Source organism: Arvicola amphibius, chromosome 3, assembly GCF_903992535.2.
Source record: "Arvicola amphibius chromosome 3, mArvAmp1.2, whole genome shotgun sequence".
Classification (NCBI taxonomy): Eukaryota; Metazoa; Chordata; class Mammalia; order Rodentia; family Cricetidae; genus Arvicola; species Arvicola amphibius.
The window spans coordinates 32,651,677-32,940,034 of NC_052049.1; the positions used below are offsets into that span (position 1 = coordinate 32,651,677).

Sequence of the window (288,358 nt, forward strand, 5' to 3'; positions counted from 1 at the left end):
GTGCACCACCATCCCAGGATCTAATTTGTATGACCCAAGGCAAACAATTCTGACTGAGTTATCCTCCTAGACCCACCCCTTATTCTAACTCAAATGTTGTACTTCAGGAACCCTTCTTAAATAACCAATTAAGTAGACTGTCTCTGAGGGGGAAGCACCTGTTGCCCCCCCCCCCCTGAAATATTTATCTCATTGCCATAGTCACTTGTTGAAGTCTGACTTTCCCGTCAAGCTCCACATCTCATGAGGCAAGCTTCTTATTAGTCTTATTTCGTGAGCCAACACCAGTAATGTAAGCTAACATGTATTTAACCTATTATATACTAGGTATTGTGCTGCTTTGTTTAAACAATCTCGTTTGCAGAGATTGCTTCCTTTTTGAAAATGGGAAAGTAAGGTGAGGGGAGGTAGAAAGTACTCACAACAGTTACCCAGCTAGCGAGGCCTGAGGCTGAGTGATTCTGCCACGGTAAACAATCTCCCCGGTCTCGGTAGACAGTCACCCATGGTTCATTTCTTGCTCCTATTCCCCACACAGGGCAGGCTATTTGTATTTCCATGCCTACTTACCAGGGAGCCCTAGCTCATGGAACAGATGTTTTTATTCTAAAACATTTCCAGGTAGCAGCCAGAAAAGGTCATCGTGACAATCCACAAGGCACCGGCTCTTTAAGTTTCCACCAAGAATGAAAAATGCCCTGTGCTCATATTTCATTAGCTCGTGTGAACTAATCTTCTTGTCTACTGGGTTGGAAGTTTTACCCTTTCTCAGAGAGAACGAATGCTTTTTTAAACAATAACACAGTCTACTATAGACACTAATCCAAGTTTTCCTGACGCCAGAGCCCATATTTAACTAGCGAATAAAAATGGCCAAATAACTTTGACCTTTCCTACCTTCTTCAGTAAGGAAGTGAGGCATGGATCTAGACAGATACTACACGTAAATAAGAAAGAAAAATTAGAGATTACAAGATATATCTACATTACTTTTCCGGTGGCATTTGGATGTAATTTTGTTTTAGCTGATTTCTTGGACTATTTTATGATCTAAAGAAATGTAGTAGATATTCATGTTCTTTTATGTGTTAGCCTGCATTAGAATAAAGCTTGCTCCAGTAAAGTTCTCAGCCATCTAGGCCTCACTAACCTGTCTCAGAATATGAATGATAGCTGGAATATGAAATATGTTCATGCTCATCCTGCGAGGGTTTTTGTGGTTGTTTTTTTATTTGTGTATGTGTATTGTTTTTTTATTTGTGTATGTGTGTTGTTTTTTTTGTGTATGTGTGTTGTATGTGTGTTGTTTTTTATTTGTGTATGTGTGTTGTTTTTTTGTGTATGTGTGTTGTATGTGCGTTGTTTTTTATTTGTGTATGTGTGTTGTTTTTTTTGTGTATGTGTGTTGTATGTGCGTTGTTTTTTATTTGTGTATGTGTGTTGTATGTGTGTTGTTCTTTTATTTGTGTATGTGTGTTGTATGTGTGTTGTTTTTATTTGTGTATGTGTGTTGTATGTGTGTTGTTTTTATTTGTGTGTGTTGTTTTTTATTTGTGTATGTGTGTTGTATGTGTGTTGTTCTTTTATTTGTGTATGTGTGTTGTATGTGTGTTGTTTTTTATTTGTGTATGTGTGTTGTATGTGTGTTGTTTTTTTATTTGTGTATATGTGTTGTATGTGTGTTGTATGTGTGTTGTTTTTTATTTGTGTATGTGTGTTGTTTTGTTTGTTTTTATTCTTTTTTTTCACTACTTGAGATTGGAGATAGGGCCTCTGTGCTGGAGGGAGGGGAAGCATCTCTCTCTGCTATATCTTCAGCCTTCTTTCTCCATGTCACTTTGAGAAAAGCATTCACTGCCTTGTCCACACTGGCCTGAACTTGCATTCCTCTCGCCTTAGCCTCCTTTACAACTGGAATTACAGCCTGCAGACCACCGGGCCTCTAACTTTGGGCTTCTTAAAACAAAGCCTCACGATTGTGGTTACGTCAGAAATCAATCACACAGATAAACTTTTTTTGATATAAATAGCATACATTGTACAGTCTCTTCAAAATTACCACTACAGCTGTTAAGAATACAAAAAGGTTCTGTGCACAAAGTTGTATGATGTGTGAGAATGAGATGAAGGAGGAAGAGGTTTTCTCCTAGTCACAGCCGTTCCCCATTTTCCTACAGTGTATTTAATTATAACCTCCTTGTGAATTTTATTTGGTACAATTAGAATTTTTAGATGTTTTTGCAGTCTGCTTGAGAGAGTGACTGGCTATTGAGAGACACAAATTTTATTTTAGTAATCTCTACAATGTGGAAGATGACTCTGAAATTTTGGTGGGAGAAGAACCTGCTGATTTTGACAAGCATATCAAATGGAGTTGTCTTATCTAAACAGCCCAGTGGAGGGAAAGTCAGAGCGGAATTACTGTGGCACACTCTGTATAGCCAAGTGAACTTGATCTACATTACTTATTTCATGTTAGTTAATGAAGCATAGTCTCCCTAAATAGCCTGAGGTGGCCTTGAACTCTCCATCCTTGTGCCTAAGCTTTTAGTTCTGGAGCTAAGGAGTGTACCCACATGCCTACATGAACCATCTCTGAGTGTGGATCTTGCAGCCTCCCCCATCTTTTTTGGTGACATCTGCTCTGTTGGCCTTTCCATTGCCGAGTCTGTCTATGCAACAACTGCAGGGACATCATTCTAAACTCGTCCTCCGCGATGACAACAGCATTGCCTGGTTTTTCTCCAGCTCACCCACCTACACTATGGGACAAAACACAACACCAAAACCAAATCAAACAAAATGATCTCTACAGATACACATGAATGTGTGAGTGGATAAAAATGGCCCTAACTCCACAAAAGGTCGTACAAAGAACTGAATGCCAGTGCCTCATATTGGAGTGCTTACATGAAAGAGACAAGAAATTACCTATACTCAGTACCTATCATCCCATGCTTCCGCCTTAGGCCAGTTTGGTTTCAGTCTCAACGTTACTTCTGGTAATGAAATTCCTAGTAACAGTGTTCCTGAGGTATATCCTTCTCATGGGTGAAGACTTGATGGCTTGCTATTTATTTATTTATTTATTTACTTACTTATTTATTTGATTTTTTTTCTTTTTTTCTTCTTTTGGTTTTTCGAGACAGGGTTTCTCTGCAGGTTTTTTAGAGCCTGTCCTGGAACTAGCTCTTGTAGACCAGGCTGGCCTCGAACTCACAGAGATCCGCCTGCCTCTGCCTCCCGAGTGCTGGGATTAAAGGCGTGCGCCACCACCGCCCGGCTATTTATTTGATTTTTGAGACAGGGTTTATCTGTAGCTTTGGAGCCCATCCTGGAACTAGCTCTTGTAGACTAGGCTTGCCTCAAAGTCATAGAGATTTGCCTGCCTCTGCCTCCTGTGTGCTGGGATTAAAGGCGTGCACCACAACCACCTGGCTGACTTGATGGCTGGTAAAGCCTGATTCTAAAGCCTGCTTTTTTTCCTGATGTTGCCCTAATTCCTTGCATTTGCAGAGATCGCCTACAGCTTCTCTGAAGAAGTGGCTTCACATAAGGGTTAATCTTGATCATCAGCCTGATGAGATCTAAGATTAACTGAGAGACAGGCCTCTAGGTGTGCCTATGAAGAACAATCTTAAGTGGGTAAGACCTACTTACCGCAGTTGGCATCATTCCATGGGATCGGATCATGAACTGTGTCTTAAGGAGAAAGTGAGCTACACACAGTCATTCACTGGTCTGTGCTTCCTAGCTGTGGATACAACATGGCCAGTCTTTTCCAGGTTTTGCTACCAGGCCTTCCACACTATACCATGGGACTATGAGCTGAAGTAAACTTTCTCTCCCTTAAATCCCTTTGTCAGAGTGTTTAATCACAGTAAAAGAAGAATAAAGAAGAGACCTCATACCCCTGCAGACAATGATTTATGGTTACAGAGCAAAGACTTTTCTCTTACAGTGACTATCAGTGAGCTAGGCTTTAGCATTCTTGGTGGCTTTAGGTCATCTTTACATCATGAATACATTGTAATCGTTTTATAGCTCAATTACACTTCATACACAGTCATCTATTTTAGCTTGTCTGTTTTGCATGCCTTGGTCACCTCTACACATACATTTTTACAAACTGTTTTTACTGCCTCCTTTTTTTCTTTCTTCTCTTCCTTCTTTCTTTTTTTGGCTTTTAGAACTTTGTTTCAGTGTAACCATGCATAAAAATGTATTCATATTTGTTAATAAAATGTAATTATGTTAAACTTACCCTTTATTTTATGTATTTGTATGTGTTTTCTCTCTCTGTCTCTCTCGCTGGATCTTCAGATGCCATGGGGGCTGGAAGAGGGTGTAGGTTCCTTTGGAGCTGGAGTTACAGGTGCTTCTCAGTTGCTCTAAGTGGATGCCAGGACCCGAACTCCAGTCTTCATGATTGATCAGCAAGCACTCTTAACTGTTGAGCCATCTCTCCAGTTCTTGTCTAGATATGTACTTACAGAATCAAAATGTACGTGTAATTTTAAAGTGTTTTGTCCATATTGGCAACTTGTCTTCTAGAAATGTATCAAATTAGAACTGAACTAGCTTACATGTGAGTGTTCTATTTCTTCTCTCAAATACGAATTGATTTCAAATGATTAACACTTAACATTTTGAAGACTAAAAAAAAATTAAATAAATAATGCATTTGGAAATATAATAGATGGGCTCAATTATATAATAGCCTTTAAAATTGATTTGACATATGTTCTTTCCATGTAAGATGTGTTAGTAACTATTAATATTTATTCATCACACAGTGGAGCACAACCAAGAATATGTGCAGCATTGTTTCTCTCCTCGGAAATTGGTTAATGAATAATACATTAGGAAGACTTTCATGCTGTCGGAGCTGCACTCCACTTTAACCTTTAAGGCCTGAAAGACCAGGCAACATCTAAGTAAAGACTATGCACAACAGGACCTTGGCATATTTGAATCAATTCAGGTGTCCTTAGATGTGACGAAATAGCTGGGTGCTGGTGGTGCACACCTTTAATCCCCACACTTGGGAGCAAATGTAGGGGAATCTCTGTAAGTTCGAGACCAACCTGGTCTACAGAGTGAGTTCCAGGACAGCAAAGACTAACACAGAGAACCGCTGTCCTCAACCAAACAAAACAAAAAGAAAGAAGAAGAAAAAAAAGAAAAAATGTGATGACATAGTTCATTACATATTATAGTAATATAACAGTATAGTTATGATAAAACACATGTCAAAATCCTAAGAGTTTTTTTCGTTTTGAAAAAGATATGCTTTTATTTTTGGAAATTAGAAAGTAGCAACACAGATTCGACTTGGTAGGTTTTTCTCTTTTTTCCCTTTAGATTTCTTCTTTTACTTTCAGGCGGCGGTCCACAAGGGTTGAGAAGGTGGGCCTGCATGATGGGAAGTGCAGTAATGAGGGTGCTGTGGCCAGGTTTGCAGTTTGTCAAGCTCCCAAGCGAATCATTAAAAATATTATATTGGGAAAAAGAGAATAGCAAGTATGTAGAATAGAATGCTAACTTGTCAATTTTTGCATTTAGTAAACTCATTTCCCTGTGACTAGTATGTTACCATTTATTGCCACAGAATAATTAAGTTGCATATAATAGCTAGAAATTGCAAGACATATATATGTGTGTTGAAGACAGAAAAGTATAAAATCAACAAAATTGTGCATTTATTATTTAAAGTAGAAAGTAGTGTGCCCCAATGTCATGCTAATTATGGCTTCCTTTAAGAAATCTATTTCTTCAAGTAGGCCTATGGAAAACACATTAATTCTTCCAATTTTAAGGCTTACGTCATTTTATTGAACTTAGTGTTTCTATTCCAAGTATCATTTACGTAGTTGTAGCTTTCAAGAATGATGGGGTTTACGGTAATGTCAGAACGTTCTTTTACTAGCTGGGTAACAAAACTTGGTCCGTTAAGAAAGGTCTCACTCTGCTAGAGATGCACAAGTCCCATGATTATTATTGGACATTTAACCTCTGAAAAATACGGAATAAATATACTAGGCCAAATGCGGGTACGGGAGTCAACAAATTAGGGAAACTGTACCGATAATATAGATAATCTCCTTTCTTTGACTTGTGCCTGAAGAATCTATTGATTCAGTAAGAAACTGCTTGTCTGTGTTTTATTTTGTTGTTGTTGTTTTCTGTTTGTTCTTGTTTTTTTTTGAGACAGAGTTTCATTATGTAGCCTTGACTGCCCCAGAACTCACTCTGTAGACCAGACTGGTCTCCAACTCAGAGAGCAACCTGCCTCTGGCTCTTGAGTGCTGGGGATAAAGGTGCGCCAACACCACAGTCTCGGCCAAAACTGTGTGTCTCAAATATTCCAATTTTGCAATATCTTATGATTATGCAATTACCTCTTGCTACTCTATCACTGTAATTATATAATTTTACTATATTATTAGCATTACTATTATTATTATTCAAGATATGACAGGTATGATCAAATGTACCCTGATTCTGAGGAGCAAAGTGACAGGAATGATGTGTATTTTGAAGAACTCCTTCACCACAGAGGTACTGGGTTGCCTAGTACAGAAAAGATATTGCATACAATCCTAGGAATCTATTTCTCGGAGTCTGTGTGTGTGAAAGTGGTAGAGGAAAGGAAAAATGGGAGATGAAAGGAGGGAGAGAGATACTAAGCTAAAATATAGCAAATCTAGGTTCATCTTGAAGTAACTGCTGTAATTACTATGTTTGGTTTAGGTGAACTCAAAAGGCAAGCTTCATTCCTTCCATGCTCACCTTTTACATAGGAAAATCAATTGTAAACATCCATAACCATGGGATATACAATAACTTTATACTCAAAATGCGTAAAAAGCATTAAAAATCATTTAAAAAGGTTTCTTAAAATTTTTCCATAATTAGTATATACCATTTAAATATTTACATTTATGACATTTTAACATGTATGCTCTAGAAATAAAATGGTTAGCTTCTTTCTTTTTGCCTTCAATGGAGAGTTAAAATGTCCCCCAAAAGCCACTTTCCCTGGTGCCCAAGCATAGAGCTTATGTGATGTATGGGAGGGGACTGACTGCTTCCTGGCTTGGGTTCCCACACTTGGAAGATTGATTCAATGAATGAGCACAGCAGGGTCCTATCAAGTGGTCCTTGGGAGACGGGATCTGAGCTGGAGGCGTCCTAGACGCCACAGTTTTGCTTTTGGTGTCAATATTCCAGAGCCAATATAAATATTTAGAGTCTCTCAAGCTGACTGATCTCTTTGGTAGGTCTGGATTTCTGGAACTCCACAAAGTTGAAGCCTGATGCAAATCCCAGTGTTACTGACACCAGTAGACCCCCCCTCCCTTCTTACTCTCCTCCCTATTCTCCCCTTTTTCCTTTCCCCCAGCATATTCTTCTTTCTAATCTTCAAACATAGCCATATTTCCTTGGAATAACCTATTGTTATACACCCATTTTTCTCGGAACCATATGATTCCTTAGCAGATCACTGGGATGTGTGTCAGGAAGGCTTCCCATCAGGATCTAATCATTCTAATCTGTTTGACATGAGACTTTCCTAGAAAATAAAGACTCCATGGGAAACATTGTGAAACATAGAAATTAAATACTCTAAAAAAATCTTAGTTTTGTCTTGTAGTTAATTTATTTTTCTTGATACAGTCCTCTCCCCTCCCTGATTCCCAGTGTTCCCAGATTTGGGAGATTGGTTCCACTTGTTTGATTTAGCAATGGACTACTGAGAAAATGTGTTTTGAAAAATTCAGCTGTGAATCAATATCATGAGACCTGTGATTTTTGTTTGTGATATGACCTCTTACTCATACTGGCAATATAATTGATATTTGTAATATTGTTTCATCGATGTGACTCAAGTAAATGAAAACTCTGTTTCCTTCAATTGATGTATGTGGCAGATAATTATTATGCTTACTGTGTGTGCTGAGTAGCAGTTATGGTGTCTTCTATTAGTTACATAATTTTACTCCCCAAAAAGAGTGTTTTTCAGAATATTGATTGTGATCTGCATCTACTAATTTTCTATAAAATAGTCGTTCCTTTGTAACCAGAGACAATCTCCCAGAAAGTGGCTACTCTAATAGGTGAATTCTTTGTTGCTTGTGTGGTAGCACTTATTTTAGCCCTCCTTCTTAGGTTGGACAAATGCTAACTCTTTGTGATAATTATTCAATTCTCACAACAATACAGCAATATTTGGATATTGTATAGCAATAATGGATATAAAAACATAGCAAAGTCTTATTTCTAATCTGCCCTATACATAAAGCTTTCTCATGGTAGGACTCAATTTCTTCATTTTCTTCTGTCTCAGTGGAGATTTTTTTCTTACTGCTGAATGTCTGATCCTCTCAGACTTCCTTCTCAAGGTTTTTAAATCCTTTGATGGCTGTAGTTTATTTTAATTATTTTATACAACTTTTTTCTTGATAATTAATGCCAGCATTTAATTGTTCTGTGGTACTTTATCTTAAGGGAAAAAAAAATCCCACGTTTTAAAAGAAAAAAAGCTTCTAAGCACGTGTCTATATGGGAAACACACAAACACACATATACACAATGCACACACCCATGCACACATACACGTGCACACACATACATACACACAGATGTTGTGTGACAACAGTTAAGTAAGAGAGGTCATGGGTTTGAGAGGGAGTGGGAAGGCACATAGGAATCGTTGGAGAGGGGAAGAGGAGGGGGTGAAGATAATATAAAAACATAAAATTTCTTCAAAAATTAAAAAGTAAATATATTTTCCAGACTGGGTAAATGTTGAAAAGTTGTCTCTACACATCTTTCCTCTTTGTAGTCGCCCCAGACTTCAGCTCCCTACTCCGTGGAAGAAGTGTCCTTGTCAAGCTCTCCAAGGTCACCCGCACACGCCATGTCGAGCTTTTGCTCTCAGTTTTGTTCTTTTCCTTCTTGGCACACCATCCTTCGTTGGCACAGAGGCCACGAGGCTCCTTTGGTTTTCTTCCTCATGACTGGCCTTGAAATGAGACTGGCTTCTTCTTTATTACACATACAAATATTGGCATTTCTCCAGACTTGCCACGAAATTCACTTTTCTAGACACAGGCGCCACATATCCAAAGAAGAAACTCTGATTCTTCATCCCCACTGTTGAATCCACTCAGCCTTCTCCACGAGACAACAACTATCCGCTTTATTGTTGAAAAGAGATGCTGGAAGCCAATGCCAATGACGTTCTTTTTCTAAGCCCTGCTCTATCAGCAGTCCTTCTTCTCCTTTCCCCGAAATACATATGCGCCTATTCTCCCTTCTGTAGTTCACCATTATCACTTGAACCCTGCCCACCATTGTTTATCTCCTGAGTACCTACTGCAGCTTTCTGAGATTAGGCTCTCCACTTTTTGTTCTCTCTGACTCAATTTACACTCCATAGGAAAAGTGACCTTATCACAATGTTAATAAAACCATACCACTTTCCGTGTTGAGGACCTGCAATGAATTTCCCCCTCACTCACAGTGAAATTGAAACCTTTTTTTAAAACCTGAAAATCCTTGTGTGATTTAACATTGTCCTCTCATCTCTCTCATTCTTTCTCTGGGCTCCAGCTCTGTACCTTTATGGAAAAAAAAAAGAAAAGAAAAGAAAAAAGAAAAACAAAACAAAACAGCAAAACAATGGCCCTTTTTCTTAGTACATTTGAAAATGCGTTTTAGTTCTGACTGGAAATCCCAAGGCTCCCTAGCGTAGTAATTCCTTCTGTTTTAAGTTCTTTGATGTGGCAGTGCTGTTTTTGGATCAACCACTGTCATTCTTCTCTTTAGACCTTTGCTCTCTCTCTTTTTTTTCACAGCACTCATTACAATTCTACTTTCCCTCCATGCTCTCGTGGTGAACCTTAGCATGCAGAAGATGCCTGACACAGAGCGTCACCTTGTCTTTAGTGAGCAGCACACATCGAGTGCTTCCTAAATGTTGAGTGAGCAGCCACATTATCATTTGATTTTCTGGAGGTTCTACAAAAATCAGGTGCACAATTGCACTAGCATAAAAAGAGAAGAAAATTTAACCAATTCTGATATAGATAAATGGACAGAACATGGATTAAACATGTGGGTTATCAATGAACAATATTCCACTTTTTATTCAGTATGTCCTATGGTACAAAGACAATCAACATTGTATATTCACCATGTTTTAATATACTTGAAGGTATGAAAGACAACTGTGATCCTCCACCCTAACATTTTTATAATTTACTTAAAAATTTAAGTAACTATTTTTGTAGTTCAATGATTACATTTATCAGCAACTTTAAAAAATTTCTCCCTTGGTTTGTGTAGCCTCTTTTGCATTGGTAGCTTTACCTTCTGCTAAGCAGAGGTAATAGGAAATTTTTCCAGGTAACCTGGAATATTCTTTTTTTTTCTCATGGTTTATTTTTTATATTTAAAAATTTCCATCTCCTTCCCTCCTCCTCCCCCCTCCCTCCCCTTCTCCTCCCCCTTCCCTCCCCTCCTTCTCTCCCCCTTTCCCTCCCCTCCCCTCCACCCATACCTCCCCTCCCTCCCTCTCAAGGCCAAGGAGCCATCAGGGTTCCCCACTCTATGCTAAGACCAAGGTCCTCCCAACTCCCCCCAGGTCCAGGAAGAGGCCAGTTCCTATAGCCATACTGATGAATTTCTTGCATATCACCATAGAACCTCCACCTGACGATAGATGAAGAAAATGACAGAGCCCCACATTGGAGCACCGGACTGAGCTCCCAAGGTCCTGATGAGGAGCAGAAGGAGAGAGAACATGAGAAAGAAAGTCAGGACCGTGAGGGAACCTCCAGCTGGCGACAGATGGGGAAGGTGACTGAGCCCCACATTGGAGCACTGGACTGAGCTCCCAAGATCCTGATGAGGAGCAGAAGGAGCGAGAACATGAGGGAGAAAGTCAGGAACGAGAGGGGTGCGTTCACTCATGGAGACGGTGGGGGACAGAACTAATGGGAGATCACCAACTCCAGTTGGAATGGGACTGATGGATCATGCGACCAAACCCGTCTCTCTGATGTGGCCAACAGCGGGGGCTGACTGAGAAGCAAAGGACAATGGCTCTGGGCTCTGATTGTTCTTCAATGGACGGGCTCTGTGGGAGCCTTCTCAGCTTGGTCGATCACCTTCCTGGAATATTCTTAAATTTAGGCATTTTCACATTTTCTTTGTTGGTGTGGAACAAAAGAGTTACATAATAGCCTGGATGGAGTATAATAAAGGTCATATTTATCTGGGTATAAACTCACAAAAAGAGTAGTGATCTGCAGCCCTCTGTGAACTCTGGGATCTGGAACCAAATCCAGCAGTCAAGAGGCCTGCATACACGTCTCATCTGCATTTATAGTGTATGAGGCCATGCCCAAAGTGGGCCAGTATCTTAAAACCTATTGACTAAGGAAGTTCCCATAGCAACCTCCCCCTTTTGCCTAAATAAGAGACTTCTAAGTTTAATTGCAAAACTATAAACATATGAACAAATATCAACTATTGTCCAGGGAAAAGAAGAGGCAAAAAATACATAAAAATTAGAATTACAACCAACTTGAACAACATCAAGCAAGAAACATATGCTTAATGTATCAATAGTTATACTATCCTAAGGAACCTAAGTCTTATATTAAAAATGGCTTGGTTAAATCATGAGAGGAAGGTAACTATAACTATCTATTCTTCAGCCCATCAAAGACAAGAGAAGGGAAATAATATTACTTGAGTAAACAGGAAGTGCAATCAGCACTTTCCAAAAGGTGCAAGAAATGACAGAACATGAACTACCTGGGCAATCATCCAAGTCTCATTGGCAGCATTGAATCAACCAACTTTGGCTAAGGCATAGAGAAACTGACAGACCATTTTCAGAGTCAGGAAAATTGTAAACCATCTTAACATGTCTTGGTGAGGTTTTTCATTCTTTTTGCTTGTATCCATGGTGTCCAGTCATAACACCATGCATTTTCTCAGTGGTCAAGGCAAGGGCAGTTCTTTGCCCAAAGACCAGTTTTGCTAAGAAAAAAATCAATCTCTAAGTGGAGCATCTTCAGTGCCCAACCTTCTCTCAGGAAAAGATTGGTGCTGCTAGGGGCAATCATGAAATCAACAGAACCCTAAGTTATGTAAATGCCATATTTTATAGTTCTTTGAAGTGTTTGAAGAATACCTATCCATCTGTATATCTCTGCACATCTAGAAAACCTAACTAACATGACTACAAGTTTGATTATTATAAAAAACATTTTATTAATCTTTAAATTATACATTGTATTTTAAAATGAGCTGCACAAACAAAATACCTTAAACAAGAGCAGAAATACATATACACAGCAAAACGAGATCAACCTTAAATATGTATCAATAACCAAGATCCATATCAATACAAAGTACTCATCTCTAATATATATATATATATATATATACCATTAATCACTTATAATCAACCCTCTTTATATGAAAACAAACATTTATAAACAATCATTTTGGAAATTTGGGCATCATTTTCTCTAAACTGCTTCCTGCTATTTGTTGTGTGAGGTATTTTTAGGGTTCACTGAGAATGTTAGAGGGGGTGTTGTTCCATCAAACCACATTAGTATGGAAGGAATCCAGACATTCCCATCTTTTGTGAAAACAAAAGCAGAACCTCTTTTCTAAAGTAACATATCCTTAGATTCAAATTTTGAAGTCAACATACCTTTAAAATGCATATGTTGGTTTAGCTTAGCAGCCCCCAGAATCAATTGTCTCTCTACAGTCAAAACCAGAAGACTATAGATTTCAGGTGACTTCATTTCAAGTAAGAGCTATGAATTCTGCCATATTCTTTTATGCCTCCATGTGTTCCTTGATATCCATCAGCAAGACATTGACTAGGGATCAAGTGACACGAAAGACAGTTGCTGCTACAATTCTCTTCCTGTAAAAATGACTATGTTTCACTCATTACACAGACATGCTTGCTGATATGTGCTCAGAAACTTCTCAGTTAGGCATCCAGACAATGTCCCCTCTTTACTTCCTTGTTACATAAGATCCCTGCTGCTGTCTTTAGTTTTATTTAAGACAAGGTCTTACATAGTTTAAGGTGGCCTTGAACCTGAGGTCTTTCAGCCTCCATGAATAGAGTGCTTGGAGTATAATCTTGCACCACCGAGTTTATGTGATCCTAGTCATGGAATTAGAGCATATTGCACAATCAACAAGCACAACAGAGTTGCATTCCCCAGTCCTTTCCTTTCCTTCTTAAACAGAGAAACAAAAGTGTAAGACTTGATGTTCATGGAAAAGACAGAATGACTTTTGTGTTTCTGTCCTATATTAGAATTGTAAACAATCTTGGAGTTTAGCTGCTTGTCTCACACGAGGAGCCTCTGTAACATTTCTTTATTTTGTCTTAGTTTTAGGTGGTATTGGTGGATTCAACAATTGTAAAAAATGTAGAGCCATGTATTAATCATAACACATTTAATAAAACTACTTTATTATTTATTTATTTATTTATTTATTTATTTATTTATTTATTATGTATACAATATTGTGTCTGTGTGTATGCCTGAAGGCCAGAAGAGGGCACCAGACCTCATTACAGATGGTTGTGAGCCACCATGTGGTTGCTGGGAATTGAACTCAGGACCTTTGGAAGAGCAGGCAATGCTCTTAACCGCTGAGCCATCTCTCCAGCCCCCTAAAACTACTTTATATAGCCATGCTTAGAGCAAATATGAAGAAATAACATCCTCTAAATTGTTAGCTTCCATTTTTTGAGTATTTAATACTTTGAATTTTCCATATTTACAAAAGAGTAAAGGTTGGAAAATTCTATTATACGTAATTGTGGTTCATTTTAAAAGTTGACCCTTTGCATATAATTTAAACAATAAGGCATAATGACTTTACAAGTACTATTTAATGAGGTTTGAAAAATATATCCACACATGCAACCTTTATTATATAAAGATACAGAGCATTTCTGGCATTTTTAGAAGCAGAGGCAGGAAGATTTCTAGTTTTAGCTACTAGCCTGGATTTAAAAAACAGAAACATAGATATAGAACATAATATCCAATCAAAGATGTGCTCAGTCTTCTCACAGCAACCCTTGATATGCTTTCTTTTATGGTAGTTTGGGTTTTGTTTTGAAAAATTCTAAGCAAAAAGAATCATGATGTATACAATGTCTTGAGTCTGGTTTGTATTGTTGAACACATTTCTGACTTTTTCATGGTATCATGGTGCATCAGTATTTAACCTTATTTCTGAGGATGAGTCCCTTGTGGGGCTAACCCACAATTTGCATATTCATTTACACACTGTCAAGTGTGTTTCAATTTATGAATTTCCAATATGAATAAATAACCAATTAGACTCTACATTAGTCTCTGTGGGAGCTACTAAAACATCTCTACGGTAGTTCTATTGGAAACTATAGAAAAATAGACTAAGATAATAAAAGTTGAAAACATGCTTTCAGAGCCCCACATCCAACAAATGAAAGTAGATTAATGATAACTAACAATAATATAAACTGGTTAATTCTATAACATATGCACCAGCAAAGTGGTAAAGAAAAATAGAGAAGGAATCTACAATCTAAAACACGGCATATGGTGTACAATTGTGTTTGTCATAGGTCTGATGGAAAACATTGGGGATTTGGCTTTCAGTTGTGCTTTGTGTGGTGGGGAACACAGTAACAAGTGCTGCCCCCAACTCTACATTTGTGCAGAATCCATGCTACCCTCATTTCTTTCATGCTTCCCAGTCAATGACTGTAGCAGATGCAGAGAACATCTAGGTGTGTGAGATGTGGGATTCTTGTAAGAGGAGCTTTGACTGAGGACTCCTGACAGAGGCCTTTTAGATCTGCTCAAGAGCTTTCCTATCAAGCCTTCAAGCTTTGTTTTTTTTTTTTCTTTCCTGAGGGTCAGGCCTTTATCATAGTTCAAAGGCTTTCCTGCTTTCTCTGGTTCTCACCTGAGATGTTTCTTCATGTCAGTCTCTCTTGTCTTTAATCTCAGTCCCATTATTAAAATAGCCCATGCTTCACAGAGGATCTGGGCAAGTAACATGCAGGTCACATACTAAGCATGTGCTCAAACCCATTGTAAATTTCCAGCTGCTTTCTTGAGGTGGTTGAACCGTCTTATGCTTCCACCAGAAATGAAGGGTGCGATTCACTCTGCACTTCAGTATCACCTGTAGTTGCTCTGTTTTTCCTCATTCCAGTGAAAGATAGTGAGAGGGATTCCATGATACACTAAGCTTTTTTGGTGTTGGGTAACCAAAAAGGCTGTGACAATTCTTACTATCTCTTCGAATTTTATTTTGCACTTACAGTAAGTGACTCTGAAATGGTTTTCTCTCAGGGAACAAATAAAAAAAAAATGGGAGGTTAAATGAAGGTGAAGCTCAGAAGAGCAAGAAACAAAGCAAATATAAAAAAAAAAAACCTCAAGTAAATTATGTAATTTCAGTTCTTCAACTGTCTTTTGCTTTCCTGTTGTTTTGGGTAATATTGTTATAGTTCTAGAGGTTTATGCTTCACTGATAATGAATAAGGAATAAAGATAATACAGTGATGTGTGTTTTAATGTAGTAGAGATAGTAATAGGAGCAGTTCTTACATGTTCATTATAACATAATAACCACACACATACACACAGAGAAACACACAATTCAGAGAGAAAGAAAGAAGAGAGAGAGAGAGATAGAGAGAGACAAAGAGAGAGAGAGAGAGAGAAGACAAAGACAGATGCACAGAGAGATACAGAGAGAGGGAAACTGACTCCTGGTGTTTCAAAAACATATAATTACACATTTTTCTCAGAATGTAAAATTTTATAGAAAATTGATAATAAATAAAAAAGCAATAGCCACATTGAGTTATTAGTATAAGATTCCCGTGGTTCATTTGCAGAAAAATGTAGGCCAGCATGGGGAAATAGCCATACAATTTAGAAATGTCAGGTTTTTTATTTTTTGTCCTCAAAGCCAATGGAGCGTGGATGACTGTAACTGGCTGCCGTGAGTTTCTTGGGAAGCTTTCATATGTAAATGAGCATGAGAATTTCTGTCCACATGATAGCATGACATGGTGCAGTTTTAGACACGGTCTTACTGATTACCACAGAACCCAACTGCCACATAAATTATCTTTATAAATGAAACTTTGCATACATATGCAGCACTGAGCATGGAGCAATAAATTGGACATGACTCCCTGTCTCCAATGGCGCCAGTTCATCACTTCCCTCAGCGTGTTGGGACTAAGGGCATGTTGGTGAACGCCCTTGACTAATCTGCTATCATGATGCACCTCATATTTCAGAGCACACTGGCACACATTGGCCTTTGGAGGAAAGAACATTTTAGCTTCCTGCACTGTCAGTCCCTCTGCCTTCCTGCCTACAGCAAACCTAAAAAAAAATAATAATAATTGGGAGAAATGTTAAGCAATCAAAGCTTTTATAAAGCACGCCATGATTAATTGCTGGTTTCACTTATGAGCTGTATAGACGGCTTCCTAGGACTCTCATCTTATTAGATGTGATGATTCATGTGCCTTTTCTTGGCACATCTTCTGCTCCTTTGTAGATATTCTCATCAATATTGTAGGCAGTTACAGGGTTCTGTTCCCTAACATAGTGCCAAGAAATATCCTTTCAAGAAATATCTTTGGTCTTGGCCACCCTGTATAGGAGCCATGTGATATTGGTACCCAAACTCTCATGCTACATAATGATGTGACCAGGATGATCTGAATCTTGAGCTTGTTTATTATTATTATTATTATTATTATTATTATTATTATCATTATTATTATTAACATCTCAAATTTGAAAACTGTTCACAGAAGTTTCAGAGTATCCTGGTCCATGTTCTTTGTATCTTTATGTGCCGACTGAAGCTTCCGTATCTTGAGGTGCATTCTTTGACTTTTCTTCACGCCTTTGGCTGACCTTGGAACTGACTGTTGTTTCTTGACCCCCCCCCCCCCCCCCACTCTGGTGAGTTTCACATTCTTCAAACCTTGCTTTCCTGGCACAATTCCACAGTAAGTTCTTTGAAAAGCTTTTGTTTTCTTTATTCAAAGAGGCATGGCTGGAGTCATCCTGGGTCTCTTCCTCCTGTCTTAGGAGGGGATATGGCACTGGGAGCTCTAACAGGCATGTTGTGACCAGGAGATGAGAAACTTATCTGCATTGCTGGCCTTGCCATAGCTGGGTTCTGAGCCACTGCCAACAGCCTCCTGCTTCGGAGCTGCAGTCCTGTGAGATAATTACGACCTCACTTATTGAAACCATCCTGTGCAAGGGTTTTGTTTCTCTGCAGCTGCAGACCTACTGATACAATTACCGCTGGATACATGGAAGTCAGCTTTCCATTTGGACCCCAAATGGCCTCCTCGATTGACATGAGGTCTTTCATCTACGAATGAGATTTAACGAGTAGTGAAACAATAAAATAAGTTTTATCCTAAACATTCTTCACAAGAACCCCTGTGATAGCTGATACTGCTGGTGCTAAAGGCAGGCTTTGTCATCTGCCATGATGATGAAAACTTGTTAAAATTCCAGATCTTTAGACAGACATTAAAGGTCTTCTTCACTACAGGGGTGGTCGATTCATAATTTTCTAGGAAAGTAATATGAAAATATAAGTTCAGATCTCGGCATCTTTTCTTTTATTTAGGCTTTGTATGTGTGTATGTGTGTGTATGTACATACACATTTGTGCACATGTGCAAGTCACAGGGAAACCTACAGCAGTCAGTGCTCTCCTACCATGTGGGCCCCAGGAACTGAACTCAGTATCAGCCTAGGCAACCAGCCCCTCATTTGCTGAGCCTTTTCAGTAGCCCCCACGCTTACTTTGCATGATTTCTTCAAATAAATAAATAACTTCACATTTCCTTCCCTTTCTTCTATTTAAACCACCACATCTTTCTTGACTGTATGTATATATGGTGGGATTTACCTGATCATACAACTCATAATAATTGTTCTCTCAGTAGAAGTAGAGCTGAACTATGTGATCATTCATTTTACACTTTATGTATTTCTTTTCTATATTTGCTGTTTGGATGTTCAATGTAATCCCATGATTCTTGTAAGCAGAGAAGGAGGCATTTTTGTATTGAATACACCATAGTGACTTACTTATGTTAATCACCTGGTAAGTTCTATTGACTTAATGTATCTTCATGTAGATGGTTATAATTTTCATTCCTTCAAGTTTTTCTCAGATACCTTTATGCTACATATTTTAATGTTTACAATGCTTACTGGCTAGGTTTAGGAGGCAGAGTTTGGTGATGAGCTCTGTCTAGCATTCATGAAGATCTGGGTTTGATCCTCAGTACTGCAAACAGAACAAAACACACAGCAAAACAAAACAAAACAAAAAAAGGCAAGTGGAGTAGAAATGTCTATCTACTAGTGAAAGCCATGTGTAATATATAAAGTATCCAGAATTCTCAATATGAAAGCTTTGAAAGCCAAATAGGAAAGTGGAAAAGGAGGTGAGGGGATGGTTCAGTCAGCCAAGTGTTTAGCATACAGGTTAAGGACTTTAGTTTGGTTCCTACACACACATGTGAAAAACCAGGTGGTGTGGTGGTCTGCCTTTATAATCCAGCACCAAGGAGGCAGGGACAGCAGGATCTCTGAGATAGCTTGCTGCCTATCTAATGAAGCCAAATTAATGATCTCTGGGGTTTGTGAGACAAGCTGTCTCAAAAAATAAGGCTGTGAGTTATTGACTAAGAAGTGTGTGTATTTTTACTGATTGGGCATGAAGTGTTCCTGGTCCACAAAGGCTCATATGCTAAAGCCCTGATTGCCAGCCAACAGGCATTTGAGAGACTATTTGTTCAGGATGGGTCTGACATCACCGGTCTGTAATCATTTACTGAGGAATACACAGGTGAGAGAACAATTAGGAGGCAGAGCCAAGTGGGAAGAAGTGCGTAATTGGGAGACATGCTGTCTCATACCCACTCTTTGTATTCTTCTCCCTCTCCCTCTCCCTCTCCCTCTCCCTCTCCCTCTCCCTCTCCCTCTGCCTCTCCCTCTCCCTCTCCCTCTCCCTCTCCCTCTCCCTCTCCCTCTCCCTCTCCCATTCCCTCCCCCTCCCCCTCCCCCTTTCCCTCTCTCCCTCTCCCTCCCCCTCCCTCTTCTCCCTCTCCCTCTCCCTCTTCTCCCTCTCTCTTCCTTCATCTTTCCTGCCTACCCCCTCTGTTTTACTTTCTACTTCCTGTCTGTACTGCAATGGGAGTATTTCTTCTGCTATGCCCTCCTCATCACCTGTGGATGTAAAAGCAATGCCCCAACCTCTGTAAGTTGTGAGTCAAAAATCAATCTTTCCTTCCTTATTTGTTTTTTCAGGTATTTTATCACAATAATAAAGCAGTGACTAACAGATCTTAGCGCTATTTAGTTAATACTAAAGTACATATTTACGTGGGAAGCTTCTTCTGTAGAGAAACCAATTACATTGACTGTCAGATTGTTGTCCTGGCTGAGCCAAGTTATTTTATATTCAAGCCTGGGGGTTTCTCATAAACTGTGCCTAGTGATCTTAACTTGAAGTATTACCATGAAAGCTTAAGCTTGTAAAATATGTATCAATGACTGACAGATGAACAAAAGCAGTCATCTTAAAAATGGTCGACCCAATAAAAACATTATTTGTTTAAAAATACTGGAAAGAGGCATTATTGGTTATAAAGAGTAATTATATGTTAATACAATAAAAACAAACATTTATTTGTGTGTCTCACTAACAGGATGTGTTTGCAGGATTCTTTATTATGGCTTCATAAAAAATTCTATCCTGCAATACCCAGTTTGTTTGGCCATACTTAATCAATGCTTTATGAAAATCTCCCCTGTCCAGGGGGCATCAGTAATGCACTGTTTTAAAGTCTGCATACTATTCCATGATGAATATATCATAGCTTATTCAGCTATAAGAAAAATAAATATAGATTATTGAGTAGATTTCTGTTTTTCAGTTCTTTGAAAATCTGAACATTTTGTTTTAAAGCAGTCTTTTGTATACATTCAAACACATACTACACTTTTTCCTTATGTCATAGATTTCTGGGAATAGGGTTTCTAGGTAGAAAAAATTTATTTCAAAAAGATTAAATTAATTAATTTTTATTTATGTATTGTGTGAGAGAGTATGTGTGTGTGTACATACATATGAGTGTATAGTCTGAGTGCTTCTGTATATATCAAGGCAAAGGAATGGACATTGGATCTCTTGGAGCAGAGTAACAGATGTTTTGGGGAGTTCTGGTTTGTCATGAGGGTTCTGGAATCAGAATTCTAGGTACTCATGATCCCATGGCAAATGCTCTTAGACACTGATCCATCTGTCCAACCAAGAATGGCAAATGCTCTTAGACACTGATCCATCTGTCCAACCAAGAACGTTTGCACTTTTAATTGCAAAGCCTATGATCATTTTCTACAAAGGCCATGATAAAGAATTTCACCAAAATGTATGAGACTATACTTTCTTGAAATCTCCTATTGTTCCTCTTTGGAAGTACGATAAAAAAACAACGCAAAGCTAAACAGCAGAGAAATGCATAGAAGGGGAAAAATTACACAACACAAACAAAATGTAAACACCTTCCTGTAATCACTAAGATAAACAAAACCACATAACGATGAGGTGTCTCTTTTGGACTCTTGCCTGTGAACCTGATTTTGCTGATTCTCAGCTCGCTGCAGCCCAGACGGTAGGAAACACCACATCAATCTCTGACTTACACTCTGTTTGCCCCACCTCTCCAACCTAGCATTTACTTAGTGTTTGTCATTAGCATTGGGAGAGGCGAGGCAAAGACGTTAACAACATTTCCTTGTCTCAGAGTATCCTGCCTGTCTTTTGGAATAGTTGATTAAACATAGAATGGGGGCAGCAAATTATTCATTGAAATTTACTGAATTCACATTAGAGAGTAAAGATTATGTGCTTTGGTATCCAGAAAGCTCACATGGTACCTTCCTATGACCTGAAACATGATGAATTTGGAAACTTTAATCTATCCTCTAGACACTGGATGCTTGCCCCATTGATTTGCTGCTCCTACTGCTGATCTGTGGGATGAGTTTCACTAACAGGCTTGTGTATCTGCACACATGTGACATTTCTGTGAGAAGACGGAGAACAATGCCTGGAGAATTGTCAGTGTTCCCTTCTGGAATCCATGTGTTAGCAGTGTAACTTCATAGGAAGCAAGTAGTCTATATTCTTAGGATCAATCCCTGTGGGGATGGGAGCCCTGTGCAGAGAAAGCATCAGGACCCGCAGGTTACTTAGAAGGAAACAGAAATTTAAAAAAGAAATCTTTGTGCTAAGCCTCAGCGTTTGATGGTTGCTGTCAGTCCGGCTCAGTTTGTCCTGACTAATACACTGTCATATTCCACTGCTCCCCGAGTAGTGTCTATCTGCTTTGCTATCCTGCTTTCACTTACTTCCCTTGAGAGAGGTGAGCCAAATCGTGTCTTTAGCTATGAGCAGCCTGCTGGCGGAGATGTTTGTAACTTAGCAAAAGGGGAGAATTCCACATAATCTTGGAAGGTAGGATCAGGACCATCAGAGAACTTTGCACTAGGTACGGCATGTCAAGATTATGATTAGAGATACAAGGACTCTGATTGATCCGTTTACCACATTCATATTTACTTATTTGTTCTTCTTTATACGATCCCTCATGACTATAGCCTCCTCTTCTTCCACATTGCCACATTCTTTTAGACATTCTAGTGTAGAGAAAAAGGTAGAACTTGGGCTTCCATCATTCCACAAATAACTGCCACTTAATGCCAAGAAAACTTTTTGGATGACTCTTATCAGTTGATAAACAATTTTCTCAACCTCAAACACAGGAAGTAATTATGTGACAGCTCCCCTCAAAAATGATGACTAGAATGAACTTGGCACTTTTAACTTGTCTCGATATGTGTTTCCTTGTTGGACTGAGCTTCGAAGTGTTGGACTCAGTAATATTGTAAGGATTTGACATAGAAGTGAATATTATTTTCAGATTTTTTTCATTGTTTTATGATGTGTGACTAAACACTTGCAAACACACTGAAGACACTTACTTTCCGAGTTCATAAATGCAATGATATCCATCATCAGGTTCATTTATTCAGATCAGTCATAATCCAGTATTCATTTAAACTCAGAGAACCATTTTTAAGCCAAACTCCCCCATTTCCCCATCTTAAATCTATTTAATTAGCTGTGAATTTTGAGAGTTCAGGAAGACATGAACAAAAAAAAATGTAAAAGTGGAACAATTTCCTCTTTTCACTGTAAGAATGCAGTAGACAAGAACCAAGCTCCTACTGCTCCATCTGAACGGTAGGATGAAAATGACTCCTTTAGAGATTCCCTCCAAGATGGATTCCTTCGAGTTTAACTATGTTACCGCATATGCAAAGCAATCAGAGGTAAGAAATGTCTTCCTTTTCCGTTTCAAAGAAATAAAATGGATTTTGTATTTTTGGAGACCTTCTTCTAAAGGATTTTTTTATGTTAAGTGCCTGAAGAATTTTTAAAGACATTTGAGACCCTCAACAGGCATTTCCAAGTACTTAACAATCCATTTTCTTTCCAAGAATAGAGGCCCAAGACAGTCACATAATTGTGTTATGTCTGTAATTACTGATTTAAAATCCCACACAGATTGGCAAATATGGCAAATATGTTTTTCAATGAATATCCTTTCAATTATTTTATATCTAAAATGATAAGAAAACTAAAAATTACATATATAAATCATAATAACATTGGATTTTACTGGAGGCAGAAATTATAGTAGACAAGAGGGTAGGCCTAGAAGTTGAAAGATTGTATGAAGCTTGGTCTCAAAACCAAGATTCCCCACTCTAGAATGAGAGATAGCCGTGGGTATTTTTCCAGGTCTCCAAAAGAAATGATACCTTCATCAATGATACCACTGAGCAAAATCCCATCTCATACAATGCTCTTCACTTTCCTGACACCCCATGTGTATTAAGTACAGTCAGTCACTCTTTGTTTCTTGATAACTTTTGTTTCTTTGTAACTCATCTGTTTTTAGGTTCTGGGATGCCCTGTACCTGACTTGGTTTTCTTGCTGTCTCAGAAGCTACTCCCTCATGAAAGAAGCTTTGAAAGAGGACAAGCAGTCTCACTAGTTCAGAAGAACCTTGTGAGCTAGGCAGCTTGCAGGCCAGTAGGACCCAGACTTCGCTCATAAAGCCACTTACCTGTCTGAGGTCGCAGAATCATTGTGTATTACAACTCTACATCACACATGTAGACGCCTAGCAGACACCACAGCTTTTCCGTGACTGAAAAAGGATTTTCGATCGTGTCTCTAAGCCTCCTTCAGTTCAGGAAATCATCCATCCATCTGCAGAGCGGTTCTCAGCTTGTGGGCCATGACCCACAAAGGCCGTGGGAAAACACGAATACTTACATTATGATTAATAAAAGTAGTGAAATTACAGTGACGAAGTAGCAAGGAAAATAATTTTATGGTTGGGGTCACTACAACATGAGGGACTTTATTAAAGGGTCGCAATATGAGGAAGTGTGGGAACCACTGGTCTAGGAAGTCATTGCCAAACCCCCATCCTGCTATACTTCTGTAAATTCAATTAGCTATACCTCCAGTAGTTTCCCAATTCAACCGCTACAATGCTGGTTCGCGGGTGCCCTCATCACTTTCTTGTCAATCTCTAACCAGCTTTGTTTAATGTGTTCCCTTATGTCGGATTAGCCCTGCTGCAGGTTCGTCTGCCACTGCACAGCAACATCATCGTTACACCACATCAATACGGTGTCACCTCCTGTTCCAGGATGGGAGTCATTCACAGGTATCGCTCTTCTCATGATCCAATCCCTCCCAACCTCACCTCCCTGCTCTGCTTTCTTGTCTCCATGCCAGTGCCTTAGTCTGCCACACAGGCTGTTTGTATCTCGGAGTCCTCCCAAGGCGTTTGGAAGCTTGTTCTCAGTTTCTTAAAGCTGCAGTTGTCTCATTCATTCACGTTTGTCCTCAGAACTTGAAATGTCAGAGGAAGTCTCCTTTGGATATTGTAATGGAAGCCACTCCCCGCCCCACCTCGCCCCCAGCCCCAGCTTACAATCTATGAAGTTAACCACCTTGATTTGTGTAGAGCATTCACCAATTCCCGCAATCACTTACAGCTTTGTTTGTTGGGCTACCTTACTGCTAGAATGTGAACCTCTCGCAATTAATGTTTAAGGCTCAGGCCTGTTACTGTGAGCCCCCGGGCTACTACCAGCTTCCCATTTGAGAGCTGAAGAAAGGGCTGCTGGGGGCTGCATTGTTCTTTCTTAAGGAGCACTCACCCACTAATGGAGAGAGCAGTAGCTTAGTAATAATTTATAACTGTCTATCTGTCTGTCTGTTTCTTTGTTTTTGAGACAGGGTTTCTCTGTGTAGCCCTGGCTGTCCGGGAACTTGCTCTGTAGACCAGGCTGGCCCCAAACTCAAAGAGATCTGCCTGCCTCTCCTTCCTGAATGCTAGGTTTAAAGGCATATATCACCATTTTCAGGCTCGTTTCTTTTTAAAAAAGAAAATTACATGTTGATGGCAATTGTTACTTTGTGTAAATATTTATCAGTTCTGACATTATTAAGAAAGGGAAGACTTAATCCCCTTAAAGATCCCATCAAAATTCTTCACAGATCTTGAGAGGACAATAATCATCTTTATATGGAAGAACAAGAAACCCAGGATAGCCAAAACAATCTTATACAATAAAGGAACTTCTGGAGGCATTACCATCCCTGACTTCAAACTCTATTACAGAGCTACAGTATTGAAAACAGCTTGGTACTGGCATAAAAACAGAGAAGTCGACCAATGGAATCGAATAGTTGACCCGGATCTTAACCCGCAAACCTATGAACACCTGATTTTCGATAAAGGAGCTAAAAGTACACAATGGAAGAAAGAAAGCATCTTCAACAAATGGTGCTGGCATAACTAGATGTCAACCTGTAGAAGAATCAAAGTAGATCCATATCTATCACCATGCACAAAACTCAAGTCCAAATGGATTAAAGACCTCAATATCAATCTGAACACACTGAACCTGTTAGAGGAGAAAGTGGGAAGTACTCTACAACATTTGGGCACAGGAGACCGCTTCCTACGTATAGCCCCAGCAGCACAGACATTAAGGGCAACATTGAATAAATGGGACCTCCTGAAGCTGAGCAGCTTCTGTAAAGCAAAGGACACTGTCACTAAGACAAAAAGGCAGCCTACTGACTGGGAAAAGATCTTCACCAACCCTGCAACTAACAAAGGTCTGATCTCTAAAATATATAAGGAACTCAAGAGACTAGACTTTAAAATGCTAATTATCCCAATTAAAAAATGGGGCACTGAACTGAACAGAGAATTCTCAACAGAAGAATTTCGAATGGCCAAAAGACACTTAGGGGCATGCTCAACCTCCTTAGCAATCAGGGAAATGAAATTAAAACAACGTTGAGATACCATCTTACACCTGTCAGATTAGCTAAAATCAAAAACACCAATGATACCTTTGCTGGAGAGGTTGTGGAGTAAGGGGTATACTCATCCATTGCTGGTGGGAATGCAAACTTGTGCAACCGCTTTGGAAAGCAGTGTGGAGGTTTCTCAGAAAATTTGGGATCAACCTACCCCAGGACCCAGCAATCCCACTCTTGGGAATTTACCCAAGAGATGCCCAATCATATTACAAAAGCATTTGTTCAACTATGTTTATAGCAGCATTATTTGTAATAGCCAGAACCTGGAAACAACCTAGATGCCCTTCAGTGGAAGAATGGATGAAGAAAGTGTGGAATATATACATATTAGAGTACTACTTGGCGGTAAAAAACAATGACATCTTGAATTTTGCATGCAAATGGATGGAAATAGAAAACACCATCCTGAGTGAGGTAACCAAGGCCCAAAAAGATGAACATGGGATGTGCTCACTCATAATTGGTTTCTAGCCATAAATAAAGGACATCAAGCCTATAATTCGTGATCCTAGAGAAGCTAAATAAGAAGGAGAATCCAAAGAAAAACATATAGTTATCCTCCTGGATATTGGAAGTAAACAAGATTGCCAGACAAAAAATGGGAACTTGGGGGTGGGGTGGGATGGGGGATGGGGGTATGGGGAGAGAAAAATGTGAAGTGGAGGATGGGGAGAGCTTGGGGGAATAGGATGGTTGGGATATAGGAAGGGTGGATATGGGAACAAGGAATGATATATCTTAAGGGAGTCATTCTAGGGTTGGCAGAGACTTGACTCTAGAGGGGTTCCCAGGTGTCCAGGAAGATGCCCCCAGCTAGTTCCTTGGGCAGCTGAGGAGAGGGAGCCAGAAATGTCCAGATCCTATTGCCATACTCATGAATATCTTGCATATCACCATAGAACCTTCACCTGGCGTTGGATGGAGAAAATGACAGAGCCCCACTTTGGAGCACTGGACTGAGCTCCCAAGGTCCTGATGAGGAGCAAAAGGAGGGAGATCTTGAGCAAGGAAGTCAGGACCGTGAGGGGTGCATTCACCCATTGAGATGGTGGGACAGAACTAATGGGAGACCACCAAGTCGAGTTTGAATGAGACTGATGGAACAGGCAACCAAACCGGACTCTCTGAATGTGGCTGACGGTGGAGTAGGACTGAGAAACCAAGGACAATGGCGATGGGCTTGGACTCTACAGCATGGACAGGCTCACTGTGAGCCTTGTCAGTTTGGTTGCTCACCTTCCTGGACTTAGGGGGAGTTGGGAGGACCTTGGATTTAACATAGTGAAGGGAACCCTGATGGCTCTTTGGCCTGCAGAGGGAGGGAGTGGGGGTATGGGTGGAAGGGAGGGGAGGGAAGGGGGAGGAGGAGAGGAGGAGATGGAAATCTTTAAAAAAAAATGAGGAAAAAAACAATCAAAAAAAAAAAAAAAGAAAAAAGGTATACTCTTCTGTGTTAGGGTAAAATGTTCTGTAGATATCTGTTACAGATATTGGTTCATTTGTTTAGTGATAATATTTAGGCTCAACATTTCTCAATTTAGTTTTTATTGAATAACCTTTATTTTGATAAAATTTGGATGCTATAGTCACCAGCTTTTACTTTATGGAAGTCAGTATGTGATTTAAACTGTAATAGTATATCTTTTATGATCTTTTATGTCCATATGTTTGGTGAAAGGTTTTAAGAATTGCAGTATCTTCATCGTGGATTTTTCCTTGGCTATATTGTAACCTTCCTTTTCTCTCACCATTAGTTTTGGTCTGAAGTATATCTTCTCTTATATGTTATTTGCTCTTTTTCCAGTGCAGCTTTTAATATATTTTTTTTTTGGTTTGGACATAATGCTTTCATGATTGTGTGTCAGGGAGATATTTTTTTCATAGTCCAGTATATTTGCTGTTCTGTATGCTTCTTGTACCTTCATAGGCATATCTTCCTTTTAGTTAGGGAAATTTCCTCAGTGATTCAATTTTAAATATTTGGTGAGTTTTGACCTGGGGGAAAAAAAAAAGAAAGGGAAGACTTGCTGGTTCAAGACTGGTCACAGTCCGTATGTCTATCTATCAGCCCTACAGAAAAGTGCAAGGATCTGAGACAAGGACCAGATCAGCCACTTCCTGTTAAAGACAGTCCGTTATCCAGAACCTTATCTTCAAGTAACGTCATTAACTAGTTAGACATATGATTATTGCTTCCCACACTACAGAATTAAATTGTCTTTTGTCCTCTAGTTAATTTCTCCTCTGTCTTTTTCCCTCAATTTCTTCTGTTCACCTATGTAAAGGACTATAACTCCGGTCATTTTAGCTTCCTGTTTTCTCTTTCTAGTGCTGTTTAAAATGCCTGTGGCCCCATTGATATTGCATAATATCCTATCTAAAGTCAGAATTCCCTGCATTGCAGTTTAATTGAAGAATATTGTGAGTTGTCAATGGTTAAAAATTTTTGGATAAAAATTGAATTCTATTTTATTAAGAATATATAGTACATATGTATGTATGTTCATGCGGGCATATTTGTGTGAGGTGTATGCCCAGGCCATAAATACATGGCAGTCAGAGCAGAATTCTAGACGTCAGGTGTCCTGCCACTGTAACTCTCAGCTTTATTTCTTTGAGTCAGAGTTTCTTACTGAACCTGGAGCCAGGCTCCCAGAGGCATGTCCAGCTGATCCTCTTGCTTCTGCCCCACACAGTGCTGGGGTTATCAGATCATATGCAAACATACCTGGGTTTTATATGTGTGCAAGGGAGTCAAATCTCGGTCCTCATTCATATACAGCATGAGCTCTTACCCCGAATCATGTCATCTGTAAATTTTATTTTGTGATTAGCTTCAATTAAAGAATTAGATGCTTTATTTGCCAGATTGAATTAATTATTGAATTGAGTGCACATGATATTCTCTTCAAAAATTTAGTTCTCAGGGGGCTGGAGAGATGGCTCAGTGATTAAAAGCACTGGCTGTTCTTCCAGAGGTACTGAGTTCAATTCCCAGCAGCCACATGGTGTCTCACAAACATCTATGGTGGGATCTGATGTCCTTTTGGGGAATAAAGTTGTACTTGCAGATAGAGCACTCATATTCATAAAGTAAATGACTAAATCTTTAAAAAAAGTAATGCTCTGGTCTTTCCTCATAATCTTCATCTGTGAGTTACAGTTGGTTAGGGATCTTTGTCTACTTCCACTCTTGTTAAACCTGTTCTCATACTTGTGCCACCATATAAAATTAGTGAGTGAACAGATAACCCCAGCTGTTATTAATTGGAATTCCCTTTTTATACAATGTGAATTAAATGTATTGAATTTTTGTCCTTTTTAAAAATGTCATTTACACTTGAATATTAAAGGTCAGATTTAAAAATTAACTGCAGGAAATTACAAGAAATTTCAAATGAGGGAGAGAGAGAAAAGAGAGAGAGAGACAGATATAGAGAACAGAAAATGTCTGTATATATTGACTTGGAGTCTTTCAGGTCTCCACCCTAAAGTGGGAAGCAAGCCAAGGTTTTGGTTTAGAGAAATGCCATAGATATTTTTGTAGTAGCTAATTTATATGTTTATCAACTAACAAGTAAAAAAAAGTGGTATATATATGCAATGAAATTTCTTTCATTCAGTCATAAAGATCAAAAATATTATGATATTTGTAGGAAAATGCATGCAACTGGACATTATCATAAGTCAATTAAGTCTGTCTCAAGACAAATATATTTCTCCTAATTATGCATAATCAATTTTATATCGATTTATAAATCATATATATATATATGAATGAAAAAAGATTGTTAAGATTAGTGAACAAAACTAATAGAGATGAGAATGGGGAGAAAGATGAGGGTGGGAATATATGGGTGAAATCTATTCAAAATACGTTATAAATCTGCATTGAATTGTGCATCTGAGCCACTTCTATAGTATATAATGAAAATATAGCAGTAAAGAAAAGGGAAAAAGTTGCTGTTCCCATGTCCCACATAGGTTAACTGACTGTGTGTGAAGCACAAGCTTTTGTGTGCATGCGCTTCAGGCTGCTGTAGAGAAGGAGGACTAAGAAGAATGGCCAGATCAAATGAACAGGAATTTGAAACCACAGAATATTATCGTCCTTTGGGATTCTAAATATTCAGGCATCTGTTAGGTCGCAGATTCAGCTAAACATGGCTCATCAAAGGAATTCCAAAATTATGTTAAGAACAAGTTTATAATCCATAAAGGAGAAAATCTGTCACTGGGGAAGTTATCCTAGAAGAATGTAATTCTTTAAAATATTTGTGCTGTTAAGTAGACAGTCTTGGGAAAAAGATTCCAAAAAAACCCAACCCTATTATTGCCATCTTGCAGAGAGAGAGAGAGAGAGAGAGAGAGAGAGAGAGGGAGGAGAGGGGCGGTCCAGACCGGTTTGAGAAAATTAAGAAGATCTAGTTGGGACACTCAGGAAACAATCGTGCAGAGTTGTTAGCTGATAATAGAGTTGTCCTAAATGACCTGAATTGAGGGTATTTATCCCAGATTTTTGTTTGCTTGTTTGTTTTTGTTTTCATTTTTGGCTATATTTTGCCAAAAATGAAAAAGGGTAGGTGGTTTCCTTATTCTTTTGAACTATTTTAATTTCTCAAATTATTCTTTTATTCATATGTTTCTAGAAGCAGAAATTGGAATGACCAACCCAGTCAGTCCTGATAGGATAAGGAACATAGAATGGAATCTCAAGCTGTAGAACTCTCAAATATGTAGCCTCATACTGTTCCCATGACATTATCTCAGTGACAATAAGATCATGTCAGACAGCACTTGTCAACTACACGCTAGGCCTTAAGTGTTAAGATCATATGAATGAAGAAGAGTAGGCGAAATCTCTGGCTTTCCACAAGTCCCTTTTTCCTCACAGGAAGGCTCCGATTATAGTCTTGAGTCTTCAGATGGAAAATCCTCACATCCACTAATTTGTCCCTCTCTGTTACTTTGTAGTCTATCAGCAAAATGTCCTTGGGACGTTTTTATATTTTCTTTACAATTTTTATTTTACATTGTGTATATTCAAAATTGCATATTTGGTATACATTGTGACATATGCATATTAACACACCCCAAAATATGTATTGCGATACACTGTCCCTGAAGTGCATATTATTACCTGTCATTAATCCTAAATGTTTTCCCTTAAATCATGAGTGAACAATAACCACATGAAGATCCATTTATTTCCTAAAATGTGAAATGATAGTAGGACCTATCATCTATCCATCTATCTATCTATCTATCTATCTATCTATCTATCTATCTATCCATCCATTATCTATCTATCTATCTATCTATCTATCTATCTATCTATCTATCTATCTATCATCTATCATCTATCTATCTATCTATCTATCTATCTATCATCTATCTATCTATCTATCATCTATCTATGTACTGACTCATCCATGCACACACCCATGCATCTATGCATCCATCCATCCATCCATCCATACCATCCATCATCCATTCCATCCATCCCATACTCTTACCTATCTGTCTGGTCTGTCTATCTACATTGCTGTTTTTTTTTTCTTTGTGGTTTATGTGACCCCTGATCCTTACTCCTCTGTTACTGATAGAAAGCACATAGATCAAGGAAATTTGTGGTGTACCTGTTGAAGTTTTCCTCAGTAATGCACATAAAAATCTCTTTTTCATCTCTCCCCTCTGTCTGTCTGTCTGTCTGTCTGTCTGTCTATCTATTTATCACCTATCTATCAGTCAATCTATCTACTTATTATTTATTATTCTCCCTTCCTTTTACCACCCCCACCTTCTTCTTAGAGCATTTGATTTCCAGCTCGTGGAATTACTTGGAAGTTCATGCTAGGAGAAGTGTTGGAAAGGAAACATGTTCTGATGTTTCTGATACATAGTGATTTATCTGCAGATGATAAAGTTTACAGCCTTTTAGAAAATAGTTCCAGGTTATGGTCGTTTCAAATAATTCCCTTCGTTACAGTCATTTTACATCCCACACTACTATTATCTATAGGCTGAACAGTACTTAGACGCTTTGTTTCTGTCTCCCTAGTTGGTACCTTTACATCACGTCATTTTATTGCTCACTGACAGCTCTGTTAGCTGTTCCTCCAAATTAATCAGTTGTGATAGCTGGCCTATTTAGTTTGTGTGTGGAGGACGTTTAAACATTTGCTGACATAGGTTTGGGGGCCAGTTGTTATAGTTTTGACATTGGCAAATTGCAGCAGATTTAGCCAGGTAGACAACATTAAAGTTCCAACCCCCTCTGCAAATTCCCAGGGCTTGTTTTAATGACTTGAGCCTAGTCCCACCCTACAGCACAGATGAAGCCCTTCTTATGCTTTTACAGCTCAGCTCCTTAAGAGAGAAACTTCACAATGGAAACCAGCCGCAAGGGTTAGAAGACTTTAACTAAAAAAGGAAGCTGTTAGAGCAGCAAGTAAAATTGGCCAGGTAATTTTTTTTCTCTTTTTTTCATTAGGGTCCATTCTTCTTTACTATTATGACTTATCCAAAACAGACTAGCATTGAGTCAGAGCTTTCTGTTTTATTTTTCTAAAAATTATGGGATGTTTCCCTAAGCTCTATTTTAACTTTCTGACTGTACTCTGGGACTGAACTTCAATAATTTTTTATTAACATTTCCAAAATTAAGAACTTCAAAAGTAAATTCTTGAGTTATGTCCTTAGTTAGGGTTTTCTGAAAATTATTGAACTTGAAATCATTTGGATCTCTTTAATATCACCATCAGTATAGAAACAAAAGACTCTTATGTTTATGTATTTTTCCTTTAAAATTCTTTTTTTTATTATGAAAGTTTCCAAACATCACCCAAAGTAGAAGTGTAATAAACCTACATGTACCTTCCCAGCTTAAATAGCCATCCACCATATGCGCCATTTATGTTTATGCTTTGTTTGACGGCCATTACTAGATATTAGCCAAAAAGAATCAGTAGATTCAGGTAAAAAATACTGGTAGGATCTCCAAGTTTGCGGAGGAATTATGACTTTTGGTGCATTTTATTAAAACTTGGAACATGAATTAGTGTATTCTAATCGTATGTTCTGGATTAAATTACAAATAACTTGTATATTGCTTTCTCTGTTTCATTTAAACTGTTAGAGGAGGAAAAAGTTTTAGGTTCCCAAATATCAGCTGTTCTTTTTCTACCCCCTTGACTCAAGCCAGCGTTTTTGTCAGAAGGGAGACAAGTGGCAACGTGCCTGAAACACCAGTGGGGATGCACAGCACCTCTGGATCTATGTTCTCAAACAGCACCTTAAACATCTGTACATAATTACCGGAGCGACTTGAAAATATTAATTAAGAAAAGAGCTAATAATTAATGTGCTTTGATACAGAAAGGAATATAATTAGACTTAAACTGTGAGGTTTTTATTTGAAATTGATTAAGACTTTTCAATAAATTACTTGGAAAAGAGTATTTCCCCATCTCGCCTATTCATTAAAATATAAATAGATCCAAATATCTGTTACTTATAGATTTTTGTGTGTAACAGCTCCTCCTGTTAATCATCTACCTGAAAAAAATGATTTATTTATGAAAATGACATTTGCCAGATGTGGTCAAATAAGCTTGACAAACTGAAAAATTTTTGGCAGCATTTCTACAAAATGCTGCATACGTTCAGCGTATGTTTTCTCCGTAGAGCATCTAGACGACTTTCTGCAAACTGTTGTTTATGCGCGCGGATCAATGCTTTGAATTTCTCCTCTCCCGCCACCCCAAAGAGAAGCTTTGTAAAGTACCTGGGAAAAGCAGAGCTTTCTCAAAAGCGGAATGGTGCCAGGGTGAGTAGCTTGGTGCTGACAGGGTGAGTGTGAGTTGGGGAGCCCTGGTTTCTGGCTCTCCTCTGGCTGCATGGATGGTGGGGACGCCTGAGAATCGCATGGCCTGGTCTGCCTGCAGAGAACTTAACCGCATCACTCAGCCTTTCTTGCCGAACCTATGAGGTCATCATTATTACCTCATTTTTTATTCAGACATAAGCCAGGCTGAACTTCAGAAGGCCTTTCTGCTTTCCCCATCACAAGTTATTACCCTGAAATATAAAAATAACCCATGAGACCTCTTATGAAACATGTCCTCCTCTGCTTCCCACCGACTGTGTAGCTGAAGCCGCACACTGTTTCTCCAGTCAGTAGATGGAAAGGATGGAAATCAACCTGGGGGACTGGTTCAATGTTAGTAAAAGTAAGAAAGATGCTCTATACTTTCAGTTAGTTTCAGGACAGGCTCCAAAGCTACAGAGAAGCCCTGTCTTGAAAAAAAAAAAAACAAACAAAAGAAAGAAAGAAAGAAAGAAAGAAAGGAAGAAAGAAAGAAAGAAAGAAAGGGGAAAATGCTCTATATATCTAATGTTCTATACAAACATTCCAAATTTTAACTTTGCATATATACATTGTATATATGTATGTACATATATGCACTTTATTGAAGATGTTCACTAACTTTCTTAAGTAATAGCTAACCTTATCCTTACTGATCATGTGCAAACCTCGTGAAATCTTCTGGTTAAGAAAGACAAACTAAGAATTAAGAAAATTTTCAAACATGTGCTCATGCTATCAGTTTTATAAATAAAGTCCTTATATTATAATATTGACCCTATGGCACAAGCCATTTCTTGGTCAGCCATACTCAGTGTTATTTCTATGACAGTATTCGTGCAAGGACATCAGAATTTTTCTGACTTTTGTCACTTGTGGCCAGCATTTACAAGGAAAGCTTCTTTACACCCGCTGATTTACTTTTGACAGCTGGGTATTTTGGATAGAGAAGATATTTAGATTTCTGGTGTGGCCCTCTCCCTACAATAGCTTTTGTTTTCGAGTCTTATGTAACATTTAAAACTTTAGATTATTTCTTTATTCAGTAAGCTATTATGATGTCTAAAAATAGTCCTACTGAATATTTCAAGAAAAATATTGTCAAGACTGCTCAGTTCAGAATGCACATTTAAATAGCAATAGCAATGTCATGGTTGCCCTAAATATAAATGACTATAATCAAAAGGCTTCCAACATTCATACCTACGGATCCTCAAGTGTCACTATAAGCTATTGTATAAGAGAAACATACCTTTAACTCTACAGCAGAGCCCAAATTTCCCTACCTGGCATTATCTAAAATTCTCTGGAGTGAAGTTATTCAGTTCTGGAACCATATTGTAGAGACCAATGTTAAAAGGATTTGCCTATACTCTAAAAATGGCCATTCATTCTCTGGGTCCACCTTGCCTAAGCTGGCTCATAGCAGGGTGCTGTTGCTTCTGGAAACTGAGGCGTACATGAAGAATGGTATTTTACTGAAGGTCTGTGAGCTTCAGAAAGTAATGACAGTTCAGAAAATACTTCCATCTTCATGTCAAGTATGGATATCAATGCTTTTTGTCGTCTGTAGCCATTTCCCTCAATAAGGAGCTTTTGGTTGTTGACCCTTGGTCTCCAGCCTCCACCTCTTTATCCCAGATTTCCTTGTAAGTCTCCTTTCTCTCATTATTCCCCCAATGCTCTTTTTCTTCTTAACTAAGCTGCCTGCAGGATTACCAAACTCTCTTCACGTTATTAAGCAGAATAATCATACATTTTTTTGTTGTTAATCATGTTCATCTATTCATACACAGGGCTCTGGCTTTTCTCAAGCAAAGGAGGAAACAACATATGCCCTTAACCTGTATTTCTCAAAAACAGCTATCACTTCAGGGTGAATCATTCCATTTATCTGGAAGGCAGAATCAATGTTAGTTCTTGCTTTCATGTCAATCGTTCTTCATCCAATACATATGGACATCTTTATCCAGGAAAACCTCTGTGCTGCCTCAAGGGTATATTATGTTTACCCACTCAACACAATATCCACCTTGGAGCTAGGTGAACATTCTAAATGGATGATGTAATTCCACCCCTGGTTTGGTTAAACTCTGAGAGGCACCTTAACATCCCAGATTCTACAAGAGCTCTGTGCTCCATCCATGACTGCACCAGCCTTGGATTTTCACCAGCATCCTTTGCACAGTTCCTCGGTGCTGTCTTTCCTCCCAAGATGTGGTTGGAACCAGTTCCTTTCCAACTCATGGCCTATAGATTAGACTACTGCCCAGTTCTCCTGGATGATCCCCCTGCTTCATCTTGAGATTCCTTAGTCTTTAGATCTTAGTTTCTATGCTTATTCTTAAGATTTCTCTGGCTTACAGCTAAGATATGACTCCTGGGCATCTCTTTTTGTGTTCACATTTCTCTTTCATAGTTCTTACCATTCATTTGGAAGCAGTTAGGTTGCTGGGAGAATTCATGCAGACTTGCTGACTATTGTCTGTGTACCTCGATTTAAGGCATCTACAACTAAAATTTTCTTCACGACGAAAAACTTATCTTTTTAAAATAAAGTTTATTTTCCTCCTTGAGCCTCCCAACCCAGGGGGGAGCAATGACTCCTCTCTGTTGAACCAAGCACTTAATTGTTCATTGAAAAATATTTCACACAATATACTCTAATCATGCTTACCTCTCTCTCAACCCTTCCTAGATCTTTCCCACTTTTAGAACCACATGCCATCCCCTCTCTACTGCAAAATGATATTCCCTGCATGCTTATTCCAGTGGGCAGATCTATTTATAATTGATAACACATCCTGAACTCTTCAAGCTTTTGGAAGAATTTGCATAACTTCTTAGTCCTTGGGCTTTGTCTTCTTCAGGAGCACCATTTGGTTGCAATTACTGCTTTTTATCTTGCATCTTATTTACCCCAGCTCCCTATAGAAGTCTTGCCTACAGTGTAATAGACAGAAACAGCTAGTCACGAACTGCAGATCATTCTTTTATCTGCCTACGTCCTTGCCCTCTAAACCTTTACTTCTGTTTTATTGTAGACCTGGGGGACTGAAGCCCAGGTACTTTGTGGATGCTATGCAAGCACTCTACTAATGAAGCCTTCTCGGCAGCCCTTATTCAATTCTTTTTCAGTTTCAATTTCTGTGAGCAACTTCTCGTTCTAACCACCCCATCAATGAGGATGTCAGAGATAGCCATGCTTGAGTCCCTGCAATCTGTGAAGATATTAGGTAACATAATAATGGGGAAGTTAAGGTTGAAAATAGAATTAAAATTGCTTAACATCTTAATGTTGGATGGGGAGGCATTCTAGATTATTTAGATAGACCTTTTATAATTACCAAGGTCCTCACCAGGTAAAAGGAAGAAGGATTGCCATAAGAAAGACACAGCGTAGGAAAACTATTGTTGGAGATTCTTGTTTTTGAATGGGGCCACAAAGTAAAGAATGCTGCTGGAAACGTCTTGCAGGTTTGGAAAGCAAGGCCATTGATTTCCCTAAGAGCATCCAGAGGGGATATTGCTCTGCCAATAACTTGATTTTAGGTCAGCAAAACCCATCTCAGATTTGCAATCTTTCAAAGAAATATAGTAAATTTGTGTGTCTTTGAAACAAAGCACCAAAGACTCCATTTTTTTTTTTTTACTTCAAATGAAATTTTTCTTTATCCTCTGGGCATTTATTTAGCATCTGTAAGTGTGATATGTCAAGGATTGTACACAGACCAACTAATCAGAGGATAAAAAACAGTCACAGTTATCTTGAGATTTGCTGAGCTAAAAAATACCTTCTGATTAGGTTATTAAGATCAAGTATGCAGCTGGGTCGTGGTGGCACATGCCTTTAATATCAGCACTCAGGAGGCAGCAGCTGATAGATCTCTGTGAGTGTGAGACGGTCTACAAAGCCAAAGTTCCAGGGCAGTCAGAACTGTTACACAGAGAAACCTTGTCTCAAAAAAAAAAAAAAAAAACCAAACAAGCAAAAACAAAAACAAACACACAAACAAGATCAGATATGCACCATTTGGCCGTGAACCAATAACTGTCATCCAACGTGTGAAGACTCATAATTATCTCCAAAGACTCATCGTCTACCCGTCTAAACCCTTTCTATATGGGTTTCTCAGCATACTGGGATCTTAATCAGTCAGTCAGCTTTTCAAATAAAGTCTTCTTCATTTTCACACATTATCTCTAAAATTTGGTTTGTCTGTGGTGCTGCAAGCTGATGGACATAGGTCTGGTAAAAATTTTAAGTCACGAACCAAGCTGTTCCAGTTTATGCCATTAGCAGAAACTCAATAGTGTTCTTAACAACTTCTGCACACCACACTTTCCTATCTTGGCCCTTATCATTTTGTTTTATAATCACCTACTAGACTCTAATGGAGTCTAAAGCTCACAGGAAAAGGACAGCGTCTCATACTTCTAAGAGCTCTGGATCCAGTACTTTATATGTGCAATGTCTAGATGTTGTCACTTTCAATAAATGTCTACTGTGTAAATTAGTTTCAATTGCCATCATGTAGGAACAGGTGGTAAGTGAATTTATTGGATTTCCCTTAGCACATGCAATAGAAGGCTGGTCCCTGTCTCCGTTACTACTAGAATACGTTGTAGGAGCACCTGCATGGTACACTATTCAGAAGTGGCCACCGCAGCTGAGTAGAACAAGGAATGGCTAGGTGGGCCATACACCAGACTTCAGATTTCCAGTTGGCCAGTATTTCAACCCCAGAAAACATGGGCTCATTTGAAGATTACTTCCTGCTGGTGAAAATGCGCCTACTTCATCTGCTTCATCACTTTGCACAGCAAGCATGGAATGTCTGAGGATTCTGGGAGTGGAGACCATAGGAACGTGGGTTGATGCTTCAGTTTGCTTCTCTGCATGCTCCAAGTTTCTAGTTACCACCTACATAACAAAAAAGGAACACATAATCACATGGTAGTAGGATAACACCTGGACTTTTTTTTTCTCTTTGATCTCTTTCTCTAGTGAACAGTTTGGCTTGTATCAAAAATGCAACTGGAACTTAGCACCTTACCATTTTTTAATCTCATATTTTAAATATAGAATGAGAGGGAAAAAAAATCTTCCTTCTAGATAATTCTATCTTTTCCAAATACAGCAACTCTATCAACTAAAGTCACAAAAAGTTCAAGCTGGTTAAAGAACTCTAGGAAACGATGGCATTCTTCTGTACTCCCAGACCAGTGCCTTGCTCAGCTATCATCAGAGAAGCTTGGTCCTGTAGAAGACTATCAGATACGAAGACTCACAGCAGTTCAGGCTATGATGCCCTCTTTTGCTAAGAGTCTTAGCTGGGGTCATCCCTTGCACCAGATTTTTACCTGACCTGACCTGGAAGTGCCCCCTCTCCAGGAGTCTGAGTACTTTCCCCCTCCCCTCCCCTCAACCTGATGCTCATGTTCCCATACCCACCTGCCTAGAGTTTACTTTTCTATTTCTCTTTTCCAGGGAGATCCGGGCATTCCCCCATTAACCCTTGTCTCTCTGGGTCTGTGAATTGTAACACAGTTAGCCAAAGGTTATATTTTAAAGAGGGAAATATTTGTTTCCTTGGGAAGGGTGCAACTTATACAGAATTAGAAGGTACAAAAGGTAATCAGCCTGGAGACTTTTGGCTAATAACAAATGTTTATCAGGTATTATGGCTCAGATAGGCATGTGAGTGAAGCCAAAGAAGGAGCTGTCTTCCGGAAGAGTGAAAGCAAAAACACCAAGGATACTGCTCAGCTCATCACAGACTGTGGCACCTGTTCATCATCAATGTGATTTGGAGTCATCTAGGAGACACGGTTCAGTGTGGATGGAATACCCTCTCTGAATATACTGGTACTATTGTCCTATGCACTGGGGTCTTATAAACTTGAATACAAATGGAAAAAGGAAGACAGCAGCTGAATGCTAACATTCTCTTTTCTCTACAGGCTGATGTAGAGAAATACCCAGATGAGAGCATGCTCCTCCGATCACATCTACCCCATCACAAGGGACTGTACCCCTCAAATTGTGATAAACGAAAACCTTTTTAAGTTGCTTGTTGACATGGATTTCATAACCATGATGAAAAAAAGTAATTACTGTAGAGTCTTGCAGAATACATTTTGAGTGTGGAACCTAAAATCTGGCTCTAGCAAAACCCATATCAGTAAACTCACTAGACAGGAAATTTCCCAGAGTCTATAAGAAATGTAGAAGCAGTTATAAAATGGTAGGAGAAACAGGAAGTGAGAATGAATTTTTAAAAAAGCTTCTGGGAAATAAATGAAAAGACAACCAAACTCCGCTGAAAATTCTCTTTATTATCTTCTCCAATTCAAACCAAGTCTCATAGGGGTTAGAAACACATACTAAATTAAACCCACAGTTTTCAAAGGTTTCATTTTCCACCATGCAACTGAACAGTGTGTCCTTTTTCCCCTTAATGGTTCAAAGGCTGAATAGAAAACTTGCAGTTGATTATGCCCCACATTTCCTTGTTTAGAAATCATGTTAATACTGTCAGGGTTCGGTCTTCCATTCATGCACAACACACCTTCTGACTCTCCTCTCTCTCCGCCCTTCCATAGAGTCCCATTGTCTCCAGTACACTTTATTGCTCTGCTGGGCCATAGCATCTCATTATGGCACTGCCACAGGAATTTTCCATGTGGAAATATAGTTTATAGAAAGAATCTAACAATCTAACTTTCATCTTGGAGCAAATAACTTGTGTTTGCTGTGAGTATGGTGGCCTAGAGAGGAAGAAGAACCTTGCTGGACAGCATGGTTGAGAATGCACTATTGTATGAAAGAGACAAGCACTGTCTCTATATTATAAACTTACCAGAATTTAATCTTACGGTTGCATATAATAAATTCCTTGGAAAATAGCGGCCTATTCTTTCAAATGGATGAAAAAAATCAAAGGTAAATTTCTGGGTTATGGCTGTATTTTAGTAGTACAGCATTTGCCAAGCTTGTACATATTTCTAGGTTCAAACTTTAGCATCAAAACAAAATAGCACAAAGTGGCAAATATTAGCAGATATTCTAGTCAAGACATAGAGTCTTACCATATATTAAATATTAGTTTTAAAAGTTTGTGTCTTGTGAAAGATTTCTGATTTGGATAACTGCCAGTATTTTTAATTCTAGCTGAATTTGCTGAAATGAAAGTTAGTGGCGTCTTCCTTGGCTTTGAGGATTTTTCATACTAGAAAATGCCTTAACTACTGAGGAACAAAAAAGGATTCTCTTTCTGTCTAAAGCCACAGCCAAATCTGAGTTCCTGACCTTTTTTTTTTTTTTTTTTTTTTTTTGCCTTCTTTGTGATATTAGAATGATTGGTTTTATGTGACAGCATCCTTCTCTCCGGCGACATCCTTCACAATCATTTATTATTGTAGATTTGTTGTGCGCTTTTGACTTTTATCTATATCTAGTAAATATTCTGTATTCTTCTATCATAACTTGAAAAGTCTCTCCGGTTGCACCATCAGTTAGAACTGAAATACTATGGAGCCACAAAGCCCAACTCATAGAACTGTGGGCTCTCAGCCTGAATATTCAGCTGTGGGCCCCTATTTTACTCTCTTCTCTTTGAGGCTTTTTGAGAGAGAGATAATGTTGTGGGAGATTCTGCTGGGCATGAAAATCTCTCACAGCATCAAAAAGAAATGTGTTTGCCAGCACAGAATTACAGAGGCCCGGCTGGGACAGTCCCTGGTGGAGGAAACAAAGATCAATGATCTACCATCTATGATATACTTGTAGCGTGCGATGCACAATCTTTGTAATTGATTCTTATCCCTTAGAGCTCAGAACCTTTCCCCACCAGAGCAGAAGCACGCAGGAAACCCTGTTGATTTCAGCATATTTTTTACTAGAGACTACATGGGATTTGTGTCTATGAATGAGACATATATGCTGCAAGAATTCCACCTGAGGACGTCTCTGTGGAAGACAGAGCTCACTAATCTTGAAAATGTCTCTGTCTTCATAGTGAACAAAGTCAAACCAGAATCTTAGACAGGAGGACAAAAGTAATTAGTTCCTATTCTAATTTATTTCCATAAACTTAAATAACTTTGAAGAGAAAAGAAGAACATTTTAAAACAGAAGGAAATTTTTCCATGTTGCAAGAGAGTTAAGCAAGAGGCTGGAGAGATGGTTGGGCAGGTGAAAGCAGTGCCTGCTTGATGTGGGGTGGGATTCCCCTCTGTATGCTGTGAATACCACTGACTAATAAAGGACTGCTTTGGACCTATAGCAGGGCAGAACTCAGCTATGTGGGGAAAACTAAACTGAATGCTGGGAGAAAGGAGACAGAGTCAGGGAGAAGCCATGGGGTGACCACCAGAGACAGATATGATGAAACTTTGCTGGTAAACCACTGCCACATGGCCATACATAGATGAATGGAGATGGGTTAAATTAATATGTAAGAGGTAGCCAATAAGAAGCTAGAACTAATGGGCTAAACAGTGATTTAATTAATGCAGTTTCTGTGTGGTTATTTCGGGAGTCTGTGTAGCTGGGAAACAAACAAGCAGCCTTCCCAGTATCCCTGCTCTTCTGGAGGACCTGTTTCATCCTCAGTATCCACATAGTAGTTTCCAACCATCTTTAAATACAAGGGAATCTAGTCCACTTTTCTGGCCTCTCTTGGATACAAGTAGTGCACAGACATACCTGCAGGGAAAAAACATATATATATATATATATATATATATATATATATATATATATATATGTGTACATATATATAGCATAAAAAGAAAAATAATTAACAAAAAAGTTCTTAAAAAATAGTTAAACAGTGTGTCTCTAAAAAAGTTGTATTTAACTTAGAGTCCACAGCAATGTCTTGGAAGAACTGCTCTAGTTCTTGACAAAGGTGATTTCTTTTAATTTAATATATCTGCTTTCTTATTTTTAAAATAGTCCCAGTGATAATCTGCATATCACCACAGTATAGTCTGAAGATATAGGACCTACTGTTGCTAAAAGTAATGATAGAAGAAAGAAGTGAAATTCTTTCCTAGGTATCAGTAAATTTCCAGGCCTTTCAAATGGCCAATGATTCTACCTTCTAAAGGTGTAACTGGGGCACTCCTTAGAGTGCTGAGTACTCAGAACAAGCGGATTCTAGAGTACATAGTTTTCTCCTCTAATCTTTGTTTTAGGAACGTATTCACTCCAAGCTTCCCCCTACACAATCCCCAGCTTACCGTCAGTAGAATCTTTTAAGTGAGTAGGCACGTAAGGCATTACTTATTGTGTAAAATCTTACCCAAATAATTTGAGAAAAATGGAAGTAATTATGTCATTTGGGATCCAGTCAGCAAATGGAAAGTAATTCTGAATACTGTCATTTCCATAAAGTCCTTGCTATGAAGGAGTCTTTAACACGCCTAGTGGTGGTAATCATGAGGTTTTGACTTGTGGGACTAGAAAAAGCATCACTAACGCACAAAATATTCTAAGGGTACATGTGTATATAGGTTCCAAGGAGCAGAAGAAAAGGACATCGAGACTCAACACTAGACAATGAAATTGGAAGTTTAAGGGAGCACGAAGTACTTTTTTCAAAACCCATTTTGAAATTTATCAACTAATTTGGTATCTATTCTTGTTTCGTGATTCTTAATATCAAATTATGAATAACAATATCTTCAGCATCACTGGGCTTTAGAAGGCACCATCAGAGCTGACAAAATCTAATTTAAATATTGAATGAGTGAAATTTTATAAAGAACACACACAGGATTTTATACTAAATAATGATCCATGTCACTATGTGTTGTTTTATTATTTGTAAAGAGCTAATTTGATTTACAATCAAATGACAGAATTTGAATAAAAGAATATCTGGATATATTTGATTTAAAGAATTTCCTGTGAAAACTATGTGCAAATCATTTAGCAGCTAAACACCATGATTGCACAGTAATTGAGGATCGGATGATTCTGTGACGAGCCATGCAATTGGATGTAAGATAATTTTACATCCTGGCTGGTATGTATGTACACTTGATTTTAATCTATGAAAATAATGTGGATATTAATTCTTTGTTGTTTACAGTGTTCTCTCTAGTTACAGAATATTTTCTTGTGTAGTAACCCAGACTTTTGATCAATCTTATAGGAACTTTGTGTGTGTGTGTATGTGTGTTTGTAACAAGCACAGAGATGCAGAATCACACATATGCCTCTGCAAATTGAAATGTGTTGATTTTCTGGTTTTGGGTCTTCATTTTTCTAGTGGGGTAACTAAAGAAATTATCATGACAATTGCCTGTCTAGGGTAAGTATAATGTAGAAAATGAGTGTGCTACTAAAGTTAATTTCATTGGAATTCATATTTATGCTTCTCCAAAACATACTTTAGAAGGCAGCTTGGTGACTGCTAAAATTCAGTATTTTAATCAGTATATCGAAGGTTTAAGACAATGAGAATTATAAACAATTGGATTCTCATAAGATTGTGATGATTAAATAATGTTGGATAATTTTTTGTTTTTAATTTGCTAAAAGCCCATAGTGAAAAATAATTTTGATCCTCAAAAATTTGTGAATCCAGTATAATGTGATTTGATTGTACATGCTGAAAATTGAAACTAGCAGTTTTTCGCGGAAATTTTGTTTCTCAGAGAACATCTCTGAATAACTTGGTTCATTTATCTTATTCCCAAACCTTATATGTTTGAACAAGCTGGTGCTCATCTTAATTTTCAAATTACAATAATGGAGTTGTTAGTAAATCTTAATGCCGGTTATTTATGTCATAACTAACTTGCAGTCTTTATTGACGCATGGAGAAGTGAAGGTTTCTCTTCTTGTTAATAATTATATTGTTCTGGTTGTTAGAATTACCATATCACTGCTTGGTTCAAAGCTGGTCGGGGCAAGTTTCGTGATGCCGGATTTATTACCACTGACTCGTCTGAGGTCTACCACAATCTGCAGAGCTGCGGCAGAAGCTCCTCACCTTATGCTTTAGCATGCTGGAGGGACGAGAACACAGACGGGTACAAGGGTTGGGAGTGCTTATTGGTGAAGGAGGATGCGTGTTCAGTTGTTGCTCTGTACTTTTAGAAACCCAGTCACGCATTAGGCTTCGATTTTCTCAGACGTAGAACACAGAACACGTTTCCTGAATCTAATGCTTCTCATTTGCCAAAGAAAACAAGCACTGCTTATTTTTTTAGCCAATAAGAATAAAGATATTTTTGAACATGGTTCTTTCAGCATTGTTTTTTTCCCAAAACCTTTTGTCTCGTCTTCAGTTTCCTATAACAATACGCTAAGTATTGTGACTTTATCTGTCTCTTTCACCCCAGTTTCCTATCATTCTCTTTCAAAAGCTTTTCCTTTCCTTTTCTTTTTTTTTTTTTTTCCTCCCGGTCTTCCACAAAGGACGGAAAGAATATTATTTAGTCTTGCTTCCCCCTCCCCTTTATTCAGCAAAACTACTGACGGGAACAACAGCGGTACTGTACCTGCTTCTGGCCTCCAGAAACAATGCCGAGCGTCCTGATAAGATTAGGTGCAATTTTAAAGGCAGCAGGGACAAAGCACCCCTCCTCCTCACCCCACCTCTCTCCCCCTACTGTAATTCCACCACAGCCGGCAGTTACAGACTCCCAGGCCAGAGCCGGACTGCCCGGTAAACGCCACCTCACAGGCCAGAAACACGATCTGCATTATTTTCAGGCTTGGCAGACGTGTTGTGCATTAAAAAATGAAAGAATGGAAGAAGAAAAAAGTAAAAAGGAGAAAAGGAAAGGGTGGGGGAGAAGGCCATCTTTGAAAGCAGACATAAGCGAACTTCATACACCTGGGGTTTCATAGCTTCAAGAGTGACTTGAATTTCAAATAGTCAAACAAACAAAGAGCTCAAAAGGAAAAACATGCTGACAACTTGGATCAGAATTCCTCTCTTTTCGGTTTTCATTTTGCCTTCTGGCCAGTGACTGTCGTTTAAAGGCTGAGGTATATTCCTCTGTAGAGTGCACCGTGTTGTCAGCTAGTGACCAGAAGCAGCAATACCGTACGGGATTCTGCCAGGGTCTAGGAGAACTGCCCGAATGCACAGTATACCCTTCAGTTTGTAACAATGTAACCAATTCTTGCACACATCTGTGCTGAGTACAGGTACAGTCTGCCTTTTTCTGCTATTTGGGGAAAAGTTTGTATTTACATTTACATTTCTTTTTCTTCTGGTTTAGAAACACTATGGACACTCTTTAAGTTCAGTAGTAGGGAAGCTTTTTTTTTCCCCTGTTCTGTATTTTCCTACCTACCAGCTTATCTACCTACCTACCTACCATCCTTCTATTCATCTCCTTCTACTATCTCTCATTTATCTACCTTTCCATCAGCCCTCGTTTTTGTAAACAGTGAACATTGGTTTCTGTATTTTGAAAGAGTGTTTCGTTACCTTAATAGTAACGAAAATGTGTTTAATTATCCAGAAGCAACTCATTTTGCTCACATAAAGCTTTTCATAACGTCATACTAAAAGTTTATTTTATTTTTTTTTAATAAGATCAACCTTTTAATTTACATCAAAGAAACAGTTTTTAAGCTCAGGTGCCCATTTTGCAGGGTGGATGCAATCTTAATTTATCTTCAGATGTACTCTTTGGTCTTCAACTGTGTTTTACGGGGGCATGCCCACATGCTGAAACAAAGTCAGACAGTGAAAGAGGATAAAGCAGCTGACTGAATTTGAGAGGCTTGTTAATCTCTGAACTTCTGATCCCGTAGCAGTAGGTGTTTTTGAGTAATACAAGAGGACAAATCTCTACACTCACCTAGTTATGGAAATTAGTGGCATTTTGAAGATGGATCCTTCCCACAGCTTGGTACACAGACTACATGGGTATTCTGTTATTGCTCTTTTATTCTTTTGGTCATAAAACTTCAAAAACTCCGAGAAAATGCTTTTAGGGTCCTACTCTCTATTACTACAACACCTTCTCTGGGATAAGACAGACACTTAAAGAGAATTTCCACTGACTGTCATCTTCTAGAGTCTGCTAAACATTTCTGCATCAATATGCAGCTCTCATTTAATGTATTGTTGTATTCAATATTAGGTGTCATTGTACAACGAAGTGCACAATTCTCCCCCTTGAGAATAATGGACTATGCTGATTTTCCAATTGTCTTGTTGAGAATGAAAGGTTATCCTTTGTCCCTTCCTCCCTTCCACCTTCCCCCTCTATCTTCCCATTCTGTTGCTTCTTTTTTCTTTATTTATGCTTTTTTTGTTTTAAAATCTACCCATATGTCATCAATATCTTCTGTGCTCTTTTCATCTATTTATTTTTTGTCTTCTTTAGTCTATTCCTATAAAACCATGGAGGATTCCTCAGAGAGCTCTTGGTAAGGCAATTTGGTTGTTTCGAAAGCCACGACAGGCTTCTCAGGTGCTTTGTCACTTGGTCTTCTCCTTCCCATCTGTCTCTAGACAATACACACTCCCGTACCTCAAACCCCACCCCTTGGCCTTCCATTTTTCTGCAGGACACAGAAACTCTCTTGGGTACTAGGGATTTGAAAAGTGGTACACATACGATATTGAATATTCTTGAGAAGCTCAGCACTTGTTGACAAGGTGCTGCTAAAAAAGGAAGTAATATTTCTTTCTCATCACTCCACATTCAGTTCCCAACGAAGGCTCCAATGCCCTGCTTATCAGGAACTGGGAAATAAATGCAACCCAAGTAAACCATTAGTATATGGAAGTATAGCTCACCTAACTTTTAAGTTTCATCTTTTACCTTGAATAAGAGGAATAGTGGCAATTGTTGCTAACAAAGAGTACAGCGGAGAGGAGATGCATGCTCTATTGGGGGCATACAACACTATTTATACTTGGAATATTTAAACATGAGTAAATGAACTAACAATATTCCACCTATTTGTTTGGGCTAGAGTTTATTCTAGCTCAGAAGACTTCATTACAATTTTTTTTTCCAATTTTCTGTGACTCCTGAATAGAAAATTTATGAAAAAAATAATTCCTCTAATGATTTACATGCCAATACATACAGATTCTGAAACAATGTGATTTAGATATAGGTTGAAAAGCTGATGCTATTTTTTTTCTTTTACTAATATGTCCTTGTGAGAAATCAGAGGTGATTATCTGGTTCAGAAAATTAATACTTAAAGATGATCCCAACTTTCCTCTCAGTTTATTGCTTGTGCACATTATTAATCCTTAATCATTGCTCGTTACAGTACTATCACAGGGCACCCATAAACAAAATGAACAAAATTAGGGACAAAACAGACTACATTTATTTCTAATATTTGACACCTGCCTTCAACATTTTTAGTCAAGTATTTTCATGTCCTCACAGAGTGCGGTCGTACTATGGATTAGCACTCTTTAACAACTGGAGAACACATATCGTGTTCATTTGAAATGACACGTGATTTGTAGATGTGTCTCCCTCTTGAGGGTCTGAGTAGTGCGACTGTAGAACTGATGCGCGATGTTCTTTTCCACTCCTCACCTCATCCCCCTCCTTACGTCACACAGACTGAAAGTCATTCACTGGAAAGCCCTGTTGTTTGTTTGTTTGTTTGTCTTGTTTTCGAAATCTGAATCTTCCTGAATTCTGATATTATAAAAAAGTTCTACACAGGAAAGTTTGTTTTATGCAGAAAACCCTATTAAAGTAGACCATATATACCTGAAAAAAAATACACCTGAATATCCTGTATATACGTTTATATGTCTAAAACAACTCACCATGTACCCGAAAAAAAAAAAATCCAAAATCAGGATGCTCTGAACTCTGAGATGACGAAGGATCCTCAGTCTGTGCTAATGTCTTCTATATAACTCTTCAGTCCCTAGCTTCTATGACTATATCTTGCCCTGCCCAAATGGAAAGTCTTTCCCTCCTTTATCCTTTATCACTCTGACTGGAAACCACCTTCCCCTAGTGAGGCTCAATTGCTAGGCTCCTTGCCCGGCAGAATTATAAGTTCAGCTTTTTCCTCTGCATTCCTCTCATGCCTTTTATGTACCTTTTTTTTTTGAATGAAATGTACCACCCCGTACAGAATGGGATCAGCCTGGCTCAGACATCAAACTCTACCAGGCAAGTGGCATTTATAGTCAAACTTCCTGTGGGTCTACATTGTGTGCTCTAGACAAAGGAGCCTCTAGATGGCATGGGGTGTTTGGGGAACTCCATTTTTCCATGGAGGCAAACTTTCCTGAAGCAGCTGCCTGGTTAAATTCCATAATTAGCATCAACCCCAGAGCTGTGTGAGAAAGGACATGAACCCAGATAATAACTGGGATTTCTGCAAAAGCAATCCTGATGAAATTACTGTGGATTCTTCCAAAGGGCCTCAGTTAAAGGAAGTGATCATGATTTCCTAAGAGAATACACTTTGTAGTTGACAGAGTTTGATTGAATAAAATGGCAAAGATGGAAAAATGATTGTGGTTATACCAAGAAACTGTCTGAGTAGCTTGGGCATCTTTGCTCATCCAGGGACAGAAATTATTGTGTTTATAGGAAATCTTGAGCCCCTATAAACTCAGAAGCTTGGCTCTGGAAGCCACCCTGACAGAAGAAATTATGCACAAACAGGAGGCAGTGTGTACCCTGTGGGATCCCTCTGCTAGCCACTAGTAGCTCTGAGAGCAAGAAGCTTGGGTAGGGATGTCTTGGCATGGAGTTTTGTTGAGATCCAGAAAGATAGAGCAAGTGAGAAAGCAGGCAGAGGGAGGCCTTACTGATCTCCCAGAGTCACAGATTGTCCATTATGTGTATGGGGAAAGGTGTGTTCTGCATGCATTGTGGGAAAGACATGTTCTGCATGCATTTGATGTTTGCTTACTACTATGAACCTGAATCCTTTTTTTTTTGGGGGGGGGAGAAATGATCATGAAACTAACATTGATAATTAACATTGTAAACTTCTTCTGTTATTTGAGATTATAATACAATTATATTATTTCCCCCTTCCATATGCACCCTCCAAAGACTTCCATATATCCCTCCTTGTTCTCTTTCAATTTTGTGGCCTCTTCTTTCACTGGTTACTTTGAGTGGACTCTTACTAAATTTTTGTACTTCTAAATATGATGTTAGAGCCTATGCTTAGTGCTCGGGAGAGAAGGAAAAGCGATAAAAGAGAGTTTTCTCTTTGAATATAGACACAAACACGTCAGATATTTGCTGAAGACTCAGTCTTTCTATCTTGATGGAGGAGAGGGTCATCTGTCTATGCGTTACTTTCATTGGTTAATAAAGAAACTGCCTTGGCCTTTTAATAGGACAGAAAATTAGGTAGGCAGAGTAGACAGAACAGAATTGTGGGAGAAAGAAAGCAGAGTCAGGCAGACATCTCAGACAGACGCCATGCCTTTCCTCTCCGAGACAGATGCAGGTTAAGATCTCTCCTGGTAAGCCACCCCTCGTGGTGCTACACAGGTTAAAACAAGATGAGAAAATTAGCCAGTAAGAGGCTAAAACTAATGGGCCAGACAGTGTTTAAAAGAATACAGTTTCCATGTAATTATTTTGGGTGTAAAGCTAGCCAGGTGGCCGGGAGCTGGGCGGGAACACAGCCTGCCAGTCCTACTACACTATCTGAGCTGTAAAGTACTGTGTTTCTCTACTGTTGATCAGAAACTTCATCCTGGCTGCTCATCCCCGAACCAAGAGGCTAGGAGAAACATGTGCTGGCCATAGGTAGGAACAGTGTCTGTTGTCCAAACAATGTGACTGAGACGTGCTGAATGCAAAAGCTTAGTTTTGCACAGTCAACACACTCAACTGAGTTTTGTCCATTTCCCACGCATGTTTTTTACTCTACAAATCCCATTCCTAATACCTGACATGCTCACGCACATCTTTAATTTCAGCACTTGGAACACAGAGGCAGGCACATCTCTGTGAGGTTGAGGCTAGTCTGGTCTACATAGTTCCATGACTGCCAGAATTACCTAGGGAGATCCTGCCTCAAACAAACAAACAAAATGCCTATGCTTGATACATTGTACAATATATATTGTTTCAATATATATATATATATATATATATATATATATATATATAATTAGAAAAGGAATAAGATCCACTTTTTCCCCAAACTCTATTTACCTCTGGAGATGACTTTGAAGTAACTAAAATATATAACATATTATATATAACATAGTCATAAAACAGCAGACATTTCATTTTATAACAATTTCAGAAGCCCAGAATAATTAACTGAATTTTATAGGTGACAAAAAGGCTTAAAATAATAAGTAACTTTTCTTATTTGACTAAGATAGGAAAAGAAAATCAGTAGTTAGAGAAAAAAGGCATATAGAAAGTGTTCTCCTAATTTTGGGCTAAACATGATACTCGTAGTCATTTGGAGGAGATGCCTGTCAAATGGACAGCAAGGCCTCTGTCTCCAAAGACTTTATATTTAACTGTGAGTAAAGAAAATCGTACTTGTAAAAGACATAAATCATATGTAAAAGTGTAAAATAATACAGGACATGTTATAGGCACTGACTCTGAGGTCATGGGTATGGAGTAACAGTATAGCCCTGTGGTTAATGCTATTAATACTGGGGATATTGCATGCTCACTGCATCACAGAGGTGTTGGGTGACTGCTCTGAGTGACTGACTAGAAGTTCCCTATAGTACAGTAGCCAGGGGCTGGGCAGAGAAAAGTGGGTATCTTTGAGCAGCGGACAGTTTCAAAGAGAAACAGTACACATTAGAAAACCCAATTTTATTATTAGTGAAATTAAAAATGCCATTGTATTTTTTATTGATTAGGGATTCCATTTCTCACAAAAACATCTAGATAAATCTTTGCCAAAGTGTTAAATAAGTGTCTCAGATTTTGAGACAGAAACTTAGAGGTTTTGAGCCACTATACGAAAATGGGAAGCCTTTTGCCACATCGTCTTCCTTCCTCCAGTGGGTGCTTGGTACAAATTGTGCAGCAGTTTGTCTTGCTTTCCAGGGAAGCAGGGAGGAAAGGGGGAATGCAATCCCTCACCCCTTCGCAATGCAAAGCGATACTTTCTGAAGTCAGGTTTTATTTTACAGGAGACCCATAGTATACATTCCCACAGGTGTAACAGTGACCCACACAGAAAGGTTGGGACACATATAGATATTAATGAGGCACTGTAGTTTTTTTCCAAGAGTTACCTTCAACCTTCAAGTCCCAGGGTAGAAACCACTTACATGGGCAGTGATGAGTTTTAAATGCAGGAAGACTCATCTGGGTTGTTGTTCTTGTACTTTTCCTAGGTCTTATCTGATTAGCCCAAGGTAAGGATTTTTTGCAATTAAAATAAGAAGTTCGATATAAAAAACATGTAAAAACACAAATTGCTTAGATCCTATCAGCACCTGGAATTATAACCTCAGAGATAAAATATGGGGGGGTTGGAGAATGGAGAAAGGATGGCTCAGAGGTTAAGAATACTTGTGGCTCTTCCATAGGATTTGAATTTTGATCCTGAGTTGTGAGCCATCATAAATTCCTGTATCTCCAGATCTGAGAGATTTGATTCTCCCTTCAAGTTTCCAGAGATGCCTGTATATATGTAGCACACACACTCACAGACACATAAATAAAAATAATTTTTTAAAAAAATTTTATGGTTTATTTAACTTTATTTTATGTGCATTGGTGTGAAGGTGTCAGATCCCCTGGAACTGGATTTTCAGACAGTTGTGAGCTGCCATGTGGGTGCTGGGAATTGAACCCGGGTCCTTGAGAAGAGCAGCCAGTGCTCTTAACCGCTGTGCCATCTCTCCAGCCCCTAAAAAATAATTTTTTGAAAAGCAAAATTGTATGTTTTTTTACAAGATCTCTTACTCAGCATTTTTTACATTTATAAAATTTTAATTTTGGTAGTTAACATTGCTTTTTGAATGATAGTAGCATGCAATGGTATTTACTCATACTTGAGGCTGTTAATCAAGTTTTTTTTGGTGGAAGCTTCACCCCAGCCCCTGGCATCATATACCCAAAGAGTCCAGAATGTTCTGGTGGAAGTTCCATTTCAGACCTCCTTCCCACCTTCTCTCCAAACCCCACCACATCTCAGAAAGTCTGCCAAATGATGACCCCTAGCCCAGAGATGCTCAAGACCACTCCCACAAGTTATTTAAACTGCCCCCAGAAAACAGGCATGTGGTCTTTCTTCCCCCTCTCCTCTCTAGGGGTCTGGAAGATCATCTGGGAATATTTTTTCCATTAAACCGGGGCTTTTTCTAATTCAGTTTGATTTGGTCTGATTTGGATTGCTGCATCAGTTGAAAGGCTTATGGGGTGCAGGAATTTTTCAACTTCATCTTTAAAATTTGTTAGCTACCTTTGTAACTGGAAGTTGTCATGTGACCTCAACTTCACCTTTCCATTTAATCCATTGCTTGTGGCATTATACAGGCCACTTAATTTCTCGTTATCTCAGTTCTTTATATGACCAACAGCATCAATGAAGTTCGTCAAGATTTAGCTAGGCATGTCCAAATATGCCTGTAATCTGTATACTCTAAAGGCTGAGGCAGGAGGATCAACAGCTTGAGGCCAGCCTTGCAACATAGTAAGAACTTGTGCAAAAGAAAAAGAAGGCAGTTTATTAATATATCAACATTATAATGTTTACTCATTATATATGATATATTAATATTTGTTATTATCACATTATACCACATGTTGATACTGTAACTCCTAGGTGCTTATTTAAAAGTAAAATCATAGGCTAGCCCTGAGGAGGTTCCAAGATGCCAAATGGTATGTTGAAATATAGAATTTGAATTGGAGAGGAGAGCTAAAATCCTGGCTCTTATCTTTACTAATGTGAAGTCCCAGAGAAACTTAATTACTGTCAAGGAACCCTAAATTCCTTACACCTGAAGCAAGAATGCTAATAACTGTAGAACTGCTGTTCAAGCAGAGTCAGGGAATTCAGTGTTGGCAAAAATCTGCATTGATTATGGACAGGACGTTGTTTCAGTAAGCTGATTAGCCTGAAATAACAACAATTATTAATCTGACAGTCTTTTCATTGCTTTAACACATGTGATATCAAGATAGTGTTAACAAATTTTTCTTCTTTTTCAGAATGCCCAAATAATAAGGAAATCAGCTATAGTCACTGTTTCTATTAACTTTCAAGGGGTTCATTTCCTAAGCTTCATTTCAACTAATAAAACTAATGTGTTGTTTTGATGCATGTACAGACAACAATCAAGTTGAATATCAATCTCTTTAAACATTTACCATTTACTTGCGGTAAAAAACTATTGGAATTGGTTTTATATTCTCTAAGAAAGAATGATTTTAGAGCAAAGGTATTGCATTTTAGCTCTGTTTCAGAGTAAGTACAATATCGCCGGTGGTGTCTCTTGGCAACCAGTGGAACACCATTGAGTTTTCCATGGAATGCGTTTCTTAGTCTCTAAGATTTTCAGAGTAAAAACACTTTAAGTTTTTATATTTTATAAAAGTGAATCAAGTTGTGAATTTGTTTAAAATGCTTGGCTGTTATTGTTTAGAATAATTAGATGATTATATTTGTTTTTACTAAACTTTAGAAGTTTTTTGTTTAAAATTACAGCTTTAAAAGTATAAATTGTTATATTTTCTTGTCTTTACGTTTTAGCGGAAGTGTGGTACATTTCTTTTTGGTAGTAGAAACAATTTACAATTGTCATATGGATGTAGAGTAGTTCTGCCCTCCTCCCCCTTATTCCCCTCCTCCCTGTTTCCTTCTCTGAGGTGTGAAGACTCATACCCAAGGGGCCTTGAGCATGTTTGTCACACATTCATTCTACATTCGAGCTGTTTCTCCAATGTCTAGAATATTTAAATATTTTCCTGGCTTTGGAGGACTTCTGTTCTATTCATCTGCTTTGCAGTCTGAAACGGTGAGTCATACTCATGACTATGACTGTGTTTTTGTAAATATAATAGAAGTCATTCATCTTCAGAGGCATTAGAATGAGGGTCTTGGCAGATTCTATTTCCTTTCAACTATATGTAATTTATTTTGTCTTTAAAGAAGCTAACTGAAGTTCCATGCTAGGTTTTACCAGATACAAAACAAATACTTGATAGAGCTGAGAGTGGGGCTTTAGAAAAAGAATTCAGCTATAAAAGTGAATGCCAGTGCATACTCTAGCTCACATTAATATTGGTTATTATAAGAGAACATCTTTTGTTTGTGCTACAAACAAAAGGGACTTACCAGCCAATGAAGATATTAAATACAAACTTTATGAGACAGAACAGTTATAAAATTTATTTCAGAATAATGGTAAGATTTTCAGGTTAAAGATGAAAGGACTTCCCTTCAGTTGGTGACAAACAATATACTGTCATAGATGCTCACTAAAAATCCTTTACTTAGTTTCAAGATCAATTATTCCAGATAACAATGGAGAACTTGCATTTACAATTTATTGTTCATGTTGTTGGCATAATATTTGTGCATATTTATGAGGTAGAGCTGATATTTGATTCATTAGGTACTTGATCAACTAGTAATTACTGAATTTATCATCTTAAACTTTTATCATTTCTTAATGTGCATGTATTCAAATTCCCTTCTATTGTTGGGATAGGAAGTGAACTATTGCTAATTTACTTCCCCCGTTGTGTCACATAACATGAGAACTTATCAATAATAACCCTGCCCCTGGCATTACTTTGTAAAGTTCTTTTGAGAAAGGGCCTTGAGAAACTTGCTTGCTGATGCTCTTCTGCTGCCACGTCGTTCCACAGATATTCTTTTAGTAGAGGTCAGTATTTATCCAGGGAGAGAGCATGCCTCCGGGGAAGATCCTGCTGTCCTGAAAGAATGCTGCGGTTAAATGCTTGTCCATATTTTTAAAAGAAGAGAAATTAATTATCTCGTTTATCAGATTCGAATACTTCTCGGAGCTTACAGTGGAAACACCTGTGGGGGTGTGGTTTTCTCTTTCCACCTGAGCAAGGCAAGAGGAGATTTGCTGTAACTCATGTGTGCAATACTGCACAGGGAATGCTAGCAGGACCTGAGAACTGGCACAAGCTGCTGAGTCGTTTCTGTTGTCTTCATTCTTTTCCTTTATCAGTGTTTATACTTTGGGTAGATTTTCTGGAAAGCAAAGTTTTCCATGAGATAGACGTTTAGATTTCTTTTGAGTGACTATGAATGAGATTAGGTAGTGTGGAAGAATACTGAGATGCTGGGTAGTTTTCACTGATGGAAAGAGATAACTTTCCTATCTCCTATCACCCCGTGTCTGTGTTGTGTATGTGTGTGCACAGGTATGTGTGCTCATGTATAAATGTTTGGAGGTCAGAGATTGACATCAAGGGTCTTCTTTTGTCCCTATCTTTTGAACCACTTGATTTAATATTTATTTTAAAAATGTTTTATTTAGAGCAGAAGGAGGGAGAACATGAGAAAGTCAAGACCGTGAGGGAACCTTCATCTGGCGATGGATGGAGATAGAGACAGAGCCACACATTGGTGCACCAGACTGAGCACCCAAGGTCCAAATGAGGAGCAGAAGGAGGGAAAACATGAGCAAGGAAGTCTGGACTGCAAGGAGTGCTCCCACCCACTGAGATGGTGGGGCTGATCTATTCGGAGCTTACCAAGCCCAGATGGACTGGGACTAAAAAAGCATGAGATAAAACTGGTCTCCCTGAACATGGCGGACAATGAGGGCTGCTGAGAAGCCAAGGACAATGACACTGGATTTGGATCCTACTACGCATACTGGCTTTGGAGGGGCCTGGCATGTTGGATGCTCACCTTACTAGATCTGGATGGAGGGGGGAGGAACTTGGACTTCCCACAGGGCAGGGACCCTTACTGCTCTCTGGACAGGAGAGGGAGGGGGAGTGGAGGGGGGAGGGGGGTAAATGGGAGGCGGGGAGGTGGCAGAAATTTTTAATAAAAAAAAGTCTAAAAAAAACATTGTACTGTATCAGATGAAGCATCATGCCATCATTCTATTTTGTCAGATAAAATGTGTCCTCAAAAATTTGGCCTTAGTGTTTTGAAAGTTGTGCTGAATGTCATGGAAGATTAGGTTCAACTATGCAAATGATGAAACCAATTAAATAATTAATGTTAATAAAACCCTTAAGAAATAAAAAAAAACATTAAAAAATGTTTTATTTATCATAGGTTATATTTGCTTCTTCATCACCCTTTCTTACCTCCTTGTGAGGTTGGGGTTGTTATTTTGAGAGAATCTTGAGTTATCTGAGAAATGGGCCTCCAGGAATGCTTGTCGGGGATTCTATTGCTTATATTAGTTGGACTAGGAAGACCCATCCACTGTAGGCAGCACCAACACCTGGCCCGGAACAGACTGAACTGAGAAAGTGAACAGGGTTGCAGCATGTATAGCATGTATTCATCACTATGCTGAAGGTTGATAGAGAGATGAGTAGTGGCTCGAAGCGAAGCTCCTCCTATTTCCTCTGTTGTGGTTGACTGTACTTTGAATAGTGGCTTGAAGCTCCTCTTCTTTCCTCTGTCATGATTGACTGTACTTTGAACATTCTGAATGAAAACATTTTTTTAATTCCTTAAATTATTTTGCTTCAGCAAAATCAATTTTATCATAACAACGGAATATTTTATCCCACCAAACACCTTCTTATTAATGTCTCCCTTCTGTTTTCATGACCCTTCCCCTCTCTCTCCCTCATTCCTTTTCTATATCTTTTCTCTTGTGGCACACTGAGTTTAAATAGGTTTGCTTGCACAAACATGGCCGAAGGGTTATTTTCTGCAGCATAGCCAACTTACAGGTGCCTACACACAAAGAAAATGACTTCCCTTTTCCAGCACCTATTACCTAGCAACACTGTTAATAGCTCCTCAAGGAGAGGTGAGCTCCACTTTTAAGTATCTTGAGATGGGGCCTCTCGCTTAGCCAGAAGCTCACGGTTTTCGGCAAAATGGCTGGCTACTGAGTCTCTGTGCCTACTTCTTCCCTACAGAGCTTGAGGTATCATACCACTCAACTTCTCTTGTGGGCCCTGGAGTTCCAAATTCAGAGCCTCAGCCTTGTCCAAGCAGTGTGATAGCCACCAAGCCATCTCCCCAGCTTCAAGGGCGAGCTTCCTAAAAGCTTCCTGTAGTAGGCAACTGATGCACTCATGATTTGGCTATGAATTATTAAAACTTCCCACCAGAGTTAGATTCAAATAGCAAAGAGAATATCTTTGTTAAACTAAAGTTCAAATTGAGCGCAATTAATAGCAGTCATATCACCATTTTTTAAATTAAAAAATGAACATTTAAATGAATATGCTATTGTATAAAATTGACTGATACAGAAGAATGAATGATGCTCTTGTGCCTTCTTAGTAATTTTAATTGAGTTTTAAACTACTTTAATTAGTTAATGAGGGGAGATGAGGGTAACACTGTCATGTTTTCGCTCTCTAGCATTAACACAGTAAATTTTCAATATACTCTCTATTACAAATTATAATTATTTTTCAAAAATGTATTTCCCTAATTTCTTAGTTTTAATTTATTGATCATCAAAATTAAGTACTTTGAAAGCAAAAACTTGAAAGCCGAGTGGTGGCACATGGCTTTAATCCCAGCACTCAGGAGGTAACAGCTAATAGATGCCTGAGTTCAAGGCCAGTCTGGTCTACAAAGTGAGTGTCAGCATAGCCAGGACTATACAGGGAAACCTTGTCAGGAAGAACAACATCCCCCTCCCACCAAAAAGTCATTTAAATATTTATTGTTTCAAAATGGACCCAGTCAACAGGTTGTATTCATAAGCTGAATCATTTACATGCATGTGTAGCAACAATGGTTAAAGATGAGGCCATAATTGTGGGCTGGGTACGACTTGGGAGGGGATTGTAGGGAGGGATGGGAGGGAAGTAATAAATGAGTAACACTGTTAGGTGTACACAAAACGAAATATAGAAAAGCAGCTAAAACCTGAACTGCTAATGTTCTAACCCATGCATGTTGCATGCCCTTTATTAAGTATCCAGATACATCATTTCTTTTACATGAGTCCAAATATTACTCTATGGACTGTTTCACTCTTTCACAGGGGCTAATTGAGACACAAGCAGTGGTTAAATTAAAGCTTTTTGTTTTGAGGTGCTACCAAATATCTTTTATTTGAGTATCACCTCCAAACACAAAATGGGCATCTCCGCTGGAAATGGTAGATCCAAGAGCAGTTAAGACTAATATCTTATTTTAGAGATTTAAGATCGTATATTTCAGTTTAATAAGTATTTTTACCTTAACTTTACTGTTGCCTAAAAAAAAAAAAAATTACGTATCTTCCCCCAAGGCACCACGCTCATTCTTTATGGCTAGAACCTTGCCTCTACTGATAAACCAGTCTTCTGTGCAAGTGATACTTGCGCTTTGACAGTTTTAAGAGTGAAAGTGCCCAGAGAAATGAACAGGGCCGATAGTACTAAGTTACAGGTTTAAAAGTGACACCTTTGTCCTCTGATACCATTTCCCATCAAAGGTTATCGTTGAAACTCCTTCCATCCCAAAGAATTGTGTTTCTCCGTCCAGCTAAAGCAGCTGACAGCACGGTGTTAGTTGACGTGCAGCTCCAGTTTCTCTCCTCCTCCTCCGACCTTGTCGCTCCCCCCTCCCCCGTTTGGAGTTCTCTTAAAAGATTTCAGTTATCTGTCCTCAGGCTCCAGTTTAGATTCCTGGGGCCAAAGCAGCTTGGAATGTGTTGGTGAAGAGGACACTCCAGACAGGACAATGCGCTTGTCTGCAGGGCGAGCATGGGGAGGAAACCTAAGAGCTGGTTGCACCGCTGCTTCGGGGGCTGGAAGTCAAGGAGAGTGGAGCCCTTGGAGACGGACATTCGTGCTGAAAGGGTGTACTTCAACCTTTCAGTTTGTACACAAGCCACAGAGCAACGGCATTATCTGCCAATTGGCCTTCTTGTACCTCATTTCCAACCCACAAGTAGGAGCGATGTGGAGCATCTCCTTGAAGAAGAGCAGTTCGCGCCGCATGATGACTCTACTTAGCACGTTCAGATGAAGTGCTGGTGTCTAAGTGCTGATCTGCTCCATAGTCCTTACTACCTACCATTAAGAAGTACCAATTAAGAAGTCCAGATATGACTTCTAGGAGATAAACGAAAACCGACTGCTGTGGTGGCTATGTCCATCTGTCGGGACTCATCTAACACTTTAAATGGGCAATTTTATTGTAAGCAAATTATGCCTTCATAGAATGGATTTAAAAAGGGATCACGAAGTGTGAAGGACTGCTAGATAAAATAAGAAATCTGCTGTCATCGGGGGCAAGCTAATTTGGCTATGGTTGCTGGAGTAAACCTTTGTGTGTAGAAAGTACGAGATGTAGAAAGTACGAGAATCGTTTCTAGTAACCATCGATACCATCCCACAACCAGTTTATTTTACTGTGATTGTATGAAGAAGTAGCCCTTGTTTTTATTAGTCTATCTGAAGCAGACCATATAGTGAGTACCCAGTGACTATTAGCAGACCAATTGATGGCTGAGATTATAATCTTTAGAGCATAAAGTATCATACTACTGTCTTAAATATGAACAGAAGGAAACGAGTAATAAGAATGGTTGTTTAGTCTACAGCTGCCAAGGGACTTTGGAGATGTTTTGGTATCATGCAGTGTTTCTTCCTTCATCTACTGGTGTGAGCTTGGTGCTTGATGTTAGAATATCTGGTTATATTATAACCCAAATCACAGTCTAAGATCATGATAACGTAGTTCATTTTTATCCTACAGGCAAAAACGAGAACTTCTTATTTTATTTCAGGAATATGAAACTTACTACAGTCTGATGAATAACTGTTCTCTGCAGCAGGGAATGAAAAATCAACAAGACCTGAATGCTTCAGTCTTGGGTCATTTACTTAGGCAGGGATGAGAATGGTAAGGGCTTTGTTCCCTGTCTGTGAATACAAAGCTCTGTGCTGTGAAAGTTGCAGGTGTCTTTAGAGGATTTATGGAAACCTACTAAATTTAAAAAGGATTGTTTCTTGATTTCTTAAGAGTCTTGTTAATTTGATTGTTTTGGCCTGATGTAAAAGGTGCATTACTTACATGAAAAACTGTAAGTAAAGGAGGAATGGAGAAAAACAAATAGGCAAAATTTCTTCTGCTTCTTCTTATTTTTTTTTAACCTGAAAGATGATAGCAAATGATGATCATGATGTTTGGAGAAAATCAAATACTTGGGGAGAGATAGGGTGGAGAGCATTTGAGTTTGCAACTGGATAATCCATGTACTAGTAATGGAAAAATGTTAAATGTTAAATCAGTAGATGAGTTAGCCACTGAGTTAAAGTCTGGTGCAGTAGAAGAGGCTCCTCCTCTCCACTGTCCAAGCTCCCTTAGAAGGGAGGAGTTGGACAATGTGTGTGTGTGTGTGTGTAGTGTGTGTGTGCATGCGTGTGCATATGTGATGCTGTACCAGTGTTAGAATTTCTTTAAAATATTTACAAATTAAGAACATTTCTTAGATTGTTTATGATTGGGACACAAAAATATTTACTTTGTTTTCTTGTACTGAACATTCATTTGCTTAAGTAAACCATTTAACTTCAATGTAAAGACTTTTAGACACATTAACATATATGACATTTCAGTCAGATTGGGTAATATTTGGACCCTAGGTTCCTTCTTGGCATTTCATTTTCATAATTTTGCATTATTCCATAGTTTCATGGTTGAGGCAATTTACAATATATACCTTGTCTATAACTTAATAAAAAGATAATTAATTACTTGTAGAATAATTTTAAGAATGTGGTAACGGGTACCTATGTGTGCTTACTTTTGATAAAACCTACTAACCTCTCTCTACAGAACTTCTGCCTCTTCATTTCAAGAATACCCGACAATTAAGCTGCATTAGTGCCTGCTCAGGAAATTTCTATTTATAATTATTTCTCAGGTAGTTTTGCTTGCTTGGCTTCTCTTGTTAACATAGGAAAAACTACCTTAAGATACCCTAGCAGGCCCAGCATCTTCAGTCTTTCACCTTTCTGTGAACCAAAAGTACTAACTTGGTTGTGGCTTTACTTCAAAGATGAGGAGGAAGGTGACTCTAGTGAGACAATGAAGAACCAAGACGGGAGAAGTCTAGATGTTTGAATCATGTCTGCCCAACTATGCTTACACTCCGAACTACTTCACTCCAAGACAGACAAACTAACTTCTGATGGAAGACTCTCACTGGTTAATAAAGAAACTGCCTTGGCTTTTTGATAGGGCAGGATTTAGGTGGGTGGAGTAGACAGAACAGGATGCTGGGAGTGAGGCAGATGCCATGCCTCTCCTCTCTGAGACAGTCGCCATGAAGCCAGCCACCAGGTCAGACATGCTGAATCTTTGCCAGTAAGACACCACCTCGTGGTGCTACACAGATTATTATAAATGGGTTAACCAAGATGTGAGAATTAGACAATAAGAAGCTGGAACTAATGGGCCAGGTAGTGTTTAACTGAATACAGTTTGTGTGTTGATATTTCGGGGCATAAGCTAGTCAGGCGGCTGAGAGCCGGGTGGAAATGCAGCCCACCGCTCCCATCACTACAAACTTCTAATTCATCTAAAGCGTTTTACTTGGGGATCATTCTTATAGCAGCTTACCTTGTATACTAACTCTTGCATGTCTACTACTAATACATGTAATGAGTACATACGACATACATGTGATTTTATATGTATGGAGTGAATTGAAAGAGAAAATAAGAAAGCAGTCGAATGGTCCCATTAAGAAGAAAACTGATTTGCTATTATTTATCTTACATGTCGACACAGAATATTATATAAGGATTTACCATATTTGCTTAAATAAAACTACTATCAGATAGAAGACTTGGAGTCAACAACTCAAACTTCAACTTGGTACCTAATATTTCGGGGCATCTCACTTCTAAAGATTTATCTTTGAAATTTTTGAAATCTAATGTTATTAAAATCATGAATGCCATGTATGTGTGTGTGTATGTGTTGTGTGTGCACGCAAGTGTGTGTGTGTGTGTGTGTGTGTGTGTGTGTGCATGCGAGTGTATGTGTGTGTTTAATAACTTGAGTGCCTTGGCACAAGGGTGTAGATCAAAGATAACTTGCAGGAGTCAATTCTCTCCTTCTAGCACATTGGGCCTGGCATCCATCTTAGGTGGCTGGGCTTGGTTGCAAGCACCTTTACTCACTGGTCCTTCTCGTTGGCCCTTTTGAATCCTTAATGTTATAGTCTTAACCATTTTAAGAATTATAGATAGGTAATTTCTGAGTAACCTTGCACATAATAAAGTATTTAAAAATCCAGCCATAGATTTTTCAAGCAAAACAAAAGAATTCCTTCCATGCTAGCTAGAAGTACTCTGTGTTTTATCACCAATAGTCAATCCTATAGTATATTGTTGAGAACTTACTTATAAGAAACCCAATGGTTACCAAGCAATTTTTTCATTTACAATTCTAATTTCTGTTTCCCTTCTCTTTTTCTGTAAGACTGACAAAAGGGATTGGGCATGAGGCTAGTTCGCAGAGAACTAAATGTTTTCAGATATTACATTTCTTTTTCCTCTGGACTTCATAAAAGTTTTACATTTGAATTGAGAATGTCTATTTAACTTATGATCATATCAGCAACTCATGTTCTTAGGTTTAGTTCTCCCAGTGTTTGTCTCTCTAAAATTATTGTGTAAGAACTAGCAGTTATAATAATTCTATGAAAGTAAACTAGTTCTTCAGCAGGTCATACAAAGAAGCTTCAACATGCATCCTGCAAACTGCCCATAGGTTCATGAGCTCAGACAAAAAGACTATCCCTCTGTCCTGAAAGAAATATAGGCTACAATCTATATTTTTAATGGAAAGGTCTCTATCTTACTTATAAGTTTCAGAACACACACACACACACACACACACACACACACACACACACACACTGAATCAAAGGGAAAGCAACAGGTCCTCATTCTTGAAACACTCAATTGTAAAGCGAGGGAGCCGGAATCATGAGTCTTGATAGTTGATGGGGAATTGAAATGAACCCTGAAGTATGAGTAGACTGAGAGCCAGGTGATGTATTTCAGTCAGAAGAAGGCAATGAGGGAAGCCATGCATATCCTGCCAGCAGCCAGGAGTAGCCTGTTTTTAACTGATGCAGTCCACTTAGGAACTACGTGAACTATTGGCCTTGGTGATAATCTTAGGCTAAATCCATTTCATTCTATTCAAAAAAACTTAATGAATATGGACCTTATTTATTTTTAAAGACCGAGGAAGATATGAAAACTAACCTTTTAGAAAGATTAATTTAGAACATTGCATTAAAGGGATCAGAGGCATTAAAGTGAAGGCAGAGAATGAAATGGGAGGGAAATTGCAGTTACCAAGGATAGTCGGGGCGTAGGTCTGAACTAGAGAAGAGGAAGCTGTGTGGCCCTCTTCTGCTGAACAGCAATTCTAGCTGTTGCTTTGGAAACAGGTTACTTTAAAAGGCAAGCCTGTAAAGAAATTGGTTTCCATGCAGGGTTTTATTCCTCTTTCACGTTGGCTTCCTTTCCTTTCTCCCTGCCTTCTCAGTGTACCTTCTCTTGCTGCACCTTCCTCTTCCTCCATTCCTGTCGTCCACTTTTTCTGTTATCTTTCCCATCCTTCCCACGGAAGCCCTCCCCTCACTCTTTCCAGTTTCCTGGATTTTACTCCTTTTATTTTCATCTGGACATGCATATTTAGTTGCCAGCAGCTACAGTCTACGTTGAGAGAGAACATTCAGGGTTTGTCTTTCTGAGCCTGCATCAGTACACTTACAATAATGTTTCGCAGTTCTTCTTTTTCCTGAAATTTTCATAATTTCATTTGTCTTTATAACCGAAATTTCATAGATTGATTCTATTTTCTTGCTATTATGAAACAAACAGCAATAAACATGAATGTATAAAAGACTTAGAATACGGAATCCTTTAGATACACGCTCAAGAGTGGCATAACCTGGTCTTATGGTAGTTTTATCTTTAGTTTTTTCAGAAGCTTCCATGCGTATTCCTATAAAAGCTGCACTGATTTCCCTGACGACGAACAGTGGGCAGATGTTTCTATTCCCCACGCCCAGTACTGATGATCATTTATCTTCTTGATGGTGGCCATTCTGATCAGTCAAGATGAAATCTCAAAGAAAGTTTTAAAAAGATTTATTTTGTATTTACTTTTATTTATGAGTATGTTTGTGATCCTGTGGAACCATATGTACACCATATGTGTGTGGGAGCCTGTAGTGGTCACATCCCGTGGAACTAAAGTTACAGGCAGTTATGAGCAGCACTGTGGGTATTGGGAACTGAACCCAGGTTCCTTGAAAGACCGATTGGAACTCTTAACCACTGAGCCATCTGTCCAATTCCAGCATGATAATTTTAGTCGCCATTTCTCTGATTATTAGGGATGTTGAACATCTTTAAAAATGTAGTTTATCTGAATTTTCTTTTTGGGAAACCCTCTGTTCACCGGCATTTACATAATTATTAATTGAAAGTTTTATATATCTGGTGTTCAACTATTTCACTTCTTTATATCTCTATATATTGATTTGCTGTCTGAAATAAAACTGATAAAAAGTTGTCACCTATTTTTTTAGGATAGCTGTTTATTATGCTGATTGTTTCTTTGGCCATGCAGAGTGTTTTATTTTCACGTAATTCTCTTTGTCAACTCTTGGCACTGTTTCCTGTGGTATTTGGATCCCATCGGACATTTGTTGCCTCTATGTCCTGACGTGTTTCCTCTGTTTGCCTTCAGCAGTCTTGGTACTCCTCATTTTAAATTAAAGTCTATGACCCAAACTGGATCGAATTTTGTGTAGAGTGAGGAATATGAGTCTAATCTCACTGTTCGACAAGTGGATATACAGTTTTGGAAAATGCTTTCAATTTCTTTGATGATTGTTACTTTAAAGTATGTTGCTTCCACTAACCATCCTGAGATGTGTCTGCTCATTGTTGACCCTAGTGCATTACTGACCCTGAATTGCTCATGAATCTGTTGCACTGATCATTTTTGATTAATTCTACCTATAAAAGAAGTAAGAACAGTTTTGGTTACCAGTTCACAACTTTATTTTTATCACTTGTGTACTGTGTACTATTCTTAGAAATGTTCATGTAGGACATTGACCTACATTGTTACAGGTCAAAAATGATAGAAGGGCAGCTATTTCAAATAGTTACTTAGTCTTCACAGCAAATATGGGAATTGGCATCTAATATTAACCACTATTTCATGCAGTGAAATGGAACATAGGTTAAATTGTCCATGGATGGTGAACTGTATGTGGTAGAGCTAGAATTAGAACAAATTTTAATTCTAGAACAAGCAGTGTTGTGCTACTCCCTGATAGAAGACACCCATTCTCTCTTAACCTACCTAAATATAATATAATATAATCCCTTTAGTATAATCTTCACAACAACCTTAGGAAGTAGAGACATCCTCGTTGACAGAGAAGCAAGAACTTTCTTTTTTCTTTTCTTTCTTTCCTTCCTTCCTTCCTTCCTTCCTTCCTTCCTTCCTCCCTTCCTCTCTTCTTCTCTCCCTCCCTCCTTTACTCTTCCTCCCTCCCTCTCTCCCTCCCTCTCTCCTTCCCTCCCTTCTTTCTTTCTCTCATGAGAAAGAACAAAACAAACAGGCATCTAAAAGTAATAAGAATAAATAAAAAAACAGAATAGAACAAAATAAAGAAGCAGGAAAAAAGGAGCCACAGACAAACCCCTAGAAATGCATATAAATGTTGATACTTACACCCAGGCCCTGTCCTGTACCAGAGAGAGGAAGTGACATGAAGATCCTGTTGACTTCTTGTATTTCAGGTCCTCCTTCCACAAACACCTTTTCACCACCACACCGTCTTGCTTTGTTCTTAGCTGACACCAGCTGTGCTACATCTGTAATCTCATATTTCAAAATCCTGTTTTAACACAAATAGTTTGCCAGCATTCATTCTCTCCCACATCTCTTAGGTGTTGCCTTCGGCCTCATAGATTGGTTAGTTTTTCCCAATTATTTCTTTCCTAGTGTTCTCACACAAATACTCCAATGCAAGTCGTGATCAATTGTTTCATCTCCACTTTTGATATTATTTCATGTTTCCTAACCCCACTGCCTCATTTTAGATTGCCAGCTAATGCCCAGCTGACTCAACCAAACCAACCATTTTGGCTGATTTGCATAGAATTTGAAAGAATTGTAGATTCATATGGGATAACTTCAGTGCAAATGTGTGATTTCCAGTCTAAGTCAATACTAAATAGCATTTTAAAAATAAAATATGCAGGCTGGGCGGTGGTGGCGCATGCCTTTAATCCCAGCACTCGGGAGGCAGAGGCAGGCGGATCTCTGAGTTCGAGGCCAGCCTGGTCTACAAGAGCTAGTTCCAGGACAGGCTCTAGAAACTACAGGGAAACCCTGTCTCGAAAAAAAAAAAAAAAGAAAACAAAACAAAAAAAAATGCATCGTACATTAAATAACAATGCATCTATACAATGCATTCATATATTTTATTGAGGTCTATAAATACTTAACTTATTTAACCAAGTTGTTCTAAATTCTTTCTTCTGATCTCCATCTGACTTTTATTTTCTTAAGGATTTTAATCTGGAAAAAAATGTGAGATTTTGCATTCCTGACACTACACTGACACCCTCAATTTGTCTTTATTCTTTTTTACCTCTTCTTCCGTCCTGCTTTAGAGGGAGGGTACAGGGACAATGTCTCATTCTGTAACCTAGTCTGGCCTTAAGTTCACACAAGCCTCCTGCCTCAGGCTTGAGTCCCTGTGCATGGTTTGTGTATCCACTTATCCCAACGTAGTAACAGGTCAGTCTGTGTATATTAAAAGGTACTGCCCCAAATTCAAGCTTCTCCAAAAGTATTGTCTTCTCCTAGGACTTTGGTTATTATATTCCATCTCTTTCTTGAACTGTCAGTCTTTCATTCATTCTTTATTGAATCTTTGTTGCTGCTTTAAAACACACTAAAGCTTCTTTTGCCCCTTCCTAAGCATACAAAACATAAAACAAAAATCTATACTAAATCTAGCCCTAGAAAGTTTTCTGTCATATCCTGGGTTGCGATCTCTGCCCAGTGTCATGAAGTGGCCACTTCTGCTTCACTTGTCCGCTTAGGCCTTCTCACCAAATGCTTCTTAAACGTCTCCAGATCTTTCCCAACTCTCATCACATTCTCTGTTTGTCACTGGCAGCCTTACCTTCCCTTTTATCTCACCAGCTCAGCCTGCGCTTTGATGGACGCTGCCTTTTGCTAAGTACTTGACCCAGTTTAGAGTGGACGCTTGCCTGGAGGACAACCCGCAGAATGCCAATCAGCTTTCCACTGGCTGCCACCTTTATTCCTTTTCCAACTTTACTCTTAAAGTCATCCCAATCGGTCTGCATATACTGTTTACCCCTCATAAGCTGTGTTTGATGTTACATCTTGTGATCTGGCCTCATTCTGACCGCTCTATTGAATCTTCCCTTGCTTCCTGAATACACGGCCTTCAAGCTGGGTTTCTGCATCGAGTGCTTTCGATGTACTTTCGTCTTTTCTTCCAGATGATCCTTTTCTATTGTTTTTCTTTCCAGAGTTCTTTGTTACTGCTGTTATTTATTTTCGAAATCTACAAACATTTTGAGCATGTTTTGTGACACCAGAAAATAGCAGGCAATAGGGAGAGACTAATGAGTCAAACATACTTCTTTCCCTCAAGAAAGTGATATTCTCCCTAGGGAGGTTACCAAGGGCTTTGACTCTTAACAATAGAATGTTTTGATACACTGTAGTGAACCTGGAGTGGATTATAAAGGCACAAAGAGAATATGGCAAATTTATCAGCTTCAAAGGCTTTTTATAGTTCTTTTTTTCAGCCACATCCAATAATTTTCTTCCCTTTCTATACCTTGGACATCAGTTTCTTCAAGAATTACTTTTTTACCTGTTCTTTTCTAACAGTGTTACTATTTGTAGAAATCTTACCCTATCCGTATGTTACCTAACCTTTTCATGTGTGACTCATGTCAGTAGCCTCCTTCCCTCCCTCCTTCCCTCCCTCCCTCCCTTAACCTTTCTCTCTCTCTCTCTCTCTCTCTCTCTCTCTCTCTCTCTCTCTCTCTCTCTCTCTCTCTCTCTTCTCTTCTCTTCTCTTCTCTTCTCTTCTTCTCTTCTTCTTTTGGATTTCTCTGTTTAACAGACCTAGATATCCTGAAACTTGCTTTGTAGACCACTATGACCTACAACTTTCTGAGATCTCCTTGCCTCTGCCTTCCGAGTCCTGGGATCAAAGGTTTGCACCACCACACTCCTGCTAGCCTAGGTTCATTTCAGGACCAGTTGTTACATGCATTATTTTCATCATTGAAGAGCACGTTCCCTTGCTTTTCTGTGACACCCTTGTGTCCTTCTAGGCTTGCATGTCTTCTCTGAGAACCTGATCTACTCAGTCTCCAGCTTTGGGGAATGCTACCACACTGTTTGGGTTTTTTATACCATCCATTAGGTAGTGAGTTACTTTACATGCAAGCAGTGCTCATTCCACTTGTAATTGAATTCATCTAGAATGATGAAGACTTAATGATGCTTATAACTGGATGCACAAAGATAAAGAATTTTAAGGGTTTTTAATCAATAAAATGGGAATGATAGGTAATATGCAAGGCCATGATAATGGGGAGAGACATCATGTTGACAATATTGAGGAAAGGAAGCAGTATATCATACTTTGTTGGCAATGTTGCTAAAGCTTGCAGTTAGAGAGATTTCAGTTGTGTATAGAAATGCTCACTGGACGTAACAAAGACATTTGAGACAGCTTGTTGAATAGTGGAATGGGGATGGTACTGTTAGTCCCCTGGATGCTGGGAAATGGAATTTTAGATATAATGTATCTGAGGTGAAAGTCCAATATCCAATTGGGAAAAAAGTTCTGCTATAAGAGAGAAGGGCAGATTTGTACAGACAGATTTGGGGTACAGAAAAGCAAAAACTAAATCAAACCAACAATGATTGAAGATTTAATTGGAACACTGTTTTGTCATGAAACTCAAAATTGATTTAAAAAAAAAACGGTCTGGTTAGTCACAGGATCTGCGTAACTGGGGCAACATCAAGATATATGAGATTCAGTGAGGTTCCAGCATTGGTGATGTACCAGAAGCCAGAGGCCTTGGACTTGACCTAATGCACAATACACGAAGAACACTTGCAAGTTAATCTGTTAAGAGTATGCTATGTGACATACACAACAGCTCCCAGTGCCTTAAGGACAAATGAAGAAGCAATGGAGAAGTGGGAAAGATGGAGTAGCGAAGTGTTTCTTTCTTTCTTCTTTTTGCTTGTTTAATTTTTGTTTGTTTTAATTAATATTCTTATTTGCATTTTAGTTTTTATTTAACTTTTATTACTATTGTTTTAAGTTTTCCTTTGGATAGGAATGCTATAAAAGTGAAGGGCAGTTATGGAGCGACTGGGAAATAAATGGGATTAGGGCGCATGATGCGAAATTTCAAAAAAAAAATCAATAAAAACAATGATCTGGTCAGTTAGATTAATCTTGAGAGTAGCCATGGTGTCATATTTCCAGTTATTCAGGACCATGATGACAAAGGTCTTTGGTGAAGAGGTGACCAGCCGCACAGAAGCACAGTTCAATCTGAAATGAGGTGGACGGAAAGCATTGACAACCGACCACACTATCTGATTTAATCACAAAATTACAGCAGTTAGAATGATAGGTGTGGGCCTTACATCTCATAAAGAGGCACTTCCAGGAATTTGGCGAAAAGTAGAAGAATGACCAAAAAAATTGAGGCAGAGCAAAGGTAAAGAATTTCGCTTGGCTTTATTTTGTTTCGTTCATTTTTCTTTCTTTCTTTGAAGAGTTAAGGAAGGGCATTGTCATTACGTTCAGAGGCAAATAGAGAGTAGGCAGAGATGAACAGGGTAACTGAGCACAGCACAAATGTGCTAGGTGATTAGTTGGGCCAGTGCTGCTCAGCTGCTCAGAGCCCACCCAGATGATCCTCGCCACTCCAGAGCTCAGATAGTTCTTTGTTGGGGGCATGATGCTTCTTTGGTGGCCAGAGCCGAGGATTCTGTGGTAATTTTCTTCTTAAATTGGGGGATGTCCAAGCATGTAGAGATCTAATCCTTCCTCTGACCTTTACATACCTTCTTTTGTGGCCTTAAGAAAAACAGACCCAGGCTGCAAATGGAAGCATGGCTTTTACAGTCGAGAAATTTGGCCAGGAACAGAGTGCAATTTGCAGTCTTGGTTATTTTACCATGATTGATAACAGTTTTCTAAAAATCAAAGCATGAAGTAAATACATGCTTCAATATATCCTTAAGGATTTTATTAAGCAAAATAAAATAAAATTGAAATCTTTTATTGAAAATGAAGGGACTATGCATTTTGCTGTCATTGTCTCTCTGAATGCCAGCTCATTGATACCAATATTATTAATTTATTAGTGTAAGGTCTTATGAAACGGAGCCTTTCTATTGCTTCCTTTAAGAAAGTTTCTTTAAAAAAAAACCTGTAGCATGCATGTACCATTCTGCATTTTCTGACAATGAACCAAATTTAATACAAAGTCAACTTTTATTTTAAACACCTTTACAAATTTTTAATTTTATTTAGTGAGTTCAATGATCATCACAGACATGACATGTTTCTCTTACAGAATCTCAAGATGGCAAGTGGCCTATCAATGATTCAAGCCACTTCTCACACATCACAAAATAGTTGCTACTCTCCTAGTCCCATATTTGGTTATAAATAAAAGAAAAATCACTTCTTTTTTTACTACTTAGAAATACGTACATTCATTAGCCTAGAAAAATGCCTAGAACCTTGTACAACCCAGTTCTTAAGGATAGAAATGTTTCTTGGCACTCTCGCTGTGTGTAAGGGGATTAGCAAAAATTGACAACATGCAGCATTTGAGTGTCACAAAATCTCTTGATATGCAGAATTATTTGTCAGGCAACAGGTTTGTATCTGTCTTCTCATCTCTAGGTGGATCTGTCTCCTGTGGGCCATTTCCTTTAGGATATGATACTGTGGATTTAAAACAACACAACATAGGGAGCTTTGCAGACTGCACTTATTCCCCTTTCTTAAAACAAAACAAAATAAAAATCAACTTTGTTTAAAGACACATTTTTCTTTATAGATTCACAGCAAAAATGAGGATACCAATCACAGATACAGTGCAGCAACTCACTTTAAATTTGGGGAATTAACTTCAATTATTTATATAATCCTTGTAGTTGTTGTCAAGCACCAGCCTATAATAATTGAAATAAATGTTATTTTAAGACTTTTAATTAGTTAACTGAAGACATACTACCAAGAACTTTTAATTCTATACACAGGTCTGATTTCTAGGCAGTTTAAATCTTCAACATTTAATAAACTAAATGAAATCGTATTAGAGAATTGTGCCTCATATCCTAATTGAATGTATAAGTGATCAGTTATTAAGTTTTTAAGGCTTTTAGTTTGAAAAGTGGACAAAATTATTATCTCTTACATTTTTTATAACAGCCATGAGTTTGTTTTTTCCTGCTGTTTTTTGTTTCTTTTGGTTTGGTTTAGTTTTTGTGAAATAGATTTTTCTTTGTAGCCCTGTCTGTCTTGGAACTCACTGTGTAGACCAGGCTGGCCTCAAACCCAGAGATCTACTTGTCTCTGCCTCCCAGGTTCTGGGATCAAAAGCATATGCCACCATTACTCAGGTGGAATGCATTTTTATTGACTAAATAAAGTTAAATTTTAACTTAAAAGATTTACAACCACTATTTAATGGTTTCTAAAAACAAGTAGAGGCACAATCTTTTATCCATAAAGAAAAATAAATTTTCAATGTGTTATAATAATTTTTTAGAGTATTCCAGATACTTTGAAAGAAATAAAAAGAGCATATGTCTATAAATATATGATAATTTTGATTCAAATACCTTTCCAATGCAACTTTGGATTATTTTTAAAATTTCCTTTGACATTTTGAAGGAGCTTGGATTTGGATATGTTGTATAAGAACATATAAAGTTTTTTGAGAAGTCGCTTTCATATTGTGTGGAAACTGTTTTGAAGTTAATACTGATTAAAAGGCAGATTCCTTCAACTGTTGCTGCATCCATCTGGACCAGCCAGCAATTAAAGGGTTATTTAAATGGAGAAGTTGAGCTTCGGATCAGCATTTCCCAGTGGCACATATCTTTAGCAGTAAGTGTGGAAGCCAACTCGGAAGGAACACGTTTGAAGTGGCAGGACTAATCATGCAGAAACAATTTGTGATTTTCTCTCTCAGACCAGATAAAGCAGAGCGGTATGACATTGGCTGTGAGGAACAAGGTCAATTTACTGTGAAAAGCCAGCTATAGACCACAACTTCAAATAGACTTTTATCCTGTAGAGCCAGAAACAGGATTTACCCTATTGCTTACACTACAGAATGGGCAAAATGAAGTGGACAATTCAATTAGGATGCACCAGTCATTGTCATGACTTCCCCCCAACTCTTTCAGATAATCGTCTCGTAATCAAAGCTGACAATGTCTCTCACCTATGAGAACAAAATATAAACGCTTGATTGCTCATGTTCTCTGCAATGAAATTTATTTTTTAGTGTGACTAGTTTAAATAATAGAAACCTGCTAATTGTTTTCAAAATATTCGACTCTTAACTTTCTTATTATTTAATTTGCGGGCTATAAATTGAATTTGTTTCTCCAATACACTCAGAATTGGTTTTACAAAATATAACATACTAAACTTAGGAGTGAAGGTTTTCCATTTAGCATTTGGGTGATGTTCTACACGAGAGGTTCTTATCATTCTCACGAGACATTTCCTAAAATGATTCCACCTTCTCTGATGAACTGGTGGCAAAGTATCATTAAATTTTTAAAAGTTATTATATTTATGGCAAAAACTAATATACATGATCTGGGTCGTCACGGTAAATAAAATTTACTACCTCAGCGGGTAGTAAACTTACCTTGCTGTATTTTCTGGCTGATGTTTGGAGAAGATTTTTTTTTGGTTTTTCGAGACAGAGTTTCTTTGATTGTTTTTAAGAAAAATGAAACGGGTGTACCTTGATTAACTATTCAAGGATGCAGCCATCTAGAATAGCAATAGTTAATGCAATTAGCTTTATTAACTCCACCTGATAGACTTGCTGTAGCAACAATTTATATTGATAATAGTGTCAGTAATAAATTATATTCAAAATATCATGAAACTGGGATGAGACTTGTTCCAGGAACCCAAGGTATAAAGTAAATAAAAATATGATTAAATGCCACCATTGGAGTTGTTCCTAACAAGAGATATGCAGCAAAAGAACAACAGCTCTAATCATTAATGTGTTGGTCACTGGCTTCTGGATCACGGACTAGTGGTTCTGCCAAAAGTTTGGCAGGTGAAGAAATGACATGGTGTTGACATTCACTCTTGGGACATTCAGGAAGCCAGACTTTAATGTTCTCATTGGCTCATGGAGATGCTGAGCAAATGCATCTCTAGGCCAAGGATCACTGGGGTCCCACTTTTGCTGACCCAATGATTGACAGTAACACAATGTTCTTTTATTTATTACTCGGGGTAAAGGACAGAAAAAGCATGTGACTCAGGACACAACTGAGGAGGAAGAAAATGAGATAAGAGATACTCATTTTAAAGAGAAAGGTCAAATCTCTTAATTGTTATGATGCTGTTTAAAAACTCAACAAAATTTGAAAATGGTTGTGAGTTTATATTTCTCACAGAAATTAATCATAATAAAATTACATTAGACTGTTTAAAGCATGTGAGGATAAACTAATTTTTCTTTTTCAATGTAAGCATTATAGATTATTTACATATTTAGATATTGCTTTCTGTAGTAGGATAGCTACTCATATATAGGTGCTCTCCATAATTCCAGTGATATTGTGAATTTGTAATGGAGTTGGAAGGCTGAGACATACCTCTGTTATTATAGAATAATTCCTTTCCGTTTTGTAGGATGAAATATAATCCAGTTAGTAATTTATATATGCTACACTTTTCCCAAGTAATATTTTATATTTTTAAAGTTAGGAGATTTGGGGTTTTGCAGTAGCTATTTGGCCGTAATTTTAATATGTTCATATTATCCTGTAAATGTGATAACTATGCATAATAAGTTGTTGAAATATAATACAGCATCATTTGACATTCATAGTACTCAGCTTTCATCGAAGGAAACTGATGCGTATCACATACACTGGGATTCATCTTGTGCTTTTCAGTGTGAACTAATTTGAGGCTAGAGCTATGGCTCAGAAGTTAGTAGCACCATTGCTCTTGCGGAGGACTCACGTTTTGTTCCCAGCATTCAGTGGGCCACTCACAACTATCTGCAAGTCCTGCTCAGGGATCTGATGCTCTCTTCTGAATTCTATGGGCACCAGATATGCATGAGGTACACACATATTTACGCAGGCAAAGCATACACATAAAATAATACAAATACATGTTTGAACATGTAAATTAATTCACGCAATGTATTGTCTGACCATACCACGTGGGAAGTAAAATACGTGTGCTATTTCTTGGTGTCCTTAAATCCACTTTACTGATTCTCTCACTACAAGTTTTGGAGTTGCTGTGGCTTTGAATTATTTTTTCCTATTTTATTTTACTCAGGTCATTTCTTTAATTCTCCATGCTATTTACATAGACCATAAGTTCTAGAATTTTTTTAATGTGTCTGCGTATTGGAGACCAATTTCTCAGAGTTTCATTTTAGTACAAACATTAAGTGTTACATTTATGATTTTTTTTGCAAATGCATTTTTACAAATTATTATTAAATCATTTGCATATTAAAAATCAGTGTAATGGCAATTTAATATTGAATAAAATTATACCTAAAATAATGTTTTGTGTATATATTATTAATATATGTTTAAGTTAAATAGTTAAGGAAAACAAATATGATGCAGTGATATTAGGGTAATATTTTGTGTCAATATATTCACTATATTTAAGCTGTCAAATTCATATTCAACCGTAATCCAACTACTGTCACCATGAAGAAGTCTGAAGTGCCTTCTTATGTTGTCTCCTTGACATTTTATGTTTAATCAAACCTTAGCCAAACTTCTTGAAGATTTAAGTTCCTGATTTTTTTCTTGCGTGTATGTTTATCTTCAGAAAGAAATCACTGCTGTTGTACACATCTTGCATTTGGATAATCTAATCATGACAAGTTAATACTCTTGATTTAGTGTCTAAATAAGATACAACTTCAGGCTTAGTAATTATCTAACAAGTTATGAAATTGTTTCACTTTATAACCTAGTGCAGCAATGATAGTTGTCTTGCGCAATATGGTTTAAGTGCTTTCAAAATTGCACACACACCTTCGAAGAGTCGGATTTGTAAAAGAAGCTAGCAATCTCTGACAACGTCAACTGTCTGCTTTCGTTGAGATGCAGCCAATGAACAGATATTAACCTTGTCTTCATTTTGAGGCACAGGGTTCTTTCTCATTTCTTACAGCTGAATTGACAGAGTGCTGTCTCTATTAACAATATAATACAACAAACACACAAAGGTAAGACATCATCAACTCCGTTTCTACTGTCACCCCAGATAAGAATCTTGCCTTATTGAATAATGTGAAACTATTAGAATAATCTGGATCCCAGGGAGAGTTCTTGAATATAACAAGTATACAAAACCGCTTTTCATGTTTAAACAACAAAATGTCTTCATGAGCCGTTTCATAAGAAACTGGCTGTAACATTAATACTATCAAATGAAAATAATAAAAGTTTTTTAAAAAATATTTATGTGAAAAACATAATTTTATAATATCTGATAAATTTTCAGTAAAAAAAATGAGAACACAAGAAATAAGTTCTATATCAGAAAGTGAGAAGTAGAAATGACCCGGCCATATTAACTTATAGATTAGAGACAATAACCATAAGGCACATTCTGTTTCTGTGTTTCAACTTCTGTGCTGAAATCTTGAGGAAAACCTTTCTCCTTCTATTGAGATATTCAGGCAAAGATATTTCATTTTTGTATATGAGTGGGAAAGAAGGACGGAGAGGAGGAAGGAAAGGAGGAAAAAAGAAGGGGGTCAATCAAATTTGAGTTCTTTGTTTTAAGAGTAGAAATCATAACGAGAAGAAAAGAACAAATAAAAAACAAATTATAGGTTTTCCTTTCAGAAAAGTTACAGCAGAGAAACAGCTGGGGTCAAGATACTTAAAACAGCAGCATGCAAAGTCAACTGAAATTCAGAAACGTTACCATCTCTGAATTTTTAAACAGGCGTAGAAAAAAGCTGCTTATGGATGAGCTATAAGGTATGCAATTGTCTTTGAGTTGTGACTATCCAGAAATATAGGCAAAGAGAAATAAACCTGAAAATGAAACAAGAAACAAAAGAGTCTGCCTTTAAAGACCTCTGTGTGTCTTGATGGCTGACTTCATAAATGAGTCTGGGCTTTTGCTTCATCATGAACATTCGTAAATCTTGGCAGTCCTGTGATATGTTGAAGATACGGGGTCTGCTTCAGATAGATTCATACTTCCACTTTATATTCTTTTCTCCTGAAATATTGCTCCTACCATTGAGAAAAATCGGCATTTAATTCCTGAACAACTGAGGCTTAAGCTTCACCTCAAAGCCTTTGGGAAGGCTGTGTGCTCTTATTTCCCAAACGCTGGGAAAAGGGTGAGGGGGGCTCAGGCTGTGGTCCCATGCCCATTCACAGTCAACTCAGTAATGCCAAGGACTAGCAAGGGTACCAGCTTGAATGGGTTGGAAACTGGGCAGTGCTCTACACTTCACACTATGAAAGACCATAGTTTTCAGGTTTGTGAAACATCTATTTAGAACACTGGCCTCTCTACATTACTACAAAGGCACAGGAAAGTTAGAAAACAGCATAGCCTAGTGGAAAGACAGGTTATGGAATGTCCAAATATCTGTATGACGGCTTTGTCTGTGTACTATTGCACATACTACTGGTTTGTTTTGGACCAGATTTCCTCTGTGTAGAAGGCAATTTTCTTCTTCTTTTATTTGTCTTCTTCTCTTTTATTCTTCTTAGCGAGGGAGGAGGAGAGGAGGCGGAGTAGGCGAGGAGAAGAGAAGAAGGAAGAAGAATAAACGAGAAGATAGGAATAATCCTCCTCCTCCTCCTCCTCTTCCTCCTCCTCCTCCTCCTCCTTCTTCTTCCTTTTCCTCCCCCTCTTCCTCTTTCTCTTTCCCCTCCTCTTCCTTCCCCTCCTTCTCTTTGTCCTCTTCTTCTTCTACCTAATTGGAAGAAGTGCTCTGAACACGTGATATCAAGGATGATTTGAAAACAATCCACAGTTGCAGATCAAACTGTAGAGAGATCTGCCAGTCTCCCAGTCTGTAGCATTTCTTGACCTAGCTTGCTGAGCTTCTCCCATTCAATCAGTCCACCCTTCCTTGGATGATTTGACATGCTGTGTGTGTGTTTGTAGTGCAAGGCACACCATCCACCTTCAATGTTTATTTAAGTAAACCTCAGGCAGATGGCACAAAGGTGTTTTGTTCTAAAAAAATTCATATATTAAAACAATATCCTGACAGATGTGAGTAAAGTGTTTTGACAAAAGGGTAGATTTATTCTAATTGTACAGAAACATCTTTGCACTCAGCAATGATCCATCTAAACTATATTCTATTTAGATAAGAGACTGCCTTCCTTAGGAGACAGTGGCCTCAAGAGGCCAGAAGCTGTTTCTTGTGCATTGTTTATCTCTCTGTGCTTTTGAGAACCTCTGTCTTTGCTGAATCAATTGGAGGTGTACAGGAAACAGAAACATAATAAAACTTTGTCAAGGGGGCTTCTGCACCTCCTTGATGTGGGGTGGCAGTTCTGGGGACATAAGAAGTGTCAATTAACATGAGTTTGTAGGTTTTAGAAAATTTGGTACATTAAGATTTTTTAAAGATTATTTATTTTTACTTTATGTGTATATGCTCTGTGTGTATGTCTGGTGGCCTTAGAAGCCTGGAGAGGGTAAAACATTCCCTGGAACTGGCATTTCAGATGGCTGTGATCTGCCACATGGGTGCTGGAAATTGAACCTAGGTCTTTTGGAAGAGAAGTCAGTGCTCTTAATCAGCAAGACATCTCTCTAGCCCCAGGATATTATTTTCAATGCCAATAGTGCAAAGGTCCTCGATACTTCCTAGCATTTTGTACTGAAATGTTATAAGTTGTATTACGTGGAACCTTGACAAGGTGTTTCCCAAAGTATTACTATTGGGGCTGGGGAGACGGAGCAGTGCTTGAGGATGCTTGTTGCTTTTACAGCGCCTCACAAACTCATGTAACCTTTGCTTCATTGAATCTGACACCCTGGTCTAGCTTCTGCAGGCGCGTGTACTCACACTTCAGCACACACATAATTAAATGAAATAAATGTCTAAAAGCAATCAGATTCTTTTATTCCCACTTAACTCTCTACAGGACTTAGTCTCAATGTAAAAAATTTAACAGTATATTCAACACAGTGTTTCAACATGAAGTCCATATGAAGTTGTAAAGAAATTCTTGCAGCTCATTAAGAAAATGCAATAGTTGTCGAAAACAGGCAAGATACTTGAAGAGGCAAGTTGTGACAAATGACATGCAAATGGCCAATAAATATTTTTAATGTAATCAGCATTAGAAATGCAGATTAGCTGGTAAAAAGAAGAAAAACATATCAAAGAATTTATACAAGCACTATTCAAGGTGTGGAAATAACCCAAATGAGCTATGCTAACACCTTTTGCCCTTAGAATTCCTTTGTCTGGTCTGTGCAGCTACATGATTTCGTCCTGTTCATGTGTACAGCTACATTGGAAGCACTCTCTCTGCTGTTCCTATCTCCAGACACGGTGGCCTTCCGTGTGTTCCTTCAATCTGATTCATATTTCTACCAAAGAACTAGTTAGTTGTCTCCCTTGCTGGAATGCTTCTTCAGGTGCGTCCTTCTTTTAGAAGATTGTTTAAAAGTCATTTCCTTAAAGAAGCAAAAATTTATCATAATTACATTCACACTTGGTTGCATTATTGACCTCTAATTACATCTATAATGATTGATTAGTCATACCATTGTCTACTTGTTTCTAACACTCTACATAGGCCTTCACCAAAATTTATTCCTTTTTTTCTGTGAAGCCTCGGAGTGGAAGGTTTGAGAGTCAGGACGAAACAAGAAGCTGCCTAGTTACAGAGAAAATCAGATTTTCTTCAGAAACAAACATCACAGGTGCCATGAGGACAGAGGGACTCAAGGGATGTTTGGATGGTTGGAGATAGCAGAGGTTCCTGAGAGTATACCCTGGTGTTTCCAAGAAACTTTTGGGTGAACTGTTGAGGTTAGAATAAAGCAAAACAGGCTAGAAGAGGCTAGAAGATGGGCAGACAGGCATGGACAGATGCAGAGAACTGGGAGGAGGAGACAGGAACTATCTATTTGGCAGTTGGCCTGAGCAGAAGGAATTGTAACCCAACCTCATAAACTTTTTGTCTAAGGTAAGCATTTGTCATGAAGAAGAATGTAAATCCCAGGATGTAGGCTGACTTTGGTCGGTAATTTCACATCTTGCCAACTTCCTGCCCTTAATCTATAACACTCTAATTTGCTCACACAATGTATTGTTATGTCCCTTTCACTTTAGGTAGAGTTTGAAGTAGCTTTGAATCTAGTTCAAACTTCTTCCCTTCAAGGTCATTCTCCGGGAACAAGCTTTCAATCACCTGGGTCCCCATTGCTTTTAATTGCCACATTGTTACAGAAAAGCAAAGCAGGTCTATTCATCTTCACACCCTCCGAACCCCTAGTTCTAAAGCTATCTTCCTTTGAGTGTTTCATGACTGAATTTTACCTTCACTCAGACTCACGGCCGCAACAGAAAAAGTTCAAATTACGAGTCAGTTGTCTCCCAAATCAGGAACCTGCACACAGGAAAGTTAGTAATTGCCTGCCCCTAATCCCCATGGCATGTATGACTGCAGCATGCCAGAATGCTGCCGGGGATCGTTAGGATGAGAATCAAGGCTTCAGCTTCAGGCTAAAAAGTCGGGATAAGCTGGTGACTTACGCTGCCACCCATGACTCAAAGAACATCTATTCTTTCAAATGACAGGTTTTCTAGTTTAAACTGTAGGCATGAAAGGGAACACGCCTTTCACTGATGCATCATTGTTGCTGGGATTTAACTTCTTAACCTCTCTTCCTGCTGAAGATTCTTGCTGTCTGAAGAGTGTCTACAGCTCTCGACACTAATTGCATTTGCACCTCCTAGAATCCGTAGAATAAATTCAGAGAAATGTGTTCCTTGGGTTGATCTGGCCATGGAAAAAGCTATGTTTCTTAATCATCTACATGGTTAACAAAAATTGTTCCTTGATAGGTTGTTCAATATTATTGTTTACTAAAAAAAATAAAAAAAAAATCACAAGCGAGGAGGTGGCACATGCCTTTAATCCCGGTACTCCGGAAACAGAGGCAGGCAGATCTCTGTGAGTTCAAGGCCAGCATGGTCTACAGAACGAGTTCCAGAACACCAAAGCTATAGAGATACCATGTTTTGAAAAACAAAGAAACAATCATACATATTTGGCTAGAGTGCCTTCTCAGAAGTTAAGAACACTTGCTGCTCTTCCAGAGGACCCGAGTTTGGTTCCTAGCACCCAGGTTTGGCAACCAGCATTTATATCAGACATCTCACAACAGCCTGTAGCTCAGATTCTAGGGGCTTCAACATCCTCTTCTGACCTGTAGGTACATGTTCTCCACATGCAGCATGCTATGCACACACTCAGGCACACACACATACTCATGGAACAATAAATAAATAAATCTTTAAAAATCACACATTCTAGACTCATGGTTAGTATTATTAGCAAATGAAATTATTAATTTTGATAAGCTTGGTTTTCACAGATTAATTCATGTATTTTGTATCAATAAGGCATTATTACTTTATTTAAGAATTATAGTCTCTGTAGTTTCATGTTTTTATAATCATAAGAAATGACCCAATATTTTATTGATTTATTTACCATATCATAGGCCATTATTTTATATATAGTTCATAAAATTCTGAACCTAATGTCAACAATACAAATATACTGCATCAGACAGGGGCTAAAATCAAGAATGTATAAAAACTAAAAGAGAAACCCACCAAGCACCAAATCTTGCAGTAATCAAATTGGCCACTGAATTCTCAAATAAAGAAGTGTAATGGATAATAAACCTCTCAAAATTGTTCAACATTCTTAGACACCAGAGATACCCAAAATAACACTTCTTTGAGATTCCATCTCACTGAGTCAGAGTAGCTTAACGAGAGAACAAATGGTAACAAATGCTGGTGAAGAGGTGGGGAAAGAGAAGCTGTGGTTAGAAAGGCAAACTTGGGGAGCCACTGTGGGAAGCAGTCTGGAGGTGTCTCAACAACTAAAAGTAGACCCACCGTGTGCCTCAGCTGCTAATACCACTGCTAGGGGCTTACCTAGTGGACACTTGCCTATCTGTGTTTGTGTGCTCTGTGCACTATACCTAGGGAGTGAAACCAGATTATATGTCCATCTTCTGGTGGATGGACAAGGGAATTTGGTTTTGATATAAAGAAAATGAAATTATAACATTTGCAGAAGCTAGAAAGTGATTATTTTCTATAAAGTAACCCAGACTCAAAAAAACAAACCCTGTATGTTTTCTCTCAGATGGGGAGCCTAGATTTAAAATTTTCCTGTGTACAAATACACAGGTGACTTAAATGTAAAAGTGTGTGAAGGGTCTTGTAAGGAGAAGAAAGACAAGCAGGGGTGGGGGTGGGGTGGGCAGTGGGTTAGAAGAAGAAGCTTGGGGAAAGAGTTGAACAAAAGATGCTCAATCATACTACAAGAGTATTGTTCAACTCTGTTCATAACAGCATTATTTGTAATAGCTGGAACCTGGAAACAACCTAGATGCCCCTTAATGGAAGAATGGATAAAGAAAGTGTGGCACATCTACACATTAGAGTACTACTCAGCGGTAAAAATATGACATTTTCAATTTTGCATGCAAATGGATGGAAATAGAGAACACTATCCTGAGTGAGATAACCTAGACCCCCCAAAATGAATATGGTATGTACTCACTCATTAGTGCATACTAGCCATAAACAAAGGGCATTGAGCCTATAATTCATGACCATAGATAAGCTAATAAGATAACCCCCCCCCCCAAAAAAAACCTATATAGATCCAGCTGGAAAGTGAAAGCAGACAAGATCACCTGACAAAATTTGGGAGCATGGGGGCAGGGATAGAAGGAAGGGGAAAAGGGGAAGAGGAAGGAAGAAGGAGAGGTTTGGGGAGAGCTTGAGGGAATGGGATAGTTGAGATGGAGGAAGGACAGATATGAGAGCAAGGAAAAAGATATCTTGGTTGAGGGAGCCATTTTGGGGTTAGCAAGAAACCTGGCCCTAGAAAAATTCCCAGAAATCCACAAGGATGACCCCAGTTAAGACCCTAAGCAATAGAGGAGAAGGTGCCTGAACTGACCTTGCCCTGTAGTCAGACTGATGATTATCTTAAATATCACCATAGAACATTCATCCAACAACAGATAGAAACATAGACAAAGACCCACACTGGAGCACTGCACTGAGCTTCCAAGGTCCTGTTGAAGAGCAGAAGGAGGGAAAGCATGAGCAAGGAAGTCAAGACTATGAGGGGTTCACTCACTGAGACAATGTGCCTGAGCTAATAGGAGCTCACCAACTCCAACTGGACTGGGAATGAACGAGCATGGGATAAAATTAGTCCCTTTAAGTGTGGTTGACAGTTGGGGTAGACTAGGGTCCAATGACAGTGGCACTGGTATTTGTCTCTAGTGCATGTACTTTTTTTGGGATCCTATTCTCTTCGGATGTATACCTTGCTCAACCTGGATTTAGTAGGGAGGGCCTTGGACTTTCCACAAGGCAGGGTGCCTTGCCCTCTCTTAAGATTGAAGGGAGTTGGGGGGAGGGTGTGTGGAGGGAGTGGAAGGAGGGTAGGAAGTGGGAATTTGGATTGGTATTTTTAAACTAATAAAATAAAATAATAATAATAATAAAAAAGAAAAAATAAAGAGACACTGAACTTTTAAAGGTTATAGCTTTAAAAAGACAGTTGTACCTTTAATTTCCCACTAATTCCTTCATTGCTAGGGGTGATGAGTATTTTCTGAGATATTTCTTAACTAATCATTTTCTTCTTTTGAGAACTCCGTGTTCAGGTCCCTGGGCCATTTTTAAATGGGTCACTTTTTGACTCTTTGATACTTCAATTATTTATATATTCTGGATATTAATCCAGATGTGTAGCTGGTGAAGATTCTATCCTGTTCTATGGGCTTCCTCTTCACCTTTGATTTTTTTCTTTAGCTGTGCAAAAGCTTTTCAGGTTTATGACATCTTACTTGGTAGTTGTTGACTGGAATTCTTGGCAAATGGAGTCTATTCATAAATATGTTTTCCACACCTATATCCTGTAGGATGCAGCTTATGTTTTCTTCTAGCAGTTTCAGTGTTTGGGGTGTCACAGGTCTTTAATCCTTTTGGAGTTAGTTTGGTGCAAGGTGATAGATATGGGCCTAATTTCATTCTTCTGCGTGTAGGCATTCAGTTTTTCCAGCACCATTTGTTGCTGGAAACAAGCTATATTATTTGAAAAAGAGCAAGTGGTAGTCTATAGGGTTTTAGGAGGAAGCAAAAGGAAGGGGGAAATGATGTGATTATATTAAAATCTCGAAAATAAAATAAAAAATTTAAAAGTCTTAATTGTATTTTATGTTATTATATTAGCGTATATTTCAGGAGACAAACATGAAAAGAAAAGTTGTGGGTTAACAGTCATATGTCTCCATGTCAAGTTGATGTAGAGTAAGCAAGTTGGCCTTAGTTCTGGACATTGTCTGTGGCCATTTGAGGAACGTCAGTGAAGAAATTTCCCAGATCAGATTAAGCTGTGGCTGTCTTGATTAATGACTGGTATAGAGTGCCTTGCCACAGTGAGTGTCACCCTTCCTAGGCAGGTAGGGCTAGACTGTATTAAGAAATCTGAGTTTGAGCCATGGAGCGAGTTAAGCAGTAAGTAGCATCCCTCCATTCAGTCTTCAGGATCTGCTTGCGTTTATGCTGTGATTTTACTCACTGACAGACTCTGACCTGAAAGTGTAAGCTGAAATAATCTTTTCCCATCCTGCATTGCTTTTGGTTACATTGTTCCGCTCAACACAGGAAAGCAAACTGAAGTACCGTGTGTATTGTGTAATCTAGTTTTATCTTCTCTGTTGACCTACGTTGGTACTTTCCAAAGCATTCTTGATTTCCAGAGCACACGACATGATTTGGGAAGTCTACACTGTAACGAAATTTTGCTTCATTAAGTATACTATACAGACCTAATAACAATGCCTTCCCTGTTAACCACTCTTACTCTTTGCGCTATTGTCATGATTTTCCTTTTCCTCCCCTATTCACAGGATTCCAGAACACACAGTACATTTTTCCTATTTCACCTACAGGCAGTCATCTGTATTTTGAAGTAAGCAGACAAAATAGAAGTTCATCTTATATTACATAGACAGACAGATGTTCACAGTCCTCGTCTATGTCTTTCAAGCTAAGTGAATCAAAAACATTTAATATTTTATCAAGAAAAGCTGTTTTTCAGATGAAGTGAGCTGCACATCTATGGCTAAGCAGGATGGTGAGAATACCAGAAGCTACAAAGTATCTTTGTTACCATGAACAGGTTTCTGATAGTTCTAGAATCAGGAAGATGAACTCTAGAACAGGGCAGTATTCTTTCTGTAGTGGTGGGAAAAAGGAAATTTTCATTGGTTGGGAGTTAATTTGCTGAGCACTAAGATCTCGTACATGTTTAAGTGTTTCATTTAATTAGAACGCTTCATCATTGCTGCTGTGTTTATATATGAGGTGTCAAGTTTAAATAGTGGTTTAATAATCATCTTACTAGCTCATAAAGTCATTACTGGTTGTCAGGGAATATTAAGTAGCTCAAAACACTTTCAAGATAGATCTACATTCTGTCCATACTTGTAATCTAATTCATTGGTCTTTAAAATTATTTATTTTTAAATTCTAATTTTTTGTATTTTGTCTTTATTTTTTGAGATTACTATATAATTACACCATTCCTGCCTTGCATCTCCTTTCTTCAAGCAATAGCTCTCTTTTGTTTTCTTTCAAAATCATGGGTTTTTATTTATTGGTTATTGTTTCAAGCATATATTCATATGCACATAAATATATATTCCTAAATGCATAAAAATAGCCTTCTCATTTGGCCAGATTCTACTTGTGTGTATGTTTCAAGGGATGATCATTTGGTATTTTTAGAAGATTTCTTTATTTTATTTTGTGTGTATCAGTGTTTGCCTGCTTTCATGCATGTATGTGTACCCAGGCATGCATGGCACTAGAAGTTGTACGCATCCCTGGAATTGGAGTTACAGATGCTTTTGAGTTGCCATGTGGGTCCTAGGAACCAAACCTACGTGCCCTGCAAGAGCAGGAAGTGCTCTAAACTGGGAAGGTATCTCTTCAGCCCCCAAGGTTCATTGATTTCTTGAAAAATACACAAAACTTCTGGTTCTGAGTGTCAGGAATGTTTTGTACTGACCAGATAATCTTATTTTTCTTTAAGTTTCTTTAATGGCCATATGTCTAGTGGTTTATAATCAATGACACTGAAGCTAACTGCTTGGAGTTGAAAAGAATCAACACTCTGGATAGAATATGTGCTATCTACTTAGCCAGAATCCAAACAGTTCCCTATTGTCCCACACAGAGCCTTGTTTGTTCATCTCTGTTATCTGCTCAGCATTTGCGTTTTTAGCTTCTGCTCCAATGTATTTATCGTTCTTAATTTTTTCCAGCTACTAAAGTTAACCTCTCAGGTTTTTAACAGTATATATTTTCAGTGGAGGAAAAAAGTGTGACAGAAAAAGGTACCGAATTCCCATAAACATTGATCTGGTTTTCTAATACCTAGAGAGTCAGACAAAAAGAGCAGAGAATATAAATACTTGGGGTTCAAAGGAAACAGTTGTGATGGAAGAGCTAAAGAAAGGAACATGTAAGTGGTGCATCACGAGTCAATGAATGCTCAGAGAAAGTTCTAGCAGGACATAAACCACTTTGCAAAGTCAGATAATGGTTAGCATCTTTATGTGGCTGAGATCTAAAGGTAAAAATCAAAATTTCATTACAGAAATGTCTGGCTTTTGGGACAGGGAATAAATTAAGCGCATTATCTTGTACTTTGTACTATGCATAATGAATATATATCAATGGAATTATGTTGTGATACAGTTCTTAAGTCCAGAGCAATGAAACTTAGGCAGTAGTTTTGTGTAAAACAATCCAGTATGGTAAAATGTATTTACATTGCTTTGTTTGGAACTTACTAACCTTTGATACTCTCTTTTGGTATTCTTTGTTCATTGATTTGACATTGTGATTAACTGATATATCGATGCTTTATCGATTTGATATCCTATGCTGACATATTTGCTCATTAAAATTCTGAATCTATTTTTACTAAGGTGATTTAAATTAGTAATGTTCCCCATAGGCTCAAATACTTGAGTGAGTGGTTTCAGGTTGGCGGTGATGTTTGGGGGAAGTATGGAGCCTTTTGGGGGTGTGACTTTGCTGCAAGAAGCAAATCTCAGGGAATAGGCTTGCAGAGTTTATAGCCTTGTCACACCTTCAGTTTCCATTCTTTGTATGCTTTCTGTGATGGCGACATGCCTGGTGCTTGCTGTCATGCCTTCCTGCCTTCATTGCCTTATAACCCTAAAGAAATGCAAATCCAAATAAAATCCTTGCTTTTGGTCAGGATATTTTATCACAGCTATAGAAGATACAGAAGAACAATTAACACAGAAGTTGGTACCAGAAGGTGAGGTGAGCTAGTGCTGTGAAGGACAAGCCATTATTCTGTGAGTGTGTGTGTGTGTGTGTGTGTGTGTGTGTGTGTGTGTGTGTTTTGTTTTTGGGGGTGGAGGTATGTTGAAGACTTTGAACTGAGAAGAAGAGGAGGAGAAAGGGGAGGAGGAAAGAAGGAAGAGGAGGAGGAGGAGGAGGAGGAGGAGGAGGAGGAGGAGAAGGAAGGAACAGTTGAATGCTGTAGGCAGTGCTTAACAGAGCATTCTAGTAGAAGCCTGGAAGACATTAGTGCTGAGAGAAGAGAGAGAGCCTAGAACAAGATGTTTCAGAGGGAATCAAGAACTGTCATATCAACTATTACTTTTCTGAATGTGGTTACGTTGGGGTTTTCTGGTGGAATCTTTGGGGTATTTATTCCTAGAATCATATTACCTATTGTAAGGAGATTTAAACTGTTGTTATTCTCTCCTTCACTTCGCTTACTGTTCTAGCTAAGTTGTCTCCCTCTATGCTCCACCCACTCTCCTGTGTCAATCTTGCCACTCTGTATTCTGTTCTCTATTTTCATATCGCATGTGTTTGCCCTACTATCCTTGCTGGTTGAAGGCATCTCTCCACCGTTTATCCATGACTCCCTTGTTACTCTTTGGTTTCTAAAGCGACTTTAAGGTAAACAAAAATAGCTCAAAGCGATGACCTAGGAGAGATCATGAGGAGCTGTGTTTCTGGATTCCATCACTCAGTGTAGTGCATTCCATTGTCATCCTTTCCCCAGCAGACTTCATTTTTCCTTACAGCGGAATAAAATTTCATTCCTTATGTTTATCATATAATTACACTTTTTAGCTGTACAAACAGAGGAGGAATGGATATGTGTGTGTGCAAGAATCTCTGTAGTAGGAAGAGAACCACCGAGTCATCTCTCCAGCCTGCCCTCACCCTTGGCATATATGCCTAGGAGTTCTATCGCTAGGTCTTCTGGGAGTTCAGACTCTACATTTTCAAAAAAACTCCAGGCTGATTAACGGAAATTGTTTCTTATTGATTTGTATGCGATGTCCTCCATTTGCTGATTAGATGTTTGATTAGTTCCAACAGTTTTTAAAATTCAGGATGTAGAATTTTCTGGATTGTTTTATATCCAGAAAAGTTTTAATCCTTGTTTCTTTCGTTAGGTATTCCTGCTGTGTGTGTGGTTTTTTTTAATCTGTTGACGGACTAAAATAGGTGGACTTGCAATATTATTCCAAAATGTATGAGCTTTGTTGTTTCTCTTTTGTCAGGAAGCATGAGATCAGCTGTCAGCTGAGGCTACATGTGTGACTGCGGTAAGAAAAGAGCTATTGTTTCTAAGTTTACTCAAAGTTACTATGTTTTATTCTTGAGTGTAAAATGAAGATAAGTGAAACTTATTTTGAGTGGCTGGAGAGATGGCTAAGTGGATAAGAGCCCTGGCTGCATTTCCAAAAGACCTGGCAATTCAGTTCCCAGCACCCACATGGCAGCTCATAACTGTCTGTAAATTCAGTTCAAGGGGATCCAGCATCATCATCCAGACATGCATATAGGCAAATCCCCTGATACACATTCAATAAATGAGCAAATCATTTAAAAAACATATTTTGAGTATCTATTATTTTCCCCCATAACTCAATGATTCTATATATTACTTTCTGCTTTTGTTACTCAACCTACTTAATTTGTATGACTACATTCCTGTTTTTAGTATAGAAAATTTCATGCACACAGACACTTTAAGGTAAGAGCAGCATGTAGCCGTCATTACTTATCATCTCTGCTGTGGTTTTGAATCTATTATTTTCATTAACTGTAGGTTGTTTTTATCGTGTGTGCATAGGTGTTCTCTAGAAAAATAATTATATCATAAATATGCTTGATTAAGACTTGAAAAGAATTATCCTGAGAAACTATTTGGCAGTTTCTTTACAAACTAACTCTTCCACAATTTGTGTTCTTTTTTTTTTTTTTTTAAAGCCAAGACTTACATATTATAAGATTACATTTTTGGATTCTTAATTTTTTTGTTTATGTTTCTAATATTTTCTCATGAAATTCAGTGGCAACAGACTCAGTAAAACAACTGAAGGAAATGGACTGGGGGGGGGGGCTTCTCCGGAATAGTGTTTCAATATTTTACTTAAAATTCCAAAGGCTGGTCAAGAAATCTACCTCAGAACTTGCTTTGGGAGAGCTCCAGGGAAGGAAAAAAAGAAAAAGAAAAAGAAAAAAAAGTGGGGCGATTTATGTCATGAGTTCAGTTAAAGTTGAGCGCTTGCTTTCCCCTATGATCTGGCCAGGGCTGAGTTTGCAGAGCTGTGTTCACTGTTGAAATAGAACGAGGCTGCTGAATAACATAGGAAAATAATAAGAGACACAGAAAAGCAAACAGAGCAAGTCCCCACAAACAAACAAACAACTCCCATGAGTCTCTCAGACTGAGGGTGAAGTCATTGGCTCAGTTTACCAGGTTCTGCATCCGGATTCTGTGTGTTGAAGCCCCTTGCTGAAAACAGCCTGAAATACATGCTGCCAGGCACAGCTGCTGCCTATAGCCAGATTAACAAAACAGAGCTGGGGGTTACTGCAGAAGCACCTTTGAACTTGGAGATCAGCAACAGCTCTGTTTATCAGATAAACTCTGTTTTCAGGTACATTGGGAACATTACAATAGGAATTTTCAGTAAATGTCTGATATTTTCCTAATTAAAAAGCAATTAAATTAAAAGAAATCTCACTGAGACTTAAGAGTCCCTCATACGCATTGACCTGGAAAATCTCTAAGGTTTTTAGTTTTATTATTCTCAAGAATAATTCTTGTTTCTGAATTTGAAACATATGTGTTAAAAGTATATTTTATTTATGCATTCCTTACTCTTTTGGCCTCCTTGGCATAGTGTGAAGCCCTTTACATGAAAGCAACCAGTCTTTGCTGTCCAGATATTTTTGTGACTAATTTACATTTAATATTAATCGTTTAGAATTTTCATTTGTGCATATGGTTTTATTTGTGAGTTTCTGAAAAGCGTTTTCTTTTGTTTTGAGAAAAGATTATTAATTTTGAATTCATAAAGTAAGTTATGCTACAATGTAGCCATAGAGGTTTTATTAAAAAGTTTTGTTGTACAACATTTTTGGTAATTATTTTGCAAAGTGAATAATGTGTATTTCCAATGTTTGATATTTTATGTACCGTATAACTAATAAGTGGTTTGTATATATGACACTTCATGTATGCATATATGAAGACATTTGAATACAAAATACGGATTTTAATGTCCATATTAACTTACTGACTGCTTTGAGGAGAGTGAAGGTAATAGTTTTAGGACGTGTTATCAAAGATTTAGATGCTAATGTACAGTTTTACCAGAGTTCCACATACTGGTAATATGTGAAAAATCAATCTTGCAAAATGCATTCATGGTCATAAGGAGGGACTTTACCCCAGAGCTGTTTCAGTCAAAAGAGAATAAACCATGGAATTGACAATTAAATGAAGTGGAGAGAAAAGGACACATTGCATCTGTCTGTAAGAGACACTTCAAGGTAGGTGTGAAGGAAGTGCTAAAATTACATATTTTGGGAAATGGAGGCATTTATAGTAAAAATTATACAGAGTACTCAATAACTATGTAAAATCATGACTCTTGAAAGATAAGACAGCTGCCCTACCACAATCCAAGGAAAACCATGAATTCATTCAGGTAAGTCACTGATTTTCTATAATAAATTATGACTTAAAAATTAAGCAACATGAAACATAAAAATTTTGCCATTCCCAGTTTTCTAACTATTTTTCTCTAAAAACAGATGCTAAGTAATCACCGATACCTGGTCACAGAGACTGGATAATTAAAAGCTCTTTGCTGTGAAATCTAAGAAAAAGGAAATCTATGCCATGTATGACATACTACCAAAAATGAATATCATAAGCTCAGTGTATAAAGATAACCATTTTTGTCCTCATTGATTTTTACAAATATTATTGATACTTTTGAATGCTTAAAAGGCCAAATGGTTATACACTGTTATTTATCATAACAGTGAATCAAATGGAAACAAGCTTTATAAATTAGCATTTTTTCATTACCTTCATATACCTCTGCCTGTCAAATTAAAACAAATATTTGTTATTTTTATTACTGTAGATGATAAAAAGGAAAACATTGTCATAGGACTCTGCAGTCTCATTATGGGCTCATTTTTGATGTTTGAATCAGCATTAATTGAAGAAATAACCTTTAATTTCTATTTATAACTACCTAAAATCTTAAGTTTTAGTATTTTTTTTAAAAAAGAAAAGAATATTATGTTACTGACATTAAACAAGCAAACATGCAGTGTCTTCCAATTCTGGGCTTGATTGTATTTTCTACTACTAATAATGAGATTTAAATAATCTTTTCATTTTATTTCATTCCATTTATTGCAATCTAGACCAAGATGATTAATACTTGGATGTAGAATTAAGGAGACTTGGGTGTGAATAGTGTAAATACTTTTAGGGGAAAATATCAAAAGTATCAAAATGAAAATGAGTAAGTGAACAGAAAATGTTTTGTTTTATTTTATATGTTATGGCTTACTTTATTTTATACATTCAAAGATGAACAAAAAATTTTAAAAAATATCCAAGCTACTACCTTCAGACCTCATCTCTTGGTTGTTGATTGATTGGGTTTTCCTACCTTCCTTACTAAAAATGGTCATTTAAAAAGGGTCGGTCTTTGAGACTCGGAAAGGGATTTTTGTTTGTTTATGTTACTGAAGGATGGGGGAGAAGTGTGTATGGTTATAAACAGCAAATACTCAAGCTGAACTTGAGGTCTTAGGTGAAGTTTGTAATGAACATCGTGATAGGGGCAGGCAAGCAGGAAAACAAAGTATTCGGTGAGGAAGAGGTAGAAACTTTTATATTGCTGAAAATTTACAGAGTTTTCTGAGAAGATTGGGCTTATGAGGAAAAGTCTGGGTAAAATTTCAGGATTTTAAGAGAATACCAATAAAGTGAAGATTGACATTAACCAGACCTGGCTATAAATACCACACAAAGAGACCAAACAAGTCCTCCCTTGACAGCCCCGACCACCTTCCCTTCAGAAGGAACCTACAAGGAACAACGCTGCTATGAAACCCAGTGTTCTTTTAGGAGCAGCGAAACTTAATACGCTAGTTGGAGACTCTAGTTTTGGGATGATTTCAATCTGTGTATTTATGATTGCTGCAGCTCTCTGAGATCACACAGCACGTGATGCAGAGGAAAATCTGCCCCGCGGGCATTATTCACCCCCCCAATCTCCTTGTCTTATCAGTCAAACTGATATCACTTCCTGCTTTTTAACTTCGTCGTTTTCATTGGAGGAGGAAGCCACTAGTATGCTTACGAAAAACTTCTAGTAACCTGAACTGAGAAAACGAAAATACCAATGTGGCAGTAAGCATACTTCTTTCTTCCCTTCTTATACACGGCTTGGAGAATGGAGGTGGTACTTGGAGCTGGTTCTACATTCTTGGTATTGACTTACATATTTGAATTCTTCTTAATCCTTTAAAATATCAGTATTCTAATTGAAAGTTCTAATACTGAAAAGTCATTTATTATTGAAAAATTAAATATTTTTATTATTTACTGATAAATATTCCAACAATGTATTTATTATTATTATTATTATTATTATTATTATTATTATTATTATTATTATTGTTGTTGTTGTTGTTGTTGTTGTTTTTTGGAGACTTCGAAGCCTGTCCTGGAACTCACTCTGTAGACCAGGCTGGCTTTAAACTCACAAGAGATCTGCCTGCTTCTGCCTCCTGATTGTTGGGATTAAAGGCATGTGCCACCATCGCCTGGCTCCAACAATAATTTTAAGACTATACATTTTGAATCATTCTTTTTTTAATTTATTAAAAATTTTATTAAAAATTTCCACCTCCTCCCCTCCTCCTACTTCCCTCCCCATCCCCCTCCCTTTCTCCTCCTCCTTGTCCAGTCCAAAGAGCAGTCAGGGTTCCCTGCCCTGTGGGAAGTCCAAGGTCCTCCCCCCTCCATCCAGGTCTAGGAAGGTGAGCATCCAAACAGACTAGGCTCCTACAAAACCAGTGAATCATTCTTTTTTTTTTTTACACAAAAAAGAACTTTTATTGACAAAGTTTGAAACTATCAAGTTGGACCAAAATGAAGTATTGGCTTATAGACAAAGTGGAAATGCATATATTTTATGCAGAAACTATACTGATTCAAAGGAAGAAATGATAAGTATTTGCGTGATAACAGAGAAGCTCTCCTGTGGAAATTCCACTTTGGATGTGATATGTCATTCTTCTAAACATGTGCTGCAAATATAACTGTAATGCCAAACTGCGCATTCCAGAATATTCTGAAAGATGTGATTTTCAAAAAATCAATTTAGAATAATTAAGGAAGGAGAGTTTTTGGATTTTCTCCACTCTAAAATGTAATAATTTCTCTCCTTTGTGCATTTGAATTATCTATCATTTATGCTGCAAGATAGCAGAGTTCAACAGAATTCTTTATTAAAACTTTGACAATACTATCTATAAATGAGCCAAATCAATATGATTAAGTTATAACAGTAATACCTCAACATTTTATGTGAAAATAATTATCTTTAATATAGAGTTGTTAAGAGTTTTCAATTTTATTTAAATTGTTTGACTTGGTTAAATATAAGGTCAAATAATTCATCAAATACTTGCCATTAAAGAGAACAACGTTGGCTACAAATGCTTCAAAATTACGTTAGAAGACAGCAATACTATCATCTGTAGCTTTTTAAGTTACAATAATTTTCTGAAATAAATAATTTTTGGTAATGCACAAATAAGATGTGTCGATTTCTTTGGTCTGTGAAATCACAAGTATAGTTTTTAAAAGGAAAATTCCCCATTATATACAATGGATGAATACATTCAAATTACCTCCAATACAGCCTTCAACACTCTGCTCTGCCCAGTACAGGGTTGCCGCACTATGTATACTAGTGTTCAATGTTGTGTTCCAAGCATAGCAGCAGCAATATAAATACGTCAGTAAGGCTATTGAAAAGGGGGTCTGTATAACAGAGAGTTTGGGCCTTTCTCTCACAAAGATGATCAAATGCATCTCCACATTGAAAGGAAACCATCACCCATATTTCATTACCCATATTTCATTACCCATATATTATTTCATTCTTTCCTTGGCAGCTCACCCTTTCTTACACGCCCTAGTTTCTCTGATGCACTTGCTGCCTAGGACATGTTGTCCCCACCTTCCCCCAGAACCAGAGTCTTTCTTCCTGTCATCCTATGGATTACCCCTGAGCAGGTTTACCCAATTCATGATGGACTAGCAAATAACGTCCATGTGACCTTGATTAGCCCATATTATTTCATCTTCTCTTTGACTCGTCTAAGTGCCCTTCCATAAGAGATGACCACTTTTTTGTTTATTTACCCAGGACCTTCCTCTCAACAAGTTTTCCGGTGGATTTGAGTCAACAAACAAATATATTTGGGCTGCAGTGGTATTAATTTCAAAGAGGAATTTAATATCTTGCTCAGATTGCTGTTGTACTTGTTCTCAAAGCATGTGACAGCATCCAAAGCAAATGTAGAGAAGATGAACGACCCAAATGTGTTGATTTTTCAGTTTACCTCCATGGAGTGCCTAGAGGTATTAAGCTCTTGTTTCATAGGCAGAAGGAAGGTGAGATACTAAGCAGATTAAGTGACACACTGGAATCAGTAAAATATCTTTGAAGACAGGGCTATACACCAATTTCAAGTCTACTTGAAGTGCATAGTCATTCATTCGGGTAAATTATGATCTTCTCAATGAGTTGTTCAAGTAAAATTTTATATTAAAAGGTGTTTTCTGCTTCCTGCCAAATCCTGTGATTCACAGATAAAGAAGCACAAGGATGAGATTCTCCACTGCAGCATAAAATAAACCCAACAAGCCGGGCGGTGGTGGCACACACCTTTAATCCCAGCACTCGGGAAGCAGAGGCAGGCGGATCTCTGAGTTCGAGGCCAGCCTAGTCTACAAGAGCTAGTTCCAGGACAGGCTCTAGAAACTACAGGGAAACCCTGTCTCGAAAAACCAAAAAAAAAAAACAACAACAAAAAAAACCAACAATAGGGTGTCATAAAACTGTATGCAACCAAGTTTAATTATACTAATTGAAATGCATCGTATTGAAATACAATGATATGAATGTATGGAAATTTCACAGTGAGAGGCATTATTTCATATTTCAACTAAAAATTAATGAAGAAAATAAAACTCATTAAGGTGTTTTACCTTTATCAAGAAGAGCATCAAATCTAAGGAGAGTGATGTATGATTAGAAAAAATGTGTGTTAACTTTCCTGTGATGGACACTGCAGCAAGTATATAAAGGACACAATGAGTATGGAAAATACAGCTAAGTCTTACTGGCTAACCATGTAATAGAGAAGTATCTCAAGAGTGTATATCCAAGACGCGACTAAACTGAATTTTAGTATCATATGAAATCTTAGCGACTTAACCAGGCAAGGGCAAAGGTGTTGAATGTATATTTCCACAATTGTTTTTGTTGTTCTTGATCAACACATGACATGGGTCAACGTGAAGAAATCCCATTATTTAAGTTGGGAGCACATATAACTTAAAATGTTAGGTAACGTGTTGACATTTCCTTTAACAACTTGATCAAGACCTAGTGCTGCCTATTGTGCCCAAGAACAATGGCAAACAATGCAGTTGTTGTGTTTATTTTCTAAATAATGCTGTGGGGAAACTATGTTTGGGTTTTATTTTAATCTAGGACACAAAAATAAACGTGGGTTTTCCTGGATTACTACCTTATAAATCATAGCTATGCTTATGGACTGATTTTTTTTTTTATTTTCTGACTGTGCAATTGTATTTGTGAAAACTGTGAGTTGTAAGGCTCCCATTACACTTTATGGCAGTTGGCTATGCCATGGCAAGACATCAACAAACATATTTCAAAAGGGAGAGAAGAATTTATACCTTCAAATAAAGATAATGTCTTAGCCAACTTTAACCCTAGCATGGTCGGAATTCCCACTACATATATCATGCCACTCTTTGGATTAAGTCAAAGATGATCTTTTCAGTGTGATACCAGCATCATGCAATTTTACTTCCTTAAAACTGTAAGAAAAATATGTCAGTATTCAAAATAGAGCTTTAAAATTTGTCTTGAAGCAAATGGAACATATATTTACTGTTTTGATACTTTGGTAGAGACAGGATGATTTGTCTAATTTTAGATGTTGACATTGCTGAACACAGAATGGGTAAAATATATGTTTCAACACTATTTTCCAAAGAATGATAATTTGCAGTGGATGAGGAACTGTTCATCAACTAATTCCAACTTGAAAATTTAACAATTAAGGTTTGATAGCAGATGTTAGATAATGCTAGCAATTCAACCTTGAAACTGTTTTCTGCCTCTTCTGCTTTCGTCTTCCAGATGAGTTAAATTGAAGAGCATCTTGAAATTGTAGGATGAGTTTTTTAAAAACTGTTATCATTTGCAATTGTTCTGTGTAACACAAAATTGTTTTTATATCACGAAAGACAAAATAAAACATGTTCAAGCTTTTCTACCATCTCTCATTTAAACATCAACTTAGAAATTTTTGTTTTGAAAATAACCATTCTGTTTTCCTCCATTGCCTAGAAAGTAGAATTAAGAAATAAATGCATATAAATACATTACTTCTTATATATTTAAACTTACTGCCGTGCGTCATTTTCTTTTTATTTAAAGGAAAAGGTTTAGCTGGCAAATAAACTTGAAAAGACGGTTCTAGATGTTCTATTTTAGTACCAATGTAAAGGATACACTTTTGATGTCCTTGTTTAAAATATGATGATTGTAGTAGGTGACTTCAAGAGTTGTTGTAACAATTAAGGACAATATGTGAAATGTTTACATCTAATTTATGTTACAGATAATTTATGAAGCCATGTTAAGATACTTAGCCAAGTGTTTGTGCTGGAATGATCATGCCATAAATTCCATCATTATTGCTTTAGGATGTGCCCTCTTCTGTGAGCAAGAATTCTTACGGAGAGTAGAAGAGGGTCTGGCTTTCTCCATGGTCACGGCTCCAGTGCTAGCATTGCTGAATTCATATGTGTGCTACAATTCCATCTTGGTACCTGCCATGGTGAGCTCTGGACCTAGGCTGTTCATGTAAACATGGTTGAACTTTTCCTCTGGGTTCAGTTTCCTGTGTAAGATCTCAGGTACCGAGAGACTGCAGATTAAGAATCTCCCTTCAGCTTGAAGTAGTGCAATCAGTCTTTAGTGAACTGTCTAGGAGTTTGGCTCTTCTTCTGATAAATATCTCATCCCATTGCTTTAGCATTTTGCTGTCTGTTAGGAACATTCCTGGGGTCAACAACCTGTCTTTTCAGGGGTCCAAGTTCAGCAGTCAGCGTCATCCTTTGCTGTAAAGAGGAAGAAAGCTGTTAAAAAGGCACCTGGCAGTTGACTTTTATTCTCCTAGCAATAAAACCACAATTTCAAATTATCATTCTGTAAGTCATGTCTGATACCAATAAGAGCAGAAATATAGATAGCGTCATTAAGTAAACACTGCATGAGGAATGAACGGGAATTTAATGCTGCGACTTCGAGGTACTAACTTGCATTTTTAAACATTAGAAACTATGTTAAATACACCACAGAGTATGAAAAAATTCTTTTTTATATTTTTGAATGTTTAAAAACTATTTAAAGATAAAAGGGCTCTCCTTTTGTCTTTTCTGTTAAAGAAAGAAAAGATGCGGTGGTTAAGGTTACAGTACATCAGTGGGGGTCTCTTTTCTTCTCGCAATATATCATATGTCAAAACTTCTCTCTTTAGAATAACAAAAGTGACCTTTCGGTGCCACAGGCTCCAACTGACCTTTTAGTAGCCATAACAGTGGCAAAGAAACAATAAAGATACATCAAGCAAGGGTTACTTTGTGCCACTGGGATGTTCAGGAAGTGAACCAAAAAAGCTTTACAGAATTTGCTCAACTGCATTGTAAGTGCAGATTCACAAAAGGGCTTTCTGAGAAAAGCAACATTGTGACCTTGGAGTGGTATTTGACCATTCCAGTTGACAGAAAGCTTACAGAAGTCCATAGTTTAGAGAGTGTCATTTTCAGAATATGCTTGAGTGAGTGATGCAAATATCAACATTTTGAAGGCTATATTTATAGCTTTAAGTGAATTTATTAATGGAAAATAAAATTTAAACACAAGAGTACTGTGGTTTAATTCAGATACATGCAATAGAGAATAATAGTTTTTTTATTTGACTTTCTCCCATTAATTAAAATGTTAACATCAGCTTGTCACAGAGAACCTATTTCTTTTCAAAGGACTTGGAACCACACACTGGCTGATGTTTGAAATCCTGTATCTATGTGATTTATCTGTAGGGCACCGTTTGAACATTTATTATCTTTGCCGTCCAGAGCTCCTAATTTTGTTTATGTTTTTTCATGAAGTGTAGAATCACAATTATGAATTTATATAAACCCGGGCTCAGTAGTTAAATAAGATGAAAGACCTGAATTGCTTCAGTACATTCCAGGGAGACAGAATTGGGGTTCTGGTTACAGGCTGACTGTTAGGAGCAGCAAAGTTGTTCCAGGGTCCGGGGAGGGGGCAGCTGGATCTGGGGAGTGAAAGCCAGACTACCAAAGAGTAGTGAATTCCCTGCTTCAAAGTAAGCCTTAGAATTACTTATTTAGGTGTTGTTAATTGATTGGCACTTGTAGCTTAGTGTTTTCTTAGTTATTTTGCTATGGTCTTGAAGAGATAGTATTTTATTCATTTTTAGAGAACTTCATGCACAGTATTTTGACCACATTCACCCCTAATTCCTCCCAAGTCCACCCTCTCCATTCTCTTCTCCCTCCCTACCCAACTTCTAATTTTCATCTTCTACGTTAAACAACAACAGTAACAGCAACTCATTGAGTCCAATTTATGCTCTCCAGCTCCTTTTTGAAGGGAGTGCTCTACCCTGAAGTGTGGTTAACCTACCAGGAGTCACACCATTGAAAACCGATTTTCACTCCGAGAGAAGCTTTCAAATACCAGTAGCCCCCCAGCCAGAGAGAGACACCCGTCTCTCTCTCTCTTCAGTGTCGGGATTCTGTCTGGCTAGAGGCCGTGCAGGTTTTGTGCTTACTGTCACAGGCTGTGAGTTCCCATGCACGACCTCTCTGCTGTGTTGAGAAAACACCAATTCCTTGAAGCTACCTAAAATTTCCAGCACTTGCAATCTTTCTTCTTCTAAGATTACTGAGCCTTGCAACAAGGCATATGATATATACATCCCATTTAGTGCTGAAAACTATGTTTCTTTGGCCCTATACTGACCAGCTCAAGGTTTCTGTGTTAATTTCATCTACTTCAAGGAGCATCTTCTCAGAAGAGATTGACTAGTCAATGGGTATTTAGCCATAGTATTGTTTCCTTAACCCTATATATGTATATATTTTACCGTAACCAGTGCAAAAAATCTATAGCAAATTATTTTGGAATCTGCGTAATGAAATAATGATTTTTTCTTAAGAGTTCATATTCATGTTGGATGACCCAGAGACCTAGGATAGAACCTCTTATGCTAAAATATATTTTAAAATTGGCCTTTTTCTCCTCTCTCCATTTTCTTCCCTCTCTCCCTCTCCCTCACTCTCCCTCTTCCCCTCCCTCCCCTCTCTCCCTCTCTCTGATGCTGAAGTTTCAGTCTAGTGTGTTGGTGTTCTGTGCATTCTGGGAAGCACCATAGCCACAAATTATTAACCAGCTGAAGCTTTCTACAGTAAATACCAACTTAAAAAATAGCTTTTGTGTTGCTGGAAGATGCTATTCATGTTATCAGAAGAGAGAAACAATAATCAGTTTCACCCCGATCTGAACCCTATGAGCTAATATAATGATTAGCCTGAAAATACATGCCACCAGCGCAATAGTGAGATAAAAATCATTGGAGTAAAAACTACTTATTGATTGGATTTAAGGTGAGTCCCACAAGATGAGGCCATATCTGATACCAATATTAGGCCAAGAAACTATGGATAGGCAGGATACAGGCTCTAGGACAGAACCAACTATTAGTCTTCTAAATGGATCTATTAAGGGCAATTTCTAATGACTTATCATCATATCCATAGATTAAAGCCTTTCTCAACCCTCATGAAAGAGGTGTCTGTTTGAAGTACATGTGATTAACACAGAGACCTACAATTGACTCAAGTGCAAAGCATGAGACTGCCTATAGGGAATATAGAAATCGTATCTCCTTCTCCAAAGGTTCAGAAATCAGTTTCGAAGAGGGAGCAGAAAGAGAAGAGCCAGAGATGGTGGTTGAATGCAAGGACATGGTGTACTTATGAATTCCCAGCCACTATGACAGCATGTGAAACATCCCTGCAAGCCCATGCCAGACCAAACCTCAGCATGAAGAAGGCATTTGGGCATGAAGTTTCACGTCTAGTCAAGAAGCTATTGGCAATTGTTAGCTCCGTGGACAGGAAGGGCATTTTTTCTCTAAGAGTATAACCCTTTATAAAGCTCCTATACTACATCTAAGCTCCCACATACGAGATTATTTGGTCAGTAAACATGAAGCTTGATGTATGGAGAAAAAGGCACAGGTCAGGTGGGACAGAGAGGTGCGTATATATGGAAACAGTGGGGAAGATAGGAAGGATATGATCAAAACTCTTTCTCAAAGAAATAATAAAAGTGAATGTTTTATTTACTTAGACATATTTATTTAAATTATTTTAAGAGCAGTGAATTTCTTCCTCAGGTCTCAATTTTCTGATTAATACTTGAATTTCAGTTAACAATAAGTTCCAATAAATAATTTTTGGCAACTAGCCTGTAGCTTCACTCATTTACTTATTAATAGTCTATTAAATATTCAGTATGTTCCAAGCACAGAGCACTGTCTTAGAAACAATACCATCAACAAAATGAACAAATAGACAGCTCCCAGAAACAGCAAATGTTTTTGAATGATGTTGCCACTTTTTCCTTTAGCCATGGTCTGTTAAAACAATTGGTGGCTTGAAAAATCTTTTCATTAAAATACCTGCTGTACTGGGGTAGGGTTGAAGATAGGGAGGATAAAGCCATAAAAATTGAAAATGACTCATTTTAATGGCACTACTAGTCTCTCTCTCTCTCTCTCTCTCTCTCTCTCTCTCTCTCTCTCTCTCTCTCTCTCTCTCTTTCGCTCCAGGTTGCCTCTTCCATCTTCACTCCTAAGAGACCCCCCTTAAATTTCTTCTCCACTGGTCCATTTAGGATTTAGATGTTGACACAACCTTATCCTGGCAGGATATTCTTCTTTTCAGTAAGTAGAAGGTACTTTCAAGACACACACTGCAGCTATAATTCACTGAGTGTTAGTAGTACATGCTACTATGGATTACTTACTGATATTAAGTGTTTGCCCTAAATCTGCAATTAGGATTTAATACTTCAAGTAAGAACTCTCTGTTTGGCATTTTGTATACCCAGGGAAGTCAGGTATTATTGCAATGAGACTTTCCAATATACATAAATCTCTCTCTCTCTCTCTCTATATATATATGTATATATATATACATATATATATAGTGTGTGTGTGTATTTATTTGTATATACATATATTGTATTATTGAACAACACACACAATCATAAAAATGAGCAACATGTCAAAAAGCCTCAAGTAATAAAAACAAGGATATCTTTCACCTCAATGAAGATATGATACATACAACCAATTAATGAATTTCTGGTTAGAAGGGCATTTTAAGGGGCATGAGTACTATAAACTGCTTTTTTTCCTAAATAAAAAAAAAAGCCAGGCTTGACAAGACACTCATCTAACAAATGCAAAAGCCTTTAAGAGCATTGTTTTCTAAATGATATTTCTTAGAAAGAAAAGCTGATTGGAGTGGAATATACAATCTGAAAACAAAAAGAAAGATTTCTGGAGAAAGATAAGTGAAACCTGAGAGAAACAGGAGACCATGAATCTCATTAACATGTACATCACATTGTTATCAGAAAAGGATGAGGGGCAAGAGCACGAAAAGAAGACAAAGGAGGAAGGAGGAATGAAGTGTGAGTACAAACATTTAATGTACAAGCATGAGGACTTTAGTTCAAATCACAGCACCCATACTCACAAATGTGGATATGGTTTTGTGCACACATGTAGTCCCAACACTGGGAGGGCCAGAGACAGGAGAATCATTGTGGTTTGTTGGGTATTGTCCTAGTTTAGATTCAGAGACACTTTGTTTCAAGGACATAAGGTATACAGTGATAGAACAGGGCACCTGAGTGCCTTCTCTGGCCTCCTCATACACACACACACACACACACACACACTGCGAACACACACACACACCCTGTAAACACATTTGTGCATATACTAAACACAAACACATATACATATATACACTACACATATGTACACAAATATAGAGAAACAGACATGGAACTACTGACTGAAATGATTGTGTAACACTAACATACACATCCAAGAATCTCAGAAAGCTCTAAAAGCGATTAAATGACAACTAGAGTAAAAAATAGATCCACTGTAGTTAAGATATGATATAGGTGGGTCTTCTATCTATCTGTTGCTTTCATTGGTTAATTAATAAAGAAAACTGCTTGGCCTGATAGGTCAGAACATAGGTAGGCGGGGAAGACAGAACAGAATGCTGGGAGGAAGAGGGCAGTGAGACAGTTGCCATGAAGCCAGCCACCAGGTCAGACATGCTGAATCTTTCCCGGTAAGCCACCACCTTGTGGTGCTGCACAGATTATTAGAAATGGGTTAAGCAAGATGTGAGACTTAGCCAGAAAGTGGCTTGATGGAGGAGTGTTTATGTGTTACTTTCATTATTAATAAAGAAAACTGCCTTGGCCCTTTAAGAGAAAATTAGGTAGGTGGAGTAGACAGAACAGAATTGTGGGAACAAGGAAGTAGAGTTAGGAAGACGCTTCAGGCAGTCGCGTGGTGAGTCTCCATGCTGCTCCTCTCCGAGATGGACGCAGGTTAAGATCTCTCCTGGTAAGCCACAACTCGTGGTGCTACCCAAATTACTAAATATGGGTTAAAGGAAGATGTGAGAATTAACTAATAAGAGGCTACAGATAATGGGCCAGGCAGTATTTAAAAGAATAAAGTTTCCGTGTAATTATTTCGGGTTGTAAAGCTAGCCGGCGGCCGGGGTGGCGGAAAGCTAGCCGGTTGCTGGGAAACTGGGCGGCGGGAACGCAGCCCGCCGCTTCCCACTACAGATTGGCGCTCCAACGTGGTCACTAAATCCACTTAAAAACCTTGCCCGCTTGGTATCGGAAAGAAAGTTCTCTGAGACCATGCCAATGGCTCACTGCTCCCTGCCTGCACCTGGGCAGATGGCGGAATCAGGCTTAGGCGAGCGGGACAGCGTTTGCGGATTCCTGCCGCCGCCATAGAGAGAGAGGTGTTTTCAGTCTGCGCAGTGCTCTGCGCATCTGATTTGGCTGTAACTTGGATTAAAAGAGTTTTTGTGCCTGCACGCTCAGTCTCAGAGTTTAAAGTGCTGAGTGCGGCTCCTACCTGGCGGCCCCAGAGCTAGTAGAAAATGGTACATCCTCCATTTTGAAATTGGAGAGAGGTGGAGCCAACATCCAGAGCAGCCCGCAGCTCTGCAGCTCAGAGCTGCAACCAATTCAGAGTCACAAGCGGCTCAGCTATGTTGGACTGGGCGTGGCAAGCTCACAGTACCTGTTTTTTGACCTAGGAATGTCACAGCTTAGAGTCTTAAGCGCTTAGCAATGTAAAGGCTCAAATCAAACAAGTTTCTCGACAGTAAAAAAATTACAGATTCACAATAGGACAGATTCAGACATAAAAGACTTTTAAATGAGTCACAGTGTTGGATGAATGTATGTAGGCTTGAGAGAGAGAGAAGAAAATATAAAAAATAAAGTTAATGCCTAAAAAAAGGCTAAAGTCTTTAAAGAGACAGAATAAAGTAAAGTGATAGAATGAAAATAAGCCGCATAAAAATGGAAAATTCACAGAGAGTCTGGATTATGTATTTTGTTGTGTTTCTTTGATTTTTTTGACTGTAAAGGAGCTAAGTACAGAGAGACATTTCATTATATGGGCTGCCAGGCTAGACCAGAATGGACATCTTAACGGTATGACTTCAGGATTTGGATCTAAGAACATGATGCTTTGGAAAAGAGTTTCTTCTTTTGTTTTCACAGAGGACGAGACTCTGTGGATTGCTTCTATCCCAATATGGTATGATAGACCACGCCCTCCTGAAAGGTTGCTGTGAACATCTTCAAAAAATTACTTCACTCAACTGCCAACTGGGATGAACCTAGCACACAGGTTACACCATAAAAGACCTAAATAACAGCGCCCCCATTCAGCAGGAAGCAGTTTGGAGAGAAAAAACTGCGCCCATTTTCCCAAATATTGCTTATAAATGTTCTTTTACATTTAAAGGGGGAGATGATATAGATATGAATTTGCATTGGTATAGATTTTAAGGTCAATTTTGTTATATGTATATGTATTTCTGATCTTGATTAAGCTATTGTGATTGTAGTTCATTTTAAAAACTGTAATGTATAATTAGGAAATATAGGTTGTTAATGGATAATCATTGATAATAGTTAAGCTTGTAGTCATGTTATTAGATTTTCTAGATATGTAGAGATATATTTCAGTTAGATAGACATTCTTCATATCTTTCAAAGACTGCAGAATATGGCATTTAATGTTTTAATAATTTAGGGTTTTTCATGACAATGAGACACGTCTGCTCCTGGCAGCACCAATCTACTTCGAGAGGAAGATGGGCATCGAAGAGGCTACTTATGGAGAACTGCTCTTGCCTGGACTGTTGCATAAACTGGACACAGGAACCCACAGAAAGAGGACTGCTGAACTTGCCTAAAGGTGAGATGGCCTTTTGGGGTTCCTGATTCATGAAGAGCCTGCGAGACGTTCTGCAGGACACAGCAGAAAGTGACTGAACTGTCTTTGGAATTTCCTGCTTCATGAAAAAGTCTGCTGGACACTATGGGCCTGAAGGCTGAAGATGGATGCCTCAACGGTACAGAGGAACTTTGGGTGACTGTCCAGGCAGCGAGTTGTCTCTGTCATTTCTAGAGTTTTATAAGTTACTTATTTCTTGTTTACTTAGGTAGCATTATATCCTTCTGGAGTCTTTGATGGAGTTGAAGAATAAATAGATAGTTATAGCTTTCCTTAGTTATGATAAAAGATAAAATAGATTTAAATATTGTAACTGTAATACTTGCTTGATAACTGTTTTGTTACATGTAATTTTACTATGTTAAAGTTAAAGCCTTTCTTTTTTGTTTTAAACAGAAAAAGGGGAAATGATGGAGGAGTGTTTATGTGTTACTTTCATTATTAATAAAGAAAACTGCCTTGGCCCTTTAAGAGAAAATTAGGTAGGTGGAGTAGACAGAACAGAATTGTGGGAACAAGGAAGTAGAGTTAGGAAGACGCTTCAGGCAGTCGCGTGGTGAGTCTCCATGCTGCTCCTCTCCGAGATGGACGCAGGTTAAGATCTCTCCTGGTAAGCCACAACTCGTGGTGCTACCCAAATTACTAAATATGGGTTAAAGGAAGATGTGAGAATTAACTAATAAGAGGCTACAGATAATGGGCCAGGCAGTATTTAAAAGAATAAAGTTTCCGTGTAATTATTTCGGGTGTAAAGCTAGCCGGCGGCCGGGTGGCGGAAAGCTAGCCGGTTGCTGGGAACTGGGCGGCGGGAACGCAGCCCGCCGCTTCCCACTACAGTGGCTAGAGCTAATGTGTGTTGTTATTTCAGGTGTAAAGCTAGCCATGCGGGAGCCAGGCAGAATGAGAAGCAAGCCTGCTTGCCTCATCACTACAAAAATACGAAATGTCAAAGATGAAAAGCCACTCATATATGCACCAAGAAAGAAATCATCGCATCAGAAATAATAATGATAGACAAAGGATTTCAGGAAACAATGGCAGACAGAAAGAAGAGATAATAAGCAAAAGCCCCAGAAGGAAGAGAATAATTACATCCAAATAGAATTCCTTGTAGTCAAGAAAGATCTTTTCTATACTAGGATTATCTTACAAATAATAACAAAACAAATATTCCACAATTAATAAAAATTGCGAGACCTCATTTTCAGCAAAACTATTTATAATAAATATTAGAAGAAGCTTTCAGACTGAATGCAAAAGATTTTATCAGGTACAAATTGATGATTGTACAAAATAGAAAGTATCAAAAAGCTAATAACACAATTATAATCTGCTGAAATATATATTTTTCCTTTCTTCTCTTAATTTATTAAAAAAAATTGTACAGCCAGGGCTGGAAGTACATAATTATAATTTAGCCATTCAGGATGGTGAGATCTCAGTATCTTAAGTTCAAGACCAATTTCACATCTTATAGCAAAACCTGTCTCAGAAAAATAAAATTTGTACAAGGTAATAATTCTAAACTATATATCTAGGCCTCATGATATGTTCAGATATTACATATTTACAAGGTGTTTTGTCAACAGAGAGAAGATGATGGATGGAAGCTAGCCAATTCTAACAATGTAATATGAGTCTTTAACACCATTACATGTAAGTATGTGTGTATACATACAACATAATAGGATTATAACAATACACTAGTACTATAACAATAATAATTTTACAAAAAGATACTAAAGATAGACATTTATAACAATAATTTTAAAATTAAATTTATTTTAAAAATTACCACACAGTGTATTTTGGTCATATTCTTTTCTCTCCATGAAAAAACTCAAGTTCAAAGTAAATCTGAACCTGATTCTGGTCATTAAAAATATGTATGCTAAGACTTGGCGCAACCACTGGAAAACAGTTCTGAAATAAATTGAAAAAAAATCTTCAAAACCTTAAATGCTTTGTTAGAAAATATTCATGCAGCAAAATGAAAACAATAACAGATGAATAAAAAATAATAAGATATATAGAAAATAATGCAGCAATGGACAAAAAAATCTCTCTTAAGAAATGCATCTCAAACAAGTTCTCCATCTATTTACCTTCAAGTGACCGGGGCAGTCTCCAGCAGCACTGGTATCTGAATGCTTTTAAATGGTCCTCTGAGTATTCTACATTCTATAAGCAGATATCCATGCTAATTAAAATTATTAGAATTTACCAGAACTTCTACATCAGGGAAAATCACATCCCACTGTGAAAACCAGCAAAGCCACTAAAGAGTTCTCTGCTGAATTAACTTCTTACATGCCCATGCCATCACAATTAGCATCATCCAGTTCAGTGAATTGGGTATTACCCATTGCCTTTTTATACCACTCCACTCTGGAAGGTTGGTTTTTCTATTGTATTCTAGTCCTGGTGTCATCTGTTCATAATCAAGTCTCCCTTGAAGGCTTGCATGAGTTACTCAACCAGGTATTTGTTTCTCCCCCCACTGTCTAGAATCATACAGGTTTGTGTCAAGAAGGGATAAGTATTTATGTCACTCGGCGTCTCAGCACTAAGGACTGGCCTGCTCTACCTCTGCCTCTCATGATCCAGAGTGTAAGGGGTTCTTTCATTTTGTATTTAAATGTCTTTTCCAATTCAGTTTAGTTTAGATTTGCATGTATGACAAATTGACACAAGTAACAAATCCAGAATGCACATCGAGCACATGGCGAATTCTGCACACGTGACAAACTCAACACACGTGACAGATTCGACACGCGAGAAACGCATGACAAATCTGATGCACACGAACAAGCCCAACACGCATGACAGACAAGGCATGAGTGACAAACCCGACACGCTTGATGCATGATGAATCCATGCGTGCGTCTGATTTGGCACATGTGTCGGATTTGGCACTCGTGACAGAATTGTTGTGACCGATTTCGACATGCGTGATGGACCCAAACACACCCGATGAATCCGACACGCATGGAGGACTCAACACACGACGGATCTGACACGCATGATGAATTTGACATTGTGTGTCTGATTTGGCACATGTGGTGGAACGACACTTGTGTCATGTCTGACATATGGGGGTTGACATGCGTGACAGGCCCGGCACATGGCGGGTTGTGACAGTGTGACAGATTGACATGTGTTGCAGATTGACATGTGGTCGATTCAAGGCGTGTGTGGACGCATGACAAATCTGAAAACATATAGCAAAGTAAGGATGAAGCATAGCCAAGGAAGAGTAGGTCACAATGTTCTGAAATCCAGGAGGAAAATGGAGGAAAGCGTGTGCAGCTTCATCTCTAGCACCTTGGGACTCTGATTGCATTTCATCTCTGCTCCTGCAGTCTTGGACAGTCCTGTCTTTTGAGCTGTCTCACCTGTAGCTAATTAAAATGAGTTACTGTGATCACCTTGTGGTTGACTTGAGCCTGAAGTGGGGGTACTATGTAAATACCTTACCTGGTAGTACAAAGATACCAGCGTACTTTGATGAAAAACGCTTTTTTTCTGCCCCCCCACTCCAAGGACCTACCTGTTCTCAGAAAAGGAGAAGTATGGCCCACCCAGCTGGCTTTTGTACATTGGTATACAATGGACACTCTGTAGCACACATGCTCATCTCTTGTCTAGTTAGAGAGAAGGTCTGATACTAGCTATCTTGGCATTAAAATCGAGTGAACTTTCCACAGTGTTTCTGAGATAAACCAGCTTGACTTTTCAGGTTAGTTATGTCTTATTCATTGCTAGCAACACACAGCTATCATCACAAAGTACCGATTGGTGAGAAGTGCCTGTATGATCACAGGGCATCTAGCAGGTCATTATCGGGTTTTCTCTATAAGGAGGGGCTAAACTCCCAGAGAGCTATCTAACGAGTGCAAGGAACTAGGGTGGTTCATTCCAATAACAGAAAGTTTTGTCTACAAGATCTTTTTTTTTTCCTCTAGTGGTATGCAAACTCTGTAGAAGGAAGGAAAATAAATATACAGATAGAGATGGAGGGGAACGGAGAGGAGGATGAAGATGGGAGAGGAAGTGGGGAAGGGGGAGAGAGAGGGAGGAGGAAGAGATGAGGGTGAAAGGAGGAGAGGGAGGGGGAGGTAGAGGAGGAGGAAGGCGAAGGACGAGGGAGGAGAAAGAAGTGCTTTTTTACTATATTTCCCATGCAGATTTAATTTGACTCAATGATTATTCAGGTTACTCCAAAATTTTAGAATTTTTACCAAGGTGTTCTTAAGAGTTGGTTGCTGGGTGGTTTTTGTTTGTTTGTTTGTGTTTGCCATTCTTGTTTTTCTGTGTGATGCAGCAGATATATTTGGCGTCTCTTATTTTATGTCCCTTCAGATACTGCTAGACACAAACTATTACTAAGTGAGGAAGTTCCTCTTAGTTCTATTTTACTAAGAGCTGTTCAGTCACGAAACAGGGTTAGATTTTGTCAAAAGATTTTTATGCATTCTATTGTTAGGTACACATTTTTTCTTGCAATGTTAATGTTGTGGATTATATTAATTGATTTCAAATGTTGGACCAGTCTTGCATACCTGGAATCCATCTCGCTTTGTCATGGTGCATATTTTATTCTTTGTTAGATTCAATTTGCAATATTTGTTGAGGTTTTACATCTATGTTCATAAAGTATATTGGTCTGTAGTTTTTCTTTCCTTTAATGCCTTTATCTGCTTTGGTATTAAGGTAATAGTGGCCTCATGGAATGAGTTAAGTACTGTTGTTTTTTTTTTTCTTTTTTTTAAATCTGTTTTCTGCAAAGCTTAAGCAGAATGATGTTTTTCTTCCAGAAATATTTAATGGCTCTTAACTACTGAACCTTTCTAGATCTAGTGTTAAAACTTAGTTTTTAAGTCATTTTTTCTGTTAGATAGCTATTTGAATATCTATTGGTTTTGTATTAATTTGATAATTGTATATTTAAGGAATTGGTCCATTCTATATGGTATGAAATATGTGAACATGAAATTGCGAGTAATTGACCCCCTTTAATGTGTAAAGGATGAGTGGTAATCACCTCATTTTAACTATTATAGGAATTCTTTTCTTTCTTCATTAGCAATCAGATATAATTTTCAATTCAAGTTATCTTTTAAAGCATTACCTCTTGGTTTTACTGATTTTATCTAATTATATTCATTTTGACTTTTTCTATTCTTAATGTGCTTTATTTATTTATTTGTGTGTGTGTGTGTGAGAGAGAGAGAGAGAGCGCGAGAGAGCAAAGAATACAGTTTTGAAACAAAGTGCTGTACTTAGAAGAAAAGAATGTGTTCTTAACATCCAAGCTACATATTTTCAATTTAGTCTTTTGCTTATATTAATTTAATTTATTTTTCTCCTACTTGGTTTAGGGACAATCCAATGCTCTCGCACATTACTCTTCTCTCATATAACTCTTGGAGTTAATGACTCTTGGAGTACTGCTTTTCTCCAGGTTATAGAATTCGGAGCTTGGTTATTCACTTAGTTTTAACTATTTTAAAATTCTTTTGAAAAATTTTTAACCAATATATTATTTAGAATAGATGTTGGTGGTGACCATGAAGGAGAAGGAGGAAATAATGTGGAGGGAGGTTGAGGTGGGGGAAAGGAGACTAGGATAAGTGGAGGACGATGGGAGCGGGAATAGTACCAATGAAGAATATTTGACAAATAGTCATATGGAAGCTTAGTCTTTTATCATTTAATAAATAGTTTACCTGTAGTTATCTTACACAGGTGCTAATGGCCCTCTGAGAAGCCATTGTCCTACATTGACTTGTCACACAAAAAATCCAATGCCGATACTCCCCATATACTTGTTAGTCAGGGGGTACCAAAGAGTCTAAAATAGTACAGATTATTGCTATGCTCTCACCTGCTCATCAGAAATTGATAGTAAGTCTCTATTGCTCAAGACATCTCACAATTGACTCATAGGATATGTAGAAATTTAGTTGGTAATGACCTGATAGTTTCCTGCCTATGACTAGCTTTCTTGGTATAAAGACTGGTACTATGAAGCATGTAGGGGAAAAGTCATGAACAGTTTCACCCATCCTTGAACTCCGTGAATGACAATAATGACTGGCATGGCAAGATCTGTTCATTGTACAACACTGGTATGAATGTATGGAGTAACTAAATTCTTTCTACTTGATTAAAGCCTGCTAACATGCCTGGCATAAGAATCTTGGGGGGGGGGGGTGGGGCTACAAAACCTTAATGGTGAGCTCTATTATTATTATTCTGCTAAATGGACTTAGTATATAAAACTATTTTAAAACTATAACTTCACACATAGGTTATTGTACCTCTCAGAGGTCATGGGAGAGCTCTCCTTGTGCAGTGGAAAAACCCACAACTAATGCAGGAAAAACCACAACTCGTAAAAGGGTAGAAAACAAGAGTCACTGGCGTGCTATGCCACATATGAGACCTTTGCAAGCACTCCTTTCCCCACAAGGCTTGGGGAATAATCCCAGAAGACGAAATGGAAGGGTTAGTCCAGCCAGAGGTCAGAGAGAACTGGAGCAAAAACATGTCTTCTGGCCATGACAGAACAGCTGTGCCACATGAATTCACAGCAGCTGTGTTTGCTTAAACAAGACACGCGCAAGATCAGGCTAGTCAACATTCCAGCATCAAGAGAGAAGGTGGCCATGAGCTCCCACCCCTAACTGATGACCTATTGATGGTAAGTTGATGGCATCTAGAGGAGGAAGGTTCAGTTTTCTTTAAGGGCGTGGCTACCTTAGGTTGACACACCCATAGAAGCGTAAATTAGCTTCAGTTGATTGAAAAAAAAGGACAGTTGGGAGGTAGCCAGGGAGATAAGGGTCAATCCACAAAGTGTTGGGTGTGCTGGCAGGTGATAATGATCAAAATGCATTGTATGAAATTCTCAAAGAATAATAAAAATATATTTTAAAAGAAGTGTGTGTTTAGCTTCAGCTTTGTTATGATCTTTCAACTAACTTTTTGGTACTATTTTCTATTTTAATCCTGATATTTTCTAAGAATATACATTGCGATTTCTATTGCTTTTAAACAGAAAACTTTTTAAAGAACTATTTTATAGTATATTTTAGTGAATGTTCCATGCGTCATCAGAAAATAATATATTCTAATGTTGTGTGAAGTTTTCGTATTTATTGATGACATATAGATTACTTTTGCTGTTGTTCTGTTCAGCTTCATCCTAGAGTTAACATAATCTCAAGATGCAAAATATATCATATGTAGAAATTCCTGTCACTCAGCCCTTTTCTTCATCTCTTCTAGTGGTCTCTTCCAATGATGATAAAATGTTCAAGTACATACACATAATATTTTATGCAACTTCTAAGTTTGCTATGTGAAAATCAGTCTGTCTTGAAATAAAGAGTTGACTGGAGCATTGAATGGTACAGCAAAGCAATTTGTTGCATCTTTTTCGAGCTAAAATTGATTATGTAACTATTTAATGAGGTAACTTTAACATAGCTTCATGAATCCCATTGAGTGATTTTGAAAAACTCATTTGCAGGATGTCCCTATGCAAGAAACAGTAAGAGAGTATGTGGCAAGGTATAAATTTATAATGAATGAGGTAGAATAAGGTTAAAAATGTATGAGAAATTTTGAATGAAGTTCATAATTTACTTAGTGCTCATATGATTGCACAAAAACCAGAACAGGAAGAAACTGGACTTATTAAAAGAATCATTAAATAAAGCACTAAACAACCTCAGCTTGCAAACTACTGTATCGAGATGACTTTTTCCCCCATGGGCACATAAAATACTTAGAAATGTTGATACAAACTTAAGAAACAAAATATTCCACATGGAGCAATTTTCTTGAGTCATTCGGGCTCAGCCATCCGACTTTAAAGCAGTCCACATTATGTTAATTGACCCCAGCAAGTATTTTAGGCTTCAGGGCACAAGCTACCCACATTGGAACACAGGATGGAACATTTTTAAGCGATTAGTTTTCCTGATTTCCTATTTTCATTTTCTGATGACCTAAATATGAGTAGAACACTTTATAAAAAGTACAATAGCACTCAAGGTTCTGACAAAGTTCTCGGAATTTTATTATGTATGTTTTTTTCATTAAAACAAGATGTGTTTCTGATTTGAAATAAAGTTCTTCCAAGGGAAAGAGCTTTGTGCTCCACTTTTCACACACACACAAGCACGCATGCACGCACACACGCATGCACGCACAAACACAAGAACTCAACATTGTACAAGATAATGCTTAACAAATGCATGAATTAATTTCATAATTAGCTTATCTGAAAATCTCAGTTCATTTGGACTCAAATGTAAAATTTCTCATAGTACCCAGGCGTGTAATAGCCTGTCACACTGGCTTTTACTTTCCATTCAAATACTTATTCATCTATCAACTTTTAAACTGTCTATATCCAAACTGGATTTCTTCTCTACTTTAGTACAAGCCTTAGACTCTTTTTGTTTTGTTTTGCTTTGCTTTCTGTAGGACACTAGAAAGTATTTTAGGCTTTGTGCACCCCCTTAACTATACTTGAAACTGTTATGGAATTGTACATTGCAGCATGAAATTAGCCAAGAACACACAGATGAGTGTTTGCATTCCATTAAAACTTTACATTTAAAATCTAGTCACAGGCTGGGTTTGGCAATGGGTTGCGGTTTTCACACTTCTGTTCTTCAGTGTGCCTCTTCTTCCTTAACAATCCTTCACTTACACATTAGAAGGGAAATAATAATAATTTAAAAATTTAATTAATTGTTTAATTAATATTATTAATATTTTTGTTAATATTATAATTGTAATTGTTTGATTAAATATTTTAATTAATTGTTTAATATTGTTTCCCTTATGAAGCGTCTTCAATAGCATTGGTGATATTCTCCATCTGGGTTTAAAAACAAAACAGTGTTATTTCAGTGTGCTAAACATCTACTTTACTTTAGCCTGTTGGTTTTTCTGACCTCAGAGACTTCTTTATTCTCCATAGCACATCTTGTTCATCCACACTATTCAGTTTATATTTTCAAGAACTATTCTCATCAGTTTTATAAAGTTTCTCTTTCCCCACGATAGCAGGAAATTTTCTGCCTATGACGATCATTTATATAATTTTGAGGTAAGTTACTAAGCTGATTATGCTAGCTTCAAACTTGCTTTGTAGCTAAGACGTCTTTGAACATCTGATACTTCTGCCTCTACTTCTGATGGTTGGGATTACAGTGTGTGCTCCCACTCCTGTTTATGTGTTCTTGGGTGATTAAATGGCATGGATTTGTACACACAAGGCAAGCTATTATACCATCTGAGCTATATACTACTACTCTAGTAATTAATTTAACTGTCTGCCTTTCCCCAGTGATTTTTCAGTTCATCCTTGGTTAAGCATAGTTTTAATTTAATCCTCTTATATTAGTTTTTGTTTAGCATCTGCTATTTTTAACTAAAGCACAATCCTTGTGGAAAGAACTATGGTAAACTCACAAATTTTCTTCATTTAACCTACACATCGGCCAGGAAATTGATCCTTTACACTGTATGACCAGACAGAGATCTTTCAACAGCGTGTTCACTGAAGTTTCTCAAGATGATATAACAGATAGTAACTGATGCTTGGTAAGCACTTTGACCTCAGAGAACTAAAGTGCTGCACCAGATATTTCTACCCTGATTGTCTGGACCTTACTCACAATTGGCTGCAAGCTCATTTTATGAAAATGTAAGCAAAAAACGACTATAAGCCTAAATCTTTTAATGATATTGAAGATGTTACCTTTATTTTTTTGTCACAGTGATAGGAGCTCTAAACAACTGAATATTTTATGAAAGTGTAGTAGAATAAATAAATGCATGTCTATTGTGAAATTCTAATTTCAACAATGATTAACATAGAAAAGAGTCAAGAATCAAGGGCCTTGGCAGTCATGTCTAAATACGAGATTACATTGACTAGTTTTAAAAATAATCTTTTAAAATCATTGCTACAAATGATATCTGTGGAGTATCTAGATAGGATGGTTACTTGCATGTGTTATCTTGACTAGGTTATGGTATATCTAAACATTAGCATAAGCTTTATTTTTTTTAATGTGTCTCCTGAATTTATTTCTGCATAACATTACCTTCAATGTGCTATTTGGTTTATATGCAGTCTGCTGAAAAGCCAGAATAATAAAAAGCTAATGAAGGCAGCATTTCCTCCCACATAGAATTATCACAAAGCTGGAATATAAGTTTGTTCCCTAAGTACTGGACAGACAAGAAACTTACAGCATTAGCCACCCTGCTCCTTAGAGCATGATTTAAGTCTAACTATATTATCAACCCTTTTGGGTGTTCTAATTTACCACATATAAATCTTATAGCTTTTTAGCTTCTACATGCACATGAAGCAGGTCTTTACACCAATATCTATGCAGACATTAGAAATTTTTATGTTTATATTCAACATAGACCATCTTCTAATATCTCACCTTGGTCTCCTTCTGTGCTATAGGTGCATTCTGTTAGGCACGTATCACACATTCCCCCCTCCCCCAAATCATAGGTGTCTTATCTTCACCTACACATAATTACATGAATTTTTTCTTGAAGAATCTTGAGCAGATGATGTGTGACCAATTTAGATAATATTGTTTTCTTCTCTGGTACAGTGCCTGGAATTTAGTATTCTCTCATTATCTTATAAAGTTTAATGCATGTATACATGTAAAGACTAGGAGTTAAATTTGTCTTTAGTTACATACCCTCTCTCAATTATCCTTGTACATTTCCAAGATTCATATCTATATTCACAGGACAAATAGAAGCAGAGAAAAATACAGTATTGGTTTCCAAAAGACAGGCATCCATTTTAAGCAAGAAAGTGTAATTAATAAGGTTGTTATCCTCAGAAAATATTTATGAACGTAAAACTTAATGGGCATAAAATATTTGTTGTAAAGATGGCTGTACAAAATCAATCCTAACACTCTGCCTTACATGCTTTATTGGTTGTCTTTGGGAATTCTAACAAATGCCACAAATTAAATGGCTTAAAGACAACTCTAGAATTTGTTGTCTCACAGTTCTTGAGGTTGAAAGTCTACATTCAAGTTATTTTTATGGTTGATTTCCTTTCAGGTCTATTAGAAATGATCTGGCCCCTGTTTCTGTCCTAGATTCTGGGTACAGTGGTCAGCCCTTGACTTTCATTTTCTCTTACATACAATGTTAAGCTCTGTCAGCATCTGTATGTGATCTCTTTTCCTTTTAGAACACCAACAGCTTCCCAGTCGGAGCCCAGTATTCTACAGTTTGGTCTTGAAAAGACACCTAGTTTTCAATTCTTTATCTATGTTAAAGGTCTAATGTGTGATAACTATTCTTCCTTGAAGGCCAGAATAGTTTTTTTTTCTATGCCCATTTTTTTTTGTAGTAAAGTTTACCTGTATGTTACGGAACCTAGATAAGTGTTTTAGGGATATACTTTTAGGTGAGTGAAGTTATTGAAATATCTCAAACATGTTCAGAAGTGTATATCAAAATATGAGCATTATTAGTGAAAACAGGTGACCAAATTAGAGCAAGAAGCGCCCAGGTAGATGATTTTCTTTCAGACAGTTCCTCAAGAAGAACTAGAAATACTGGCTGCAGTACAAAAGTGGATCTATGCAAAGGCAGTGAAGATTAAAGGAGAAGGATAGGAAGGATTGTGTGGTAGTGAAAAGCACGTGAGAATAAAGGGGTAGCTGGTGACAGCTCTTTCTGGATGTGGTCCACAGCTGGAGTCTAGTTTTATTTCAGTAAAGGAAAAACTTTGAAAAGCAGAAAAGCCCTTGTGTACATAGAAAACAAAAACAAACTAACTAAAAAGCTTTAGTTACCTTGTGAGGTTCCAATGAACAAAAGGTGTTGTTTCAGGGTTCTTAAACATACGTTGCTTTCTTAAACTTGTCAAAGTTTTAAATTTGTTAATGTGGAAGGAAAACTAAGAAAATTCACAAATTTCTAAATGAATGAGCATAATTCTTTATGGCCTATGGAGTTGAGAAGATGAAGTTTGAGATTCAGGCCCTATTAGGGGCTGTGATCTTGATATACATGCCGAGTCGCTCAGAAAGCCTGCTTTAAAAGCAGAAAAGGAGGCCAAGTGCCAATCAAACCTTTCTAAAATTGAAACTTAGCTTGTACTCAGTCTAGTTTCTATGTGAAATTTTCATGGTCGGCTCTGTTCTTCTCTTTCTATCCACCAAACACAGGACAAGCTGAAAGTCTCTCAGGACAGCAACATCATCTGCAAGTTTAAAGCTTCATTAAGACTTACAACTCCCTTCCAAAATGGAAAAAAAAAACATACCCAAGAGTTTTGAGAAAATGAGTGCTATTTTAGAAATAATTAAAAAATATATTTTCTTCTCAAAAAATGGAAAAAAGAGAACATCTTTAGACATAACCTTAAACAATTTGCTAGTAAATGTATGATACGTGATGATAACCCTTCAAGTAGAAGGAATAGGTTCACGAATAAAACCAAATGCAGAACTGCGAAGTCAGCAGAAAGAATAAGTGTATGGATAAATATAAACTAATTACCATTTTACAGAAAAAATAATAACTAAAATGATTTTAGATTACACCATGTATGTGAGATTTAAGTTTATGACAAAGATGATGTCAGGAAAAAGGATAGGAGAATGTGCGAAAGAGAGCAGCCTTTGACAGGAAAGGGTGCTATGCTTTCCAGGGTGCCTATGAAAGAACAGCAAAAATAAAGGTATCAACTATGCCTTGATAGAAGGACATGCAAAAGGAAATGTTTAAATCTGATTTTAACTGAGAAAGGGAAGTGGAAACGAAGATCCACCATTAACTGAGACGTTATTGCAATTGCTACTTTCTGGTGAAAGAGAAAATCAGTTTTAAACAATGGTGTCATTGGGAATATCAACCACACTCCATGACAGGTCTCATGGCCAATGCAAAAGAGACTCCATGTTTTTTGTTTGTTTTTTTTTTTTGTGTGTGTGTTTTGCTTTGTTATTTTGTTTATTGATTTTTCTCTTTTTAAACTTTGGTTTATTTTTGTTTTATGTATTGTTTTGCTTTGGTTTAAAGAGAAAAGAAAAAAAATGAATTGGAGTTGGAAGGATGTGGGAAGAGTTGAGGGAGTGGGAAAGAATATGATCAACATATATTGCATGAACAGGGTTCCAGGTTTGTGTGTTTCAGAAAAGGAGTTGAACATATAGTAGCAGAGACATACACAGTTTAATAGCTACAGGTACAGTTCCAAGAGAAGAAGCATGGATCAGTGGGGTTTGGGGTTTAGTGGAGTAGGTTAGACACTTAAAAGGCAGTAATGCAAAGAGCTGGGCCTTTGTTTCATGTATCAAAGGCTATGGTTTATTGGCAGTTCCAGTTTTATTATGCATACTCTGCTACATGTAATTTTATATATACATTCATACACTGAGCATCTAATTAGATACTTTAATATCTCATTAGGTATCTTAAAAATGCACCCAGGGTGTGTATTTTATTATTGCACCTTCAGACACTCTGGAGAGCCCCTCTCAAACTCCCATGCTGCCAGTGGTTGGTTTGTGAAACTTCCCAGCCTTTCTCCTTGCTAGCTAGTTACCCTCCTATGCTAATTTAGAAAGAGGCCTGCACTCCTCTATGCCATATTCTCTTTCTTTATCATCAAATCTCTCTTTTAAAAAACAGCGATCATTAGTTTCTAGGTCATCCTAATCTTGCATGACCTGCTCTTATGACCTTTTTGAACTTTATTGCTAAACTTTTGCATCTGTAACTACCACATTTTCAGCAAAGTTTCACCTTCACAAGTACTGCAGTTAGAGATTGATCGTGCATATCCTTGAGGATGGAGAGGATGAATGGAATTCAATCTGCAACAGGGAAGAAAGTGGAAAGCTAGAGGACAGATATTTTTTCTGATGAAGCCAACCATGACTCAGTGAAAGAGCTTGCTGTCATCCCTGCTCATTCCAGGAATGCCTCGGGTGAGCTGAAGGCTGCCAGTTTGATTTCAGGAAAAGATTTGCTTTGAGGAGTGTAGCTGCTGCTGGAGATGAGCTGGTTTCACACGTAAGCACAGAGCTCCCAAGGAAAGTCAGCTTTGAAAGCTTTCAGGAAACACTTTCTACTGAGCAAAAGACAAAATGTGCTGAAGAATGTCAAGATCAACAGAAAATATTATAATGTGTGGATGTCAGAGAGATCTATGGTAAGTTTTAGACATCATCATTCAGAAGACACAACATGCTGATTCATATACAATGTGCAGCATTTTTTTTGTCAAGCTTCTACTTACATGTGCCTTAATCCATCGTTATTGGGTTCTTTTCCTTTTCTGTGAGCACATACATTAGCTTGACAAGGTAGCTTCCGTGAAGGCACTTTAGCTTGAACCATCTCCAAAATCTTAGGATGAGACTGGAGGCTGTTTTGATTTATGGTCACTAGCACAGAGTCTAAAAGACATCCTTTCATAAATACTATCTGGTGGTAGTCAGTGTATAAATTATCTATCTTGAAACACTTCCTATAATTTGAATTAACCAAGGAGTTATGAGAATATGTTTGCAATTCAATGAGACTATGTTTGCAATATGTTACAATTGTCAGGAAAGGAAGACTTGAAATCTAGAGGCACGGTTAAGTAAAATTATTGTTTAATGTGGAATCTTACAAAAGCATGAAGAATTAAAAGAAAAAAAATCAACTCAAGTACCTGTTCTGGAGTTAAATTAAACAATTTTCTCTTCTTTCATAGACATGCTCATCTGAGTGTGGTGATGTGGGTGTAAGCATTAGCCTCATACATAAAAATCAATTGCTTTACTAAGAAGACATACCTCAAGCTCCAAGAAGTTTTGCTTTGTTCTTGGCATAGATAACATATATACTAAATTGTTCTTTTTTCCCCCCATAAGCAACTGCTCACTGTAATGGCTAATTGGATTGTTAAACTTATTGACTTTAGGTACTGAGAAATGAAACTCTATTTCTCTAAGGAGGTGTTCCCAAAGTAGGTGGTCATGTAGCATAGATTATCAGTGTTTTCTATGAGTCTTTAATGATGTCAGATAGAGATGTAGTAGAGATCCAGCTCCAGCATCAGCAAACCCATTAGAAATATTCACCCTCAGAATTCCTTCTCTCTATGTAAAAGACATTTGAAAATTTTGTTTTAATTCTTATGAATGTTGTGACTCTAAGTTACTGACTTCAACAGGCTGGGGACCGAGAAGAAAATAATACTTTTGAACATTTCTGTAAAACTAAAGACTATGATTATATGGGGGAGTTTCTTTTGGATCTCTGGTAAAGTAACAAAAGAAGAACAAGAACTCTGCTTTAACTAGGCTGGAGGGAAATAGTGTCATATTTGAAAAATAATCTGGTGTTTTTCGTCTCTGACCCGAGAGCCTAAATGAGGATGAATTTAAGAGTCATTGATGAATTTTTCTTGGTGATAGAAGAAATTTCAAAACAAGGTTGCTTGGAGTATGTGCTACAGTTGTTGTTGACTGTTATCATTCAGATCTATAATAAGTGGCAGCCAGGATATCTGAAAAGGAATTTGATTAGGAAAGGCACGTAAGCAAGCTTTAAGTTGTGGACAAGAAGTTGCTCTACTAAAGAGCATAAGAGGAACAATCAAGGATGACTCCTAAACTCAACCATTCAGTTTTTTAATTTGTGAATATTAATGATTAATCATCTAGTAAACTGTAATATCAAGAAAATGAAGTAGATTTGTATTCAGGGTGAATTTTAAAGAGAATGCTTTATTGATTGGTCAATTTCACTTAAGTTTATGAAGTCCTGAATAGAGTTTACTTTAAAATTTAAGAAGAAATTTATTTTCTTAAAAGTCATAAGAAATTTTTTATACTTGAACATAGAAGAAATAAGACATAGACTTTGAAAAAATTTATCTCTTTGGGGACTGCACTATCTCAATTAATGGCACTTTCTCATCTTTTAAATCGTACTTCTTTGCTCAAAATTCTATTATCATAAATTTATTCTTTTGTATTAGGACAAGTCTAAACTCTCAAAGTAAAGTGGAAAATGGAACCAGCTCCTCAGATAATTGCACTGAGATACTATTTTTCCCTCATTGATATGGGCTTTAGACAGAATCATTTTTAGAGCTGCTGATTATGTGTAGAGTTCAGCTAGTTACTTCCCCCACAGTGCATAAAACTAGATAATATTATTTATTTTTTTTAGATTGCATACATTTTTTGATGTCAGTACTTGGTCTGTGAAAGTCACTATCTCCTTGTCTGTGTTATTATAAACCCAGAGAACTGACTCAAAAGTAAAGTATTAAGTTTTGTTTAATATATTTAAGGTATTTTACATTTTACACAAATATAAAAATAAAGTTTCTTTCTTGGAGTCTTGGTGTATATATAAGTAAAATAAGAACTAAATTATTTGCAAATTGTACAAAAAAGTTTAAAAATCTTCTTTGCATGAATAATTCAAATTTGCCTATCATGTGGAACACATTTTTGTATCTAAAATTAAAATATATAACAAGTGGTCTTTTCTGGAATGGCATAAAGAAAGAAGAAAGAAGACAAGTATTTGCTTCTTACAACACAGATTTATCTCTAACTATTCTGAAAATTATCAAGCACATTTCCCTTTTACTAACTGTATCTACTCTAATATATTATTTTCAGTTTTGCTTATAAAATATTGCTTAGTTCTCCACTTCATTGTGTTACTGTGTAATTGAAATACATCTGGTGATTTGTAGGATACATAGTTCATCATGCAGAAAAAAATAATTTGCTAAACATAGAAGAAAACAATATTAAGATGAGTTGAAAGCTATGAATGTCTAAAAACCTTGTGTGTAGGATTCGTTTTGTTGTCTGTTTATATGAGGATTCAAGTACACAGCATGTAAAAAACCAGAACAACATGAAGAGAGTTCAGCAAACCTTACTTTGTTCCTTGAAGTCAGGCCCGTTGTCTCACAACTACCTGTAACTCCAGTTACAGGGTATGCAACATTCTCTTCTGTATTCTGCAGGCATGTGTGTGCATGCGTGCACATGTGTGTAGGTGCACACGCATACCCACACACTTTTGAAAATAGCAAATGAATGACTAGGCCTGTGTATTGACTATCCTATAACTTTGTGATTACAGTATACTCCTGCCATCAAGAGCACTTCTCTGTTAAGACAAGTGCAGAATTGAGCATATGACTGATGTTAATGAGAAAACATTCATATTTGTCTATAACTTAGATTCCTTAATAACCAAATGTGACTCACATAAAAGAATAAAAAAGAAGGGTAAAAAGTTGCCAGGAGAGGAAAAATTAAAATAGTTTATGAATACATAGGAAGATTAATCTCAGTCCTAATAAGATGAAAATTAGCAATGTACTTAGATATCTGTATTTATCTAATTATTGGAAATTAACTCAGTGTTAATATTGATCCAGACATGGGGAAAAACAAGAACTTATGTACCACCTATGTCAATGTAAAATTATAAAATTTGTTATTAATAAATGGCATCTATTTTGATAAAATTAGGAATTTGTGTAATCTCTGATCCTAACGATTTTGTAAAAACTATAAATGTCATCACTGCTTGGAAGAAATTTTTGCAAATGTAGTTGTTGCTTTTTTTGGAGTAACAAGTATATCAGAGCAAATTTGCTGGCAATCATGAGAGAGTTAGGTAGGGAGAAGCGGATCCCTCACATCTGAACACCCGTGTCAAGCAATGGGCCATGAGAGATCAAGTAGGAGTGGCACAGAATATACAACAAAGCAAGCGAAGCAAATTTCCGTGTTTTATTCCTTTGGGATTGACTGTTATCACTTAAAATATGAGTGCTTCTGTAGGTCAGGTCTAGACATGCACCTCTAACTCCAAATAAGTCGGGATAAGCCATTCCCTGTGGACAGCACATCCTGAGCATTAGCTTCTACCATCAACGGCAGGTTAGAAACCACTGCACTCCCTCTTTACTGCTGTAGCATTCCATGATGAATGGTCAAGAGATTGAATTCTGCTCCAAGAGAATGCTGGCACTAACTATGGTTTCAGTGGAAGCTACACGTATGTTAATGGGGCCCTGTTCCTTTTGCCAGATAGGGTAGCTTCAGTTAAGGCTTAATTAGGAGCCAGGTACTCTCATTAGTTTTATGGATAACAGCCATGCTGCAAGGAGGTCTTGAATTTCTATGGCACCTACCAAAACTCTCCTATTTCCTCATTTTGCATTCCAGAGTTCTGCCAAGTGCGGTGTAAAGTAAATATGTAAATATGATCCAGGGAGTTATAATATACCCCAAGTTTGCAGATTTCAATTGCAAATCATCTATCCTATCATAAGCAAGAAAAATCTAAACAGATGAAAAATCACTAGATGTCTGCATGGAGACAAAACAAATGTCAGAATTATCTAGCATGCATTTTAAAACACTCTTGGAAAAATATAACTAATTGCTTGTAATAAACAAAACAAACGTTTTAAGAAATAGAAGAAATCTGGTTAAATGGAACATTTAAAAGTTAAAATGTTCATAGCAGCATTATTTGTAATAGCCAGATCCTGGAAACAACCTAGATGCCCTTCAGTGGAAGAATGGATGAAGAAACTGTGGAATATATACATGCTAGAATACTACTCAGCGGTAAAAAACAATAACTTCTTGAATTTTGCATGCAAATGGATGGAAATAGAAAACACTATTCTGAGTGAGGTAACCCAGACCCAAAAAGATGAACATGGGATGTACTCACTCATAATCGGTTTCTAGCCATAATTAAAGGACATCGAGCCTATAATTTGGGATCCTTGAGAATATAATAAGAAGGTGAACCCCCCCAAAAAAGATATAGTAATCCTCCTGGATATTGGAAGTAGACACGATCGCCAGGCAAGAATTGGGAACTTGAGGGTGGGGCGAGACTCGGCCAAGAACCCTCCACCTGGCGAGAGATGAAGAAAATGACTGAGCCCCACATTGGAGCACTGGACTGAGCTCCCAAGGTCCTGATGAGGAGCAGAAGGAGAGAGAACATGAGAAAGAAAGTCAGGACCTTGAGGGGTGCGTTCACCCATGGAGACAGTGGGACAGAACTAATGGGAGATCACCAACTCCAGTTGTTATGGGACTGATGGAACATGCGACCAAACCGGACTCTCTGAATGTGGCCGACAGTGGGGGCTGACTGAGAAGCAAAGGACAATGGCGCTGGGCTCTGATTCTTCTGCATGGACGGGCTCTCTGGGAGCCTTCTCAGCTTGGTCGATCACCTTCCTGGACCTGGGGGGAGTTGGAAGGACCTTGGTCTTAACATAGAGTAGGGAACCCTGATGGCTCCTTGGCCTGGAGAGGGAGGGAGGGCGGGTATGGATGGAGGGGAGGGGAGGGAAGGGGGGAGGAGGAGGGGAGGAGATGGAAATTTTAAATATAAAAAAATAAACCATGAAAAAAATATACAATCAAATGAAAAATTCAACAGATGAGCTCAAGAACGCAGTGGGAGGAGCAGGGAAAAGAACAGCAAGGAAAGTGAAGACAGAGAAGTTACTCATCTGAATATTGAAGACAACATGCAAAAATAAATCACACAATCATCTGAATATTGAAGACAACATGCAAAAATAAATCACACACGTCTTTAAAAGTCTGTCAAACTTTTGGACAACATCTAATATTCTTATCATTAGAGTCCCAAGAGATATAAAAAGGGGGATAGAAAAAAACACACATATTAACACTAGATAAAAATTTCTAAATATACTATTAGAGAAAATTGTACAGATAAAGTAGACTAGGCACACAGCAAACAAGATGAAGGGAAATGTGTGGAAAATAATTACTCCTTGACTAGCCATCTGCACATATTAAACATATTATACCCTAAAAGTAATAAGAGAAAAATGAAGCCTCCCCAGAATGTGGATTGACAGAAAGTTTCTTTCTGATCAGAAACGAAGATTTTTTTTTCCTGAGGAAGTTATATGGCAATTTTCAAGAGTTGAAAGCTGAAAAGCTAACCAAAGAAAATCCCTAGGATGTACTTGGAGAAGTCAGATATGATACCCGAGCCACTAATTTCTAAAAGAAAGAAAACAACAAATAGGATTTCATCAAAATGTCAAACTGTTTGTATGCAAAATACCGTACAGGATGAGAAGAACAGAATGCACAAACTGAACAGAATGCACAAATGGTAACACATGTTTACATGCCAACACACAATGAAATCAGAAGATGAGAGGAGTAAAGTCATTTTATCAAAAAAGCAAAGCACATATACAAAATAAGCACATAAAATATTTTAAAATAGTGTCTTTAGCACAAACAAAATAACAATATAATGATATTTGTAACATAACTATTGAATCAATTAACTACAATGTTAAAACTAGAACTATCAAAAGCTCATGAGCATATAGAGAAATTAGATCTCTCCATTATGAAATACTGGGAAACTGTAACATGATATATAAACCCTGGAAAACAATTTGGCAGTCTCTAAACAACTTAAAAATATACAGCGATTAAATTCTGGGCCATTTACTCCAGGAAATGTAAAACAAACACCACATAAATAGGTTTTCATTTAAGAATTATTCAGAAAAAAAACCCAGCCTCCTTTCATGTGTAAGTTCTTGAATGGTTGCCTTCTACACTACACAACAATTCTTTCTCCACTGAAAAACAATAAGAATCTCAGAACATCAGTGTAACTGTATTTGTGTAACATCTTAGAGCTAGACGATTACTGGTCACGACAGCAGCCGATGGAGACTGGAAGGATGGAGGTGGCTGTGAACGCAAATGGGGGCAGTTCAAGGAGATAGAATGGTCAGTCCTTTATTACTTTATTTTTATCACCATTTTTGACTATTATATTTAGTTCAGAGTATCGAGCACATGACATCAAACAAGCTAAGCATGCGCCCTATTTCTGAGCTTCATAGCCTGTCATGCCCCGACAACTGGACTCTGTGTTTATAGGATTTCAGCATAAATCCTATAATTTTTGTGCCATAAACTGTATATACATTTTCCTAGTCTTAACTTGTTGTTTTTACATTATACATAAAAATTAATTATCATTTATTGTTTAAAAATTTGCTAATATGGGTTTGAAAATTGCTTAGTGACTATAGTGCTTGTCATATAAACATGGGGAACTGAGTTTGGACCTCCAGCCTCTAAGTATAAAGCCAGAAATGATTTTATGCTTCTTTCACCCCAACATTGAGGGGAAGAGGAGGCAGAGAATCCCTGGGAATTACTGCCCTTCTAGTAAAGTTGCCAAATTAGCTAATTATTGGTTCAGAGACTCTGTCTCAAAAAAATAAAGTGGAAATCAATAAACAGATACATTTCCTATCAACCTCTGATCTCTACATACTTATGTGCACATGTGTATATACACCCCTACATGTGAACACATACATGCATGCATATAGTTTTCCTCACATAAAACAATTTTTTATTAATTCATAAGGCTTAATAATCAGGAAAAACTGTATGGAGAATAAGTGGCATCTCTTACATCATATTTGTACCTATTTGTGAATTGTAGTTTGTTAAAATTACAAAATTAAAATGACCCACAAACCATAATTAGCTATCTCCTGTAACATTGATGCATTTGGTATATTTAATGACCAATATAAAATAATCTATTATTCCTTAAAATACATTTGCTTATTATTCTTTGAAGTTCCAAGCAATTATAAAACTCAAGAATGATGAAATGGAGGTTTCTTGCTAAATTTATATGGCTAGCAAGTTTTTGACATGTATGATTTTTTGCTCATGACATACAGAATGAATGAGATATGATAATAGTTTGTGAGGATTGTTGCCTTCTCTTGAGCTGGTTAACATTGGGTGTACCTGTAAATTATTAAGGACAGAATGTAAAGTAATTTTGCAATACTTATAATAGGGAAAATGACAATGTATTGCTCAACACATTTAATGATGTAATACGGTGATGTGTATCTGATATCAAATGTTATGATGTCATCCGTTATTACATAGTCATATTTCAAAACATAATACTTTATTCTGCTCAGATGTGATATCACCCTCTCCTCTATAGAAGACCCTGCATATGAACCTTGTCCCATTCTTTCCCACAAGTACCTAGAGCCCCATGATTCACTCTATAAAAGTCCCAAGATGAGGAGTGCTGTAGGCAGGGGAAGACTTTTTTATTCATTTGTCAAAGAATCAGCTTAGTTTAACGGTGTTTAGAAATCAACTTGTCTTGCCCATATTTGAAAGAGTTCTGTTTAAAGCAAGTCTGGGCTTAGCTTGAAGGAAGCTTTCTTCATGCTGTTGCTAACAATATGGTCACGTATATTTATGTGATTTTTAAAAATAAAAGTAGATATTTACATATTTATCTATTTGCTCATTTATATGTATGGGGGCACCTGCCATGATACCCACTAGAAGGGAAAGGACAACAGGATGGAACCGTTTTTCCCCCAATTTCACCAAGTGAATCCCTGAGATTGTACTCAGGTTTAGCCTAGTAGCAAGTGCCTTCACCAGCTGAGTCTCCCACTGGCCCACGAGGAGTTCTTAAGTTTGTGCTTACTTTAGTTTTCCTCATTAAGGTGTAAATTTTTTGACAATTAAGTAAATAAACAATGTAGGAAGTTTCCTTGTGTTAGCATATGCAGTCATTCACCGGAATCAGTCACTATAGGATAGAAACAAACAGACATTTGTAAGTTTGAGGCTACTCAAGAGTAAGCTAAAATCTGCAGCCCATTTTGTGGAAGTGCATTTACACCCAGTTGCTCTACTTCTCAGAGTAATCAGTTCTAACAAAAGTACTGTTTAAACATTTCATGCAAATTGGTTTGAAGTGTTGCTTAGACAATCTTATATTTAAGGGGGGAAAAAACTTCCATCAAGAAATTGTACAAAAGAAAATGGACACACCAGCTGGATAAATCTATCATATGTAGGGGGTGGAGGAGGCAGGCACTTTTAATTAGCTGAGTGAATGCAGTTTGCTGAACACAGAATGCACAGCCCCAGTCATATTAAAATGTGCCTAATTTTCTGTGAAAAAGTTCCATCTGAAAAGGCCTGACCACAGTCAATCATACTAAAAGCCACTGGTGCTTAATTTGATTTACCAATATAAAATGCAAATTAGGTTATTAAGTGGAGTGGCAGACAGAGTAGGGCCCCTTTCAAACCATCAAGTTAAATGCAAGCAGACAGCGAACTGGCTGTGCAAAGAAAATTTTAGCATATTCGTTTGATTAGTGCTACAAAAATTTAATTAGGTTGGCTAATTACTTGACAAATTGCTCTACACTAGAGAAAAGGCAGAGGAGGTTTTTTCTTTTTCATTGCACATATCCTGTGTGTATTTTAGCCCAAATGTTATCTGCCAATTTGCAAAAGCCTTATTAAATGAATAGAAGATGGTTTCCAACAATAGCAAATCGTATAATGCATATAATTAGGCAAGACCCACACGCTGTACCCATATGTCCATACTCTCTTATGACTAAAAATACTTAACACAGTATTTATATGTAACTACCTGTCAAAACAGATTATTAGCAAGCAGTCTATGGTTAAGAAGAAAATAGTGTGCATGATATAGAAAATAAATGTTGTGAAAATTCTACCCTCCAGAGGCATTTGTTTGTGACAATTAAATGAAGCCAGGATGATTAGCTGAGTTCTATAGTCCCGGGAATGCGCCAGTCAGCCAACGGTAACTGTTTGAGTTCAGAACAAAGATGCATTGGGGAAAAACTGGTTCTCTTGTGTTGCATTTTAAGAGTAAAACCGTGAACTCCTTAACAGTTTACTGACCTTTTGTAAAGCAAATATTTTCTCCAAATGCTATCTGTTTGCCTTTATCCAATTCCTCTGTTTCCTTCAATTTCAGTGAGAGAGAGAGAGAGAGAGAGAGAGAGAGAGAGAGAGAGAGAGAGAGAGAGAGAGGAGAGAGAGAGAGAGGAGAGGAGAATCAAACACTTAGGCACTTAGGGTTTGGGAAAGGAAAGCACAAGTATGATCACAAAATGAAAGAAGCTCCTTCTTGTCAAGATTTTACAGAGAACTTAGGAAGCTTTGAGGGGAATGTTCTCCATCCACAGGTAAATGTGATTCTAGGCAGAAAATACACACCTATGCACATCCGGGGGAAAGCGGGAAGAGTGATTTATGTAATGATAGCATTCTTTGCAGTATTTTGATTTTTTCAGATATTTCACTATATTTTAAAATTTTTGATTGAGCAGAAACATCTTTGAGCCTCTAACAATTTGAAGCATTTATAATTTTTGATCAATAATCACCTTGCCTGTTCAAGGTGAAGAAAGAATCCTATTTATAAACACACATTATGACTTGTAATTAATGCTGTATGTAACCCATCTAAAGCAGGACAAGTTGTAACGAAACATTGTGAATAAAACATGTAGGATATCTATTATTTTTGATATTAGTACTTACTAAATGAATTTCACAACACATTCATTATTCAGTTATAGATTCAAGGGTTTATGCGTTTGAGAATGTTATTCTTATAGGCTCTTTTGTCCTTTCTATCTTTACCACTTTGAGATTTTTGTCCACTGCTAACTTAGCAAAAATTATCTGTAGTATGTTGACTATAAAAACAATTTTGTTAATAATAAAATAACATTCTAAGGAAAAGCTGTGGTGCCTTATCATTCATTTAGACAAAACATTTTATTTACAATTACTGAGGGTGCAGTCTCCGCAAGAACAGTTTCTATAAAACTCAGCTCAGAAGCCCAAAGTCAGCAGTGAAACAAATATAGGAATATTTGTTAATATAGGAAGGATATATTAACAACTGGAGTCTTTTTCCTTCATTTATTTGTTGATTTTCATTAATTTATATCTACTCTTATTTATTTTTAGTTGATAGGCTCACTGATATTTTAGAAACATCTATCTAAATAATTTAAGTGAATGAGTTTAACATAGTACCTTTATTGATTTGCAAGTATGTTCCAAGTTTAAAAATTTGTTAACATTGCCTGCTGTCCTTGACTGTTTAGAGACTTCTGCTGTTTTAATTGCTAAGGAAACACGCAAACACACAAAAAAATATTAACTAAAAGTTCTGTTCTTGCTTGGAATAAATATATGCATATGTAAAATAGTATCTTGTAGTTCCTGAACCTTTGTTTATATTAATGTGGAGGGTTTTTGTGTTTATGTAGATTTTGTTATTCCATTCCTTTCAACAAAGTAAAAAATATAAACCATTATTTATAAGGATGATATGAGATAATTGAAATGATTTCAAAATTAAAGATAAACATATACACATATATAAAATAGCTTAAATGGAGTCACTATATAATAGGCAAACAGCCCTCCAACTAGGCATCACAGTCTAACAAGTAAAAGGTTAATGTTAGAAATGGATTATCTCTACTTGAGTTGCCAGTGAAGTCCCATACACCCTCAAGTATTATTCTCCAGAAACTTTTGATAAGCCCTTATTGCTGAAAAACCTCAAATTCTTGAGTCAAGAACAAAAGAAATCATACTGATAATAACATGGAAGCTCTCTTCCTATTGGTTAAATCTCAAACGTTCTGGAAGTCACTATGCATGCTACTAGACCAGAAAAGTAATCATCACATTTTACCATATGTGAACCTCTTAAAGCTACAGTAACTACATGCCAGGCCAAATATGTCCACTGAAGCAAAAATGACATGAATAACATTAGTGCAAGCAACCACTTTTGATTAGACTTATGATCTACTACACAAGATGGCAGTGTTCCCAGGCCCCAGAACTTGTGTTAGTTAGATCCTAGGCCCTAGGAAAGGGCCAACTACTATTGGTCCACTAAATAAGCACAGTAATTAAACTGACTCCTGATTGCTTTGCTTTATGCCCATAGATCAACACATTTCTCAATCCAAATCTGAGATGCTACTTAGTACATGACAATTAAAACAGATGCCCACAGTTCATCAAATACAGAGACTGGGGAGTGGTCAGTGCTGTATTGGACATTTGTACCACAAACCTTTCCATTCAGAGCTCAAGGATCTTTGCAATAGAGTGGGAGGAAAAGAGTAAGAACCAGAGGGAGTGAATGAATGCAAGAGGATAGTATTTTGTAGACACAGTAGGGCAGTTTCCCTCTGAACCCATACCAGTGTGACTGCATGCATAACCTGGAATTGAGCTGTGGCCTGTCTAAATTCAGGTATGTTCTCTCCTAATGCCATGAAAAAAATTGAAAAATCGATTTATAATTTGGATTTTTGTTTGTCTGTGTATGACATGTAATCCAATATGTTTTGCATTCAGTTTGAGAATGACTTTATTATGTAATTATATACAATTGAGATATAACCATTATGATTAAATATTACACATGTGCAATGTACATTAGAATTATAAATATATGTTTCAATTTCTTCCTGCTTGATTATCAAACAGCCATTACATAAAATATAATCAATCATTGATCACTGGTATTTTTCAAAATAATTCAATTTTTTATGTTTTTTCCTTTAGGTCCTTGATAATTTCTTTTCATTATAGTTTGATCATATTATTTCCTATTTCTCCTTGTCCTATACTTTCTAGTGCCGAGCTTCATTAGAGTTTTGTTTTTGATTATGAATAGTCAGATTAAAAGCTTACAAATTTCAGTATTCTATGTAAACTGTAGAATTTGGGGACCTAAGACATTTGCAAACACCTCACTCATCTTCTAATGTTGGAACAAACAGAGTAAGATCACTTGCTGGAACTGTACACATAGAAAAAAAAAAAAAAAAAGAAAGGAAAGAAGGAAACCACACATAAAGTAAGATAGGGTCTGGAAATAGCCTGATAGGTAATAGGATTTGCTGTGAAAGCAACAAGTCACTGAGGTTCAAATCTTCATCATCCTTATAATATCATGGTGGGCAGTAGTACAGTTCTATAACCCCAGGATGGCAGGGTGGATATAGGGAATCACAGGAGTTTAAGCCAGTAATCCTAGCCTAATTGTTTGAGCCTTAGCCCCCCTGAAATTAACTTTTGCTATTAAAAAGAAGCCCTCATTCATTCTTGGTAGGATTAAACCTGGTCTAGTCACTCTGGCAATCAGTGTTTAGAATCCTCAAAAAAATAAAAGTGAATCCACCAAATAATCCAACAATACCAGGGTTTGGCATAGGCCCAAAGGTTTCGACATTCTTTTCCACAGATAATTACTCAATCACGTTCATTGCAACTCTGTTTACAACAGCTAGGATCTACAAACAACCTAAATGGCTTTCAATGAATGGATAATGAAAATAAGGCTCTCTGTTTGCCCAGATCCAATCTCCCACCCTTCCTTTTCTCTTGCTCACAACTTTTGTGGGCTCCACAGTCCATCCCCTCCTAGCCTACTTCCCCCTACTCAGTCTCTTTATCCAAGATTCCATCTCTGGCAGTCTGCCCCTGCTAATCCAAAAGGCATGCCTGCCAGAAAGCCAAGTATTCTGCCCAAAGACCTTATCTCTCTGTTCCCTTAGATACAATTCCTGAGTCACATCCCTAGTTCTACAGTAAACCACCCTTGGCTTCCATCACTGGTGGATTCCACATACCTTCCCAGTCTAACTTTTCTCTTCCTTCTCACTGCTTTGTATTAGATCTCAAGATCAGCAGCAATCTCCTGCTAAGCCAAGGGCTGCTCCTCACAGGGCAACACATAGGCTGAAGGCAACCCACACCTTCTATGGCTCCTTAAATCTAATCTCCCATCCCTGTCTCATCCCCAGCTCTGTAGCAGGAACCTACTATTATTTCTTTTTTTTGGGGGGGGGGTCCTATTCCCAACAGAGAAGAATTTCTCCCCCAATCATTTACCAAAATATACAATGCCCCAAAGAAGCCTTCACTTTTTTTTTTAAAACAAAGATTCACTTTAGCTGTAAACAGAATGATACCAAAATCCATAAATTAGACAAATGTTAATTGGAATCCTTGGCTTTTGAAAATGCTAATTCAAGAATGCAAAAGTGATTAGATCTTTGAAGACAAGATCAGCACCAATAGATGAATGGATTAGAAATACAAACTGATATTGGATCTCATGCTTTATGAAAATACTTGGAGAGGAAAAGTGATTTCTAAAAACTTTAAGAAAAAATAAAATTTAAATGTTTTAAATTGTAAGTAAGTAGGGGTCATCTGAAAAGAGATTGTTGGTGAGGCATTTCTAGAAACAATGTTTTTATTTTCTAGAGATAATCCAAACAGAAGGACGCTGCCTTCTGATATGTAGAAGATTTGGCAAAAGATTGGCATTGAACTAATAAATGCAGATCAACATGAACAGACAAGGTAACTGTTTGCCATTGGCAAATATTCTAGGGGGCCTCTCATAGGTCCCAGTTCAATTTTATTGATCATTCCCTATAAATGAATTGGGGAAACCCTTCCACAGAGCATAAAAGCTGCTGATCTTCCAAGGTACTACAAGCCCTACTTTTAAAATGGTTAACTGACAAACCTGTCTGGGTGGAACAATGGCCTTTGGCATCAGAAAAATCACAGGAATTTGAACTGTTGGGTATAGGATCAGTTAAATGCTCAACATATTAAAGAATTGACCAGTCTTCGGAATTCTCCTATATTTGTCATTAAAAAAAAATCGGGAAAAATGAAGAATGGTAACAGATATAAGTGCTATTAACAATGTGATCAAGCCAATGGGCTCTTTACAAACCTGGAATTTCCTTGCCTTTTTTATTACCTAAAGGATGGTCTATTATAATGATTAATATTAAAACAATGGTTTTTAAAACTATACCTTTACTATAACAGGATAGAGAAAAATTTGCCTTCACAGTGCCTACCTATAAAATCCCAGTTTGTTAGAAGATATCAATGGAAAATTCTTCCACAAGAGACATTAATCAGGCCTACCTTATGCCAATGTTTTGTACAACAACCCTTTGAAAACATTCATAAACACTTTCCTCAGTCTATAATTTACCATTATGTGGATGATATCTTACTAGCTGATTTATACTCAAATATCTTAGAAAGATATTTAATGAAATAAATCATTCCATGCTGGGGTTTACAAATTTGTCCTGAAAAATACAAAGAGGAGACTATACTAATTACCTAGGATATAGGATATGGTTTACAATAATTCAACCATAGAAAAGTACAAATCAGGAAAGATCAATTATAAACTGTTAATGATTTTCAAAAATTTCTCGGAGATACTGTCTAGGCCCACAGCTGGATTGACAACCTAACGAACTATATGTTGATTTCAAAACATTACCAAGGTGATAAGGACTTAAATAGTCTAAGATTATTATCAGCCAAAGCTGGAAAGAGAATTGGCTCTGGTAGAAATGAAATTACTGGATGTGGATCATTTGGATCCACAGCTTAATTGCATTCTGGTGATTTTTTTTTAAAAAAAACCTTTTATGCATTCTCCCACAGAAATTCTTATGCAAGGAGAAGATAGTATCTCAGAATAGGGCATTAACAGAGTAAAAAAAGTTAAAAATTACATAAATAAAGTTTCTAAATTGATTTTATAAAGGAAAATCAAGACTTTATAAATTAGCAGACCCAGTAGAAATGTGGTGGTGACTTTACTAATGCTGGAAATTGCCTCACTATGGGCAGAACATGAACATTAACAAAGAGCATGCACTAATTTCTTTGGAGAAATTAGCAATATCTCCAAAGAAAGAGATTTCAATTTATAACTAATTGGATTTCTTCCTCAAATTGTATAAGTAACACCAATTTCTAGAGCTCCTACATTCTACACTGATGCAAATAAACAAGTTAAGATAGGTTGTAAGTCAGAAAGTTTAAGTAAAGTGGCTCAAAGCCATTATGATTCTGTTCAAAAATCAGAATTATAAGCTATTCTCATGCATTATTAGACTTTCTCAACCTTTTAATATGTTTAGAGACTCAATATTCAAAAAGAATTGTTTTCCATATTGAAATTGCTATTATTCCAAATGATTCAGAATTAATTTTGCTATCTATTCCAACTACAAGAATAATTAGACATAGAAATTATCCCTTGTTAAGAATACTTACGCTTACAGATCCCATACAAGTCTACTAGGTCCTGTAACAAAAAGCGATGAGAAATTGATCACCTATTGGTAGAAAACAATGTGAGAAGCCTCAGATTTTCATAAGAAACACCATACTAATAAGCAAATGTTTGGAGAAGGATTTTCTATCATTTGGCACCAAGCCAAGGAAGTTATGAAAGACATGTTCTACTTGTACTTGGTATAACCAAACTCCATTAGCTGCAGGAAATAACCCAAAACATACACAAAAAATGAAGTTGGCAAATGAGTGTGTTTTATTTTGTGCACCATAACATAAATAAATTCAGGAATTCAGTGGGCAATGGCTTTAAGTTCTGAAAAAGGCTAATTTTTCAAGAATACATTTACTAGAAGCTATGACCATTATGGGATACCTATACAAATTAAGACTAACAATGCTTCAGCATATGTCTCTAGAAAAATGAAACAGTTTTTTTCATATTAAACATAAAACATATTACAGGCTTAACGTGAAATCCTATATGATAAGCAATAATAGAATGATCCAAACTCACCTTTAAAAGATATGTTTAATAGTCAGAAGAGGTAATAAAGACCCCCAAGTATAGATTTTACAATGCTTTATTAACATTAAATTTGAAAATGTTAATGAAAAAGGAATGAAACTGTGGAGAGACAGCAGATAGTAGAAAACTAACTTCTGAATTAAACCAGTCTGTATTCTTTTTTTTCTTTTTTTATTAAAGATTTCCATCTCCTTCCCTCCTCCTCCCCCTTCCCTCCCTTCGCTTCCACCCATACCCCCTCTCCACCCCTCTCCAAGACAAAGAGCCATCAGGGTTCCCTTCACTATGTTACGTCCAAGGTCCTCCCAGCTCCCCCTATGTCCAGGAAGGTGAGCAACCAAACTGACAAGGCTCACAGTGAGCCCGTCCATGCTGTAGAGTTCATGTTCAAGTCTGTATTCTTTAAAGATACATTGACCTCTAAATGGAAAGCAGGATATGCATTATGTTGGAGAAGAGGTTTTGATTTTTTTTCTCAGAAATAAAGCTATGGATACCATAAAACTTGATAAAGATTAACATTTGAACAGGAGCGACCTCTTGATTAGGAGAAGCAACATTTCCACAAACAACGTGGTCATTCAATCTAAACTAATTAATGAGTCTGTCTTTCTTGAGATCAGATATAACCCACCCAAAGGGGAAATTTCCCAAAGTTAGGGTTGGGGCAGGGTTTCTTTTTGCCATTTTAGGAGAATAAAAGCATCAAATGAGGCAGGGGTGGCACATGCCTTAATCCCAGTACTCAGGAGATTCACCCAGATGCAGGTGAATCTTTATGAGTGTGAAGCCAACCTGGTCTACACAGTGATTTCCAAAAAAGAAAAAGAAAAAAAAAGTAAAAGCATCCAACTAAGGCCTAAAGCATCTGAAGACCACTAGAAAAAAATGAGACATCTGAAGAATAAGGGCAAATCATCCAGAGAAATTTGCCAAGAAAAAGAGTAAATTGCCCTAATGGCCTAATGGTATAACACCTTCCAACAGGATAAATTTCATAAATCTTCCCAAATATTTGTTTTTTGCTGTTCTCTACAAACATGTAAGGCAAATGATCATTTTTTTTAGTCACAATTCATTTAAAAATTAAAGCTAGCTTTGGAGTTGGAGTGTGGCTCTCTTCTCTAAACCCAAGCACGCTTATTAAAGGACAATCGAAAGATCTCTTTCCCATGTCAGAAGAGCTATCTAGTATGAGATAGAAGAAAAACCAAAATTAAGGAACTGTTCTAATGCCTCTAATCTCATAATCCTTGGTTTTATTTTGACTCTTTAAATTTTTTCTGAAGGTTTAAGTATTATATCAAAAATTTTAAGATTAACATGGGAGGAGAGCTTATGAGAAAAAGACAGAACGCTTACAAATTCTGCAATGACATAGTTTATACTTTTTCATTTTAGGAATTTAAGAGGTTTACAAACCTGCATATTTTGAATAATAATTAGTGCATGATTTCTAAGTAATTTCCCTTTAAAAATCTGAAGCAAAATGATTTCTAAGTTACTCTATTGAGACAATAGATGCCTTTAGGATTATCATATGTGGTGGCTTTTTCATTGAGTGTTCATAGAGATAGAATGCAAATAGTAATTGTTTAATCTAATAAGGTGTAGTTTTAGGAGGATATTTAGGCTGACTTATTTGCTATAATAATGGCCAGTATTATTTTTTAACTTTAATCTGCCACATGTTACATTATAAATATGCCTGAAACTATCTTGTCCCAGGCACCACGTGCATGGCATCAAACAACTGCAGTTACTTTTGTCTTACCTCCAGGATCCAATTCCTTTGGGTTGAGAGTGACTCATCTATCAAGCAAAGAAGACATTTAAACTAAAATTCCTAGATGGACTCCCAGGCATCTCCTTTAGGAGCTCCATTAGCTGTCCTTTAAGTAGCAAATCCATGGTGTTAGCTTGGGGAGCTGCTCTGTAACTTACCCTGAGGAACTGGAATGCTCAGAGAGGCATCATTGAATGGGCTTGACTTTGTGGTGACGTAACAATGAGACTAATGCAATTATCACCAATTTCATGGCATGAGCCAGGGAATAAAAAGTATAATGACAACAAAAAGGTGTCTTCTGCTAAAACGCAACTGATGCAATATCTAAATTTAAAAGAAATACATTTGCCTTTCCTCCCTCCTTTTAAAAGCAATTATTTCTATATAGTGATTTATTTTTCCCCTTGATGGAGGAAAAATGGTATGTAAGCTTAAACAGGGTAGTCTGTTCATCTGAAAGAACTAATAGCATGAAGATCAAATGTTTTTGAGTTTTAGAAATTTACAGATTTGCAAATAGATTTTTATTGCTTTGTGGCTGAATTTGTCTTTGTTTCTCCAAAGAGTTAAAAGCAGTTGGCACAAGTCACAGTGACAAATTCCTGTGTGTGCTGAGATCCTGAGGTGAGATCCAGCTAGGTTACTGTTTTTTGCAGGCAGGCATCAATCAGGGTGATCCTTCCCGGCTTGTGTAGGCAGCTTTATTTTTTTTTTCTATTAAAGGGCCTAATCGAGGACCCAGTCATTTCAATGTGCTCTATCGAATACCCTTCTTAGGATCAAATGATGCGTCATAAACAGCCAAATTGTCTGTTTTGCTCTGAGAGTAAAACTTTAAAGACATACGCGAGAACAATGCTTTCTGTACAATGAGCCTTCTCAAACTTAATCAATTGCTCACTTCTAAAATGTCTGATAGGCTCTTTGCCTGATAAAGCTTCTGGCTTCTTTTATTTCCTAATATTCTTTTAAAGTATTAGTTACACATATGTGAAACATTCTTAGTTTATCGTGATAATCGAAGTCTAATATTACAAACAACTGTGAATATGTTATGGACACTATGAGAAAATAAGAACAATGTCCAGAGTGACCAGAAGGTCATTTTGGTCCCATTGTGCATTCTCGGTGAAGGCCAGATAAACACCGAGCCTGTAGAGAAGCCACTCACTCTCTTTGCTTCTTTCTACAAGATGATTTAATTGAAAGGTTAACATAAACTAGTCGAACAATAATACCAAGTTGAAAAACAAAATAAACAAAAAGAACCTTTCAGACTTGTGACATTTTCAAGCTTTTTGATTAGAAATATATTTTCAAATGTGATTCACAGTTATATCAAATTAATTTAGAATTTAGCTCTGTTCTTTACGAATGGATTAAAATAATTACAAGTACTAAGGTTTTTAAATCTTAAATTCTGAGCTTCAACATTTAACTCTATGTTAGAGCAAAGAAGTCATTCAAAAATACAACCGTTATGCTCATAGACATGTTTTCTTTATAATCTTTGTATTATTAGAACATGTTACATTTCTTTTACTTCTAGTGATTTCTCACCTGTGTTTGGTATTAAGGAGCTCTTTCTCATATGTAACTCACAATTTATTATATCGCATGACAAGTTAACATAAATGTTAAATATTCAAAGTTTGCATTTTTTATTTTAAATGTGATGAGTATGGTTTAGCTATAAGAATGCTGCAAGATGAAGTCACAGCAAACACATAGGAACAGGAAGGAAATACATGTCATCAAAAAAACTTCAACATGGGAAAGACGCTTTCATGCTGTGATTTGATTTTGACATATACTTTAAAATATTTACCTTCCAAATGTTTCTTCCAATTAAAAGTAAAGATCTCTGTCCGAATTATTGGTATGTAGCTATAGGCAAAAAAGCTTTTGCATTAGGTTAAAAAGCTTGTCTGACTAAATAGTTTAAACATGGATCCATAAAGAACCGAATATAAAATAAATAAGTGTTCTCAGCAACACTAAGTATAGTTAAGGGTGACTGAAAAGGACACATTCCTTCTAGATGTCAGTTTAAAATTCTTTTAAACTTACTTCAGTCTTGTGAAGTAGGCCAGTATTACCTCCTTCATAAACATTCAATTTTAGAGAAAGAGTCAAGAAATTTAACAATGTCTTATTTCTGCTTAGCTATGAGTAGTTAGAAATACATGACACATATAACTTCCTACAGCTACAGTATATAGCATGTCTGTTTTTCTTCACTATAGACTCACTGAACAGAGGTTATCAATGTCTTCTACTGTCTTCAGAATCTATAAGTTTTCTAAGACTCAAAAGTTTCAAGAACTCAGTCATTCATATTTAATTAACTAACACATATATTAGACACCTAGTTTTTATGAACTCACCCATTGCATGACATTTTCAACTGTGCAGGCTAACCAGAACTACATTATTGACTGTTGAGACTAATGAGTCCTGGCCTTCAGCTGCTTTTCCCTCCTAGAACCTTCTAATTAAAGTTACTAGAAGCTGTGCCTAGTTTAGAGGATCAGAGGATGGGATTTCCACCTGTTAGCCATTGACTGCAGTGCATTTAAGCCTCCATGGTGCTATTAAAGAGGGGCTTTGGTATCAGTGTTTGAAGGTCTGTGTGTCCGTCTGTCTCTGAATGTGTATTCTCAACCTCCAGCCCCTTGCCCGAAGCTCGCAAACTGGCTTCTAGTGCAGAGCGCAGACACAGGGGCGCGGTCCGCGGCAATTGACTATAATCCATTCGGTATACAATGGATGTACATAATTAGATTATTTCAAATATTTGAGATTACCAAATGCAGATAATGCAAAAAGCCAAACTAAAAATTTTGTTCAACATCTGTGGGATGCGTTTTGTAAAATCTAGGGGTAGGGGTCCATGGCCATGCAAAATTTGAGGAATACATAAGAAATATGTCAAAAGAATTCCATTCAACTTTAGTGTTGAACTGGGAACTGTGAGTTTTGGATGCAAGCACATGTGCGTGAGAAATTACCTTATCAAGTACTAGGGAAGCCTGCACTTAAACAGCTAAAATCTTGGGTTTGGCAGAATTCAGGTCTTCTTATCCCGGCACTGCCTACTTTAAATGCTCCTTGGGCCATCATCATTAACTGAAGACGTTTTTTCCTATGCCTTCTTATTGTCTCAAAATTTCCCTGAAGCAGGTAATGAGTATTAAGCTTCAAAAAACTTTTTTTTGTGCTTGCAAGCAATTGAGCTGTCACAAAGCTAAGATTAATGATATTTCATATGAAAATAACTAGATGCAATTAAAAATACTGAAGAGACGAGGAGAACATTTTTGAGCATATAAAATTACATATGCTTATGGTTATAGATACAAAAAGAACATTTGACACTTATTTAAGAGTAATTAACAAGTCAAATTTTGCTATAGTGTGCTTATTAGAATTTATGGTGAGAACTAAAAAATGTAGTAGAATGTTTTGGTTTAGAAGATTCTTTTTTTTCTCATAAAGTGGAAGAGCAGCACATACTCGACCACTAAGTCATCCTTAAGGGTCTCTGACATATTAAAAGTTTTTTCTGCATCTTTTCATATTTTTTAAATGAAGTTATTTAGTTTATATATGTTCCCTGGTTTTTAAAGACACTTAACATTTTGATCTATATTAGGAGATTTTTCACATTAGAACACATACATATAAGTTAATTTCTAGAGATGTTTTCACAAATAGTACTGCAATGGATGTTTTACCTGACTCATTTAAATTCTTCCCATTAAACAGTGGTGTACATTTTTTCTCATGCACATATCAGTAAACAGAATTTTAAAAGTAAAGAAGCTTGGTTATATTTCAGTGTACTTTACAATTTGATAATTATATATTTTATTAGTAAGACTTTATACAAACGCTTATATCTTAAATAAGGAATAAAGGAACTATTCTCCAATTTAAAATATGGATGTTTTATTCTTATATATAAACATTTAATTGCATGTTAAGAATGAGAAAAACTAAACATTTAAGTCATAATTTGTTGAGTTGCTTGCCTTTTATTCTTTCTTTAGTTTATACAACTCTGAAGTTATTATTTTTCCACAAGCCCTTCATTTTAAGTACTTTACTTATATACATATAATTTATGTGTATGCACACACTAATATTAATGTTTATGTAGAAATGAATCTGAAACATCTGCATTATAAACTGTTCATAGTAAAAAGTAGTTTATTAAATCCTCCTTTTAAGAGTTTGTTATGCAGAAGTTCTAAAATTTCTAGGAAATCAAATGTATGAGTTATTTTCTTTGGTTGCATTCATGTTTCAAGCTAAGAATCAAAAAATCTTCTTTTCCCAGATAATTTTTGTGTCCATATTTGAGTATATTTATGTGGGCAGGTAAATGTGCATGTGTGTCCATGTGCATGTGTGAGAATATGCATGTATGGAGGTGTATGTGCATGTGTGTGCATGTGCAAGAAGAAGCCAGAGAACAACCTTGTATTGGAGCTCAGGAGCAGTCTCCTTCTTTTTTGAGACAAACCCTGTCATTATCCTGAGAATTACTGATTAGTGTAGAATGGTCAGCCAGTGAACCCCAAAATGTTGAGGTTGCAAGCTCTATTACATATTCAAGTTTTTATGTGGGCACTTGAGATTCAACTCAAGTCCTCATGACTTTGGGGCAAGAAGTTTAACAACTGAACTTTTATCTAAAGCCCAAGATAGTCTTTAAAGATTCCATAGGCATTTGAACAAAATTCTTTTTGTGAAAACTTTGAAATATGATTATTGAAATTATTCTTACAAGTATCAAAACAATAATCATATTAAAAAGATGCAATTAGGCCAAAATGTGCAAGGGGAAGAGAATTCAGAAGATGAAAATGTTTTATGCTTACTTTTCTTGTATTTAATGTTTCATAAGAAGCATGAGAGGTTAGAATGTATTTCCCAAGGCCTTAGTGGGAGAAGAAGAAAAGAAACAGAAGTCTACTGCATTCATGGTGGTGGTTAAACTTCCCCGCTTAAGACTGACCTAGGAAGGACATTTCTTCTTTGCGATTGTGAAGGCAAGGAGATGTCTCCTCACATCTTTATGTAGAAAACTTTTTTAGTTTCTGAGCAGAAAGAGAAGTAAGAAAATGACATATGAAGTTGTAATGTTTATTCAGACATCGTGTGGATATGAAGCTCAAACTTCTCTTGTGAATGGTTGACCAAATATCTCAAGACACATTCACAAGTGTCTCAGCTTGCTAGTGTCTCCAACGGACTGGAAAGGCAAACTCAAGTGTCTTCTCAAGCAAAGAACCTTGTCTGAATTCAATGTGATTTTAAAAGTATTGACAGCTCAAAATTAGGATGTATCTCTAAATTCAGATCTGGTAGAAAGAATTGTACAAGCAAACCTGTGTATTATATTTTAGACGTTGGATTCTTCTCTCTGTTAGGAAATTCAGACAAACTAAAAATTTCTTAAAAGTAGCAGGACACTGGAAGAGCCACTGAGAAATTCTAGAAACAGTCCAAATTAATTCTTGAAATTACAAGAATGAGATAATTGAAATAAATGTGATGACTACTAAACAGGAAATTGAATGTTTTAGATGTTGAGCTAATTGTACATGATTAAATGCAGCATAGAAAAACATATAGAGAGTATATATAGTGAGATTCATAGAACAGGGCAACAAAGGAACATTATCTAATCAGAATTTCAGAGAAAATAAGTTTTTGGTACTTATCATATATTAAGTGGTAATAACTCAGTGTAATCTACATTTTTAAAAAACAAAAAATGTAGTAATCAGCTATTACCTTGATATGTAAATGTTATACTGTAGATCATGAAAGACAAAGATGTTGAAAGCAATCATGGAAGATAAATGAACTCCCAAGAAGCAGATTAGACAACTCATTTATTTGCCATCACACATAATATGTAAGAAGTATATGCCAATCTCAGTGAGTCACAATATCCCACAAGTAATAAAAATGTATTTTAAGAATAAAGGAAAGGTAAAAATTAATCCATCAATGAACCTTTCTGGGGAACATTGTCAAAATGGATTCCAAGAATGTGAAACATATATCCAGATTTTCAAAAGGCATGGATGAATTTTAGAAAGGTAATCAATATTCCCATACCTAAATAAATCTGAATATGTAAAGTTTGAGCAGGTAATGGGGACTCATACCTATAATACTAATATTCATGAGGTTGAGGAAGCATGATTGGCAAGAATATTGCCATGAATTCAAGGCCAACTTAAATTCCCAGTTATCCTGAACTACAATGTGACAATATCTTAAATACATATGTGGATAAATTTATATATGTACATAAAATATGTATGCAACTATTTATTGAAGAGTTAAAACACCACTGTATAAAATAATGATTTGCACATTTTTGCTTAACCATGTGTTCTTACGTCTGTGATAGCAAGCATGTGTGTGTGTACAGGTGCATGTATACATGTCTTTAGGGGGCAGTTCAGGTGTCATCCTCATGATGCTACCTTCATCTTGGGTTGTATGAAACACAATCTATTTGACACAAACATTCAGAAGGCCTGTATATTAGGGAAGTATATGTGTACTTGCTGCAAAACCAGAAAGAAAAGATTCAGTAGCCCTCAGTCTCAGGAGTCTACACAACAGCAGGAGATCGAGGAGGATCGTGACATTGTTTTCGAGAATAGATGTGGAACCTTCTGTCTTGTAATAGCCTATCTCACTATGAGAAGTTTTCTTAGTAGATTAATCACTGACAACTTGACATTTCCCATTGTGAAAGAAGGAATTTACATGAAAAAAAGAGACTTTAGCATTCTGAAAAATTAAGTGATCATGACTATCAATATAAGAGTTATCAATATAAGTGTTCATGATTACAAATAAAGCCCAGTGAAGTGCACTGGGCTCTTGGTGCAATTATAATATTCTGTTTCTGTACTAAATGGTAACTAGGTATATTTTCAATCTCTAACTAGAATGAAATATATTTCTAATTGCTCTTCTATATCTATTACATCTTAAAGGAATACAACACTATTTCTTTTAACAATCAATGCTAAAAATCTGCTTTGTGGTTTATTACAAATAATAAAGCATGAGCTATCTTCATGGTCTTAAAAATTGGTCCAAGGTCAAACCTGGATTTATATCTAACTCAAAGGTTGTGACCTGTGTTCTTTGAAAGTTGCCTCAGATAAGGTTGTGGTTTTTGCAGTTGCTATTGATCTGTAGTGTCTTGCTGAAGAATTTCAAGGAGGGGCTGCTTGACCGTATGTATTAATATTTGCAGCACCATAAGATCAAAGTGATGAAATTCTTCTGGCAATCAAGTAGTGGAGAAGATTCCAACATTGTTCCACAACAACCATTTCAGGACGATTTATTCCTTTCAACTTAAATTAGCTTAAGCAATTCAGCAGTGTTATTAGAAGAAAGGAATGAGAGATGGATGCACAAGTGAACACATGCTCTGTTAATATAATCTTTGGACCATGTGTCCGAAATGCTTTCTTTAAGGGTTCTGAAAAGAATTTTCAGAGTTACAACACCATAGATTAGTATAACTTTCAATTTAATCTCAAGCACTGGAGACATAAATAACTATAAGTCACTTTTTTGTGCTATAATTTGCATTTTATTTACTTTCAAATCAAACATTGATTTGAAACTATGATTTCAGTTGATTTTCATGTTTGAATAACAGTGCTTTCACAAGAGAGCATCTTTTGAGTAACAGGGATGCAATCTCAGTAAGAGAACCAAGTAGACTCCAGGCAGGGAAGCAGGTGGACTAATGGCAGACCTTCACCCTTCCTCTCCTCCAAGTCCAGTCCCAAGTGTATTTATTTCCCAGCTCTGTAGTAGACCACCTTCTTTGGTCTCCTCCTTCTCTTTGCCCCTTATCTCTGGTGGATGACACAGATCTTCCCCTCCAAACTTCCCTCGTCCATCGCACTACCTTATCCAAGACTCCAAACCCAGCAGGAATTCCCTGGAACATCCAGGCCACTCTAGGCAGTGAAAGAGGCCAATTGATGATCTTCACTTCTCCTCCTCCAAAACCAATCCCCCGGTTTCATGTCCTTAATATCTGCTGCAGCCCCAGCCCACATGTCCACTTCTGTAGTGGTTCACACTAATCTACCCTTCAAACTTCCTTCTCTGCACTAACTCTAATAAGCATACCCTGAGAACTCTAAAGGCATTTCAGTCAGCAAAGCAAGGGAGTTAACTGCAGATCTTCACTGGACTCTCCTAACCACCAATTCCAATTCCCTAGGCTCATCTCCAATTCTGTAGCAGAACACCTGCTAAAGAAGTCTCTCCTGACTCTGCCCCTGTTCCCTGGGCTTTTTTCATCCTCCTTTGGATCTCCATTCCCCCATTCCCAAGTTTTAGCTCCCAGTTCCTTGAAACACATTTTTTTTTGGCCTGGAATTCCTAGTGTTCACATCTATCAGAATCCCTGAAGAATTTGTTATAAGCAAGACACAGTCACTATACTCTTCTAAGCACCAAGGAAGGCAAGACACCAAGGAACAAAACAACCACATAATAAAGACAAGAAGAGATATCAGCATCTAGAAATATTAATCTTCCCAAATCCAGATATCTACATACCAGCACTGAAACACAGTCAATAACAACCAGAATAATATGTCTCCACCAGGGCTCAGCCACCCTACCATTGCAATTGTCTTTTTGAATATGAAAGAGGTCCTTAAAGATTAAATAAATAAATCTATCTAAAATTTATGAAAACACAAATAAAGAGTGGAAAGTTATGAATAAACAGTTCAATATCCAAAAAAGGAAATAAAATCAATCAATAAAACCCAAAATAAAGGAAATACAAAAGTGAAAAAAATTATGAACTCAAACAGGAATTTCCAAGGTAAGCCATACCAACAGAATCAGGAGATGGAAGAGTATTGAAAACAAAATTGAAGAAACAGATATCTTAGTCAAAGAAGATGTTAAATCTAAAAAAACCCTGGCACAAAACATTTAAGAAATCTGGAACACTGTGAAAAATCAAAAATCTAAGAACAGTAGAAATAGATGAAGGAAAAGACACCCAGTTCAAAGGCAGAGACAAATGTTTTTAATTAAATCATAGAAGAAAAATTCCTTAAACTAAAGAAGGAGATGCCTATCGAAGCACAAGAAGCTTACAGAAAACCAAATAGAATGGACCACAAAAGAAATTTCCCTCAATACATAATAATCAAAATACTAAATGTATACAACTACAATGAAAGAATATTACGAACTGGAAGAACAAAGACCATGTAACACATAGAGGCAAATCTATTATAACGACAGAGCTTCTTAATGGGGACTCTAAACAGCAGAAAGTCTTGTACAGATATGTTGCAGACTGTAAAACTCTACAGTTACCAGTCCAGACTACTATATTCAGCAAAACCTTCAAATATAATAGATGGAGAAAAATGAGACATTCCATGATAAAATCAAATTTAATCAATATCAACCTGCAATTCCAACCCTATATAAGTTGCTAGAAGGAAAATTCTAGCCTAAAGAAGTTAACCATAACCAAATAAAGACACAAGGAATAAATAATCCCAAATGCTCAAATCAAAGATAGGAAACACAAATATACACACCCAATACCAAAAAAACAAAAGGAATAATTGGTCATTGATTAATCTCAACATCAACAGTCTCAATTCTCCAATAAAACACACAGACTAAAAAGGTATCCAAAACCAAGATGCATTCATTTGGTGCATACTAGACACATAACTAGACATCAAGGTTAGACATCACTTTAGAATAAAGGGTTGGAAAAATATATTCCAAGCAAATGAACCTAAAAAGCAAGTCAATGTATTTATGTTACAAAATAAAATTCCAGAAGAGATAGAGAAGATTCTACATATATATCAAAAGAAAAAAATCCAAAAAGAGGATATTGCAATTCTTAATATCTATGCCCCAAACACAGGACACTCAAGTTAGTAAAATAAACACTGCTACAGTTTAAATCACATATTAACCTTACATACAGATGGTGAAAGACTTTAATACTCAACTCTCACCAATAGGCTGATCATCTGGACAAAAACCAAAGAGAAAAAAATGGAATTAACTGTTATCATAAAGCAAAGACCTAACTGATATTTACCAAACATTTCACCCAAACACAAAATAATATAGCTTTTTCTCAGTGCCTCATGAAAACTTTTTCCAAATTGACCACATACTCAGACACAAAGCAAGTCTCAACAGATACCAAAAATTGAAATAACACTCTGCATCCTAACTGACATCCACACACTAAAGCTAGATATTAACAATATCAAGAAATATTAGAAAACTTACAAACTCATGGGAACTAACAACTCACAGAATGAAAAATGAATCAAGAAAGAAATTAAAGAGGTTTTTCAATTGAATGGAAATTAATTCATAACATATTCTAATTTATGGAACGCAATAAAGTGCTTCAACTAGAAAAGTTCATTAAAAAAAAAAAAACCAAACCAAACAAATGAACAATCTTGGAGGGAGCTCATACTCGTAACTGAACAGAACACATGAAACTGTAGAACAAAAAGATGAAATCACACCCAAGTGTAGTAGATTGCAAGAAATAAACTCATTGCTGAAATTGATAAAAATCAAAACAAACTATAAAAAATAATCAGTGAGCAATTGTTCCTTTGAAAAAAATCAGTAAGATTGACAAAGCCTTATCCAAATTAACTAAAAGTTGGAGAGAAAAATAGCAAAATTAACAAAATTCGAAATGAAAAGCGAATTCATAGGATCATAAGGAAATACTTTAAAAACCTGTACTCTACCAAGTTGGAAAATCTAAAAAAAAATAAATAAATGAATGATTTCTTTAATGTAAACCACTCACCAAATTAAATCCAGGTCAGAAAGTCATCTTAAAAAGACTTATACCACTTAATGAAATAGAAGCAATTTTTAAACATCTCTCCCTTCCAAAAATGCTGGGCTTACTGTAGAATTTCTAAACTTTCAATGAATGGTTAATGCCAATACTCCTCAAATTATTCCACAGAATAGAAACAAAAGGAACATGTCAGAATTACTAAGATCAATAAAACAAGGGACTCTTCATTTTGGTGAGGATATGGAGTAAGGGAAACTCTTGTCCACTAATGGTTGGAGTACAAATTTTTATAGCCAGTACGGAAACCATGGAGGTGGTTCTTCAGGAAGACAGGAATCAGTCTAACTCCATATTAAGCTATAACACTCTTGGGAATATATCTGAAGCACACTTCATCTTACTACAGAGACACTTGCTCAACCATGTTCATTTGCTGTTCTACTTATTATAGCCAGAAACGGGAAATGACTAATGTAGACTGGAAAGTTTAGGAGTCCCCATCCAGACAAAAAGAACTACAGGCAGCTAAAGAATACCCAAAGCAGGAGAAATAATCTTCTCCAGGGAAAAGCACAAGAATTAGTTATCTATTACCAAGTGGTCAGTCCTAAAAACATACATGAGTAGCATTATGCAGACTCAGCAGTTTATTTTTCTGTATTGAGGAATTTATATGTTTATACAGATAGGTATATGGAAAAAGGCCATGAATTTGAAAGAGCAAGGAGGAGTTGTGCGAGGGTTTGGAGGGAGGAAAGGAAAAAGGGAAATGATATAATTATATTTTCATCTCAAGAAATAAAAGAAATAATTTAAAAAGTTCTGAAAACGTTGATGCAAAGCAGGAAGCAGAAACAGGAATAAATTTCAGTTCAAAATGAGACTGCAGCTGTAGAAGAAGAAGAAACCACAGTGATGAAGGATGAAGAAAGACAGTGATGCTCAATTTGGGGTTTGTTACCCCTCTGGCATCCCATATCAAATATCCTGCATGTCAGATATTTATGGTAATATCAAAAGTATTATGAAATAGCAATGAGATAATTTCATGTTGTGGGGTCAACCACAACACGAGGAAGTGGATTAAAACGTTTCAGCATTAGGAAGGCTGAGAAGCTCAGGAGCGGGGGAACAACCAAAGGTGAGACGGACATCTTACAATGTTGTAAGATTTGTTGAATATATAACAAAATATTAAGGAAGAAGAGTAGTAGGAGTGAATGCTTCCAACAACTTTAAGCTGACATCCACAATGCTATACAAGCTCTTAGAAGGAAGGGGTAGGTAGAGCTGAGGCCACTGGACATGCTAATGAAAACCCAAGTGCAGACCTACAGGAGTACAGCTTTGGATGAGTGATGGAAACAGGCCCATGGGCGCCGGAAGGCAAATCACCAAATGCCCGCTAGTCTCCAGTGAATTTTTTTCAAAAAATGAGAGGAAAGAAAAGTCTGATTGAAGGCTTAGAAAGGAGCAAGAAGTGGAGAGTTCTGGCCGTATGGGCTAGAAGACGTTACTGTTTTGAAACAGAAGGAAAGCAAACCATGCTTTTGCAGACTGATGCGCTTTAGGATCAATTTTTTTTTAAATTTTAGAGATTGTATTTTTATTGAAAATAGACATTTTCATACAATGCTTTTTTTCTCATTTTTTTATTAAAAATTTCCATCTCCTCCCCTCCTCCTCCCCCTTCCCTCCCCTCCCTTCCACCCATACCCCCACTCCGCCCCTCTCCAAGCCAAAGAGCCATCAGGGTTCCCTTTTATATCAGAGTTTTGTGAGTTGTTCCGACACTTAATTTCCTGGAAAAATCCCATGTGTTGTCTTACTTCTTAGTACTGCTGGCTGTGAATGAAAACATTTTGTTTCCATAATTCATTAATTTTCACAATTGAACCTATTGATTGATTGATTGGAAGAAAGATAATCAATTATATAAATTAAACAATTAAATTGTTAATTTCATAGATACATAAATAAAATAAATTATTAAAGTCTGTATCCATATCAGTCCATCTAGAATTTCAGAATGAAATGATAATATTTCAGAAAAATTAAGAAGGCAGGAGGGGTTTTGACCTATGTATATTCTTCATTTTAATTTTAAGAGTAGAAATGTCTTCATCTGATATTGATATTTAATAATCAACAGTTTAATAGGAAAAGGGGCTCCCAACAGACTTACCAATTTAATTATTTTTAATGTATCATTTTAGATGAAAAAACAATAAGAGTTGACTTCATGGAGAATTGACTGAAATTTACTCAAATACAGTTTCCATGGGAATGTTTAGGTAATTATCTAGGAGTTAATGTTTTAAGTATTTTGATGGAATGATGGACTATTGTTGGTAATAATGAACACTTTATAAAGTCTCACTGTAGCAACCACTAATTAGCTTCATTATAGCTTAGAGTTAATTCTTACGAATAACTTATGTAAATGGTGAAACTCGCAAAGCTTTCCTAAATTTCATGACAATGGGATTTTGAGCATAATAGGCGTGGTAAGTTTCTGAAAGCAGACACATTTCTTTTCTGCTTTGTGAAAAATGAAACAATCCAAACACTGGAATTTATTTAGCTGTGCGGGTTTTTCCTTTTGCAAAAGGTATCAAAGTATAAATGGAGCAAAACAGGCTGAGGACTTCTCCACTGATTTGTGTGTGAAGAACAAAGGAATACATGAAAATGGGACGGTTGTCCTTGTCTTTACTGTGAGCGTGCGCGCTATCCTTCTAGAATCTTTTCTTGTAATGAGACTTAATAGCTGCCTTTGAGATATTAATGGAAATTGTCACAGACAAGGGGGATATTACTGCATCTAATGAACTAAAGCAAGACTAAAAGGAAAGGAACAATACGTAAAATCTGCACAAATAGAAAGAATTTAAACTAATTTCTAAAATTTAACCCCATGTTTGGCTCGATCTGATGATGGAAATGCATCCCTAGTCAGCGTTCTCAAATATCACTTGGTGCACATATAACTGACATTATTTAACGAAGAATTGAAAACCTCTTGATTTGAGTTTGCACAGTTTCTAAAAGATGAAACATTATGTGGTCAGTTAGGGAATTGTGCTTGTTATGGCAAACAAATGGACAGTTTCCATGCGAGAAAACCTAAATAGGTAAAATAATGGGCAATTTTGAAAGCAACAATTTAATAACTGCAATAGGGGTAATTGCAAATTTAACAATTGTTTAGAATATGTCACATTTCAATTAGATTTTCCTAGCTATTGAGACTATCTACTCTGCTTTTCTTTTTAAATCAGTGTTCATCTTCAGAAGAGTTGATGTTTCAATAGCATGATTTTACAAACGTCCCCTCTTTGCCATGTTTCTTGAAACCATAGTAGTGAGTGCATGCCATTCAAACAGCAGTGTGTCGCCATCTAATTAAATGAGGGATGTACAATTGAGCTGTCAGGTAGAGAATTATGAGGTTAGTACATAAGTTATGATGGCTTTTTTTTTTCTTAAAAAGGGCATTCCCTGAGGAACAAATTGTAAATAACGTCATCTAAACTTCCTGAGAACAAGATGCATGCCAGGTTTCTGCCAGGATAGCAGTTGATGCTTAATTGAGCCTGGGATTGTTAAAACGTCTCCTTTTTATAGTTCTGAATAATGTAGCGCTAATGAACGGATTCAATTTTAGATCTGAAGTATCGGCCTCCCTAGCAAAGATTTTTTTATGAGAGGGTTTACAGAATAAATAAATAAATAAATAAATAAATAAATAAAAGGAAGCAAAGAAAAACCTAGAGACTACCTAGAGGCTTTTCTTAACACAACTGTCTACCTATAGATGCAAAATATTCATTAAAATTCATGGGTGAATTGTTCATGCCACATATACAGCCATTTTAATAAGATCTGACTGCTAAATTTATTGACCCTGAAAACCAGATTCTATTTTAATCATGTATTTTGGTTCCAGAGTGGCAAAAATCAAAAACGAAAACCCCAAACCAACTCCTTATCTCTTGCTGTTTTTCTTCTTCTCTTACTTTCAGACATGTGGAACACTCCTGAAAGTTTTAAACAGTTAATGTTTATCCCATGCTTAAGAAGAAATGTTTACCTCCTTCCCCCGCCCGCATGTGAATATTACAAACAGAGATTAACAGCTACTCCCTTTAGGGCTGTCAAGGTGGAGGAGACACCAGCCATTAACATTCTGTTGTAAGAGGTCATGAGCTCCCTTGACACTCCGGTCAAAAGAACAGTAAACCCTCCAATGTGTGCTGCCTTCTCTAGGGTAATTTGGTCCTGTATCTTTGATTGGTTGGTTCCACTCAAGGTAGACACAGTAATGCTGCTATATAATGCCAAATTTCTCCTGCTTTAAAAACAATAGGAACCTTAAAGTGGGCTGTACCTATGATATTCTGATTTGCCTTCTATAAAATTACTTCATTACAAAAATATGCCATACAGTGAATAATACTTTACTATAGAAAATATGCAATATGGGGAATAATTCTAAGCTTATTTTACTAAACAATAGCTGGTAAATAATATGCTACCTCAGTACCACAGCACTAATTAAATTAAAACTTTAGGGTGTAACTACTATGAAGGTTATACAGAGCGACCAACGGGATACACAAAGACCAGAATCTAGATCTCGCTCTATGGCTGTTCTTGACTGTACTTCTTGTGCCTATTTATTAGAGGGATCTCAGGCTGGCCTTGACCTCACAGCAGTTCTTGTGCCTCATTCTGAGAATCAAAAGATAAAACAATGCTTTGTATTTTGAACATGCAACTTCCACATGACCTCAGACTGATGGGAAAACACATTATAAATTTTCTACTCAGCTACTCATAAAGTAATTATTTTCATGAGCATTACATGATAGGCATTGTGTTAGATTTCTAAGCTAGAACAGTGAGGAAATACTAAATAGTTTACATGTAGGTTATTGGAAGAGAATGGGTGAGACGAATGAAAGAAGAAAGTTAGCTTTGGCGTACCAGCAGGGAGAGACAGTGATAGTGGTGGAACTCTACAGCACGTAGTTGACGATACAAAGCCGAGAATTTCTATTTAGAGTCACATATATTCTATTCAAGTCTTCATTTTAGTCATATGATTTATTGAGATGTGTGATAGTTAGTTGCATTTGAATGCCAAATTTGATGTTTTATTTCCACTGTTCTTTCCAGTTTTTGCACGTACCAAGTATTTAAACCACAATCTAAACTTTTCACTTTTCCAGTTTGCTAATTTAGTAATGTGAATTTAGTAAATGGAATTCTGTAGCTTCTACTAGAAAAAAAAAAAAACTTTTGAAAAACAAGCAAAATTTTACTGACATTTGTTTGAGTTTATTGCTGTAAGTTACAATGTTCTTTAAATGCCTTTTGGTTCTTTTATTTTAAGATACATTGCAAGGACAATGGCTCTGGGCTCTGATTGTTCTTCATGGACAGGCTCTGTGGGAGCCTTCTCAGCTTGGTCGATCACCTTCCTGGACCTGGGGGGAGTTGGGAGGACCTTGGTCTTAGCATAGAGTGGGGAACCCTGATGGCTCCTTGGCCTTGAGAGGGAGGGAGGGGAGGTATGGGTGGAGGGGAGGGGAGGGGAGGGGGAGAAGGAGGGAAGGGGGAGGAGGAGGGAAGGGAGGGGGGAGGAGGAGGGAAGGAGATGGAAATTTTTAAATATAAAAAAAATAAACCATGAGGAAAAAAAAGATACATTGCAACAGGGGAAGGAGAATGAGAAAGAGAGATTATTATTTGATGAGTAACTATATCCTTTAAAATATTATGTTCTAGTTCAAATGCTATGCTAGTCTGCACAAGCAAAACTTTCTATTTAGCGCTCTGCTAAAACAGCTCTGATGAAATAAATTTTACTTTAAATTTGATTCACTGTGAGCAGGAAAGGCTAGCTTTGTGAACATTAAGGTGCCAGAGTAATTGCGAATCAATTAGAACAGGGTGACTTTGCTTTTGTTAAATGGCATTCAAGGTGAAATTCAGAGAACATAGATCAACTGGATGCTTCAGTGAGAACTACTTAACTCTGTAGACTATAAATTTGGTCCCATGAAGGGACTAGATGGTGGGACAACCCAGACCACCATTCGAGAATACAGTGATTGCTTTAGAAATTTAATGAATAATTTTGTGGGTTCTGTACGATTTATCTTTCTAGAGTGTCTTCTCAATAATCTTGTAGATGTTCTCCCACATATATAACAAGCAATATTTTTCTTTTAAAAATATGTACGCTTAAAATATTTGTACTTATTTACTTATTATTTTTTGCTTATATTCAGTTATTTCAGAGTAATTCTTTTTATTGGTTTATATTCTTTTTATAAGGCACCTTGAGCTTATCACCTCTATCTCTTCTTATCCTCACTTTCATGCCCTCTTCCCCCTACATATTTTTCCTCTTATTTTCTTATCATATGTACAGATACTCCCAATTTTTTGATAAATAATTTAGATAGGAGGAGAACATGAAGATTTCTTAGTTATAAAGAGCAGGTTACTCTAGGAATTTAAGTTGGACATCTTGTAAGCTGGTTTACCGTATCACAGAAAGAGGAGCAAGCGTCATCCAGTGAAGAGCAGAAGTAGAGTTGAGCTAGCAATAGCAGAAGCAAAAGCAATAGAAATTCTGAGCGCATCATGAAGGTTAACATTGTGTCTGTAGCTAATACAGTGTTTTACTCTCCTGAGGGAGAGGGGAGGAAGTGATTTGTCCAAGATTATAGGATCAATGTTCCATATTGTTGGAATCATCTACAAACTGAGCAGGTTTGTTTTATTAATCAAAATAAGGAAAACAAAAACAAGTATTTATGAGATGGTACTGGCAGTATATAATGATGATACGTCCAAAGGTAGGGATAGTCTAGGAGTGAAGATGAAGAAAACTTGGTATATAACTTTAAAAGAAAGAAAGAAAAAGATAATTATCAAAGGATGAATAAATGTTAACATTTTTGTTATGTTGATTTTCAAAGTATTCTTGCTTGTTAAATATTAGTTTTTAATTTTGGCTCTCTTATACCCAATATTAGCAAGATTCCCAAACAGTTCTAGCTTGGCATCTGTTTTTCAGAATATACACATTCAAATTCTACTTGAATCATTAGATTTGTGTAGGCAGTGACAGAATTTCCTTACAGAATGCAAGGCATAGGTTTTATTAAGCAGCTATAAATCAATTGACATTATTTCTTCAGTTCATATAAAAGTTTCAATAGTAGACTTTAAAACCCTATAATTTTACTGTAGGGGAAATGATGATTCCCACAGTGTCTCTACAATCCTGTCTTCCTCATTCATCACAAAGGAACACAATATGATTGGGACTTATAATTAACTTCATTTGATGCTTCATCTTCATGGATTAGTCTTTGAATAAGTCAATTTTATAATATAAATATGGGTGCATAGAAATAATAACAGATGAGTCTAATCAGTTTCAGTTTGTACTTGGAAATGTCAATTTTGGAATCTACATTGGTTCTTTCTGCTCACTCATTTACTTCTTTCTTTTCTTTAACTATTATTCTGGTTATTGGTGTCCAGCTTTTCATTGTGACCTGACACGCCTTCTGGACTTTCTAACTTATTTCAGAATGGTACTCTTTCAATATATATTCAGGGCATTTCAAAAAGCTTATTCATTTATTTAAGTATATAATGTATAGTTAGAAGCAGTTGCTATTACAGAAATAACCATTTTTTTTCTTAAAAGGTATGAGGAGAAAAATATGATCAGGAAAACAGTTTTTTGCATCCCATTTTCCCCCAACATAATATTTTTATTAATTTTGGGGGAATTTCATAAAATGTACCCCATCAAGTTACTTCTCATTCCCCACAGGTTCACCCTTCCTGCCCTCCCCTGCCCCAGCCCTCCCTGCAAAGAAAGGAAAAGAAAAATACCAAGTTAAATTTGTATTGCCCATATACTTATTGGAACATGCTCAAACTCCCAAAGACAAATGTTTTAAAGAAAACTGAATTTCTCCCAACACACCAACCCTACCAGAAATCATCAAATGTGAAGAGCTACACTTCAGTATTTTATCACAATTTTTAAGAACTCTTTTCCACAGCTTTCTGCCTAGACTCTTCCTTTCTTCCTTGTTGGGACTAATGAGCCCTGGCCTTCAGCTGCTCTTCCCTGCTAGAACGTTCTAATTAAAGTTACTAGAAGCTGTGCCTAGCTTAGAGGATCAGAGGATGGGATTTTCACCTGTTGGCCATTGACTGCAGGTATTTAAGCTTCCATGGTGCTATTAAAGAAGGGCTTTTGGTACCAGTGTTGGAGGTCTGCGTGTCCGTCTGTCTCTGCGTGTGTATTCTCAACCTCCAGCCCCTTTCCCGAAGCTCATGAACTGGGGTCTAGCGCATAGAGTGCAGACCAGGGCCTGCAGTGTGCGGCACTTCCTTCCTTCCTTCCTGCTTGCATGCATGCTTGCTTGCTTGCATGCATGCTTGCTTGCTTGCTTGCTTCCTTCCTTCCTTCCTTCCTTCCTTCCTTCCTTCCTTCCTTCCTTCCTTCCTTCCTTCCTTCCATCTTTCCTTCCTTCCTTTCTTATTTCAATAATTATTTATTAATTTATTTATTTAGGCATAAAAGAGAGAGGTTGTCACAGAAGGTTTCAATGTTTCTTATTTTCAGTTATGAGCCTACAATCATCAATACCAGTACAAAAACTCACCCTTGTCTGTAGCAGGTGGCGGTAGCACAGACTTCAGACATCAACTTGGCTTGCAGGGGAAGCATGGATCATTGTCATTCATATGGCCTTTGGCAGTTCTTTGCATTCTTAGCAAAAGGGCACGTGCTGTATTCTATAAAATACATACTGAATTATTTAGTTATTTTAATGTGATACAAATGGAGTTGTACACACTAATAAAATAATTTTATGGATAATTACCTGTAAAAATTCAAACACAATAAATTACATCCATAAGTAAACAACTAAATATTTATAAGTATTTTGAATTTTAAATACTATAAATACTTGTATTTAGCTGCTGTCTTAGTCTGTTGTCTATTGTTGTAATTAAAAAAAAAAAACCTTGGCCAAATAACTTGGTGATTTTAGCATGCATCTCCCACGTTACAGTCTGTCACTGAAGGTGACAATGGAAGAACTCAAGGCAGGAACCTGGAGACAGGAACTGAAGCAGAGGCCAGGCAGGATTTGCTTACTAGCTTACTCTCCCCATGGCTTTCTCAACATGCTTTCTTATACATTTCAGGACCACTTGCCTAAGGGTGACACCACCACATTGAAAAGGGCCTTCCCACATAAGCTAAAAATAGAGAAAATGCCCTATAGACCTGTGTAAAGACCAGGTATCTGGAACTTGTTTTTTTTTTTTTTCAATTAAAATTCCTTCTCTTCAGATTACCCTAACTATGTCAAACTGACATAAAAACTACATAGCACTTTTACAAATACTTATATATATATTTTTATCAGTGTAAAATAAGTATACTGGTGAAATGTGGAGAAATAAAAGAGAAACTCAAAAACTTCATGGATTTGCTAATACCTGAAATTTATTTCTATGATAGTACATAACAAATCAGTAGATATTATCTAAGGGTGTTGAGAAAACTCAAGAGGGTAAAGACACTTGTTGCTAACCCTGATGACCTGAGTTCAATCCGAGGGACTCCCTTTAGTGGAAGGAGAGAGATGATTCCTTCATACTGTTCTCTGATCTCTACATTTGTACCATGGCATGCACATACAAACACACACACACACACACACACACACACACACAGAGATATAACAGAAAAGTAAATCTAAAACAAACATCAATTTCGACAGACGGAAACTCACATGGAGTAAACCATGTTAAATTTCACAAATCAGCAATAAGTATCTGATAATATCTATAGGTTTAAATCATGTTTGTAGAGGTTACTGATAAATGTGTAATTAATTAATATAAAATCAATTCCATATCAATTTCCAAAATGGCTTAAGTAAATGTTAAGTACTGAAAGAAAGAAATATGTAAGCCCTAAATGTTTTTGGCTACACTAATCAACAGTGGAAAAAGGATTTATTATATTCATACTTTCTGCCTTGAGAAATAAATTTCTATTCATTACAAAGGTGAAAGAATTAAACACTTATGTTCAAAATTTATGCTTATAATCTGGTAGATAAATCTTTTTTGTTGTTTATTTTTTATTTTTTAATATTTTATTATTATTATTATTATGAAAAATTTTCACCTCCTCCCATTTTCCTCCCTCTCCCCTCTTTCCCCCTTCCCCTCCCTCTCCAGTCCAAGGAGCAATCAGGGTTCCCTGACCTGTGGGAAGTCCAAGGTCCTCCCCACTCCATCCAGGTCTAGGAAGGTGAGGATCCAAACAGACTGGGTTCCCAAAAGCCAGTACATGCAGTAGACTCAGAACCCAGTGCCATTGTCCTTGGCTTCTCAGTCAGCCCTCCTTGCCAGCCATGTTTAGAGTCTGGTTTGATGACATGCTCCATCAGTCCCAGTCCAGCTGGCCTTGGTGAGCTCCCTGGTAGATAAATCTTATGATAATAGTATTCTATATTATTTGAAATATGCTACAGAATATTTTTTACAATTTTATAAAAGTTGAAAATAGATATGAAATATGACAATATAACAGAATAATTCATGTGAGACTATAAAAATCAGATCTATTCTTTTTATAGCAGGAAGGGGGATTAAGAATGAATGTATCTTTTTAGCCTAGGAAACTATGTAGTCATGACGACATATATTTCTAACTGTGTAGCTTGGCTCTGTGATCAGGAGAACATCAAACATATGTCTTTGTCCTGACCATTTTCATTTAAAAAATATGAGTGTCCTGTAAAAGCTTTCAGATGTGAGTCTTAGGTAGTAAATCAAGTTTACCTGAGTTTGCATTATAAGAATTTAATCCATGAAAATGATACTGTATTCGTTTTGTGACATTTGACTCTGTGTTAAATACTTTTAAATGGAGGCTCTTGTCTGAGTGTATGATGGGAAGGTCCTTAATATCTAAGAGGATTCACTTGTCATCAATATAGTGAGTGGTCTTAAAATACTTTGCTGAATGTAGTCACTTTGAAGATTAGTCTATTCATTTCTCATCTCCGCTAAAGCAAAAGTTAGACAATTACAAAGTATCGTGGAGAACATACATTTCTCTTTGTTCTAATTCAAGTATTAAAGTGCTATGCAATGTAGTCAGAAGGAGCAACAAGAAAAGATAGACATATATATTGTTTTGTTACTTTTATGTATGCAATTATGCAATTAACGCCACATTAGATTTTTCAACAATTTCTTCATTAGGAAGATTATATTCACTCAGGACTCCCTTAGCATATGCATGTTATAGAGACAAAGCAGTGATAATTTAAGGTATCTAAAGCCAATAATGGGTTTTCTATACATAGAAGGGGTGTTGGAGAGAAGACTTAGAAGTTTGAAGCGTATTGAGTTTGGTTCCAATCATCTACTATGGTGGAGAGCTGTTCACAATTAGCTGTAGCTCCTACTTCAGGGGATCCAATGTCCTCCTCTGTGCTCCACAAGCGCAGCATTCACAAGCACATCTACACACACACACACACACACACACACACACACATACATGCAACCACACATGCACACACCACATAATACACACACACACACACACCACACAGACATACCATACACACCACATCATATACACCACACACACATATACACATATACCACACACACACACACACACACACACACACACACCACATACCATAAACACCACACACATACCGCACACACCACATCATACACAATATGGTTCTTGCATTTAACCATTTCCAGTGTAGTAAAAAGCTATTCTGAACAAGGCCAAAAATAGCACAAATCTATCAATAGAAGCTCTTTTTTTTTACTTTGTCATATCAAAAGTGACATATTAACATTTACCGTGACTTGTACTTCACCTTCACCCAAATAGTTGTCCATTGCTGCCTGTGTTGTGTTAGCTCAAATTTACCTTCCATGCTTTCTTTCTTAATGGTCCGATTACATATCTGGGAGGTCACAAGGGACTTCTATAACCACACTCTTTCCTTTGAGTATGAGGGTATGTGAGATTTTGGCTAAGATTTCCCATGAACTGGATAGACTTTTTGGAGTCATTGCTTTGCCAGCTACTAGTTGAACAATCTCAGTTTTCTCAGGGGTGGAGTTGAGGGGTACATTAGGGCTGATTTCCAAGTTGTTACGAGAATTTACTAGAAAAGGGCACAGCTGTTCAGTCCCAGGGTTAGCACTACAGTTGAACTTTATGGTGTATGGACTGTTTTGTTATATGATGGTCTGACATGTGACTTAGCCACCTGCTACAGCTTCTTCCTAGCAATAGAAGTTTTTCCCAATCTGTAACATTGTCTTGGCCTTGGCCCTGGCTTGATACTTATCATCAAAATATAGCTAAGTGTGTCTATGGATGAACATAAGAGAACTCAAAACTACTGGGTCTTAGGAGACACTTCTCACTGTCTTGGGCTTTGCTAGAAACACATACAAAGCCCAAAGACATTTTAATTCTCCAAAAAGCATAAGCAGTCAGATAAGCATGCCATGATTGATACACATTTTTCAATAACAGCATGCTTTTGACCTTGAACTCAATCATTTTAACATATAGCTACACCCTCTGGGAGAATATAGAGAACTGAACTTTTGAGGTAGAAAGCAATGTTATAGATTCATTGTTCAACAAGACATAAGAGACGGAAACAGAGTAAATTTAAATATCTTGATGTATGGTGCCAAAAACACACATCATGGTGGTTTGTCACTAAAACTAAAGAGGTTCTTTGGGGGGTGTTGTAATTAATATTGATAATTGCACAAAGAATGAATTTCTTTGTATAATAAAGATACAGTTGTGATCATGCATGGAATGTGGTTTCTGTATCAGACGTGATGTACAGTACTTCATGAGTAATCTTAAGGAAATTAAATCCTCTCAGGAAACTTTATATGCAAAGTAGAATCATCAAATGTTTTATGACTAGCATCTATCAATAAATATTTGTTTCTTGAATGGGAAAAATTTGGTTCAATAAACTGTCTAGTAGAAGTAAGAAGTAGCATTCTAACTTAGCTCCTTATTCTCAAATTCCAAGTTCTTCTTTCCTCACTGATTTCTGTATCAGCCATAGGGTCAAGAGAATATAAACAGCAAATCTTGCATGATACAGTGTGTTGAATCTGTGCTGACTCAAGTATATGCAAAAACAGTAATTTGGAAAGTATTAACAAATTTTAAAAGAAGTTTTTTTTTTTACCAAGTTATGATTTGAATATGGTCTCCCCACAGGATCATATTATTTTAAATATATATCTGATATGACAATATCATTACATCATTTCCACCCCTGATCCCTCCCTGTAAACTTTTCATTTACCTCTCATCCCATGCTCTTTTTCAAATTCATGGATTTTTTTTTGCTTTAATTATAAATCTATTTAGGGACAAATTCTCAGTACTGATTTATATATTGACTAAAGTATTCCATCATCAGTAGTGTAAAAGGACTCACTTTTCTACCTATCTTCAGCTGCAATGGTTATTTTTATTTTCTTGATGTTAATCATTGACTGGGAAGAGATGAAATCTCAGACTTTGATTTACACTTTCCTAAAGGTGAAATATATCTAGTTAGTCTTTGACCATTTATTAATTAGGTTATTATCCCTTCAGGACATCAATTTATTGAGTTCTCTATATGTTCTGGATTATAATTCTTTTTCAGATGGCTAGCAAATATTTTATCACATTTCTTAGGTTTCTTTCTCTGTTAACATTTTTCTTTTGTTGTGTAAAACATTTTAATTTTATGCAATGTCATTTGCTGATTCTTCCTATTGATTCCTGACCTATCCACTTCTGACTCAGAAAGTTCTTACATAAGTACATGATATACAATAAGTGTAACATATTCATATATATTATAGATGCAAACATATGCATACACAGTGAAATATTATCTATACCAACACTTGCAACAAAACATGTAACAGTAGAGGACACTGGTTTAAGTGAAACAATAAGATGTAGAGCCATATTCTGAATATTTTATTTAGAATTTTTGTAAACCAGTGATTAATAAAAGCAGCAGGTGTGAAGGTGTGGGAGAATTATTTGTAAACACAATAGGCACTAAAACACAGTTTCATAGAACAAGTAAATTTCCTTGTTATGCATCATGTGAATGACTTTACTTCTCAGTGGGCGAATATTTTATGAATTCCTAAAGCAGAGTTTCTAAAAGGCTCCAAACATAATTAAGAAGCATAGGCAAAGAATAATCCTCTTTATTTGATTAGTGGATAACAACAGTATATACACATTGAAGTTTATATAGTATATTATTATTTACTATACTCCTATCAACATGTACCATTAACATACATCTAATAGAAAGTAATAACATTTATAATTTCTTATTAAATAGCTACCACTAAAATACCAGTACTTTGAAACAGAAAAGATACAAAGAATATAAACATCAATTTAGAAGAGAAATTGCTTTGTGCATAGTCCAACAAACTTATTTAAATATAAGTAGTAGCCGGGCGGTGGTGGCGCACGCCTTTAATCCCAGCACTCGGGAGGCAGAGGCAGGCGGATCTCTGTGAGTTCGAGACCAGCCTGGTCTACAAGAGCTAGTTCCAGGATAGGCTTCAAAGCTACAGAGAAACCCTGTCTCGAAAAAACAAAATAAATAAATACATAAATAAATAAATATAAGTAGTGAGGAAATGTATAGAAATCATGTTATTTAAGATAATTAGTCTCATTATTTGCATTTATACCTATAACAACTGAAATTCAAGAAGGTTTGATTAACATACCCAGTATGACTCATTTTATCTTTATAATATTTAACTAAAGAAACATTTTCTTTGCATTATTTCTCAATTTTCTTTAAAACATGTGTGTGTGTGTGTGTGTGTGTGTGTGTGTGTGTGTAGGTGTGTTCCCAGTGGCTGGAAGATGGCATCAGTATCCCCCGGATCTATGGGTACTTGAAAAGAACTCAGAAATTCTACAAGAGTAATAGGTACTCTTAATCTATATGACATCTTTCCAGCCCCATAAATTCTTATTTTAATTAAAACATCATTTCAGTACTTTTGTGATTATTGATGCACATACTTAAGAATTCAGGGATTACTGTCATTCAATATTCATCAATGGATGTTATGTTCTGAATGAGCAAAGTACCTTTTTCATCATATTTTAAGTAGGCAAGTTTCCCAGTATACTGTCAGCTTTTACACAAGTTACAAAGAGTTTCTCACTGTATTTAATATTCATGATATTATGCTAATTCTGTGGACTTTTAAAAACATAAATTTTGCTTATTCTTTTATAGCATTTTTTTCAAGGTTAATGAAGAAATGTAACAAGGTAGCATTTGAAGATTAAACTATTGGTTCTGCTCTAGTAGAGATATTCTCTATGCAATATTTTGTGGCCGTCTAATGGGAAATCACAAAATGCTCAAAGTAAATCGTCAGTATCTACTGCTAGCAATAGAAGGAGAAACTAAATTTATAGATTTAACAGAAAGATGACTTTTCCTCTCTTTTCAATCCCAACAAATCATCACTGTTTATATCATCCTTAGAAAATGTCAGCAGTAATAAAATCAGAACTTTGTGACTCTCTGATTGGTAATGAGAAAGGAAGTTCAAAGTATCTAATACAAGCCGGTTGTACAATGCATATCATACTTAGCCCACTTAAAGAGAGGGCAAATGCATGATGCAGAAGGGGAATTGTATTTTCTGACATAGTGCCTCCTTATGCTACCCTGGCTAGTGTGACATACTCTGTAGATCAGACTGACCTTGGACTTTGGGAAGTCTATTGTCCCATCTTACCAAGTGCCAGGGTTACAGATATGAACTACCATGTGAAATAACACTGAGGGCTCTTGCAAATCACACATGAAGTATTTCCTTCATAAATTAATCTTCTATAAGATTTCAACTTGCAATTATATGGCTTTGAACTAGCATTTCTACGTGAAAAAGGACACCTGTACTTTAGACGAAAAGATTTGAATGCCAATAATTTCTGATAGCTTTTAATTGGCTTAGATAGAAAGCATGCTCCTTTCCTTTTTTTTTTTTTTTTTTGGTTTTTCGAGACAGGGTTTCTCAGCATGCGCCTTTCTTAGGTGCAACATTAGGACTTTCACAGCTAATAGCAATGCAGGATTTCCTAAAATACCTTGGAAAATGAAAGATGAGCTGGAATGATTTGCGTTAAGGTTTAGTAAAGATAAAGTGGTCTTAATTAGGTTCTTCATGGGAGCTATCTGTAAGTTAGACTCTATACCTTCTATCCTATCCTTAAAATTGGACAGACGTGGTTTGTGTGTCTGATTCTAATGTGTAAAAGCTGCCTGGCTCCAAGCCTGACTCAGCTGTCAGTATTTCCCAGAGCAGCAACTATTAGGCATTGTAAGTCACTCAGCTCTTGTCTTCCTGTTGTTCCTGGCTGGAATTTCCAAGTCCTGAGTGGTGATGCAAAGAACTCTGAAGATTTGTAGGTTTGGATGAAACCCAGTGAAATCAGATGCGTAGTCACAGTTGACTCTAATTTATATGACCATTTTTTTTTTACCTGATCTTACTTAAGGATCAGGAAAACTTATTAACAGTTAATTTGAAAAGTTTGTAATTGTTATTACGGTTGTAGATGTAAAACATGTTACTTCACTGAAATAGATATATTTACCAACATAAGTGGTTTCTTGATTTTTCCACCTGTATCAAAATGTATTGTGGCTGATTATAGTATTTTATAATGTTCATATATAAATAAGTTTCAGAAAATAATTTTTAAAAATTTACCTAAAATTACTGCCGAGAAATTAAATTTGGAAAGCTTTCTGTTCAGCAATTAGCAATAATATACATTTAAGTCTTCAATCCAGATTTTTGCCAAAGATATTTCTACTTCCTAGTTTTAAATGGAAATGGTCCCCACTCCCCATGAGATCTTCCAGAGTGGAGATCCTGCAATACAACTGTATGAGCTTGTTTTGAGTGATGGACAGGATATGAACGTAGGCAAGACTAAAATCTCTAGCGGCTTCACTGTGCAGCCACCATTGGCAACAACTGGCAGTCTACATGTGAGATCTTGTAAAGTGACCTAAACACAAACCAGACATTCTACTTCCTTTTAACATGCTCCAAGAGAATATGTTTCAAGGACATTTGCTGTTTGAGAAAAGCCGCTTTCCCTGCTGGTACTGCTGCAGTCTCTCCTTCCTCGCTGAAGCAGCTCTGATGCTCATATAGGTGTACCAAAGTCTCGTAATCACATACCAAGCTAAATTAACATGTCCCAGACAAGGAACTATTTTTATGCAGATTTATTTCTAGCCTGAAAGTGTTGCATAAATGAAATATAGAATAGTTGGGTATAATACTGAAGACAGAATGGGCTGCTGTGCTTTCTTTGTCATGAGACTATGGGAAATGGACTATTGAATGAGGCAGGGAGGTGCCATATTTTATGGTGATGATCTAAAAATACTAATTTTAACAATGAGCAGAATGAGATTAATAAACTTCTCAGATACTTTTCTTCTGGTTAGTGCTCTTCAAAGAGTTTGCCACATAACTATAGAAGTTATCTAGATGTTTTAAAATAAGATTTATTGTCATAGTAATCAATTAAAATAGTTGCATCCTACAAGTATAAAATCCTCAAATATTAAATGAAATATTATTGATAATATTGCCTTCAAAGAATAATTGGTAGTTCCTAAAAGACGATCTCAATTCACCAAATTTCCAAGGGTCTGAAGTCATAATTGTGAACTTCAGGAAAATTTAACAGTGATTAACATCACCCAGTTTCCCACTGGGAAACTCTATAATACTTCATTCGAAATGTACAATAAATTAATCATCATAATGCCTGATTACTATTTAGATATTTACTCTTTACCTACAGGTAAATGTAGTTCTCACTCTCATTAAGAAAACTTCTTTCAAGAGATGGAGACCACTACAAAACAACAATAGAATAAAACAAGAGTGGTGGAGTTCATTTCCAACTGATACATCTACAACATGAGTCCTGAACCTAAGCATCAGGAATTGCCATGGGAGAAGGGGCAAAAAGATTTTAAGATCAAGTGCTACAGGACATTTGTTGTGAGATTTTTCTGCTTAAAATGTCAGAAGCTATATCGTTGAAGTCTCATATCAATGAAGCTTACACAGAGAGTTTGGATACTGTATGTTATTGTGTTGTCTTTGAATTGTTTGAATGTTGAGAAAGGAGCAACAGCTGCTAAAAGACATTTGATTATAAATGCTGCTGGATTAATCCAACATATATATTTTGAAAAAGCCTTGACTTCAAAATTTAAGTCAAAAAACAGGTTACTTTGGCGAAGAGGTTTTGGTTTTGTTTCTACAGGAAATGATAGGCTGTGGATTCATTCTAGGTTAAGAAAATTAGGTTTGATAGAAGATCCCCTGAGAAATCTCTGATAGGAGCAGATGCCCCATCTTTCTAAGTTCTAGCATCCAGAACAATTTCAAGACTGCTGGCTGAGATGATTAAGCCTTCCAGAATAATCATAAGATTATCAGCCCCCCAAACAGCAAGAAGTGCTTGGAAAACCAAGCCCACATCCTCCCCCCCCCAAATGGATTATGGATGTTTGTCTTTCTTTAGAGTATTGGTTACATGTTGTTATGGATAATGGTCAGGGGAAAAGCTTTAAAAAAGATTATATTCAGAGGTTTTGTTTTGAAAAGGGGGTGTACTGTGGGACAATGGTCTTATACCCTGTAAACATTTGTCTCTTGTGTTACTTTAATAAAATGATGATTGGCCAGAAGTCAGGCAGGAAATATAGGCAGGGCAATCAGATAAGACATACAGGTGGGGCAATCAGAACAGGAGTCTTCCGGGAAGAGGAAAGGCTGCATCTGCAGTCATCATCCAGACAAAGAGGAAGCAAGATGAGAATGCCTCCCTGATAAAAGGTACCAAGCTACATGGCTAACACAGACAAGAATTGTGAGGCTAATTTAAGATGTGAAAATTAGTTAATAAGGAAGCCTGAGCTAATAGGCCAACCAGTTTATAATTAATGTAGCATCTGTGTGTTTTTTTGGGACTGAATGGCTGCGGAATTAGATGGTACAGAAACCTCTGTCAACAGAAGCTGTATGAATATAACCTGAACAACAACAGTAGATGTGCTCAGGTAGAAGAGGAGCAGCTTAGACCTCAAATCTAGACAAAGAACTACAGCCAGCTAAGGAATACTGAGAGTTGAAGAAATAGTATTCTCCAGGAAAAAGCATAACAATTGATTACCCAGTACTAAATGATCAGCTCTGAAAACATACATGCAATAAAGATATAATTACATACATATTATATTCTGCACACACGCAATTAAAGAAAAAGTGGCCATGAATTTGAAAGAGAATGAAAGAAGGATATACAGTGGAAAGCTAGAAGGAAGAACAGTGAAAAATGATGCAATTATGATAACTCAAAAGCTATGAAAAGAGAGATCTGAGGTAAAGACATCAGCTAATGCTTCCATTAAACTCTGCTTCTTGTGAAACTTTCAAATAGAGGTTACTCATTCCTTTGCTGATTCTGTCTTCTGGAACTACCACTCAGTGCCCCATTCCTTCTTTCCATCATGCCATGCCTAGATGGCTGATATTTTTTCATCATCAACAACAACATATATTTGTACATGGTCTGTGCAACTATTCTCCCAGATCCTGAAGTTTTCACTAAATATTGTCTTTTACAGAATTCAAGATAAATCATTGGTATTTGAAAAGGTAATTGGCACATGACCAAAAGCATTTTCCTTCTGTTTTAAACTTGGCCAATAGGGCAGATAACTGAGACATCCACTGTCAAGGTCATGCATGTATATAGTTCAAGCATTTTCTTTGGATCATGGTCTTGACTTCATTTTTTTAATTTGTTCCCGTATTTAACTCTTAAATATTCACATAGATTTTTTTTCATTCTTTCTGTACCATGTAACCTTCTCCATGCTATTGCTTTTCATTATGGAGCTCTCAGGCCCCATGTTCTAGACACCATTTCCTCACCCACCAAGTTTACATCTGGTCATGTTGTCTAATATTTGGATTCTAATCAGTTACTAGTGTGAATTATTCCAAATACCTATCTCTTGTTCCTTTTTTAGGATATTCACCATTATTTGACACAAAAGTATTTTGTAAATAGTTTAAAGACAAAAGTGTTATAAATTTTGTACATCATAATCCACTTTTATAAGTAAAAAATAAAAGGTTTTGTTTATCTTAATTAGAAATCATTGGTTATGAAGCTAAGACATAAGATTCTGGTCATAGTTACTAATAAAGAAAAATTGTATCTTTATGATTTATTATTAAATAAAATAAATGGACATAATTGAACAGAAACTCCTTTACAAAAGTAGGAAAATGATAATAAACATAGGTAAAACAAGTTAAATTACAAAAGTGAAGTTTTTGTTTTATTAGATAAGAAATAATAATCATAACTTATCTGGCAAATAAAATGAAAGAGAAAATATACTACATGAGGAATGAGGAGATTGTCACATTTTAAATGTAATAAGTGGAGTTCTTAATGTATTCAGATAAAATGTATGGACAGTTTGCTTAAAATTTGGAGTGAATCTGTAAGTTTGTTTTATTGTTGAATTGGGTAAGTTATGCTTTTAAATCTAAAACTAATGTTTGACTTTTGAAGAAATATAACATGAAACATACATGTATAGAAAATCATGTGCTAGGTTATAGCTTGAATATGAATTGTCCCCACAGGCACATATCTTCAAGAGTGGTCAGTAGATGTTAATCCTATTTTGGAAGGTTCTTGTTACTTTCAGAAGTGGGTTGCTAGAATAAAGAAGTGACTTTAGGCTTGTTCTTGCAAATTGTGTCTTTATTAATGAGTGTCTTCTGTTTCCCATCTTTCGTTATGTGATTGATCCTCCTCTACCACTCTATGTTCTACATATTCTCGGGACATGTTTTGCTCACAAAAATCTCTGGCCCAGGATGATCTTTAACTTCTATGCCATAAGTCAAATAAATTGTTCCGTTTTAAAATTGCTTTTCTCAGGTACTTGACACCGTGAAGGGAAAACAAAGCAAAACAAAACAAACCTGAAACCTAACATTGTAACTGGAAGGAGAAATTATCATAGTAACTACTTGATTATGTTGTTCTTACATCTAGGGTTTTTTTTTTTCAAAAAAAGGTTCTTTATAGAAGGCTTATGATACAGAAGTCACCATTGTTGGATGATTCTGGTGGTAGCTCAGAAAGCAGTAAAAATAAGTAGCTGTAAGAACTGAGCATATACTGCTTCATGGGGAAATGATAACTTGTTGGGAATTAGACTAGAGGCCATTCATGGTTCACGTTGGTAAAGAAACTACAATATGTCTGTGACTTGAAATTTTGAAGGTGGCTAAATTTAGAATTATTATATTCATTATCTTGCTGAGAGACACTCTTGGCTTCCTTAAGCCAAACTTGCCATGATAAATAAGAGAAAAAGCAGTGAAGTGAGATTGGAAACCTTGCTTTTTGCCTAAAAATGAAGTGCATGAAAAGTTGAGGTTAAGAGAAATGGATCTGCTGAAGTAATTTGCTCTGGAAAAAAAGAAGTTGAATCCTTCTGCATAGGCAATAGAAGGGAGGGATTATGAATGACTAAAAAAATCATTAAAAACACCAGACAAAAAATAATCAGTGATGCAAAAGTTTTTATTTTGATTTTTATTTCATGTGAATGAGTGTTCTGACTGCATGTGAAAGCCAATAGAGCTTGTTCAATACCTTGGACCTGAAGTTACACAAGGTTGTGAGGTGCTGTTTCATTCTGTGGATGATGGGAATCAGCCTAGGTCATCTGGAAGAACAGCATTTCTTTCTTTCTTTCTTTCTTTCTTTCTTTCTTTCTTTCTTTCTTTCTTTCTTTCTTTCCTTCTTTCTTTCTTTCTTTCTTTCTTTTTATAATTTAATTTTTAAGTTAACGTATTTTAAAAAAACTATCTTTTTTATTTTACATGTCAAATACATTTCCCACTCCCTCCCCTCCTCCTGCTCCCTCCACCTTCCCTCCTCTCACCTCCCACATCCAACCCCCTCCCCACTGCATCTAGGCTGAGCAAGGTATCTCTCCAGAATGAATGGGTTCCAAAATGTAGAAGGAGCGTCAGGCTGCTCCGACCCACTCCCACATGGCTAGCTTAGCCCCAGAATGGTGGGGCTGCATCCCGCCACCCAGCTAGCTTTACACACGAAATAATTACATGGAAACTGTATTCTTTTAAACACTGCCTGGCCCATTAGTTTTAGCCTCTTATTGGCTAATTCTTACATCTTGCTTAACCCATTTCTATTAATGTGTGTAGCACCATGAGGTGGTAGCTTACCGGGAAGATCCTAACCTGCATCTGTCTCGGAGAGGAGAGTCATGGCAACTGCCTGAGGCATCTTCCTGACTCTGCTTTCTTTCTCCCACAATTCTGTTTTGTTTACTCCACCTACCTAATTTTCTGTCCTATTAAAGGGCCAAGGCAGTTTCTTTATTAACCAAAGAATATAACACATAGACAGATGACCCTCCTCCATCACCAAAAACCCAGAAAAAGCAGTAGGGATAAATCCTGGTCTCACTGCATGTGTTCCCACAGTCTGCCTCAGTCATTCAACTGTCACCCACATTCAGGTCCTAGTTACTGGCATATACTCAAAGAATGATCAACCATGCTACAAGGACATTTGTTCGACTATGTTAATAATAGCATTAATCATAACAGCCAGAACCTGGAAATAACCTACATGACCCTCAACTGAAGAACAAATAAAGAAAATGTGGTCTATTTACACAATGGAGTACTTACTACTGAGCAGGAAAAAAAAAATGACATCTTGAAATTTGCATGAAAATGGATGGAACTACGAAAACCCATCCTGAGTGAAATAACCCAGGCCAAGAAAGATGAGCATGGTATGTACCCACTCATAGGTGAATACTAGCTGTAAAGCAAAGGATAAGGAGCCTATAGTCCACGACCCCAGAGAAGCTAAATAATAAGGAGAACCCTAAGAGGAACATACATAGATACCCCTGGGAAAGGGAAATAAACAAGATCTCTTGAGAAAATTGGGAACATGTAGGTCAGTGGAGAAGGGAAGCTGGAAGGGAAGGAGGAGGAGAGAAGGGGAGGGGAAGGAGAACCAGAGGGAACTGGATGGTTGAGATGAGAGAAGAGCAGAGAACAACAACACGGAGGGAGATAACTTGATTGAGGGAGCTATTATGGGGCTAGCAAGAAACCTGGCACTAGAGAAAAGTTTTCAGGAATCCACAAGAATGACCCCAGCTAATACCCTAAGCAATAGAGGAGAGGATGCCAGAACTGGCCTTGCCCTGTAGTCACATTGTCCCCAGTTAGTGTTATTATTTAGAAAGTAATGAAATAATTAATCAGTTATTCTTTGCTTTTTCCTTCTTCCTTGTTATCCTCTTTCTTTTCTTCAATGAATGTGACCTGATTTGGAGATAAGGTCTTTGGTGTGATCAAGTTAAGATGGCATCACTGAAGTGGACTTCAACCCAATACATGTCTGCCCTTATTTTCTTAAAAATTAAAGTTAGTTACAGAGGCAGGTCTGTGCAGGGAAGATAACAGAACAGAAAATCACATTAAAAAAAATTCCCTACAAACCAGGGAATTTCAAGGCTACTCGGAACTAATATGAAAAGAATGAATAGCTTCAGTCTTCATAATTTCAAGGAAAAGCAGTCAATCCTGCATACAATTGATTTTAGACTTCTAGAATAAAGAATGGAAGATAATGCATTTCTAGCTGTTAAGGTGCTATTGTAGCATGTAGTACCTTGTGATAGAAGTCCTAAGAACCTAACATGGCAGAAAAAGCAGCTTCTTTTTTCTGAATTAGGAAAACGGCCCAGGGATGCAGTTCTATTTATTCTAGCTAGTTCCCTCTTTTTTTTTCTTTGAAAAATGTACATTATATTGTTAATCTTGTATTTGTAGTCATTGTTTTCTTCCCTGGGTTTTGGAAACACAGACTCACACTATGTTCCATGCTGTATTGGAACTCACTACACTGTCTAGGGGTGCTCCAAACTCAAGCAATCCTTTTACCTCAGTTTTCTGAATATAAAATTACAATTACAGTCATGCCCCACCACATGCCTTAATAGTCACTCTTAAAAAAATGTTTTGAGGTATTGGGTACAATAAAATGTTCTTCTTGTGGAGTACAGCTTTATGAGATTATACATGCATGCATGTAAAGATGTATAAATACTGACCAGATCAAGATTCAGAATACTTTAGCCATCTGAGAAAGATATCTTCTTTCTGCCGCTTTGTAGCTAATCATTTCCGGGCTGCAAGTCCTGTTAATGAGCGACCCACTTCCCATCAGTGCAGCTTTGCCTTTAAAGTGCAGCATGTAAGTTGACTCATTATCACAACTTGCCTTCTGAGTGAGTGTTCTTAGACTTAGTTCACTGAGATGGGGCATGTTATAGTGTGTGTCTGTAGTTCGTTCCTTTTGTGTTGGTGAATAGCATTCCATTGTGTATATGTGCCTCAGCTTAACCGTTGACCAGATATAGGGTATTTGCTTGGTTTTCAGGTAGGTATTAATGAATAAAGTGACTCTGAATATTCACACAGAGTTTTCTGAATCCATTTTCATTTCAGAAAAGACTTAAATTACAGAGAAATTACTTTGTAAAAAGAATTTCCATATATCATATACCAAGTTCCTTCTCCTGTAATGTTTTATACTAGTAAATGCAATAATAGATGAACCAAATCAATGTTGACAGCTTATTGTTAGAGGGTACACATTATTCATGATTTTAATATTTTATCATTTGTGAACTGCGGTCCATCCAGTAAGCCAATTTTCTGTAGTTGGTGTCCTCCTGGTTGCCTCTAAGCTGTGAAAGTTTTTCACAGTCTTGATAACATTGTTACTTTGAAGAGTTTTTGTGATCTAAATTTTTCATAGACTGTTATCCAAGTTTGGTGGTTGTCTGAGGGCTTCTCAAGAGCAGAAAGTGGTTATTTTGTTAGGGGAAGAAAGACCATAAAGATAATGGTTCAATTATTATCATGTCCTGACATAGTTTATTAGCATTAATTTTGTTACTAAGTTATCTAGCTGAGGGAACGTTTATAACATTATAATTTCTTCAGTATAAAATTTACTTTTCTTCGTGTTCCACACTGCAATCCTTAGAAGGAAATTTTATGTGTAGTCTCCATATAAAGGGTAGCATTTTGTTATGAATGAATTCTTTCAGGGGGAAGCTTCTAAATAAAACATTTACATTCCATTTTCCACAGGAGATTTATTGCTTAATTAATTATAGTATCTTAGGCTAATATTTGTGGGATAGTTTGTGTTGTTACTCAATATCTCATAAGCTTGTTCATGTTGATCCAGCCTTAGAAACTGAGCCATCTTTCACATAGCCTTATATCCCTGTTTCATTTTTCCACTATTTTATTTTATCATCTGTGTATTCGACTGTCCTTAATAATTCTATATGTAATCATCTGTATACAAAATTAAATATGATTTAATATTATGTCTCCTGTACATAATCCATTAAATATGAAGTAGTTTAGTGCCATTCCATTGATGATATGGAAAATATATTGGAAACAGTAAGAAACCTGAGTCTAGCCATCTTACACAGTCTCCTTGATTAAGAGATATTGGTGTAGTGCTTGTCAGAATGCACCTTTCCTGAACTGCTTCAGTGGTGTGCTGTCAATGCTGTAATGCGGGACTAATGTAACACACTCCGCATCACCTGTACCTTTTGATCTTATAAATACTCAAAATTCCCACCCATCGAAGTTGTTACTTTATGTTGTATACTTCTATAGGGCTTGAAAAGAAATAGTCATGGATATGTCACCCCAGCTACATATAGAATAGTTATAATTCTCTGTGCTTCATTTATTCAGTCATCTCCACTCTTCGAATTCAGTGTTTCATCTTTCGCAATGTCAAATAAATACAACAGCACGTAGTGTTTCTGGATAAACTTGTTTACATATCACCATATTGGAAGCATTAAAAATGTATCTTTGTTGGCTTTGTTTGAAAGGCTATTCAATATTATCCCTCAAAGCAGTCTAAAGCTGGCCATGAAAGCTCATGCGTATAACCCCTGCATGGAAGAAATAGAGACAGGAGGATCATGGCAAGTTGGAGGTCAGCCTGGGCGACAGAGTGATCAGGTTAGACTGAGTAACCGAGTAAGAGCTGGACTGCAAACAATAGCAACAATAACATTTCAAAAAGTAGAAGAACATTTTATTGTTCGTATATGCCCTACAATTTTTTAAATAAATTCATCTGTTAAATGATGACTCTATTGCTTGCAGTTTTGGTGCCTATGTATAAAATTCTCCTAAAGGATTATGCATGGGTTTTTTTGTTTTTGTTTTTGTTTTTTTTTTTTTTTTACTATAGATGGGTCTTAAAGCAGTTAAGTAGACAATGAGTCGCTTAGTTGCTGAAGGCTTGGAAACCTTTTGTCTTATATCATGTTCACATTTCTTCATGGACATAGGATATCACTTTTTTTTTACTTTTTTGGAGTGTTTATGGTGTATTTCAGTATCATAATCCATATGCCTTCTAGAGTCTTTTATTATATATATGTATATACATATATATTGAGATTATAATATAATTACACAATTTTCACCTCATCTTTCCTCCCTCCAATGCCTTCCACATACTCACCTTGAGTTCTGTCAAATCATGGCATCATTCTCTTCAACTTTTGTCAGTGTTTGTGTGTGTGTGTGTGTGTGTGCTGTTAAATATATAAATACACCTTCCTACTCCATATAATTCTACTTTCATGTTTATGCTTTCAAGTCTGACCATTGTGTATTGAATAACCTATCATCAATAGGCTTGTTCTTCCCTGGGGAAGACTATATCTTCTGCTCTCAACATTCTTTAATTTCCTCTTATTTCTTGTTTATGGTTTAGTACTCCTGAATCTCCCCATTTACACATTAGTGTGTCTACTGATGTTGTTCTTGTTCAAGTCATATTAAGACAGCAATGTTGGTGAGACTGCATAGGTATAGTTTATTGGGACCAATTGGAGTCCTGGCCTTCAGCTGCTCTTCCCTGCTAGAGCCTTCTAATTGGAGTTACTAAAAGCTGTGACTTCCCTAGAGGATCAGAGAATGGGATTTTCACCTGTTGGCCATTGACTGCTGGGTATTTAAGCCTGCATGGTGCTATTAAAGAACGGCTTTGTACCAGTGATTGGAGATCTGTGTGTCTGTCTGTCTCTGTGTGTGTTTCTTCAACCTCCACCCCTTTGCCCAAATCTCGTGAACTGTATTCTAGCGTATAGAGTGCAGACCAGGGGGTGCAGTGTGCGGCAATAGTTCCTCTGACATTTCCAGGAGACACAATATCACAGCAAACTTTCTCAAGCTCTTAGAGTCTTTCTGCCCCATCTTCATCTACGATCCTTAAGCCTTAGGTTCAAGAGTTTTGTTTTGGATTCATCATTTGGAGAAGAGTTTCACAACTCTGCCTCTTAATCGGTGTTGGTTTCTTCTTATGGTCTTTGTCTATTGCAAAATCTGGTTTCCTTGATATGGAGTGAGAAATGCATTTTCCTGTGTAGAGACACATTTATAATAGAGTTACAGAATTATGTCGACTTAGTAAAGTTTCAATTGGTTCTCTTCCAAGATCCATGATGTCATTAGTCTTAGTAGTTGGCTAGGTTTCCAGTATCAGGGACAACTTTTCTCGTGTCGAGCAGGTTTTAACTTTAATTAGAGAGCTTTAGGTAATCAACCATGTATGAATGACACCACTGCACCCTTAGGGTATGATGTTCTGGTCATTGTTCATAGGCATATAGTTTGGGAGGATGATTGTGGCTTTCCTTTTTTGGAGGCTTACATGGCTCCTTCTGATATCATGAAAGGTAGTCTTCAATGAGGAAGTATTCAGATTAGAGCCAGTAAGGGGCTTCTGTACCATGTGCTTGAAATATATATGGTCTCTTCAGCAATATGAAATTACATTACATCTTTTTAAGGACAATCAAGGGCCATAGTAATAGCTTATATTGTTCTGGGAGTTTCTACGACAACCCTGACAATGCTTATTTTGTTAGATGGTATATTGCTCTGAAGGGATCAATGCTAATCTAGCAAAAAAATTAGTTAAATTATATATTATAGCTATGTACCCTATAGGGTTTTTAAGTAGTTATAGAATGATCTTTTATGACTTTTTCAGACATCTTTATTGTTCATTTACCCTCTTCTGTCACTTTTCTGTTCTTTTTCTTCTGCTACCTCTATTTATTTCCCACATTTTTCTACTTACCCATTCAGATAAAATTTTCTACATTTTTGACAGTGCTTGTTTATAATTTTTATTTATTTCATTTTAGATATTCTTCTGGGTATACATTGATATTGGGAGGTTCCATGAGTTATAATTTTGTGGAGACTGATAATGGGACATCATTTTCTTTGATTCCTTTTTTGTTTTTGTTTTACTACTTCTATTATTTTATAACAAACCTTTTTGAGATAGATTGCCCTTCTTATTTTATTCATTTTTAGTTTTTGTGTTGTTATTTTGGAACAGGACTCACTATGTAGTTTTGACTGTCCTAGAACTCATTATGAAGCTCAGTTTGTCCTGGAACCACAGAGATCTGCCTGTCTCTGCAACCCAAGTACTGGGACTAGGGCAAAAGGGAAAGGGGAGGAAGGAAGGAGAGTGGGAAAAATGTATAGCCCAATGAAAACATTGGAAAAAAGACATATGCCACTTTGCCTGAATAGAGTCCTCATTTTAAAAAACATTATTTTATGTGTAGGCCCAATTTCTTTGACAAAAGCATTTTTTAAACCTTATTTTATTGTAATGTACAATTTAATGATTCTCAGTAAAATCTGATAATTCTGTTTCTTTTTAATTTTAAGCTATCAAATTTATGTAATGGATTAATATAAATGTCAATACAGAGTTCTTCATCTAAAGGAAAGATTTTGTATATTTTTACATTCTTTCATTTCTGTATTCTCTATCCAAATAACTTTTGTATTTGAATTATAGGTTTCTACCCAAACTCTGAGTTTCACATTTTATCATTTCTGAAACTTTTGAGCTCTTTAAGCAATAACTTCTCAATTTGTTGTAGAATTTATACATTTAAGAATGATTGTTTTTTATGTAGTTGGACATTATTCTTACATATATTCTTATAATTACTTTTGTATTTTCAACTTACCATGCTTTAATTGAACTAGCAATGTTATTAAATTCATGATGCAGTAAAGAAAGAACAGGAAATTGGTAATGGATAAAAGTTATATTCTTACACCTCTTCCTAAAAATTAAATATTATATGTATTGGATCATGCTCATTCTATTAATTCATGATGGCTCAAGGAAGATATTCAAAAAGAAGTTGCTTGCTTGCCAGTATTAATTGCAATCTCAGGCCATTTTAACCAATTTGAGTTGTGGTAATACTGGGGGTGAAAATTTGCACTCCTGTATACACTGACCCGAAGCATTTTGGAGTCTGTGTTTGGTTTCAGTTTGCCATTCTTTAAAAGAGACATTGACAAATTGGAGCTAATACACAGGGCAACTGAGATAGTAAAAGGGCTAGACATGGTGTCACATAAGGAATGTTTAGAAAAAACTGGAATGTTTAGTCTGCAAAAGGAAAGAGTGATGGGGCTATAGAATGCTTGCAGGAATATGATAGCCATCTATCTTTAAACATTTACAGGACCAACAAAATAAAGAAGATTTTTTTCTTTTTGGTCACAAAAGGATTCCCTTGTCATGCTAGATTACGTTCAGTAGAAGTTAAGACTGTCTTGTAAAAATGGAAACGTGCTTGAATTTCAAAATTATAAAAAGGAGTGAATTTTCTAATTCAGATGCAAATTTACCAAAATTTGATTTCTGAATTCAGTAACTTGCCTGAGTTCTTGAAGCTGTCTACACTCTTCACTTACCTATACTGTATAAAGCCAATTTTATGGTAATTGAACAGTATATTTTTATTGAATAATGAAGTATTTAATATAAATTATTCTGTTGAAGTTATGACAAAATGTGTCATCATTAAAAATTTAAAGATTCATACTTTAATTTAATTTAATTTAATTGGTTGAAAAGCAACTATTTTAATTGGGAATAAAAAAACCCAAGGAAATCTGCCATTTTGTAAAATACTACAACTAAAATTTTAGTTGATAAGGGAATAAATGTAAATGTTTTGATGTTTTAAAATAATTTTTTAGAAGGATAAATGTTTCTGAAGAATCATATGTCTTTGAAATCTAAATTTCATGATGAGTTGAAAGTAGTCATAGCCATTTGGTCTTTTACCTACACTGATACAGCTGACCAGTCCCTTCTCTTCCAAAGGAACCATCACTTGGCTTTTACTATTCCTTTCTGTATTTTAATTTAATTTGCTATTCTGATTCTTTACACTTATTTTAGGGGTGATATAATTTAAATAAAATATCTATGCCTTAAATAAATCATATCCCAAATTTATATCTCTAATCTGTATCACCTTGAATTTTAATCTGCTCCCTCAACAAGTGCCTGTATGTGTGTGTGTGTGTGTGTGTGAGTATGTGCATGTGCTCATATGTTTTTGTGTGTGTGTGTTTGTCTGTAGTTCATCACCAGTTCCTTGGAAACATGGTCATTCATAATAATTCAAGACCTAGGCCTCACTGCTCAAGATAGATTTGCAGAACAGTGTTGCCCCACAAATATGTCTAAATTTGCAGTTCCTGTGGTGGTTTGCTGATCTGCTATTATCACTTGGTGTGGGAGAAGCACGTTTGTTGGTTTCCAGTCGCCCAGCTAACTTAGACCTGGAATAATCACACAGAAACTGTATTAATCAAGTCACTGCTTGGTCCATTAGTTCTAGCTTCTTATTGGCTCTTCTTTCTCCCAGTGTACAGCTTAGCTTTCCTCACCTAGTTCTGTTCTTTCCTGACATATTCTCAAAGCAGTTCTTTATTCATTAACCAATAAAAGCAACACATAGACAGAATGACCTCCCACACCATTTCTTTTTTTCTGTTTAAACAAAAAGAAAGGCTTTGATTTTAACATAGTAAAATTATGTATAACAAAACAGTTATCAAGCAAAAATTGCAATTACAATATTTACATCTACTTTATTTTTTATCATAACTAAGGAAAACTATATCTATTCTTTAACTCCATCAAAGACTCCAGCTTAGACATCCTGTCCAGAAAATGTCTGTCAATGCTTCTGGAATGGGATTGGGGGTGAGGAAGGAATGAATATTACAAAAAATTAACTAATTAGGGGCTGGAGAAATGACTCAGTGGTTAAGGGCACTGGCTGTTATTCAAGAGGCCTTGGGTTGGATTCCCAGCATCTACATAAACAACCATCTGTAACTCTAGTTCTAGGGGATCTAAAATCCTCTATCTGCATCAATGTGCACCAGAAAAACAACTGGTACACAAACTTATATGCAAGTAAAATATCTATATACATAACATTAAAAACATTTTATTTTTTATTTATTGTATGGTCTTTTACATCATGTCTCTTGATCCCCTTCATTTCCTTGTTCCTTCACATTTGTTCTAAAAGTATATTAAATTAGTGAAAAAAGATCTGGGTACAAATCAATCTCCTAATTTCAACAGGATATTTTCAGATTTAGTGTTTCTTTTGCCCTGACAGGCCTCAACTTTTGTTACCTCAGATGAGTTTAACCACATTTCCTGAACTGAAATAAAACAAAAATCAAGGACAATTTCTTACATGGAGGCAAAATTTTTGAGTTCAAGGAAAGGGATACATAGGAAAAATTGATCATAAAATATAGTCAAGAATATGTTGCTCAGAATTCTACCAAGTAAACTTGAAAATAAAGGAAGATCTTGAAACCGGGAAAAAGTATCAGCATCAGCAATGTGTGAAAAATCTCTTTTAATCAGCTAAAGGAGTAATGTCCTTATGAAAGATGAAAACAGAACAATTGCAATGAGTGACACAATAGTACACTACCTGACCCCTTAGCAATAATGCTACTTATTATTACTATTAGACTATTATTATTATTATTATTATTATTATTATTATTATTATTAGATGAAGGATAATTTGGTGATCGATGATCCTTAACTAAGTCTTCTAAGAATTAACCTTTGCTGAAGAAATACTTATTCACAATCATTCCCCAGTTTCTGGAAGCAGATTACATCTACTAATATTCAATGATAAAGTAGAAAGACTGACTTCCTTAAGTATGACAGCCCTGGAGTGCCATCTCGGCTCTCAGCACTATTGTGTATACTGAGGTCTTTATTATATTTACCTTGTAAATCAGCTACTTCTCAATGTATTCAGTCTGTCCAATCTCTTAGTGATGCTCCTCCTGAAAAAGCTTCACCCAGTCTTCCTGTACTTGTGACTCCGTTTTAGAGAAATATAGTGTTAAGATGGGAGCTTAGCATCTATCCTAGCTCCCTGACCCCGAGAGTTAGCACTCTGGACTCCAAATCCCAGCAGGCCAGGTCCTGACCCCTTCCTGGGTGGTGGTGGGGGGCTCAGGACCACTCCCACAGAATATTTAAGTGAACTCCCAAAAGAGGAACACGTGGTCTCTTTTCATTCCTCCAGGTGGTCGTCTTTGAGTGGCTTCCCAGTTCCCCCTTGGGAACTGCCACCTGAGAGTGCAGGAACTCCCATTAAACCTGGGTATCTCTTAATTTGGCTTGTTTTGATTTGGCTTGATTGGGATTTAGCATCAGCAGAGAGCTGGCACTAGAAATATTCCTAACATATAGAAGTTACTTGTCATTGAAGTATAATGACTGCAGGTGAAATACAATTTCATTATGGATTTCTAAGAAATTTTATTTTTATAGACTGCCATCTCACTTTGATAAGAAGCATGGGGATCCTGAGAGAGACATACATGGATCTAATCTACATGGGAAGTAGAAAAAGACAAGATCTCCTGAGAAAATTGGGATCATGGGGACCATGGGAGAGGGTTGAAGGGGAGGAGAAAGGATTGGAGGGGAACAGAGAAAAAATGTGTAGCTCAATAAAATCAATAAAAGGGAAAACACTCACTAATCTAATTTAAATAAAATACCAAGAAGAACCTTTTTCTTAAAGACACAACAAATACATTAACTTCACAAAGGTGCATTGATTCAGACTGAGGCTAAAATCATCCCACGCTCCAACTATCCTCATGCTTAACCGTCTTCAGATGTGCATAAACGTGTGAGCAGTCATTGGACTCTGAAGTATATGTAAGATGAATCTTGTCTGCATTTGCAAGACGGTCTTCTAAAGATTCCCTCCGCATCTGTAGAGTATTTAGTACTTTTAACTGCTTCCTTAGTTCCTTATGTACAAGCATGTATGTGTGGTTTCAAGAGCACAGGAAGAATAATGTCAGGGCCAGGGGCACTAGGCAATTACCAGGAAAAAGTATTTTCCAGACACAATAGGGCAGTTGTAACTATGAAGTCACAGTAGTTGCAATATCATGCATAATACTTGTGCAAACTCAAGGCAGACAGAAAGCCAGCATGAAGAAGAGAGACAGACATGAAAATATACCCCAACCTGAAAAAGGCTATTAATTTGAGGTTGGGAGCATAGGAGGGGTTTGAGGGAAGGTCGCTGAAAAGGGATGGAGGGAGGAAAGTGAGATAGGGAATGACATAATTCTAGTTCAATTGAAACACATTTTAGATTAAATGATGATATTGATGCATTTTAAACCTTCAAATTATCTAAAAATATCCATTCCATTTCTCCCCTTCCAACACTTTGATCCAGAAAGAATCTGGTCTGCTGATGACCTTATACGTATTGGTGGGGGTGTGAGGGCATTATTAACAGCCAGTGCCAATTGGGTAGTTAAGGAACATGCAGAATTCAGATGTAAGAATTACTAGCTAGGTTGTGAAAAACTATAGCAAGGAAAGAAATCATGGCATTATATATTGCAAAAGCAGGAAGTGGAATTAGCCAGCAAAGGTGTTATAAAAATACTACCACAAGTAACTATTCACTCCGTTCTTATGCCCCTCCCAGGGAGGAAACTCAGACTTTAAAAGTCTCTGCCATCTATCTTGAGTATATCCTTTTACGACAACTGAGTTCCATTTCCTCTTTTTATATCTAAAGCTCCCAGTTATCCATAAAGCAGCCTATAATAAATTGTCATCACCCTCGCAGAGTAATCATTGGATCCGCGGCTTCTGTCTCCTTCTCAAATCAACACATAGTCAATGTGAATGATCTGAGTCCATTTTACCATGCCAAGCATGTATAAACCATTCTTATCTACATTGGTTTTATGATTCTTGTCCTGAAAATATCGTCTAAGAGTGCTGCTACCACGATGAAGACAGCTGGACAGTCACGGATATAGTAACAGGAATTATTTTCAAGTTGAGAACACTAATTCTTACAATGATGTTGTATCATTTCAATGTATTCTCTACCATCTCCCTATAAACTTTTAAACAAGAAATAAAAAATGTGAAATAGATTCAGTAAAATCAAGTGAATTGGATATCATAGTTTATTTTAATATTTATTATTCGCTATCAAGTGATGGAATATTTATCACATTTTGTGCTTAGTTGGTCATCTCATATTGCTAATGCAGACTCAATTTTTAGGGAGCATTATGTTAATAATTTGTGTATTAAATTTTTACTTGTGAAGAGTGTTGCACAGGAAGTGAGATTTAATCTGGAAGTTTCCTTGGTGAATAAGCTTGCTTGTCTTACTTTGCTTATGTTTTGCTTCCCAGTTAACACATTACTTAATCAGCACATACTACGTGTTTGTTTCTGTCACTGAAGAGTGATCGAAATTCAGTTCTTCTTGGTAGATATTTGTTGAACATGACATCAACACAAAGGCAGATAGATGCCTTCTATATTAGGGCGGTTAAAAAAATCAGGCTTATCTGGACAAGAGTCAATGTTTCGTGTAAGTATTAATTGGTAAATTTTATCATATGCATCTAGAAGACAATATGAATAGCCTAGCAAACATCTTATGAGGTATCAAAAAAAGAGATTAATCCAATTCCATTTGAAGATCTTTGTATAAAATAACCTTTAATTGACAAATGTGGGATCACATTAATACCTTTGATACAACCCAACAAATGCTGTGATTTGGATGGTTATAGAATTGTTACTATATATCAATAAAATTTGGAAATAAAATGCTTGTAAAACCTGCTGCTTCTTTTAAAGTTATTTGCTTAAACTATGACATAAACAAAAGATGTGAATTATGTATGCAAAGATTGTAGAGCATATTGTTAAGTGGTAACACTGAGCAGAGATGCTCGTATATGTGATGTGACTCCCTAATAATATATAGTAAGCAAACTCTCTTTACATGTCATTGAACTATGCATGAAATATTCAAATGGCTAAAAATAAAATGTCAGAATTCTCACATCTGTCTAATTTACAGTGTTTGAATTTTCAAAATTGTTTGTTTGAGTATATGTTATTTTTCTAACTTAAAATAAGTCTATGTATGTGATACATCACTTTGATGTTCAGAAGACAAGGAAGTTTTAGTTTCTTTCTACTCTATCATGTTTTTTCTTTAATGTGGAAATGTGAACTAGTAGTCAGTTTCTATCTTCCTATATATCCCATTATCCTATTATATGTTATCTAACTTCTAAAAACTTAACACATGCAGGCACAATCATTACTTAATCACATCCGGAAGACTAATATTGGAGCCCCAGGGGTTGTGGAATTCTCCCCACCTTCTTTTGCTTCTTTTTTTTAAGGTAAAGATATTTTAGAAAAATTCCAACAAGGTAACTAAAAATGACACGAGCCTAAAAGAAAATGTTCAGTAAAATAAAATTTTATTCAATGATATGCAAATTACCTGTAAATTATATTAAAACAAAATTAACAATGCATGAGTGAAAATTAGAAGCATTTACAGTTATAGCCGAGGAAATTTTATGAATTTATTACCGCACCAGGTGTGAACATTATGAGGTAGAGAACAGCTTCGTATTGAATTCACAATGTGTTATTATAAGCCATAAAAATCAATCTACTGTCTCCTTTTTGTGACCTCAACTTTTGTGATTTGTTTGTAAATCATGAAACGTTTTTCTACATCACATTGAATAATGTATAGAATTTTTATTTTTACCTTAGCATTATCACAAGGTTGGTACCATCTCAGTAACTTGACCAATGACCTTTTAACAGTAAGTTTAGTTAAAGATTTGGTGGATTCCCTTCTGCCTAGGCAAGAGGCTCTCCTACCCTCTCCCTCTGTGTCTGTCTGTCTGTCTGCCTTTCTTCTCGAGAGGCAACCTCTGCTTCTCTCTTCTCTTCCTCCGTTGACTTTTTTTTTTTTTTTTTTTTTTTTTTTTTTTGCTGAGAAGGAAAGGGTTTATTTCATCTGGCCTCTCATTCAGTGAAGTCAGGATAGGAACCTGAAAGGAGCTGATGCAGAAGCTATGGAGGCGCTTCTTACTGGTTTGTTCCTCCTGGCTTTCTTTCTTTTTTTTTTTTTTTGGTTTATTTTTTATATTTAAAAATTTCCATCTCCTCCCCTCTTCCTCCCCCCTCCCTCCCCTCCCCTCCACCCATACCCCCCTCCCTCTTTCTTCAGGCCAAGGAGCCATTGGGGGTTCCCTACTCTATGTTAAGACCAAGGTCCTCCCAACTCCCCCCAGGTCCAGGAAGGTGATCAACCAAGCTGAGAAGGCTCCCACAGAGCCCGTCCATGCAGAAGAGTAAAAGCTCAGGAGGTTAGTTTGTGGGATATATGGTTACACTTTATTTTTGACATATTATTTGTGTATGGATACTCAACTCTGATAGCAGAGTTTGTTACAAATACATTTTATCTCAGTCTTCACCATTATAGCAGAATATTAAAAACAGTAATTTATAATTAACAGGAATTTCTTGTCCCATATTTTTGGAGGCTTTGGAGTTAAAGATTAAAAAACCGAAGACAGGGGAGTGGCTTTATGCTTAATTATTTATCTCTGAAAGACAAAGTGGGAGCAAGAAAATTCCAATGTCATGAAAGATTTGAGCTTATAATTCAGTCCCTCAAACAAAATAAATCAAGACAAATATTGTTTCTTTGATCTATTTCATTCATCTTTCATTTTGTTCTTTTTTATTTTATTTTATTTTATTTATTTTACTTTATTTTTTATTAAAAATTTTCATCTCCTCCCCTCCACCTCCCTCTTCCCTCCCCTCCCTTCCACCCATACCCCCACTCCACCCCTCTCCAAAGACCAAGAGCCATCAGGGTTCCCTTCACTATGTTAAGTCCAAGGTCCTCCCAGCTCCCCCTAAGTCCAGGAAGGTGAGCAACCAAGCAGACAAGGCTCACAATGAGCCCGTCCATGCTGTAGAGTTCATGCTCATGGCCGTTGTCCTTGGTTTCTCAGTCCTCCTCCACCGTCAGCCACATTCAGAGAGTCCGGTTTGGTCCCCTGTTCCCTCAGTCCCCTTCCAACTGGACTTGGTGGTCTCCTGTTAGATCTGTCCCACTGTCTCAATGGGTAAACACACTCCTCACGGTCCTGACTTCCTTGCTCATGATCTCCCTCCTTTTACTCCTCATCAGGACCTTGGGAGCTCAGTCCAGTGCTCTTATGTGGGGTTCTGTCATTTTCTCCATCCAATGCCAGGTGAAGGTTCTATGGTGATATGCAAGATATTCATGAGTATGGCAATAGGATCTGGACATTTCTGGTTCCCTCTCCTCAGCTGCCCAAGGACCTAGCTGGGGGCATCTTCCTGGACACCTGGGAACCCCTCTAGAGTCAAGTCTCTGCCAACCCTAGAATGACACCCTTAATTAAGATATATAATTCCTTGTTCCCATATCTACCCTTCCTATATCCCAACCATCCTATTCCCCCAAGCTCTTCCCATCCTCCACTTCACACTTTTCTCTCCCCATTCCCCCATACCCCCATCCCACCCCACCCCCAAGTTCCCATTTTTTTGTCCGGCAATCTTGTCTACTTCCAATATCCAGGAGGATAACTATATGTTTTTCTTTGGGTTCACCTTCTTATTTAGCTTTTCTAGGATTTTTTACGAATTATAGGCTCGATGTCCTTTATTTATGGCTAGAAACCGATTATGAGTGAGTACATCCCATGTTCATCTTTTTGGGCCTGGGTTACCTCACTCAGGATGGTGTTTTCTATTTCCATTTGCATGCACAATTCAAGATGTCATTGTTTTTTACCGCCAAGTAGTACTCTAATATGTATATATTCCACACTTTCTTCATCCATTCTTCCACTGAAGGGCATCTAGGTTGTTTCCAGGTTCTGGCTATTACAAATAATGCTGCTATGAACATAGTTGAACAAATGCTTTTGTAATATGATTGGGCATCTCTTGGGTAAATTCCCAAGATTGGGATTGCTGGGTCCTGGGGTAGGTTGTTCCCAAATTTCCTGAGAAACCTCCACACTGCTTTCCAAAGCGGTTGCACAAGTTTGCATTCCCACCAGCAATGGATGAGTATACCCCTTACTCCACATCCTCTCCAGCAAAGGCTATCACTGGTGTTTTTGATTTTAGCCAATCTGACAGGTGTAAGATGGTATCTCAACATTGTTTTTATTTGCATTTCCCTGATTGCTAAGGAAGTTGAGCATGCCCTTAAGTGTCTTTTGGCCATTCGAACTTCTGTTGAGAATTCTCTGTTCAGTTCAGTGCCCCATTTTTTAATTGGGTTCATTAGCATTTTAAAGTCTAGTCTCTTGGGTTCCTTATATATTTTGGAGATCAGACCTTTGTCTGTTGTGAGGTTGGTGAAGATCTTTTCCCAGTCAGTAGGCTGCCTTTTTGTCTTAGTGACAGTGTCCTTTGCTTTACAGAAGCTGCTCAGCTTCAGGAAGTCCAATTTATTCAATGTTGCCCTTAATGTCTGTGCTGCTGGGGCTATATTAGGAAGCGGTCTCCTGTGCCCAAATGTTGTAGAGTACTTCCCACTCTCTCCAGTGGAAGAATGGATGAAGAAAGTGTGGAATATATACATATTAGAGTACTACTCGGAGGTAAAAAACAATGACATCTTGAATTTTGCATGCAAATGGAAATAGAAAACACCATCCTGAGTGAGGTAACCCAGGCCCAAAAAGATGAATATGGGATGTACTCACTCATAATCGGTTTCTAGCCACAAATAAAGGACATCGAGTCTATAATTCGTAAAAAATCCTAGAAAAGCTAAATAAGAAGGTGAATCCAAAGAAAAACATATAGTTATCCTCCTGGATATTGGAAGTAGACAAGATTGCCGAACAAAAATGGGAACATGGGGGTGGGGTGGGATGGGGGGATGGGGGAATGGGGAGAGAAAAGTGTGAAGTGGAGGATGGGAAGAGCTTGGGGGAATAGGATGGTTGGGATATAGGAAGGGTGGATATGGGAACAAGGAATTATATATCTTAATTAAGGGTGTCATTCTAGGGTTGGCAGAGACTTGACTCTAGAGGGGTTCCCAGGTGTCCAGGAAGACGCCCCCAGCTAGGTCCTTGGGCAGCTGAGGAGAGGGAACCAGAAATGTCTAGATCCTATTGCCATACTCATGAATATCTTGCATATCACCATAGAACCTTCACCTGGCATTGGATGGAGAAAATGACAGAACCCCACATAGGAGCACCGAACTGAGCTCCCAAGGTCCTGATGAGGAGCAAAAGGGGGGAGATCATGAGCAAGGAAGTCAGGACCATAAGGGGTGCATTCACCCATTGAGACAGTGGGACAGATCTAACGGGAGACCACCAAGTCCAGTTGGAATGGGACTGATGGAACAGGGGACCAAACCGGACTCTCTGAATGTGGCTGACGGTGGAGGAGGACTGAGAAACCAAGGACAACAGCGATGGGCTCGGACTCTTCAGCCTGGACGGGCTCACTATGAGCCTTGTCAGCTTGGTTGCTCACCTTCCTGGACTTAGGAGGAGTTGGGAGGACCTTGGACTTAACATAGTGAAGGGAATCCTGATGGCTCTTTGGCTTGGAGAGGGAGGGAGTGGGGGTATTGTTGGAAGGGAGGGGAGGGAAGGGGGATGAGGAGGGGAGGAGATGGAAATTTTTTTTTTTTTTTTTTGGTTTTTCAAGACAGAGTTTCTCTGTGGCTTTTGAGCCTGTCCTGGAACTAGCTCTTGTAGACCAGGCTGGCCTTGAACTCACAGAGATCCGTCTGCCTCTGCCTCCTGAGTGCTGGGATTAAAGGTGTGTGCCACCACCGCCCGGCGAGATGGAAATTTTTAATAAAAAAATGAGAAAAAAAATGAAACCAAAAATGCCTGTTGATTTCAAATATAATTCCAACTCAACCCAATCAGCAAATGATACTGTAAAACACTCAAATTACTTCAGTCAATTCCCCTAAGTTACCTCAAATTTCTCTCTTCTTCTTATCTAATATATGTATAGGATGTTATTTCTAAAATAGCTCAGCCAACTTTTCTCCCTCTCTTTTAATGACACTTTAGTGTGCAAATGAACAGATTCTCTAATTTTGACTCTTCAGCAGGCATCAAACAGCCTACGTAGTCTTGTAGTCTTTTACAACTACCTTTTCACACAACAGTCAGAATGTTCTTCAAATGACCCTCTTTAAAACCTCCAATGGAATTTAATTCACTAAAAGTTATGAAAAGATGTTTAATTTCTTATTATTTACTACAACATCCAACATGCTTGAACACTAGTCCATTTGATTCATCAGTTCTGCTTTGTTCTCTCTTCGACCATATTGATCTTCTCTGTATTACTTCAACATACTTAGTAAACTTAAGTATATTTCATAATATATCAATAAAATATGCTTGTAGACTTAAGCATCTTTTGACTCAGAAGTTATCATGTTATGGACTCCAGACATTTACTATTTAGTAGGTGACATACCAACCAATAAATAGATCAAAACAATAAATATTCTGTGTGTAATGAGATAACCATATAGATGTACATTTAGGCTAAAAAGAAGTGACCCTTTTTTACTTAAGAGGAGGTAATTGAAATTTAGAGATTGAAAGACAGCTTAGTAGATGTTTTCGAGGATTCAGATTAGGAAATGCCATGGAGGCAGGTGCCATTGTTCCTGAGGTTCACCTAGGATTTAAATCACACCCTGAGTAAAGTGACACAGAAGTCACTTAGCCAGGTGTGATCAAAGCATCACATATAAATCGAGTCTTTCAATCTAGTTTACTGAGAGCAATACAGAACTGCAGGTAAAGAAACACCATGAATGTTATGCAATGCCAACAGTTTTTAAACCTGTTTCTTAAAGAACCAGTGTAGCGTTCTTATGTTCATTAAGTTATAGTAATCCAGCATCTGTGCTGTGTGCCTGACTCTGTGGGAGAAAGAGGAAGACCAAGTCCCTGCTCTTGTACACCTGACAGTGCAGCAATATGTCAGCCAAAAATAAGTGAAAAGATGGAAAGATGTCTGCAGTGTAAGCATGAGGGAACTGTGTTTGTTCTCTGCCATCCGTAGACAATCCCAGTTGCTATGACCCACACCTCTAAACCCATTGCAAGGGAGGCAGAGACGAGAGGAGCCTTATGACTTGTTTGTGGCCTATCCTGTCTTCAGGTACAGCGAGACCGTGCTCAGCAACTAAGGTGGAGAGTGATTGAGGAAGACGTGTGAAGGAAGGCGGACACACAAGTGTGGGTGCCTCACCCACACGTGCTCATGCACACACACACACACACACACACACACACACACACACACACACATACACACACACTCCGGTAAATTAATAGCCATGTGCTATTCCAGACAGTGAAAAAAATGGTACAGCTGAGAAGAAAACTTGAGTAGCAAAATCTTGTATTATTTTGATTCTAAAGAGACTGAAAACCCATAGTAATGATAAAAGTCAAAAACATGAAACCTTAAAACATTATCAGAAACAAAACTTGAATGTGTTTTTAATGAATTTAAATAGAATCTTAAATTAAAACTAGCATTCAAATGCCACAATTTTACTGATTAAATAACACTACTTTTCTTACATCTTTAGGAGAGAAGTTAACGATGGTGTCTGAAAAGAGCACTATAACAGTGTGACCTTAGAATTTTATTCCTTTCTGTTTAAGGAATACAATTAATGTTCTGTAGGAGTAATTTGTCTGGAACTACTGTACTCATTATGGTAAATTGTCTCTAATTATTATTTTCAGGCAATTTGGTATAAATAGACCAGTTCAAAATTGCAATCCTCATACGATGGCTGGTGCCTGATAAGCAGAACGTTATAACTTTATGTTAGTACGCACAATGTCAAGTCAGCAGTGGGAGGAGCGAACCTTGATGGAACGCAGGCTTTCCTGAAGAAGAGATGGAGGAGATGTGTGCTTTCCTTTCACCTGGCCTCCTTTTGTGACACAGAGAACTGCTCTCCCCAGTGGGAATGAGCAGACTTGCTTACTCATATAACGACTAAGATTAGATTCAATTTTGAACTCATTAGCCGAAAGGAAGCGCTTTATTGTGGTGCTACAATAGAATTGTGTTCAGAACTGGGCAAAAATAGACTGCCAATGATAGAGATACGTTTTGAAATGATCAGCCCCATTAGTAATTCTAGCCACCACTGAACTTCCAGAGAGAGAAAAACAGATACCCTCATTGACTACGAAAGCTCCCCAGGCTGTACCCTGTATTCACACTTCATTTGTTTCTCCTTTGGAGGAGTTGGGAGATGCTTACATTGAAGGTGGGAACAAGGGGTCTCCTAAAACACATACAGACGCCTTTCCTTGTAACGACTGAAGACCTTCCTAGTTCACAGAAAGGTCCTCTTATAATGCCAGCTTGCCCAACAAATGTCTTCTGCCCAGAATACAAACAGTATTTCAAAAGAAGTACAAGGAACTGACGGACAGGAAGAGAAAAGAAATGTGGTTAAGTTCACAGAAGGTTATGTTTAGTTAAAAAAAAATGCTGGTTTAAGAATTTCCTAAAATGCTGTTGAGATACAAAATGCTGTAATCAAAAGCAATTGCAAAAATTTCCTTTGACATTTGTTTTATGTTTTTGTAATCTTGTGGAAATCACATCTCAACCTTCATGATTTTTCTATTTGAATACACTTTGCAAAAGTCTTTGGGGAAGGAAGGCATTAAAGACATATTGCAAAAAAGTTACAAAGTCACAGGGAAAGCAGGGAAAGTGGGTAGGAAAATTTATTGTTCAAAATTACTCTGAACCTAGAAACAGGCGGTGTTGGTAATTTCTTCCAAATAATACAAATAGTTGGTATATAACCATAGATAAAATCTAGCCATGATGTAGATATGGGACTAAGTAGAATTTCATTTTCAAATTACCTCTTCTTTTCTAGCACAGCTGGAGAAATGGCATTTCACACCCATTCTCCGGTGTCTGCAATTATTCTAAAGCCGACACTAACGCATTTAAATTATGTTCGTCTCTGCTCAGATCTTGCTTAAAGAGCGAAGATTTTATCTCTTCTTTAAGAAAGTCCCATTCTACAGCTGCCAGGATGAAGATGTCTGAGGACTGAGTTTGTAACTGAACACTCCTTGTGAAATCATTTCACTGCAGCAATGGCTCCCCCCCCCCCTCAATCCTAAGCTTGTCCCAGATCTTCAGAATGCTTTGGAATGTCCTTGCCCTTGCCCACCTGGTTTAGGTTTCTCCTCCTCCCTTTATCTCCCTTTTCCACACAACAAGACAATCCAGAGTTCGTGTCATTTAGGTGTCACCAGGTCTGTGAGACGTGAAAAAGCTCTGCCAGTTAGCATAACACAAAATCCAGGGGGTTTCAGGGCATCACGTTTCCGCGCAGCAGAGAAAGCTGAGAAGCATTGCATAGCCAGCAGCACTGGAGACAAGTTTGAATGAGGACACTTTGTCCAGGAATGGAAACTCTGCATCCTTTGTTATTTTAACAGGCTGTGTCTGTTCTCCTTGAGAGAAATTGTATGAGAGAAGATTGGATTAAGTAGTTTTTATTTTATTTCAAAGCACTTGTACACTTTTCCAAAGATCAGCTTACTGGGCCAAGTAATAAACTCTTGTTTTACAATAATACTAGTGTGTATTATACCACCCCAGCTTACTACTAAATACAGAATTAGAGTTGGGAAACAAAACAGTTGTTTCTTTGGTGAATGAGGCATATATCATTACCTATTCACTTTGCCAGATATAACTTGAACCTTCTAAGCTAGTTAAGAAAAAGAAAAAGAAAAGAAAGAAAGAAGGAAAGAAAGAAAAGTAGTTAATCTGCTTCAGGAAGAAAAGACAAACAGTGTAAACTTACTCCAATGCTTTTGAAAAAATCTTAGCCTTTTGCAGTCTAAAGAAAATCTACATTTATATTTTCTAGGCATTTGTATCTTTTGAAAGGTGAAAACATGTTTACGTACTTTGCAATTCTGCTTTCCACATTTTTAAAAAGGTTATAGTCTAATTTAGAGGAACTAGTTCTTTGGATCAACTACTTATTTACCTCTTTAAATCTGATCACATAGACCAAAAAGTGCAGATTTGGGTAAATAACTTCCAATTAAATTATACCTTCTTTTCATACTATTATGTAGAAGAATATTAATACTATAAAAAGTTATTATATTCATTATTTCCTCTCTCATATATAAAACATATATTACTATATAAAATATATGTATGTGTTTATATATATAAAACACACATTCACACGTTCCTGTTTAAGAATGTCTCTGTCATGAATTTAATGTTTGTTTAGATATTACCATATATGAGAAATTTTCTCATAATTTCTGATTAGCTGCCATTTTAATTTTATTGTTTGGTTATGGGGTAATTATTTGATCATTTGATTTCTTTTTAATTTCTTGTAGTAATCAAATTAAGAACAAGTTAATTATCACACATTTTGTGAACTATTGCTTTTGTCAAAAGAGATGCATGTTTTGGATTAACAGCGTGTGTTTAATACTTTCTTGCTATCCTGCTTTGCTTTGGGGAAGGTCCAAGGCCTTCCCTACTATATCTAGGCGGAGCAAGGTATCCATCCAAAGAGAATAGGTTCCCAAAAAGCCTGTACAAGCAGTAGGGATAAATCCTGGTGCTATTGCCTGTGGCTCCGCAGTCTGCCCCAATCATACAACTGTCACTCACATTCAGAGGGTCTAATTTGGTCCTATGCTGGTTCCTTCCCTATCTGGCTGTAGTTGGTGAGCTCCCATTAGCTCAGGTAAACTGTTTCAGTGGGTGTCACCATCATGGACTTGACTTCATTGCGACTATTCTCACTCCTCTTACTCTTTAATTGCATTTTGGGAGCTCAATACAGTGCTCCAATGCAGGTCTCTGCCTCTGTTTCCATTAGCTGCTGGATAAAGGTTCTGAGGTGACATTTAAGATACTCATCAGTCTGACTACAGGGCAAGGCCAGTTCAGGAACCTTCTCCTTTATTGCTTAGGGTCTTAGTTGGGGTCATCCCTGTGGATTTCTGGGAATTTCTCTAGTGCCAGGTTTCTTGCTATTTCCATAAAGATTCCCTCAATCAAAATATCTCTTTCCTTACTCTCATCTCTGTCCTTCTTCCATCTCATCTTACACATTCCCTCAAGGTCTCCTCCCCCATCCCCTCTCCCCTCTTTTCCTCTTCTGTTTTCCCTTCTCCCCCCACCCCTATGCTTCCAATTTGTCAGATGATCTTATCTATTTCCCCTTTCCAGGTGGATCTATGAATGTTTTTTCTTAGGGTTCACCTTGTTACTTAGTTTCTCTTTGAACTATAGGCTTATTATCCTTTGCTTTACAGGTAGTATCCACTTATGAGTAAGTACATACCATGTTCATCTTTCTGGGTCTGGATTAGCACACTCAGGATAGTTTTCCTAATTCCATTCATTTACACGCAAATTTCAAGATGTCATTGTTTTTTACTGCTGAGTAGTACTCCAAAGTATAAATATACCATATTATCATTATCCATTTTTTTTTTTTTGGTTGAGGGGCATCTAGGTTGTTTCCAGGTTCTGTCTATTACAAAGAATGCTCGTATGAACATACTTGAACATGTTCTGGTAGTATGATTAGCATGATGGAGTATCCTTTGGGTATATGCCCAAGAGTAGTATTGCTGGGTCATGAGTTAGGTTGATTCACAATTTTCTGAGAAACTACCATACTGATTTTCAGAGTGGTTGTACAAGTTTGGTCCTCTTGGCCCAAACCTTGCAGTGAGTGACTGTTGGTTTCCTTGGGAACTATTCTAGATCTGCTCTGTATTGTCACTGTCTCTGTCTCAGGGAGCCACTGAGGTGGCTGTCTTGGCCTACTCTCTTGGTCTGCTCTCCTGGTACTTTCTGTTGGTCCACTCTATGAAGTTACAGCTTGTGCATCAGATTTCCTCCCTTCATCCTCTCTTTTTGTGCTCTCTATGTAGTTGCAGCTTGTGTTTAAGCATTCCTCTGAGGTTGTAGGGGGGCAGGCATAGAAGGGTTTGGAGTCAGAGTGGGACTTGTAGTTTGCAGAGTCCGATGAATGGGATGCAGGTGTTGGAATAGCCTATCTGCAGGGAACTTGTCTTCTGGCTGGCTAGAGAAGCTGAGGCAGGTGAGGGGGGGCTGGATTTTGCCCCATTATGAAGGGTCTAGAGACTGGGGTGTCCTGCTGGGTGCGTGGGTGCTCACCACTCGGTCCTCTCTGTGTAGTAGCAGGCTGTGTTTCAGAGTTCCACTGAGGTTGTGGATAAGTGGGGGATAGGAGTGTTTGAAGGTGGAATTTGACTTGTAGCTTGTAGGGTCTTGCAGGGACTCATACCTTGCAGGCACTTCCCAGAAGACTAGGAAGAAACCATGCAAGCTTCCAAATGAGAGAAGCAGATAATAGTCTTACCTAGATGCAGTATCTGTGCTATGATGACCACCATGACAATATCAACTTAAAAATGTAATACTCTGACCAGACAGCAGGTGAGTTTCCTGCAGGTAGGTTGTTCCAAAACCCCCATAGAGTTACTCTGAGGTATTCTATGCTATTTGTGGCTATAGTGAGGGGTGATGTTTCTCTGATTTCTTTCTCAGCCCATTTATCATTTGTGTAAAGGAGAGTTATTTATTTTTTTGAGTTAGTCTTGTATACTGCTACATTACTGAAAGTGTTTAAGAGTTGTAGAAGTTCCTTGGTAGAATTTTTGGGGTTGAATATGTAAACTATCATATCATCAGCAAATAATGGGAGTTTGACTTCTTCTTTTCTGATTTGTATCCCGCTGATCTCCTTTTGTTGTTTTATTGATCTAGCTAAAACCTTAAGAACTATATTAAATAGATATGGATATCAACAAGTAAAAGATTGAAAATAGATCCATGTCTACCACTATGAACAAAGCTCAAGTCTAAACAAACTGAAGACCTCAACATAAAGCTAACCACACTAAACCTCATAGAAGAGAAAGTGGGAAGTGTACTTGAAGAGATTGGCACAAGGGACCACTTCCTAAATATAACCCCAGCAGGATAGACACTGAGAGAAACAATTAAAAAATGGGACCTTCTGAAACTAAAAAGCTTCTATAAAGCAAAGGAAATGGTTAACAAGACAAAATGACAGTCTACAGAATGAGAAAAGATCTTCATCAATGCCACATCAGACAGAGGTCTGATCTCCAAAATATACAAAGAACTCAAGAAATTGGTCACCAAAGAAACAAATAATCTAATAAAAATCAGCACAGACCTTAACAGAGAACTCTACAGAGGAATCTAAAATTGTTGAAAGAGACTTCAGGAAATACTCAACATCCTTAGCTATCAGAGAAATGCAAATCAAAACAACTCTAAGATTCCATCTTTTCACCTCTAAGAATGGCCAAGATCACAAAAACTGATGGCACCTTATTCTGAAGAGGATGTGGGGTAAAGAAAACACTCCTTTATTGCTGGTGAGAGTGCAAACTGATACAGCCCCTTTGGGTATCAGTATGGTGATTTCTCAGAAAATTAGGAAGCAACCTTCCTCAAGACCCAGCAATACAACTTTTGGGTTTATTTTATTTATTTATTTATTTATTTATTTATTTTTTGAGATTCACTGGCTTTATTGTTGCAGGAACACTAATACATGTGCTCCATTCCCAGCGGGGGCTATTGCTAGCTAGCCCCATACCTTGGTCCTCAATACTAGGAACACTGTGGGGAAGGGAGAAAACCTCTACATAGAGTTGGAGGGAGGCTATTGAGTCTGCTGAGGGTTAGGGTCATCTGGGTTCAATGGGGTGAGGACTGAGGATACTTGGGATTTAAGCTCAAGATTTGGCCACGTCTTAACCTGGGTTCTAAGCCAGATGGGGGGAGGGTCTGAAAAATCCTTAGTTTAGAGCTCAAGAGTTGAGAATGTCCTGCCCCAAGCCCTAGCTTTGAAATATGGAAGACCAGTCTCAGATTTGGGCTAGGGGAGTATCTCTTGGTCCAGTTTTGAGATTGGCTATGGATGCTCTGGTTTTAAAAAAAAAAAAAAAACAGTTTCAAGGCTCGATGTAGGTTACTGAGTCTCAAACTCAGGACTGAAGACTTTAGTCCCTAGGTAACAGGGGCTGGAGGGTAAGAGATGACTAGTTTGGGGTTGGAGTAAGCAGTCACAGGTGTCTTTTATTTTTTGCAGGCCAGAGGGCTCTAGGCTGCCACCGCTGCGCGCCCTAGACGACTTTGTTTTGGGGTATGCGCGTCTGGCGGCTCCAGATCCAGGCGATCCACAACGATGGTGTCACTGCGTCATCAACAATCTCCTCTACTACCAAACCAATTATCTTCTCTGCTTCGGCATCAGTCTCGCTCTGGCCGGGTACATTCGTCCACTGCACACCCTCCTGAGTGCACTGGTAATGGTGGTGGCCCTCGGTGTGCTAGTGTGGGCTGCTGAAACCCGTGCAGCTGTGCGCCGCTGCCGTCGCAGCCACCCTGCAGCCTGCCTGGCTGCAGTGCTTGCCATAAGCCTCCTCATTCTCTGGGCCGTGGGCGGCGCTTTCACCTTCCTGCTCTGCATCACAACCCCAGTGCTTCTGATCCTGCTGCATGCTTCACTGCGCCTGAGAAACCTTAAAAACAAGATTGAGAACAAGATCGAGAGCATTGGTCTAAAGCGGACGCCAATGGGGCTGCTCCTAGAGGCACTGGGACAATAGCAGGAAGCTGGATCCTAGGACCCTGGCATCTACATCCTGGATCTAGACGGCCCCCCACCCCATACCCAAGATGGACCCTTTTCTCAGCCATTAACTTTTGGGTTTATAATCAAAGAATGCTCAATCGTACCACAAGGACATGTGTTCAGTGCATCTGTCTCAGGCAGCATTTCCATGGCATGTCCCCGACTCTGCCTTCTTTCTCCCAGCATTCAGTTTAGTTTTCTCCACCTGCCCAAGTTCTGCCCTATCAACAGGCCAAAGCAGTTTCTTTATTCACCAATGGTATTCAAGCATACAGAGGGGAATCACACATCAATAACAAAAGGGTCTATTTTAAAGGGGAAAAAATCCCAAAATTCTTAATGTATCTGAAATTTGCTAATTCTGTTCTTGACATTATGCTTGCTTGATAAAATATTCATGCACTCAACCAAGATAGAGATGGAAGGCCAATGCAAGGAAATAACAAAAGTAGCCAGTGGCTTTTATTAGGATTACTTTATCTCTAAGTGAGGAATTATTTACAAGAGCAGAAGTGATCGAAAGACAGCTGCATCACCAAAAGCATGTGAGACAGCTCTTGCAAGCAGGAATCCAGGGGTGCAGTGAACAATCTACAGGTAGTGAATAGCATCCTTTTTCTTAGAATACACTATACAACCTACAAGTGTCTGAACAGTGTTTTTGAAGAGTGTCCTTTTCAGCAGCTTGGTTGTTCTTCACTTCTTCTTGATGGTCCACCATTCAGAGCCTGTTCCAGTCAGCTCTACTTGTCTGAGAGTGTCTCTTAGCAGTCTTTACTGTTTATATGCTTGGGAAGGAAGGGACCTAGTGAATCTAGTCAGTTTCAGGAACTTGCTGAAAGCTTTGCCTTGTTAGCTTCCTGAACTTAATGATTTTCCCTGTTGAATGGAATGTTTCACTTTCCTTTAGTACACTTGTTTTTAACCTTTCTAATGCTGCAGTTCTTTAATACAGTTTCTCAGTCTGTGGTGATTCCCCCAAGTATAAAAATATTTCATTGCTACTTCATAACTGTAATTTTGATACTTCTATGATAATATAAATATCTGATAAATAGGATATCTGATATGTGACCCTTATAAGAGAATTGTTCTACTCTCTAAGGGGTTGTGACCCACCTGTTGAGAACCACTGCTTTTTAATATCCTATGACCTATGAGTTTTACTCCACAATAGAAGGTTATGTCTCAGAGGAAAGCAATGTATGATAACTTTCATTACTTTTAAATTTTAAAAATAAAGTAAAGAAAACCAGCCGACAAATCACAATCCCAGAGAACCTAGATAAATTAAGGAACTCAAGAGAGACATACACAGATCTAATCTACATGGGTAGTAAAAAAAAAACACAAGATCTCCCGAGAAAATCAGAGTAAATTGGGAGCATAGGGACCTTGGGAGAGGGTTGAACCATAGGGAAGAGGCAGGAAGGGGAGCAGGGAAAATTTAGAGCTCAATAAAAATCAATAAAAAATTTAATCATCCTAATTAGTGATATTTGTATTATATGTTATAATAACAGGTAAAATACATTAGTTTTAATGTTCTTATTTGCAGAATTTTTAATTACTAAGTTATAATTTTGTTACTATTTTATTATATTAGTTCTTAGAAAAATTAAAATGTGTAATGTATTTGGGTTACTTTCCTCCCAACTCTTATCTCACTCCCTTCCCTACCTACTGCTGCTGCTCCTCCCAACACGTCCTTTCATGGCTTTTTGTAGGACCCATTGGTTTAATCAGGGTCATCTGTATATCCATTAAATTTGAAACATGCATTTGAGTCAGATGGGGTAACCAGTGTGAAGAAAAATACTGGGGAAGAAAGGAGGCCATAAAATACCTGAAAAACTCAAAAAGGAATCATGATATTAAATAACTATCTAAAAAACAAAATCTACGATACATGTAAGTATATATATGTATATATATATGTGTGTTGTGTGTACATAAGTATTATGTATCTATATACAAATATATTTATGTATACAATATATATATACATACATAATTTTCCCATCTATGCTGACAATGCTTTCTATAAGAGAAATAAACTATTTTAAACCATGTATGAGAAACCCTCCTTTGAGTTCTTGGTCAGAGTTGTCCAAGGAACTCCAAAATCAGGATAAGTCATTGCTGTTTTCCTTTATTGGCTCCTTGAGATGAAAGGTATGTCTCTATTGCTGAAAACATCATGAACTTCTGTCAGGGCCCAGAGACCTAAGTTGGTTCTGACCTAAATGTCTCCTCTCAGAGGACCTGTATGACAAGAACTTTAAACCTTCGAAGAAAAAAATTGAAGAAGACACCATGAAATGGAAAGATCTCCCATGATCTTGAGTAGGTAGAATTAACATAGTAAAAATGTCAATCTTACCAAAAGCAATCTACAGATTCAATGCAATGCCCAACAAAATTCTTCACAGACCTCGAAAGAACAGTACCTAACTTCATATGGAAAAGCAAAAAACCTAGGAGAGCTAAAACAATTCTGTACAATAAAGGAAAATCTGGAGGCATCACAATCCCTAACTTCAAACTCTGGTACAGAGCTACAGTAATGAAAACAGCCTGATATTGTCATCAAAACAGATAGGAGGACCAATGGAACCAAATCGAAGACCTATATATTAATCCACATCCTGTGAACACCTGGTTTTTGACAGAGAAGAAAAAAATATAAAATGGAAAAAAGAAAGCATATTCAACAAATGGTGCTGGCATAACTGGATATCAACAAAATGACCTTCTTTAGATGACAACCACTGAATGACTTCAGTGTAGCAATTGGGAGTGATGCAATCTTGAAAATATTTGGCAGTAGATGCTGTGTATAGAATCTTTCTAAAAGGTAAATTATACATCTTTCTTTTTGTCTCCATTAAGTTTGTAGTTGGAGCAAACATAGCAGGGTCCTTGTATATATTTTGTACTTTTTAATGCTAGTTTTCACTCCCTAGTACAATGACTGTGAAAGTATTTGTTGAGGGTGAACATTTAATTTACTTATTGGCCTTTCTCAATCCATAAACTAGTCCTGTCAACATTCACCTTACACATTTTTGACAAGTTAAAATACTTACATAGATTATTAACTTAAAAAAATCATTGACCAAACACGAGGTTCCCAACTTTTGACTTATGGAAAATGAACTTAGTGGACGAATGAGAATTACTTCAACTTGTATTTTTGACTTGTTTCATTCACTGCATTTTTATAAGATAACAGAGGCTAGCCATATTACAGTAGCTTTATAGAGATTCAACATGTACCATGCATAAATTATATGTCTAGTAGAAATATAGGCAGGTTTAGAAATTGAACAGTTTGATTATTGTTTATGATGATAATCCTGTTGATAAAGTGAGAAGTGAGAGTAGTTCTCAGAATGAAGACAAGTACAAGGAATAAAAATATACTCTGAAGGAAAGGGGGCCTGAAGGCAGGAATATGTGATCACCAAGATTGGTTTTTGCCATCTTGTGGTATAATTAAAAACAAAACAAAACAGCATTTTGTATTGATAGCTTGCTACTACTTTCAAAATTTCTCTGTATAAGTCTATTTCTTTATAACAGATCTCAAATAGATTATCTCTACTTCTTCCATTTGGCACACAACTGCATCTTGATCATCCCATATACACGACACATTTTCTTTCATTTATGCACTGCCTGGCCATAGTTAGTTTCCTGAGTGATCTAGCATCCCGTTGATTCTCTGTATTTATCTTCCTACACTTACTCTGCTTGGTTTCATATCATAGTTATGAATTAGTTGCTGATTTATAGTTCAGTATGATTTTTTAAAATTTTATTTTACAAAGCTTCAAAAGTGACTTACAGATTTTTATCTCTTTAGTTAACTACATGTGGTCAGGTACTTTATCATAGTCTTGAGCAGTAAACAGGAAGAGTAGACAGCTAATACACAGCTTTATTATGGGGCTACCCAGTGGTTTTTGCTAGATTAAATGCAGCAAATACAGTATACACTATGAAATTTCCAATTGATGATGAATTAAATTGGGTTATTATGTGGAACACAAATAGGCAGTGGAGTCCCTTTGAGATAAACACAGTGAAATGATAATTGAACTAGATTTTTAAAGACTAATGTGAGCTTTCCTGCTCTTCTAATGATTGTGTGCTGGCCTCTTAGGAACAGAATAACAGAGTAGCTAACCTCTTTAGTGTGAATACTACTGGTGTAAGGAGTGGCTTTTGCCTTGCATGAGGTCATTTGAGGGCAGGGTTTCCTAAGCCATAGGGTCATCTCTCAGTGATGACTCATGTGATGCAAAAAGTCACATGTGTATTTGAGGAGAATCTCATGGTCATTCTTTCAATCACTTAGGTGCTTATTTATTTATAGAAAAGTCTGCTCAAGGATTTTGGTCTCCAGTGAGAACATTCCAATAGATAGAAAACATGAGTTCATTTTTACTGTGCCAAAAGAGTTCCTAATAGTGGAATCAAGCTAAAGATCTCAGAGTTGTTTTAAAAATTTATTGGTTTACTATTTGAAAAAGAAATGACCTCAGTTTCACAGTAGGGCTGCAAAGCAGAAATATGTGAAAATGTCAATGCACGTTGTAAAAACATCAGGGACAATGGAAATTTTCTGTGTAATCCTGGCTTGTAAGATTTCCATGTGAGGAAAATAATTTTCCAGGCCACTCCCATGGTTGTCACCAGCTTTTTAACAGCTTTGCTATAGTCTGATCCCATAGCGCACCTGCCCCACTTTTCCCTCTATCTTCTGACCCTATAGCACACCTGCCCCACTCTTCCCTGTATCTCGTCAACCATCAGTGGGGTTGGGCATGACAATATCTATGTCTATATGATAATGACATTCACCACCCTATTGGCAGAATGCAGGCTAGTTGGGTTCAGCTCTTCTTTAATCTCAACATTTTATTATTTATTTTTAATTGACAAACACTGTATATTCGTGTAAACAATGTGATATATTGATGTATGCATACGTGGCAGATGTTTAATTAAAGTTAATTACAGTGATGCACTTTATAGATCTCTATCGAACTAGGAAATGGCACATAAGCAAGCAAAGAGCACTGCTACCGAGAAGCAACAGGGAGAACGTGTTCGGTCTCATCTACTTTGCATACTTTTCTTAGCATCTTCTAGTCTCATGGCTTAGACACGTTGCTACTGTTTCAGGTACACGGTTAACTCTTAATTCCGGAAAGTAAACACTGAAATCAGACACATCTCTGAGCAGTAGCATGGGTAGATTCTCCATTGTCTTGTTTGTAGTTTCTGCTTTCGCATCTTCATGATCACCTTCATTGAGACTTGGCTGTTGTTCTTTAAAGAACAATTTTATTGATGTATGAGAGTATAAATGTCTTTTGCTATTCTGATTCTACATGCTTCACTTTATGATATCATTAAAACATTGATCTTTTAAAATGGAATGTACCAAAGTTTGACATCCTAGCTTTAGCTTCATATAGAGAAGGAAAAAAAACTTTATTCACAGATTGTTCCAATTCTGATTTTGGTTGGTAAGATGCAGGTCTTACTTCATTTAGACAGAGATGTTTTTAAACCTTTACATGGGGCCCTGTCTCAGCATACATGCATGTTCCTCAAAGCGTCACTAAACAGGGGCTAAGATTTTGTCTGCCTCAACACTCATTCCCACTTTGAGATTGGTTTCATTTTGTTCAGAGGGAAGCATCCTTGCACAGCTGGGTGGAACACCTTTCCAAGAGTCATGATTAAAGATAAAGAAAATATTTTCTGGTTCAGTTGTGACAACAAAAGAAAAAAAAAAGATAAATAAAAGCTTACCTTTTCCTTTCCAAGCATGCTACTAGCAGTTGGACCCCATCCCTCGCGGGGTCTGTCCCTCAAGAGAACACCATGGGCTGCCTGCCAACCCATTTGGTGCAGAAGTTTCATTGGCAAGAGTCTGTGTTGGCAAAGGCCCCATTTCTTTCTCAACCTCGGGCTGTTACAAGCTTCCTGTCATATCGGCTTCATCTGATTCCCTGCATATCATTCTGCCCTGACCAGAGCTACCTTTTAATTTACTTAGTGCTTGAAAGAAATATAACAAATCCTTCCATTATTTTATCTTATCACAAGTTGTCCTGTACTCTTCTTCCGCTTTAAAGGCTATTGCTCTGATATTGGAGTCAGAAAAGCTCAGAACACCAGTGTGACTTATGTTCTGCAGAAATTACCTCCCCTAGGACAAAGCTGTTGTTCTCTGCAGGATCCACCCAGAATACTTACATACTTTTTAAAAAGTAAACACAGATCTTGTTCTAGCATAATCCTGTTCAGTCTGTATTTGCTTTTTTTAAAAGTTTTTTTTATTGATTTCTATTGAGCTCTACATTTTTCTCTGCTCCCCTCCTTGTCTCTCCCCTCCCCCTTCTGTATTTGCTTTTATCTTCTTGTTTCAGTAAGATTTGAATTATTCTTTTTTATTTAATTTTTTTTCATTTTACATACTAGCTCCAGTTCCTCCTCCCTTCCCATCTCCCATCCCCCATCCATCTCTCCCCATCCCACCCCCATCCATTCCTGGGGGTAGGGGGGGGGTAAGGATGAACCAACAAAATCTGATATACCAAATTGAGGCAAGAACAAGTCCTTCCACCCAATGAAGGCTGAACCAAGCAGGGAGGACAGGAAGAACCAGCAGCAAAAGAAGAATTAAATACTCTTTATGAAAAACAGTTTTCAGAGCTCCTTGAGATATTCCTCATTTGACTAATGATACAGTGGTTTAGCACCTAGAATCTGAATTGAGGGAAACTGTGTCTGATTTGTGGCCCTGGAGTTTTTAAAGAAATATTGGACAAACTATTTCTACTCTCAACATTGACACACCTGATGATGAAAATTAAAAGGAAATTTGATGGACTAGCTTACAGACGATATAGCACCTTGCCTGGCACTCTGTGCTGTGGTGAGGAAGGTTGTGAGGAAGTCCTGGTTAGGAATATGACAATTTAATTAAGTCTAATTATGATTTTAGTTACTCAGTAATAGAATCATAATTAATTAATAAAATATAACTCCAAATGAATTGATTTGCCATGGATTAATTAACAAATAAAAAATAAGATTTGAATTTAAGTGAGAACTCCAAATTCATAATTAGGACAGGTACTAAAAATTAAACTTTGGTTCTATACCTAGGTATACAAAATAATCTCTCTCTCTTTCTCTCTCTCTCTCTCTCCCTCTCTCTCTCTCCTCTTCTCCCATTCCCCTCTCCTACTCTTTCCTTTTTATATCTCTCTGACTCTCCCTTGTCATTTCACTGTTTGAGAAATTTGTTTTTTTACTCCAAATAAAAAGTAAATAAACGGCAAGGGAAAATGATTGCAATGCATTAAATGAAGATGCAGAGGGAAGACGAAACAGAGAGATCAATACAGAGCATTGTCTATCAACCTATCTATCAATAAATCTATCAATAAATCTATCATCTATCTATCTATCTATCTATCTATCTATCTATCTATCTATCTATCTATCATCTATCTATATCTATCTATCGTCTATCTATCTATCATCTATTATCTATCCACCAATCATCTATCTATCTATCTATCTATCTATCTATCTATCTATCTATCTATCTATCATCTATCCATCAAACCACCCATCCACCTACCCATCCATTCATCCATCCATCCTTCCTTCCATTTATCCATTCATGCATGCATGCATCCATCTATCAAATCTCAAGACCCAGACCATGGGATGTTAAGGGTGCTTCATCTACCTTGCCCCTTGATTTCCAACCCACGTTTTGCTTTGTTGTTTATAGGAAAACTGTTTTATAACCAGCAAATCATATCTGATTTTTTCATCTTCATCAAATTCAAAAGGGGCAGCTCCTATCAGCCCCAGGTCATATGTTTTAAAGCCTCTTCAAGAGCCAAGGTGATCAAGCATGAGTGATGGTGGACCTGACACAGAACTGTTGTATGAAAGAGAATAACATGAGATATGAGTTCATTTTCTAGTCATTTCCTTTTTTTGTTCTTTTTTTTTGATGGTACAGGGAATTGGATCTAAGGCCTCCCCTGTCTTAGGCAAGCCATAACTCCAGCCAAGAATTCATTCTCAACTTTTAAAAGCTTTGAACATTAATTCAAGTTTGGAGCCAAAGAAACTGCTTTTTCTCATGAAACAATATCCATGAAGACAATTGCCCAACAGATAAGAGTAATGAGGTGGGAAGGCATAAAGACACAGATTTCTTGACAAGTCATATGATCCCTAACCTTGCTTGAAGCCACTTGACCCCAACTTGTTAAGGCAGCAATCACTACTTTGTATTAAGTCATTTTTAAATGGACTCTCTTTCTTGAAGAAGGCATATTTCTCAGTGAAACTTTTATGTTATTTATGTTAGACAAATGAATAGCATTTTTTATCTAAGGAAAAATGATTTTTATCCCACCTGCTTTGTGAAAACCAAGAAAACATGAGAATACATATTTATTTCATATGACCTAAACTAATTGTAAAAGTAGAAACATTGTCTCAGCATAGTTCTAATTATTATTCAGCACAGCTAATGTTACATTTTATCTTATGATACAATACCTCAATGATTGCCCTTTGAAAGGTAACCTTGGGCAAACTGTGAACTACATAAAAACATGTGCTGGAATTCTGTGAGTTTTGCAAATGGAGGAGAATTTCTGGTTTTGGATCCTGAGGACCTTTGCTCTTTTTGCAGTTTACAACACTCTCCTGGATTTTAGTATTGCCTCTTGGTCCTTCACAAAGAGGGAAGGAGACCAAGTTGCACCCCCCGCCATGGGCCATGGGAGAGATGCCAATAAAGTTGCTCTAAAATTTAAGAAATTATAAGATTTTACATTCTACATGTTTGTGTGTGAGTGTGTGTGTGCATGCGTGTGTGTGTGTGTGTGTGTGTGTGTGTGTGTGTGTGTATGCGCGCCCGCACGTGTGCTATTCATGTAAGCATGTTCATGGCACTATCAGGAAAACCTGCAGGAATCCATACCCTGTATATCCAATATTTGAGTTATAGGGATCAAAATCAGGTCATCAATCTTGGTGGCATATGCCTTTACTAACAAAGCCTTCTGACTACCCGAAAGAAACTATTCTTTTTTCTTATTTATTTATTTATTTATTTATTTATTTATTTATTTATTTATTTATTTATTTATATTTTCCCATTCAAAAATTTACACTTCCTCCCCTCCTCCCATTCCTCTCCCACACCTGCACTCCCCTGCCTCCTTCCCCCTTCCTCTTAAGACAGGGTAAGGTAACCTGCCCTGTGGGAAGTCGAAGGCCCTCCCCCCTCCATCCAGGCCTAGGAAGGTGTGCATCCAAATAGACTAGGGTCCCAAAAGCCAGTACATGCAGTAGAAACAGGTACCAGTGCCATTATCGACGGCTTCTGTGTCCTTCCCTATTGTCAGCCACATTCAGAGAGTCTGGTTTGATTACATGCTCGTTTAGTCCTGGTCCAGCTGGATTTGGTGAGCTCCCATTAGATCAGGCACACTGTCTCAGTGGGTGGACCAACCCCTCAAGGTCCTGACTTCCTTGGTCATCTCCCTCCTTCTGCTCTTCAACTGGACCTTGGGAGCTCACTCCATTGCTCTGATGAGGGTTTCTGTCTCTATCTCCATCCGTGGCAGGATGAAGATTCTATGGTGATATTCAAGATAATCATCAGTGTGATGGTGTGGCAAGGCCAGTTCAGGCACCATCTGTAATGCTGCCCAAGGACCTAGCTGGGGACATCCCAATGGACACCTGAGATCTCCTCTTGAGACAAGTCTCTTGCCAACCCTAACATGGCTCTCTTAATGTAGATATCTTCTTCCCTGCTCCTGTAACTGCTCTTCCTCCACCTTCACCATCCGAGTCACCCAAGCTCTTGCCAGTCTTTCCTTTCTCCTTTCTTGCTCCCTCTCTCCTCTTCCTTCATCCACAGCCCCACCCCTACTCCTACCCCCATGCTCTCAACTTTTGCCAGGCGATCTTGTTTGCTTCCAATTTCTAGGAGGATCAATACATGTTTATCTTTGGGTTCACCTTGTTATTTGACTTCTCTAGGCTTGTGAACTATAGGCTCAATGTCCTTTGTTTCAACCTTTATGCCCCTCAATGGAAGAATGGATAAAGAAAGTGTGAAATATTTACACATTAGAGTACTACTCAGCGGTAAAAAACAATGACATCTTGAATTTTGCTTGCGAATGGATGGAAATAGAAAACACTATCCTGAGTGAGATAACCCAGACCCAAAAAGATGAATATGGTATATACTCACTCATTAGTGGACTCTAGCCATAAACTAAGAAACTATTTTTTATTTAATTGCTTGTTTTAATTAATTTGGCCATGATGATTTGGGTTGGTGTTCTTTCTCCTTGCTTCTTTTGTTTTTATTAAAAATTTCCGTCTCCTCCCCTCTTCCCACTTCCATCCCCTCCCCTCCACACACACCCCCACTCCCTCCCTCTCCAGGCCAAAGAGCAGTCAGAGTTCCCTACACTATGGGAAGTCCAAGGTCCTCCCAACTCCCCCCAGGTCCAGGAAGGTGAGCTTCCAAACTTATAAGGCTCCCACAGAGCCTGTCCATGCAGTAGAATCAAAGCCCAGCGCCATTGTCCTTGGCTTCTCAGTCAGACTCCACCTTCAGCCACCTTCAAAGAGTCCGGTTTGATCACATGCTCCATCATTCCCATGCCAACTGGCCTTGGTGATCTCCCATTAGATCTGTCCCATCGTCTCAGTGAGTGAACGCACCCCTCGCGGTCCTGACTTCCTTGCTCAGTCCAAGAAACTATAGTTTCTCTCAGTTTAGCCTTTAAACTTATTTATACCAACTTTCTGAAAAGAGATATTTTCAATGTAACATTTTTTTAGCTTTGAAGATAATGATTTATTTTCAAATAATTTCAAACAGGAGGTACATATACAGATGCGATATATTTATAACAAAATATGATCAATTTTATGCATATGTGCTTAATTAGTTCTTCAGGAAGTTTTTTTTATTTTAAATTTTGTGTTCATTTTATATACCAACCACTTTTGACTTAAACCAAAGTGGAAAGTCAAATGAGTGAAGGGTCACAAATAGAAAATTGGACTTGCAGAAAACCTTCTAGAAACAGAACAAGAAGGGATTTGGTTGTGTTGTGAGAGTAGGAGAAGTGGTAGGGAGATGAAGCCTTTATCTCACAAAAAACATGCAAAAGAATACACAATAAATGTTTGTTCCAAAAACAGAAATAAAAGAATAACAATCCATAGGTAAGACTGAGACCTCAAACCTTGTCCTTTCTTTCTAACAAAACATATAAATCTCTGTCAGTGTATTTGTGATGTGGCAGTGGTGGTAGTGGTGGTGGTGGTTGTGGTGTGTGTGTGTGTGTTCTGTGTGTCTCTGTGTGTGTCTGTGTATGCGTTTGTGATGTGGTGGTGTTGGTGTGTGTGTATTTGTATATATGTGCATGCATGTGTGTGCTGTGTTAGCATGGGGTTTGTTTGTGGGGAGATAGGCAAGGAAAACATACTGGTAAGCTGTGTCCCATGATACTCTTCTTCAATATGTCTACACAAAGGAGGAGCGGTGTACAAATATAGCCTTTGAGCCTATTTGCAATTTAAGCCTGTACTTTCTTGATACTCTGTTTTTGAGCAATATGAAGTTCATGTTCAAGCAAAGTGTTGCATATGTAAGAATGTTCACTGAAGCATTATCTGTAAGAATTAAATCCTGAAGCAATTAAAATTTCATTAGGAAGCAGTTAGTTAGGAAAGTTATGGAAATCATATAAGACACCTTGTATCTTACTATTGACATATTGGGACAAAATTTTGTATTTATATTAAATAATGCCTTTGCTGCATGAAGTCAACAAATTTTCAGGTTGGAAAATGTTTATAATACAAATTCACACATAAAGATGTGTTCAATGTGATGGTGTTTATACATGAGTGTTAAACATACACATGTGAGTACACATGCAAACTGAGTGAATTTTTTCTATGTACAGTGTAGTTCCCACATTTCCAGGTAATTTTTCATATATTTGTATACATTATTACGGTAGTAAGTATACATCAAAAATTGCTGAACAAAAGTACAAAAAAAATACTAATAATCTAACTGCCAAAAGATACCTTTTGTATCCTAGGTCTGCCATGTGAATGTTCTGATTTTACAAAGTTTAAATGTTGTACTGTTTCCACCATGTAGACATTTGGATTTTGAAGAGCTAACCTAAAGTCATCTGCAAATAATTAATTTGCCTTTTCCTCTCCAAGTTTCACTAAGCTAAGCTTAGGACAGTGTTTGATGGTAATGGTGTCCTCCTGTGGATGGAGGTCAAGGGCCCACATTGTCTTCTGGGCCAGGATGGATGCTCTCCATTGTGTTGAGGAAGTGCCTTCATTGCAGTGCATTAAAAACTTAGGCTACCTAATGATTCATGGATTTTGTTGGAGTCTTTTGAGGGATCTAATGGAAAAGATTATATAGTATTTTTCTTTAACTTTATCATGTGACACATTTTATTACTGGATCTCATCTTGATTAATAGCTCGATTCTGGGAAAAAGACCATTTTGATGCAGTCTGTTTAGGGTTTAGGCTCTCTGTGGTCATAAAGAATTGGATACACAGACTTCATTTCTATATTCTTTGTCAGTTTTTATTTTCAGAATTGTTATTATGTTACAGAGTGATTTTTGTAATTTTCTTTTATACTATCAATGTTTTTCAGGAATTTTCTATAGAAGAGGCCTTATCTGTGCCTTCAAAACTTGGACTGAGTCATGGGAAGAAGCATCAATCTCTGGAGATGCTTCTATGTTTGTGATAAGTTTTTGACAGTTTTGAACATTTTGCTTCATTGCTTTTCCTTTCCAAACATTTTTTGAATTACTTAAGGCTATTTGTATTCTTTACTTTGGAGGCAAAATGGTATGTGGGTTACTGGAAAATAAGGTTTACTGAAGAGAATATTAGCTAGAAAGATGGTTTAATATAATATTCTGAAGTAATAAGAGGATAAGGTCCAGAATTTAGTTTCTGCAAGGATAATGTGAATTAAAAATATGAGTAACAATCTTATAATTCATAATGATGACTTATAGGTAACAATGAGTATCAACTGATATTAACACTCACTATCTTATCACTTTCTAAGGTGCTTTTAGAAAGAGCTGCTCTGCATTTTCATAGATAAAAATGTCAATTAAAGATTAGTGATGTTAACATTTCCAAAAATCAAATCTAGCATGATGCTGAGTTACTAGCTTTGAGGAATCATTTTCCTTGTCTTTCAAGCACACTGAAATGAGAAGCTTGTGATGTAGGAGAGGTACATGAAAAAGCAATATTGTAGAAGTTGCAAAGTCTTAAAAATGTTAAACTTTGGCGTTTGATCAACTGGAAAATGTGATATGCAAGCATGGTTGAAATCCATTTTTATTATTTTATTTTATTACTTTAGAAAATACTAATCCAAATTCCCACTTTCTCTCTTCCTCCTATTCCCCTCCCACTCCCTCCATACACCCTCCCACCTACCTTCCTCCAGTCTTAAGAGAGGGCAAGGGCACCCTGCCCTGTGTAAAGTCCAAGGCCCTCCTCAATACATCTAGGTTGAGCAAGGTATATATCCAAACAGAATAGGTTCCCAAAAAGGCAGTACATGCAGTAAAGACAAATCCCAGTGCCATTGTCATTGGCCCCTCATTTTTAATAATGAATACACAAATGCATGCTTTTAAAGACATAAAAGAAAGTAAATGCTATTGATGCTACTTCTGTTTCTTGTCCTATGTCGTATAGTGAATTCATTACATATATCATGATCGTTGAAAATACCATGTTTAAAAATGTGTCATGGAATGTATGTTATAACTGTTTTAAACACTGCATTTGTTAATTTTTTGCTTTGACATTATATAGCACTTCTAATAACAAAATTTATTTGTGTATATCTACTTGCAGTGCTTAAATGCCAAATTTTTAGAAGTAAGGTCATTTAACAAAATTATGAGCTTCAGTGTTCTATTTATAAGACAAAATCACATTGTTAATATGTTTCTATTGCTTAAGGCTATTCCTGCAGATGTCCATGATTTGTGTGCTTCATAGTCTCAAAGGCAATAATAAAAATTAGCACCCACATATATAGAAAAGAGGATGCTGGTTATACATTAACAAAAAGAATTGAACGAAAATATGACCCAGCTGCACCACTCCTGGGCATATCCCTAAAGTAAACTAAATAAGTATACCACAGAGATTCTGTACAACCACATTCATAACCACCAAATTGTGTAATAAGCCTATATGGCCTTCAACAAATAAGCCGATATAGAAAAATATGTACATATGGAATATTTGTCCACTGAGACTATAATTACAGGGCGGTAATTTACAGGGACAGAATGAACTGGAGATTTCTTGGTTAAGAGAAATAAGGCACCGTTTTAACACTGTGATGAATGCCATGACTAAAGGCAACATGGAGGGAAAAGCGTTTTATTTCAGCTGGAATTTCCAAATCGTAATCTGTCACCTGGAGAAGTTAGGGCCTGAGTTAATGCTGAAAGCATAGAGGAGCACAATCTGCTCACAAATCCTATCCAAATATTCTGTCTCCCCAAAGAGGCAGAGGTCATGCTGGCAGCATAGCCCACAAAGCCGGCATTTTAAAACTGCCACTTTTTCCCTGCTTCAGCTGCTGAGTCAGGAAAATCTCTCTTAAAGGAGCTATGGCACACTGCCAGCAAACAGCAAAAAAGTTGTGTTAAACTTTTTACATATATATTTTGTCTTCCAGAATTCCTTTTTCAAGCCCTCTCAGATTTTATGTGGATTTAGTTGATCATGTTAAAGTGCCAATTGTTGTAGGGTGAGGGCCTGCTTCTTTTTCCCAGCTGCCCAGCTAGCTTACACCTGAAATAACCACACAGAAACTGTATTAATTAAATTACTGCCTGGTCCATTATCTCTAGCCTCTTATTGGCTAATTCTTACATCTTAATTTAACCCATTTCTATTAATCTGTATATTGCCACATGGCATTGGCTTATTGGGAAAGATTCTAATCAGCATCCGTTTAATCTAATCAGGTGGAGAATCCATGGCTTCTCTGACTCTGCACTTCTTCCTCCTAGCATTCCATTCTGTATTCCCCGCCTACCTAAGTTCTGCCCTATCAAAAGGCCAAGGCAGTTTCTTTATTCATTAACCAATGAGAGCAACATATAAACAGAAGAAACTCCTACACCATAAGACTGCCCAGGAAGAGTCTGAAAAAAAAAAGGAAAAAAATAAGACAAAATCATAAAGACAAATGCAATACTTTCTCTGATACATAGTAACCAGATTTGTTTCAACAAGATCTGAAGCAGCATGAGACGACAGTGCCTGCTATCTCATTTGCTTGAGAGTCTGAGACAGGGAAATTGCAAATTTCAGACCCACCTGGGCTACAGAGTGAGTTCCAGTTCAGACCAGGCAACACAAAGAGACTCTGTGCAATAAGCTAAAACAATTATACAGAAATAAAAGCTAGCTTTGAGGATGTGTCTTAGTGACAGAGAACTTATCTGGTATATGTGGGATTTGAGTTCGGTTCTCAATAGTACAAAAAACAGATATATAATATTCTCAAACAGAATGCTTGTGGAAAGTAAGTGGACTTAAAGGAGGGAAATTAGGGGGACAGTGTGTGAAAAAAGTGAAATGTGTGTGTCAGTGTGAATATGAAAAAGTAAAATGATACACATATCTAAATAAATGCATAATATAATCTATTATTATGTACTATAAGTATAATTCATAAAGTTACTGTTGTTACCCCTATGTCTTATAATATTTTATAATTAGACAAATTATATAGAACTTTTGATGTATAGCAGTTGTTTTTAATATTACATGAGACAACATAAAGTAATAATACTGTGAATATTATATGGAAATATTACTGGAGTAGAGAAATTCTTCCTAGAAACTGGCATTACAACAAAAGTGAATATGGACACTGTTGTTCATGGATTTTTTCAGTCACTTCTGAATGCAATCTTCACTTTTATTTATATCTCTATACTCCTATTTAAAGTAGTCAATGACCTAAATAGGGTATAACTCAATTGTAACTTCTTCCCTAGGATATGTGATGACATGGACATAATATTCAGCAGCACACAGGGAGAGAGAGAGAGAGAGAGAGAGAGAGAGAGAGAGAGAGAGAGAGAGGGGATTTAAACTTGTTAATATCAAACTATCAAGCAAAACTTGTTTTAATTCTATGATATATACTTACTATAAGAGTCGGATATTTTTAGAGACAAATGACACCAGAAACTTCTAATCTTGTGGTCTAGCCTTAATATCAATTACAAAGATGTTGCATTCTCCTAGATAAGACAGGTAACAAGTGTAAAAAAAAATCAAATGAAAATTTCTTTTTCTAAGTAAATTTATGGAGACTGGATTTTTAGTCACTCTCTCTCTTTCTCTCTCTCTCTCTCTCTCTCTCTCTCTCACACACACACACACTTTTCACAAATTTGTTCTGCACATTTTTCTTCTTCCTCATAAATAGTGTGATTTATTCTAATGCCTGTTTATCTGACTGTGTATATGTTTTAGTGCTGAGAGAGTATTGAGGATTGAACTCAAAGTCCATTATTAGGGAAAATTTTCTCTTGAAGTAGAATTGTTTGGTACTTAATTACCAAAAATAAGTTTTTCTTTGCTCCAATGTGTGTGTGTCTGTGTGTCTATGTGTGTGTTTAAAATAAATTCTGAGGTTTTTGACATATAACATGCTTGTACACACACATACACATGCACACATATACATTATATCCAGAGAGAAAATATTAAATATATGTCAATAATAGTTTTGTTTACAAGTTAAGTCTTTATCAAGATTATTTTCCCTGTTTATTTGTTGATGATCAAGGGGTTGTATAGCCAGCAACGGCAAATTTTGAAAAGCACAGCATTTTTAACAATCGACAGAAACTATATTTAAGCAGTGTGGTTCCTTCCTTCTATTTCTAAACATCCTTGATAGGTGATTGTAAATTCATTGATTTGGTTATCAACCCTGGGGATTTTCTTATTTTTATCTAGAAATGCATTGTGTGACTTTTCTTAAGAACCAATTGAAGTATGCATTTTCTCCACAGTGTTACCATCGAATAGCCACTCAAAATCAGTGATATCAACAGCTTTGCACTGACAGCTGAATTTAAAATAAAAGATATACAAGCTGTCAAATTTCTAGAGATGGATATATGTCTGTAAAAGTAACTCAAGTCGCAGGTTCAAAATGATGATAATGACAACAAAAGGCCCAGAGAAAACATTGAAAACTTCCTTATTGATATGGGTTTAAATATTAGTTTGTTACAGTCGGTGTTTTCTCTAGAAAAATTTGTTTAATATGGGTTAATTTTATTAGGAAGAGAGTAAAAATGTACCTTCTTCTGTAAATTTTTTACATCTGTAAGGGACTGGCATGTACTTTCAAATTACATTGCATGTCTGTAGTTACAGCTAGGCAAAAATACTTAACATACATAAGATTTTAAAGAACCAATCACTACTGGAAATAATTATTATGTGTTATGAAAGCCATCTCTAATATTTAAAATCCTAAGAAAAAAATGAAAAACGACACAGAAATATGAAGACCTCTTCAGCTCATGGATAAGCAGAAGTGATATTGAGAAAATGACTAGTGCACCCAAAGCAATCTAGAGATTAAATACAATCCTCCATAGAATTCAAATGGCATTCTTTGTAGAATTGGAAAGGCAATCCTAAAGTTTATATGGAAAAAAACTGAAGACCATGAAAACCCAGAACAATTTTCTTTTAATATTGTTTTATTTATTTTTACATACCTACTGCAGTTTCCCCTTCCTCTTCTACTCAAATACTGTCCCCCACCTCTCCTCTGCCCACTTTCCATTCACTCCTCTTCCATTTCTATTTAGAAAAGGGCATGCGTCCCATGGATATGAGCAGAATATGGCATATCAAGTTGCAGTAAATTTAGGCATCTCCCCTCATATTAAGACTGTGCAAGGTAACCCAGTATGAGTAATGGGGTTCCTAAAGCCGACAAAAGAGTCACAGACGGTCCTGTTCCCAGTCTTAGGGATCCAACAAGAAGACCAAGCTACACAACTGGAACATATATGCAGAGTGCTTAGGCCAGTCCCATGCAGCTTCTCTGGCTGTCTGTTCAGTTTCTCTGAGCTCCAATGAGCTCAGGTTAGTTGATTCTGTGGATTTCGTGTGGTGTCCTTGACTGAGCCAGAGATATTCTAAGCAGAAAGCACAACCTAATCTAAAGTTATCTACAGCTCAGGGATCACTGTGGAAGAGAGGGTGGAGAGACTCTAGGAGCCAGAGAAATAGGAAGCTTGCTGAGGTGTGTTTCTTAGGAATGTCAGACGCTATAGCCCTAAAGTCTCACCAATATGGCTACTTAAACATGATCTGAACTAATAGTCGTGCTAAAAGCATGGAAGGGGAAAGGAGGCCTTAACCCCACACAAAGAACTAAAGACAACTATGGAATACTGAGGTACGGAGAGATTGTCTACCCCAGGGAAGAGTATGTCAATAGTTAACCAATACCAAATAGTCAGCCTTAACGTGGTGGTGCATGTCTGTAATCCCAGCACTTGGGAGGCAGAAACAGGCAGATGTCTGTGAGCTCAAGGCAAGCCTGGTTTACAGAGCAAGTTGCAGGACAGGCTCCAAAGCTACAGAGAAACCCTGTCGAGAGAGAGAGAGAGAGAGAGAGAGAGAGAGAGAGAGAGAGAGAGAGAGAGAGAGAGAGAGAGAGAGAGAGAGAGAGAGAGAGAGAGAGAGAGAGGTGGGGGGATATAGAGAAAACGATGTAATGAATATATGGCTATATACATCACATGGTTTGAACAGGTTGCATTTATTTTTTGTATATATATATATAAATCATAAATCTATAAACTATATATTTTATATATTGTATTCATGTATTGAAACATATTACAGTATATATGCACATGTATAAACAATAAGGGAAAGAGGAAAGAATCCATGAATTTGAAAGAAAACCAGTGGTGGGGTTCATGGGAGGATTTGGAGAGAGAAAGGGAGAAGGAAAATGATATAATTATATTATATATTTAAAAAAATTAAGAAAAATGTTTATCTTACATAGCCATAGTTAGTAAGACACAATAATACTGGTATAGAAGCAGACATATAGATCATTGGAATAAAGGAGAGGAAATGAAGACGACACAATTGAAGCCACATTAAAAAGGAAGAAGAAAAGAGGCTAGAAGAATATATACAATATAGAAACAGATGGGGAGTCAATGGTAGAGCATGGAGACTGGCTAGAGAGGGGTAGATGGTCGACAGAAACAAAATTTGTTTGAAAATCCTATACTAAAAACCATTGCTTTTTATAGCAAATTAATAGGAATAATGACACTAAAATAAAGAGTCAAGTCAATTCATTCTAGTACAAAGCAACCAAAGATGACTAACTTGGTACTTACATGCTGAAAGTTTTAGCTCTTTGTTTGATATATTTAAATCCTTATATTTGTAAAGTATATTAGAACTCCTAAGTTTCATAATTTATCATCAAATTTCAAAACTCTTATCTCATTTTTTATTAATTTTTTCATTTTACATTCCAACCTCAGTTTCCCCTTCTCCCTTCCCAACCTCCATCCACTCCTTAGAAGATGTAAGGCCTCCTTTGGGAGTTAACAAGGTTTGACATACCAAATTGAAGCAGGACCAATTCCCTCCCCCCTGTATAAAGGCAGAGAAAGATATCCCACCATAGGGAATGGACTCCCAAAAGTCAGTTCATATATCCAAGATAAGTCCTGGACCCACTTCCAGGATCCCCTCCCCATCTCCGCAACAGATATCGTCTCATCAGAAATCTGTGCTTTCGCTTCAAGTTAGTAGCCATATGACAAAAATTGACTAATATACTAACTACCTGATGAATACAGGCATAACAATTCAATGTTTCAAGGATGTATTTGTGCATTAAAAAATAAAACAAATAAACAGTATGAACATTGTGACCTTCTCACTAAGTTTGATCTATTACATACTGCAATAGTAAAAATTTTTCTAAAATGGATTGTTGGTTCCTTCTTCTCTCTGCAATATCAGTATAGAATTAATATTATTTAATGCTGCAATGCTACAGAATTAAAGTGCTGCTGATATGTATCAATAATTTTATACAATTAATAACAATGACACCATTTTAATCAATTACAGGAACAAACAGTACCATTTATTCACTTTTTAAATTGCCATGCAGCACAACAGTCTATGACATGAGTTAAACTACGGTTCTGGTCTCACAAGTATATGTTGGGGGAGCTATCCAAACATGAAAGGGTTAGGAAGGGTTTTCCAAATTTGGAGTTTGTGTAAAAACTCCAAATCTTTAATGCTTGAGTAAACACTATCTAAGAGATCAAGAATGGGTGGGGATATTAAGGTCAGGTTATGAAAAATGTTCAGAGACTCATGTCAAACTCGATCTTATGTGCATATTTTATGTTTTCTAAGTCTATTTCACTTTTCTATAATTATTAATATTATAAAGTAAAATAAGTGAGGAAACCCTGAAGAAATGCCAGGCTATGGTAGCAGTTGAGATTTCAAATGAACAGTTTTAACCAAATGCAAATTATTATGATCAAAATCACCTTCAATACTACAATTAAAATAGCACACACACACGTGTGTGTGTGTGATTATAGTCTCATTTGTGTGATGTATGCATGTGTGCGCACATATGTGTGGACGCACTCACTTGTGTGTGGACAGGTAGTTAATGGTTGACATGGATATCTTCTTTTTTGCTTCTTACCCTATTCCTTAGAAACAAGGCATCTCCCTGATGCTGGACCTTGCCATTACAGTTAGACAGACTGGACAATCAACTTCTGTTTTTACCCTACCTATTCTGCGATCATAGACCTGGCTGTTATGTGTTTGTTGGGCTTCCAGAATCACACCCTTATGCTACTGTAGAAAGAACTTTATTCAGGGAATTATCTCTCCAAATGAAGTCTCGTTGTTTTTTAAATTTAATTCGTATTCTTTGCAATATATTATAAGTTTTTCTTTCCAAATTAAGAGAATAACTTGAGTTCTAGTATCTCTCTGTATACTGTTTTCTCTTTTACTTCACTGTGGCCTTTTACTATCATGAATTTCCATTTACAGCACTTAGCCTAGTCCACCTTGAAGCTGTCATGCTTGTGCATCATTTTTTATGGAACTGACGACTCCTCTGGTATACTGCACCATGACACTTAGTTGTTTCTGTTTCTTACTGTGCCTGTTTAGACCTTACATGTAATATTCCTGGGTAAAGAGCAGACCATGAGTATTCAGCTGTCCTTTATGATAGCCTATTCTTTCATCTTTCTCTGTTCTCTAATTCATTGCACCAGAGTTTCCAGCAGAGCAGAGTCAATAGGATATTAAGGCAGGATCCATCTATGCTACATACATCCCTGCTTGGTGCTGCAGGCATTGCTGACCACAGGTAGCTTAGAGGACTCCTATTCTTGCATATAGATTGTTTTCACCTTAGTCAAAGCATTTGATTCTCTTGTCCCATCAGCACTGCCAGTGGTGATGACATTTTGCCCTTGTTAGTCTATTTCTCATTTTATTTTATTCTTAAGCAGCTCGTAAAATATCCAGGGAACATCCGGTTTCCAAAAAAGCCCAAAAAGAACAGAACCTAAAAACAATCCTAACAACGTTAAGATTATAATATTGGAATTGAAAACATATTTAGACATATTAGAAATTTGTGATCTGTGCATGAATTTTAACCTCAACATGCCTCCCTTGCACTCTCAGGACTGGTTCTGACTGACTTTGTTGGAAATGTGTATCTCTGTGGATACAGGTTTCTCATGTGATAACAGTGGGGGTGAAGATATAATATTTAATTTCTTAAATTTTTCTTTTTTGACTTTCATTTTGCATTTATTTTGTACACTTTAAAAATTCTTTTTTACAGAATAGCTGCTGGTTATGGGCTATTATTCTCTAGTTATTTCAGGCTGCTGCCGAAATGTTACACTGGTTCACAAATGCCATGATGAATTTCTACAAGTTAAATTGAGTTATAAAAGCTGCAATAACTACTTTATATAATGTTTAAATATTAACTTCACTATTTACAACGGGAAGGTATAAGTGCTTGAGGTGACAGGAATGGTAATTATTCTGGTTAATATGACACAATTGTATGCTAATACAAGAATGAATACAATGTATGCTGTGTGTGCCAATGTTATCTGCTAGCTAAAACTCCAAAATTAAAAATCTTAAAAGACTTTTAGCTTTATTTGCAATATATTCACAAATTTGGACTCTATATTTTCCTTAGAAATAAAGAAAATTAAAGATGGGCTTGAAATATTATTAAAAGGAAACATATGTTACTATGCCATGAAACACCACTATAATGTAGACACAGAAGGCAGAATACAAATTCTAGAAAAATTCATCTGTATATACTATAATGGTTATTGGGGAATATGAGGAAGTGGTTTGTATTTAACCTGGGCATGTTGTATGTACATGTTGCAATATTATACTGAGACCCATTGTTACATATAATATATGCATGTTAATCATAGCAATTTTTAAAAAAAATGAGCCACAAAGGAAAGCTGTATGTATAGACTTAAAATTTTTATACGTCACATTCTAAAAGTTAAAGACAAACATATGAAATTGATTTAAAAAAATATATTTCATTTGACCATTTATACCTAAAAGTATTATTTTAACATGTATAATAAATACCTCAATTGTCTGTGAAACCCTTTATCTTCTTTTTGCATAGGACTCTTTAGAACCTAATGTTTATTTCACACTTGAAATACAATTCATTGAAGACACTCCACAATGCAGGATTTCAATAGTCAGATTAGAGGCCGCTCTGTTGGACAGCAGACCTGTGCACATTATAAGACTTTCCGCTGAGGTCCCCAGGTCCATTGCTTATTATTCATTCCCCCAGCCTGCTTCATCAGTTCCTGAAGATTCTGTTTCTTCAAAAACGTGGACACCCAAGCTCTTTTGTAGTGTCCCCATGGAGATCCTCAGGATGGATTTCTTTGTGAAGACAGCAGAAAAGTTCTGTTTCCAGCATGCCCCACCAAGCTGAGTGCGTAACCAGAGTCCTGGGATCCTGCTCTCTCTGACTCCGCCTGACAACATCTGGCAGATGGACCACTGATCCTTGCTGCCCTCAGACCACTGGGATGCTCCATCAGGTGATTTACCTGATCCTGCGGCAAGATGAGCGATGGCATCAAGCTTTGGCTGTTTTGTTCACAGTGTGAGTCAGGTTTGGTTGCCAGTACACTACTTTAACCAGCACTTTGACAAACACCTCACGAGTGCTGCTCTGAGTCTGGTTCTCAACAGATCCGTACAATTCAATCATAAACTAAATTTCAGTGAACACGTGTTTATATGTACTAATTCCTCCACTGCTCCCTTACCTGCACAATAATAATCTTGTGGCATGGGTTAAAAAGAGTATTCCCAATTGTGTAATGATAAATCTAGAGCCTCAATAGAAAGAAAAGCAGTAATTGCTACTGGACTACTATTATATAATGAATTCTTGACTCCCAAACAGTAATTTCTCAAAAATAGCTCAGTTTTGTCAGTAGGTCCAAAACCTAGTAGAAAACCACTAAACAAATGCTATAAAAGTCTAAACAATAAAAGACTATGTCTTCCTAAGTCCAAATGGCAGCTTTTGGTGTTATTAGATCTTTGTTAGCAGGGATGCTTCCTAACTCTACAAATCTCTGTTACAGTAGAAGGAACTTAAACAGTGTTTTTAACGTGCTTTATCCGTGAACCCTGGAACTTAGTACTTAATGGAAATGCAGAAGTATAAATTTTTATTTACAAAACAATGGATGGATATTTGTGGACTAACACATGTATTTTTCATCATCTTATTTGTTTTTTGAAGGCTACTCCAATAAGTGGAGTGCTGTTTTCAAGAGTGGAGATTCAAGATTGAGCAAATTGGACCTGGTCTCTGCTATTCTGAGTCACAGTGCAACAGGGGTTATAGAAAACTCCCTACATAAGCAACGCTAGGGAACTTTGATTGAGGCTGTCCCGGGACTGTGGAAGAACATCAACAGATTCTAAAGATGGGAGAAAGCTCAAAAATACTCTCTGGTGAAAGCGATAACTAGCCAAAGCATGTGAACAGATAGATCAATCACAACACAGAGAAGACTGGTCTGTGTTCCAGAGAAGATGATACATGTCCCAGAGATTTGCTGAACAGAATTCAACAACCTGAAGGAAAAAGCTCAGAGCTAGATGAACACTGTTTATAAGAATAGGCAGTTCATCTTCTCTCTGCTTCCAGGGGCTCTGATATTGAGTTTCCTTTTCTCTTTGGGATTACTATGAACACTCATTTGATTTCCTGTTCTGTATTTTTAAGGGTTTTCTAGTGCCCACCAGCTAAGACTTATTCCTAACTAATCCATGAGGCAGTCTTGACTTCATCTATGGGTACAAGTCCCTGACAGCCTTTCCAGTAGGTCATCACCAGACATTTTCCTCTACCAGTGGCCTATATCGAATAATGGTTTCTCGCTTGCAACTTCTCATGGGTCTGACGCTTCCAAGTTCTGACTTGAGTGCGATCAGTCCTGTCTTGGCAGGGAGTGTCTGGAAGATGGCCAATTCAAACCTGTTTGGTCAGAAGCAGGGAGGAACATCTCATAGCAGCGAGTTGTCATGGTAGCATGAACTACCAAGATTTATGACCTAGTGGGATTTTCCACTCTTTCAAAAGTGTATGGAGTGGATATGTTTCATAGCAGAGGAAGTGTATGATTTTGAACAAGCTTGCCATTTGCTTTACAGGAGATATGTGCATGCTATAAGTCTTTAGACAGTTTTACATTTTTGTATCAAGTATCTTCAGTATACTGTTCAACTTGTTTTTTACTACTTAAGTCTCTACAATGACTTTAATTACTTTTGTCTCAAGATAGAAAATGTCAGTGTATATCTTCTCTTTTTGTTTGATTTAATTGTGAGTCGTAATAGTCATCACTGAGCCACAAATGAGGATTGGCAAAAGTCTTTTGGGGACCATGAGTGATGCAGACTAAGAGTACACACTCTACTGGGGAATACGATAAATTCACATGAAATAGCAGCAAAGTTTGACCAGGATGAGTTGAGAGCATAAAACCTGTCAGAATGGCTAAAATCAAAAACACCAATGATAGCCTTTGCTGGAGAGGATGTGGAGTAAGGGGAACACTCATCCATTGCTGGTGGGAATGCAAACTTGTGCAACCGCTTTGGAAAGCAGTGTGGAGGTTTCTCAGGAAATTTGGGATCAACCTACTCCAGGACCCAGCAATCCCACACTTGGGAATTTACCCAAGAGATGCCCAATCATATTACAAGAGCATTTGCTCAGCTATGTTTATAGCAGCATTATTTGTAATAGCCAGAACCTGGAAACAACCTAGATGCCCTTCAGTGGAAGAATGGATGAAGAAAGTGTGGAATATATACATATTAGAGTACTACTCGGCGGTAAAAAACAATGACATCTTGAATTTTGCATGCAAATGGATGGAAATAGAAAACACCATCCTGAGTGAGGTAACCCAGGCCCAAAAAGATGAACATGGGATGTACTCACTCATAATTGGTTTCTAGCCATAAATAAAGGACATCGAGCCTATAATTCGTAAAAAATCCTAGAGAAGCTATATAAGAAGGTGAACCCAAAGAAAAACATATAGTTATCCTCCTGGATACTGGAAGTAGACAAGATTGCCGGACAAAAAATGGGAACATGCGGGTGGGGTGGGATGAGGGAGGGGGGATAGGGAGAGAAAAGTGTGAAGTGGAGGATGGGAAGAGCTTGGGGGAATAGGATGGTTGGGATATAGGAAGGGTGGATATGGGAACAAGGAATTATATATCTTAATTAAGGGAGCCATTCTAGGGTTGACAGAGACTTGACTCTAGAGGGGTTCCCAGGTGTCCAGGAAGACACCCCCAGCTAGTTCCTTGGGCAGCTGAGGAGAGGGTGCCAGAAATGTCCAGATCCTATTGCCATACTCATGAATATCTTGCATATCACCATAGAACCTTCACCTGGCAATGGATGGAGAAAATGACAGAGCCTCACATAGGAGCACCGTACTGAGCTCCCAAGGTCCTGATGAGGTGCAAAAGGAGGGAGATCATGAGCAAGGAAGTCAGGGCCGTGAGGAGTGCGTTTACCCATTGAGATGGTGGGACAGATCTAACGGGAGACCACCAAGACCAGTTGGAATGGGACTGATGGAACAGGAGACCAAACCGGACTCTCTGAATGTGGCTGACGGTGGAGGAGGACTGAGAAACCAAGGACAACGGCAATGAACATGAACTCTACAGCATGGACAGGCTCACTGTGAGCCTTTTCAGTTTGGTTGCTCACCTACGTGGACTTAGGGGGAGCTTGGAGGACCTTGGACTTAACATAGTGAAGGGAACCCTTATGGCTCTTTGTCTTGGAGAGGGGTGGAGTGGGGGTATGGGTAGAAGGAAGGGGAGGAAAGGGGGAGGAGGAGGGGAGGAGATGGAAATCTTTAATTAAAAAAATGAGAAAAACAAAGAATTTTTATTTTTTTGTTTTTGCCTTTGTCAAAGCATAGACAGCAGGGACAAGACCAGTGTATAAAACTGATTACTGACAAGAATTTCTTCCTAGTTGGAGCCAGGGGCAACTTCTTGAACAGGCTTTGATTTTCTGTAATTGCCCTGCACATCTTGGGTTCACCAATTCAGCTTGATTGTTCTGACTGAGTCATGGCTTCCTGGGGTTAAAGCCTCACTCACTGTTTCAGTGTGTTCCCGGGAAAGTCAGAGAGCTTCCAAAACCTTCTTATGTCTATGAGTTAAACTTAACAGTGTCTCTGACTTTACATTGCTTATGGAGACTGTAAATGACAAGTATGCCGTGTGGCTCAGCTATGAGCAATGCTTCCATGGCTGCTACTATGATTAGTATTATTCTTATTTTTTTATACCTGGTACTTACACAAAAATATGATCCTCCCCGCTTGAAGAATCCTCATTTAATCCAACTGTCATATTTTCTATATGAAATATTTAAAATTTGTCTTTAATATTTTAAATATTAAATATTAATTGAATTAATGGTACAATGTAGTTTCTGTCACTTGTCAAGTTACACCAACACTAGAGATTCCCTAATTCTTGAGAAAGCACGTTTCACCTTTGGAGTGCTCTGATGGCTCAAAAGGATGGAAATTTGACTGACTGTGTGTGCTGGTGGTAGTGTACATATGCAAACATATATACTACTGTATTCTGTGTCTTGCTTTTGTGCCCCTTATTGATTGTTTTTAGTCCGGCCTCATGAGGTTATCACATTACAGTAATTATCCTTTGTTCTCATAACCATCCTCAACTTAGGGAAAGATGTCAATTATTCTGCTTCTAACTCAAAGATTATTTTCTCTCATTTGGTCACTATTCTTAGATATGACCCAAGATGCAAGTATATTTTTTCAAAGTTTGTGTACTTAGTACTTATTAAGTAGCCCTGAGTGATCACTAAATATAAGAGTTTATTTGCTAGTTTGGAGTCTGCTTCCATTGCTGATTCCTGCTGGAATCACAGTACACTAAAATCTCTATTTGTCCACTTTGTATCGCAGAGTTATATTTATTTTGTTTGCCAATCCAATTTAATGCTAAAGGTTGGATCAAAAACCAAAGTTAATGGACCTTCTCATCCAACTCAATTGCCAAAGTATGACTAGACGTGATTGAGGATAGAGTCTTAGAAAACACCCTCAATACTGAGAATGACTGCAAAGAGCCCTATTGCAGTATGGTTCTATTAAGTGTTTGACCATCAAGACCACAAAATAGCCTGCAACCAAGGAGGGAGCTTCAGAGATATTGTAAAATATATTGTGTGAATTCTGATACAGTTAGTCTGCAGAAATCTCCTGATAGACTCAGATAATAGCTATACAAATAAAATATGTCCCTCCTCTCTTCTCTACCCTCCACTAACTCTGGGTGTCTTGCTTCCCCTCCCTAATGAATAAAGATTATTTCAAAACCAAATACATAACTTCTTTCAGTGTTGATTGTAAAGCAATGTATCTGTAGTTCAAGAGATGTTTTAAGAAAGCTAAATTATTTTTCAGTCTCAGCAAAAGTAAGCCATAATCCTTTGATACCCACCAAGCCTATTGGTATCATTAGTATACAAAATGATGTAAATGATATTTGTTTTACTGCTTAAAACAACAGATAATTTTATGTTTCACATTAAGAGGTCATGTTGTTCTTTAATGGAAAATGAAATATGGTACATGCAACTATTTAAATCAGCTACTTTATTTGGACCTAGCTCCAAGGTTAAGATAATTAATAAACATTTTCATATCACTTTAGCGATGACAGTTTCTGTGTATATAATTTATGTTTCCCAAGAATTATGAGCACTGATCTCACTGAAAAGTCAAGAAATATTCTCCCTGAGCCTCATTTACAGTTATTAAAATGAGAATATGTTAAATAGAAGAGCGCGTGCAAAACCGCAGACAAAGCCTGTTAGACTTTTGAATAAAATACAAAATCTAGACAGCAATTTCCATATGAATTTGCTTTAGAAATTATGTTAAAATTAGAAGAAATGAAAGACATCTTACTACATTTACATGGAGATACCGCTGATTTACTTTACCAACAGACATTGATTACTCACACCAAATACTATATACAGTGCAGATACTTCAGTTAAAAAAATCCACATAGTATGCACTGCAGATGAAGGGAACATAGCACCTGAGGATAATAGGATTAGAAAGGAGAATGTTGTAAAAGGGAATTCTCAGGAAATAAAACTGCACATGAAAAAGCTGATGCACAGTACCTCCACTGTGCAAGGAAAGATATTGCCTAACTGCAGAGGTGTAAGGTATTTGTATGATGCACAGAGAGGTACTAGGAACAGTGTGAGACATACATGCGGTGAACCCCCCTGGGCAGCAGGGAAGAACGACCACCGAGTCAAGGATTCTTCTCAAATCACGCTTTATTGGAGCCTCTTGGTTGTAGGGAGAGCAGACAGCGAAGGGCCCTGAGCACTAAACGGCAGCCGCTTATATAGGGAGAGCAGACACGGGGGATCCTGCCTGGATTGGCTACTCGCTCGTCTTTCGATGCCCCCGGCCACGGGATTGGCCAAGATTACTGCGCACTACTGTGCATGCGAGAGGTTCCGTCTACAGCCTTGCCATATATGGAGTTGTTTACTCAGTGGTGCAGGGGCTCGGCGCCATCTTGTAATGGCGGCCAGCAAATCTGCTCCCTGAACATGCACCTAGATTCTTTCCTGCCTGGTGCTATTTCACCTCTGTAAGATTTGAAAGAAGGACTTGAGAAGATGAAAAATTGGTCAACAATTGATTTGTATGATATTATTAAGAATATTTGGGATGTATCTGAGAAAGAAAACCCTATATGGTTCATCTACATAGGCTCAGTCTTTATGGCTTTGTATAAATATTATATAAACTTATTCAATAGAAAAATTGCAAGGTCAAGGGGTTTTCTGAGCAGCAGATGTAAAGCCTAGGATCTTAGCAGAATATTATATCATCTCTGTATACAATGAGACAGAGTTTTAAAGATTCACGTTTTGCTTTATTAGGTGGTGACACCATCAACTGATATATTGTAAAAGTCACGTAACTCCTCCAACTCTTGGGGTGATCACCACATGCCGGGAATTTTTATGAGTTTCTTTTTCTTCCCCAAAGATAGAAAACACATCTAAAATCAGAATACAGATGTGCTTAGTGATTTTTAAAGTATAAAAAGACAAGATCTCCTGAGTAAATTGGGAGCATGGGAACCATGGGAGAGGGTTGAAGGTGAGGGGAGAGAAAGGGAGGGGAGCAGAGAAAAATGTATAGCTCAATAAAATCAAATTAAAAATACTATAATAAAAATGTTTTTTTTTACATGAAAAGAGAATTACTTTTTTTCAGGTGGTCAATTTGTTTTATCATTAAACCAAACAGTCATTCTTCTAGTACATTTGACTAAAGAAATGCCTCTGAAGAAGTCAAATAAACCTGCTTAGTCATCAGACCAGAGTTTGTTTGTCTTCCTAAAAGACATCTTCACTGATGTTAATTAAACCTTAGGAACTCATACTTTGTCAATGGTCTAAATACAAATTGAAGCTTCTGATCCATATCTTTAAGGTGCAATCTATTTGTCTCATCAGCATTATTATCCATCATCCACAGAAGCAGAAAACGAACCATGCATGGTATCTAAGCCAAACTCAGCTCTGTGTTATAAGCACTATGTTGCTTTGACTACAGGGCCAGGTGTCTTAAGGCTCCTGGGCTACAGTGATTGGCAGGCTTATAGGTGACACATTGACGCCTCTGAGGTCTTTGTATGGGGTTGTCCTTTGCTTTCTCTACAGCATCTGCTTATCTAGTCAAGCACCAAGCTGCTGGGTCTTTGTCACCGCAATACTTCTTATGGTCAGCTTGCAATTTGCTTTTGGTACTGGCTTAAATAAAAAAGCAATGTTGCCACCATTATTAGAGTAAATAATTGTTATGGTGGTTATTCACCCCACAAGTTGATTAGTTTCCTGCTTGTTGAAGTTTCTGTTTAAATTCCACACTCCCTAATACAAGGTCCCAGGCCATTTCATACAAATAACAACACAACTTATGGAATCCAACCTTTGTATTCTCATCGTCTCTGAATTTTATTTGTAATTATTGGGGATACTACATGCTATTCAGGTTATTATGGAAGACTAGTTTTTGAAACCTGACAGATTTTCTAGGTTAGACAGCAAGAATTATGTATGTGTGTGTTTATGTAGGCATGCTTGTATGCATGTACACATTTGTATAGTAAAAGATTGGCATGATAATACAGGACCCAGGAAAATCAGGGGTCTTTTTCTTTCTTAAAAATATGTTTTATTTAAATAAATTACATCATTTCCCCTTCTCCTTTTCCTTCATTCAGTCACTCCCAGATACACTCCCTTGCTTCCCTTGCATGACCTCATTCTCAACTGATAGTTTCTTATTCTTTGAGTATTATTGTTATGTATGTATATATGTCATTTAAATAGGACTCACTAAGTCCAGTTTTGTTGTTTGTGTGTTTATAGTTTCAGGTCACTCTGCACTGGACAACTATTCAGGTTTAAATTTATTACATTGATTAAATACAAGCAAACATCACCCACCTTAATTTATATGCCTCATTTATCACAAATGCATTTGCCAATGGTTTAGAAATGTATTTCGGTGATTCTAAAATGATGCAAAGCTAAGTCTGAAATAATTCATCAATGAACTCTCAGGCAAGGAGAGGAACATGAGGGGCATTTGAAATTGCAGACAAATGATGGACTATCTCTTTTTAGGTTAATTTCAGACACAAAACATTATGTACGTCGCTCCTATTAAATAAGACTAAATATACATTTTTTTGTGCTCCACTTACAAAATTCTACGAATTACAGTCAGGAGGGACATTGAAAAACAGTTGACAAATAGACAAGGCAGTAGTAGATTAATGAATCGGGAATCCCTTCTATTGTTTATTTTATTTTATTTTTTTATTTTATTTTATTTTTCTCATTTTTTTCATTAAAGATTTCCATCTCCTCCCCTCCTCCTCCCCCTTCCCTCCCCTCCCTTCCACCCATACCCCCACTCCACCCCTCTCCAAGACAAAGAGCCATCAGGGTTCCCTTTACTGTGTTAAGTCCAAGGTCCTCCCAGCTCCCCCTAAGTCCAGGAAGGTGAGCAACCAAACTGTTTATTTTGTCCTTGACAGCACAGAAAGATGAGTAACAAAAATGTGTTCAATGTTTCTTTAATGTAGAACATTAAATCAATTGGATTAAAAATGGGACATGGAAATAGATTCAGGCGAGATATGTTATTCATTTTGAACCTCAGTTTCCAGCAATCAGCATTTTGGTGAACAAAACATGAAACATAACTAAGAAATTATACTGTACTTATATTGTTATTGTTGCTTTAGCATAGTTACTTACTCTTCTTGCCAGACATGTCCTCACACCTGTTCCTTGACATCCCTTTAATTCAAAACTTATGGGATTGCTTCCTTTAAGCTCTCTTTCCATCCCGTGAGATTCCCAGGTGGCACAAATTGTTACTTTCAAAATAGATGCACGATCTTCACTAATATTTTGATTCCTTGACTCCATATTTACTTAAATTACTTAATGTTCTCAGAAACTATTGTATAAGGCAACAGGCTCTTGATGTGGGAACAAATGCAGACAAATGGAGTACTTTTAAAAATGGGGTTAAATTTGCAATGAAGAGAAGGGAAATAGAGAAAGAGGAAAAATGTTAATGAAATTCCTGATACTTGGGCTGGAGAGATGACTCAGCCGTTAAAGGCTAGGCTTACAACCAAAATTGCTGATACTCAAATTAAGCTCTGCCTCACAGCTTGTTCAAAACTAACCTCAAGAGTGTTCCTATGGCAAGTTGTAGAATTTGGAAACACATTTGTTTTGATTTTCTAAGAAGTTGAGAGCCATGCATGATGATCTAATGCTTTGGGGGCTTTTTCCCTAATATACTCTGTATGGGTATAACTTGTTTCTTTTAGAATATAGATTTTTTCATGAACTAATAAAATTATAACAGAATTTTCCAAAGTAATTTAATTGAACTATAAAATCAAAGATTCTTTGAGTAAGGAGTGTAAAACCTCCAAGAATTCTTAATAATCAAGTTTTATGAATCAGTATGTAAACATAATTGATATTCTCTAATGTGAGAACATATATCATTTTGAGTGTACTGAGACTGTCATTAATTAAACACCTCTTCATTGAGAAATGATTATTTCAAAATTCTCAATATTACACGTAATTTGTCAATCTTACCCTCTATGAGACATGTCACACAGAACAATGTATTTTCGAGGGAGCAATTTAGTGTCATCATGGCTTTAAATATAACTCACAGAGACACCCTGCTATCACCAGTGTTACCAGGTGCCCTCTTCTATCTTCCCATTTCTTTAATCACTTTGGGAAAGCAAATCCCCGTGATGGTATGCCATTACAACACAGGCTGATAACGAAGCTGCTCCAGTAGAAAAAGCTCAAAGTTTAAACTATTTTCGGTCCGAGTATTGCCCCCTCTATTGTCAAATAGTGGCTAAAATAACTGATTGATTCAAGGAGAAGGAAAGCATCCTTTTAGATCAAATTAAACCAGAGCTTCCTGATAGGCCATACAGGCTAAAGGTTTTAATAGAAAGTTATCACCATTCATGTATATAGAACACAGCCATTCAAGCTGTAGAAATACAATTTTGGATGTAAGAACAAGAAATACAAATGTATAAGAATTGAAGACATTTACTTAATCTCTGAGCATTTTAAGCAATTTCTTTTCTCCCCTTATATAATATATATTTTGATGAGAGGGTTTTGTAGCTTCCTTCTTTATTATAAGCAGATTAGCAGCTTGGGTGAATATTTTGCCTTTTGTCTCCTCCTTCAACTTGTTCAGATGCATGATGCACTGGGGCTAGCAAGTATCACAGTGTGTGTGGAGGGGACTATTTAATTTTAAATATCTTGAGTACACAGTAAGAAACAGGAGATGAGGAAAAGCAGTTTTTGAAAGTATATTTAATTAAAAGCCATCCAAACCTTGCTGTCTTTTTTTTTTTTTTTTTTTGAGTTTGACATAGGCTTACTTCTTCCATCTTGTTCTTTTGCCATATTCAAGAATAATTCTCCTGGTTGGTAACTGATTGACAGCTCCAGATATTCATGTATGGGGGAAGGCATGAGGAGAGTGACATGTTTTCGAGGGCACAGCAAGGGACTTTCAGAAAGGACAGTGTTGAAGATGAGACGACGAGCTAGCATTGAGGAAAATAAAGACTTTCCATGTCTTTAATACCTTAAGCATGCCTGTTTCTGGATATTTTCAAATATGCATAAATGATCATAGAAAAATTCTTTAAATTTTTTAAGTTTAAAAATTAAAAAATGTCTTCAACTTTTATACATTTGTATTTCTCTTTCTTAGATCCAAAATTGTATTTCTATAGCTTGAATGGCTGTGTTCTATATACATGAATGGTGATAACTTCTGTTAAAACCTTTAGCCTGTATGGCATATCAGGAAGCTGTGTGTTTTACATTTAATTTAACACTTTCTTCTCAGACCAATAAATAGGACTGATAATATCTTTTCTTATAGCTATAGTATCCCTGGTCATGGAGATGATGTTTTATGATATGTACTTTACAAAATAATTACATAAAAGTGTGATAAATTATTAGTACATTCCACTCAAGTGTAAGTTAATCTCTTTAAAATGAACTGTGACATAACATTCATTAAGAAATATAAGGCTACCAAATTTGAAGTCCGCATTAAGAAAAATGACTAATTTGCACAGTTGTACTTTGCTGGTATTTTAAAAGCCAGAGGATCTAAGAATACACACATTTGCTTATCTCATGAAGACATAATCACACTGTCATCCATTTTTGAACCACAAAAGATGGATAGCATGGCATGTGTTTAAAATGGATTCATTCATTATCAAAACAGATAAGTGTTTCATCGGGTATATACAGCAGATAGCATTTATCTTTTCTCATAGAGGGAAAAGATTAAAGTAATTCTTCTACAAAGATTGGGAAGAAAGGAAGCTGCTATACTGCAGCTTTCATAGTGACACTGGATAACACACATTGCCACAGATGGCAAAGTTTCGCAAACACATGATCAGCTGGAGTGACAGAATTCAAAGGACGAGAAAACCATTCATTTTGAATGCAAGTAACACATGTTATTTTCTGTATCTCTCATAAGCACAAATTTACCATAGAACCACCAAAATTTTAGATATCTTAGTTTGTCTTACATGTGTTTTAGAAACTCCTTCATATAGCAAAACACTGCGTGTTGTCAGTGACAGCCAGGGAGTAAAGTGTGGCAGCTCTGACGGTCATGGTTGTTCTTGGAGGACATGAGTCATAAAGAAGGGCTCTATCTTCCAGACCTCAGCAATGCGTTCTCTGTATGGGGTTATGACTCTTATATTCCTGAGCATTTACCTGTAGTTAATAAGATCATTATGTTATTTTTCTTTGAAAAAATCTCATATTTTTATATTCATGTTTCAAATGTACCTTGAAAAAATGATAAACATTAATAACAATATCAACAATATGAAAAATAATAAATATATAGTAATAAATAATGAATTTTAGGAAAAATGAGCATCCCGGTAAAATAGAACTCTAATCTGGATTTTATTTAATACAAAGAAGTTCATAGCCTACTTCATATGCACCACTGTGGTCATTAATCAGATAGAATTTATAATTCCGTACATTTCTTGTCACAGGAGTTGATAGTTAAATCTGTCTCTGGAATGCTTCAGAGTTCACACGACTGAGGGGCACTCAGATCACATGACATCACATTTCCCCACCCCCTTTAAAATGCTGTTACTTTGGAATTGAGAATACTCTGTAGTGTTTCTTACCAAATGAAAAACTAGTATTTACATACAAGAAGTCCATTTAGGTCCTTTGAATTTTGGTCTTCATAACACTTTATCAAACACTGTCTTAAGATTGTTCCACATGCTTTAAGTGAAAGACCCTACAATACTATTCGTAGGTATGCCCCTTGTGATGCTAAAAGACATGATTTTTCTATGCCTATTAGTTTTTAAATACTGGATAGATGCAGCATTTTTGTACTTGTTGCATTCAGTTTAGCAGCATTGATGTCAATGTTAAATTCATAGCAATGCAGCTCTCTGCAATGAAACACATTCTTTTGAACTTCATATATATTGTGATATTTATCATGTCAAACATTATAAATCATAACTCCTTGGGTAGGGTATATTCTCTTTCCATGTGAATTCTCCAAGTAATGAATTGTTTCTTATGGTAGAGACACATGAAATAACTCAGCTGTTAGTAAAGACACAGGAAATAACTCAGGTGTTAGTAAAGTACTTACGTGCACTTTGCCATCCTGAGAGAAAAAAAAATGTGTATGAATATTAAAAGAAAAATACCGGAAGTGAAAGCATTGAGATTCACATGTTTTCTTATAGCTGCACTCTGCCTGTGGCGTTCAAATTTGCCCTATTGAGTCATCGTCAGTTCATTTGAGGAGTCAAATAAACATTGGTAAGGGGCTCTGGGAAAACTTAAACACAAGAATGCTCAGAGGAGGAATCAGGACTGATGCCACTCTTTTGGGAACACATACTTTTCTACAAAGACTGTGCTGGCGTTGTGTACTTCTAAAGATTCTTAAGGCATTTAGTTGTACAAAATAAATTTAAGATAAATGAAATGGGAAAAAGAAAAGAATGCTAATATTTTGCCCATTTTGACAAAATCCAGAAAACATTTTTTTAAAAAGTATATATTAAAGTTATAGAATTTTATGTATATAAATTTATTGGAAATTTCAAACACAATTATTCAATAATAAAAATTTTTTGCACTGCCCTATCAACACCAGATATCTGTGAGACAATTTAACAACCTTTATTTAAATTGAAGTTTTCATGTTGCCCCACGTGTAATCGTTTTGTCCATTGTTGAATTTAAGTCCAACTGAAAATGTCAAAAGCTGATTTTGTGCAACTTTTTATATCAGATCATTTAACCACAACATTTATGCTAAACAACAAATATGAGGTAAGAAGCACAGATTCAGATTATCAATTAATCTTCTGAAATACCCATTACATATAATTTATCCCAATTATAGCATGAGGTAATAGTTTATGGCCGTGTACAAAATGATTAGCACGAATTCTACAGCTAATTCCCATACAGCTGTGACGATTTAGGATATGGCGTTATTTTCTTGATTAAAATGCATGTTTTTCCTAAGCAAGCATATGCTTTCTTTCCTTCTGAAAGCACAAACAGCACACTAGAACTGCTGGCTGAACGCGCAGCAGGTTTGAGTGACTGCACTGTCTGTGGATCTCTGACTCTCCTCTCTCACGTCTCGCTCCGGCTTAGCACTGACACGTTCCCTTATGCAAATGAACATCTAATTAGAGACACCTCCCAGTCATTCAGCCACTTTCTTATCACCAGTTGTATTACCTGGCAAGCCCTTTCTCTCCCGGCTTGGCCCACCAAGAATCTTCATTCACTTTCTCTTCTTCTCTGCGAAGTGAACTGATCCCGCATAATCCCTGGAATAATGCAGTTTCTCTTGCGGAAGAGCAGCTTCCCTCGCCCCCTTTTACACCAAGCTAATGGAGCCAGTAGGTATCCTATTGATCTTTTCTCTCTATGGTTTCCACAGGATTTGACGGGCTTCCTTATGGGTTAAACATCCAGGCTTTCTGAAGTGGCTATAAAGCTTTGTTTTTGATTTTTCTAACTTTTTTTTTGAAACCCTTGCTCATCTGTAATCTTTAAAAGCTCAGTGGATGCCATGCAGAGCAAAGCCTCATTTCTTTGCAGAAATAATCTCGACACTGTCTAGTGTTGAGTACAGTTGTCTGATTCAAATCTTCTGTTACAAAGCAGATGCCATCTAGCTAGATGTCATGAGAAGGGCCTAACAATGACAATTCACTTATCCCGTAGAAAGAATCAATTCTCCCACAATGCATCTGTCAGAGAACTCTCACTCAGTAAAAGCAATTTTTCTCGCTGTCTGACACTGTAATTGCTCTTAAATTTTCAATGAACGTTTTACAAGGACTCCCCTGAACCATGATGAAAAACTTAACTTTTTTCTAAAAATGAGAGGCTGACAGGATGAAAGAGGTCCTTTCTCTTTAAAGCCTTGCTTGCTTGAGTAGGAATTCTTTCATATCATCAACAAGCTGTTGAATAGAGGATAGATTACTTTCAATTTATTTCATCAATCAGATTAAAGGCTCTCCTTCACAATGCCCTTTAAACAAGAGCTGTTTATGATGTCCTCCCAGGTTTGACTTTAATGTAGTTTTAAATCACCATGAACAGTGGCATCCATAAATAATATAAATATGATGACCATTGGACAACATTTAAGTACTGCATGTGTTTTGGTTATTATCTTTATTTCTTGTCCTTAAAGAGAGGTGAGGAGAAGCAGAAGAAAAACAACTATAGATTTTCCTCTCTTGGGTTTCGAGGAAAAAAATCAACACATTTTCCTTTTGCAGACCAGCAGATAGAAATACCCAACATGACAGTGTTTGCCCCAATTTTGACCAATGATGTTGAGAAAAACTAGCAATTAAATATTCCTCAGTAATATATGCACTTACCAACATTTAAGAAAAAATCTGCATTGATATACTTAGTTCAACTTGGATGCTGTGACTATAGCTACTCTAATGAATTCCTATTTTAAGACTTTTCCAAAAGTAAAAACCAGTCAAGGTTGTTAATTCATTTTATTACTAATACAATGGATAATCTTTCCATCATTGGAGTTACATGTGTCAAATAGCCTACCATGGCTCCTTTAACAGGTATGTGTTTCAATGTGTGTGGCTATATCACAACTGTCTTCAATCTAATATAATTTGAATATCATGTTCTAAATGAATGAGAAAACTTTTCTTCAAATTGTGGGATGATTTTGAAGCACTAAACTGTAGATAATAACTCCATAACCCCTACCCTGTGTCCCATTTTACTCATCAGAATCTGAACTACAGCCATACTGCTTTCTGTCTTCATTCAGAGTCTCTTCAGGGACCAATCTTATCCTGCTCCTAGACAGCATGCATGTTACCACACAATTTTAGCTGAGAGCTAAATTTTGGATGATCCCAAATCTTCATTCTGTAACCTATAAGTCATTATTTTACATACTAATGTATTTATCTAAACCAAAATTTTAAAGGTGCAAGTTGAAACAATAAGTATTCAAGTATTCAAATAATTGTTACAAACATTTCTCTCATCTATTTCTTCTCTCTTTAAAGCTACTCAGAAATACATGTGTGTTCATTTATCATATCAATTTAATAGGAACAAATTGCCTATCAATGAGAAACACCCACACCTACACAGTGTCTACTCTTTGATGTTTCAGTGATATACAAACCATACACAGAGAAGGAAAATGAGGACTAGAAATAGTAATGAAATCCTGTGATAGGTGTAGTAAACAGACAGTCTAAATCCAAGCCTATATCTGTCATTGGCAAGGGCTACCACTTGTACATGAACCAACACTGTTCGCAGACCATTGTATACTACCATCCTATTTATATTTACTTTCTAAATTTGTTTTTCTCTAAATTGTCAAACCATAAATGTTGGACAAAGAATAGAGGTAAAATGGTTATGTTGTGCCCTTGTCAAGAACTGTGGTGGTCGTGAGTATTAAGTCTATGGATATGCAGACAAATTTTATATACATCCTTATTTAAAAATACACTTCACTGCCCTTTTCTTTTTGCCTCCTTCCCTTCCTTCTTTCATTTCTCTTTATATGCACACTAATACATTTTATAATTTGTCTTCTCTTCATAAATACCCTATATATTATTGCATCTGATTCATTGATAAAATGGTTGCAGTAAGCAGGTTTGAAAATTGTACTCTTCAATAAATAATTCATTTTGAGATTTGCTTCTACCCCTATCAGCCAGTTACTTGGCAACCGATCCTTCTAGATAGATCAGTTGTCAAGTTAACTTTGTTTCAGTGTTCAACAGGAACATCATAAAAGTCTCAATTAAATGCCTTAATTTCTATGCTTCATCTGTGGCATTATTCCATCCAAGCCTTTTGGATCTTAACCAGAAAAATCATTATTTTTGTACAACTTAAAAATATGTTGTTAATTTATTCACAGAAGATGTCACCACATCATAACCGCAAAGAAACCTGGCTTTCCATAAGCCAGATCTCATGATTTTGAAAGGAAGGGGGCAAGGTGACGAAATGCAGCTGAGTGATCCAAGGCTTGTCTAGCAAGCAGAAGACCTTGGGTGATCCCTAACACAACAAAAGACAATCAAACAAACAAGCCACATTTCTTTTCTTATGTTCTATCTCCTTTACAACATAACTTGTATAGACATGAGCCATTAGTTCCTGATAGCCTTTGGTTCATCGCGTGACTTGCGCTGTTCACAGATGCCCTTTAAAGAGATCCTGATTTCAATCCAGAGACCAGGGAGATTGTACACAAAGGAATCATTTCCACCTATGGAGCAAGAAGTCTCTTAATAAAAATATTTTCATTTATGGTACTATCTCTTTATGGAGTATCTCAACTTAAAGACTTCTATGTCAATATTGCTGTCTTTTCTTTTCTTTTCTTTTCTTTTCTTTTCTTTTCTTTTCTTTTCTTTTCTTTTCTTTTCTTTTTTTGCTCCCAGGACTACATAGGCTTCTTGGATAAGAGAGGGTTTTTTTTTATTAACTTTTCATCAATGCATCTTAAATCTATTCTAATTTTTATTGTTTCACAATTTATTAATAAAAATAAACTTCAGATAAGATTTTCAGAGTTATTGTACTTATTTGCTTTAGATTTGTTCCGGTAACTTCTTTTTCTTTCTTTCTTTCTTTTTTTTTTTTTTTTTTTTTTTTTTTGGTTTTTCGAGACAGGGTTTCTCTGAAGCTTTTTTAGAGCCTGTCCTGGAACTAGCTCTTGTAGACCAGGCTGGCCTCGAACTCACAGAGATCCGCCTGCCTCTGCCTCCCGAGTGCTGGGATTAAAGGCGTGCGCCACCACCGCCCGGCTTCCGGTAACTTCTTTTATCATCATACACCCTTATTCTTAGTTTCTGTTTTCTCTAAGTATTTTCTCTCCTATATCTATAAAATCCCACTTAATACTTTGCTCTTAGCAAATACCGAAGATTAATTTTCTATCTTTAAACTATATAAAAGTCATAGGACATAATGTCCACTTCTGAAAGTCAATCTTACTTTCTACTTTTGTATGTGGATGGTCCAGATTCTTGCAACAGAGCTTTCTCAGTACCATTAGATTTCTTCACTCCGTATCAACATTCAATCTCTTAGCTTCTAGGTTCAAATTTTTCCTCCAGAATTTCTCTGCTAAGCTTTTTAAGGCCATTTGGGTTGTAAGTGTTCCATAAAGACTCAGGTACCAAAAATTTGGTACTTACACCAAGACACTTTTGGGAGATGGTAGAAATGTTTGGCAGACAGAGTTTAGTTTTTGCTCATTTAGAAATGATATTAAAGGAGAATATCGGACCCTGTTTTCTTACCTGTTTTTATTTATTCCCTTACCATAGAGAAAACTGTTTCTTCTTCCATGGTTTTTTGCTTTCCTGCTGTTACTGACCAAAGACAAACTAAAGCAATGGTGCCAAACAGTCACAGAATAGGACTTTTAGCATTGTGAGGAAAATAAACCTTTTTCTCGTGACTTGATAATCTCATATATTTGTTACAGCAGCAAAAAGCTGACTAGACCAGTTAATGGGATTCTCATTGCTATGTCTATATCTCTTAATAGCTTGGGGGATTTTTCTTTGGTATTTGATGTTATAGCCATATATGTGAAAATCTGAAAATTTGTATTATAGTTATATACCATCAAGTTCAAGGTTTTCTCATTGCCCTTGAGAGCTGAGATTTTCTAAAACATGTATTTCTACCTTATGAAGTGCCTTATTCTCTCCCTGGGTAAATTCATTCAAATCCAAGCTTTTAAAACACGATGACAATGTTGTACAATATTATTTTAAAGTGTGTTACTTTTGTTTATGCTCTGAGACATTTGTTTAATGATGCAAAGATGTGTTTGATTAAATAAAATCCACCTGCAGTCAGGAGGTTGAGTCAGCAATTAGCTGACCGGAAGTTATAGGGAGGAGGAGCCTGGGGGAGACGGGTTTTCAAGGAGGGGCAAGGAGAAGCAGGAGAATTTCTTGGAAGACAGGAGGGGGTGAGCTAGACACCAGCTTGCTATTAAGCCTCTTTGGGGAACAGAATTTCATCAACCTTTGAATCTTGAGTTCTTTAAAGGGACAGAGATTTAGATAATTTCCTTTTGTAGCTGACTAGGATAGATGTAGTTGAAAAGGCAGTACCAATTAAAAGAGAAAACAACATGATAATATTTTAAAATCTTTTGGATTAGGATTCATTTTGATCTCTGGATGCAAATATCTGCTATTATATATGTTTAATTTCATTGATGTTTTGCTGACAATGATAAGACATATACTTTGTTTGCACTTCGCCATGTGCTTCTCTCTTTCTTCAGTTTTTACACCCAGGGAAGAAGCATCTCTGACATGTAATGAGGGATACTAGAAAACCCAAATCAAGGGCTTACATTCATGGGAGGAGTCATCAGTCCCCCCTCCCCAATCCCCATCTCAAGTTTTCCACACCCTCCAATCCTAGATTCCATACCTTCATCTTGCTAAGGAAGCTCTGTGAGTGATTTGTGTTAGTGTCCTTCCAAACAGTCCTCTCTACCAGGCTCTGGGAAACAGTTTCTTCTCATCTCCCCAATGACTGTGCTTCTTCACAAAGTCCAGGTATTTTACTTCATTAATTTCATTTGATTCAAAATGAAACATTTCTATCAACCTAACTCACACATTCTCAGATACCATGACCTTTGACAGTACTGCATTCCTAAACAATGTATTTAGTTTGCATTTCAAAGGTAATATTGGAAATACTTTTCCCCAGTAATATATCCTGCACCCTATTTAGGGTTAAGAACAGCAACAATGGCTTCTCTTTCAGTATGTTTGTTATTCATATATAGGTAGGCTACTGACTTTTGTGGATTAATGTCATATACTACCACTGTGCTGAAAACATTTATCAGCTCTAGGAGGTTAGTGGTAGAGTCTTTAGGGTCACTTACGTATGGATTCAGATCATCCACAATGGGAATGCTTTTCTTCTTTTCCTATTGTGTCCCTTTTGTTTTCTTCTTTCTCTAACTAGAACATCAAGTACTACTGAGTAGGGGTGGGGAGAACAACTCTTTGTCCTATGTTGGGGACTAAAGACCACCAGACCTTGAAAAAAATCCCCTAGTTTTCTTCTGCTCTGAGTATCCTGAAGCTACTCTGAGCATGAGATCCTGATGGCAGGAGAGTGATTTTGGTGAGGCCTGCAGCTGAAAGATCCTGAGAGCTGGGGCGTGGCCAGAGCACTATATAAGCTGACAATAAAGGGGGCATTCTTGGCATTCTTGTTTCAAGGATGACCTATGTCTCTGTCAATGTGTTTTTGTGTTTTTAAATCTCCAACCCCTTTCCTGGCTCATGAACGCAGAACCATCTTGTAGGGCAGGCTCTGCACTACAGGCATAGTACCATACATAGTACCGTAATATATGTAGTAGCACAGACGCTACAGTCTTATTCCTGATTTGATAGGGAATGTCTTGACTTTTTCTACAATTAGCATGATGTTGGTTATAGGCCATCCAACAGATATTTTACTATGTTAGTAAGAATAGTAATAATAATGATTATTATGAAAATTATGGTAATAGTGGTGATGATAATTCTTGGCCCCTCCAAAAGTTTACTCACAAAGAAACTAAATTTTCTTAAAGGTTTTTTCTTCAACTAATGAGATTATCATTTGATTTCTGACTTTGAGTATTTAATGTGATGGGCAACATTTATTATGTGTGTTGATTCAACCCTTCACCTCCAGAAGGAAACCAATATTGTCATGATCAATGATCTTTTCAATGTATGAAGAAGGTATTGCATTTGTAAACATTTTTACTAAGGATTTTTGAATCCCAATATCAGACTACTGTATCTTGAGGGATATTGGACTATAGTTTGTCTTTGTTGTGTCTTTACCTGATTTTGATATTGAATCAATACTGGCTTTGTAAAAAGAATTTGAATTTGTTCTTTTTTATAATTTTTTGATTAGTTTAAGAATTGGCTATAGATCTTCATTGAAAGTATGCTAGAATTTTGCTTTGAATTCATTTGACCCTAAACTTCTTTTTGGTTTCAAGCCCTTTTATTACTGTTTCAATATCCTCCTTTATTTTTTGTCTGTTAAGGTTATTGATCTATTCTTGGTTTAATTTTGGTAGTTTGAATGGATTTAAACAATCATCTATTTCTTTTAGATTTTCCCATTTAATGAAGCAATTGTTTGTAAATATTTATTTAAAATATTCAGAATTTCTTTTTTGCAATATTTCCCTCTTCAGTTCTCCTTTGCTCAGTTCCCTCTTTTTGCCAAGATGTCCTGTACATTGAGAAAGTGAGGGCATTGAAACCAACTGCTAATATGCTGATATTATCTTGTCTTTCATGTTTTTTATAATACCAAGTGTTCCAGGATTTATTGTACATGTTTTTATTATTGTAATATCTTCTTATTTAATGTTTCTCATGATTATTTTTATTTGAATTAAGTGTTCTTTATCTTTTCTTATTGATTATAGTTTGAAGTGTTTTTCACATGCTGAAAGAGCAATGCCTGCTTGCTTTCTGTTCCCACCTGCTTGAAATACTTTTTATAACCTTTCATTTCATGTGGTTCATATCTTTCAATCTATGAAGATATTTTTTTTAATTTTTTTTCTATTTGTGTTCTTAGTCACTTTGTGTTTCAGTAATTGTAGCTTAGCTTTGTTTTCTTCCTGAAGTCTATGGTTGTGCTTCTTTTTCTCTTTTGGACAAAGTATTGCTTCAGGTATGCTCTAAAATCTGACATGGTGCCCATGAGTACTTTTAGAAAGTTTTTCTTTCTCCTTCAAATCTGGCTAACAGTTGTATTCTGTGTACTAGTTCAGTTTGGCATCTGTTACCTCTTAGAATTTGGGGTGTGCCACTCTAGAATCTTCTAGCTTTCAAAGTTTTTCTTGAGAAAAGCTTGAGCTGTTATTCTGAATAGTTTTCCTTTTTTATGAGACTTTTATTTTTTCTCTTGAAGTATTAATACTCATGCTTCTTTATATATATACATATATGTATATATAATACATATATGTATTAGTTTTTAAAAATAATATTCTATGAGGAGTTACTTTTTTGGCCATATCTATTTGGTTTTCTGTGTGCTTCTTCAATTTGTTTGGGTATAGTTTTCTTAATTTCTGTCTGATAGTTTTGGATGGCACATTGACTGCTATAAATTATATGTTGCAGTACTCTCTCTGTGCGTGCATGCGTGTGCATGCTCATATGAGTACAGTATGGGATGAAGTATTATGTGCAGAAGTGTACACATTCGTGTGGAAGCTAGAAGTCACTGTCTGATCTATTCCTCGGGAACTGTCCCATCTTACCTTTTTGAATCATTGGGTGACAAATTAGGCGAGGCTGTTTGGTCAGTGAACCCCAGGGATCTCTCCATCTCTGAACTTCACCAGTGTTTGGATTATAAGCGTCGATGTTATTCGGAACTTTTGTAATTGGGGTTCTGGGTATCAGACTCAGGCCTTCATACTGGCACAGCAAACACTGCTGACTGAGCTATCTTCCCAGGCTCAACAATCATATCACTTACTAAAATTCTTAAATATGAGAGTTTAGTAATTACACTTTATTTTCAAGAATCATTTTAATTTCTTCTTCTGCATCATAAGTTCATAATTGTTTATAAATGAGAAATTTCCAATGTCTTCCAAATAAAATACTTTTGGTTTGCAAATGTGATGGTTTTATGCTATTTATTTTAATATATAAACACTTTATATATAGTGTATACTTATATGATATACTAATTATTATTATACTATCAATGCTCTATATGGATCATATTTCATTTCTAAAATATAGAAAAAGGTAAATTTCAAAATAAATTTGACCTGAAGGGCTCCAGATAAATGATTGCCAATTTCATTAAATTTAACAAGGAAAATTAATGTCTTGCTTTTGATCTAGATTGCATGTATAGATAAAAGTGTCTTTTGTAGGAAGCATTTTCAGCAAGGCCTTGTTCTGGAAAGGATTTGATATGAAGCTTGTGCTAACAGTACTACCCATTGGAACTGTTTTGTTAATAGCTTGTTGTATATGACCAAAATGAATCAGACAATTCCCTTTATTTTATTTTCTTACAGCATGATCACAATCTACAGAGACTAGACAAATGAAACTGAGTTCTATCATACCTACTAACCTATCCTTTCAAAAGTCATTAATTGACCACTCAACTTCTTACTATCTGTGTTCTTGGTATTATAGTTTGAAACTTAGTTTGCTATGTATCCTTTTTTCTTATAATATGTAATGTCATCGAAAATATTTAATCTCTTGAGTCTTTTAAATCATAAATTTTAAAGACATCCCATTAAATATATGCCCTCATTTTTGAATAGTCATGGTAAATGGTGAGCGCTGATTATCTGTTTTCACGGGAGCAAACTTTCTGAGAGGTTGTTTTGAAATAAAAATTGTATTTGTCTTATTAAGTTTCTAAAAGAGGGTCTTGATACATTGATCTAAGGGCACTTTCCAAAATCAAACAGAACATTCTAAAAGTAAAAACGTGTTTCAAGCAACACCCCTCATATTACTGTTTCAAAAAATTGCAGACCAAGCAATTAGAATCATGCAGCCTTTAAAATATGAGCCTATATTTCTACTACAGCCGATTGATTTTACATCTGGCATGCTGAAAGAATTTATGAAACTTGAATAGAGTCTTTGTTTATGCTCTAAAGGGTCAGAATGAATTCTCTATATCATCCTCCCTAAGCAGAAGTAATCTTCTTTGAAAATGCAATGTCATTTCAAAAGCAAATCCACTTCTTAAGACCCTGAATAGGAATGGTTTCTTTTAAACAAAAGGAGGGTTTGAATATTTTTTTCAAATATTAAACACAACAATAATATATTATCAACAATGATAAGACACCAGTAGAGTAAATGAGGGGAAAAAATAACATCAAGTACATTACAAAATAGAAAAAAGACAAAAATCTAATAAAAATGAGTCCTCTTTGAAGTAAGCAGAATAGGAAAGTGAGAGAAAAGAGGCTAATATTTATTAAGTGCTGTATGTATTGGTAATTATAACACACTAATAACAGTTTACCAAAACCTTGTTAACAGCTCTGCTCTGAATACTCATCAGGAATTGTTATGTTGTCATCTTCCATCAATTCTGTGAAGTCACCTGATCACCCTCGTTACTTCACAGATGAAAAACCCCACAGACACAAAGAGGTTGCACACTTAACTCAGAACAGAGCAAGGACATGTGGCAAAGGAGGGATTCACACCCAGGCGGTCTGGCAGCAGAGCTTCTGCAGTTAAACTTCATGATATACAGCTCCTTCCAGTATGGAAGGCTGCTTCTGCCAGAAGAGTTTTAAAGGATTTACGTCCATTATATCTTTTAAATTCAATAGGAAAGAAATAAAGCACAGATCTCTGGTCTATCTCACACCCATATATCAGGTCACCACCCATGTCTGGCAGGACTGAAACCATGGTTTCTACCACAACGTGATTAGAAGACAAGTAAGACATTGTGGAAGAGGAATTTTCTGGCACTCCATTCTAAAGACCTTTTGGTGGATGCGTGTTTTGGGTAGCATGATCCAGAATACCCAATATTTCCATGTAGCTCTTCGCTGAAAATGAGTTTATGTGTTTCTAAGTTGCAAGTTCCCCGTTCATTTTCATACATGTGAACTGACGCTTGCATACCAGCTCCCCATCAAAGTAGGTAAATGCGAAAATATTTAAGGTTGGGAGAATTTTGTTTTAGCTTATGGTCACAACTCAGTAAAGGATTGTACTCTGAAGTATAGAAAGCAATGTAACAAAATAAACCCCTCTTCCCCACAATAGAATTTTGCAAATGTTATTTAAGGACAATCTTTTGAAGACACATATTACCATGGTAACAAGAGAATAATTGTATACGGGTGTGATGCTTCATTCTTGTCATCAGGATTTAGGAGACAAAGGGACATTGTGAGTTTGAGTACTGCCTGGTCTCCCTGTGATTTTTAATCTCAAAATAGGGTAAAATTTTCACACAGAAAATAAATATAAGTTTGTAGTTATGTTTTTGTCCAGTCTCTGTACATTCTCAAAAATTGATAGTGGAAAGAGTATAGATGTATACAATCGTCCTTATGTAGGTCTATAGCTTTTCAGTGTTATAAACCCAGTTTACAGAAAGCCAACCAAAATGATGTTATAGACATGGTGAATTATGCTGGCATGGAGATTTTCTATATTTGAGGCTATTTAAGTAAATATTCTCAATTTCTTCAAAATGATTCTTTGATAGTTTCATATGTGCATGCATATCATTTTCTGAGATAATATCCAGTGTCTACTCCCCCTCCAACCTTTCCTAGGCCCTTCCATAGTCCTCTTTCCAGCTTCGTATATTTTTCCTTTCCTAGTAACTCAATTAATCCGATTAGTACTGTCTGTATAGTCATGGTTGTAGGGCCAGTCAGTGGAGCATGAGCAGTCTTACCATGGGCTACATTTCAGAAAACAAAAACAAAGATGAAACTGACTGTCACTCAATGAGGGGTTGGATCTCATGGTCCCCTTCTGTATCCAGGATGGACCATTGACTAGTTTGATCTTGTGTAAATATTGTGCAGGCAGTGACTGCAACAGTGGATTCGTGAGTGTAAAGTCTCTGTCCAGAGGACACGGTTCTACAACAGTTTTATCATCTCTGCCTCTTAAGCTACTTCTGCCCTTCTCCTTCTCTCCGCATGATCTCATTTCATTTTTGAAGATTACAATATTTCCTTGTATGAAACTTTACATCTCTCAAAGCAGTTTTATTGATGAGAACAATTAAAAGAAAGTGACATATGATTGCTTGAAATTGAAGAAAATTTACATAGCAATGGTTATAAACGATGATATCCTTGTCTATTTTCTTTGTTCATTCATACATATTTCATAAAATGATGTAATACAAACTTGTGTGTGTGTGTGTGTGTGTGTGTGTGTGTGTGTAACAAGGTCTTCCTATATAATTCTGTGCAGCCTGGCACATTGCATTTAACTCAGATCTAGACCCAAGCTTGAAGCAATCCTCCTGCTTTAGTCTCCTGAGTGCTGGGCTTACAAAAATATATTGCTCTGTCTAAAGTTCATAATTTATGTGAATGGTGAGATTAAGTTTATTATAACATATAACAAATAAGTATCTTATTTAACTGATGATATGAGATTCATGGAATCCTACTTTTCCTTACAAAATGAGACTCTTGGGATTTGATGTGCTGAATCAGACCACCATTCTGTTAACATCAGCATCAGGAAAAATCAGTTTTAACCTGTTAGGAAGGAATTGACGCCATGTGTATTAAAACATTTTATTAACTTTCAGGTTAGGCATTCATTTCTGTTTCATTTTTAATTATGCTAAAAAGAAGGATTCATGAGAAAGTTAAATTTTCATGAATATTTAGCATATATAGACTTTCTCTAGAGACTAAAATCTATGCGGAAAATATATACATATATGTGCCATACACATGTATATATTTGTATATGTAAAATTTTAGCTTCCTTTTTAATAGGGTAAGTGTACACACACTTGGAAAATACAAAAACAGTCATTAATTTAATTTAAGTGACTGATAACAAGTTCCTAACACTCAAATATATTTCTCCATCTGTATTTGTCATGGTTAGTCCTGAAAACATAAAGGAATATTTGTGGGTACTAAGGCCTGAGGAGAAATGAATATCAACATTTTGCAGCAATGGATGGAGATACCTAGAAAAGCTATTTAGAAACTGGCTAGTTTTCTTGCTTAACTTGGAAGCACCTCTTTGTTTGCATATTGAGCTTTTTTTTCAGTGAAGAGTAAACACATATGCGATATTTTACAAGTCCATTAGAATCCACTTCCCTAATTTTACTTTACAGTAAGATGTCAATCAGGAGACTATCTGCAGAGTCTTGAGGGCATATGCCGATGTTCAGAAGTAAGGAATTCAAAAGGGGTATCATTTCATGATCATCGGATAAGCAAAAATCTCTATCATGGTTTTCAAGCAGAAGAATTTCCGCGTTAGCATAAGCAGCTTAGAGACTGGGCACATTACTTAAAGGGGTGCCGGTAAAACCACCGCTGCACGGTAGACGCGCGCGCCTCTGTTTCAATTAGCAGACCCATTTATTACCCACCACGATGTGAGACTGCAAGGTGAAGTTCAAGTGTCACCAAGGGTGTCTTCATCACTTCAATATCATTGCCTTAAAAGGTACTGACCAGAAGAAGCAGATGACCTCATTTCAAAATTATTACAGTACAGAGAACTTAGTTTCAACATTATAATTCATTGTCTTGTGGAATATTTCAAATTTATTATCAGTTTCCTGACACATAATGGCTAATCGTTAAGAACAGCCACTTTAACATAATATGAATACGCATTTCTCCATAGGTAATACAACAGCTCCTGCATTAGCATTATTGACTAAGGTACATTTAACTTTTTCACCAATACTTAATGGAAGGTTAATGTACAAGTCAGGAGAGTAAATGGCTTTTACTTAAAACAAGTATATTGATTAAAATAACTTACTGAGATTTTTTTAAGGCTGATGGTATAAAAGTCACACATTTTAATATTTTATTTGATATTAAGAGCAAATTGTAGGGTGTGACAGATCACGATTAGTGGAAGCTATTGCACTAATTAGGAGAGGGACTGATTCTTTCTCGTAGCTAACAAATGGATATTGTATATTAAAAGCAACAAATCATTCTGGTTATTTCTGGTGTTCAAGAGATTTCTCTGTTTGAGACTGGCCATTGTTTCTCGAGATGTCCTTCAGGAATTCTTGCCTTGTATCTTACACCTGGCACCATTAAAAGATAAAATAACCTTCCTTAAACAGAGCTACTATTCAGTGTCATTGAAATGTAGCTCTATGTCCCCTTCCTCCTTGGCATCCTATTATTTAAATCTGTGTTAAACCCAATACATGCAGTGCTTGCAGAGAATTAGTTGATGTTACTTCATTATTTCCTTTGTTTGCTTAAAACCCAATATTCTACCATGTTTAGTAGACTAACAAATTGCTCTTGTAATAGTACGACATACGATGCCCGCGGTCACTCACTTATTTGATTCTGTTTCCGCCTAGAAATACCCAGGCGCCTCCTCTATTCATCCGTTCTATTTAGGTAGCACTAAGTTACACCTGCAGGGTCTTGCTCAGTTTTGACCCGAGCTTTGAATTAAAGGGATTTTATCTCAAGGGAAAATGATTAGGGCTCCTGTAAACACTGCCAGTGTAGCTGCAAGCGAAACCAAAGAGCAGGTTTGCAATGCATTCTGGCACTGAAAGCAAGGTGGGCAAATTAGGCAATAAAAATTTACAATGCTAAATGTGTAGTATCCAATGAAAGTGATCTATGATCATACAAATGCTAACACTCCGGCAGTACTTACTACCAAGTGGGAGAGGATTTTAACTGCTCGAGCGTAATAAGGCACTGTAACTCAGCACAACTCATGAATAGGTATTTTGTACTCTTCCTAACTTTCAGATGGAAAACTGAGGCACAAGAATCTGAGGATGCTGGAGTTTAGAACATTTTTATAAAATTTCCATGACTGATCAGAAGCACAGCTATGAATGTTGGGGGCTATGCATGCCAGCCTCCTGAACACCATAATTCATTAATTCCCTGGTATGAAAAACAAAAGCTTTGGTTCAGATTCCAGTACTGCAAGATCAGAAAAGGAATATTGTATGTGGGTGAGTGATATGCATGTATGCACATGTACGTCAGTTCATTGCGTATATAGAGGCCAGAAGCTGAGGTTAGTATGTCTTTCTCAATCACTTCTTAAGTTTGTTTTTTGAGAAATTGTTCTCAATGAAACCTACTTTTCTAGAAGCATGTCCAGTTTAGGAGCTACAAGGATCCTATAGTCCGTTTCTTCCTTCCTCTCTAGCACTGGGGCTTCAGACACCCAGTTTATGTGTGGCCTTTATTTGGATGCTGGGGATGTGAACTAATGTCCTCATGCTGGTCCAGCAAGCCCTCTTCCCAGTTCTTAACTGCATCGTCTTCATAGGATTGTTGAATATATTACAACAATATGCATACTGTAAGATTACATTACTGTGAGGAAAAGAACCCAGTAATCCATGCAACCAAACACATGTGCCACCGCCATATAGTAAGCACCCCGAGAATGAGAGCTATCATTGTGAATATATTAACTGCACAAATTTTTTCAAATTAATTCAATAGACTTTCTATTTAGTTAATACCAAGCAGATGGAGGTGGCATCAACGGGGATGTGTCCACAGAGGCGATATCAAGGACCAGTCCTTTGTCGTTGCTTCTTTGTGTAACAGACAACATAACATGAGCGGATTCATTCTATCTTAAGTTTCCTGTTGTGATATTTTATTTTCCATAAATCCCTGAGTACTGGCACCGGCCCTGCAGTAGACCAAAGTCTCTGAAGCTGTGGGCTTAACTGAAGGGTTCTTCTAGTAGGTTAATTTTATTAGATATTTTGATACAACCTTGAAAAGTAACACAAGATATATAAGCAATTAATAACTTAGGTAAATAACTGCAGTAACATAGCAGATAAAGTAATATTTCTAGTAGCCATAAAGACCGTCTCCATGATATGATACATGGCATATGTATGTGCTTTGCCATACCATGATTTTACTCAGGCTAGATGGTGCATAAGACAGCTGGAGCTTTTATATATCTATTCAGTCATTTCTCATCTCAAAAATCTTGGAATTGAGGAAAACATTAAAATTTAGACTGTGCTATATTATGGCACCAAATTTGTTTTATTAAAGATTCTAATGAGATCATTTTATAGCATTCTGTACTTAAAATATGAGACTCTGTGAAATATGAGATCAATAACTATTCCATCTTAATGATGCTCTCAATTTTTAGGTAAGTTATATTTGTCCTTGTACGATTTTTGTATCTTTCGCAAAGCATTTGTTATTGGCAAGTGATACATGAAAAGAAAATTAGAAATAGTGTCATTTTGTCAAAAAAAACTCTATAAGATGAAAAGTTTTTCACCTCATAAAATGTGTCTAAAATAATTAGAAGCGCTATATTATTAAATATCTGTCAAACTGTTTTAACATATTTGTTTCTCAGAACATAAGGGGAATAATAGTGATCCAGTTTTTTATTGTCTAAATACACATTATACTTTGTGATTATTCTTTGATCATTTTATACACACACATAAGTATATATACTGAATTTTCATCACTTTTCAACTTTCATTACAGTCCCATACACACACCCCCCGTCTTGTTGAAGCCCTCCTTCCCAACAAGTCTTCTCCTGCTTTGATGTCATTTTTATGTGTGAATCACTGAGTTTAATTATGGTTGCTTTCATGAAAAGGTAGTATTGCCTACCGAAACAAGGCAAAGCTATCAATGATTACATCACTGAAGAACACGATACCTTTTGCTGAGGAATCCTTAAGTGCCAATAGTTCTTCAATGAGGGTTGGGGCTTAGCGAGTCCCTCTCGCATGCATGGTGGAATGGTGATGGTCCTAGTCTTGCTCAGGGTTCATGCAGGTAAACACAGATGTGGTGCATTTATGAACATCATAACCATGCAGTATTCCAAAGACACTGTTCTCATGGCACTCTTCCACAACCTCTGGTTATTTCATTTTTCCAAGTCATGCCATTTCTGTGATGCTCCATGAGGTTTGGAAGAAATGATGTAGGGGCTGAATATTGAACTGTCATCTGGTCTCTGCACCGTGACCAGTTGTGAGTCTTTGAATTAACCATTGACTGCTACAAGAGAAACTTCTCTGATAAAGGCTGAGAGCAGCACTAGCCTATGGATATAAACATATGTATTTAGAAAGCCTTATGATAAAAGTTTACTAACCAAAACAGCAGTAGATTTACAACTTCCACAGTCACAGATTCTTGACCAAGATTTTAGTTATAAGTTCTCTCAGATGGAGCAAGCTTCAAATTCAACCAGAACGTGCATTAGTAAACTTCACAATAATCATGCCACTATTGCAACAATAGGCATACCATTCCAAACAGGCAGTCATTTGTAGCTGTTATGGTCCATAGCTGGGAAGGGCTGGTAATGACTTTTCTCCTGCAAAAGAATCCGTATGGCACCATGAAAATTAGACCACAGGGAGAAAATTTTCAGCTCAGTTCCAGATTCAATGCTCTATGATCAGGACCCCAAGGGTTTGATGTTTTCATCTTATGGTGTAGTTCAGGTCAGAAATCAAAGACTTTGTCAACAGGTTGTAATGTTTTGGGGCAAGTGGAGGCTCACTGACTAACAACCAATACCTAGTGTACTGCAGTATACCAGTATACCCAACCTTGAACGGAACCAGGATCAGTTTCCAAAGATGCAATAGAGGACAAAGTTTGTTATGAACTATGGATGTTTTTTAATTAATGGTTTTCAGGGGATTAATTTTTAAGAATTTTCTTTTATTAATAAAAGTGATTTTTAATGTATCCATGCAACGCACTTCATTAGAAGGTACATTAAAATGAAATTTCACATTTATTCTTCATTTTTCCTCTGTTTGGTCAACTTTGGAATCATCATAAAGTACTGGGAATGCAAACATGGTGGCCACCTCTTTCACATTATGGTTGTTCTCTCTCTCTCTCTCTCTCTCTCTCTCTCTCTCTCTCTCTCTCTCTCTCCCTCTTTCTCTCTCTCTCTCTCTCTGTCTCTCCTTCTCTACCTCCCTTCCTTCTTTCTTTCTTTTCTATTTTTTGCCACCAGAGATTTATTTAGGAGAAAAGCACATTTAAATTAGAATATTTCTCATTCATAATACAAAAGCCACACTGACTCTCACTTTCTTCACTGCCTGCTTCCCCATCCTTTTCTCTGCCGTCTGGTCCAGTTCTCCTCAATGGTCACGATCAAACCAAGTCTCTCCAGAATTCTACATAGGAAAGTCTTACCTGTTAGTTCCTCTGAATGAGACACTATTAGAAGACAATTTTTTAAAAAAAAATGTGACTAGCTCTTGTAGACCAGGCTGGTCTCGAACTCACAGAGATCCGCCTTTTTGGCACAATTCTTATAATTTCCAGATGTCAGTCTGTCTGTGGCACTATAAAAGCTACAGAGAAACCCTGTCTCGAAAAAAAAAAAAAAAAAAAAAAAAAGAACATGATTTCTTGACTATACCTTCAGATATGTCCACTCTATGCTAGAAAAGGTTTTATCCTATCAGCTTCGATTTCTTTGTCAAAAACCCATTTCTTAAATGTTGTTCTTATGTTGAAGATAGAATGAAATCACCAATGTAATAAACCAACCAGCATGTCTAACTAGAAAAAAAAAAAATGTGATAAATGTTAAAATGATGCAAGTTTGAGGCCAGCCTGTCCACACAGAAAGACCGTATTTCAAAAGTAAGGAGTTAATTGAAAGAAGTAATTCTCACTAAGTGTGTTCTCAAAAAAAAAAAAAAAATCCCACAGGTCAAGTAGCTCCGACTGTATTCATTTATTTCTCACTGTTCTGGAGACTGAAAAACAGGATATCAGAGTGTGATGGGGCAATTGATCAATGGATGGGTGGCAGAGCATTTCTTGGTTGAAAATATAGCTTTCTTCTGTCCTTACCTGGATTGAAAAGCATGGTCTGTTCTTATCATCTTCTGTTTCTGTGTATATCTGCATATGTGTGCTTACATGTTTAAATGCATGTGTTCACATGTGTGCAGGTTCACATATGTGTATGTTCATGCATGTGCATGTGCAGTAGACTGAAGCTATGTATTCAGCATCTTCCTCAGTTTCTTTGCATCTTGTGTTTTGAGACAGTCTTTCACCAAACCTGAACTCACCACTTTGGCTAGACTGATGGGCCAGAGAACATGACAATCCCCCTGCCTCCACATCTTGAGTGGCTGTTGACGAGTCACTGTGAATTATACTCAAGCTCTCTTTGATTGCATGGCAGTACTTTACTGACTGAGCCATTCCTGGTCTTCTCAGCTCCTTTCTGAAAGGACAGTGACCAAGTCACCTTTTTTAACCCTAATTACCTTTTGTGCTAGTTTGTTTCTGGTAATTTAAAATAAATACTCAGACCTATGTCATCATTAATATCAGACATTTATTTTATGAGAAACTGCAAGGTCCAAGATGTCATTGAGTTGGTGAGATTTCTTCTGTCATGATGATAACTTATGCTCCAACTTCCAACTTCCAGATGTCCCCAACACTGTGGTCCTTTTTGGTGAAAGAGATAAAAGGACAGACTAATTTAGAGCTTTTTAATAGGATTGTTACCCCATGTTGTGAGGTTGAATCATTCGATGCTTAACCAATTTTCCAAAGGTGATATCTCTCCACTGAAGCTGGGCTTCTCTATGAGCTTCTGGAAGAACACGTTAAACATTCCACTATTGTGCCTTCCAATGTTCCCATTCCAAGTGTTGTATTGGGCTTGGGGCTTCAATATATGAATTTCAAAGAGAATTAAACATTCATCACATAGAGTAACTCCTTTGGGAATTCGTACATATCTTTGTATTTTTGTGGAGGAAAGGAAGAATATGAGGATGAATTTGTTATACTCTTGAGGATTTCTAATCTCAAAATTTTCAGTCCAGGAGTTTCTGATATAACTTCTATAAACCTAAATCTAGTGCTTGATTGAATCCTTCACTTTGACATCCATGCATAGCTGAGGGCACCAGCCAGACCTGGGCTGAGTGGAATAACCTTCATGTTTATCTTTCACTCCTGTAAAAATATTGACCATTTTTGCCTTGTAAAATTAATTTTTGGAGCTTAATTTCTCCACTGGATAATTGCAGGGACTGTAGGGCTCTGAAAAACAAAAAGCTTACTCTAGAAGTAACTGTTTTAGAAATGTATGATCACATTGTAGGTTTATGCTAAGCTGGTATAAAAACCAATATTAATGTTTTGTATAGCTGTCTGTCTACCATGGTCTGGGGTTTTACAGCTTTATTCTTTTGCAAAGATATTTCTCATGGCATATTTGTCAGATTGAATATTTAATCACATAAGTAATTTTGAGAAATGACATTTATCGATTGACTGAATATGAAAATAAACTAAGGCAGTTTTCTAAGGGCTTGTATCAATTTCTATTAAAACTATATAGTATACAGCCCTTTCTAGTTGCTCTGAATATTGCTTTCATTGTACACTGCACTTAGAGATTTAAAAATCATTGTCATGTGACATATGATTGTCTTCATTTGCTTCCACTTGAAACTGTAACTTTCAGTGAGAAATGATAATTGCCATTAACAACGTGACTCTGAATTAGAGCTTTATTTTTCTTTTGTTCTCACAGGAGAATCAGAAGGAAAGGAAAAAAAGATAATTTGTAGAAAGCCACATGCAATTTTTTTTAAATCTCAGAATAACATTCAACCGATTTAAAAAAAATTCACATTATCGTTACATTTTAGAAATTTTTATTAGTATATTAGAAACATTTTATTTGAACAATATATTTACATTGAGACTTCTGTTTGAATGGGTGCCCCGCTGGAGCTTGCTGCTTTATTTTTTTCTTCTGGTGTGGTTCCCTCCTGCAGATGTTGCAGTTCTCTGTGAGAGCAGAAACTGTAAGGCACTCCTTAAGAGAATGGTCTCTGTAGACAGATGGCCTGACCTCGAAGCCCAGGACACTCACTCGCTACATTAGCAACAGGTAAGTGGCCTGAGTTCATTATGCTTTCTTGTCTTCACCGGAAGGTTGAAGACAAATGACATAACTCCCTGAGGACCACTGCCAAGACCACGTGAGATGGCACTCACTGAGTGTGAGTAGGGTCTGGCACAAAGAAAGTGTCATCTCATGCAACAATACATAATTAATTGTGCACCGAGACCCTCATAAAATACATCACTGCAGTGAAAATTTGATGAAAGATCAATACAGGCTCAATTTCATTTACATTAAAGGCTGCATTTCACTTAAAAGAACGTTACACTAATAAGCTGGTAAAATTGAGACATTTGAATGCTTCAGTGGAACCTTTACATTTATGAAATGCTAATTTACTCTGTATTCCATTAAATAATGATCAAATATGTATTAATTCCAAATAGTATGGATAAGCTTTACATTCTTACCACACTGGGATATGGTTGATAGGATAATTTGTCTATTGATTAGGAAAAGCGCTTCAGCCCCCACCTGCACTGACTGGAGGAGGAAATGCATCGGAGCATCCCAGATGCAGAGTCCCCCACCTGTGCAGCATGAGTTCTAATAGGTCTTAGATAAAATAGGTCTTTAACAAAAGCTCAGGGTCAGATATTAGGGAAACTGTTAGGAGATCAGAGAGATAAAGGAGTAAACCCAAAACCACCATAACTACTCAACTTCCCAGCTGAAAGGAGACTGAGTTTCTGTCTCTTCCTGTCTTATCACTTCCTCTCTGCCCAACAATATTGCTTCCTGTCTGTCTGTACAGATCTCAGACCTCTATTGTTAGCTGGTATCTAACTCCACCCTCTGATCTTCGGGCAAACTTTATTTGTACAAACAAGATATCACCACACACATGCACTGATAAGAGAAAGATGCTGTTTCCCCCACCGTCCCCAGCCACATCAGAGAGACCTGGAGACAGTCTAGCCCCCACCTGTACAAATTGGAGGAAGAACCCCAACAACCAGTCAACAGAAAAGACTCCTCAACTAGCTCATGCCACTCTCAGCCCCACGGCATCAGAGGCCACGCAAAGCCACAGGCTCCACCTGAACCAATTGGAGGGAAATCAGAACCCTGAGGCACAGAAACTGCCTGCTCCATTTGAAAGAAGAATCAAGGCCTGTGTACATATAATTACCCCAAACCCAGATGGGTAGAAGGCATTGTAAGAACACATTCAACAGCATAAAGAGGGATATGGCACCAACAGAACCCAGTGGTTCTACAGGAGCAAGACCTAAATTTTCACATAGATGAAGCAGGAAAAAAAAAGATCTTAAAATAACTAGATGAAGATGATATAGAAGCACTTAAGGAGGAAATGAGGAAATGAAAAATTCCCTTAAACAAATGGAGGAAAAGACAACAAATTGGGAGAAATTAATAAGTTCCTTAAAGAAAGTCAGGAAAGGCAAGAAAAAAGTAATCAAACAGATAAAGGAAACAGTTCAAGAATTGAAAATTGAAATAGAGGCAATAAAGAAAACACAAGCTTGAGAATTCTAGAAATAAAAAAATCTGGGTAAATGAGCAGGAATCACAGATGCAAGTATAACAAAAAGAATAGAAGAAATGGAAGATAGAATTTAAGACATTGAAGATACAATAGAGGGAATAGATTCATTGGTCAAAGAAAATGAAACATCCAACAAATTCTTAACACAAAACATTCAGGAAATCTGGGATACCATGAAAAGTCCAAACCTGAGAATAATAGGTATAGAAAAAGAAGTTCAAAGCACAGAAAATATATTCATCAAAATCATAGAGGAAAACTTTCCCATCCTAAAGAAGAACATGCCTAAGAAGCATACAGAATAGCAGAACACCAAATAGACTGGAACAAAAAAAGTAAAAGTGCCCTTAATACTAAAAATACTGAATAAAGAAATACTATTAAGAGCTGAAAAAGTAAAAGGTAAAATAATATTAAAAAGCAGGCCTAAAAGAATTATGTCGGAGAAAAATTGGAGAAATCCTACACAAGCGACTTAACAGCACACCTGAAAACTCTAGAAGAAAAAGAAGCAAACTTACCCAGGAGGATTAGATACCAGGAAATAATCAAACTGAAGGCTGAAATCCATATAATAGAAACAAAGAGAACAATACAAAGAATCATTGGTTCTTTGAGAACAATCCTTATCCAACCTAGCCATAAAGCAGAGAGTTACTATCCAAATTAACAAAATCAGAAATGAAACAGGGGATTTAACAACAGACCAAGGAACACCAGAGAATCTGTAGCCCTCCTAAATACAGATAATAAACTGGCTAAAAAAGAAATCAGGGAAGCCAGGCGGCGGTGGCGCACGCCTTTAATCCCAGCACTCGGGAGGCAGAGGCAGGCAGATCTCTGAGTTCGAGGCCAGCCTGGTCTACAAGAGCTAGGTCCAGGACAGGCTTTAGAAACTACAGGGAAACCCTGTCTCTAAAAACCAAAAAAAAAATCAGGGAAACATTGCCATTTACAATAGCCACAAATAACATAAAATATCTTGGGGCAACTCTGAAGAAAGAAATTAAAAATGATGTCAGAAAATAGAAAGATCTCTAATGCTCTTGGATAGGTAGGATCAACATAGTAAAAATAGATCTTGCCAAAAGGAACCTACAGATTCAATGTCAGTCCCCATCAAAATCCCATCACAATTCTTCACAGAGCTCAAAAAATAATATTCAACTTCATATGGGAAAAGAAACATGTTAGCCAAAACAATCCTGAACAATAAAGGAACATCTGGAAACATCTTCATGCCTGACTTCAGACTATTATATGGAGCTATAGCAACAAAAACAGTATGGACATGGCATAAAAACAGACACATGGATCAATGGAATTGATTCGAAGATCCTGATATAAATCCACACACTTATGAACACTTGATTTTTGACAAAGAAGCCAAAATTGTACAATGGAAAAAGTAAAGTATATTCAACAAATGGTGCTAGAATAACTGGATGTTGACATATAGAAGAATGCAAATAGATTCATATCTATCATCAAGCACAATATCCAAATCCAAGTGGATCAAAGACCTGAACATTTATTGGGTTACACTGAACATGATAGAAGAGAAAGTGGGAAGTAACTTTCAATGCAAATTAATAAATGGGATCTCCTATAACTGAGAAACTTCTGTAAGGCAAAGGGCATGGTAAATAAGACAAAATGGCAGCCTACAGAATGAGAAAAGATTTTCATCAACCCCATATCTGACAGAAGCTTAATTTCCAAAATATATAAAGAATTCAAGTAACTAGACATCAAAATACCAAATAATCCAATTTAAAAATAAGATACTTATCTAAACCTATAATTCTCAACAGAAGAATCTCAAATGGCTGAAAGACACTTAAGGAATTGCTTAACATCATTAGCCATCAGGGAAATGCAAATCAAAATGTTTCTGAAATATCATCTTGCACCTGTCAGAATGACTAAGACCCTGATGACAGTTTATTCTGGAGAGGAAGTGGAGTAAGGGGAACGTACTCTTCCACTGCTGTTGGAAGAACAAACTTGTACAATCACTTTGTAAATCAGTATGATGGTTCCTCAGAAACTTGGGAATCAATCTACCTTAAAACCCAGCAATATCATTCTTGGTCAAACACCCAAAGTATGCACAATCATACTTCTGGGACATTTGCTCAACTGTGTTTATAGTAGCATTATTCATAATAGCCAGAACCTGGAAACAACCTAGATGCCCCTCAATTGAAGAATGGATAAAGAAAATGTGGCACATTGATACAATGGAATGCTACTGAGTGGTTAAAAAAATAAAATAAAATCTTGAAATTTGTAGGCAAATGGATGGAACTAGAAAAAAACTATCTTGAATGTGGTAACCCAGACCCGGAAAGGCACTATGTACTCACTCATAAGTGGATATTAGATATAAAAAAAGAGTAATCAGGCTACAATACAAACCCTGAGAAGCTAGATGGCAAGGAGGACCCTAAAAGGGACAGGTATGGGAAGGGGAAATAGATAAGATAACCTGAGTAAACTGGGAGTGTATAGAAGACAGGAGGTAGGACTGAAGGTGGGGGGGAGAAAATAATAAGGGAATGGGATGGTTGAGATGGGGTATGGACAGACAGAGAGAGAGAGATAGAGATATTAAGGAAAGAGATATCTTGATAGTGGGAGTCATTACTGGGTTAGTAATCTGATGCTAAAGAAATTCCCAGAAATCTACAGGATGACCCCAGCTAAGACTACTAGCATTAGTGGAGAGGATGCCTGAACTGGCCTTCCCCTGTAATCAGATTGATGACTACCATAATTGTCATCATAGAACCTTCATCCAGTAACTGATAGAAGCAGATGCAGATCCACAGTTATGTACTGGGCTGAGTTCCCAGAGTCCAGTAAAGAGGGAGGAGGGATTATATGAGCAAAGAGGTCAAAATCATGATGGGGAAACCCACAAAGAAAGGAGCTAGTGTGAGCTCACCGACTCTGGACTAAAAGCTGGGGAGGCTGCATAGGACAGAACTAGGCCCCCTGAATGTGGCTGACAGTTCTGTGGCTTGGGCAGTCTGTGGGGTGACAGGCAGTGGGACTAGGATTTGTCTGCAGTGCATGAACTGGCTTTTTTGTGCCCTTTTCCTATGGATGAATGCCTTGCTCATCCTTTATACAGGGGCAAGGGGCTTTGTCCTACCTCAACTTGATATGCCAGACTTTGTTGGCTCCCCATGGGAGACCTTACCCTTTCTGAGGAGTGGATGGGGGTTGAGTCAGGAGAAGGTGGGGACAGGAGCAGGAGGAAGCAAGGAGTGGGGAACTGTTTTTGGTATGTAAATTGGACAAAATCTTTTAAATAAAAAATTTTTACAAAGGAGTGTTTTGCATTCTACTGAAATACATACACAAAATGTTCACATAATTATCTTCAAAGAGACATAAGGAGATATAAATCCTATAATCTTAGGTAAGAAAGTCCAAGTCATTTAGCACTGAACCCTTAAGGTCAGAGTACTAGATACTACTCTGTTTTCACCGGACAATCCAGGTGAACAACAAATAGGTATTCACATATTATCAGTCCTAAAAGGGAACCTTATTGACTGAGTTCTAGGAAGTTTTGAGGTTTCCTCAGTTGTAACTGTGCCTGCTTTGCAAGCCTATTCTGGTTGACTCTTGCCTCCTCCTCCACATCTGAACGAATTAGTTGTCCTCACTGGATGCTCTATTGCAGTTGTTGTCTAACCTACCATTTGCTAAGTGTTACTATGCTGTCTCTCCAGACTGGTCTCATTAACCGAATGAGAAATGTGTGAATAAGTGCATGTCTCTTATTTGATATCAGAGATAAAGACACACACCAAGTTATGGTGAAGAGTCACCAGTTGATAAGCATTTGTTAAGGAGCACTTAAATTGTTTCTCCTCACCTACCCCCAAATGTGCACCATTAGATTACAAACTTAAGATAAACCATGGCTACTGATATGGCTTAGTGAGTGAAGGTGCTCACTGCACAAGTCTCGTGAACTGAGTTCTGTTCCCTTAACCACATAAAGGTAAGGTTGAAGAGAACCAAATTCACAAAGCTGTCCTCTCATGTTACATGAGCCCTGTGGGTTGCATACTGCACAAATACTTCATCCGTACACATAAACAATAATAACAAATAAAACATTTATAAAGAATACAAGCACAGCCTTGAAAGTATTTGGGTACCCACACGTGCTGCCTCTGTGGCTCTATAACATAACCTTCTTTAACCTTCTTTAAGGTCACCTGAGTTCCATTTGAGGATTTGTAGGAGACCTCTAAAAATTCAAAGTGAAGCAGTTCCCACACCAGTGCAGTATTCCTGCAGCTAACACTTCAGTCTTTAGTTTCGTCAATTAATTGTTCACTCAGAATTTTTAACGTCTGTGTGCACAGTGCGTGCGTGCGTGCGTGCATATGTGTGTGTGTGTACATTTGCATATGAGATGCTGTAGAGGGTAGAACATATTACATGTTATCTGGACATGGTGCCAACCCAGGATTTACACTGAGGATTCAGGGGGATTTCATGACTTTCACTTAGCAATGATCGTGCTTCTAAATTCCCTCTTCTACATGGATTTAGTCTGATTCAACCTGTTAGCTTAAGCCATCTACTTTTTAAAATTCTGAAATGAAAATACCTTTCTCATTTATAAAATTTCCTTGGAGAACTACTTATAATTTTTGTACATTATCTTGATCTCTTACTGGTAGTTTCTCTATTAGTTTCAATTAATAGCAGGAACCATTAAATAAATGGATATATTTCTCTCTATCCAAATCACAACGAATATAATTTGCTTTACCGTATATCTCTGTAAGTAAATTATTTTGGCTAAAATATACAGTTTAAAACTCTTTATGTTTGTTTCTCTTAATTCCTTTTTGTTAAACTCCATAGGTGACTATTATGTTGAGAAGTAGATCTTGACTTATGGTCTTCTGGATAGGAGCCAATTAACTGACCCGCCTCTGAAGGTTACACATCAAGATGGAACACAGATAAAGTAGATAGTGGAAAGAGTTCAGATATGAGAAAAAATAATCGTATTTTATTCAAATTATAATTTCATAGTTTACTCATTGTGACATCATTTTCTTACACATTAAATCTATGTGGAAAATATTTGAGCTTTCAGAGAGCCCATTTTATGGTATAAACTATTGTGTCCTACCCTCAGGGTGAGACTCAAAGGACTCTGTTCACAGAGCCCACTTTACACACAGAAAGAATTCTGCTCTCATCATTTAAAAATTCCATACGCAATTGACAATCAGTCTCACCCTTGAATTTTGCAGCACTTTCACCGGGTCTTTCATCCTGAAAGTGACTATTACTGCCGTCCGTCATGACGGAAATTAACCAAGTACCTCATTTTAAACCTTGTCATTGGGATTGAGGTCCTACCACCACTTCGCTTGTAGCTCTGAGGCTGAGTCTCAAAATACCATCTGTACCGTGATGGCGTTATTCTGTAGTTCATATTCTAGCTCTTCTTGGTGCATCTCCCATGTGCTGGTAAACTTTTATATCTGCTTGACTCAAGCGGGGTCTTTCTGGAAAGATGAATTTTAATTTAGCACATTTTTTTTCATAGAATTGGCTTCTAGGTAAGTCTGTAGAGCACTTTCTTGATTGGTGAATGATATAAAAAAGTCCAAGGCACTGTGGGTGAGATACCACATGTGGGCAGGTCGTCCTGGGTGATGTAAGAGAAAGCAGGCTGAGCCAGTTTGGGGAGCAATGCAGTAAGCAGCATTCCTCCATGGCTTCTTCACCAGCTCCTGCACCCAGATTGCTTTCTTGAGTTCTGTCCTGAATTTCCTGGATGATGGACTATGAACTATAAGCTCAAACCTTTTCTTCCTTGAGTTATGATGCTGCTGGTGTTAAACACAGCAATAGAAACCCTGCAGAAGACACCTTCCTTCAGAATCCATCTCTTGTCTGGACTGTATTTTGAGTTTCTGATATAAATTTTTTGTATCACTAGTCAGGTGAGGTTTACCATTATTCTCTTTATAGCAGGTCCTATTTCCTTTTCACACTCCTTGAGATCATATTCTTCAATAAACAAATAATGTAGTCTTTTTGTCGTTGTTTTTTATTTCATCCTGTGTCCCCAGAACCAATGTCATTGGAGTGACCATTGTTCTGACTTATGTACAAATTCTTTCTAATTATCTGATCTTATTTTTAGATTCATTCTGTGAAATACACCAAATAACACATATAATCAAATATGAGTATATGTGAAAAAATTCTAGACTTTGTAAGTCTAAATCCCAAGGAATCTGCATTTTTTTTTCAAAGAAACATACAGGAATCATTAGTAGGGACTGAGAACTATGTACTGTATCTACCTTTGCTTGTCTCTTCTGCTATTGGTTGTTCCTAGCAGTAATAGTACAGATAGCCTTTATAGTACTCCTAAAACTCACTAATATGACCATATTTCATATGTGATTTATTAAAAGCACTTTGGAAGCCAAGAACATTCTCTGATATCTTAACTCAGACCTGAACTATAACCTCTCTTAGACATTAGACATAAATGAAACTTATTTTTTTAATTTATAAAAAATAGAACCAAAGAAAGCTTAAGAAATCGCTAACTCTTGGGAAACATTGGCATGATTGAAGGAGGAATAAATTAGTGTCATGTACTCTGAAGTCCCTTGGGAACAAAAGCATGGACTTATAGCCAGAAAATTTTCTTTTAGATTTTTCTCATCCAAAAATATGTGAAACGTAGTTCAACATGTATTGGCAGAATTTAAGCACAATAAAATTGTTTGTTTTCTGGCTGTAAAGTCTTTTTTGCTTTGGGTGGAATGTATTCCCCAAGTACTATCTTTGTACACTTTCAGCTGACCAGATATAATGGGCCAATAAGATCTATTTCTTTTATTTTATACATTAAAAACGTGCTGTCATGGATTAGTTATGAGGTAGATGTGGTAAACAGAAATCGAGGAGCTACAGTGCAGTTCCTAAAACTAATAAGCTTCACAAGGGACTTACAGCTAGGCACAGAGGACAACTTACTAGAAGAAATGTGTGAATGTGAAAAAAAATGCAAAGCTTCGAGCAGAGTGTGTGGGCCCAGTTCCTGCTCCAGAAATAACAACAGGTGGTCCTCCAGAAGGTGTGCATATGGCAGAGACACGATGCTGGTGAGAACGCTGCGTAGAAAATGCAACTTACAACCCTCACCCAGGGAATAGAATCTCCCACATTGTGACCAAATTGTGAATCCTTTTATAGGCAACACTTGTGGTGATTTATCACCCAATCACAAGCTTAAGAGATATTTATTCATCTATTCTCTATAGCTTTTAACAATCTAGGAGCTACTCCTGAGACATTCTTAGCAAAAAAAAAAAAATTGAAATTAATCTTTTATATTGAACATTTACTAAACACCTTTGCATAAGATGAATTTGTTAAAGTCATTTGTGTATACAGTAAACTGATTACTCACATAGAAAATTTCATAATTTTAATATGAGCAAAATTAACTATTGTAGATGATAGGTGTATGCATGTGCACAATTCTATGTGCAGATGTATACATAGTGTCTATGACGAATCATTTTAAATGTTCAAGCACTTGTACTTAGGTGCATAATGTTTCTCTGTTGTATGAATTGGTCATACACATACAAAAGAATATTTTCTCCATGTCAAAGGGAGTAACTGCACATGTGCTGTTAACATGCTTCTTGACATAAGTTTTTATTGTCTCATTTTTGCCATTAAGATATATATTCACTTAGTTTGAAAGAAACATGGCTTCATTGACTTGCCTACTATAGTTACTTATAATCCATATCTATTGTGAGTATTTAATTAGAAATAAATACTAAAATGCTAATTATAGACCAATCTCACATTTTGGTAGGGCTTCAAGGCAGCCATTTTGAACACATGTAATTCCCTTTCAAATAAGAATGTGAGGTGATAGAGGACATTTCTTAGAAGAAGTATAATTAAAATTACTCTGTTGCGCTAAATACATTTTTTAAGTTAGCAGAAGCTAATTGATTTCATTAAGTCATTTTCATATGTATCTGTCTTTATACTTTGTCCCATTTTATTTTGTTCCTATTTATTGCCTTCCCCTAATTATAGCTTGCCTTCTTCTGACTGGTTCCCTTCCTTCCCATTGTTTTCCTGTCACATGTATTTATGCTTCCCTTCTGGTTTAAGATCTTTCCTACTTTCTCATGATCCATGTTATAATATCATGACTGAAACACACACATGTATGTATATATGCATGCACACACGCATGTATATGCACACATTTTAAATTGAGGTTTGACATATGAAAAAACTTGACGTTCAATTTTTTGTTTATTGCTTATCTCATTGAACACAGTGATTTTCAGCTCCATTCATTTTCCTTAGAATGCTATGGTTTCATATCCTTTTACAGTAGAATAGAATTCTGCATATATATGTACATACATATATTTTATATACATATATGTATACATTGTGATATATATCACATTTTCTCATTGATTTCTCTTTTTATAGGCTTCAAAGCTGGGTTTTTACTTTGACTGTTACAAATAATGCAAGAGTAAACATGATGTATGTGTACCAGTATTATATGTTGACTTAGTTCTATCACATTTATAACCAGGAATGGTATAAATGGGTCATAGAGTAGTTCCAATATTAGTTTTCCTCTGGTGATTGTCTCCTTTCCTCTACAGAAGTGTTATAATTTTATGTAATCCAGTTCTTCAACTTTTTTTATTTTTCTTATGCTATTGCAGTCATTTGATGAAAATCCTGCGTATATCTGTATCTTGTAGAGTTTTACCCATATTTTTCTTTTATTTTTTGAGAATATAATATAATTATATAATTTTTCCTTCCCTCCTTCCTCTAAACTCTCCAGGTACCTCTCCTTCTTTCTGTCAAACTCATGACCTCTATGACCTCTTCTTATCATTACACATCCCACCCCTTCACACACAAACACACACAAGAACACATACCCACATTTTCCTCTATTGTCTTCACATTCCAAGGTTTTGCTTCATTTTGAGTTCATTTTTAGTCATGGTGAAAGTTATGGGTCTAGAGTCATTGTTTACATAAAAATCCAGCTTTTTCTAGCCCCTCTGGTTAAAGTTGTTTTTTCTCTGTGTCTGTTCGCTTAATTTCTAGATTCTCTAATATATAACAATATAGTTAATATATCTAAATGGGTTTCATTACTGAACTGTGCTGGTCTTGTTACTCTTGTATTATAATGTATTTTGAGATTAGACATTGCAATATCTTTCTATAATTCCTCTTTTTGGTAAGTACTGTTTAGGCTGCTCAAGTATTTTGGACTTCTACATGAATTTTAGAGTTGCCTTTCCCTAAATTAATATAGACTAGAATTTGGGTTTATATGGGGATTCTATTCAATCTGTTGATCACTTTTATAATATAGCTGTTTTCACACTATTAATCCTGCCTGTCCTTTGAAGGTCTTTATATCCTCTAGCTTCTTCTTCACTTTCTTTTCCCATGTTTTAAGGTTTTCATTACATAGTCTTTCACTGATGATTTTTTAAATATGTAATTAAAAAATAAGCATATTGTGACTGGATTCCATACCCTAACTCTTTCTCTGTAAATTCATTATTGCTACAAAAAAAGTTAACAGGTTTTTTGCATTTTCTATTCTACTTTTCTGAAAGTGATAACTAATTACATCTGTGAGTTTTCTATTAGATTCTGTATGATCTTTTTGCTCTAGAAAAATACCATCTGCAAGTAGAAATAATTTAAAATCTTATCCTGCTGGTATAACTTATATTCTTATGTCTAATTAGTCTTACTATAGCTCCAGTCAACATACAGAGCAAAAGTAGAGAGAGTGGATAACCATGTCTGTTGACAGAGGTTTCTGTCCATCCTGGTCCTGCAGTCTCAAAGAAATACACAGAGAGCTACATTAATTATAAACTGGTTGGTCTATTAGCTCAGACTTCTTATTAACTCTTATAACTTATATTAGCCTATCATTCTTGTCCGTGTAAGCCACATGGCTTGCTACCTTTTATCAGCAAGGTAGTTTCATCTTGCTTCCTCTTTGTCTGGATTACCACTGCAAACTGACATTTCCTTTTCCCAGAATTCTCGTTGCCTGCCTCTACTTCCTGCTTGGTCGCTCCACCTATATTTCCTGCCTGACTACTGGCTAATCAGCATTTTATTAAAATACAAATGACAAATCTTTACAAAGTACAAAACCATTGTTCCCACAGCACATGTCTCATACCAGATTATGGAGGAAATGGCCCTGTTTTCCTCTTCTTTAATATAGTATTGACAACAGGTCTGTCAAATTCTGCCTTCTTATATGACAGCAAGCTCTTTCTACTCCTAATGTTCATATCATTGGCAGGTGTTGTACTTTGAGAAGTATTTTTCCACAACAATTCAGATGATCGCTTGATCAGTGACCTTAAATCTATTTATGTGATAAATTATACTTATTGAATTGTAAGTACTGAATGAATCAAGTTGAATACCTTGAACAAAACTGACTGGGTCAGTACAAAACTCTCCTTAATGTGTTATCAAAGAGTAAAGAAGAAAAGGATATCTGTGCAGGTAGGCTTATCTCACCTGTTTTCCACTTCAGGCACTATCCAGTCAATGTTGTTATTTTTCACTTTTGATATAAAAAAGTAACAGGGATTCATATTCAGAGAAAAAAAAAAGGCAAAGAAATCATGCCTCAGAAGTTTTCCAACCTGCTTTTCACCATAAACAGAATTTGACTTGGCTGTTTTGCTCTGTTGTTGCCCATCATTGGCTTTAACAACTGCTCCTGCCTGACCACATCTTTAGGTATTTTCTTGATTGTTCAATGCTGTGGGATAATGTTCTTGTACGCTGTAAAGATGTATCACTCATATAATAATATGCCGATTGTCCATTAGGCAGGAAGTACTGGTGGAGAAACCAGACTAGGGGAATTGTGGGATGAAGAAAGGTAGAGACGCAGTCACCAGCCAGATGCAGAGGAAGTAAGATGAGAATGACTTACTGAGAAAGGAACAGAGCCACATGGCTAAACATAGATAAGAGTTATGGGTTAATTTAAGTTGTAAGAAGTAGTTAGTAATAAGCCTGAACAATAGACCAAAGAGTTTATATTTAATATAAGCCTCACTGTGTTTTCTAGGGACTGAACAGCTTCAGGACCAGGCAGCACAGAAACTTCTGACTACAGTTAAAGTGAGTAACATCTGTTTAATTTGTTGTAGTTGAAGGTTGGACTGGGAAAACTGAATAAACAGTGTGATATGCTCTTATTAATTACCACGTATCTCAGGAAGTCCATATACATGTGCCTCTGTATGAGTATTGTAAACTAAAAGGGAAACCAGAAATAACATCTATGTCCAGTAGTAAAGGTGTAAGTTTCACTAATTTAAATATTCATTTACTGAAATGAAGACATAAATACCTATCTATGTTAATAAATAAATGTTAATTTTAATAATAAATATTATTAAAATAATGTTAATATAATAAATAAATAAAAATTTATTTATGTTAATAAATATAATTCAAAGTTCAGAATGATATTAAACATAGATGATAAAGGGGTCATACATACTAATAAAAATATTTTATAAAAAAATAACATCCAAAAAACTAACTGCTGTCTTTTGGGGGGAGAGATTTCTGCAGAAGGAAATTTATATATCATCATTTATTTTAAAAATATAAACACATGGCCATTTAAAAGCATTACTTAAATGATATTGCAACAGTGATCATAGTTTTTTTAGAAACTATAAATAATTTAGGGTTGCTAATACTTTGCTTCATTTTAATTACAATTTCTTCATCTCATATAAAATCCAAGGGGAGTAACAGTCCATATGAGCTCATGAAAGATGTCAAGTGAAAGAGAAATTGTTGAGATCGAATAAAACAAGGCATCCCTTGTCAGTTTACTCTTTAGAAAAGGCAGACAGAAAGGAAGACAAAAGCCAATATTCAAATTATCTGCTTGATTTGTTCTCTCTTTGCTACAAATTGTCAATGTGAGGAGGCTGTGAGAAGAGGCAGTGAAATCAAAACGTCACTTTGTTAGCAGATCAAAGCCCCCACTTTTAATGGTATGGAAGCTATATTGAGCTTTAACAATGGAGTGATACTTACTATTCCTTGACTTGTCACTCTGGATTTTGAAGTATTGTTTCTAATGACCCACCTAGAGGGTTTAGATTTTAACGAGCATGAATATATTTAGGTGTTTCATCTAAATCATGTTTTGCTTTTCCACAGTCAGACTGTATTCTGTAAGTGTGGTGGACCCTGACAGAAAGTGTCAGCTGATACGAAGACTATGTCTCCACGGGTGCAATACAACATATCCCAAAAATGCCTTGACTCTAACCTGCAGTCAAATCAATTAGTGCAGCGAACTACATGCAGATTCAATCAGACCCTGTAATTCCAAAGTCTTCACACTAATTTCGCTGGTAAATTTGATGGAAACCAATCGTTACAGAAAGATTTCCAGAAATGTTTGCAAACACAAGTGTGAAAATGAAATTAAGTTAAAATTAGGACAAGTCTAAAGTGAGTTCCTTTTTAAAAAATTTGTTCATAGGTAGAATGCACAAATAGATAGTTTTCTGTGAGTCTGCTCCTACATTTCCTTACTCAAAATTTAGGAAGATGATTTTTCTATTATGTGCATTAAATTATTTTGTTATATAACCATCACCTTAAGTTTGGGAAAATAGACATAAACTATGGTAAAGCTGAGTTTGGCTAATAAATAATCTGACAGATAGGGATAGGTAGTGGGGAGATGAGAAAGGAGAAAGGATAGGGAGAGAAGAGGGAGGGATGAGGGAGAGAGACAAATAGACAGAGAGACAGAGACACATAGAGAGACTGATAGTGTCTGGATATTCACATAATTATTCAAATATAATCACTTAAATCTCTACGTTTTGAGGTGTGGAAATATCAGTTTTGTTCTCCTCAAAATTTACTTTGTTTTTGTTTGAAAAAAACCTCAAAAATTCCTTTCAGGAAGCCCAAAGGCAGGTGTGGGGATCTGTGGCTCTGAATCAGGGCTGGTTATTTTTTTATGCAAACTCTGGTTGGAGTGCATTTTCCTGGTCATCCCGTGCTCCTCTAAGCATGAAGCTCTGGTTGGAGTACCACTTCTTTCACATAATCCTCACCATCACCACACTGGAGTGTTGTGCACAGCGGCCCCTGTCTGTGCTCTATGCGTTAGACCCCAGTTCGTGAGCTTTGGGCAAGGGGCTGGAGGTTGAGAAGACACACGCAGAGACAGACCGACATGCAGACCTTCAAACACTGGTACCAAAAGGCCCTCTTTAATAACACCGTGGAGGCTTAAATACACTGCAGTCATTGGCCAACAGGTGAAAATCCCATCCTCTGATCCTCTAAGCTAGGCACAGCATCTAGTAATTTCAATTAGAAGGCTCTAGCAGGGAAGAGAAGCTGAAGGCCAGGACTCATTAGTCCCAACACTGGAGCAACCCAAGTGGTTTAACCAGTTTTTTGGTTCACTATGAAGCTTGTTAGTGGACCACCTCTGTGCTGGCGAAAACAGAATACTGCCCCTACTCTCCCAAGAGCTGGCATTCGTGGGGCATTGCATCAAACACTGTTTCTTCCACCTTGCACTCATTTAGTGAAAGGGTGTCTAAAAAGATTTCTAACTCTGAAGGATGAAAGAAGGGGATCATGAATTTGAGGCCAACCTGGGTTAAAATTATTCCATCTCAAATCACTCAGAGATGTAGATCAGTGGGAGAAATCATGCTTATTATGAATAAAAATGTGGACCCAACCCTCAGCATCATATACAAAAGGAAAGCCCAATAATTTCTGGCAGGCTTACTAATATATTAACACAGTGCAGTGATCACAACTACTCTTCTTATGTTACAAAGGTTGATGGGATAAAAACCTACAGTACTGATAGAGTCTTCTTTGTCCCCTGCTTGAAGACAACTATAAAATTGTACCTAGGTTGTAACAGGCTAATGAGGTTCCCCCAATCTGCCATGTTATCTGAGGTTCTCTGAGCTACTTCATTTCCCTTGTAAAAATGTTAAACCACAGTGTTCATTGTTATACATAGTCAAGGTGAGGAAATGGATCATTCTGCAAAGCTACCAGATCACTGACCCTGTCTTGTTGGTCATCAAAATAACTCTTTCTCCCCTGTAAGGACATTGACTTGTCTCCAAAACACAACCATACTGCTGACTGAATCTAGGGATCTGCAATAGCATATGTCAGGGTACTGAGAAATAATAGTTTTCTTCATGCTTATTAGGAAATAGTTTGTAATATCTTCCTGCATAGTGCTTGCCACTGTAGCTACAGTGGGCCTCAATTTCCTTTCTTATATCTGTCATATCAACAGGTGAAGCTGGAAATATCACTCCTATCTGTGGCTAAGAATTAATAGATAGGAAGTACTTGGATCAGTGTCTAATACACGGAAAGAATTCACAGATTATTGTTTACTATTTGTCTTAGTTACTGTTCTATTGCTTTGATGAAGACTATAACCAAGAAAACTCCCAGTAGAAAGTTTATCGTGGGCTTATGATTTCAGGGTTTAGTGCATGATGGTTCAGCGGCAGCAACAGGAGGAAAGAGGTGGGAGTCTGTAGTAGCAGCTGAGATGCACACCTTGAACTGCAAGTCTAAGGCAGATGGCACATGGGGAATGGCACTGTTCATTTGGAAGCTCAAAGCCCATCCACAGTAACAAGCTCCTCCAATAAGCTCACACTTTCTAGTTCCTTCCAAGCCACCACTCACTGGGAATCAAGTATTCAAATGACCACACTCATGGAGGCGGCATCTCAATTTTAACCACTATATTGTAATTATTTTATTGGTTTTATTGCTGCTATTTTACTTTTATTTTTATTATTATTTTATGTGGTAGCTAGAGATCTGGACTTGTTTGCTCATGTTTATACAGTAGGCATGACCCATGAGTCCTCACCTCAACCCAATTTTTATTATTATTTGATATAATTTTTCCTTTTTGTTTGTTTCTCAAGAAAGCTTTTGTATGCATATCCCTGGCTACCATGAAACTTACTATGTTGAACAAACTGGCCTCAGACCTGGAGGTCTGCCTGCCTCCGTACTCTAAGGCATGGGCTACCACTGCCCAGCTTTAATATCATTTCTTAATCTCAGAAGTCGCAGAGTATCTCAGCCCACACCTTTCCCAGAATGCAGAGTTCAGGGCTATAGTTATTTATTTAAAATCAGGAAGCTCACCATTAAGAAAGTAAAAGGATGAAGAAAGACATAAAAGAGGGGCTATGAATGCAAAGACCACAACAAACACACACAGGTTGTGTGTGTGTGTGTGTGTGTGTGTGTGTGTGTGTGTGTGTGTGTGTGTATATATATATATATATATATATATATATATATATATATATCAAAGAAGCATCTCAAATAGCATGCCCAAATGCCCAAAGAGCAGAGAGATGGTCTTTGTCCTATTTCCCATGGTCAAAATTTCCTAGACATCAATCATGTCAAACCAAGTTCTTCCTGAACAGTTACCAACTGGCTTTTTTGGAAACTCATGGGAAATCCCCAAAGTAATAATAGCTCCAGGAAGGTATCTTACATAACATTAATATGTTCCTAGGATCAATATGAATCCAGGGATGCCTGTCTGAATTTTATGTGGGATATAGGATATCCTGAACTTAAGTAGAATTGGGAAATACTGGTGGGGAAGTTAATGTTACCATACAAGGTCAGGTTCAATTGAGTTGTCCTAGCATATAGCGTCATGAGGACATTTGATCAGTTATCACATTAGTCCTGGCTTCTTTCACTTTCACATGCAATGCAACTTGTAATTGATGTCAGGTGACCTTCCTAGAAGGACATCAGAAACTCTAGGCAAAAAGAATGGCCAGGCAAATCTCAAGAAGAAAAAACTGATTTAGAAAAGCCTGCACTACTTTGTAGTTGAAAGGAGACACATTTTCTACTAGAGATTTCATTTACTCTCCTGCTCTCTCTCTTCCTCCCTCCTTCCCTTCCCCCTCTGTTGTCCTCTTCTTTCCTCTTTTTTCCTTCCTTCCTTCCTTTCTTCCTTCCTTCCTTCCTTCCTTCCTTCCTTCCTTCCTTCCTTCAGTCCTTCCTTCCTTTCTTCCCTTCTTTTCTTTATTGAGACAAGGTCTCATTTAGCCAGAGTTCTCTGAGATGCTCTTGAACTCCTCACCAGCCATCCTCTCCTTCTGAGTTTTGAGAGTACAGCTACACACTACCCTATCTGTTTTATGATGTTCTGAGTATCAAATGCAGGCCTCTATACTTGCTTTAAGCAATTTGCCAAGTGATCTACAACCACATCATACTCATTTATGTTTAAAAATTTACTTCATAAAAGTCTTTCTGAAATAACTGTCTACCTGTCAACATATAGTTATTTTAAAGAATACAGAGATTTTCTGTCTTGACACGCTTATCTGTGTGCTTAAGTTCAAGGCACACAGAACAAATAGAAAGGCGGGATCCAAAGGGTTAGAACAATGATGGAATCTATAGGTTGCCCCCATGCCTTGTCCTTAAAGTGTTTTATTTATATTTTTATATTGTTAAACAAATACATACTTATCAGATTTAGTCACGTTTAATTATTAGCATAAAAAATTGATGGGTTCTCTCTCCTAATAAATAAAAGTTTTTCTGAAAATATGTTTTGCTCCTTTATATTCTCTTAATTATCTTCAGGATTCAATACAGTATGCTGTAGGATTTATGAATATACAGCCCTAGTACTTCCTAGGGTTTTCAAAAGTATTTTTAAAATGTTCTCTCTCTCTCTTTTATTTTTCAGTTTTTGCATTGGGTTCTGAAGAACTTTTTCAGGCCTGTCTTTCTCAGAACCATTACCAGTCTCTGTTATTTATTCCATTTTGACAATTTTAATTACAGCTCATTTAAAAATGGATTTCCCTACATTGTAACTTAATTCTTTTTGCATTACCAACTTTTATGATACAGGCTATTTATTTATATATTTTTATCATTTTCACTGTTTCTTTTTTCTAGTGTGAATTAGAAGAGTGACATTTAAAGCCAAAGCTCTGTTGGTAAGGCCATGGTACTCAAGGTGGTGGAATTGTGAGGTGCTGTGGCCTTTCAGGAGAGAAATCTAGTGAAAAGTTCTTGGCTTACTGGAACCATGCCCTTGAGGATTGTGGGGCCCTGGCCTCTCTGTGTCTCTCTGTTTATTGGGTAACGATAACATCAGATTTCCTCACCAAATATTCCCACCATGATTTGTTGCTTTCTTCAGAGACCCAAAATGATGATATCACACAATCATGGATTAAAGCCTTCAAAAAATTGAGAGTGGATCTTACCCTTGGTTAGTTATTTGCTTCAAGTGTTTTGTTATAGCAATATAAAGCTCTCTGATATCTTCTGATATTAGATCTTACATGGAGACTTCATGAATTTTGATTTTTTATTGTTTAGTTGGTTTATGCTATGAGTATTACAATTCTAAATTCAGCAATTACCTTAGTGAGGCTTAGCAACTGTTAGCATGAGACAGCCTTGATTTGTTCACACACCCGTTACCAAAAAGATCCTGTTTGCTGATGATGTATTTCTCTTTCTAAATAGATTAATGTTTCCAGGTGGCTGAACAATATTTCAGTAGTGAGAACAGCCACTTAGGGAAGACCTGCTCTGATCACAGAAACCCTGATTTTGGGAGTGGAACAGATGACGATGGGGGAATCATTCTTCTTCCTTCTTTGCCCTCTAGGCATGACTCTTGAGTCTCCCTCAGCATATGCCCTGCTGTTTTTGAGGAAATCTGTTAGTGAATTTTGTGCTGGTGAAAATGCTGTAACAGCTGCCATGAAAATGGACCTTCCTGCAGCTGCTCCTCTGCCTTTAGATGGGCTCTGAGCAGATAGATGCCTTGCCGATCTCCATCCTACCTCCGTTCTTCACTGCTTAGAGTATTTTGCGATCTATTTGCTGTGAACATTCATTTTCTGGGAGGCTCTGTGTGTTCCCTGGGTAGAGCAGTAACTCTCTGAGCTCTGTGCAGTTTTGCTACTAGGCATGTACCCTACACTCTATCTTCAGGAACTCCTGAATGTTCAGGACACTTTTGATATTGTTTGACCTAATATATATGGTTTTCTTCTAATATTTTAATTCATCCTGTCTTTTAGAGCAAGATTTGGAGAGAGAAGAAGGGCTACCTACCATAGTCAGTAGGTAGCATGATGAGGTAATATAGTGAGGCTATATGTTTTGCTGTTATTGAAATTCATCAGAAAATTCTTTAAAGCAATTTCCCAATAGTGACATATATCCTGTCCAGACACATTTGGTAGCATAAGCCAGGATACATTTTTAGTTAAGTAACTCTCTGATTCCTATCCTTGGTGCTGATTCATAACCAGATAATCTCACTATTTCGACTTCCCTTTCTCCTTGTCACACAGAAGGTGACGATGAGCAGCAAATCACAACCAGTGCATACAAATGGGTATCCTCTTTACCATAGTGATTGACAGCATGCTTTCAAAGCATAGGCCAACAACTCTCCCTTTCTTTACTCATAAGCGTGAAAAGTACAAAGGTTCTGTCTTCGATGACCTGGGATAAAATATGGATTGCATATGAATACCATTGTGTGCAAAGTACTGTTTTGGGAGAGGATTGCTGTTCATTCCTGGCTACCCAGACTCAAAATAACCACACAGAAACTGTATTGATTAAATAACGGCTTGGCCTATAGCCTAAGCATATTGCTAGCTAGTTCTTATATGCTAAATTAACCCATTACCATTAGTTTATACTTTACCACGAGGCTCGTGGTTTACTGGTAAAGTTCCCGGGACCCCTGTCTCCTTCAGTGGTAGCTATATGGTTTTTCCCTGATTCCACCTTCTTTCTCCCAGCATTGAGTTTAGATTTCCCGCCTGGCTCTATTCTGCCCTATCACAGGTCAAAACAGATTCTTTATTCATTAACCAATAAAATCAACACATATACAAAAGGAGTTCCCACATCAGTATTGTTTAAATACAGCACGTGGTAGCAAGGTATTTCTCTCTTTGGATGCTCTTAGTGTCAATAGATCAGATTGTATGCTGTGTTGTGATTTTTTTTTATGATCTAACATATTAAGCTTTCCTGAAAATCAGATTGAAAGCTATACCCTAGTTAGCAGTGGTGGCACACACCTTTAATCTTAGCATTCGGGAGGCAGAGGAAGATGAATATCTGAGTTCAAGGCCACCCTGGGCTACACAAAATTGATTCAGTCTAAAAAAAAAACCAGAGTTAGGTGGTGGTGGTTCATGTCTTTAATCGCAGTATCTGAAAGTCACTCACCTTTAATCCCAGTACTAGGGAGGTGGAGACAAGAAGGTATAAGTCTGAGCAGAGATAGGAACATAAGACAGTAGGAGACAGGAGCTCAGGGCATTCAGTCTGAAGATTTGTAGAAACAGGATACCCCATTTGGCCTGAGGATTTTCTAGAGGTAAAACTATTTGCTGGCTGTTCTGCCTCTCTGGTCCTCCAGATTTCACCCCTAAATAAATGACTCCAAGTTTTTCTTTTTGTAGCATGAAATTCTAATTGTTATTATTTTAAAAAACCCGTAGTCAGATGTAAGGGTTAATACTGAAAGATTAGAGAAGCATAACAACCAACAGTGAGTGAGTTCTTACCTCTACCAATGTGATCCTGTCCCTACAAATCTTTAGACTGTATGCTGTCTCTTCAAAACTTCAGACTGAGCTCCTCTTAAATTCCTCTGTCTGACCAGCCATACCTCTCCTGTCTTCAACTTTTTAGTGTTGGGTTTAAAGCCATGTGATCCCAAGTACTGGGATTAAAGGTTGGAGACATCATCACCTGGTTCTGTTTCTCTTCTAACCAGATTCAATCTTGTGTAGACCAGGGTAGCCTTGAACTCACAGAGATCTATCTGCCTCAGTTTCTCGAGTGTTAAGATTAAAGGTGTGTACCACGACTGCCTGGCATCTATGTCTAACTAGTGGCTTAGCTCTGCACTCTGATCTTCAGGCAAGCTTTAGTTGTTAGTTCACAAACAAAATATCACTAAAGTTTTTATTATTAAGACCCACTAGAATTCATGTTACAATGTTGTTTAAAAATCATTTAAGTATAAATTTATATGTGTATTTAGAAGGCAAAATATAAACAAATAAATTCTTGCATTTAATTGAAAGCTAAACATATGATACCTCTTTGAAAGAATTGCACTGAATTTTTTTACTTTTTCAGCAAACATTTGCATTTTGAAGAGCCAGTTTCTCAGGTGTTGTATTATATGTATCCTAGTAACTGAATCTTAGAACTGAACATATTATGAATTCTTTAATTAAAACATGATAATTTCACATGTACTTCTAGAATAAGGACTCAAAACCCAATATACCATGACAGTAAGGAAGTACTACCAATTGCTATTAATGTGAACATTGATGTAATAAGACAATGGAATCAGTGCGCTCCAGCATCAATAAGTCTTCAAAACATTTTGATAAGTGAATGGAGTCAGATACAAAGGGAAAAACATTTTTGTTATTTATTTACAAGGAATTCTAAAGAGGGACTAGCTATAATGATATATATAAAGTTGACTGAATAGTGTACTTACAAGGGTGAGTTTGCAGTATTAAATAATTCTTCATATTTTCAAAACAGAAAGAACATACGGCCTTTAGTACAAACTACGTGAAGTCACAATTTAACTTCATGTAATTCTTAAGACTGTCTTACTGCTCTAACTAATAAAATGATAGTACGTGTGTTTCCTAAAACTAAAGAAGAAAAGAAAAGGAGAGGAATATTAGTAAGGTAGCAATGTGGGGACAGAGGGGATAGGAAAAAGATCAAAATTTAAAGCACAGAGACAAGGGACACATGCTTTACTAGAGCAGTAAGACCAGACCACAGATTACCTGGAAGATCCCAGGCTACACGCTTATACATAGTTCTGTATACATAGCATACATAGTTCTGCATGAAGCCTCATGATGTCTTCTGTGCTGACTGCACTATCTTCATCCCCATCAAGGATGAATGGGAGCTCCTGCTGCTTCATTTTCTTGCCGATTTTTGCTATTGCTGAGCTCTGATCTCAGACTACCTTAAGGAGTGAGTATTTCATTGTTGCTTAATTTGCATTTTTCTAATGACATATGAGGTGAATCATATTTCCATATATTACATTCCAAACGTTTATTTTCTTTTGTGATGTTCAAGTGTTTGTGTCTCTTTTTAATGATGTTCATTTTCATATGTTGATGTTTGTAAATTCTTTGTGTGTGTAGATAAATTTTATATGTGTTAGGTAACAGTCTTTTATCAGGTATGTCTCTTATAAGTATATTAGGTTTACTTTATTATTTTTGCATTATTATATCTATAGCATAAAATAATAATATTAAGTTATGGTATTTTTATGTATTATACCTTTATAGATTAATGTTTCTATCTAACATAATGTAGATTTTATCCTATTACATTTTAAATTAATTCTATAATTTTCCATATTTTGTCTCTGAATCGAATATATTTAAATTAATGTTCTACAATTTATAAGGTATGGGTCCTTTTCATTACTTTTCATTTGAATATTGATTTCTTTAGGATATTTTTCTCCCATGTATTTGTCATGTGTGTTTGTGCATATGCGCTCGTGTGTTTTTTTGACTTCTATATTCTGTTCTACTGATGTAATTTTCTTTTTAGGAAACAGTCATTTGTTTTGTTCTGTTTTTTAGAGCTCAAGAAATATTTTATTGGCATTTAAAAGAAAATTTCATAGTAGGATTTCTATAAATCTTTGAAGCAACCATGAAAGGAAAATGGCCGAGTGATGGAACAAAGCCATGAACTTTGCGTTATGTTTGTAGGGTAGATACATGGTGGATACTAAGGACAGACATGGGAAAAGGGAATGTTTTACTTTTTTGTGTAATGAGAAAAGAGAGCAGGTTTGATGAACATGTTTGCCCTATGTACGACTGTGCAAGGGGCAGGATTCTGAGAGGAAACAGTCTGTCATCTCATTAATGGTATTCCTCTTATATCTCTCACATGGCTTCATGTGACCCCACCTTCCTGGGATTGTTCCCTTCAATAGGGCATTCAGCATTTCTAATTGGAAAGAAAAGTCTCCATCCATGCAAGTGATTATATCTAGCAATGTCATTTTGGCCTCTCAAGATCATTTAAGGCCTTGACTGAAATTTAAACATAAGCTAATTTTAGAGTGGGTCTCCTGGTAGCTGGCTCTTTGATGGTAAGACTGGAAACAACCAGTTTAGTCCTCTGGAAACCTGGGGAATTAAGAAAGAAAGAAAGAAAGAAAGAAAGAAAGAAAGAAAGAAAGAAAGGAAGGAAGGAAGGAAGGAAGGAAGGAAGGAAGGAAGGAAGAAAGAAAGAAAGAGAGGAAGAAAGGAAGAAAGGAAGAAAGAAAGAAAGAAAGAAACAAAGAAAGAAAGAAAGAAGCTAAAGAGCAAATAAAGAGGCAATCCACAGGCAGCAAACCATGACAAGTATCTGTGCAGTGAAGTTAAAGAAGACTGAAGAAGATAGAGAGCTGTATATACAAGGTACATGCAAAGACGAAGAAGAGTCTAGACTCTACAATAAAACACATCTTGTCAACGAACCTATCAGACGTATTACTGCTATATACGCTCAAAAGATTTGGGTGATTAAAGATGGGTAAGGATCTTTATCAACAGACTCAGGGGAAGTGAAGCAATACCTTGGTACCTTATATAATGACTCTAATGCTGTCAATGTAGACGACAACAAAAACATTTCAGCAACCATTCAAACACCAGAGATGATGAGGAAATATTAAATATTAACAGAAGCAAAACAGAGGAAGCCATCAAGAGAGCAAAATGCATGAAAGCTTCAAGAGTGGATGACACCACAGTGGAGGAGCTGGAGGCTCTACAATAGGCTCAGGGGCCAAGGCCCTTCTCATACTCTTAAGAGAGATATGGGAGCTGGGCGGTGGTGGCGCATGCCTTTAATCCCAGCACTTGGGAGGCAGAGGCAGGCGGATCTCTGTGAGTTTGAGACCAGCCTGGTCTACAAGAGCTAGCTCCAGGACAGGCTCTAAAGCTGCAGAGAAACCCTGTCTCAAAAAACCAAAAAAAAAAAAAAGAGAGAGAGATATGGGAACACTAAGTGATGCCCACAGAATGGAAGCATTCAGTCGTAATTCCAAAACACAAGAAGAAGGACAAGCTGGACTGCTCAAATTACAGGAACATTACTTGTTGTGCCATAGCAGTAAGATCTCCTCCTCCTTTATCCTGCAAAAGATAAGGACAGAACAGAGGAAATTCTAGCAGAGACCAGTGTGGATTCAGATCTAACAGGGGCACAGTTGATCAGTTCTTCACTTTGAGGCAACTGGCAGAAAAATACAAGGAATCTGGAAAAGACTTCTAGGCCTGTTACATCAACTCCAAGAAGGCATTTTATAGCATTTGGAGAAAAAGACTTTGGGGAAAAAATGAGGTTCTACAGGTACCTAGAGAAAAGAATAAAAATACTAGAATATGCCTATAAAGATACCTTTGCATCAGTCAAAGTCTGTGGAGAGCTGTGATGAGTTTAAGACAATCGTAGGAGAGTTGCAGGGGTGCGGCCTCTCACCATTGCTCTTTGATATATTCCTGCAATTAATAATAGCAACATCCCTGGAGGATGAGGAGATAGGCGTGCAGATGGGTGGTGTCTGAATCAATAACTTGCGTTTCGCCGACAATACAGCACTACTTGCCGAAAGTCTAAATGAGCTGCAGGCCATGGTAAACAGAGCGGTGGAAGTCAGTGAAAACCTTGGTATGAAAGCAAACATGGAGAAGACTGAGACACAACACATGGAAAGGGAACACAAGGATTTTAACATTGTAATAAAGAATCAGAACCTCAAGCAAACATTCCACTTTCTCTATTTGGGGGAAAAAACCTCAGTTCAAAGGAAGGAACTATTTCAGACCTCAATGGGTGGATAGGGATAATGAGGGCTGCATTCCAGACACGAGGAAAGGTTTGGTCAGCAAGATACATAGCAGTTACTATAAAATTACAAGTATATGAGATACTTGTCTTGAGCTGCCTTCTTCTGAAACTTGAACAATGAAATGCTCCTGAGAGCAATGCCTGAATATGTTTGAGACGGCATGTCTCAGGAAGATTCTAGGAGTCACACAAAGAGACAGGCTTGCAATGATGACATCAAAAACATCTCCATCTATAGAAAGAAGTAAATTACAGTGTAAGGTAATGGCACTTGAGATACTTAGGCCATGTTATGAGATGGATAATGGCAGATACCCAAAGATAATGGGCTTTCTTTTTGGAGGAGTACATGGGATAAGGCAAAGAGGAAGGCCCCACAAACAATGGATAGACAGCATAAAGGAAGATTGTGGAACTTTGGGTATGACAATAATACAAGCATCTAGGATTTCCCGGGATAGGAATAACTGGAAAATTACCATAAACAGACTGCCCATGTATGCTTGAGCATTGCCAGGGCATAAATGATGATGTTGACTTTTAGCATGAAAGTTTCAAGATCCGTTTTCAAGGTGCTTACTAGAAGGAATTAATGTCTGAGTTGGAATTCTGGTTTCCTCCTTCATAGATAATCATAGATAAATAAATCTCCTTTCTAATCTTCCTGGACAGAGAAAGAAGGGCATTTATGGAACAGATGAGTTTTGGGTCCCTGCCCTGACATGCCTATCCACTTTGTATCTTCTACTCCAATAATTTTCTCTTTCGAAGAGGTAACCCTAATACGGTTAGGAAATTGGGGTGATGACCAAACAGACGCAGCCACTGCTTAGTTTTATTCTTCTTCTATGTGGGGTTAGAGCCTTTATTGTTTGCTAGCTTGTTTGTTTGTTTCTCCATTCATGTATAAACATGATAGTTGGCTAGTATATATTCATGTGCTTGTTGCATTGTTCACTAAGATTACAATGTTTCTATAGATGCTCTTGGAAAAAATGGAAGGCACAAGAATGAGTCTCCCTTCCTCCTAAGACCATTCACAATATGCTTCATTCATTCATGGCATAAAGTAACTGGGGGATTTCTCTACTTTCTTACATTTAGTTCGGCTGTGTCTTGATTTGCTTGAACAGTAAGAGAAGAGATACAGATTATCTCAAAGGAGATTCTTTGAGATCTAGAATGTTTGCTTTATTTGTGTGACCAAATACATTTTCAGTTCACAAGCCAAAGTGAGGGATGTGGTCATAGGGACAGAGAACAACTTACGTGCTCCAATTAAACTCAGTCATCCCTGTAATTACATGAACAGTGAGTGATAAATGATGGGGTATATAAGCTTTTTAGATATTTGATATCACAACACACCCAGACTATCACAATGCATAAGAAAATTTATTTGGAACTTAGGCTGAAAATGCCAAAATATGTACTATCTGTGTTAAGGCAGGAAAGTAAAGTAGAGAAAAATATAAATAATTGAATAATTCATATTATGCTATCCTGAAGTGTTGGCAACATTGTTACTTATGATAACTGAAAGGCAGTTAATATCCTTAAGGAGATTTTGTGCATAATTTAAAAAATTGTTGGGAACCTGAATTTGTTATTGCCTGCACTGAAAAAAAATTGCTGAACAAAGACAAAAAGAAACCAAATAAAAAGAACTGATTTTGAAATATGTATGAAAGTGAATACTTGTGCTATATACTTTTGAGGTTGGGAATGGCACCTATTTCTCAACATTAGCCAATAGAAGTTAACATTCATATGGTGATTGATTAACACCAATTTTAATTGAGTACTTTTTCTTGTGTGAATAATCAACTATACATACAACTGTTATACCACTTGTTACCACCACTGATTTGAATTAAGATTTTTCCTAATACATGCTTGTTGTCAGAGCAAAAAGTGTGAAAGTTAACTGGAACTCTTTCTGAGAAGTGATTTGGGCAGGGTCATCAAGGTGAAAGACAGTGGGGAGGGACAGAGGGAATAGGGGGGCAGAGATAAAGGCAAGGAGAGATAGGATTCAGAAATCTATGAATGTTTTAACACATGAATTGGAGTAAAATTTATAAGAAGTCAAGTATGTTTCAGGAAATATAGCAAAAGAAACCACCACAAAGAAACCAAAATGAACTCCATAATAAATAAAAAAATCGACTCCCTCAATTTGGTGATGGGATTGTGATTTGTTCACTGACGGGAAAGGAGTGGGTATTCCTGTGGTTCTTATTTTATCACTATTAGATGAACATATTCAATGTTTGCATGAATACTACACAGCCTGAGGACTCATATAATTGATCCTGCCCATTTTCTCAAATTCAAGGATGTTTGAATGTGTTTTTCTATGAACTTGACCTAAGGAGCATGCATTTCATCTGTATTTAGGCAATCTTTCACGTTATTCTGACTCTCAGACCTGAGTCTATTCCTGTGACACAATGAGAATTTGGGGTTGCAAGGTTCTCCAGTGTGTTGACCATATCTTACATGTGGTAAGAATGTAAATAATATTACCTACAAAGTAAACTGGAGTAAAATTTAGCATGTTAGATATAAATCATTTTTCTTTTTTTCTCATTTTTTTTATTAAAGATTTCCATCTCCTCCCCCTTCGCTCTCCTCCCTTCCACCCATACCCCCACTCCACCACTCTCCAAGACAAAGAGCCATCAGGGTTCCCTTCACTATGTTAAGTCCAAGGTCCTCCCAGCTCCCCCTAAGTCCAGGAAGGTGAGCAACCAAACTGACAAGGCTCACAGTGAGCCCGTCCATGCTGTAGAGTTCATGTTCACAGATATTGAGAGGACAATAATCAACTTTATATGGAAGAACAAGAAACCCAGGATAGCCAAAACAATCTTATACAATAAAGGAACTTCTGGAGGCATTACCATCCCTGACTTCAAACTCTATTACAGAGCTACAGTATTGAAAACAGCTTGTTATTGGCATAAAAATAGAGAAGTCGACCAATGGAATCGAATAGAAGACCCAGAACTTAACCCACAAACCTATGAACACCTGATTTTTGATAAAGGAGCTAAAAGCACACAATAGAAGAAAGAAAGCATCTTCAACAAATGGTGCTGGCATACCTGGATGTCAACCTGTAGAAGAATGAAAGTAGATCCGTGTCTATCACCATGCACAAAACTCAAGTACAAATGGATTAAAGACCTCAATATCAGTCTGAACACACTGAACCTGTTAGAGGAGAAAGTGGGAAGTACTCTACAACATTTGGGCACAGGAGACTGCTTCCTAACGTATAGCCCCAGCAGCACAGACATTAAGGGCAATATTGAATAAATGGGACCTCCTGAAACTGAGCAGCTTCTGTAAAGCAAAGGACACTGTCACTAAGACACAAAGGCAGCCTACTGACTGGGAAAAGATCTTCACCAACCCCGCAAGAGACAAAGGTCTGATTTCCAAAATATATAAGGAACTCAAGAGACTAGACTTTAAAATGCTAATGAACCCAATTAAAAAATGGGGCACTGAACTGAACAAAGAATTCTCAACAGAAGTTCGAATGGCCAAAAGACACTTAAGGGCATGCTCAACCTTCTTAGCAATCAGGGAAATGCAAATCAAAACAATGTTGAGATATCATCTTACACCTGTCAGAATGGCTAAAATCAAAAACACCAATGATAGCCTTTGCTGGAGAGGATGTGGAGTAAGGGGTACACTCATCCATTGCTGGTGGGAATGCAAACTTGTGCAACCGCTTTGGAAAGCAGTGTGGAGGTTTCTCAGGAAATTTGGGATCAACCTACCCCAGGACCCAGCAATCCCACTGTTGGGAATTTACCCAAGAGATGCCCAATCATATTACAAAAGCATTTGTTCAACTATGTTTATAGCAGCATTATTTGTAATAGCCAGAAGGTGGAAACAACCTAGATGCCCTTCAGTGGAAGAATGGATAAAGAAAGTGTGGAATATATACATATTAGAGTACTACTCGGCGGTAAAAAACAATGACATCTTGAATTTTGCATGCAAATGGATGGAAATAGAAAACACCATCCTGAGTGAGGTAACCCAGGCCCAAAAAGATGAACATGGGATGTACTCACTCATAATTGGTTTCTAGCCATAAATAAAGGACATCAAGCCTATAATTCGTAAAAAATCCTAGAGAAGCTATATAAGAAGGTGGACCCAAAGAAAAACATATAGTTATCCTCCTGGATACTGGAAGTAGACAAGATTGCCGGACAAAAAATGGGAACATGGGGGTGGGGTGGGATGGGGTGATGGGGGAATGGGGAGAGAAAAGTGTGAAGTGGAGGATGGGAAGAGCTTGGGGGAATAGGATGGTTGGGATATAGGAAAAGTGGATATGGGAACAAGGAATTATATATCTTAATTAAGGGAGCCATTCTAGGGTTGGCAGAGACTTTACTCTAGAGGGGTTCCAAGGTGTCCAGAAAGACGCCCCCAGCTAGGTCCTTGGGCAGCTGAGGAGAGGGTGCCAGAAATGTACAGATCCTATTGCCATACTCATGAATATCTTGCATATCACCATAGAACCTTCACCTGGCATTGGATGGAGAAAATGACAGAGCCCCACATAGGAGCACCGGACTGAGATCCCAAGGTCCTGATGAGGAGCAAAAGGAGGGAGATCATGAGCAAGGAAGTCAGGACTGTGAGGAGTGTGTTTACCCATTGAGATGGTGGGACAGATCTAACGGGAGACCACCAAGTCCAGTTGGAATGGGACTGATGGAACAGGGGACCAAACCGGACTCTCTGAATGTGGCTGACGGTGGAGGAGGACTGAGAAATCAAGGACAACGGCAATCATTTTTCTTTTTGCCCTTGAGTTTTGAGTTTGGTAATCAGGAACATGTTGATTAATGATACAATAGATTTCTCAGCTAAATTGTAAAATCCATAAGCTACTACTTTGTCCTCTTCCTTTGGAGTGCTATTGTGAGAAAATCCCACTATTAAGTAAAAGGTTTTTAGTATTTCCAAGAAGGATTAGCTGTAGGAATGTTGTTCTGTAGCTGTAGCTGGACTTCAAGGCAATGCCATCTTCTAGCTGAGTGAGTAAACCATCCTCGCCCTGCTCAGCGAGTCTTTCTAAAGAGTGTAGTCCACCGTGGTCCATGGGAAATGGTTAATCCCAGGTGATAACTTCCCAGCAGCTGAGTTACTCGATTTCAGACTTACAATATCGTGATAATATAAAACACTGTATTAAGCTAATAACATCGATGAAGGGAGATATATTTTTGTGTTGAGGTTCATTCCTAAATTCTTATAGCAAGGTTTGATGCATAATATGGCATTATAACTAATTGAAAAATATGAGTACACAGTTTTTAGTAGCAAAGTGAATCTTAATGCTAACACATCCAATAAATCTATTTATATTTTGTGTAGATGTTAGACTTTTTAGATGCATTTATCTATAAATATAACTATTTTTCAGAGCATTATAATATTAATTTCTTTGTTAAGCTTTAAAATATTTAATTTTATTTTTAACATTTAAAATTACTCTTTAAAAATTTCATACACATATTCAATTGCCGCGCACCGCTGCCCCGGTCTGCACTCTATGCGGTAGAACCCCGTTTGTCAGCTTCAAGGAAAGGGGCTGGAGGTTTGAGAATACACACACAGAAAAAGACCAACACACAGACCTTCCAACACTGGTACGAAAAGCCCCTCTTTAACAGCACCTTGGAGGCTTAAATACCCTGCAGTCAATAGCCAACAGGTGAAAATCCCATCCTCTAATCCTCCAAGCTAGGCACAGCTTCTAGTAACTTCAATTAGAAGGCTCTAGACAGGGAAGAGCACCTGAAGGCCAGGGCGCAATTAGTCCCAACATTCAATGAGATATAATCATATTTACCCGCCATTTCTTCTGCAGAACTTCCCTCTCCTCCACAGAACTTCCCTCTCACAACTCTATGTTTTTTCTTATTTTTGTTTTAAAATAGCCTATTAGGTAGTGCTGCTCATATGTGAATGGGCTTTGGACCATCCACTGTGATGTGAAAAACCTACCAAAAGCAAAGGGAGTGATTCTCCTGTTTCTAGCACCATCAGGGGTGGAATTTCAAGGGCCCCTCCCCTAGTCATGCTAGAATTGAGAGCAGCTTGATCCTGTGAATTCATCAAAGCAACAGCCACTTCATGTCCGGAAAACAACTGGATTGTCTTTCACAGCATGCTTTCCTATCTTCTGGTTTTTAAGTTCTTTCTACCTCTTCCTTCTGTGATGTTTTCTCCACTTTGACAGAGGAGATGACAGATGGCTCCCTTAGATCTGAGTAGTCATGGTGACCT

At 37.1% G+C, this 288,358-nt stretch overlaps 1 pseudogene; it reads left to right on the forward strand.

The window, feature by feature from the left end:
• The first annotated feature begins 49,196 nt into the window (after positions 1-49,196).
• LOC119809194 lies at positions 49,197-198,460 on the forward strand (annotated as a pseudogene).
• Positions 198,461-288,358: the final 89,898 nt, after the last annotated feature.